This window comes from Sorex fumeus, unplaced genomic scaffold (genome assembly GCF_029834395.1).
Source record: "Sorex fumeus unplaced genomic scaffold, SorFum_2.1 ptg000006l, whole genome shotgun sequence".
Classification (NCBI taxonomy): domain Eukaryota; kingdom Metazoa; phylum Chordata; class Mammalia; order Eulipotyphla; family Soricidae; genus Sorex; species Sorex fumeus.
Window position 1 is genome coordinate 56466816 of NW_026606063.1, and position 288358 is coordinate 56755173.

At 41.0% G+C, this 288358-nt stretch overlaps 1 protein-coding gene and 2 pseudogenes across 1 annotated transcript; 1 reads left to right on the forward strand and 2 right to left on the reverse strand.

Moving 5' to 3' along the window:
- Positions 1-16957: 16957 nt before the first annotated feature.
- On the reverse strand, positions 16958-242963 carry VWA3B (von Willebrand factor A domain containing 3B). Its single transcript, XM_056129028.1, is given in 27 exon segments — positions 16958-17215; positions 17217-17310; positions 26495-26595; positions 28713-28850; positions 29665-29789; positions 43022-43133; positions 62032-62233; positions 73443-73493; positions 75958-76076; positions 90480-90636; positions 90909-90996; positions 92347-92463; positions 99669-99826; positions 101590-101717; positions 117854-118036; positions 128796-128894; positions 134671-134802; positions 135583-135721; positions 149631-149785; positions 153267-153463; positions 167896-168021; positions 215068-215183; positions 218756-218922; positions 223070-223229; positions 225447-225697; positions 228361-228455; positions 242774-242963. Coding segments are annotated over 27 exon segments (3858 nt in total).
- Positions 65512-65647, reverse strand: LOC130038386 (uncharacterized; annotated as a pseudogene).
- LOC130036013 (transcription factor BTF3-like) lies at positions 118401-118894 on the forward strand (annotated as a pseudogene).
- Positions 242964-288358: the final 45395 nt, after the last annotated feature.

The following is a 288358-nucleotide window of genomic DNA, read 5'->3' on the forward strand; positions in this document are numbered from 1 at the left end:
TTTAAATTATTTTTTGTTAGATATTATATCTTGAGGAATAGCTTTTCTTTTTGCAATAGTTTTCAGTGATTTTTGGTTGTGGTCAAGTCATTAGTCATAATCATGAGCAAATGAATTATATAAAAGTATTTTACACAATTTTTGGCATTTTATGTCTGTTTATCCTTATTTTAAAATATTTTCAGCTACTGCAATAAATATATGCATAATTTCACTTTTATATATATGTGTTGATAATTATTTCCAGAAGGTTGCATTTTCAGAAGTAGGATTACTTCAGGGACATGAACATCTGAATTTGAGAGGTTTTAACAATTTCTGTTGTCAACAATCCTTTACCAATTTTGTAATTTTTCATCATCGTTCTATTTTGTTTTTCAATTTTCATGCATAAAGTTGGAGATCTCAGACCTGGGATCCGCATGCCTTTGTTCCTCTGCCGGTACCTTCATGTGTGCGGAGAGTGGTCTCAGCATGGTGGTGGCTGGTTCTGGAGGTCTTTGGCTGCCGGAGCCCTGGTCAAGGTGGGTAGGGAAACTCAACCCGCTCCCCTCCAAGGGGCCCCGGCGAGGAGAACCAGGCGCGGGGGCAGGAGGCTCTGCGCTGTTCTCTTCCGGGAGCTGGGATCTCCAAGCCTACTCTGATCGGGGCTGAGCATCCTTCACCCAGATCCTCAAAATTCCAGTAGGCGGGGGTCACACCCACCAACTGGCCCCCTGGCACCGTGTAATCCCATCAATGGCCAAGACTCAGAGACTATAAAACCCAGTTCCCAGAAGAGAACAGCACAGAGTCTCCTGCCCCTGCGCCTGGCTGTCCTCAGTAAGAGGTAATAAAGTTGAATGTTTTCTTGGGTCTGTTTATTATTTGTGTGTGTGTTTCCCCTTTGTGAATTATTTTTGCCCACTTAATGCTTTTCTTTTTAGTTTTTATGAATTTTTTGTGCAATACTGACAGACTTCTTACTTTACTGGATAGAAATATTTCCCCTAGTCAGCTTACCTTTTCATTTGAATTATGGTGCTATTTATTCTAGAGATTTGCAAACATTTCCCTCTGTGGTTTCTTCCATTCACTGAAAGCCTAGAATACACAATTTCAATCTATATATAATGTTTGTTCTTTTTTTGGATTGGTTTATAATGTTTTAGTCCCCATTCACGTTGATCTTTTTATTTGGGGACCACATCTGGCAGTGCTCAGGGCTTACTGGAGCCTAAGGGACCATATAGGATGCTGGGGATAGAACTTGGATCAATCACATGAAAGATAAACACCTTACTTGCTATACTCTCTGGTCCCATATTCATTAAAAAAAAAATTGGGCCACACCTGGCATTACTAAGGCTTTACTCCTGGATATGTGCTCAGGAATCAGTCCTAGTAGATGCCAGGGATCAATCCCAGGTCAAACCATAGTGACCAGGAGAGAGAGGGGGGGAGCAGAGGGGAAAAGAGGATAGAAGAGAGAGGGGAGGATGGGAGAGGGGAGAAGGGAGAAGAGTGGCAGGGAGGGGGAGAGGGGAGGAGAGGGGAGGGGAGGCGAGGAGGATGGAAGGGAGCGATGCTGAGAGAGGGAGGTAGTGGGATGGCAATGGGGTCATTGGTATTGGGAAATGGACACTGGTGGAAGGATGGGTGTTGAATCGTTGTATAACTAAAACCTGATCATGAACAGCTTTGTAACTGAGTATCTTATTGTGATTCAATTAAAAAAATTTTTTAAATCCTGGGTCAAAGCATGCAAGGCAAAGACCCTGCCTGCTGTATTATCTTTTCAGTACCCCCATATTAATTTTTTAATGCAATTGGTTTTATCTTAATGAACTCTAGGCAAAGTTTACTGAAACTTTGTAACTTTTTTCTGTGACTTTTAAAGGCAGAACTGAGAGTCCTTGGTCCGGGTTATTCATCGATTTGCACAAGCTGGTCCATGGTGAGACTTGTTACTGCGTTTGGCATATCAAATGCATCATGGGGAGCTTGCCAGGCTTTGCCGTGTGGGTGAAATACTCTCTGTAGTTTGCCGGGTTCTCCAAGAGGGGTGGAGGAATCGAACTCAGGTCGGCCATGTTGACCACATGCAAGGCAAACACCCTACACGCTGTGCTATAGCTCCAGACCCAGAGAGTCTTCATTTTATTAAAGTAAAGTTCCAATTATTGCTTTCATTCCAGGATCCTCTAGTTGAATAGCGGGTCAAATATTGGTTGCCTATTTATCCCTTGTGCTGTATCAGTTATCAATTCATTGACTCTCAGCTCTAAATTAGCCCTTTAATATCAGTCCAACAGAATCACTTTAAACATTTTTTTTAAAATGTTAGCCCCTGGTTAAGCTCACACAGCAGCTGGTGCTGAAGGATCACTGGAGCAGGAAGTGAAAACAACACTCCTGTTGTTTTGTTGGCTAAAATGCAGGTGAGAATGTTCCAGAGAGCTCTATCTAGTCCTGTGTCCAGAGCATGGACCCTTGATGATGTCCCAACTCCAGCCTAGCCAGGATTCTCCTGCCTGCAGTCCTGTCAGCATGGACACAGAATGTGGCAACCATCTGCTTATGAGGATTCTCCAATTCCCTGCCCTGTTCCCTTCTCCCTCTGTTTGTCCCTTATCCTACTGCTGCAGCCATAGACACCAATCCAGGTCATGAGCACCACAGCTCCTTGTCTCTTACTCACACAGAGGTCCTTGTGCAACCCCTGGGCCCTGCCTGCACTTTAGGATTGCTTCTTACTGCCCCAAAGCAGCAGACTGTGCAGAGCAGTGAACTTCTCTGCCAACCTGGTTGCATATGTGCTACAGGTATCCCAGCTCCAAGGGAACCTAAATGCTAGTCTTGGGGAGAAATGAGTACTCATTACAGGTATGTCCTACCTGAGTTACTCTCATTCAGTCTTGGAATGCCAACTAGATTGCTACCCTGTTATTAAAGTTTAATACTATTTATATGCGTGTGGAGAGTGTATGTCTCCACATGCATGAAGGTACTGGCAGAGGAACAAAGGCATGCAGGTCGCGGGGCTGAGATCTCCAAGCCTGCTCGGATCGGGGCTGAGCATCCTCCACCCAGATCCTCCATCTTCCAGTAGGCAGGGGTCATACCCACCAACTGCCCCCCTGGCGCCGTGTAATCCCATCAACTATAAAATCCAGCTCCTGGAAGTGCGCAGACGCATTTGCGGCCGCGCAACATCTTATTATCTCATTCTTGCTTTGGACAACCTGGCAGGCTACCGAGTGTAACCTGCCCACACGACAGAGTCTGGCAAACTCCCTGTGGCGTGCCCAATATGCCAAATACCAGCAACAATGATGGGTCTCATTCTCCTAACCCTGAAAGAGCCTTGAATGTGGCACTTTTTAGAATCTCAGGGTAGGACAAAGGAGACGTTACTGGTGCCTGCTCGAGGCAATCGTTGAACAACAGGATGATCGTGATTGTGATCGTGACTATTTATATGAAGGATTTCTTATTTTAACTATTTCCTATTTATATCACTATGAAATTTGTTTCTTGATTAAAATTAAATTGATACACATGCTCTAAATGGTTTCTCTCATTTTCCTAGAGCGGATATCAGAAACTTTCCCTTAAATGCAAGAGGGTAAAATATTAGACTTTTAATTATATGGTCTCTGTCACAAAGTTCAATATTCATTTATGTGGAGAGAGAGGAGTAGGGGGGATGTTGGAGAAGAGAGAAGCTTTCATCAAATTAGGAACTGAAGAAAGCAAGTTGATAAAAGTCATCTTGGGAAGCAGGTCGTTAATGTTAAGCTGAATCTGAAGATCAAGGACAGGAACAGGATTGGCATGTTCAATTTTAGCACTTTTGCTCATTGTACAGAAATACAAGCCAGCATGATACAGGAAAAGAATGGTGTAAAGAAAAGATCACCATCATTTAAAGATATCATGATTAGATAGAACACTCTAATCTACAGAGATCTCAGTAGAAGTGAATTTATTAAGATAACAGGACTCAGGAGCGAGAGAAATATTATAGGAGAAACGATACTAGCTTTGCTTGCTAATCCTGGATTGAGTCTCAGGTGCCACATATAGTCCTCCGAGCACTACCAGCAATCACTCCTGAGCCCAGAGCACAGAATAGCAAAGTAATTTATACAAAGGCAAAAGTTACTTAAGAATAAATCTAACATTGCTTAAATCTTGTAAAAGAGATGAGAAAAATCAAAGATGTAAATATATGGATACCATACCATGATACTGAAATCTCAGTACATTTCAAATTCCTTCCATTTTGTGCTTCAGATTGAACTATAGAATCCATGTAATCCCAATAGAAACCTCAACAGGAATTTGGGGGGGAAGAAAAGAGAAGATAACTAAATGCAGCATATGTTTTTGGTGTAGATACTTGAATCTAGCATTTTTTCCTGTTGCAGTGAAGAACATAGTGGCAAAATGTTCAATTTTCTTTTTCTTTTCTTTTCTTTTTTAAATAAATTTATTTATTGAATAACCGTGAGAGCAGTTACAAAGCTTTTGGGTTTAAGTCTCAGTCATGCAATGATGAAACACCCGTCCCTTCACCAGTGCACATTTTCCACCACCAAAAGCCCCCATCCCACACCCTCACCCTACCTGTGGGGCAGATGATTTCTACATTACTCTCTCTCTACTTTGATTAGAAAATGTTCAATTTTAAATGTGATATATAGTAAGGGCATTCTCATATCAGTGTTAATTTACTAATTTTGACAATTATACTCTAGCTAAGAGAAAAGCCCTAGTTTTTAGAAAATACTCATTGAAGTCTTAGAGATAAAGGAAAATCTAATCTCCTTGAGCTTTAAATGATTCAGATAAAAATTACTGTGTGAATGAGAGACAAAGCCAACATGGTAAATGGTAAATGTTAACATTGATGGGTGGAGGGTAAAGGAAAACTCTTTGACATATTTTAAAAACTTTTCTTAAATATTTTGAAAGGAAATATATAGATTAAATTAGAAAGTGTTCAAAAATATATATCTAATGAGATATTTATTTTCAAATTATATGAAAATTTAGATAGTAAAATAATGTAATTAAAAGACAGACCAATGAACAAATGGAAAAAATATTTGAACAGACATTTCACTCAGAAAAGATAAATGGAAGACAAATATACACATGGAACTTGGTCAAGGTTATTAGTAATTACATTGTGAATGACAAATTAGAAATTCAAATTAAGCAACAATGAAATACAACCACTAGAATGACTGATAGAAAAGTCAATAGTGCATTACTATTGAAAAGAATGCTGAGCCACCCGTACATTGCTGGTGGGAATATAAAATGATGAAATCTCCTTGAAAATCTATTTGGTACTGCTTTGGTGGTGGGAGGGGAAATGGGGAAGTAGGGTCCAGGCCAGGGATTGAATTAAGGTCTTCACAATGGAAAACTTGAACCCTACCATTGTGTTATATCCCTGGTCCCTATTTGCCATTTGACAATTCTATTTTTTTAAATTAAATTTAAGTGAGAGAGATAGCTTGACAGGCTCTGCCATGCTGGCGGGGCACTCTCGGTAGCTTGCCAGGGTCTCCGAGAGGGATAGAGACTTTTAGAGCAGCCTCTAATCGTCCTTGCAGTTCTTCCCATGGTTAAAACCGTGTTTGAATCCCATCAAATATGGTGCAGTAATCTTGTATTAAGTGTTTTATGATGTGTCGCGTGGCTGCTTTGTAGCTGCGAGGTTCGAAAAGTGTCCTGGAGCGTGGTGGCAGCTGGTTAGTGGAGGTAGTGGAAGACTGCTGGGCTGGTGGGAGCAGGCAGAGGATCTCTGTTCCCGGCCCATTGAGCCTGGAGTCCAAGGTCACAGAGTTTCGCTTCCCTGGTTCTGTGAGGCTTCACTCATGTGTGGGTCTCGGCCTGAGTGTCTAGAAAGCGTCCTGGAGCGTGGTGGCAGTTGGGTAGTGGAGGTACCACCAGGTAGTCTGAGCTCGCAAGGCAGTGCAGAGAAGCGATAAAGGAAGACCTCAAAGAGAGAAGAGCAGCAGTGCTGGCAGATGCGGCAGAAGCTGGGAAAAGCAATCACAATGCACTCCTGTCCTTCGCCAACTACAAGATCAAAATGACTGCCCTCCAACATCCTGATGGATCTATCACATCTTCCAGAAGGGCAATGGAGAAGATTATCCATGACTATCTTCGATTGCACGTCAACCTGCCCACATACCAAATTCCACAGGATGGATATGTCGTTCCCAATGTTCCCCCTTCCGAAATCCGATACATCATTTCATCGGTAAGGAAGCAAACAGCACCTGGCACAGACAAGGTCAGGCCTGAACACCTGAAGAACCTACCATCAGTATTCATCAATACACTGGCTCAGCAATTCACACACTACCTGTCTGAATGCAAGGTTCTGTCCCAATGGAAAACCATCAGGACTGTACTACTGTACAAGAAGGGAGACATCCATGACATTGGCAACTATTGCCTAATCTGCCTATTGTCTGTCATCTACAAGTTGTTCACTCGAGTCATCCTGATTAGGATTGGCAGAACACTAGATGAAGGACAACCATGTGAGCAAGCCGGTTTCTGAAAAGGATTCCGCACCATCGACCATATCCACACGATAACCAAGCTCTTGAGGTCTCTCGGGACTTCAAGATGCTGTTCTGTCTAATGTTCATTGATTTAAAGAAGGTCTTTGACTCTGTTGAGACTGAAGCAGTCATCGAGGCCCTAGCCAAATAGGGCATTCAAACTCAATACATCAGGATCCTCCGTGAGCTATATTTCGGATTCACTACCAGGGTCTCACCATTCTACAGGGAGGTGATCACTGATGTCAAGAGAGGGGTTCGGCACGGTGATACCATTTCACTGAAACTCTTCAGTGCCACCCTCGAGAACTTTATGTGATGACTGGAATGGGAAGGAATGGGAGTGAAGATAGACAGTCGGCAACTATACCACCTTCGCTTTGCTGATGACATTGTTCTAATAACACCAAACATCAGCCAAGTGGCACAAATACTGACTTCGACCATGAGTGTGGAAAGGTCAGACTACAGCTGAATCTTATGAAGACAATGTTTGTGAGAAATGGTCTCATTCCTGTTGTTCCATTCGCTCTCAATGGGACGAACATCTCTGAATCAACAGTTATGTTGCACATAGGTCGAGAAGTCAACATGACAAATGACCTGGTACCTGAGTTGCGCAGGAGGAAGAGAGGGCTTGGAATGCCTTCAAGAGCATCGAAGAAATAGCTAAGAGGATGAAGAACCTCCAGCTCTGGGCACATCTCTTTGATTCTACTGTTCTTCCTGCATTAACATATGCCTCAGAGACCTGGGCCCTAAGAAAACAGGATGAGAACACTATTCGGGTCTCACAAAGAGGAATCAAAAGAGCTATGCTTGGAGTATCACGCTTCACTCAAATAAGAGAAAGAATCCGGAGTTCTGACCTCTGTTGACGGTCAAGAATCAGGAACACTGTCTCATTTGCCAAGGCGTCGAAAATCAGATGGGCTGGACACATAACGCAATTTGGAGATGACTGCTGGACTAGAGCCATTACCGACTGGATTCCACGGACGTCAAAAGATCGCGTGGCCGCCCAAGTATGAGATGGTTAGACTTCTTCGTCAAGACCCTGAACAATCGGTTTGAGGCTGTTCATGTTCCTAAAACGAGCAGACGCCATTGGGCTACACTGGTGCATGACAGGGACAAACGGAGACATTATTGGTGCCCACTCGAGCAAATTGATGAGTAACAGGATGTCAAGTGATCAAGTGATCAAGTGAGAGGGTTACAATAATATTTATGGTTTTGCTGCACCTTCTTTACCACCAAAATGCCCACAGTCCTTATGTCATATCTGATCTACCACTTTCCATACCCCAAGTCTCTCCCCAACTGTTTGGTAATGTGTGGTGTGTGTGTGTGTGTGTGTATGTGTGTGTATGGTTGCTGTTTGGCTGCCACATCTAATGTTACTTAGGGGCTACTTCTGGCTCTGTGTTTGGGGATCATTCCTGACAGCGACTGAGGCACTATGAAGTGTTGGGGAATGGACCCTGGTCTCCTGCATGCCAAACATGCTTGTAGCTGTTGAAATGTCTCTCTGACATCTGGTAATCTTCCTTTTGTAATTAAAGGTCAAGGGTTTGGCATCATTAGTTACTCTATTCATTTGTTTTGTTTCTCTATATATCACAGGTGAGTGAGCATCCTATATTTGTCTTTCTCCCTCTGATTTACTATGCTTATCATGATGAACTCCAGTTCCATACAAGTTGCAACAAAATTTCATCTTTTTTTTATTTTTAATGTAGGAGTACTGCTATTTATTCAGCCATTGATTAAGCTGATTGAATTGGGCATTAACTCCACATTACTTTATTTTTAATTCAGAATGTTAATTTTATTTTATTATTACTTTTATTTTTTAATCACCATGAGATAGTTACAAAGCTTTTCTGTTTGAGTTTCAGTCATATAATGATTGATCACCCAATCCTCCACCAGTGCACATCTTCCACCACCAAGAACCCCAGTATTCCCCTCCTTCTTACTCCTCCCCCTGCCTCTATGGCAGACAATCTCCCCCATACTCTTTTTTGTATTGCTTGTTATAAATGGTATGATGTCACATGGCCACAAGAATGGCTGCATGCTCCTGGAACTCCAAAATTCTAGATAACTAGGGTTAGGAGAAATCTCTGCAGTGAGCTGCTCGGTTAGGAGAATCTTTTGTGTGTCTCTGGATCATGGCCCTTGTTTCCATCTTTTCCAGTGAAATAAACTATTTTGGAATATGCCCTGTGAGGCGTGCCCATTTACCTGGAGCCCGTGCAGTTTTTGATGTCTTTCTAGATTTATGGGTCTCTGAAATAAGGCCAACAAATGAGCTTGTATAGTTGAGGTGGTTTGTGGGTGTGGCTTCCTCATAACCTAACTTTTGGCCGTTTAATTTCTTGGTAAACGACCCCAAGTTGTTGGGTCCGGCCAAAGGCACAGCAGCAATTTTGGGGTATCAGGAAGTCTGAAGGCACCATCTGGCTGCTGATGCACTTACCCCGCAGGTACAGATTGACCTGCTGGCAGCACCATACCCCCAAAATTTCATCTTTTCTTATAGCCACATAATATTCCCTTGTGCATATACACCATAACTTCTTTATCCATTAATCTCTGGCTGGACATTTGAGCGACTTCAATATCGTGGCTGTTGTACTTAGTGTTGAAGAGAATTGAAACTTACCTGGTGGAGTTAGAACAGTGTTGCTTGCAGACTCTCCAAGAACATCTGATCTACCCACAAGTGTTACATTGCTCAGAGACTACTGACATACATGAAAAACACTATCAGGTAAGCACCAAAAAGAGGGTGACTCCAGCTGTAAGGGAATGGATGTGACTAGCACATATTACACATGCTTTTCCCCAACAGTCTGGATCCAAAAGAGCAGAGTAGGACCTTCCTGCAGCCCCCCAGGCCCCAGAACAGCCCGGATGGAAAGGTGCCACCTACCTGTACTGACCATTTCTGGGAGTCAGACTGAATTAATTCTCTAAATTATACAAGGTTTAGGGAATTTTGAAACCCAAAGGTAAGCTTGCCTAGACTGAAACCCATCTATTCTACAAATGTACTAAGCACCTCCTTACATGTCGCTGCAAGGTGTGATTTCTACCTTGGGCAACCTGTTTTGTTCTCAGGAAAAGATAGTACATTGGAAAGCCTCACATGTAAGAAACACAATTTTTGATGCATGACTCAGGGGAGAGGGCTTGGCAATAATTTATACTCAGATTTACTGGAAGCAAAGATATGAATAAAGGTTTCTGAAATGGACAGGATTGATAGGTGGCCCTTGAAAAATTCCCAAGAGAGTTTGAAATTTTATGACATTCCCCAGCAGACCATGTATTAATCCAGAGTGTAGGAGAGTGAAAAATAAAAGTAAAAAGGCTGATTCAAGAAGTATGAGACAGTTCAGCTTTTTGATAACTGCGAAGATTCTTGCAGTTACTCAGAGAAGCCCTACTTGGTGCTGCTTTCTCATCAAAGGCCACCTTGTCTGATATATGTGCTCTGATGAGGTCTTCCTGGGAATTCCCAGTATAACTCAAACATGAATGCAGGTAATTCATAAAGTAGACTATATCATTGCCCAGGAGTAGAAATGTAAGATGTTCTATAGGGACAGAACTGTTGGAAGAACTTGATTTGCTTTTCAGATTCGCAGTCACAGCAAAACAGCCAGCAAGAGGTTTCACTGCTGGAGATGGACTTTAAGTTAAATATATAAACAAATAAGAGATGTGGAAAAGGGGTCAGGAAAATAGCACTAATAATGACAACTTTTAAATGTAGATATTAAAAATATTTTCTGATCATAACTCTTTTTAAATTCCCATTTTTCATTATCATATATATGTTTTTGTTGTTGTTGTTATGTTTTATGGGTCATACCCAGCAGAGCTCAAGAGGCTACCCTTTGTTCTGTGCACAGGAGTGATCCCTGGTGGTGCACGGGGGGAACATTTGTGGTCCCAGAATTCAAACCAGAATAGCGGTAACTGCAGTGACATGCAAAGCAAATGTTTTCCCTCCTGTACACATCTTTTCAGCTCCTTTTATTTCTTTTACTGACTATAAAACCCAGTAAAAATTTTAATATGCATGGTGGTAGTGGGCATCTTTGAATAATTCCCAGTCATAATGAAAGGCATCCACTCTTTCACCATTTAATAGGATGGTAGTTACAGAATTGCCCCTCCCCTCCACCCTACAGATGAGTGTAGGATGTTTGAGGAAACTGAAGACTGAAGAAGGTAAAAGACATAGCTATTTGATGGAAATGTAACATAGAAGCCAGCGAAGCTTAACCTGCAACAAGAACTTAGTAAACCTCAGATGAGGACTTAGTATCCCCATGGTAAGATGCAAGTTTTCACAAATTCTTTTCTACTGAAATATTTTCCGATAATTCCATTAGCCATTTAGTGGTAATAAGAAATATAAAAAAAATTATTTTGGGCCTGATAAAGGGGCTCCACCAACTAAGAAGCCAACTAAGGACTCAGAGACTATAAAATCCAGATCCCGGACGAGAACAGTGCAGTCTTCTGCCCCCGCGCCTGGGTGTTCCTTCCCGGAGCCCCTTGGAGGGGAGCAGGTTGAGCTTTCCTCCCCGCCCCGACCAGGGCTCCGGCAGCCGAAGACCTCCAGGACCAGCCACCACCATGCTGAGACCACTCTCCCCACACATGAAGGTACTGGCAGAGGGACAAAGCCACGCGGGTTCCGGGGCCGAGACCTCCAAGCCTACTCGAATTGGAGTCGAGCATCTTCCACCCAGATCCTCCAAATTCCAGTAGGCGGGGGTCACACCCACCACCTGGCCCCTTGGCGCCGTGTAATCCCATCAGCGGCCAGGACTCAGAGACTATAAAATCCAGATCCCGGACGAGAACAGTGCAGTCTTCTTGATGACATCTTATTATCTCATTCCTACTTTGGACAAACTTGCAGGCTATCGAATGTAGCCTGCCCACAGGGCAGAGTCTGGCAAACTCCCCGTGGCATACCAAATATGCCAAATACCAGTAACAATGATGGGTCTCATTCTCCTAAAGAGCCATGAATATAATCTCAGGGCTAGGATGAAAGAGACGTTACTGGGGCCTGCTCGACGCAATCGACGATTAACAGGATGATGAAATGAAATGAAATGAAATGATAAAGGGGCAGACTTGAGGACTTGCTGTGAAAATGGGGAATAGCGGTGAAGGGAAGTTCACAGTGGTGGTAGGGCTGGGGTTGGAGTATTGAGTGCTGTAATAAAGGCATCATGAACAACTTTGTAAACCATAGTGTTTAAATAAAATGAAGGGAAAAAAGATAGTAGACACTAAAGACAGTTCCACTACCACCTTACTGAATAGCACATGAACTGGGTGGAATGAAGAAAAAGTTCCTTGTAGTATGATGTTTTTCAGAGCCTACCATCAGGGGTAACTTCTAAGGCAAAGAGAGAGCACTGTGGTGAGAGGGATTGGTGAGAGAGCCTGGATGATGTCACCCATCCAAGAGCAGGAGTCAGTGTGAGTCCTCTGACAGGCAGCAGCTGTCAGGGTCTAATATGAATAGACAGCAGCTGCTGAGTGAGGCTTCATGGGGTGTGCGAAGCAGCCAGTGAAAGAGATGAAAAGATGCTTGTTTGGACTATTTGAAAAATAACTCGATGTGCAAAAACTTGAGTTTGGTGCCAGACAGCTCTTGAGCTAATGGACTCCCCTGCAGAGAAGAAAATAAGCCAGGGACTTTCACACAGATGTCTCCCGGGGCATATTTCTTTCGGTCATTTTTGTATTTATATTCTTTCTGTGTTTGAGGAAATTCTCTTCTGTAAGTTTGTAACGTTGTGGATCTTGAATGATGTCAAATAAAACTTTCTTTTTCTATTTAAGATGGTCCTTTACATAGGGTTGAATACTATGATTGGGTTTTAACATTTTTACTAGTGCCCATTCCCTTTTCATTGTGTGTTGTGGTGGCAGGGTTATACACTCTTGTCTATATGGTTTGCACACTAGGTTGTGGTGCCTGCAAATATAGCTATGGTGGTTTTCAGTGGTCACACACTGGTTGTAATGGAGACCACAAGTGACATTGCCATCAGAACTGTGGTGGTATGGGAGCTAGCCAGGAGGGAGGGGCTGCACATACATCCCAAGTGGGCTCAGCCCGAGATTAACCTCACCTGGAGCTGTGGTATGGGCATAATTTTTCTTTAAGTTTTTGAAAAATTCACTATAACAGCCCTGACATAAAGCTTGTGTGTGTGTAGGTGTGTGAAGAAGACTGACAAAAATTTTAATTTTATTTTTTGCTCAGTATCTTTCATTAAAAACATAAAAGTAGAATCACTGTGAAATACAAAGTTAATGACCGAGCTTCATCTGTACAAAGTTCCCACACCACACTGCCTTCACCAGTGTCTGCTTCCTTTCACCATTGTCCCCAGTTTCCCTCTTGCCTCTGAGCCTGCCTCTATAAGCAGACACTTTTTTTCCTTTTTTTCATTTTAGGCACTGTGGTTTACAACACTATTACTGCTAGAGGGTATCATGCATGTCACTCTGCCTCCTTTCAGTGCCTGTTCCTTGTCCAGAATGACCACTTCCATCTACCGATGACAAATTATATTTCATTAATAACATGTTAAGTTTGTAAACTGCCCACTAGAGTATTAGTCAGAAACCTGAGGGAAACTTTAGATACACAAAATTTGTAGCTCCCATCTTTCATTCTTTCCAAGTTTGGATTCTCCTTAGATTTTGCAGAAGTGATAATCTCTCAAAACTGTTTTCTGGAATCTCAAGCCAGAAGAATGACATATTTTCAGAGATATCCTCCACATGTGGTGCAGACCATATCTTACCTCAGTGTGCACTCAAGAAAATTCATAATAAAAGGAAATTTACCATACCAGAATAAATACACCTACTTTGGGTTGTTTTCCAAAGTCTCTGATCAGTCTTGGTTATCTGACAGAGTCTTTAACTCTCAGAGTTTCGTGTAAAGGGTTTACTCAGCCACACAGGGTATGAAGTTTCTCTAACCCTTTTTTTCCCTTCACAGCTAGAGATACTTGGGAGGTACTCTCAGCTCTGTGTTCAGATGTTGCTCCAAGCAGTGCTTGGGGACCATGCAGTGCTACAGATTAAACTTGGGCCGCCTCCACCTCATCCTCCCTCCTCCTCCTCCTCCTCCCTCTCCTCCTCTCTCTCTTCCTCCTCTCCCTTCCCCTCCCCTACCTCCTCCCTCCCCCTCCTTTTTATACCCCTCTTTCCCCTCTCCTTAACTCTCCCTTTCCTCCACCTCCCCCTGCTTCTTCTCCTTCTCTTTTTTTTTGGTCTGGGAGGAGGAAATCTATTGCTTTCTCTCTAGCCACCTCTGTCACCTGGGGAAAGACTGGGGTAATCTAGGACTGATAAAAATTTGCAGGATAGTATAGTTAGTCCTAGATCTTACCCAGGCATTTCCAGTACTTGCCTTTCTCTCAGTAAAGAGTTTCAGGAGGAGACAGATACTGAAGTAAAAATGGTTATATTTGAAAGTTCTGAGGGGCTTGGGGGAAGTGATATATATATATATATATATATATATATATATATATATATATATATGAGAGAGACTCTTGAGAGTAAGGGAAAGGGAGAACGTGGGTTTCTCCAGAGCAGACAGAGCCCTAGTACAAATCTTGCTGTTAAAGTATGAAAGTACATAAGTCAAGGGGGAAAATGTGGGTGATGTATGTTGGGCAGCAGCAACAGATGTGTTTGTGTGATGTATGTGCTCAGGCAGTACATACATGTGTGCCGAACCTTCATTTTGAAATCTAGTTGCAGTGAATTTACAATTCTTTGTTAAGATTTTTTAAATTCTTTTTCCATATATACTTTGTTATTCTATTAGCATTCAACCATCATAGTTTCAGCTGAGAAATCATTCATTATTTCCCTACCAATAAATTCTCATTCATATGTGCTTCTTTCAGTGTTTTCTTGCTAATGCCATCTTTTAGCAGTTTAGATATAACGTGTCAAGGTTAGTGTCACTCTACTCATGCTTAGGATTACTTAGAATTCTTGTATATAGAAATGTGTCACCACATTTTGGAGATATTTAGTGATATTTAGTGATTGACTCCCAAAATAGGGGTTGAGAGGAATAGCGCCAAGGCCTTAGAATGCTACTGGTATATGGTTATAAGTTTCAATCCTTTGAACAACATGTGTGGAACACAATGCAGGTGGCTCTGCTGTTTGGGCCTGGCAGCTCTGCTCTGTGATTCCTGATGCCTCTATGATTTCAGCTGCACCTCAGCCAGGTGTGTGTGATCAGCAGAACAGGGACGGGATTGTGAGAGCATGGCAAAATAAATAAAAAGATGTGTAAGTGCCATGGCCAGAAGCAGCACACAGCCCTCCGCAGAGCATCACCACCTACCTTGTGTGCTGCAGCTTAAGTGTGAGCCTCAGTGGGTGTAACAGTGCAAGGTTAAGGAGCACACAGCTTCGTAAGCATCATGGCTGAGGGTGCAAACACTGCAATCTGGGGCCTCCTGCCAGATCCACAGTCAGGTATGTGTGCAGCCCATGTCAGTCATTGCAAAAATATCTCAACCAACAAGGAAGGAGAGAAGTGAAATATAGTAGCAGTGTAGTACTGTCCTCCTGCTGTTCATTGGTTTGCTCAAGCGGGCACCAGTAACCTCTTCATTGTGAGATTTGTTGTTACTGTTTTTGGCATATTGAATACGCCATTTGTAGCTTGCCAGGCTCTGCCGTGAAATATTGTAGCACTACACTGTCCTTCTGTTGTTCATCAATTTGTTTGAGCGGGCCCAGTAACATTGTGAGACTCGTTGTTACTGTGTTTGGCATATCAAATATGTCACTTACCAGGCTTTGCTGTGCGTAGCTTGCCAGGCTCTCCGAGAGGGGTGGAGGAATCGAACTCATGTCAGCCAGATTGACCACGTGCAAGGCAAACGCCCTACCTGCTGTGCTATTGCTCCAGTAGTAAAGAATATATTTAAAAAGAGAAAACAGGGGCTGGAGCGATAGCACAGCAGGTAGGGCATTTGCCTTGCATGCGGCCATCCTGGGTTCGATTCCCAGCATCCCATATGGTCCCCCAACCACCACCAGGAGTAATTCCTGAGTGCAGAGCCAGGAGTAACCCCTGTGCATTGTTGGGTGTGACCCCCAAAAATAAATGAAAAAAATCACTATCACTATCACCCTGTTGTTCATCGATTTGCTTGAGCAGGCACCATTCGTCCCTGTCACGTGCTAGTGTAGCCCAATGGCATACTGGGGGCTCTTTCAGGGTCAGGGGAATGAGGACCATCATTGTTACGGTTTTTGGCATATTGAGTATGCCACAAGTAGCTTGCTAGGCTCTGCCGTTATTTATTTATTTATAAATTTAAAAAAATAAAGAGAAAACAAACGAGAATCAAGTATAGATAAATGAATGTAGAAAAAGAGAATTTGGGTTTACTTACCAAAAAATAAAAGAGAATTTGAAATGGCTATTTTTGGTTAGTAAAGCTCATTTCACTAAGAAATTAACTAACTTATGTGAGTACTTTTTATAAGTCATTGATAAAATGTGCTTAAAGAAAACAACATAGTGACTTTGAAATGTTTCCCACGTCAGTTTATTCTGGTTCCGTGCTCAATTATAAGTACCTACAACAAACTATAGACAAAAACAATCAGCAAGGGATTAATTAAAAAAAATTACCAGAAAATAGTGAACTCAAGAATGTTCAGCTATGCAGCTATCAGACAAGTTACTAAGTCTCAGTTTTCATTCTAACAGTGAGCAATAAAAGAGTCTACTTCAGAAGAGTTAATGAATTTAAAATAAAACTGCAATCTTGGATTATGATTACATTGACTTCAAACAAATCTGAAGGCCTCTCAGAAATTTGGGAGATTAAACTTCTGGATGTGAGGAATCTACCAGAAGATCGAGCAGATCGAGCACAGTTTTGTAAGAGTAAGGGAAAGAATAGGATCAGGAATGGTCAGGGAGATAACAATGAGCTTCCACATAGGCGATTGAGTGGGGGAGGGCAAGGCTTCCATTCCTCTGACAAGAAGGAAAAACATAGGTGAAAGCAGTCTTACCTGCCCAGAGCAGAGGCACTAGTTCAACAGTGTTGGCTGGCTGAGCTCTAAGCAGCTCTGGAGGAACGCTGACTCTCTTAAATATAAATTGCCACTAGACTGCTTTAGGGTGTCTTGTTGAAGGTTTCAGCCCTTTGTTGCTAAGGGTGGTTTATGCCAACAGGGCTGGCAGCTGGAGGTGAGGCACAGAGATGGCATGGCTGGTTGACTCCTAGAACCTGGGCTGGGAAGTTTCTTGGAGGAAGTGGATGTCAGTGTTAATTCAGGATGTTAGAGTTTTTGCAGTACTGTGATCTAAACTGGCCCGGAAACTGGGGAATGATCTCAGAGGCACTATCATTGAGACAGATTTCAGGTTGTTCTGGAAAAAAATGTCTTTTCTCTCCCACTCTGCATTTGTGGTGGCTCCTGATGTAGGACTCTTGGGACTTGATTTCTTGCAGATGTCTGTCTGAGTCCAAAGACACTGTCTCCTGCAGAGGCAGCCTCTTGGTGGTTTTTTTTTTTCTCCTTTTTACTGTTCTTATGTTTTAGCTCTTGTAACTCTTCAGACTCAACTTCTTTAAGTGGATAAATTAGTAAGGTAGAATTATTTGAGTCTGTGTCCTTGCTAGAGAGCGGGAGAGAGAGAGAGAGACAGAGAGAAAGAGAGAGAGAGAGAGAGAGAGAGAGTTAGTCATGTCTTGATGGCTACATCTCCACACAGATATTCAAGCTAGATTTATGGTTGTTTCTTAGCTCTCTGTCCACTATCCTTCCTTCTATGTAATAGAAGCTCAGGATCATGTGGGCCTTTGATAGTTTGTACGGAGCTTTAGTCCACTTAGTTTATTCCCATTGACATTTGGTACTTGGGTGTTTCACACAGCCTGAGAAACCTAACCTTTTGAACCTGGGTTCTCACCTTGTCAGGGAAGAACTAACAGCCCAGAGATCTCAAGTGCTAACCCCCAATTCTAGCCCTGTATGATCAGTCTAGCCACATAAAAGCCTAATTCATTCCTGTTGTGCTGAAATATGAGAAAAATATCCCAAACTCCACAATGATCCTTATCCAAATTTAATTGATAAAACTAAGAAATCAGAATAAAGCCATAGAGCTGGAATTAGAATTTAGAATATATGCTGTACATGCTGTACATCTGGTAATAATTAACAAAAGAATCAAAGACATGCAATGGGGGAAAGGATAGTCCTTTATAACAAAAAGTGTGTGAGAACTGACATGCAAAAGAATAAAACTGTATCAAAGATATACCACCCACAACAAATAACTTGACATTTAAGAATCAAAAAATGTAGGGGAAATTCCCTGATATTGGTCCTAGCAATGTTTTTTGATTCATAACATCAAAACACAGCAACAAAAGCAAAAAATCAACAAAGGAAAAGACACCACATTCCAAAAGCTTTTGCAGAGTTTAAACAAGATCAAACTACATGGGAAAGAGGAAGAGAAAATGCATGCAAAACATTTTTCAGATAAAGGAGTAAAGGGACCCAAAGCTCAAGAGAACAAAACTGATTTATAATTTTATTAAATAATGGTCTGAGGACCTGAATAGACATTTTCCTAAAGATATTCAAATGGCTAAAATTATGTTTAAAATTATCAAAACAACTAGTTATTGAGAAAATCAAAATAAAAGATATCACAAAATACCACTTCACATCATTTATAGAATTACTATTAAAAAGATGAGGCAAAAAGGACATGAAGAAAACAAACCTCTTTGTGAGAAGATAAACTAGTATAGCCACTAAGAGAAACAGTATGAAGATGTCTCAAAAAATTAAAAACAGAAAATCCATATGATTTAGTAATCCCACTTGTGCTATTTCAAAGAGAAACTTCACCCAACGTTCATTGCACCACTATTCACAATATCCAAACAATCAAAATACATCCATAAATGAATTAAAAGATAAAAAAGTATATCTATATATTCACAATATATATCAGTTACTATACACAGTTATTTAATTGTAACAAGGAGGAAGGAAATCCTGCCATTTGTTACAACGTGGATAGACCTTGAAGTTATTTAAGCTAAGTGAAACAGTTAAGTGGAGAAAGGCCAACACATAAATACAAATGTACAATAATATTGAGTCTAAAAGAGCAAACTCACAGACTCAGAGAGTACAATGATAATTTACTTGGGCTGAAGGTTTGGGGAAATAGGAAAATGTTGGTTACAGGGTAGACAAAAAATAAAAATATATTGGGCAATTTATTCAGATACACTTACTGTTCCTCAAATAAGGTATTTCTAGGATACTGCAATCTCATTTCAACCATGCCATCATGGTACACCATCTCTGCACTTCCCCTTCATCAAGGCCCTGAGATCAACTTAAGGATACCAGCTACCTGTTATTAAATCTTATTTTGTTTCCATAACCAGAAACTGCCACATTGATCACCCAAGTCTTCATTCTGAATATCTTTTGATCTTTTCTGTTTCAGGCTGTTTGAAAGTTATCAAAGTAAAACGTTAATGGAGTGGGGAAATATAGTTAATTTGAAAGAACTCATCCATCATCAATCCCTCTCTTCACAGGATCAATATTCACCACATGTGATATTTTTCAAAGATTCGGTTGATGCTTCAGGTGGTAGTTCCTAAGAGAGATGAAAACATTAACCTTATCACTTCACACCCATCCAGACAATTATTATTAATAATAAAAGAGGAGGAGGAAGAGTAGAAGGGTGTAGAGGAGTAGAGGAGAGAAGATGAAAATGAGGAAAACCAAATACAAAACTATAAAAGTAAGTGCTGACAAGGATGTGAGGAAATGGAAAACATTATGCATTGTTGGTGGGACTGTAAAATGATTGCACTGCCATGAAAAACAGACAACGGTTCCCCCAAATATTTCAAATAGAATTTACATATAATACAACAACTCTACCTCTGGGTGCATAGTCAAAATCATAAGGAAAGAAAGCAAATTATGATATATGCTAAAATATGAATAAAACTTGAGGACATGGTGTAAAATGAAATATAACAAAAGGAAAAGGACTATATGATTTCACTTATATGAGGTCCCTAGAATTGTTGGATTCAGAGAGCTAGAAATTAAAATGGTCATTTCCAGGGGTTGAGGTATGGACAGGATATAGAGATTTGGTGTTACATGGGTAGAGACTTTCAGTCTGACATGATGAAAAACATTTCAAGAGCTGGATGATGGTGATTGTGGCACAATCGTGCATGAATTCAATACATTTGAATTTTATGAATTTTAAAACTACTCAAGTGCTATATTTTACCATAGTAGAAAAGCGTCCTGAGAAACAGCAGTAAGACTAGAGAAATGCTTTCTGGGAGGCAATAAACAAAATTCACTTTAAGTACAAGTCCTGTTCCTGTGTAATTGTGCAAACTCTGTGTCTTTTACAGGCTCATCTGAAAAATCACGCTAAAAGACTACCCTAGTGATTCTGCTCAATATAAAATTTTGGTTGTCACATGAGCACCAACAATTCCTGCTGTATGTTTCTCCGGGGCAGACTATGGAGTGCATTCTATTTTTCTTTTCAGAGTTTTCCTATATTTCCCATGGGTTAGCCTTGGACATAACCTGTTCATGACCTGTTCACATCTTCAAAAATAACAGCAACTGGGAGGGAGTGAGAAGTAAAGGGTTTCCGTGGTACACTAAAAACACCTAAATAGGTGCACCAAAAACACCTAAAAAGTGAGGCACAAGTGTGGCCTATGGTCTATTGGAAAGACAGCAGGTAAAGTTCATTCATATTTCAGATTGGGTAAGGATGCTAAGAAGAAGAGCAGTAAGGACCAAGAAGCATTGGTGGGTTTGTCCAGCTCTCAGGAGGGCATTAGGAACATACAGTTCACATGAATAATGAGATTCTAAGCAGGTGATAATGAAATAAAAGGTGTCCCCATCACATGAAAGGCAAGTGGTAAGCTATCACATGGGAAGAGTTATAAAATGGGAGGCATGCCACATTTTCGCTTTTGTTATTAAGAGTATGCCTTTGTAAGGATGGCTGGGAACCTCTACACCAGACTGTTAACAGTTATCTCAGGGAAATGGAAAATTCGAGTCCAATTGTCACCTTTTTCATATTTGGAAACTTGTTTTTTTGAACTGGTAAGGAGAAACAAAAAATTTTATGTTGAGAAAAAATAACAGTGAAAATACTCAAAAAAGAATATATATGTATCTATATAATGATTACTTTTGAATGCGAATTATGTTATAATAGGATAAGTTGAATATAGTTTCTATATTCCTTTTGCTTTAAATTTTTAAATTATGTGAACTATGCTACACAAGTGTCATAATTACAGTAAAAGTCAGACTTTTGTATGTGTGTGTGGGTGGTGGTGGTTTGGACCACAGTGAGTGCTCAGGGGCTACTCCTGACTTGGTGCTCCTAACCGTGTGGTGATGGGAACTGAACCCAGGACTCTTCATGTATCTGTGCATAGAGCAATCTGACTGAGATTTTTTTTGGGGGTCACACCTGGCGATGCACAGGGGTTACTCCTGGCTCTGCACTCAGGAGTCACTCCTGGCAGTGCTCAGGGGACCATATGGGATGCTGGGAATCGAACTTGAGTTGGCCGCGTGCAAGGCAAATGCCCTACCTGCTGTGCTATCTCTCCAGCCCCTCTGACTGAGATTTTGAACAAGGAAGATCCTTTACAGAAACAAGCAGATGTCAGTCTACCAAGTTCAAGATATTCTACAAGGAAATTTCCCCTTGTGGGAGAAGGGGAGGAAGGGGCAAGAGTAGGGCACCTATGGATCTGGTGAATGTTCATCTTCACTCCCCCCCACCCTCACTCTGCCAAAATGTGCTTTGTATAAGGGCAGGTGGCCTTGGTTGCTCTGACTTCCAGCCAGAGACCATTCACTGTGAGTATGCCTAGAACGCCACCAAGCCAGGTTTCTTTTCTCCAAAACTCAGTTATATTATATATCCTAATGTTTTAGGTTACACATTTTTTTTAATTGAATGACCATGAGCTACAGTTGTAGAACTTTCATGTTTGAGTTTCAGTCATACGATGATCAATCACCCACCCCTCCACCAGTGTACATTTTTTCACCACCAATGTCCCCAGTATCCCTCCACCCTGTCACACCCCTCCTCCTGCCTCGATGGCAGACAATTTTCTTCTTTCTCTCTACTTATGGGTATTACGGTTTGCAATACAGATAATGAGAGGCCATCATATTTGGTTTAGGTTACGGATTTGGTTAAATTTTACGAGGAACAGGACAAAACTCTGTGCAACTGTGTGTGTGTGTGTGTGTGTGTGTGTGTGTGTGTGTGCACGTGCAGGCTGGGGGAAGTCAGGCTCTATGGCTCCATTGGTTCTTCAGAAACAGCTGGTTCCACTGTGCGAAATATAGTGCTGGGAACCAACTTTATACTCTCCTTGGGTCAAATCCCACCTCGCTTGCTTAATTTTTATTAGATTGCCCAGATTCTTTCTAAGGCCACATTTCCCCGTAAGTATCTCTTTAACAGCGAGTTTATCTAGAACATACAGAAGAGAGGCTGGAGCAATAGCATAGTGGTAGGGCGTTTGCCTTGCGTGCAGCCAGCCCGGCCGAGCTGGGTTCAATTCCTCCACCCCTCTTAGAGAGCCTGGCAAGCTACCGAGAGTATCTTGCCCACACGGCAAAGCCTGGCAAACTACCCTTGATGTATTCGATATGCCAAACACAATAACAACAAGTCTCAAAATGGAGACGTTCCTGGGCCCACTCGTGCAAATCGATGAACAACGGGAGGACAGTGTGACAGTGTTCATACAGAAGAGAAAGACATATAAGGTAGGCACCAAATAGATGTTTGAGGAGGACCAAGAAAGTCCTAGATTTTAACAACTGACAGTGCAGAGATGGAGAGAATGATTATAACAAGACACGCAATCGGATTGACTACCACTGGCCCTCTGTATTAAGAATTGTGACATTTTATCTCTTCCCAAAGTTTAAGGGCACCATGGTGTATTGTTTGAAAAGAGGCAATATCCATTGTTCCTGTAGAGAATATAGGAATCTCAGAGACAGAGTTTATTGCAGGGATACTTGCTTTCCAGGCTTTGCTCCAGAAGAGGAAATGGGGTTTCTGAGGGAGGTCATGACAGAGGTTCAGTGATTTTGGATGCACAGCTCCATGTTGGGGAAAAAGAGTATAGTGGTTGGATAAAACCATGGAAAGTGATTCATCTAATGTAACGTCTGTGCAGTGTTGAATCTTGGAGCCTCAATCATCACTTAATATTGCTGCTGTCATGAAGACAATGCGAAATGCACTGAGTGAAGAGAGGAGTAGTAAGCCTTATAATTTATCTTTAGATATATACTTCTAAACCCAAATGATTAGATGGAAAAGTATTAAACTGCTAGAAAAAAGATAAAAAGGGCTAATTTACGTAATAGGAATTTGGATCTCTTTACAGACCCAAATTACATTTAAACCCTGGAAAAATAGGGTCTTCACACCCATATCTATAATCACATTCCCAAAACCACAGAGTTTAAATGGAGACAGAAAATTGCAAATGTAAATGAAATCTACAACTTCCTGAGATAAGGAGAGAAATTAACTTTGTGTCTCATAGAAAAATGTTCTCTGGTACATACATGCAAAGTTTAACAACTACAACATTCTGTAATTCCCTAAAGCATCTATGTGTTACAGGATCAGTTTCTATTGTACTTTGTCCTTGAACATGCCAACATGACCTCTCCATTCCATCTTTGATCAGGCTTTTCTCTTAAGTATGCTCACAAAGCTGGGAAGCTTGGAATGTTTCTGCTAACAAAGTCACTAAGTTACAAAGGCTAGAAGCCGAAAATTGGAAACATTCACATGATTTAAAAAAAAATCACAACTCTCTGTACCAGGACATTTTGCAATTGCCATGTCTACCCTGGTGTGGTTAGAATCTGGATGCTGTGTTGACACTGAGAAATCACCATCTTCAGGTATCCTATGCATGTTCTGCCCCTTGTTAACCTGCCCCATTTCTATACCTATACATCCTAGAAATCTGTGTGGGATGTTATTGGTGCACACACTCCATCTCAGTTCCCGTCCCTCTCAGTGTCTGTATTGCAAACCATAATTCCCAAAAGTAGAGAGAGAGTATGGGGAATATTGTCTGCCATGGAGGCAGGGGGAGGGTTGGGAAGGCGGGGTATACTGGGGAGATTGGTGGTGAGGAGTGTGCACTGGTGAAGGGATGGGTGTTTGATCATTGTGTGATTGTAACCCAAACATGAAAGCTTGTAATTATCTCATGGTGATTCAATAAAATTAAAAAAAATCTGTGTGGGAAAGTTATTATTCTCTAGAGTATGCCTGTAATTTGTCTGAGAATGTACTCTTACTTTTAGTAAACTATCTGTATTACTAAAAAAATAAAGCCAACCCTCTTTAGATTATGCTTGCACTGTGATTCTTAAATCCAGGCACTGTTTTAATAAATTATTTTTCACACATTATTTGTATAGTTTGATCTTGAATTCTTTCCTGTGATGATATCAAGAGCCTGGACCTTCAGGGCAGGGCTAACGGATAAACTATGACCACATTTTTTTCATACAACATAATTACACATCAAGGGAAGGGTACTTTTGCTCTTTGGGATCTCAGAGCCACCTTTAGAGGCCCATTGACTTTCCTGGAACTTAAAGTGATTAGTCTCATCTGGCTTTAAACACATATTCCGAGATAAAATATTGAGGAACCATAACACACAGAGCATTTCAATAATCATGCCTAACGAAATATTTCCTAGGAAGGTACGGGGAAGAACAAGAGCGGCTGTACAGGTGAGGAAGAGTGCAGCCCAAGTCTTGCAAGATGGCTGGAGAGTGGCAGGAGGAGGCCAGAGGCAAGGGCCTCAATAAAGAGAAGGTCTGACGAACAGAGCAGCTCAGGTCCAGAAGAACTGAGTAATACTAATGATTTAGGATCAGCATCACTGGGGACTGATGGGTGTAGAGGGTGAAGGACAAGGAGAAGTCAAAAAGAATTCCAGATTTATGTTTGGACAGCTCTGTCCAAGACAAAGATGGAACCTATAGGGAAGGAGGAGATGGGACAGGTTTAAGGAAACTTGGATTTCAGTGTTAGGCTAAATTAAGTTTAAGATTCTGTACAGTCAAATGTACTGGGAGACGGCTAGAAATGAAATGATTCCCAGCAAGGGAAAAGTACCTGCTTGATATAAGAAAAGACCACGACCATCTTCAATCTTTCCATTACGCTTATCTGAGGACGAGGTACAGGCTCTGTGACAACCAGTGACCTTCCCACAGTCACAAGGTGTAATGGGAAGGGTAGGCATGGGGTACACACCTCCTGGGGCTTCCTTCATTCCTAGTGTTCTTTCCACTGGAGATAGCAAGTATGATTGCAAGTCCAAATTACGGAGGAGCTTCTATAGATCCCATGTCATGCCTCACTCTAGTTCTGATATCAGGCTATAGGAGCAATCATGGTTAGAGATGAAGATCTGATCTGTCGTTTACATTAAGGATCTTGGCACAAGAGTCTTGTTAGCTACGGGTGTGGGCAAAATCAGCAGGGAGGGAGGAGATCAGGGGAGAAGAGAAAGCTCTGCAGGCATAGTGAGGGAATGAGAAAGGAGGGACTGGTTGACTGTCAAACACAACTGAGAGATCATGTCAGTGTAGCCAGAGTTTATTGGTATGAGTGTGTGAGAGCTCCTGAGTGGACTTTTGGAGACAGTTTCTGTAGAGGGTGAGTGGTGAGTTCAATACCCAGTGCTTAGAGTGTTCAAAAGAGGCAGGAGAGGGGAGAGATACAGTCATGATGCACGGGACACCTAGGAGAGAGGTAAGGAAAGTTGTAGGATCCCACTGAGAGGTGAGGTTTATTTAATCAGGATCTCTGTGTGTGTGCACATGTGTGTTATAGGTGTTTGCTGTAGTAAAGGACTCAAATGTGAGGAGCTAAGGAGAGAGGCAGGAAGAATTGGGATCATGAGCAGAATCCCGGCAGTGGGATGGGCCTCTAGAGCTGCCTTGGATGAGATGAAGCACATGACAAAAAGGGTATGTTAGGCAAGAATGTCTCTAAGGATTTCTCTACCAAGGACAATGAAAGCTGCCATTTACAGACTATCCATGAACTCCAGAGGTACTAAAATGTTTTATGGAAGTGCCCCAATCCTTTCTCAAAATTCACCTTAGCTCCAAGATCATGGCTCCAAACAACCATCATGTCCCTTGCTGGTCCCATGGACTTGGGTTTTGCCTCTCTCCAGGTGTCAATGTTTCTTTATTGACTTTGTTTTGGCTCAACTTCTTGCTTTAAGCAACCCCACTGCCTCCAGTGAAAATATATTCATCATAGTCAGTGAGAACCGCTCCTCTTTCTGCCCCTTGGCCCCAACATACACATTAAGTTGAGAACAGGCAAGTTAGCTAAAGGAGAGAGTCAGATGAAAAACTGGCTCCAACTGCAACTTACCCTCATTTTTGCTTTCTAGAATGGATGCTTATGAATAAAACTTCTGCAGATACACCATTGACTTGAATGATTTTCTAAATAGCCAGTAAAATCATGTTGGGTTTGATATTAGAACCAAAAAGACAAGCAGCAGGTAGAAGGTGTGATATTGAAGGACTAGCAATCCTACTAGGAAGTCATCCACTTCTGCGTTCCTCCCCCAGAATTTAGAGATCAGGCTCAACTCAGAAACAAATTAAACAAGTTCAAATAAATAAAATTCAGGGAATTCAAAGCTGAGTCTACTTACGGTTTCATGTAGTCCTGAAGTGGGGGTGACTTTATGTGAGAACAACAGAGAGCATACTTGTTTTGGCTGATTTTAATAAGTGAACTCCGAGGGCAAAATTCCTGCAATAATGTTAAAATAGTTGACTTAATACAAGTCAGAAATGTTCATCATACGGATATAACATCCTAAGTAAGGCACTAGCCATTGTCCATTCAGGGTGACGTACACACCATTTTGAACTTGGGACCTAATTTGATCATCAAGGTCATGGTGAATAAAATGCCAGTCCCTGTCATTTCTCCTGCATCACTTGCTAAGTTCATGTCTACAATAATATGCAGCCCTCCTAGCACTTCTACACCTTTCTCCTCCTTCCCCCCAATAGCTATTTTCCTTTTCACTTTTATTTCAGTCTTGGTCATCTCATTCCTGGACTACCACCCCTTGCCCAACAAAACCCATAAGTCTCCCTCAGTTACTCCTATTATTTACATATCCATCCTTCAGCCACTATTGTCTCTGACGGTAAATTTCAAAGTCATTCCTGGATCTAAGTATCTGCCTTAGGGATCCTGTGCCAACTGTCCACACACCCAAGGGATAGACCCAGGAACATCTCTTGAAATGTTCCTTGGTTTCCTTTCTCATTTCTCGCCTTGTAGCAGTCCAGAACAACACAATAGGTCAGAATATAACCTCTATCTGCCCTCTCTGTTTGCTGCCTTCCTGTTACCAGATAGCTGCAATACTGTCAGAGATATGCCCTGAATTTGTGGGACTCTCCCATTCTTCTTCTATCAAGATTCAGTGCTTCAGGGCCACTAGTCCTGACAGTCTCTACTCTTTGACTGAATTCTAAGATTAACTGACCATGGACCTCCTTCAGGGATCTACCTCAAGCAATTGTTAAGAATTAATGGATGTTTTATTCTGACATTAGGCAGACAGGCATGGAAGTTTTGCATGCACGTCATGAGCAAGATTGTAATAGGATGAAATCCTATTACAAACAAGTGTGCTACTTAACTTCTTTGCTTCAGTTTCTGTATAAGAAATGAGGACTGTTATCATATACACTCAAAGTACTCTAAACATTCAGTGGGTACATTCTGAGCATTCAATGAATGTTTTGTTTTGGGATCACAACTAGTGGTATCCTGGTATTTCTCCTTGCAGTGCTCAGGGAACTATGCAGTGCTGGGACTGAACCTGGGTTTCCTACATGCAATGCCTGTGCTGTAGACTATTGAGTTATCTTTCTGGATTTAGCCACCAATATTTTGTTTTCTGTTAGTTTTCATGCACCAATTATTTTCTTGGCATATAAGCAGCCCATCAAACAGCATAAGTTTTTAGAGGCATCATTCATTTGGGTAACTATAGAAGCAGCTAAAAATCTTCTCTTCACCAGGGGCTGTGCCAGAAGTACAAAGATTAAAGGTTTCAGCCCTTCAGCCTCTGTCTTTAAGGAACTGGGATCCTGGCAAGGAAGCCAGCAGTGAAGTGCATCATATTGTTGGCAGGGAATGACCTTGGGCAGGACAGAATGGGCTTAGCAGGAAGTCACACTTGGACACTCTTTGGAGTGACAGAAGTATTTGTGGGAAGAAGAGGGGAGGACAAGCCTGAAAGTGTGAGAGTGTGGGGACTCAGTTGGGAAGCAATGTGCCTTTCCACACTCCCAGGGCAGGTGATGGTGAGGCTGGGACCCACTGTGTGCCTCCTTTAGGCTGATGAAAAAAGCATATCTGGATTGGGGATGGGTATTAGGCAGTTCAGAGATGGATAGAATCATATTTGTAAATGGAGAAACACATTTCCCCCCAGGGAAACACACACACACACACACACACACACACGACCAGCAGAGAACCCAAAGCAGAAGCAGGGCAGTCAGTGTGGGAACAAGTTGTGAGAACACTGATGACATTAGGAATGGGAGTGGGGTAGAGTCCCCTATAGCCAATGTGGCAAAAAGCTTAAAGCCGGTTGGTGGAGAAATCAGGTAGCCACTGAGGTCTGACCAGGGCAGGTTTTATGTTGTGCCATGGAAGGAACCAAACACAAGTAAGTGGAGGTGAGGGTGGGGATGGATACAGTCAGGGAAACCTTCAGGCACTGCCAAGAGGAAAGGCAGAGGCCAACAGAGCTAGTTTCTGCTGTGGGCTACTTACTACTTACTTGTTAACTTCTTTACCAAAATCTACTTTATTTTTAAGTAATTACTTCTACTTACTTTCCGGTTGTTGCATTTCAGAACTGTGTAGAATTTATCTTCAGCCACATTCTGATTTGGAAGTGCTATGACTATGGCAGGGACATAGAAGTCAAATCCATTGGGAGTCACAATTTTGGCAAATACATAATCTCCAACCTACAGATGAGAACACATTTCACAGCCAATGTTTGCATGCACATCATATACTCATGTAGTTTTTAAAATAACCCTAACTGGCTAGCATGTAGTAATATTAAACTTATTATTAATTTTTTAGGTTAAGAGTTAACAATTTCATTAAAAAAGAGTTAACAATTTCAAAATTTTGATTTGTTGGATCACACCTGGAATTTTATGATCATTTGGGGTCACCCCATTTTAGCAGGACATCCTGGCTAATTAAGAACCTGGAGACAATTTGTAACAAAGTGAGTAGTATTGGGAGGGAGATCTTGCAAAGATTGGTTGGATTGAAGAAATCTTTGTTTCACAGGAACACCATGAAAGGTCTGAATCACTGTACTCTCTGCAGTCTGCCACTTGTCATATTGAGCAGATCAGTGTCAGGGGAAAGTAAACAGATATCTTAGCTGGACAGATGGCAATAGACACCCCAGCTGACACCCCATGGGTGCTTTCCTCTTGCTTCACACTCCCTAAGAAACAGAACAGATATATTCTCCTCTCTGACCTCAGTGCAGAGATAAGGATAGGTATGTGGACGAGTACAACATAGCTTTTGTGAACTATAATCAGATGAGTCCACAGCAGCTCTGTCGATGGTGGAACGCATGGCCAAGTGTAACTGTATCCTGCATCAAGGTCTCACATCAGCTGACTGCAGGCTCAAGAGCAGCATTTCCTCAGTGCAAGCCCTCCACAGGAAATTAATCAGATAGTGAGCAATGCGTCTAACAGTGGCTGTAGGTTTCTCTGTGATTTGGAAGGAAAGAGATCACTGGGAAGGTACCTGGAGCAGTGGGCAGGGCATGGCGCCTCCCACAGGTGTGATGAAGGAGATGGGCACAACCTTGGTGTCTCCATACCTGAAATCTACCAGTGCCTGGGTAGGGTTCACACACTTCCTTACAACTCCTGCATGGAATTAAATAAAAAAAAGGAGAGATCCAGACTCTTGGTAAAGAACTTAATATTAGTATGTATAGTTAAATATATAATATATAAGTAATTACATAATATATAGCACTGTAGCACTATAGTACTGTCCACCTGTTGTTCATCGATTTGCTTGAATGGGCACCAGTAATATCTCTATTGTGAGACTTGTTGTTACTGTTTTTGGCATATCAAATACGCCATGGGGAGCTTGCCAGGCTTTGCTGTGGAGGCAGAATACTCTTGGTAGCTCGCCGGGCTCTCTGAGAGGGGTGAAGGAATCGAACCTGGGTTGGCCGCATGCAAGGCCGCATGCTCTACCCACTATGCTATTGCTCCGGCCCATATACTGTATATAGTAAATATATATATATAAAATTTATAAGTAAATACATAACAATGTCTGCTTGAAACTTATTATAATGCTGTTACCTTGATAAAAATGAGTTTCTTTTGTGAGAAAAATTAGGCAAATAATATCCCATCTGGTTGGTTGTGTTGAGTTACAACACTTTGTTAAAATTATTTCACATTGGTCAGCTGGTGAAGGTCACCCAGGCTTTGTCAATGTCCTTTCCCAGCTTCTTATGACATTTCTCTCACTTGAACTGCTCTTGCCTTAGTTTCCCTAGCCTCCTAATTTCTCCATCAGATGATGCTGGATTCTGTACAGTGCAACCTGAGGCTGGATCAGTTCAACAGGTGAACTGCAGTGCAGTCTGGGGACTCCACTGAACTGAAAATTCCAGAGAAAGTGAGAAATCTGTTTCTTCAGGCTTACCAGCAGTCATCCTGAGGGATCACTGTTCCAGAAATATCCTCTCCTACACAAATACTACCCTTGGATTTCTTGTGGAGGCCTGTATCTACTTATTTTTTATTTGTATCTGCTTATGCCTTTTATCTTGCTGTAATACTTAGAGAATATTGAAGTTAAGAAATGGTGAAAGTTGAAAGGAAATAGGAACTCCTTTTATTAAAAGGAACTCTTTTACTAAAACATCATCAGTTTTAATAAAAGATCACTGGTCTGTCAACATGAACTTGGCCATGAGCATTGATTCATTCGAATGCCTAACAACCAGAATCAAACGTTTACATTTGAATAGATGTGGTTCACTGCTGGCAGTTTCTATCTTCGTTGTCTACGCACCAACATCTAATTATAATGAAGGAGAAATTGAGAAGTTCTACATGGAGCTTGAGAAGTTCTATAAAGAAGACCACACCTTCTACAAGATCATTGTGGGTGATTTTAATGCCAAGATAGGACCGAGAAGATCAGCTGAAGAACTTCACATCGGGACACATGGCCTAGAATGGAACAAATAGGGTGAGAGACTATCTGAATTCATCATGTCGACCAAGACCATCCATGGTAATTCACAGTTCCAGAAGGCCGAATCTAAACATTGGACATGGGAGTCTCCTGGTGGACGATTCCACAACGAAATAGACCACATCATAATCAATCGACGGTTTTGCCTGACCGATGTCGCTGTTGTCCCAAAATTCCAAACGGGATTGGACCACCATCTCCTTCATGCAAAATTCTACTTCACAGAGCGGGGAGAAAGGGCTGGAAAGTTTAAGAAGAGAACTCCCAGAACAACCACCAACTGGGAGCTCTTTGGCACTATTGCGGCAACATGGCAAGATGCCATTGTTGACAACATTGACGAGAAATATGATCGACTGGTTCAGCACCTCCATGATTGTGCAAGGAACGCCAAGAGAGAGATAGCCACAAAAAAAACGCCTGTCTTCGAAAACTCTTGAGCTTATTCGCCAACATGGTTTGGCGTATGCCTCAGCAACCACAAGAGAATGTCCGAGCTCGCAAAGCAGTGCAGAGATACGATCAAGGAAGACCTCAAAGAGAGAAGAGCAGAAATGCTGGTAGATGCGGCAGAAGCCAGGAAAAGTATTCGTAACGCCCGCCTGTCCTTTGCCAACTACAAGACCAAGATGACTGCCCTCCGATGTCCTGATGGATCTATCACATCTTCCAGAACAGCAATGGAGAAGATTATCCATGACTTCTACTCGAATCTCTTCGATAGCCATGTCCACTTGCCGACATACCAAATTCCACAGGATGGATATGTCGTCCCCAAAGTTCTCCCTTCTGAAATCCAACACACCATTTCGTCAGTAAAGAAACGAACAGCACCCAGCCCAGACAAGGTCAGACCTGAACACCTGAAGAACCTGCCGTCAGTACTCATCAATACGCTGACTCGGCTCTTCACACGCTACCTGGCTGAATGCAAGGTTCTGTCCCAATGGAAAACCAGCAGGACTGTACTACTGTACAAGAAGGGAGACATCCATGGCATTGGCAACTACCGCCTGATCTGCCAATTGTCTGTCATCTACAAGTTGTTCACTCGAGTCATCCTAAATAGGATTGGCAGAACACTAGATGAAGGACAACCATGCAAGCAAGCCGGGTTCTGCAAAGGATTCAGCACCATCGACCATATCCACACGATAACCAAGCTCATTGAGGTTTCTCGGGAGTTCAAGATGCCACTCTGTCTAACATTCATTGATTTAAAGAAGACCTTTGATTGTGTTGAGACGGAAGCAGTCATTGAAGCCCTAGCCAATCAGGGCAATCAAGCTCAATACATCAAGATCCTCCGTGAGCTGTATTATGGATTCACTACCAGGATCTCACCATTCTACAAAGAAGTAATCATTGATGTCAAGAGAGGGGTTCGGCAGGGTGATACCATTTCACCGAAACTCTTCAGTGCCACCCTCAAGAACATCATGAGACGACTGGAATGGAAAGGAATTGGAGTGAAGAGAGATGGTCAGCAACTACATCACCTCCACTTTGCTGATGACATTGTTTTAATAACACCAAACATTAGCCAAGCAGCACAAATGCTGGTCGACTTCAACCGTGAGTGTGGAAAGGTCAGACTACAGCTGAATCTTACGAAGACAATGTTTATGAGAAACAGCCTCATTACTGACGCCCCATTCACTCTCAATGGAACGACCATCTCTGAATGCAACAGCTATGTGTACCTAAGTCAAGAAGTCAACATGACAAATGACCTGGCACCTGAGCTGTGCAGGAGGAAGAGAGCAGCTTGGAATGCCTTCAAGAGTGTCGAAGAAATAGCTAAGAGGACGAAGAACCTCCAGCTTCGGGCACATCTCTTTGATTCCACTGTTCTTCCTGCATTAACATATGCCTTAGAGACCTGGGCCCTATGCAAACAGGATGAGAACGCTATTTGGGTCTCCCAAAGAGGAATTGAAAGAGCTATGCTTGGAATATCACGTTTCACTCAAATGAGAGAAAGAATCCAGAGTTCCGACCTCCGTCGACGATCAAGAATCAGGGACGCTGTCTCGTTTGCCAAGGCATCAAAAATCAGATGGGCTGGTCACATAATGAGATTTAAAGACGACCACTGGACTAGAGCTGTTACCGATTGGATTTCACAGGATGTCAAAAGACCGTATGACCGCCCACCTACCAGATGGTCAGATTTATTCATCAAGATCATGAACAATCGGTTTGGGGCTCTTCATGTTCCTAGAGTGAACAGACGCCATTGGACTACACTAGCACGTGACGGGGACAAATGGAGACATTACTGGCGCCCGCTCGAGCAACTCAAGGATTAACAGGAAGTCAAGTGATCAAGTGATCAACTACCTTGTTATCATCCTTGTTGTAATAACCAGGGATCACACAGTGGGCAGAGGTGCTTGTAATGCTGTTCAGTTGTGTTCATCAGGGGTAGCACCCTTGGTTTCAACATGCCTGCAATTTCACACCTTTGGTGAGAATCTTCCAGGATCACACTTTATGTGGGGTGATGCCAGAGATCAAACTCATGGCCTCATTCTCCAGGCAGGGATCAACCACAGAGCCACATTCCTGTTCTATGTGTGTTTTCTCTCTTGTAGTTTGATTTCTGCAATATTTCTGCAATATTCTCTTGTAATTTGAATTCTGCAGTTATACAATGATCGAGTACCCATCCCTCCACCAGTGCCCATTCTCCACCACCACTGATCCCAGTATCCCTCCCACCCTCCATTCCCCCACCCCCACATCCCACCCTGCCTCTGTGGCAGGGCATTCCCTTCTGTTCTCTCTCTCCTTTTGGGTGCTGTGGTTGATTTCTGCAATATTCTTAACATAATTTAACATCTCCTATCATAAACTGACTTTACTCTTAATTAGGAAACACATATTACATTTTAGAAAAAATTCCCATTATGTGAAGAATAAAGATCCATTCCTATTTGAGGGTTCCACATCCTGCACTTCATTGTCTCTCACCCTCTCCCTTCCACAGGTGGGGGTCTGGGCTGCCAGATGATATGATAAATGATGGCTCCTTTTCCACCACTTGCCCACCAACAATGGCTGCTTCTCATCTCTTTGACATATGCCATTCTGAGTTGCATGAGATGATGTCTCATTGTCTTTTTAATTTACATTTCCCTGATAACAAGTGACAATGAGCTCTTTTTCATATGCTTACTGTTGACCATGTGTCCTCTTTGAAGAACTGTCTATTCATCTCCTCTCCCTATTTTTTGATAGGGTTATTGGTATTTTGTTGTTGACCATTTTTAGGGTTAAATACTAGCCCTTTTTCTGTGTATAATGTACAAATATTTAATCCCATTTAGTAGAGTAACTTTCAGTTTTATACAGTTTCTCTTTCTATGCAAAACATTCTTAATTTGATGTAGTCCTGTCTATTTTTATTTTTGCTGTTTTTACCAACAGAATCAAACCACTACAGACACTTCTGAGAATCATGTTCTTGATAGTCCTATGTTTTCCTCAACGTATTTTGTGTATTCTGGTTTAATATTGAGTTCTTTAATGTACTTTAATTTGAATTTTGTTTATGGTGTGAAAAATAGAATCTATTCTCATTTTTTTTTTGGCATCTGGCTATCTAAATTTCCCAGCACCATTTATTGAAAAGATTTTCCTTGCTTCACACTTCAAGTATTCACCTTTTTTCCCTCATAGATTAATTATACATTTATTTAAGGATTTGTCTCCGGGTTTCCAATGCTATTCCATTGGTCTGAAAGTTTGCCTTCATTTTAGTGTTTTACCATATATGACCATACCATATGCAGGAAATGAAGTATTTTTGTTTCTGTTTGGGACCTACATATGGAGATATTCAAAGGTTCCTGGCTTTGTACTCAGGGATCACTCCTGGCAGAACTTCAGGGACCATATGGTATACTGGGGATTGAATCTGGGTTGGCTGTGTACAAGGCAGGCACCTACTAGTTGTACTAACTATCTGGACCCAGGAAATGCAATATCTTTCATCTTTTTCTCAGAATTAATTTGAGTTTTACGAGAGTTTTATTATTACGCACAAATTTTGGTAGCATTTCTTCTAAGTCTTTGAATAATTTCATTGAATCGACTAAGTATTTTTGGGTAGAATACTCATTTTTTTGGCAGGGGGTCACACCCGCCAATGCACAGGGGTTACTCCTGGCTCTGCACTCAGGAATTACCCCTGGGGGTGCCTGGAAGACCATATGGTATGCCAGGAATCGAACCCGGTTTGGCCTCGTGCAAGGCAAATGCCCTACCCACTGTGCTATTGCTCCAACCCCTAGAATGGTCATTTTTACAATTTACAAACGGATATTTTTCTATTCTTGAATGTTCTCTTTTATTTCATTGATTAGTAGCTTATAGTTTCTGATATATAAGTATTTCACATTCTTTGTTAAATTGATTCCTAGATACTTGATACTTTTGGACACTTATTTTCACTTTTTGAAAAGGTAAAAAAGATGTATATTTTTTAAATAACATAATCCACACTGTAAAAATCACATTTTTCTTGTGATAACATAAGACCTCATTTCATGTGGACAATATATTAAGTGGAGTTGTCCTTCACCTCTTTCCTAGTTTACCATTTGCATATAGAAATTAACCTATTTTTTTTTGTGTGTTGATTTTGTAGTCTGCAACTTTGTTGTATTGGTTTTTTGCTTCTAAGAATTTCTCTCTCTCTCTCTCTCTCTCTCTCTCTCTCTCTCTCTCTCTTTGTGTGTGTGTGTGATTTTTAGTTTTTTCCATGTAGTTTATTATGTCATCTGGGTTTAACTTATTTTCTAATTTAGATAACTTTGATTCTCTTTATTTATTTATTTTTTCTTAATTGCTACAGTGACAATCTCTAAATCTATTTTGAACAAAAGTGGAGAAAGTGTGCACTCTTGCTTTGTGCCTGATCTCAGGGAGCTTTCTGGTTTTTGCCATTGACTATGATGTTGGCTGTGGCTTTACTGTATGTGGTATTTACTATCTTTAGAGATATTCCTTATAATCTATCTTTTCAAAGGTTTTTAACATGGATGGATGTTAATCTTGTCAAAAACTTCTTCTGCATCTGTTGAAAGTAGACTATAGACTGAACATGATTGCCACTCAATGCTTCTTTTGAAAACCACAGCACCCAAAAGGAGAGAGAGAACAAAAGGGAATGTCCTGCCACAGAGGCAGGGTGGGGTAGGGGGTAAGGGGGGTGGGAGGGATACTGGGATCAGTGGTGGTGGAGAATGGGCACTGGTGGAGGGATGGGTACTCGATCATTGTATAACTGAAACCCAAGCACAAAAATTTGTAAGTCTACAACTGTACCTCATGGTGTTTCACTAATAAAAATTAAGAAAAACTTTCTCTGCATCAACTGATAAGATCATATTTGTATTTCCTTTTGTTTACATGGCGGTGTATTGCATTAACTGATTTATGTATACTAAACCATTCTTGCATCTCTGGGGTGAAACCCACTTGGTCAGGGTGGATGATCCTTTTGATGCAGTTAAAATTAGTTCCTAAGTTTTGTGGCGGATCTTTGCATTAATATTCATCAGAAGTATTGGCTGAAATTTTCTTTTTTTACTAATATCTCTGTCTGCTTTTGTTGACTTCATAGAGGCTGTTAGGAAGGATTCCTATTTCTTTGCATTTTGGAAGAGCTAAGGTGTGTAGGTGATAAGTCTTTTGACCTGTATTTTTGTTCTTGGGTTGACTTTAGATTTTGATTTAATTTTCTTAGGGTGAGATACTCTCGGTAGCTTGCCGGGCTCTCCAAGAGGGGTGGAGGAATCGAAACCAGCTCGGCTGGGCTGTCTGCGTGCAAGGCAAATGCCCTACCACTGTGCTATCACTCCAGCCCTGGAGCAATAGCACAGCAGGTAGGGCATTTGCCTTGCATGCAGTCAACAAGGCCAACTAGAGTTCGATTCCTCCGCCCCTCTCGGAGAGCCCGGCAAGCTACCGAGAATATCTCGCCCGCACAGCAGAGCCTGGCAAACTACCGGTGACGTATTCGATATGCCAAACACAGTAGCAACAAGTCTCATGATGGAGATGTTACTGGACCCGCTCGAGCAAATCGATGAACAATGGGAGGACCGTGACCATTATTTGGTGAGGGAAATGCCTGGCAGTGTTCTGGCAGCTACTCTTTTCTCGGAGAGCCTGGCAAGCTACCAAGAGTATTCAATATGCCAAACACAGTAACAAGAAATCTCACAATGGAGATGTTACTGGGCCCGCTTGAGCAAATCGATGAACAACGGGAGGACAGTGTTCTTTCTTAGGATTAATCTTTTTAGGTTTTCTAGTTCCTCCTGATTCAGTATTGAAAAGTTGCAAGATTCTGAAAATACATTCTTATCTTCTAGCTTCTCCAGTTTAGTGGCATAAAGTTTTGCATAGCAACCTCATGGTTATTATATTTTTAAGGTGTCATTTTTTTTCCCTTTCTCTGAGCTTTTCTTTTTTCCCTCATGGGTATAACTAAAGACGTGTCAATCTTATTTATTTTTTCAAAAAAAAAACAAGTTCTTTTTTCATTAATCCTTCATTAACAATTAATTGTTTTGTCTTTTATTTATGCTCTAATGTTTATTATTTTCTTTCTCCTATTTATTTTGGAATTAATTTGTTGATCTTTTTTCTCAGATGTAAGATTAGGTTACTGATTTGGACTTTTTTCTTCTTTCCTGATATAAGACTGTACTGCAATGAACTTCTCCTTTAGCATGGAATTGGTATCTATATCTTCATTCTCATTCATTTCAATGAAAATTTTAATTCCTTCTTTTATTTCATCTTTAAGTTAATAATAATTTAATAGTTTGTTATTCAGTTTAAAAAAGTTTTACCCACTTTCCTTTTATGGTCAATTTCCACCTTCATTATTTTGATGTCTGACAAAATATTTGATATGATTTCTATTTTTATAACTTGATGGGTACTTGAATTATGCCCCAGCACGTGGTCTATTCTGGATAATGTTCCATATGCACTAGAAAAGAATGCATAGTCAGCTCTTCAAGAGAGGGTCACATACATATGTTAACCCCAGCTCTTCTAATTCATAATTTAGAGCTCTTCTTTCTTTACTTATGTTCTGTCTGGTCAGTGTCAAATATGAGAGTGGAGTGTTAAGTCTCCCTTTTCTATTGTGGTGCCTTCAATACATCTCTCAGTCTTACTGTACTTTTTATAGCTGACCCTTAATTTGATGCATATATATTGGTAAGAGTTAAGTCCTTTATCCCTTAAAAACATGCAGAGTTCATCTCTATCTCTTATCTTCTGCAGCTTCAGTGATATTTGGTCTGATTAAAATATAGTCATCCCTGCTTTTATACTACCATTATCTTGTATGATTTTTTTCATTCTCTTACTTTGAACCTCTCTTTAATCATGTGAATTCAAGTGTGCTTATTGTAAGCAGAAGACTGGATTTTGTTTCTACCCAGCCACTCTGTGTCTTTTGACAGGAGAGTTCAATCTGTTGATATTAGGGAGATTATTGATGTGAAAGAGTTTGTGGCATTTGGAATTCTATTACAAGAAGGATAGTGCTGAAATAGTTGAAGTCATTCTTTTTTTGCTGAGATCCTGAGCATTATTATTTTTTTTGCTGGAGAAATTATATAATTCCAATGTGATTGATCAAAAATTCAGCCAAATTTATAAAACAAACACTTTTTGCACATACAATCACAAGGTTAACAATGAAGTAACTGTGGAAGGAATTACTTCACAAGAAAATGCACTGTAGCACTGTCCTCCCATTGTTCATTGATTTGCTCTAGCGAGCCCAGTAACGTCTCCATTGTGAGACTTGTTGCTGTTTTCTTTTGAATTTTTATTAGTGAAACACCATAAGGTACAGTTGTAGATGTACAAATTTTTGTGCTTGGGTTTCGATTATACAATGATCAAATACCCATCCCTCCACCAGTGCCCATTTTCCACCACCATGGATAATATCCCTCCCACCCCCATCTCCCCCATCCCACCCTGCCTCTGTGGCAGGGCATTCCCTTTTGTTCTCTCTCTCCTTTTGGGTGTTGTGGTCTGCAAAAGAGGCATTGAGTGGCAAACATGTTCAGTCCATAGTCTACTTTCAACATGTATCTCCCCTCCTGGGAGGATCCTCCAAACACCCTTTATTTGGTGCTCCCTTCTCTATCTGAGCTGCCCTTTCCCCTAGAATGCCTGGCTGGCCTCTAAGCTATGGAGTAATCCTCCTGGTGCTGGAGATCCTGAGCATTATAAAAACCAATCCTAAACTCTAATGTAGCCATTAAAAATCCAATGCTATTCATAATTTCTATTAAACTGCCAAATTTACCTTGAATCTTATTTCTCAGGTATCTATTTCAGAAAAATAAGTAGTAAATTTCCCCAGTAAACTGGAACCCCAGAAAAATAGAAGATTCTCACATCTTATATGCTCATATATAGAATAGTATTATCCATTAGCCTATAAATTCCTCTTTAAATGCTTGAACCCGCACCTTAAAAATATCCTAAACACATTGATCAAATTTCAAATGAAATATCTTAGTTCTACATTTGTTTGGAAATAAAAACTCCAAAAATACATTTTCCTCTTAAAAAGGCTTAACTAATACAGAATGATTCTTTTAACTGACTGATGAATAATATAGCTTATGTAAGACCAGCCTATGGGTCTTCCCCAGAGTCTCCTAAGCTTTCTTTTTAGGTTCTCCCATTGATTTCAATCAATGCTTTTGTGCTGATATTCCCAAAATTACTTCCAGACATGTTTCTTCTCCAGGCTCTTTGAGCCAGAGCTCCAATTGCTTCTCTGGGAACTTTAGCTGTTTGAAGCAATGGAGTTAGAGGTCTAGAGTCAAGAGAAAATCTATTTTGAGGCATAGATTTTTCTGAGACATCAACATCAACAGTCTCCTGCCCCCGTGCCTGACTGTCCTCGCTGCCGGGGCCCCTTGGAGGGGAGCGGGTTGAGCTCTCCTCCCCGCCCCGACCAGGGCTCCAGCAGCCAAAGACCTCCAGGACCAGCCACCACCATGCTGAGACCACTCTCCGCACACATGAAGGTACTGGCAGAGGGACAAAGTCACGCGGGTTCCGGGGCCGAGATCTCCAAGCCTACTCGGATTTGGGCCGAGTATCCTCCACCCAGATCCTCCAAATTCCAGTAGGCGGGGGTCACACCCACCAACTGGCTCCCTGGCGCCGTGTAATCCCATCAGCGGCCAAGACTCTGAGACTATAAAAACCAGCTCCCGGAACCGCGCGGCCGCACTCCCGACCATGCGACATCCTATTATAACATCTTATTATCTCATTCCTACTTTGGACAAACTGGCAGGCTACCGAATGTAGCCTGCCCACACGGCAGAGTCTGGCAAACTCCCCGTGGCGTACCCAATATGCCAAATACCAGTAACAATGATGGGTCTCATTCTCCTAAAGATCCTTGAATATAATCTCAGGGCTAGGATGAAGGAGACGTTACTGGGGCCTGCTCGAGGCAATCGATGATTAACAGGATGATTTGTGATTGTGATTTGTGATCAACATCAAAGTAATACACCCAAAATTCATCATATTCCAGGCATATCTATACCTAATTTTCTTCCTATCCACACCACTACCTGTTGTAGGTACCACAATTCACCATAGTGTGCAAGCTAGAAGTTCAAGTAACATACTGAACAGTTCCATACACACTCTATGTAGCAACAGGAGAGATCTTTCTTTCATTTTGAGGGGGTTGGGGAAAATCTTTCCAAATAATGCTCAGGGGATCAGGGTACCATTCTCTTGTCCAATGGTATGGTGTTCAATGCTATGCCTCAAGCATATGGTGCTTATTGGGCCCTGCAATGCCAGGAACACTAGGGATACATCTGTAGTTCAGGAGATACAGAATGGTAGGATTAAATTAGGTCCATCTTCCATCCTATCTGGATTCCCAGGATGGTCCTTTAATTGAGGGAGAAGCACACTTGGCGGTGCTCAGGGCTTACCCTTAGTGGTGTTTGGGGCACCATATATAGTGCCAGTGGTAGAACTGAGGTGGCCCAAGCAAGGCAAGTGCCTTAACCTCTGGACTCTGCCTCTAGCCTGTTTTATTCTTAAACTCCAAGTATAACTGGATGTGATTTCCCAGTAAGGCCAAGATTCTTAGATAGATCCATTTATGAAGTTCTAAATTACATCTCCAAAAAGCTTTATTATTTTCTGCCCATCATTTTTTGGTCACATCTGATTGTGCTCAGGGCTTACTTCTGGCTCTATTACTCAGCATTTAATCCTGGCTCTGTGCACAGATATCACTCTTGCTGGTGCTTGGGGAACATATGAAATGCCAGGAATTGAACCCAGGTTAGCCATATGCAAGACAAATACCCTACCTGCTATACTATTGCTCCTGCCCATTTCCAACCATTTTATATTTCCAAAGAGCTTTATTATATTCCACCATTATTCTGCATTTCAGATTTAATTCTTAAAGTATATTATTTTTTATAGGCATAAAATATTTTGACTCATCTCCAGATCATCACATACATATATGTGATGCTATCAAGGAACTAACTGGCTTATTTCTTCAGGACCACATGCGGGGCAAAACTCTTGCATCAAACCACACTGGCCTCTCTTGCTAATACGCTGTGTGTGTTTCAGCCTCATGACTTTGTACTGCTGTTCCACCTGAGCAGAACTTTCTTGCTCAAGATAATTTCATGGCTTGCTCCTCCTCCTTTAAGTGCTTTCTTATATGTCCATCTTTGCTGGGAGCTCTTTATAGAACCATATTTAGAATTTGGTTCTATGAACCTCTATCTTGACACTCTTAACTCCCTTTGTAGTTTGCTTTTCTTTATACAACTACATCTGACACAGTATATATTTTATTTTATTTTATTTTTTGGTTGCTGTTTGTCTCCCTCTCTAGGATGTAAGTTCTATTAACAGAAAAAAGTTTTAGCTGTTTGTTCCCTACACTAGACAAGCACTTTTGGCATATTATACATATTCTCTACATAACATAGCAGATGAGTAGTAATTTTTTTAGTAATTAAAGGAGACACTAAAGTAAATACTCTATTTTTCTCCATATTTGTCAAGGGAATGACAAATATAATATAACCCCATCTTTCCACTATTTTTTCTTTTCCTTTATTTTTCTTTTCTTTCTCTCTTCTTCTGTAGCCCACCTCCTTGGCCCTAACAGTTGGGTGCTGGGGGACTTTGTCCCTGCCACCTTGGCTCCATTTCTGGGCACCGTGCATTTTGCCCTGCTCACAGGGCACTGCTGCCTGGTGTGTCTCAAGTTGATCCTCATAGCCCCGCCCTCTCGACTCTGCAGGCTGGTATCCCAGGGAATTTCACCCCACCCTCTCAGGTCCACTTCTGGGCCACCTTTCACTGGCCCTGCCCTTCATCCCCGCCCCAGGGAGCCGCTCCTTCATATAATTTTAGAAGTGTAGTATCATAATGGCTTGAGTGATAGCACAGCGGTAGGGCGTTTGCCTTGTGTGTGGCCGGCCCAGCTGACCTGAGTTTGATTCCTCTGCCCCTCTTAGAGAGCCCGGCAAGCTACCGAGAGTATCTCACCTGCACGGCAAAACTTGGCAAGCTACCCATGAGGTATTCAATATGCCAAACACAGTAACAACAAGTCTCACAATGGAGATGTTACTGGGCCCACTCCAGCAAATCAATGAACAATGGGAGGACAATGCTACAGTGCTAATATCATAATAAAAATTATGAAATGTCAGTGTTCTGAGGAAAGCACATTTTATAACAACTTCTAAAGTCCACAACTGTATTTTTTTAGCCAAAGAACTTTAGAAAATAAAATGTCTACCTGGAAAATAAAATCCATTTTCATCACACCGTGCAATAACTTTCTGGCCTTTGAGAGGATCCAATTTTCGTGATTTAATTTTCTTTGATGTATTTATTGTAGATTTCTGTTGCTAAAAAGAAAAAAGAATTACTAATACTTTCTAGCAGAAGCTCAATGCAGAGTAAAAATGACAGGGACAGTGTTGTTTGGGATTCTCTATAGAGAAACACATGCGCTCTGGAACTCTTTTTCTTCTGTCAGGACAGGTTTTGAAAACTGAACAGATGTGAAAACCACAGAACAAATTTTGAGAGACAAAATTTTCATCTAATTTAATCAAGCTTCATCAAAAAACAGAAGGTCAACCTGGAGAAGTCCATGTTCTTTCTTGAACATATATCTCTCTCTTCATACTTCACTAAGTGAATTTCTTTTTATAAAACTACTTTGCCTCAGAAAATGGAATCAATCTTTTCCAGAGAATATAAAAAGGATCTGAAATCTTAAAACATAATATTCAATATGTCCATTAAATAATCCAAAATTATGTTTAAAAATGAAGTAAAGATGATCAATTCTTAAGGTTAAAAAGTCAATAGAGTATAATACAAATAAGTATACTTTATAAGGTATGGGCTAATATGTTTTAATGAATGGCAAGTTATTATTTTCAGAGAAGGAATTATAAAAACAAAGAGTCATTGCAGAGAGAAAGATCACTTAAATGCACAGAGAAATAGCATATCACAAGATGCAATATGCTTTCAAATAAACACTCTTGTGAGATGGGATAGAACTCAAGAGTAAAGAACTGCCTCAGATGTGTAGATCCTGGGTTTGATCCCTGGACACCTCCTCACCTCCACTGCTAACTATACTCCCCCCGTCCACCTCAAGACTAGCAACAAGCTAGAGATAGAAAGGATATCCGGTTAACATACACTTAAGATTATAAGCAAGGCCAATTTCCCAATAGTTGGCTCAGTGGCTTTTAATGCATAGACCTGACAATATCAGGGTTGTGGTTTCAAACCCTTGTACTGCTGCATATATAAAGATTATCAAGACAGACTCACCATCTGTTATTCCTGTGAGAGACCCAAAAAGATGGCTCACTGGTTTACTCTACAAGCACAAAGCTGTGAGTTCAAACTCCAGTGATGCTTGCAAGCATTGAGGCCATCCTGACAGCTCTTCTGGAAGAAGGTTTCATGGAAAGGGAAGTGCAAAGGGCAAGCATGAGCTCCTGAGTCTAGTCTGTAGTACTGCACATCAACTAGGAAGTCCTGATAGCCCCACAGTCAAGGTGCCCAGAAAAGTTTGGAAAATAAAGCAAAACAAGAAGTAAGGCAAGGCCTTGTCCCTTCTGATACTACATGATTCTTGAGGTTCTTGCCAGTGTAGTCAGGAAAGGAAAATGAAGGTATCCAGACTGTAAAGTAAAAATTAAGCTACCTTTATTCATAACTGGTCTGATCATCCATGTGGGAAACTTTCGGGGACTCCACCCCAAAACAACCAGAATTAAGTTTAGCATGACTTTGCAATATAAAGTAAACCAAAAATAAATTTTTATGTACTGGCAATGAACAAACTGAAAACTGTATTTTCAAATGAAGTCATTCCCTGGCAGCCGAATACCTCCACACTCCACAATCGCTGCCATGGCCACGGCTGGACTCCAGCTGCTTGGGAATTGCCTCATCCAGAATGAATCTGTTATAAAACTCAGGTATGCAGGATTTGTGACTGAAATCTCCAGGTGTTCATATATTAGGGATGGGGTACTCCTCCCATATCCCTGTACTTCTGGAAGCCTCAACTGTCATGCCCATGACCACCTTTGGCACCAAGTAAACTCATTAACCCATGATCCAGAGACTCATAAATAAATCTCAAAAGAGATCAACAAGTTGTAGAGATGCTTCTGGATCCCACACCAGGATGACTCATTAAGAGCATCCAAAGTCACCATATAGTTTAAAATTTAACTCCAGTTATATCACCCTATTAAAATTTTTGGAATATCCTGGAGTGTACAGCCATTCAGCCACATGACACCTCAAACTCTACATACTGATAGACCAGGAGTACCACACCACACTGGATGTGATGTAAAGTAGAAGGAAACCAATCTCGATTAACAAAATATAAACACGCAAGGCTTAACCTGTAACAACATGTTAGTAATCTCTTGGAAATATTTTGTGATAATTTTGATGAATTATTTATTACAAGCAATACAAAACAAATTGTTCAGGGAGTTGGAAAAATTGGAAATAATGGTGGTGGGAAGGTGCAACGGTGGTGGAATTGGTGTTAGAATATTGAATGTAACAAATCATCATGGACAACTTTGCTGGCTGACTTTGACTGTGAGTGTGGAAAGGTAGGACTACAGCTGAATCTTACGAAGACAATGTTTATGAGAAACAGCCTTGTTCCTGACGCCCCATTCACTCTCAATGGAACGACCATCTCCGAATGCAACAGCTATGTGTACCTAGGTCGAGAGGTCAACATGACAAATGACCTGGCACCCGAGCTGCGCAGGAGGAAGAGAGCGGCTTGGAACGCCTTCAAGAACGTCGAAGAAATAGCTAAGAGGACGAAGAACCTCCGGCTCCGGGCACATCTCTTTGATTCCACTGTTCTTCCTGCATTAACATATGCCTCAGAGACCTGGGCCCTACGCAAACAAGATGAGAACGCTATTCAGGTCTCCCAAAGAAGAATAGAAAGAGCTATGCTTGGAATATCACGTTTCACTCAAATGAGAGAAAGAATCCGGAGATCTGACATCCGTCGGCGATCAAGAATCAGGGACGCTGTCTCATTTGCCAAGGTGTCAAAAATCAGATGGGCTGGTCACGTAATGAGATTTAAAGACGACCGCTGGACTAGAGCTGTTACCGACTGGATTCCACGGATGTCAAAAGACCGCGTGGCCGCCCACCTTCCAGATGGTCAGACTTCTTCATCAATATCATGAACGATCGGTTTGAGGCCCTTCATGTTCCCGGAGCGAACAGATGCCATTGGGCTACACTAGCACGCGACAGGGACAAATGGAGACGTTACTGGCGCCCGCTCGAGCAAATCGACGACTAACGGGAAGTTAAGTGATTAAGTGATTAAGTGATAAACATGCAAAAAATCTGAAAGTCATGCAAAATAAACTCTAGATTTGCCTAATCTAAATTTAAAAATGTTTTCCAAATATTAAAAAATAAAAATAAAATGAAGTTATTTTTCAGCACCAGGGGAAGTATAATTAGAGATAAGTAAAATACACACTAAGTGCCATAAGACATTCTGAGAGAAATAATGTATCTAATAAGTGGAATGATATATGTCCATAAATTAGAAGACCTAACATTAAGATAAGTAGAGTTTCCAAATTAACCTACAGTGTCAATATAATCATATAAAAATGCCAATAGTTTTGTTTGTTTTCAAAAACAAAACAAAAATAATTTTGTTTGTTTGTTTTCAAAAACTGAGAGATTGAACCTGAAATCCACACATAAATGATTCAGAAGAACCAAGCAATTTTCAAAAAGAAAAAAATCTAAAGAGCTTGTACTTTTAATTTCAAGTTTCAATAATCAAGAAAGGTGTTACTCTCATATGGGTAGCTTTATAATTACTGGAAGAGTATTGAAAGTTCAGAGATATATTTATGTTCAACTGTTTTTTTAAACTTTGGGGAAAAAAACCTTGAAGTTTCTATAAAAATTAAACAAACATATTACATGCCCTGGAATACTATTATATATATATATATATGTAAACAAAATGTGTAATCCATACCATGGGCTACTATTCAGCTGTTTAACATGTGATATATCTAAAGGAAACATTAAGAAATACAAGTTTATTAGTAGTTAACCTGTGGTTAGGAGTGCAAATGGACATTTAAATTGTTGAGGCTGATGGAAATGTTCTGACACTGGATTTGTAGTTATAGTTGACAATTTTTTATACTTATGGTTATAGTTGATGTTTTTTTCTAAGTGAACTTAAATGAATTTTATGGTGTGAAATTATACTTCAATAAATCCTTTATGGGATTCTCCCAAGCAATGCTCAGGGATAGGGTGTGCTTGCATGAGCCTGTATTTCAATGCTAGGTCAACAGTTCTTTCAACCAATACAGCTGCGGCTGGTGGGGCTTTGAGTTCTTCAGGGCTACATCTGAGGGTGGCTGAGTAGGGACTCACTGAGTGCTGGGTTTTGAGCTCAGTTTCCAACTGACTACCTTTTGACTCAGTTTCTTATTTTGCTCCTTTTTAGGTTTTGGGGCCATGTGTGTCAGTGCTCAGTGGTTACTTCTGGCTTTGTGCTGGGGTCACTCCATACTCTGGAAACCATCCAGGCCTCCTGCATGCAAAGTATGAACTCACTTCTTACAGCTATCTCTCCAGCCAGTCAAATTTTTTTTAAGAAGCAGATTTTTATTTATGGTTTGCTAAGGTGGGGGTCTGAGCCCATTTTTTTTTTTGCATATAGCTGCCCAGTTTTGCCAGCAACATTTGTTAAAAAGGCTTTCCTTGCTCCACTTTATGTTTAATACATCTACACAATGGAATACTATGAGAGATGAAGTCATGAACTTTGCTTATAAATGGATAGACATGGAGAGTATCATCCTAAGTGAAATGAGTCAGAAAGAGATGGACAGACATAGAAGGACTGTACTCATTTGTGGAGTATAAAACAAAATAACATGAAGCTGACACCTATGGATAGTACATACATGGAACAGATAGATTGCTCCATAGCTGGAAGCCTGCCTCATGAGCAAAGGGAAGAAGGCAGCTGGAATAGAGAAGGGATCTCTAAGAAAAAGATGACTGGAGGAATTGGTCGGGATGGGAGATGTGTGCAGAAAGTAGATAAGGGACCAAATATGATAACTTCTCAGGGTCTGTATTGTAAACCATAATGCCCCCAAATAGGAAGAGATTATGGGGAATCATGTCTGCCATGGAGGTGGGGGAGGGTGGGAAAGGGGGCGTATATCGGGAATATTTGTGTTAGGGAATGTGCACTGCAGAAGGGATGGGTGGTTGACCATTGTGTGATTGTAACCCAAACATGAAAGCTTGTAACTATCTCACGGTGATTCAATAAAAGTAAAAAAAAAAAAAAACTTTCACCTCTACATAAAATCTAATTTCCAACACCACCTTGCTTCATGCAACCAGCTTTTACATCAAACACCAATTAACCAGAAAGGTCTAGGAGTTTTCCAGATGAGGAATGAACTGTTACTGAAAAAACACATCTGCAGTGATTCCAGAAAGTCAATTCCTGTTAGATTTAATGCTCTTTTGAAAATTCTAAGTGATTATTATTAGATAATTGATCTCCTTAGCTCTCTAGACTCCAAGCACCAATTTTCTTCCTGGCCTAACTAGTGATATTATCTTCTATACATTCCTTAGGGGTCTGGAGGTACAAATTTGTGAGTCATTTGCCCAAATATTAGAGAGCTCTTCCACTACCTCCTGAAGTACTGTTTTACAATTGATACAATTTATCTAGAATACAATAAGAATTCTCTCTGTGAAAACCTTCTCTGCATTGGCAACAACAATAATGGCTGCAACAAGAGTGCTATGGCTTATTTTTAATGCATAGAAATAGATACCTAATAAATGTCTTTATAAATGGTGGTAAAGTGTCATTCTCTCAAGTCATTCATACACTCGAGTTCACTTGAAAGCCCATTACAGTCTAAAGGACCTTGTATCCATTACTCACATTATTCAGCTTTGTTTCCAACTGTTACTACTATTGGCAAGAATTCACTTATGATTATTTCCACAATATGCAGCTTTATGGAAGGGGCATTTCATTGCTGTGCAAGAGTGACTTTATTTTTCTTTCTTTTTTAATAGGACCACACCCAGTAGTGCTGGGGACCACCAGGGCTACCCAGTGGAATGTGGGGAGGCATACAATGTTGGGGATCAAACTCGAAGCCTTGCACATAATAGGCTGGTGCTCTATCACTTAAATGATCTCCCAGCATCTTCATTTTCCAGTGAAAACCCTAACCATAAAATAAAATCAACCTTATTATAATGATTAACAGCACACATATTCATGAAGCCACAAACTCAGTTACTAATATTGATAGAACAAAGGTGATATGACATGTTTCTGGGCCTTTTGTTTTAAAATTTCAATGTAAATCATTAGGTTGTAAATAAAGACTTTCTTCTGGTGTGGTTTAAAAACTATATGGGTGGGTTGGGTCTTCTCTTAGACTGAAGACAGGTCAACAATCTCCAGAGAGGAAACCTTTGTATGTGACCATTAATAAAATTCTACAGTCATCTCATGAACATGCCAGTTTTATTATTGGATTCAAATGATCTTTTTTAAAAAAATTTTTTTCGTGTTTCGGGACACACTTGGAAGTAGTCAGGGGTTACTCCTAGCTCTGCACTCAGAAATCCCTCATGCTGGGTGTGGGGGACCATATAGCATACCAGAGATCAAACCTGGGTTGGCCACTTGCAAAGCAGAAAATCTACCTGCTTTACTATTACTCTGGCCTTTCAAATTACCTTCTTAATTAGGGGGAGCTTATTTATTCTACAGTTGAACAATCATCATTCATACCACTGCAAAATTGGGTCAATCATATATATAATAAAGGAAGGAGTGTAGCCTTGGTAAAACTAACCTATAGAGCCAACTTTAATACAATGGTTCATTCCACATAAAAGCTGCACTAGTTTTCCAGGATAAAAAAAATCTGATTAGGACAGCTGGACATGTCATCCATACCTTCAGCCATAGTGCTGATTGCACTTTTTTTTTCTGAACAGTGATATCTTGCTGTTCTTAATCTTGTCAGAATTTAGAGACAAGATACAGAACATACCAAATATCATTCCCAATCTCTTTCCTTTCCTGCCCTACATCATGCAAGCACAAATAAAATACAAAACTTAAAATCATTAAGTTTGAAGAAGAAACCCCTGGATGATGAGAATTAGCAGGGATGGAGAGTGAGAGCAAGTAATAACTGCAGTGAATAAATAAGCTTCCATCTCTATGCTCAGGGGCAGGAGAAGAGTTGCATGCAAGTCTCAGTTAGGAGGTTAGATGGGCAATGATGCTGGTAGTAGGGATATGGTCCACTAGTAATTTGATTTTTGCCTTGTCTTTAAGATTCAGAGAATCAAATTCACTTCTTTGCTGATTCAATTGACAGGTGATGCACAGCAGAAATCAAAATGGTGCCATTCTCTCATTTCATTACTTAATTTCAAAGTCTTGCTCTCAGTTTTGCTCTGGTGTTCCCATTGGTAGGGACAGTGAAATTACTAAGCGTGTAGTGCTTTTAACAAGCAATATGCTTCCTTCTGCAACCGGTATACAAAGCATTTTTATAATCAAACTAGAACTAGTCATTGGTTCAACATTGAAACAGTTACTGAATGTTTATTTCTGCCCCAGATCATTACACTCTGTCTGATATACACAATTCTCTGGTTACAGCAGCTTCAACTTTCTTCATGTCCATGTTTTTGTTTATGTAGCCAACAAGAATCTGTGGCTGCTGTAATCAAAATAATACACGTAGAATTAGGCATGTTCAGACCTCTTCTCTCTCTAGGACACTAATTATAAAATGAGAATATTTGCAAACTATCTCTGTAAATACCTCCCTTTAAAACCATGGTCAGGTGCATATGGCATCCTGGAGGGTTACTGACCTTTATTATCTCTCCCCTCATTTAGAGTTGGAAAGGTTTCCTCCAATTTGAAAATATGCAGGGAACATTTCCCTTTTAAGCCTGAGCTCTGCAGAGAGACTGAAAGACAAGACCTTACAAGGGAAATGAAAACCAAGAACAGCAAACTCCTGCTCAGCCTCCTGCGGACTATAAAGTGGGTAACTAACATTTCCAGTTCTCTGCATGTTAGCAGCTTATGCCAAAGAAGTGAAACGCTTTGTGGAGTTTCCTGCTTTAGGCCTACCCTTTGAGCTCTTCCATGAGCTCTCTCAAGACTAGCAGGTGAGGACTGAGGCACACAGGGACACTGAGGAGATCCCATGTAAGTTCTAAGCTGAAGGTGGGAAGCTTTACCCAGGAAATGTGCAGAGAGAGCTACTGCACCCTTAAAGAAGTGTTGGGCTGCATCTCCCTGACGATTAGTGATGTAGAACGTTTTTTCATGTGCCTTTTTGGCCATTCAGATTTCTTCTTTGAGAAAGTTTCTGTTCATTTCATCACCCCATTTTCTGATGGGGTTGAATATTTTCTTCCTATAGAGTTCCTTGTATATCCTTGATATCAACCACTTGTCAGATGTGTATTGGGTGAATATCCTTTCCCATTCTGTAGACTGTCTTTGTATTCTGGCCTCTGTTTCTTTTGAGGTGCAGAAGCTTCTTAGTTTAAGATAGTTGCATTTGTTTATCTCTATTTCCACTTGCTTGGTCTGTGGCCTTTGGTCTTTGAAGATACATTTTGCTTCAGTATCGCGGAGGGTTTTGCAAACCTTTTCTTCAACGTACCTTATGAATTCTGGTCTGATGTTGAGATCTTTAATCCATTTTGATCTGACTTTTGTGCATGATGTAAGGTGGGGGTCTGAGCCCATTTTTTTTTTTGCATATAGCTGCCCAGTTTTGCCAGCGACATTTGTTAAAAAGGCTTTCCTTGCTCCACTTTATGTTTCTTGGTCCCTTATCAAAAATTAGATGATCTTATATTTGAGGGTGTATGTAAGGATATTCAATCTTATTCCAATGGTCTGTGGATCTGTCTTTGTTCCAATACCGTGCTGTTTTAATTTTTACTGCTCTGTACAGTACAGTTTGAGGTTGAGGAAGGTGATCCCTCCCATCTATTTTTTTGCCCCAGAATTGCTTTAGCGATTTGTGGACACTTGTTGAGATATCATCTCACACCACAGAGACTGGCACACATTCAAAAGAACAAAAACAGCCGGAATTAGCGTGGATGTGGGGAAAAGAGGACTCTCCTTCACTGCTGGTGGGAATGCCGACTGGTTCAGCCTTTTTGGAAAACAATATGGAAGTTTCTCAAAAAACTGGAAATTGAGCTTCTATTTGATCCAGCAACATCATTTCTGGGGATATATCCAGATGATGTGAAAAAAGTATAGTATAAATGACATCTGCACTTGTATGTTTATTGCAACACTATTTACAATAGCCGGAATCTGGGGGGAAAAACTGAGTGCCTGAGAATAGATGAATGATTGAAGAAAGTTTGGTACATATACACAGTGGAATACTATGCAGCTGTTAGAAAAGATGAAATAATGAAACTTGCATATAAATGGGGCTAGAGCGATAGCACAGCAGTAGGGCGTTTGCCTTACAAGCGGCCAACATGGCCGACCCAAGTTCGATTCCTCCACCCCTCTAGGAGAGCCTGGCAAGCTACTGAGAGTATCTCGCCCGCACGGCAGAGCCTGGCAAGCTACCCGTGATGTATTCGATATGCCAAAACACAGTAACAACAAGTCTCATGATAGAGATGTTACTGGGCCCGCTCGAGCAAATCGATGAACGGGAGGACTGTGACCGTGACCATATAAATGGATCAAGATGGAGATTATCATGCTAAGTGAAATGAGTCAGAGAGAGAGGGACAGACATAGAAGGACTGCACTCATTTGTGGAACATAAAGTAACAAAATGGGAGACTAACACCCAATGATAATAGAGATAAGAGCCAGGAGGATTCACGGCTTGGAAAACGGCTTCACATGCTGGGGGAAAAAGCAGCTGGGATACAGAAGTGACCACTAAGTGAATGATGCTTGGAAGACTGGCTCTGGATGGGAGATGTGTGCTGAAAGCAGACTATAGACCAAACATGTTGGCCACTTACTACCTGCATTGCAAACCATATCATCCAAAAGGAGAGAGAGAGAGAGAGAGAGAGAGAGAGAGAGAGAGAGAGAGAGAGAGAGAGAGAGAGAGAGAGAGACAGCGCGAGAGAGGTGCCTGCCACAGAGGCAGGTGGGGGGATAGGGTGGGAGTGGCAGGAGGGATACTGAGAACATTGGTGGTGGAAAATGTACATGTACACCAGTGGAGGGATGGGTACTCCATCATTTTATGACTGAAACTTAATCACGAAAGTTTTTACGTCTGTAACTGCACATCATGGTGATTCATTAAAATTTTAAAAAAAAAAATTAAAAAGAAAGAAGTCTTGGGCATATGCTAGGGATGTATTTCAGCTGTATAGCATGTGCCTCTTAAGTCTGGGACCCTGGGTTTAATTCTCTGGCATGCATGTGCACGTACACACAATACACACACACACATACACAGTCTTTGGCATTTAACCTTGCTTTGAAATCCAGTAAAGTCTAGTGGGTGCTTTCCTCCCAGTTTTTCAGCAAATAGTTTAATTAGAAAAACACACAAACAGGTCTCCCACTTGTGTGCATCCTTCCTTTTTCCTCCCTGAAGGCTGCTTCCTGAGCAGATCACACAAGGGTTATCTGGCCCTACTCCTCCATTACATGTGGTTCCATGTGTGCTGGGAGTGGCTCCTTGGTTGCACAGGAAATACCACAGGATGAAGTCTTGACAGACAAAACAGCTTCCTTCCATGGGGCCCCTCCCCCCAACACCACGTAGCTCCAGGCCATAGGGAGTTAACCTCTTGAAAGTCAAGAGTCTAATCACAGATTAGGAAACAGCAACTCAAAAGGCTTTTGTCAAAGGATGAACTGGATGTGTGGGTGTTGGGAACAGCAAAGGAACCTAGATTAGAAAAACACTCCCCTTCCCATGCATAAACAGCAAATTTGTAACACCTCAGAGATTACTGCTGGTTGCTCTTCTAGGGAAAAGTCAATGAGAAAAATACTGGGAAAGCTCTAAATAGTTGAATTGGAAAATTATACCGGTCTTGAGACATATATCCCGACTGTTACTAATGCATATGGCTGTTACCATATGTTGCTGCCCTGGAAATAAAAGTCATACAATGGAGCTACTGGCCAAGTTAAGAGATGTGGCCCACAGTCAGCTCTCTACCAAAACTAGAGAAAAACACCCCAAATAAGGCTAGGGCACAAAAATCAATGCTGAACATGTAAGAAAACTTTTGGAAATATATTTGTGCTGGTCATTCTGATTGTATGTGTGTGTGTGTGTGTGTGTGTGTGTGTGTGTGTGTGTGTGTGTGTAAAATCTCTCTCAATATCAGTGGTCTAAATGCACCAATTAACAGACACAGGGTGGAATAATGGATTTAAAAAATTGAATGCAACATTCTGCTGCCTACAAAAAACACATTTGAGTGGTCAGAGAAAACAGAGACTCAAAATGAAAGACTGGAAAACAATTCTTCAAGTAATCAACTATTTCAGAAAAGCCAGGGTGGCCATACTAGTATTCGCAACATATATTTCTAGGCTGAAAAAGGTTACAAAAGACAGTTAAAGTCATTTCTTAATAATCAAGGGGTACCCTCTCGGAGAGCCTGGCAAACTACCAAGAGTATCTTGCCCACACGGTAAAGCCTGGCAAGCTACGCGTGACATATTCGATATGCCAAAAACAGTAACAACAAGTGTCACAATGGAGACATTACTGGTGCCCACTCGAGCAAATCAATAAACAATGGGAGGACAGTGCTACAGTGCAGTGCTACATACATCAGAAAGAAATTACACTTCTAAAAACATATGAAAACAATGAGAGACTAAAAAATACTTAAAACAACTAACAGACTTCAAGGTGGACATTAATAGCAACACAATATTTGTAGACTTCAACACTGCCTTTTCATTCCTTGATAGATCAACAAAACTAAAAGGAAATATTGGCTTTGAAGAATGAAGTGGAAGAGAGGGGACTAGTACCTTTATACAGAACTTTTCATCCCCCTGAAGCCAAATATATATTCTTCTCCAGTACACATGGGACATTCTCCAGATAGACCACATGCTGGGACACAAAACATACCTCCATAACGATTTGGAGGTATATTAAGATGATATTAAGAGGATAGAAATAGTACCAACTATCTTTTCAGACCCTGAGACAATGACAAATAGAAGTTAATCACACACAGAGATGGAGAATCAAATTAAACACCTGGAAATTGAATGCTCACTACTGAATAACCAGTGTGTTAGAGAGAAAATCAAAGAGGAAATTGAAAGATTCCTGGAAACAATGAGAGTGAGGACAGAGCTACCAGAACTTGCTAATAGAAGTGGTAAGAGGAATGTTTGTAGTCTTACAAGCATGCATCAGGAAGGAAGAAAGGGCCCACATAAATAACTTGACTTCACAGCTTAAGATCTTAGATATTAAGATCTTGGGGGAACCACCAATCCCCCAAATCCATTCTCTGTCCTATCTCTGCCCTACTCTGGTCAATTCCTGAAGTGATTGACAACCAAGACAGAGGTCAGCCTAATTATTTCTCTTGCTCACTGTGTCCTAATGCCGTGAGTCAATGGAAGCTGAAGGCAATGAGAGATGAAGGAACAGGGTAGGAGGTGTGGGGGCTTGAGGTGAGGGAGATTGCTCAAAGAGCTGAGTTTTGGTTATGGGTACTGTGTGCACCCTGTTCCCCCTCTTCCTCTCCCCTAGTCCTGGCACCACCAAGCACTGCTGGGCTTGAGCTCTGGACAATCTTGCCTGCATGTGGGGCTGCAGTGAGGATGTAAGTATTGCTTAGGAAATCCCTCAAAAGAAAGGCTGGAGTGCTATCTCTCCCTCTTCTCTGTGTTTCTACACCTGGCTATTCTTCCAGTGCATCCAGTTTTTACAGGGTTCCAGCTGCTGTTTCTGTCTAGTTCCAGTCATGGAATCACACAACTTCCTGTTAGTGTCAGATGCTTGGGACCTCAAATCCTCTACCAGCACCTTAGATCTCCCTACACCACTGGGACCAGAATATTCTCTACTTGCACTGAGTGAGAGGGATTCCACCTCTTGCCCAGTCCTCTTTAAATTCTCCACACTTGGTTCTCCTCAGATGGGGAGGTCAATGACCGCCTCTAAACACTTTAGGGTGGATTCTAAGCCTATGACTGTATATTCAACCTAGCAGCAGGAGATTGCTGGAGTCTGGCTAGCTGATATCTCCTGAACAAAGGGGTGTCTTTAGCTTTTGAATAAAAGAATGTGTTTTTTTTTTTTATCATTTTAAGAACCCTAAGTGCTGATCTCCCCCTTCCTACATCTGCATGTCAGGACAGGAGGCAGAAAAATTCTAGGTAATATTCAGTGTTCATGTGAGTTCTTCCTTTCTTGAATTTCCTTCTGTGACTGTTGTACCTGAGCATGGTTCTCTCCCTAACTTCCCAGCTGAGACCATCTGCACATGCACCATTAGGGTCCTCATCCTCAGAAGTTCCACCTCTACCTGGGTCCATTTCTTACTCTCACCCCTCAGGAGCCCATCTGGGGTTCAATTTTCCAATGATGACATATCACTGAGGTTCAGGCCTGAAAGAGGGTCTCTTGTTCCTTCTGTTATAACTGTTTTGCCAACAGGAAATCTGAGATGTCCCCAGAGAGCAGTTTTGAAGAGAGGTGGTCTGCCCAAGCAAACAGAACACATTGAAGTTGGAATGAGTAGAATGAGCAAGTTTGAGCTAGTCCCTAAGGGTTAGGGCATAATGTCTCCCTTCTCCCTTCTCCCTTCTGCAGACAAAATAGGGAGAACTGAAAGGATGGGCTTTACAATGCGAAGATGGAAATCAGTCTGATTGCTATTCAGAACAAACTAACAGCTCTACTTATTGTGACTTCATTTTATACAGCTCAGTCAAAGATCTAAGTCTCCCTAAGTAACAGTCTCCCCTATAGTTTTCAAAGCCATAACCCTCATCTCATCCTAATGTTTGCAAAACCAAATGATGTCTCTTCCCTTCCATTCCTCATCTTCCTCACCCAATCTCATACATCTCTTCCCTTCTGATGCTCTGTTTTTAATGGTTAATCACAATCTCCACTCCATAGTTTTTCATGGAGTGGAGAATACGATTCACCATTCCTAAAGGTCAGAGATTTTATATTCCATACTGATTACTTCAACTCTGAGAAGTAAACATGAGCAGCCAGCTGTGTAGGTACATTTCCAAGGCCTCTTGGGGGTGCTTAAGCTGCTTACAGACTAACAAGACTTTCTGCCTCCAAATTGTCCAGGTCAGTCAAGGTTACAGGTACAGAGAATTCACTGGATCTTTCTGGGCCTGGATTCTTTGGGATTTGCCACAGAAAACAGCTCTCATATATTATGGGACTGTTGCTGTAGCCTACATCTAGCTCCCAGGGAGAACTAGGGAAGACTAATTACAATTCAGATGTCTGTTGATCATTTCTACCATAATAACATTCTGAAAGCTCAGACTTATGATAGTGAGCTCTGCAATCAGGGTAAAAAGAGCACTACTTTTTTAAAAATTTGGTTTTTTAATTGAATCACACTGAGATACACCATTACAATGCTGTTCATGATTGGATTTGAGTCATATCATGTTCCAACACCCATTTCTTTATTGGTGTACATTTCCTACCACCAATGTCCCCAGTTTCCCTCCAGCACCCCCCTCTCTCCCAGACCCTGCCTCAATGGAAGGCATTTTCCTCCTCCTCTTCCTCTTTCTCCTCATCTTCTCTTCTCTTTCTTTCTCTCTTTCTCCTCCTCCTTTCATGCCTCCTCTTCCTTTTGGAATTTATGGTTACAGAATACAGATACTGAAGGGGTATCATGTATATATTAAAAAAAGGCTACTTTTAATGGCATTTTTGTACATTTTAGGTTTTCATTAGGTGGCCAGTAAATAAGCAACTGTTTTCAGGAGGCCATAACACTAGTGAATCACAGAAGTGAGGAAGAGGCAGTTACATAGTCAAGGGTGGAATGTGGCCAGAGCAAGGTCTTGGGCAGAGCTGGCAGAATAATGGTTCTCTTCTTGGGTCTGAATCCTGAGACCAACAAAGCACTGCCATTGAAGGCTGGAGTGCAAAAAGAATGTATGGGTTGCCACTTCTCTCATGTCTCTACATTATCATCCATGGAAAATCACAAAGCTCTCAAGCTCATGAACAAATGGGCTGTGCAGTACAGAAAAGAGTATCAGAGACACTGACTTCCAGAACCTCAACCACCAGACCAAATATAGTCACTTCTCCATTCTCACAGATAAGGGCAATTGTGAAATTTGGAAACTATCTCAAACAGACTTTGTTCACTTTTGGCCACACATAAGCACACTGAAGAGTCACAAAGGTTTCTCCCTAATTTATAATCACTGATCCAGGACTTTGGCTTTTAGTAAAAAAATTTAAAATGATACTACACACACACACACACACACACACACACACACACACACATACACACACACACACCCCAGTGAAAATAACTGCACCTGTGGTGAATTCTTATCCTAAGATTTCAAAACAATTGCAATTTTGGTTCTAATGAACATTTTTCATGTTAGAGAACTGTTAGTCAATCCTGAAATCAATCAATTGGACATGATGGAAATGGAATACAATTTTCTGATAATCTATCACATTATCACATATGGTAAGAAGTATCATATTTTAAAAAAAGAGTATAAAAATATCTTCAATTGCCCAGGGACATGAAGAGTGGGAAGAGCTCTGAAGATAAAAACAGTCAAGTGTAAATGGACTTCCCCCATTGCCAGCTCCCCCCACCCACCAACACACCTCTATGGACCACAGAGGCCCTGGGCACAGAGGACTCCCTTGAACAGTACACAAAGTGTCTTCTTTCACTTTGGCTTAAATTCCCACCATTTTGTTCTCAGTTTCTTCCCTATGAACATCTTTAAACAAAGGTCTTCACTACCTATATTTACTTTCTCACTTTCTCATCTACTAACTCTGCCACCCATTGCAAGTTGAGTTGTAGTTGGCAATGCCACTAAAATTATTCTGGTTAGTATCACTAATTGTCTCCCTTTAACAAATCAGATGACTCCCAGGCATCATTCTTAAGACTTTTCAAAATGCATGAAAAAGGTGATAGCAATAATGAGTCTATGTTGATAATTAGATGTTGAATACTTAATGCTCTACACTGTCCTTAGCATATTGTGTCCATTGACTTATAAGTGTTTTTTTAGCTAAGCACTTAGATATTTTCCACTTTTAAAATGAGAAGTCTTACCCAGAGACTCAGAATCAAGATGCTTAATGGCCATGATCCCAGAGACTCAGAAACAAATCTCGGAGCACAGCAGCTTTTGTCAGAAATACATCCAGTCCCTGCAGTAGGTTACCAGTGCTAGGCCACCCCAGGTGGGAATAGGTTTCATGCCTTGGCCTGTTCCCCCTGGCAGCCCAGTGGCTGCCATCTTCCAGAGGCCACTGGACAGTCAGATTTGGGCCCGCAGTGACAAGACACGAGAGCCTCACAGAATGGGGGTGGAGCTGGCCCTTTCTTTCTTCCCCGTCCCAACGAGACCCCGAGTTGCTGCCCATGAACAGCCTCTCTGACTCCTAATCAAGGCTGCTTAACGGTCATGATCCCAGAGACTCAGAAACAAATCTCGAAACCCAGCGGCTTTTGGCAGAATTGAGTCCGGACCCTGCAGTAGGTTACTGTCGCCAGGCCACCCCAGGGGGGAAAGTGTGCTGTCCCTCCGCCTGCTCCCCCTTGGCAGCCTGGTGGCTGCCATCCTCCTGAAACCACTGGACAGTCACGTTTGGGCCCACAGTGACGAGACACGTGGGGCCCCCTCACAGGATGGGGGTGGAGCTGGCCCTTTCCTCCCCACCCCAACGAGACCTCGAGTCACCATCCACGAAAGGCCTCTCTGGCTCCTGATCAAGCTGTTTAACGGCCATGATCCCAGAGACTCAGGAACAAATCTCGGAACCTAGCAGGTTTTGGCAGAAATCCCTCCAGATTTAATTGTTAAAATTTTGAAATTTCAAAATCACGTGGCCACTACTGCAGCTGCATGACATCATGTTATTCATTACCAGCAATAGAAAACAAATTGTCTGCTGTTGCTTTTTCGTAGATCTCAGTGTTGGGGTAAAATCCCAAATAATAATGGTGGGTCTGGTGTCCAAATATTGAATGTAATCAAAGTAGAGAGAGAATAATGTGGAAATCATCTGCCACACAGGTAGAGGGAGGGTGTGGGATGAGGGGTATACTGGGGTTTTTGGGGATGAAGAATGGGCTCTGGTGAAGGTACAGGTGTTTCCTTGTATGATCGAGACTTAAACCCGAAAGCTTTGTAACTGCTCTCATGGTGATTCAATAAATAAAATTATAAAAAATGAAAAAAATAGTAAGGTGGAGTTCATGCCCAATTCAACCAGCCTAATCAGTGGCTGAATAAATAGCAGTACTCCTACATTAAAAAATAAATAAATAAAAATAAACTGAGAAGTTTTAGTTTATAGGAGAATCAAGTAAGGTCACACAGCTAGAAACTAGTAGCACTCTGCTTGACTCAAATCTTTTGATTTCTAGTGTCTCTTCACTACATAGGACCCAAGTCTTCAATGCAGTTAACAAAGTCCCAATGGGGAAGCCTGAAGGAGAGAAACAGTAATGGTATCAGACTGTTCCCTGGCCAAGAACTTTTCTGATCAATGGAATCTGATTCATGCAAGAGAGCGAACACATATTTAGGGTTGAAGAATTTATGGAACTTATATATTTCTCACTTTGTAAATAGGAAATAAAGAACTAGAATAATTAATTTATGCCCCCTTACCAATGTGCTTTTCTTTGCTAGAATTCCAGATAAATTCAATAAAACACTCTTTTTGTTCTGAATTATAAAAAGTCTCTTAACATTCCAATAGCAGCACTCTCCATTTTTACATTTAATATAAAATATACATCTAATAATGCCAGAAAAATTTGCTGCTAGGAGTGGTGTTGTCACAATTCTAGATGTGAACATTCACCATTCAGGATCTATTACTTACTAATCCCACTAGAATAGCTGGGATTGATCCACTGTGTCCTGGGCACTCTAAGTGCCTGACATAGTTCATGGTCCGTTGGAGAAACTTGTAAGTATTTACTATATTATACTTTACTGTATTATACTATACAGCTATTTACTGTATTATACTATACAACTATACATCCATACACTATAGAACTATATACCATACAACATGTATATACTATACAAATATATATCTGTACACTATATAAATATACATAACACTATATAGTTATACACTATACACTAATCACCATACAACTATGCACTATACAATTCTTTGAGGAAGTTACTTGGCTTAAATGACATCAACAGGCAGTTCTTTTGTCTTCACAAGAGTTCTATACTAAAGGGAAAAATGTGATTTTCAGAGGGAAATACCACTAAAGAAAAACCAAATAAAATACAAAAATCTTGAGCAACAAACACATAATTTAAAGCTCAGCAAAATCAGTATCATGTAGCTAAAACTGAAACCAGAAAGAGGATTCTCAAAGATGAGTTATTTGGGTCTATATTCAGACTGCCGTATAGGGAATACAGGAAAGTTATATAGAATTCAGAAAGATTTGGAGGTGGAAACACAAAACATCTGGGCAGGGTTGAGGCTTGACCCTGATCTGGCTATATCAAAGTCCAGCATTTTAATCATTGCATTGTATTTTAGCTTTTTCAATGAAAAGATATATTCTTTTAAAATCAAAATTACCTCCAGTGCCAGGGGGATGACCTGGGTATCCCAGTTCCCCAGTGCCTGAGCATCAGCACCACATCTTCAGACTCTTGCATTAAATCAATGTCTGTTGGTGAAGAATCACTGGTGGGGCTTTTGGCCTCCTGAGCACTGCTTTAGAGCACTGCTTTAGGGTGACTCCAAGGCCCCCCAGTAAAGCATAATCACAAAAAAATCATATGACTTTTTTTCTGTTGCTTTAACTTAAGAAATTAGTGAAGTAGGGGAAAGAAAGGGAGATCAATGAAGCTGGTAATGATGGGATGGGGTGGAAATTAACAGACAATGCCAAGGCACCCACCTCTATCAGTGTTCTGCTTTCATTCTCTTTCTTGGCCGCCCCCTCGAGCTCCATGGCCTGCTGGATATACATTTTCCCGACTAAGATTTCATTTTCCAGCATGGACAACTCTTTCAATGAAATAGGCCAATTTGATCGTTCTAATGCCTGGTTTAAAGCTTCTTTGTTTTCCAAATACATAATTGGTTTATTTGAGTCTAACCTGAAAAAAAGAAGAGGAAAAGGAGAAGAAACAAACAATAAAGTAACCCAAGTGGAAAATTTTTGTTAAGACGGTTTTTGATAAGCCCTCTCAGAAGAAACAGAGTCAATGGAATGTTGGTTATCAGTTGGACCACTGTCATGCCTTTTGGTTCATCAGGATGTAAGTAGCTTGCACTGAACAAGTTAAAATTAACCATCTTGTTATTTAGTAGATAGTATAGGGGCTAAGGTATTTTTTTTTTGCAAGTGGCTATGACTGCAGCAATGTTTTAAATCCCAGCACCACCTACGGTCACCAGAGCATCACCAGGTGTCACCCCAGAGCAGAAAGCCAGTATTGGTCCTTAAGACAGTCAGGTGTGGCCCCTGAGCACTTCTGAGTAACCCCCTCCATATCCCAAATAATCATATCTGAAATTATAATAAGTGCTTTCCCCATTATATAATGTGATTAACTGATTTTATATAAGTTTTATGACATGGATTTTGTGGGATCTTGCTTTTTAATTTTCCTTATCAATTTTTTTTTGTCATTTTGGGGAGGAGGCACATTTGGAACTCATTCATTTCTCCTTTGGCCTAGCATTTGGAAGAACCAAAAGAGAGCTTCAAAGAGATTTCACACAACTTTGCCTAGTGTTGATTCTGATGAAGCATAGTGAAAGAAGACAAACCCAAAGGTTCATTATTATTATTCTAACTCATCAGCTATTTTTAAATTCTAATAGACAAAAATTCTGGTTTTATTGTTTTTTCACATAAAGACCAAAAGCCAAAATTTTTTAAGAGCTGAAGATAGACTGGAGAAATCCAGGAAAGCAAGAGAATAAGAGCCCAAGTCCCAAACTCTATTCTCAGTCCAATAACTTCGGTGCTACACAGTCCTGGAAGGAAATGGATGAGACAAGAGAGAAAATGAGGGGGCTGGAGCAATAGTACAGTGGGTAGGTGTTTACTTTGCATGCGGCCAAACCAGGTCCTATTCCTGGCATCCCAAATGGCCCCCGGAGCACTGCCAGGAGTGATTCCTGAGTGCAGAGCCAGGAGTAACCCCTTAGCATGACCAGTTGTGATCCCAAATGCAAGAGAGAGAGAGAGAGAGAGAGAGCAAATGATAGAATAAGAGAAAATGATAGAATAGGAAACCTGAATCCCCACAGAGACTTATTTAACAATAACACATGGACATAATTGCCTTTGTTTTTTTACTTACCAAAAAAATTCATTTACCAAATGTTTGTAGTTTACAGAATTTTAGTACAAAGGACTGAACAGTGGCACTGAGGGATCCTTTGAGGGCAAAACACTTTAAGGCTCCAGGTCTCACGGAGTTCAGAAATCTGGTTCTCCAAGCCTTGCCTGCTGGCTCAGAGCACAGTGTCCCAGACCTCTTCTGTCTGCCCAAGACGTTGGACTGTCAGCTCAGCCCAAGTTTCTGGCTGCTCCTTGGTGGCAGTTCTGTGCATGCTCTGGGCTCCAGGAATCCCATTCTTCAAGAAGTCATCAGGACTGCAAGCCTCATGATCTTCCCTGAGCTTTTTTGTATGAATGGAAGAGCCAAGAAGCAGGTACACTGCCTGTGGCAGGCCAGACACTGAGGATGGGGAAAACCGCTGATCTCCAGTCACCACATTGCTTTCGTGAGAATCCCAGACACTAGAAACACTTAAGAAGTTCAGTGGTGGGGCTGGAGTGATAGCACAGTGGGTAGGGTGTGGCTGACCCGGGTTCGATTCCCAGCATCCATATGATCCCCTGAGCACCGCCAGGAGTGAGTCCTGAGTGCAGAGCCTGGAGTAACCCCTGAGCATAACCGGGTGTGGCCCAAAAATTATATATATATATATAAAAGGTAAAGGCCCTCCCGTTGATCGTCGATTTGCTCGAGCGGGCCCAGTAACGTCTCCATTGGAGACTTTGTTGTTACTGTGTCTGGCATATTGAATGCTCTCGGTAGCTTGCCGGGCTCTCCGAGAGGGGCGGAGGAATCGAACTCGGGTCGGCCATGTTGGCCGCTTGTAAGGCAAACGCCCTACCCGCTGTGCTATAGTTACAGTGGAGTTTCAGATAAGCACAAAGCCAAGAAAAGCAGAATGTGGAAGTAGTTAAGGTTAAGGAAACTTTATAGTTTTTTTTTATTTTTTATTTTTTTTCCAATTTTGACCACACCCTGTGATGCTCTGGGGTTTATTCCAGGCTCAGAGCTCACAGCCTGCTCTTGGAGTTGCTCAGTGCCAAGTGGTGCTGCGGATCAAACACAACACAAGGCTCCTTATTGCAAAGTATGTGTGTGCTTCAGCCCATTAAGCTATTTCCCCAGTCCTATTGTGTTGCATTTTATTTGATTTCATGTTCCCATGTCATGAAGTAGGAATAACATTCCAAAAAAAAAAAAAGGCTGGAGCAATAGTACACCACGTAAGGTGCTTACATTGCATGAAGTTGACCTGAGTTTGATCCCCAGCACCCCAATGGTCCTCTGAGCCTGCCAGGAGTGATCCCTGAGCACAGACTCAGGAGATATTCCTGAGCACCAGCTGAGTATGGTCCCCAAATCAACTTTGGGGGGAACAGCCAAGATTTGTTTCTTTCTCTCCTGACTGGGAGATCTGACAGGAATGACAGTGTGCACTGGATGTCGGGTTAGGGGCTCTGGAGAACAAAGGCCAGTCTGGGGGTCCTTACAGCACCAGTCACTGCAGCAACAAAGATGGTCACCAAAGTGGAGCAAGGCATGAGCTCCTAAGCAGGTTCAATCTTCTTCTCACTGGGAAATAACCCACACAAATGTCCAGAAAAAGTTAAAGAGGTTCCCAGAAACTCAAGCCAGGATGACTGGTGAGGGATGGTCTTCCATGGTAAGAAATCAGTTTATAAAGAGAAAATGCAGCTGATTTGTCAAACATTCAACTCTTTTAAAAGTTATTTTAATTTTATAATTTAAAAACTTTGAGATTATGTCATTTGCAGTATACTATTAATAATGGTTTCTCATGTTGTACCCAATCTTATTTAACTTCATAAATCACACAAAGAAATAGGGAAGGACAGATGGCCCAATCAAAGTCGTGAAATTTCAGAAATCTTCCCTAAGAAAGGGAATTCTATAAATTACATGACAAAAGAATTCAAAATAAGTCTCCTAAAGATTTTTATTTCATCACAACTCATGATGCCACTAAAAACAAATATGGAAGATTAACAACTAAAACTGCATCAAGAGGGAAAAAATGAGTATGAGCTAAATAAAAGAGTAACTTGTTGAAATTAACCTATTAATCTGTGCCAGGGCAGGAACAAGGCCAAGATCCAGACCAAATGCCATTCTAGGATAAACAAGGAATTATTTTGTCCCTGGTGGCTATCAGCTGGGCACCACTAACCAGATGCCCCTCTACTGAGTACATGGACAGTAGAAAAGATTTTTAAAAGGTTATTGTTAGGGGGCTGTAGAAATAGTACATGGGTAAGAGTGCTTATCTTGCATGTGACAGATCTGGGTTCAATCCCCAGAACAATACATGGCCCCTGCACTCCACCAGAAATGATTCCTGAAAACAGAGTGAGGAATAATCCCTGAGCACTACTAGGTATGGTCCCAAAAGCCACTACTGTAGCCTTGAGACATCATATGTTATTCATAATCAGCAATAGAAAACAAATTGTCTACGGTTGCCTTTTCAGCAGATCTGAGTATTAAGGTAAAATTCCAAATAAAAATGGTGGGTCTGGTGTCGAAATATTGAATGCAATCAAAGTAGAGAGGGAGTAATGTGGAAATCATCTGCCCCACAGGTAGTGGGAGGGTGTGGGATGGAGGATATATTAGGGTTTTTGGTGGTGGAAAATGGGCACTGGTGAAGGGACGGATGTTTCATCATTGTATGATTGAGACTAAAACCCAAAAGCTTTGTAACGGCTCTCACGGTGATTCAATAAATAAATTTATAAAAAGAAAAAAATACGGGGAAAGGCTATTGTTAGAACTAATAAATGAATTTAACAAATCTTTAGGGTATAAAAATAACACAAAATCAAGTGTATTTCTATATACTTACATGAACCAACTGAAGGAAAGAAAATAATCCCAAATTAAAATGGCACCAAAAATAATAAAATACTTAGGAATAAACTACACAGATGTGAAAGAGGCATGATGAAAATTAAAAAATGCTTCAGACAAAAAAGGAAAAAAGACCAAAAGATCTGGTGTTCATGGATTGGAAAACTAATGTTTTTAAATGTTTTTCAAACTACCTAAAGTGATTATCAAATTTCTATGCAATCCTTAGTTAAATACCAACGGTATTTTCATTTATTTATTTATTTATTTATTTATTTTTACTTTTTTTTACTTTATTTTTTTAAATTTTCGTTAGTGAAACACCATGAGGTACAGTTGTATATTTACAAATTTTTGTGCTTGGGTTTCAATTGTACAATGATCAAACACCCATCCCTCCACCAGTTCCCATTATCCACCACCACTAATCCCAGTATCCCTCCCACTCCTGATCCCCCCGCCCCACCCTGCCTCTGTGGCAGGGTATTCCCTTTTGTTCTCTCTCTCCTTTTGGGTGTTGTGGTTTGCAAAAAAGGCTATCATGTTTGGTCTATAGTCTACTTTCAGCCTGCTTCTCCCATCCTGGGAGGATCCTCCCAACATGAAGGTATATTTTCTTTTTTTTTTTTTCCACTAAAAAACATTCTATTTTATTTTTTTTCCAGACTTACACATTTTTGTGCTTGGGTTTCAATTATACAATGATCAAACACCCATCCCTCCACCAGTGCCCATTTCCCACCACCACGGATCCCAGTATACCTCCCACCCCCCAGCCCCCATCCCACCCTGCCTCTGTGGCAGGGAATTTCCCTCTCTCTCCTTTTGAGTGCTGTGGTTTGCAAAAGAGACATTGAGTGGCAATCATGTTTGGTCGATAGTCTACTTTCAGCATGCTTCTCCCATCCTGGGAGGATCCTCCCAACACCCTTTGTTTGGTGTTCCCTTCTCTTTCTGAGCTCCCTTTTCCCCTAACATGTGTGGTTGTCCTCCAGGTCATTGAGTAAAATTCCTGGTACTAAACTCTGCTACCAATGGTATTTTTATATTTTGGTAGAAATTGAAAAAAGTCACTGAAAAATCATGGAATCTCAAGGGACTCTGAATAGTCAAAACAATCTTTTACTTTCTCATTTTTTGGGTGGAGGGACTCCAAAACAATTCTCATGGGACTCAAGGGGCACTGATAGTCATATCTGGCTAACTGGACTGGGCAATTCAATGCCTAAGGCCAGCAAAGTGGTAAACACTTGACCTAGTAAATAATGGGGGTCATAAGGACAACCAAGGGTACCTGGAGGTCAAAAGGGCCACACCAGGTGCTGAAACCTGAGTCTCTAAGTGCTGGGACATGTCCTTAGTTCCTATACTTACTGATTTCAAAACATACTGCAAAGCTATGGTGATCACAACATATAGTCCTGGACAAGACAAACATGCTAACACACACACACACACACACACACACACACAACTTATTTAAATGGCTAAATAATCATCAAAATTCCAAGACCTCACTATAGAGAAAAGCCTTCTTCAAAAAATGGTTCTTGGAAATCTGGATAGCCACATTCAAAAAAAGAATGAAGTTGGACCTTCACAGTGGGTACAAGGATGAACCTAATACACAATGTATTTAAGACTTAAATATAAGAACAAAAGTTCTGAAAGTACTAGAAGAAAATATAGAGGAAAATCATCAGGAAAATACAGAAGAAAACTGCATCTGGCAAGACTTTCTTGATATAACACCAAAAGCAAAGATCACAAATGGAAGCACAGATCCGTAGGATGATATCAAACTTAAAATTTCTGTGCATCAAAGGAAACTCTGAGTATATTAAAAAAGACAGCCTGTGGAATGGGAGATTTTTTTCCAATTATTGACCTAATAGTAGGTTACACAAACAAACACTGTCCTCCTGTTGTTCATCGATTTGCTCGAGCGGACCCAGTAACGTCTCCATTTTGAGACTTGTTACTGTGTTTGGAATGTTGTTAATGTGTTTGGCATATTGAATACATCACGAGTAGCTTGCCAGGCTTTGCCGTGTGGGCGAGATACTCTTATTGAATATGTCACAGGTAGCTTGCCAGGCTCTCTGAGAGGGGCGGAGGAATGGAACCCAGCTCGGCTGGGCTGGCTTGTGCACAAGGCAAACTCCCTACCGCTGTGCTATCACTTCAGCCCAATAGTAGGTTAATATCCAAAATATATATAATTTCCAAAACAAATACTCTGAAGGGAATGGAACTGAGGTGGATTAGAGATAGAGAGGTGATCAGAGAGAATCTATGCAATAAATCTCCCACAATCACACATATCAAAAATAAAAAATATGAAGGGCACTGGTGAACTTAGTTCCCCAAGAGATGAGTGTAAGTGTTCAACTTGTTCAACTTGTAGAACAAGTTGAATCTGTTGCCAGATGCCCAGCATGGGCTGTTTTCAAGCTGGAATGCTCTGGGAAACAGGCCCTGCTTGCTCTAGAAGCCTTGACTGTCCTGAGTATTGTAGAGAGCATGGCAGTGCATGGACCAATGGTGGGGTGATGAGCTTCAGTCCTGAACTTCCAGGGGAAGGGGATGCACCTAGCCTCTACTCCTCCAAATATACAACAGATATGACTATTTTCACATGGAATAAAGGGAAGGTTGTAACTGGCTGAATGCTTGTGTCAGAATCAGCAACGGTACTATATTGTGTCTTTTCCACTAGTGGTCTGTCTGGACGCCATCAGGTCTGAGGCAATCCTGCCTATTCTCATAGGCTAAACTGGTGACTAAGTGACCAGTTGTTTATGTCCTTTGCAACCTATAGTTGTCTAGAGCAAGCAGGGCCTGTTTCCCAAATCATTCCAGCTTGGAAGGGGCCCATGCTGGGCATCTGGCAACAAAGGGCAGGTTCTGTGACTTAGGATCCACCACCTATGAAATCTGGGCAATACATATATCACCCATCCATACACAGACAAGTGCAAACACAGCAGGGAAATTGGGAGAGAACTAGATTTTGGAAAACTAGAAGCCTTGACTGCCTCCCAGGCCCTCTCACAGAAGTCTTCAGGGGCTGTCGGGGCATAATTGTGATCTGAAGTTCAGTTCTCCAAGGTTGGTTGAATTTGGCACACATCTATTTGTGGGAGACTGCAAGCCTGAATTCCCCTCATCTCTGTCACAGGAAGAAGGGAACAAAAATTTAGGAAGAATATTACTGTAAAGCTACCGCTGGATACCAGGAAACTAGTACCCCAGAAAGACCAATAACCTTGCCTAGACTTGGCATAGATGAACAAGACGGTAATATTGCCAGTGCACACGTATTCATCATTGAGTCCTAATAAAATATGGTGCTCAGGCATACTGGGTCACACGTTATTGAGATCATCTGATGGCAGCACAGGCCCAATCAAATTCAAGTCTTACAGGCCTTGGTAAACCTTGCACCAAAAGCTGATATCTAGGTCTGCTAAACTTCTGTTCTACAACTGCAGCCAGATCTGACAAATGCAAATCCCCCGGTAGCTGATAAGCTGGATGATAAGCTATTACTGGGCACCTGAGACTGTCATGCTCAGTCATGCTCAGGCCAGCTGTATTTTGAAACCATGTCTATTTCCAGGCACCAGCAAGTGTGAATCCTGGGTGCTATACCTGGGTGCAGTAGCTGCAGCAAAGGACTGGTGATCACAAATTCGCACTGATAATCCAGGACAACACAAACTCAGAGCCACAAACACTGTTTTGAATTTACAAGTGTGAAATCCTAATCAGTGCTTATGTTAGCTTGAATGTGGACCCAGAGCTTTCACATAGCATCAGAGATAATTAAAAAACTAGAAAAATATACCTAATAGATGAAGATAAAAACTTTGGAAAGTGTCTACACACTCCAGAAATTCTTAAACTCTCCTAGGAAGACTTCCAAGCAATTATGGTATTGATACTCAGTGAAATGAAAAAATGAATGAAAGATAGCATCAATAAGTTGAAAGAGTATGACTAAATTCCAAGCAATAAAGAATGAGCTGAAGATTATAGTTGTTAAAGACATAATAGCAGGACTCAAGCAAAGTGGATAAGGCTGAAAATCAAATCAGCAAACTCAAGGACAAGGGAGATATAATCACCATAAAAGGTAAAGGTAAAGGCCCTCCCGTTGATCGTCGATTTGCTCGAGCGGGCCCAGTAACGTCTCCATTGGAGACTTTGTTGTTACTGTGTCTGGCATATCGAATACTCTCGGTAGCTTGCCGGGCTCTCCGAGAGGGGCGGAGGAATCGAACTCGGTTCGGCCATGTTGGCCGCTTGTAAGGCGAACGCCCTACCTGCTGTGCTATCGCTCCAGCCCAATTTTTTAAATGGAGTAAATATGAGATATATGGGACAGCATTAAGAGGAACAACATTCACATCAAAGGAATTCCAGGATAAGAGGACAGAGATAAGGGAAATAGTTACTGATAGAAGATATAATAGCTGAGAATTTCCCAAATCCAGGAGGAGTGATATATTCCCAAATCCAGGAACCATAAACTGCCAAACAAAATAAACTCAAACAGAAGAAAGTCAAAACACACTATGATTTAAAAGGCAAGAGTCAGAGAGACACAGAGACTCCTAAAACTTGCAAAAGAAAGGCAGAAACTCACATGTAAAGTAAATCCTATCATAAGACCATAGTAGATTATCAAATGAAACTACAGATCAGACGTGACCAAAGTATTGAATGTAAAAGACGACCAATCAATAATCTTCTATCTTGCTAGGTTATCAAAGATTTGAAGGAGTGATAAAATCTTTTCAGATGAACAGCTAGACATTTCCTCAAAGAACACATAGGTGACTGAAAGCATATTAAAAAGTATTCTTCATCACATCAAAAGGAAAATTCAGATCAAAATGACAATGACACATAATGTCATACCAGTGAGAGAAATGGCTTAAATTACAAATTCAGAACTTTCAGTGCTGGTTGTCATGTGGCAAAATTCTCATTCACTGTTGATGGGAATGTTGACGTATTCAATCACTAGAAAATAGTATGGAGGCTTCTCAAATCTGAAAAATAGAACTAGCCCACGTGGCATATAAAGAAACAGCTGGATAATAGACAATGTCTAGTGAAAACATGCCTATAAACTCTGACAACAAAACTGAGGTTAGCAATCTGGGTGGATGTGTGGAGGGGTGGGGAGAGAGATGGCTAAGAAGGAAACTAGGGGGAAGAGTGAGGGAGAAATGTTGGCGCTCTGGTGATGAGTTTAGTACAGCAACATTATTCATGTAAATCAAAAAACACTAATACTTGGACTGGAGAGATAGTACAGCAGGTAAGGCATTTGCCTCGCATGTGGCCCACAGGGCTCTGATCCTCAGCATCTCATAAGATCCCCTGAGAACTGACAGGGTGGTTCCTGAGTGCAGAACCAGGTTACCCCTGAACATTCCAGGTCTGGGCCAAAAACCAAATAAATAAATAAATAAATAAAAATAGCACAGCGGGTAGGGAGTTTGCCTTGCACATGGCCGACCCAGGTTCGATTCCCAGCATCCCATATGGTCCCCCAAGCACCGCTAGGAGTAATTCCTGAGTGCAGAGCCAGGAGTAACCACTGTGCATCGCTGGGTGTGACCCAAAAAGTGAATAATAATAATAATAAAGATAATTTCTTTAAAAATTAATATTATAAGTCATGTTACCTCAACAATAAAAAATAAAAACTAGTTCTGATGTGTATACAGAAAAATAAAACTCCAAAATAATAACAACATTAGCAGCAACAACAGCAAAACAACCCAGTTAAAAAGTGGGTGGGTAAAGAGGGCCAGAAATGCTGCTTAAGTGCCCGAGCACAGTCCTGATATGTTAGATTCTCAGTACTGCATAGTTCTCTGCTATTTGAATGGACTACAGAATATCATATTGAGTGAAGTAAGACAGGAGGAGGAGGACAGAGAAAGAATAAGGTTCCTCTCATATGTAAAACTGTAGCACTATAGCACTGTTCTCCCATTGTTCATCAATTTGCTCGAGCGGGCACAAGTAACATCTTCATTGTGAGACTTGTTGTTACTGTTTTTGGCATATCGAATATGCCACGAGGAGCTTGCCAGGCTCTGCCATGCAGGCGGGATATTCTTGGTAGCTTGCCAGGCTCTCTGAGAGGGACAGAGGAATCAAACCCAGGTCAGCCACGTGCAAGGCTACCGCCCTATCTGTGCTATTGCTCCAGGCTGATAAGTAAAACATAAAGGACAAAGGGGACAAACAAATGGCCAAAGGCAAATAAACCTAGAAAATTGGTGTGCAGAACTGAGCTTACCATGGAAAGTGAAGGAGGGAAGTGGACTCTCTGGTGGGGGTGTGGAGTTGGAATGATGTATGCATGAAACTATCACTGTAAATCACAGTACCTCAATAAAAATGGGGGAGAACACACACACATGCAATGTTGGCAAGGCTGTGAAAAAACAGAATCTTTATACATTGCTGATGGGCATGCAAAATGGTAAACAGTTTGACAATTCCTCAGAAAGTTAAATACAAAATTCCCCTATGACCTGGTAAATCTGCCCCTAGGTATGTAATCAAGAGAAAAGCATATCAACATAAAACCTTGTATGTGAATATATATCCCAGGATTATTCACAATAACCAAAAAGAAGAAGCAAACAAAATTCATCAGTAAAACTGATATGTCAGTAAAACTGAGATATATATATGCAACATATATAAACATACTGTGTTATATGTGTACAGTGGATCATAACATAGCACTGGGGAAATGAAATGTGCTATATGTATCATTACTGATACATGCTACAACTTAGATAAAACTTGGAAAAGTGGTAGGTTGTGAAACCATTTGAATACTGTTACTACTGAACTACACATTTTAAGGTGGCTAACTGTTTTTGGGTGATTTTTATTTATTTATTTATTTATTTATTGGCTACACTGGGCTCTGGTCAGGGATTATTTCTGGTGGTACTTAGAGGAGCATACATATTGCCAAGAATGAAATCTGGGTAGGCTTCATGCAAGGCAAGTGCTATAACCTCTGCACTAGCTCTCTGACTCTTGGTTAATGATACTTTATATGGATCCCACTAAATTTTTTTTAAAAGCAAGAGTGACTTACTTTTCTTTTTCTTCTGGAGATAATGCTCGCCAAACAATTTGATTCAAGCGCCTGTTTTTAAAAATTAACAATAATTCTTTAGTAGCAATTCTTTCATTTTGTGGCAAAAGGTGACCCCTAGCTCTAAGGGGCACTGCAGAGGGATCCCAACTCAGACACTGTCACCATTGGACCAGAGACTCTCCTTTGCTTAAAGAGCCCCAATAGAAGTGTTTCCCTCACTCAGCATCACTGCAGAGGCCTTTCGCTTTGTGGTAACAGTGTCAAACATTTTTATGGGAAAGCAGTTCTCAGTAAACCTACTGAAGATAGTCCTCTGCCTGGATTCTGAGCAAAAGGGGTGAATGAGTCTGAACGACAGGATTGGGACACACTTTAGAGATCAATCAACCTGATTGTATTTTCCAAATGAGGAACTTAGAGGGGGAAGCAGAGAAAACACTTACTTATCCATCAAAGCAAGTTGCAGTGGAGATGCAAGTTCTTCACTGCAACCATTTGCAGAAACACAGAGCATCATGATAAGGAGAGGGGTGTGAAGGACTCTGTCTCTTCAGGGGAAGAATAGATCCTTTTCCTTTCCCTCATCAGAGGTTCTGGCTGGCTCTGTCTGTTACACCTTCACCGAGACCAGGCTCCACACAAAGCAGAAATTGTGGTTTGGTATGACTGAGGTCACTGAGAAGGTGTTGAGCCTGGACGCACGGACACAACTATGGGAGTTCCCATGGGAGGCCAAGAGGGAGTAGATATGGAGGGATCTCTGAGCTAGCCCAGCCTCTTGATTCAGGGATCTTATTAACTAGTTTCCCCATTTGTTATAGGAAATGCAACCCCTCAACCAACTGCTTACCAAATTGCTTATTCATAAATCTACTTGTACTAAGAATGACCTCACAAAGAAATTTGTAATTAACTCTCTGGTAACTTAATCAGCAGCCCAAGCATTTTGATGATCATTAGAGGTTTCTAAGCAGGGTGCCAGAGTGAGTTTAGATCCAATGCCTTTCCTGTGGATAGATGGCTGTAACCTTGACAATAACCTTGACAACCAAAAGGTGTTGCAGAAAAGTAACCCAGGATCCTGCCAGTCTTGGGGCCTTTGCACTAAGGCACAGCAAATCAAAATCGACATCACACCAAAAATTGTTCTCTCAATTCTTAAAATATTAAACAGGTGGACACTTTGGCACAAAGTGTAATAAAAATCTGTTTAGTCATAGAGGTAGAGGAGAAGGACATTGCCAAGTCTCAGGCAAGGAGGATGGGGGCATGCCTGAGCAGAGCAAAGGGACAAATATGCCGGAATCCTTCCCCCCGCCCCCGGAAAACTATGGAGGCGGCAGCAGGAACTCCTGCACAGCGGCTTCACTTCTCAGCACGAGAAGCAACTTGGGAGAGGCCTATGATGCTTAAGGTGAGGAAAGCCAGACTCAGGACAGGGTCTTGTGCTTCCGGTGGCTGGGAGGGACTGGAACTAGATACACTGCAAAATAACAGCTGACCTGTAGGTGCCAGGGTGGGCTACATCTTTTGTTTTGTTTTCTGGGTCTACCCAGAGGTGCCCAGGGCTTACTCTTAGATCTATGCTCCCTGCCCACTGTACTATTTCTCTGGCCCCTGGGTTACATTATTAACTTCTGTGTACTTCATTTCTCCTACATATGGTGATAAATGAAAGCCCAACTGTGCAGCTTCCAAAACCAAGAACAGGCTTGTTTGACAAAGCTGGATGTGCTCAAAGTTTAATTAAATGCTGTGAACCAAGGATTTTTTAAGAACTGATGGTGAAGGTGATGAGGGAATTAGAGAATGGGAACAAAGATGAGGCTGGGCACCCCTCCTGTGCAAAGAGCCCCCCAACCTATCTCAGCTCTGACCAGGGACTGCTTGGAGGACATTTTCACTGTAGTCAGCTTCTGTTTTCTTGATGTTGAGTTAAAATCACTTAAATAATAAACACATTATCTCCATGAGTTTACCGTTATAACTTTTTTCTTTAGGGGCCGCATCTAGCAATTCTCAGAGGTTACTTCTGGCTCTGCACTCAGGAATTACTCCTGGCTGTCCTCCGGAGACCATATGGGATGCTGAGGATTGAACCTGGCTCGGCTGTGCACTGCGTAAGCTCTCTACCCAGTGTACTATCTTTCCAGTTCATATCATTATGACATTTTATCAGTCATATTTGACAATGTTATATACCCAAATGGTCACATTCATTCTATTAAAAGGAAAACCTTATGTATCTCATGTTTACATGAGAAGTCTATAGATTTTGAAAAGAGGAGATGGTTTCTTTTAAACTCTGTTGGACATTTTCAGGAAATGCATTTATCATGGGACCTGACACTTGGGATGTGCCTATTTTTGTGGCAGCTGCTGTTGCTATTCTTTGTGGACAATTCTAAAATAGCGGCTTCAGAAAAGAAAACTGAACTGAAAGGAAGGAAAACAGGCTAAAACAAAACACAAATGCCACATGCATTAAAGAGCAGCAATAAACAATACCTACCTTTCATAAGATTTAATAGCCTGTTCCACTTTTTGCTTGTAGATGTTGAGCTTGACTCCCTGGGGGTTAATTAGTGACATCTTATTTGTGTCATTGCACACGTGCGCTGGAGGGAATACCTGCATGTCAACACCAAAGCAAAGTGTTATCTGGGCTAACAGATGCCTACAGTAATATATATGTGGCTTACAGCTTTTATGATTATAAAGTCAACATATTATTAATATAGGAAAATTAGAACACAGAATCAGAAGCATCACAGCTAACTCATTTCTTCTCATTTTTAAACTAAATATATTGTTTAAAATAACCAAATCACATGTATAAAAACCTGTTTGAAGAACCCAAGTCAGAATTGAATATTATTGTCTTGGTCAGATCTATGAGAATAAAGGGAACCAGAGTCTTACTGTTACTTCTTTATACATTAATAATTGGGTTAAACATCTTTTTTCAGATATTTATATTTGATTTTCTCTTGAAACTGATTATAATTAATGTATTTTGGCCTTCTGATCTTACAAGAGATTCTTCTACGTGCCAAATAATGAAAACTTCAAGATCAATGAAACCACATCCTTTAAGAACACCGAGTACCAGAAAGAGAGCTTTTCTTCCACTGCCACTTTCTAGCTGATATTTCTGGGGCTGGCAATGCCTCTGATTCCTGTTAATGCCCTGTTAATAGTAACACTTTTTCATATTATCCGTCTTTCTTTAGTAATATGTAAGGTTTATTGGAGTAGAAACTTTGTTTTATTTGTTGCTATCTTTCTTTCACTTAAAACAGTGCTGACACATAATGAAGCCTTAACCAAATATTTATTGTATTTTAACAAAAATGTATATTCCATACCTAATCAACAGTCAGAATGTCAATTCATCTGAGAAGAAATTAATTTTCTGTATAACCTTGAATATTTATTAATTATTATATTAATTATAATTATTATAATTAGGTTGCTTATAAATGTAATTGTCTTACAAAAGCACAAATGCATATAGGAGTGTCATAAGAAGAAATTGATGAGGAAATGAAACAATAACATTTTAAACAATGAAATCATAGTAAGGTAAATATTGGGTCCAAAAGTACAGGGCTGTTTGCTCTGCATTTTGCTGACCCCAGTTCAATCTCACTGCATACAGTCCTCCTGATCATCACAAGGAATAATCCCTGAACACAGATACAGGAGTAAGTAAGGTGTGACCCAAAATCCAAAACAAGAGAAGATATTGACATAGAAATTTAATTTTGTTATCAAGACCCAAACATATAAGTCAAAGATTCAGAAAACTGGAGGAAAAGAATGAAGTCTAAAAGGTACCATAGTCAAACCTCACTGCTTATCAAACACATGAATTCAGCATGTGGCTTCTAAACAACTTTTGTCAAGGGGAAGTTGCAAGAACAGTGTGTTTAAAGTTAAACATTGGACTTTGACATCTGAATGACTTGCAGAAAAAAAGTCATCTTTCAAAGTAGGGCAAAGTATCAGAAAAACTTAAAAAAACAAAAGCATTATCAACAAAATGGAAGAACTGGACATGTATATTTCTTGAAAAAAATACTGTCTCAGAAGTCAATAAATTTACCAAATTTACCAATAATAGCTCAACTACAAATTAACAACACAAAATATTTACCAAAATCATAACATTTCATTTGGATCAGCTTGATTCTCATCTTACTATCTTAATCAAAGAAAACCCCTGTATAAAGTTCTACTTCCCTCTTTTGATGACTTGGATCTCATGCTTTGCATGGCCATCATGTAATTCAGTGTGGTTGTAGTTCAGACTGGGTTCTTTCTGCATCCACTCTCATTGCTTTCTGTATGCAGATTTAGAGGAGGACAAAGTCATGCTCTAACACCTCAGTCTGTGGTCTTAATTTTTATAAGATGGTAGAATCATGGAGAAATTTTAAGACACTGTCTTTGTGATGTCAAATTTGGTGTGGCTGTGAGGTCATAAAGAACATTCTCATAGGGACTTAGGTCATCAAATCATGACCAGTCATGCAAGGAAGCAGATGAGGAGGATTGTGCAGCTGAAAAACTGACAGTTTGGTAGAGATAGAATAAAGCCACCTTTCAAACATTCTTTTGAAAATAGTTTGTCTCTCTGATGTAAATCAAATATAACCAACTAATGAGGAATCTTTTTAAAAAAATTTAATAACAAAAAGGAGCCTCAGGGTACTATCTCCTTCAATCCTCCTTCTTGAGACATCTTACCTTACTGATATTAATAATCATACCCTGTGTAAGAAGATGTTGATCAGGAAAGAGGCAAAAGGTGAGAGGAAGCCTTTAGGCAGTCAGTGAAATTTAGGATAGTTTTAAAAACAATAATAATAATAATAGTTCAAAAACATTTAGAAAGGTATCTGTTATAAAACATTTAATCTTGCTATTGAGGTAGATGCCAAGAAAGTAAATAATATGAAAAAGACCTTAAGTGATATATTTAGTTTACATAAGAAAGCTAGACTCAAATAGAATAGAAAATTAAAGACATTTTTGAATAGCATTTGGCAAGTTAGTTTTTTAATGTTACTGTTCTTACGTGGTAATAAAGATATAGGAAAATAAAAATTCTCAAAGTTTCAAGTGAACTAACAACCCAACAATGAAAGAAATCATTGAATGGTAGTAATTCATGATGTTGGGTATTAGTAAGCCATTAAATTTTTTTTAAAAATAATGTTTACCAAAAAAATAATGTTTACAAGGGAATAATGCTGAATGAAGCAGAAGACAGAAGAGAACACTATCAGCTGTGATGCAGTACAGGTAAAATCTACCTGACAACATCAGAGCAATGATGATAAGCAATCCCACAACATTTTGAAAATGAGGAACTGTTATGAAGTTGGTATTTATAGAACCATTGCTTAGCCCTGACTGAATTCACCCACGTTGCTATTTTTTAAAAATTAAACGACTTCCAATAATTATCCCAGAACTTGTTGCCAAATTAGCCCAAAAGAAGGCTAATTGGACTTACACACAAAAATGTATAAATGGTGGAAATCCTATATGAATGATTGAATTTAGAGATAGGCTATTATAGATCTTGCAGTTGCTGGGAGCTAAATCTTAAATCTGCTTCTAAACAGAAGTATTTCAAGGTCTCACAGAACAAAATGGCTTAAATCCACAAAATACACTGGCAAAATAATGTGTGAATCAGGTCATACCTAAACTCAAACATGCTATTCATTACAATATAGATTACATCTCATCATCTCATGTTTTTCTATCTAAAATTTTAGAAAAATTAAAGCTTTCTCCCTATTAAATTTCACTTGAAGTACATAAAGTAATTTAATTTGTATTGCAGATGAATATTTGCTGACTTAGAATAATGTTCGCATTAGATATAAAACAGTAAATGCAGTTCAAATTAATTTTGATAATATAAAAACAAAGAACATAAATAAAATGAAAAAGTTCTAATAAAACCAACAACTAATTCATCTCTATTTATTTTCAATTATCAATACTCTTGTTGCATAACAAATGTATAAACATATTTTTCTAACAATTTTTTATATTTTTTACTGTTTTTACATTTTACATTTTAACTTTTTTACAATATCTTTTACATTTTTTCAGATATCTAGTTAACTTTATTTTTATTTTTATTAAATAATTGTGATTTACAAAGTTACTGTTAGTTAGTCGAGTTTTAGCCATACAATATTTCAAGCCCAATCCCACCACCAGTGTCAACTTCCCTTCACCAGTGTTCCAAAATCCCCTCCCCATCCTAACCCTGACCCTATCCTGTCTGTCAACTGGACAGTTACATTACAAAGTTCAGTTGCTGCAGCTGAGATCTCATATTTTTCAGTTTTGTTGAGTCTGTGTTTGGGGTATATGGCTATACCACTCACCCATATCATCATCAGTATAACTGAAGCCCTGATGCCTGTTCACCTATTACTTCCTGTACTCTTCTTTCCCCTTTACTTTTTTCCTTTTCTGTCTCCATCTCTTTTCACTGAGGTCTAGATTGATCTAGGCATGCCCCCCCCCCCCGCCTTTTACTGCAGTACAGTTCTTCATCCAGTATTCTATATACCACAGATAAGTGAGATCATCCTGTGTTTGTCTTTCTTCTTCTCGCTTACTTCACACAACATATCTCCTATTTCCAACCAAATTGAATAATTTCATCATTCCTTGCAACTACATAGTATTCCACTGTGTATATATACGATATCTTCATAATCCATTCATCTGGCTTTGGACACCTAGGTTAATTCCATATCTTAGCTATTGTACTGAGTGCAGTGATGAATAACAGTGTGCATGTGTCCTTTTGAGAGAGTGTTTTTCTATCCTGGCGGGAAATACCCCAAAGTGGAATTGCTAGGTCATATGGAAGTTCAATTCTAAATTTACTGAAAAATATTCAGAGTATTTTCCACAGAAGTTGTACCAGATGACATTCTCACAAGTAATAGATGAGTTTCTTTTTCAACATATCTCTCCCAACACAGATTGTTCTTACTATTTTTGACATGTGCCATTCTCACTGGCATGAGATGGGATTTTTTTAGTTAAGTCTGTCAATGCAGTTTTGTTATGCTCAATGATACTAAATTCAAACTCAAAAGTTACAAAATGCTATCCACATCTTTAATAGCATTCTTAATCTCTTTGTGCCCAAGATTCTTCATCAGCTAAATGATGAGATGATTTACCACCCCTATTAGTTGCAGATGCATTTTTTGGTTCTCTAAATTACAGATGAGGCTTTGCTTTAAAAGGGCTCATGGGGAGATGAAATGAATAGAAACTTTGACAAAGAAGAAATCCGAATGGCTAAAAGACACATGAGAAAATGTTCCACATCATTAATCATCAGGGAGATGCAGATCAAAACCACAATGAGGCATCACCTCACACCACAGAGACTGGCCCATATCCACAAGAACAAAAGCAACCGGTGCTGGCGCGGATGTGGTGAGAAAGGGACACTCCTTCACTGTTGGTGGGAATGCCGACTGGTTCAGCCCTTTTGGAAAACAGTATGGATGATTCCTCAGTGCAAAGCCTCAGTGGCAGTGTGCTGTAACAACCACCATGGAAGCTTGGAGGCTTGACTCAGGGCCATGCCTGCTAGTGCTGGGGTGAGGAAGGGCTTTTGGCAGGAGGCTTCTGTCTTGGGGCATGACACATGTAAGCCTTGTTTCCCTCACCCTTGGGCTCTCTTGTTCTTTTCTTTATATTTTATTCTAATTAATTTGTGTAACAAAGTTTAAATTGGTGTGAAGTACAATTTTATGGAACTAACTATATTTTCTTCCCCTCCCCCCCTTTTTTAATTGATTTACTGTGAGATACAGTTACAAAGCTTTCATCTTTAAATTTCCATCATACAATGATGGGACACCCATGCCTCTACCAATGCCCATTTCCACTACCAATGTCCCCAGTGTCCCCCTCCCCCCGCCCATCCCCATCTGTTTCCCTGCCTCTATGGCAGACAATATTTCCCGCATACTCTCTTTTGGGTATTATGGTTTGCAATGCCGATTATGGTTTGCAGTGCCGATAATGAGAAGTTATCATGTTTGGTCCTTTACTACTTTTAGCATACATCTCCCATCCCAAATGATCCCTCTAACCACCATCGACTTATTGTTCCCTTCTCTATCCCAGCTGCTTTGTCCCCCAGCTCATGAGGCAGACTTCCAGCTATGGAGCAATCTTCCTGGTCCACTTCTTGAATGTCCTTGGGTATCTCATATTATGTTATTTTATATTCCACAAATAAGTGCAGTCGGCGCCAGGGGGCCAGTTGGTGGGTGTGACCCCTGCCTACTGGAATTTGGAGGATCTGGGTGTAATCCCATCAGCGGCCAAGACTCAGAGACAATAAAAGCCAGCTCCCGGAGAACAGTGCAGTCTCCTGCCCCCGCGCCTGGCTATTCCTCGCCGGGGCCCCTTGGAGGGGAGCGGGTTGAGCTTTCCTCCCCGTCCCGACCAGGGCCCTGGCAGCCGAAGACCTCCAGGACCAGCCACCACCATGCTGAGACCACTCTCCGCACACCTGAAGGTACTGGCAGAGGGACAAAGTCACGCGGGTTCCGGGGCCGAGATCTCCAAGCCTACTCGGATTGGAGTCGAGCATCCTCCACCCAGATCCTCCAAATTCCAGTAGGGGGGGGTCACACCCACCAACTGGCCCCCTGGCGCCGTGTAATCCCATCAGCGGCCAAGACTCAGAGACGATAAAATCCAGCTCCCGGAACCCCGCGGCCGTATTCGCGGCCTCGCGAGGTCTTATTATGACATCTCATTCCTACTTTGACAAACTGGCAGGCTACCAAATGTAGCCTGTCCACACGGCAGAGTCTGGCAAACTCCCCGTGGCGTACTCAATATGCCAAATACCAGTAATAATGATGGGTCTCATTCTCCTAACAGGCCTTGAATATAATCTCAGGGCTAGGATAAAGGAGACGTTACTGGGGCCTGCTCGAGGTAATCGACGAATAACAGGATGATTTGTGATTGTGATTTGTGATGGATGATTCTCAAGAAATTAGAAATTGAGCTCCCATTTGACCCAGCAATACCACTCCTGGGAATATATCCCAGAGAGGCAAAAAAGTATAGCCGAAGTGACATCTGCAATTGTCTGTTTATTGCAGCACTCTTTACAATAGCCAGAATCTGGAAAAAACCTGAGTGCCCGAGAACAGATGACTGGTTGGAGAAACTCTGGCACATTTACACAATGGAGTACTATGTAGCTGTTAGAAAAGACGAAGTCATGAAGTTTACATACAAGTGGTACTACATGGAAAGTATCATGTTAAGCGAAATGACTCAGAAAGAAAGGGATAGACATAGAAAGATTGCATTCATCTGGGGAACATAAAGTAACAAAATAGGAAACTAACACCCAAGTATGGCAGAGATTAGTACCAGGAATTTTACTCAATGACCCGGAGGACAACCACACATGTTAGGGGAAGGGGGAGCTCAGAAAGAGAAGGGAACACCAAATAAAGGGTGTTGGGAGGATCCGCCCACGATGGGAGAGCATGCTGAGGGTAGACTGTCGACCAAGCATGATTGCCACTCAATGCCTCTTTTGGAGACCATGGCACTCAAAAGGAGAGAGAGGGAAATGCCCTGCCACAGAGGCGGGGTGGGATGGGGGGCTGGGGAGGGGAGGGGATGCTGGGATCCGTGGTGGTGGGAAATGCGCACTGGTGGAGGGATGGGTGTTTGATCATTGTATAATCGAAACCCAAGCACAAAAATGTGTAAGTCTACAACTGTACCTCATGGTGCCTCACTATTAAAAAATAAATTAAAAAAAAAAAAGGGCTCATGACATACTAACTTAGGAACCTGTCCAGAACTACTTGGAGCTGGGTTTGGAAAGGCCGAGACTGGTTCACAGAGCTGTCTGCTGAACTCAGTCTAGGTCCTGATGTCATTTTGTTCAAGAAACAAATTATGATAATGTTGATGATGACCATCTTGAGGACAGAATGATGACTTCAGTGACACAAATTGATGTTTTAAAATTACTTCAGCTTTTTTTTCTTTTTAAAGTTTGGGTTTTTAACAGCACATTAACCCTACCCCCACGGGTAGGATTGTTACAATGACATTGGGGTCTCATATATGCTTGATCGTGTTGCTTGCAGGTTTCTTGACAGGCACATTTCAAAGTTTGGTGGTTGTAGTTGCATCTCATGTTCTCAGTGTTGTTGAGTCTATGCTCTGGATATATTTGCACATTTCCTAGTTGTGTGCTAGTGTGGGGGTGGGGGTGGGTCACACACATCAGTTTTGTGATGCTCACATACTCAGCCATGCTCACTAGTGCTCACAAACCTTAAGCTGCAGTGCTAGCACACACCTAGCTGTGGCATGGCTGGAGTGCCAGAACTCTCAGACTCAAGAGCTGCTGGATCACGTTCTCTGCAGTGGCAGCTCTAGAATCAAACTCTCGACCTCAAGCTTGCAAGGCAGCGTTTAGCCACAGAGCAATTTGCTAGCCCCTATTTCAGCTTCCTTCAAAGAAACTGGCAAGAACTTTGAATTCCACATTCATCAAATAACTGATGCAGTTTTCTTCTGTTTATCTTTGACAGAACTAAGGGAAAATGATTTAGCCCAGGTCTTCTTAAACTTTTTCCATTTGTGACCTCTTCTGGCCCAAGTAATCTTTACACAACCCCAGGTATATAAAATAGGTATATAAATTAAAAAAAATTTTTTTAATTGGGGCCTTCCAAAACAGTGCTCAGAAGGCTGGAGGCCCGCTCCTGGTGATTCAGCCAAATAGGCTGATAGTTAATGCAACAACCTAAGGATTTAAGATTGTTCAGGTCCTATGGTGCCAGGAATCACCAATCACCCCAAAGTTGCTTGGAGGCTTCTAGGGCTGCACTTAGAAATGCTCAGGGAACCACATATTGCTGGAGATAGAACTAAGGTCAGCTTCACACAAGCCATACTATCTCACCAACCCCTTAGAATACACTTAAATTGTTCTGCATTCCACAGTTCAGTTATGGGCCCCATATGGTCCCAGTGTAAGAAGTCGGAATCTAGTCCACTACAACTAAAAGTGCCTGTTAACATCTTGTAATGAAGAGCTGCAAGGGCTGTACCTCTGCTCAATATTTCAGTTTCAAGGGGACAGACTTGCTGCTCCACAAAACAATGAGAACTCTTAAGGGCATGTGTCCAGAAGAAAAAGAGGCCCAAACATACTTCATGGATGGAACAAAGAGCAGGGGACATTGTTATAGTCCTGTCCAAACTACATGACTGTGTCAGAGTAGAAGAATAAGAGTCAATTAAACTTTTTTATCAAGTGGATTAAGAGACAAACCTGTTTCCTTTTAGCTCCACCCTCTTTTATTGAAATACATATTAAAGAAAGAAACATAGGTCCATTTATAAAAATAAGTATGTTTCACTATCTTGGATATATTTTTAGAAAATTGTCTTTCTCTTCTGTTCGTTTTGTCCTATATCTGGCAACATTGCTTATTAGTATTTTAATCTTACAAATTTGATGATCCAGAGATTTTATTATTTTCTAACTTGTATATTTTATAAATGCATATGGTTTGATTACCAGTAAGAAATATATACTCATGATTTGTCTTTGGTTTTTTTCCTTTTCTCCAAGCCCTGGATTTTTTACTACAGTAAAAAAATATCTTTGTTATATCTTTATAGAACGGGTGTATGTGCAAGTGTGCCTGCACACTGAACACTACCTATACAAATTATGAAATTATATGTATCTATATTTAAAAAACATGTCCAAGGCATTATTTCTAGAACATTGTCATATACATTACAAATATTTTTTTCTGATATATGCCTTCATTTCACCTTTATGCAAAATAAAATTTTATGTAGTCAGTCTATAAATCTTATTTTATGGTTTCTTTCTTTGATTTATGATCTATACTTTCCTTTTCCTTTTCCTTTTGATAAATGTAGTTTTCAGTGCTTGAGATTTTTATGATTTAAAAGAAGACAACAGCACAAGAAAATTGAATTTCCAAAAATTCAGTAAATATACTCTGTCCCCTAAAATATTAACAAAAATTAATGTAAATAACAAGAAGTATCAATATACTTCCTATAGTTCAGTTTCTTCCTATCACTTCTGAAGGAAATGAAACTTAAGTGATTGGTATCTGGGGCTGGAGCGATAGCACAGTGGGTAAGGCGTTTGCTTTGCACACAGTTAATATGGCCGACCCGAGTTCGATTCCTCCGCCCCTCTCGGAGAGCCCGGCAAGCTACTGAGAGTGTCTCGCCGTATTCAATATGCCAAACACAGTAACAAGTCTCACGATGGAGATGTTACTGGGCCCGCTCGAGCAAATTGATGAATAATGGGAGGACCGTGACCGTGACCCCTAAAATATTAATAAAAATTAATGTAAATAACAAGAAGTATCAATATACTTCCTAGAGTTCAGTTTCTTCCTATCACTTCTGAAGGAAATGAAACTTAAGTGATTGGTATCTGACTAATCAGGATGAGTTTATTGAGGTATAAATAGAACCTGCCAAACAAAAGGTTATAGCCAGGGCTAGACCTTAAGGCAAAGAAATCAAAGAACCAGTCCAGAAGGCCACACATGTCCTCCACAGTGAGAATCACCCATGCTGTCACCCTGGGGTACACAGACAACACCTGTATAATTTCTCAGCTGTGATAGAAAAACCACCAGTTCATCTGTTTCTTCAAGATGCATCAAATTCCAGCATTAAAAGACCAGTTAGATAAAGGTTTCATCTTTCTTTTGTTTTCTTTTTAGCTGTCTTGCCTTTAATTTTTTTTTAACTTTTATAGTGGAAAACTTCAAATATGTGCACAATGCAGACAGAAGAATAAGTCTTCCTCCACCCAATATTCTTACTGTCCAAATTTAACAAGTAACAACTCACGGCCAATCTTATCTCCTTCTTTATTCCCTCCACTACTCCCGCCATCTGGACTATTTTGAAGCAAGTCCAAAACAGATTACATTTCCTTTCCAAATATTTATCTATAAGGTCATTTAAGGATATTATTTCCATTCAGTGACTGTAAAGCTTGATAAGCTCTATTTAAATCGTGAAATTCCTGTTATATTTTTCAGGAAGCGCTGGCTTCAATCTTCATAAGCTTAAGCTTTTGTGTTCTTTATCCTTGGGCAGTCTGCTGAGGGCCTGGCCTTCTTTGCTGCCTAATTCAGTGGAAAGTCTTTGGTACTGATTGGCATTTTTCACATCTACCCTCTCACATCCTCCCCTTCACACTCATACTTTTTCCTTTTGAGACTTTTAAGAAGGGAGAGAGGGTTGAGTTAGGTAACTTAAGCTAAGGAAAGATGTACCCTCTCATAACTTCTGCTTTTTCTTAGATATAGACTGATATTCCACTCAGATAACAAGACTAACCTAGAAGGTTTTCAGACATGTCTAAAGCTCCACACAACTGGCTCACTCATCTAGGTACCTGCCTGGCAGCAGGGCCCCTTCCTGGGGCTGCGCATCTAACTACACCCCCCGAGAATGGCTGGTTTTCATCCTTGGTCTGCGGAGGATGGGAATTGAGGCATACCACATGCACCCAAAGCTGAACCGTTCCGGGCACCCTCTGCTCACTCATCCAGGTACCCGCCCGGCGGCACAATCAGGAGGCCTGAAGGGTACCAGCTAGAAGAAATCTGAATAAAATTATGCCAAGACACATCCTGATCAAAATGACCAAAACCTTAGATAGACACAAAATTCTGAAAGCAGCAAGATCAAAGAAAGAAATTTCCAATAATCTTTCTCAACGTCAATGGGCTAAATGTACCATTACAAGACACAGAGTGGCAGGATGGATTAGAAAATTGAACCCAACATTCTGCTGCCTGCAAAAAAAAAAACACATCTCAATAGTAAGAGCAAACAAAGGCTCAAAGTCAAAGGCTGGAAAACAATCCTACAGGCAAACAACTCCCATAAAAAAGCTGGGGTAGCCATCCTAGTATCAGACCAAATTGATTTCAGACTGAAGAAGGTCACAAGAGACAGTGAAGACCATTTCTTATTGATCAAGGGATCTGTACAACAGGAAGAACTTAGAATACTAAATGTATATGCACCTAACGAGGGACCAGCAAAGTACTTATAAAAACTACTCATAGACTTGGAGAAAGACATTGATAGCAACACTATACTAGTAGGAGACTTCAACACCGCTTTATCACCTCTTGATAGATCAACCAGACTCAAGCTTAGCAAGGACATACTTCATCTGAGGGAAAAAATGGAAGAAAGGGACTTAGTATATATGTACAAGACACTTCATCCTCAAAAAGCTGAATACACATTCTTCTCAAGTGTGCATGGAACATTCTCCAAGATAAACCACATGCTAAACCACAAAACATACCTCCATACATAAAATTAAGGAGATAGAGATTGTATTGACAATCTTCTCAGATCACAATGTGCTGAAATTAGAAGTAAATCACACACACAAACAGAAAACTAAATCAAACACCTGGAAATTAAACAGCTCACTATTGAACAACGAGTGGCCTAGAAAGGAAATCAAAGAGGAAATCAAAAGTTTTCTGGAAATGAACAAAATGTGGACACGGGTTACCAAACTTATGGGACAAAACAAAAGTTGTGTTAAGAGGAAAGTTTATAGCTCTACAAGCATTCCTCAGGAAGGAGGAGCAAGCCCACATAAGTAACCTAACCTCACAGCTTAAGAGCTTGGAGAATAACCAACAAAAGGAGCCCAATCCGAACAGGAGGAAGGAAATAATAAAACTCAGAGCAGAGATTAATGAGATGGAAACCCCAAAAACAATCCAAAAGATCAGTGAAACCAAGAGCTAGTTCTTTGAGAAAATAAACAAGATCAATAAGCCTCTAGCAAAACTCACAAAGAAAGGGCGAGAGAAAACCTTAATAAAACGAATCAGAAATGAAAATGGGGTCATTACAACAGAAACTACAGAAATTCAAAGGATCCTCAGGGAGTACTTTGAGAAGCTTTATGCCATACAACACGAAAACCTCGAGGAAATGGATAAATTCCTAGATTCCTAGAGACTCCCAAGGCTGAACCAAGAAGACCTGGAATACCTGAACATACCTATTACCATCAAGGAAATTGAAATGGTAATAAAAAGTCTCCCCAAGCACAAAAGTCCTGGCCCAGATGGATTCATTAGTGAATTCTTCCAAATCTTTAAAGAGGACTTACTACCAATACTCTTTAAGCTTTTCCACGAAATTGAAATATCAAAAACACTTCTGAACAGTTTCTACGAAGCAAACATCACCCTGATACCAAAAGCAGACAAATATACCACAAAAAAAGAGAATTACAGGCCGATATCCCTGATGAACACAGACACAAAGATCGTCAACAAAGTATTAGAAAATGGAATCCAACGACTCATCAAAAAGATCATACACCATGACCAAGTAGGATTCATCCCAGGGATGCAAGGATGGTTTGACATTTGGAAATTGATGAACATAATCCATCATATCAACAAAAGAAAAGATAAAAAGCATATGATCATATCAGTAGATGGAGATAAAGCATTTGACAAGATCCAGCACCCGTTTATGATAAAAACCATTGCCAAAATGGGTATAGAGGGGACTTTCCTCAATATAGTTAAAGCCATCTACCACAAGCCTAAAGCAAGCATCATCCTCAATGGGGGAAAACTGAGAGCCTCCCTCTAAGATCAGGCACAAGACAAGGTTGCCCATTTTCGCCACTCCTATTCAATATAGTACTGGAAGTCCTGGCCATTGCAGTTAGGCAAGAGAAAGGTTTCAAGGGAATACAGATAGGAAAGGAAGAGGTCAAACTATCACTATTTGCAGATGATATGATACCATACTTAGAAAACAGTAAAGATTCTACAGAAAAGCTCCTAGAAACAATACGTCGGTTTATTAAAGTGGAAGGCTACAAAATCAATACTCAAAAGTCCATGGATTTTTTATATACAAATAATGAAAGAGAAGAAAGATACATTAAAAAAAACAATCTCGTTCACAATGTACCTTTGAAAATCAAGTACTTCGGAATCAGCTTAACCAAAAAGGTGAAGGACCTATACAAGGAAACAACCCAAGAGCCCTAGAACAGACAACTGATTAAAAAAACTTTAATACATCTATACAATGGAATACTATGAGAGATGAAGTCATGAACTTTGCTTATAAATGGATAGACATGGCGAGTATCATACTAAGTGAAATGAGTCAGAAAGAGAGGGACAGACATAGAAGGACTGTACTCATTTGTGGAGTATTAAACAAAATAATATGAAGCTGACACCTATGGATAGTACATACACAGGACAGATAGATTGCTCCATAGCTGGAAGTCTGTCTCATGAGCAAAGGGGAGAAGGCAGCTGGAATAGAGAAGGGATCACTTAGAAAAAGATGACTGGAGGAATTGGTCGGGATGGGAGATGTGTGAAGAAAGTAGATAAAGGACTAAACATGATAGCCTCTCAGGGTCTGTATTGCAAACCATAATGCCCAAAAGTAGAGAGAGATTATGGGGAATCATGTCTGCCATGGAGGCCGGGGGAGGGTGGGGAAGGGGGGTATACCTGGGATATGGTTGTCGGGAATGTGCACTGGTGGAGGGAATGGGTGTTTGATCACTGTGTGATTATAACCCAGACATGAAAGCTTGTAACTATCTCACGGTGATTCAATAAAATTAAAAAATAAATAAATAAATAAAGCTCCACACAAACACTGACTAGTCATAAACTGAAAACCCAAAGAGGCCAGTTTCTTAGCCTGAAATAAAAAAGTGCTTAAGAACTCTCTTTCCTTTTTAATTGCTTTAATAATGTTTTCCCAATAATTGAAATATATTTCTGTTGCCATTGTAAGGTAAATAGAAATGTACTACTTTTGTTGGGAGCAGGTATGGAAGATATCTCAAATGTGGTAGAGAGAAAATCAGCTTACCTCCTGAACGATTGTAGAAATAAAACTTTTGCCCATAAAGGGAACATAGGTGGAGCAGAGAGGCACTGAGGTCTCTGAGAAGACATCCTTAATGGTGAGTTTCTTGGCAACTAAGCCATGAATATTGAGCCAGGATGCTGTAGATAGACCTGACGAACTAAGAACAAAAGACTGTGATATTAAAAAGTCAACAACAACAGGGCTGAGTGACTGTGGGTAGGATGCTCGCCTTGCACACAACTGACCTGGGTTCAGTTCCCAGACACATTTGGTCCCCAAATACCGCCAGGAGTGATTCTGAGCACAGAGCTAGGAGTAACCACTGGGAGGTGTGGCAAAAAAGCACACACCAAAAAAAAACCCACAAACACACAAAAAATATTTGTAAAAATAAAATAACACATCATCCAGCAAATTTAAGGCACTCACTTTAGGTCACAATCACCACTCCTTTCTCCAGTCACTGTTCTGAAAGATTTGTCATCTGAACATTCATTTGCCATCAGAATGTTTATTTCTGTGGAAGGGAAAATGACAACTATGTAATTTCCTCATTTGTGGGGTTTACATCAAAATTAAAATGGGTTAGTGCTAGTTAATGGGTCATATATCAGAAGATATTGATCTGTCAGAGTGGAGTTCTGTCAAGATTAATTTTTAATTGACACTAAAGACCAATAGGTAATCATGTTTCTGTCATTGTTGTGTATTTACCTCACTCCACATACATTAAAATAGATTTCTATAGAGAATGAAATCAGTCATTTTCCAAAATCATATAATATAAAAAATATTAACAAATGTCACCCTCAAATTATATAGGAAAATCTTGATTGAGATTTTAGTTGCTTTATTCCTCCTTAACTGTACATAGAAAATCTAAATCCCTTTCCAGTCCTACTTAGTTGTGGATTTAAAGTTTAAAATTAATGTTTAGGGTGCTGACATATATTCTTACATGGCTGGAGCGATAGCACAGCGGGTAGGGCGTTCGCCTTACACGCGGCCAACATGGCCGACCCGAGTTCGATTCCTCCGCCTCTCTCGGAGAGCCCGGCAAGCTACCGAGAGTATTCGATATGCCAGACACAGTAACAACAAAGTCTCCAATGGAGACGTTACTGGGCCCGCTCGAGCAAATCAACGATCAACGGGAGGGCCTTTTAACTTGGATTAATAAAAAGAAGAAAAGTATCTAGTTAATCAAAGCATCAAGACAGATATTTAGAAGTGAGTTAGTTAAAAGCCTCAGAAAACCTCCTCTCCTAGGATAAATATCCAACTCATCCTATGAAACAACTTTAAGGATTGTGCTTAAAACAAACTTTAAAAATACAGTTGTTTAATTGAAACCAAGGAACAGTCATACTGATCAGTACTGAATAAATTAGACTTTTATTAAAGTCTTAACTGAACAACCACAGGTGTAAAGTGGTCATTCATTTGCTTTTATCACTCAGAGGACTGTGTGTGTGTGTATCTGTGTCTGTATATACATGCATTCATTATATAAAAGTGACATCATCCTTTATCAATAATTCGAGATATGAAAGTACTACAGGAATTAAAATTTTCAAAAATTAGCATTTAAGAATAGTATTTTGTCATTTGTAATAAAAAATTGGAATAGTCATATTTTTCCTTACACTTAACCCACAAAAGATTGACAATATGAAGGGTTCATTGAATGGCTCAAGTGTGAATGAAGAAAAGAAAAAACCAAGAGTTCTTGAAATAGGAATCAATCTGGATCCATGTAAGATTGTCTCTCCCACCCCAAATGTACTATACTCAGTTCTTTCAGGAGAAGGTACACTAGGAAAGGATGGTCAGCCTGTGCTTCCAGGAGAACCCAATTTTGGCTTGCCTTTGTCTTCTGCAGAGCTCCAGTTGCTGGAACTGGAAAGACTGTCACTCCTCACACTGTTAGTTAAGTTCTTGCTCATGGAGAGCTGATTTCTCAGCATGCTAGTTTTGGTTGATTCTGTTGGTAACACAAAAAGAGGGGTTATAGGAATTGTCAATGGAAGACGATGCTTCATTAGATACAACTATTTCCCTGGAGTCTTACAGAGAAACTAGGTTTCCCAACCCCTGGAGCAGAGTCCTGGCACTGACTGAAGACTATGATAAGGAGTTGTTCCACTAATTTTTGTCTCTTGGAAAGAAATATGCTTCCAAATTCATTTAGGCTGCTGGTAGAATTAAATTCCTTGCAGTTTTAGGACTGAGTTTCTATTTTCTTATTTCCTCCGACAGGTAACCTCTCTCATCTCCTAACGCACAGACATTCACAGTTAGTCTTCTCCATCTGCAAACCAGCAGAGGTCCACTGAATTAACTCAGGCTCCAGGTTTCTGACCCTGTCATCAGCTGGAAAAATAACTGCTTTTAAGGTCTCATAAGAGTATAATGGATCCCTAAAACTCAACAAAACATAATCACAGGAAAATTTGGAGCAGAATGTCTTTGGCAGAGCATTTTTAGAAACTCTGCCTACCACCAATGCTGTTAAAACAATTACTTATATCATTTATTTTCATTTTGGGTTCACATCTGGCAATATGACCGCAGGGTTTATTTCTGACTCTGCACTCAGGAATCATTCCTGTTGATTCTCAGGGGACCATATGGGATGCTAGGGATCAAACCTAGGTTGGATACATGCAAGGCAAGAACCTTATCTGCTGTACTATCTCTCTGGACCCTACTTACATTATTTTATACCTTGTACCCCCCTCTTGGCTTTCTTCAAACATCCAGCAGACTCAACAAATATTGACTTTTAGTCTGTGCACTATAAAGAATAAGCTTGTACCAAGATATCCTGATTACTTTTAATCTGAGATTACATAAGCTACACCAATTGCATATGTGTTATGGCCTTCAAAATAAAGAGGTTCAAGTACCAAGGCTTTATGTAGTATCCTGATTTTCAACATGAAGGTACTTACCATCCTTGTATGAAATGAAAAACTTTGAAAATTAGTTAATAGTCTAAAAATTGTCTATTGAACAGGAGAGTATCCATACATGGAAATAGGAGTGTTATTTATATGATTCATTGTTTTTCTAGCCATCAGGAGAACTCCTATCTTAGCTACCTCTATAACAAAGAATTAAAAAAGAATAAATTTTCTTGGCTACCAAGTCATCAAACTAAATAAATGATTTATTTAGGAAAATTGAATTCCTTCATGCCCCGATGATACTCTGGAGATCACCCTGACCCAAATCAGCAAGACAAAACCAACCATTTTATACAGGTGAGCCAAAACAAAAATTAAACTTTGCTCCAAAAGTTTCTAAAAACACAGTAATAATTTACAAATATTTTAAATATTAAATAAAAACATACTTCTCTGCCAGCAAAATAAAATATTTAACTATTCACCCACCTCTATATATTTATACATTCACTACACTTGAAAAACAAATGTTATTGAAAAACTAAAACCACTGGAAAGAAAGTACAGGAGTTAAGGCATATGTCTTGCATACAACAGAACTTGGTTCAATCCCTGGCACCACACAGTTTTTTGAACATTGCCACGTCTAGAGGCAAGGTCTAGAGGCCCCCACATAACCCCCAGCAGGACAAGGCCCAAGAAGTGCTGCATTCTCAGGTCCTTTCACCAAACCACTAGGTCACTTGACTAAGAATAACTGGGAGAGGCCCATGGACCTTCTGAGAAAGGATTGGGAGACTTTCCCTCCAAAAGTTAAAACAATCCCTGCCCAAGGACCCAGCCCCAGCAGCCGAAAACTTCCAGAACTCAACTGCTGCCATGCCACGGCTGCTCTCCACATGCTCAGGCTGAGCCTCACCCACATGTGAATCCAAAGAAAGCCCAGGTATGCAGGACTTGTGACTGAAAACTCCAGGTTCAACAGAACCTGGAATGGGTGACCTTCCCCCCACTTCCCCCTGTTTCTGACATCTCAGCAGTCACACCCATAAGTCACCTCTAGCTGGCACCAGATAATTTCGTCAACAACCACGATCCAGAGACTCATTGTCCTTCACTCAGAAGAGAGCATAAAACGACTTGTTATAACCATGCTCTTGGATCTTGTGCCAGGCTGTTTCATTTGGGGCAACTGGAAGGCGGGGGGTGGGGGGCAGGTGAGGCCCCTCCCTGCCCCAAGGACCCAGCCTTGGCAGCTGAAAACCTCCAGAACTGCTTGGCAACAAATGGGACTGTGCAACATCTCATACTTGACACTAATATTCCAACAGTAGTGCACAGCATTTGATGGGGTTTAAAGTAAAAGGCAACTAATCTTAGAAGGAAATATTTATTTTACAGATAAGGCTGAATCTTACAGCATGTTAGTGATCTCTTGTAGAAGGGCTAGATGGCCCCTGGGTTAAATACAACAATCTTCACACGCTTTCCTCTTAATAAACTTTTTTGGATCACTTTCAGCAGTTTTTCATAACGAACAATACTAAATAAATTATTTTGACTCTGCTTTGGGGAAGGGATTTGGGTTAGGGATGGAAACTCCTGAAATATGGTGGTGGAAAGGTGTAATGGTGGTGGGATTGGTGTTCGAATATTGAATGTAATCAAATATTGTGAACTAATTTGTAAAAATTAAATTAAAGAAAAAACAAGTTGAAACAAAATAAAAATTGAGAAGTTTTCTATTAATAGTAAGAATACTAAGTCAAGTGAATGCTGGAAATATCAGGAGGCCGTTAAAATATTTAGGATGAGTAACAAGTACCACCTCTAGAAAAAATTTTTTGGAATGGGTGGGCTGGACTGGCAAAAAGAAGGTATCCAGAGAAATACCCCATTTGGGGAAACCTTCTTATCCCCATGGGCCTAAGATCTTCCTCTCTGAACAGAGACACCTGGTATAAGTGAACAGTACATTCAAGAGGGATCAAGCTATAGCAAGAAACCCCTTTCTAAAAATTCTCTTGGTTTTGTGGGCTTGGGAGTGTTCTTACTTCCAAAGAAAAAAATCTGTGGACACCCAAGACTTAGTGTTGGGTAAGTGATTGCAACTCCTCTAACTGCACCAGAAGACACCTATAGGAGCCCAATTAGTGATGGACAAGCATTGAAACCACCAAAATAATGCCACAATGCTATGAAAATTATCCAGCCATTGAACCATAGTCTAAAAGAGCAGACTAATGCTGATGTGCTAACATTAAACAGGACAGATACTTCCAAAATAATTGGTTGAAATAAAACCCAGAGACCCTATCATAAGAGACAAAGCATTTAGGATGCTTTTTAAAAATCACCCATCATAACAAAAACCAACAAAATCAAATTTTGCATGATTCCAACTCCAAGCTAATTTAAAAGATGAATTATTTAGTTAATGGATTTCAAAGAAATTAGCACAAAATGTTTCAACAATTATCATAAATATCTTGATGTAAATGAATAGAATCTCGGTGAAGAAAAGTTACAAAATAAATTTCCAAATGGAAATAGTAAAACTAAAAAAAAAAGAAAAAAATGTGTTGGGACACTCTAATAATACATTGCAGTTGACAGGACAGATGTACAAGAGAACTTGAGTATGGGAAATAAATAGAAATCTGGAGATTTTAAGAGATATAACAAAACTTTCAGTATTCATATAATCAGTATCAAAATATAAAAGAGAAAGTGGAACTCAGCAGAAGCACAGCAAATTTGATGGGAAAGTTGCATAGGGTACTACAAAGCTACTGAGAATAAACATAACACAGAAGGCTCAACTAGCACTACCCAGCTCAGTAAATCCTCGGGCAATGACTTTATTTTTTTTTTATTAGTGAAACACAATGAGGTACACTTGTAGACGTACAAGTTTTTGTGCTTGGGTTTCAGTTATACAATGATCAAGTACCCATCCCACCACCAGTGCCCGTTCTTCACCCCCACTAATCCCAGTATCCCTCCTACCCCCCCCCCCCCCACATTCCCCATCCCACCCTGCCTCTGTGGCAGGGCACTCTCTTCTGTTCTCTCTCTCCTTTTGGGTGCTGTGGTTTGCAGAAGAGGCATTGGGTGGCAATCATGTTTGATCTATAGTCTACTTTCAGCATGCATCTTCTATCCTGGGCAGATCTTCCCAGCACCCTTTATTTGGTGCTCCCTTCTCTATCTGAGCTGCCTTTACCCCTAAAGAGTGAAGCTGGCCTCGAAGCCATGGAGTGAACCTCCTGGTATTTATCACAGCTATTCTTGGGTGTTAGTCTCTTATTTTGTTAGTTTATGTTACCCAGATGAATGCAATCTTTCTATGTCTGTCCCTCTCTTTCTGGCTCATTTCGCTTAGCATGATATTTTCCATGTAGTACCACCTGTATGTAAATTTCATGACTTCATTTTTTCTAACAGCTACATAGTACTCCATGGTGTAGATGTACCAAAGTTTCTTTAACCAGTCATCTGTTCTCAGGCGCTCAGGTTTTTTCCATATTCTAGTTATTGTAAACAGTGCTGCAATGAACAAACAAGTGCAGATGTCACTTCGAATATAATTTTTTGCCTCTCCGGGGTATATTCCCAGGAGTGGTATTGCTGGGTCTAGTGGGAGCTCAATTTCTAATTTTTTGAGAGTCATCCATACTGTTTTCCAAAAGGGTTGGACCAGTCGGCATTCCCACCAGCAGTGAAGGAGGGTCCCTTTCTCGCCACATCTGCGCCAACACAGGTTGCTTTTGTTCTTTTGGATGTGGGCCAGTCTCTGTGGTGTGAAATGATATCTGATTGTTATTTTGATCTGCATCTTCCTGATGATTAATGATGTAGAGCATTTTCTCATGTGCCTTTTAGCCATTCAGATTTCTTCTTTGAGAAAGTTTCTTTTCATTCTGTCACCCCACTTTTTGATGGGGTTGGATGTTTTCTTCTTGTGGAGTCCAACCAGTACTTTGTATATCCTTGATATCAACCCCTTGTCGGATGTGTATTCAGCGAATATCTTTTCCCATTCTGTAGACTTTCTTTGTATTTTGGTCACTGTTTCTTTGGAGGTGCAGAAGCTTCTTAGTTTAAGATAGTCCCATTTGTCTATCTCTGCTTTCACTTGCTTGGCCAGTGGCGTGAAATCTATGAAGATACCATTAGCTTCAATGTCATGGAAGGTTTTGACAACTTTGTCTTCAATGTACCTTATGGATTCCGGCCTGATGTTGAGGTCTTTGATCCATTTTGATCTTACTTTTGTAGTAGAGTTTGAAGTTCGGGAGGTTAATTCCTCCCATTTTCTTTTTCCCAAGAATTGCTTTAGCTATTCGTGGGGGCTTATTGTTCCATATAAATTTTAAGAGTGTTTGCTCCATTTCTTTGAAGAATGCCATGGGTATCATAATAGGGATCGCATTGAATTTGTACAGTGCTTTGGGAAGTATTGCCATTTTGACAATGTTAATTCTCCCAATCCATGAACAGGGGATATTTTTCCATTTCTTCGCGTCCTCTTTTATTTCCTGAAGCAGCGTTTTGTAGTTTTCTTTGTACAGGTCCTGAACTTCCTTAGTTAAGCTAATTCATAGGTATTTGATTTTCTGGGGCACAATTGTGAACGGGACTGTTTTCTTCATGTTATTTTCTTCTCTCACACTATTTGCGTATAGGAAAGCCATGGACTTTTGGGTATTGATTTTATAGTCAGGCAATGACTTTAGTAACACCATTATGAAATACAATGATCAAAAATTATTTTTACTGATCTATTTTTTAATAATTACATTTGCCATGTGGTCTCCTTTATTTATTTATTTTTGGCTCTTTGGGTCACACCCGGGCAGGAGCCAACCTGGGTTCAATTCCTTTGTCCCCCTCGGAGAGCCCAGCAAACTACCAAGAGTATCCCACCCACACAGCAGAGCCTGGCAAGCACCCCGTGGCGTATCTGTTATGCCAAGAACAGTAACAACAGGTCTCACAATGGAGACATTACTGGTGCCCACTAGAGCAAATCGATGAACAATGGGAGGGCAGTGCTACATTTGACATTTTGTTGTAACAAGCAATATGAAGTAAATTTGTGCCTGCTAAGGGGGCAGGCTTGGATGGTGGGTGAGAAACTGGGAACAGTGGTGGAGGGAAGGTCACTCTGGTGTTGGAATTGGTGTTGGAACACTGAATGTCTGAAACAACTGTATTATTAAATTTGTAAATCATGCTGTTATAATAAAACCCCCAATAAACAACAAAAATAGTGGAATTGAGAATTTTTTGAGGGGGGTTGTGTCACACAGGGTTTACTCCTGGCTCTGTACTCAGGAATTACTCCTGGTGGTGCTCAGGGGACCATATGGGATGCTGGGAATTGAATCCGGTCAGCTGTGTGCAAGGCAAACGCTCTACCTGCTCTGTTATCATTCCAGCCCTGAGAGAAATTATTTTAAGAAATGATAGAACAAAACATCCCAAATTTGATGGAAGACTTGACGTGCTAATCCAAGAAGTTGAACAGAATAAACTCAAAAGCGGAATAAATACAAAACGTTCAGATGAAGATATATTATTTTTTAAAACTTTACAGAAGAGAAACATTTAAAAGTAGCTAGAGAGGGGAAAAAAGAGTATCTAAAGAAGAATATCAATTTAGATAATAACAGAAGAGGCATAAGATTTTTCAGCTATCTGAAGGGAAGAAAACAACTGCAAATTCTGAATATGGTAAAAAATGTCCTTCAAAAATGAAAAAAATTAAATGTATTCCTATACAAAAAATAGAAAAAGATTTTTAGTTAGTAAGAAGAATGACATAAAAACTTTTTAAAACAAGATTAAAATGATGAAGGAAATTCTGGAGAATTGGGAAGAGCAAAGGGAAGCAAAAATGCGGTACATAAAATAGATTATTATTTTACCATAAGATTTATAAATAATATTTGATGACAGATAATAATTATAACACCTTGGTCAGATAGATAGTACAGCAGGGAGGATGGTTGCCTCTCATGTAGCCAACCCAGGTTCAATCCCCGGAACTGGCACTCTATATGGTCCCCGAACCCTGACAAGAGTAAGCCTTGAGCACAGAGCCAGGAGTAAACTCTGACCATCACCAACTGTAGCCCCCAAACAAAGCAAAGCAATACAAATTTAGACTTCTTTTAAAATAACATGGTTTTTCCCCCTCCTGCCTTCCTGCATTGAAGGAAATTTTTCTTGCTTTGAAAACCAGTAATAAAATTCCAAACATATTCACTGATACCTGCATGGAGGACTTTCTTTTTCTGAGTCTTTTTATTTGAAGCGTCCCTCTGTATTTTTATCATATCTAGGGAGGACAGCAGCGCTGATTTAATGCCAGAGAGATGCTGTGTACATTTTTCTGGGGTCAAATCCTTAGGAGAGGTTTCTTTTGGATGCCTGTTTTGATTTAAATTAAAAGGTAGACAAAGGGAAGAAAAAACACAAACACACACACAAAAATATAACGTAATATAAAAGTTTATCAAGAAGGTAAATCAATACAATTATGTTGATGTCACTAATTTAAAGAAATGTGCCCCTGACTCTGTCAATATGGGTAACAGAGGAAGAATCTTCTGTTCCATGAAGAAAAGTGGATAAGGATGAATTATTGACATACACAAAAACTTAACCTTAGCCCAGTATCATTAGATATGGCTCACACCACAACTCTCTTACAACCTACTTGTGTGACTTTGGCTGGTTGCTTTCTTACCATAAACTGGAGGAAACTTGAGCTATCCATCAACCTCACAGAGTTGATCAACAGAAGGGAGAGCCAGCAGCAAACCAGAAAACTGCAGATATCAGCTTCTCTAACTGAAGGATTGAACAGATAGCTTTTATACAATACAAAAAAGTGAAACTCTCAGGCCAAATCATTGTGGCAAAAATTTGAGGAAGTACAGCAATTTACTTTCAACCACAGCTGAGAAGGTGAACCAACTTTTCCTAAGGTTATTATAAAGATGTATAGAAGCACAATGTCTATAGACCAAGGTTGCTCTGTCTTTTATTCTTCTTGATACTGTTTCTGAGCCCTTACTAGGTATCTGAAAATCCCTCATTTGAACTCTCCAACCATCTTTTTTCTAGACTGTAAAACTTATTGGGGTGCGGGGTGGAGGGAACAAATTCATACATGGCTTTATCAATAGCACATACAAACTACCAAGACAACATCCTAACACAGCTGGTCATTTTTGTCCTGAGATTTTCAGTTTGATTAAACAACGGTAAGATAACAAGGTACTGGTCCAAAGTTCAGAGAACATAATTTGCACCAAAGGATCACCCATTTGTTTGATTCTTAGTTTACTTATGCAAATCCTTTGAATTTAGAAGATATATGTGAGCTTTCCCAAACAAACACTTGAAAATTACATGATACAGACATTTTTACTTATTCTATATCGTGCCTCCAGTCATAGTGGCTTAATTTGCTGAGAGGAAAATCTAGAATTTCAATGAAGGAAAAAATCCTCATAAATAAATGTGTTTTCAACTTCTCTCCATTTTACTTATACTTTTAAAATATAAAGGTATTCTCTTGAAAGAATATATGTGAAGCAGTGAGAGTTGAGTGTCTATGCAACATCATATCATTTTATAATATTTGGTGCATTTTCAGAGATGATTGGGTGATTCTGATTTTGACTTCAAAACTAATTAGATGTACATTTGAATATGGGATAGGAAAAGACCAGAGAAATTATCTGTTACAAATTCTGTCAACACAGCCACTGTTTCAAAGATGAAAAAAACAGACTCAGCAATGGATGGGTGTAGGCAGATGATCTATCAGAGCCATACAGTGTAGTCAGACTTTTCAGCAACTCCCATCAGAGTCAAATTCTCTTCAGTATGAAATAACACTGCATTTCTCTGTCATTTCTGGGATTGAGGGGCCCATCCCATGTGGGTAGAGAAGAAGACACATTCACTACTCATGGTGCTGACCTGGATTTCAGAACTTACATGAGAGTATGTGGCCTCTTCAAAAAGAGTTACTAAATTCCTTTGTTATGTTTTCTATTTTTTTTAAAAAAAATATTCTATGTGGCTTTTTTAAAAACCAATTAAATCTTTCAAAGCCTTGGAGTGAGCAAATCATCTACAGGACCCCCAACACCAGGGAAGAAGAAATTCAGCTTACTCACTCATTTCTTTCCTTTACACTGTTGTACCACCAGTCCATCACCAAAGACTCCAAATAGAGGTCTTGCAACTTCTCCAGGTCACTGCGTCCCTGCTCCAGTTCTTTAATTAAAATGGTTATATCTTCATTCTGCCAAAATGAGAAGTGAAAAAATTATGAGTTTCAAACATTAAACATTTGCAATAGAATGTCAACTCTCTCAGAAGAACAAGACTCGGAAGAATTTCATATAATTCATATATTATTCCAGCTTAAGCAGTTTTACTGATGTATAGTTCACATACAATAAACTGAATGCATGTCATGTGTATCATTTGGATAACTGCCATTCACATCTTTGAAAATGTCTGTGATCAAGATAAAAACATCACTCCCAAAGTTTCCTTGTGCTCCACTATAAATCTGTTACACCTCCTCTCCTACAATCCCAAGCAACTACTCATTTGTTTCCTGTTTCATTTTTTAGAGTTTAATATAAATGTAACTTTTTGTGAGCTTTCTTGACTCATAAAATTTTTTTTAGCTTCACTCATTTTTATTACTCTTCTATTGAATACTAAAAAATTGGTCACCTGTTGACAAATAAATATGAGATGTTTTCAAGTTTAGGTTATTAAAAATAAAACTATGAACATTTGAGTACAATCTTTTGTATGAGTATAATCCAACATCAGCATTCATTGGGTGAAATGGGTGGTGATGTTAATCTTTTATTTATTTATTTTTATTGAATCATCGTAAGATACAGAGTTACAAAGCTTTTCATGATCCGGTTTCTGTCATACAGTGTTCTAACACCCACCCCTTCACCAGTGTACATTTCCCACCACCAATGTCCCAGTTTCCCTCCCACCATACTCTCCCTAGTCTGTCTCCATGGCAAACACTTTTTTTTAAAACTGAATCACCATGGCTACAGTTACAAAACTTTTGTGTTTGAGTTTCAGTCAGACAATGATCGAACACCCATCACTCCACCAGTGTACATTTTCCACCACCAATGTCCCTAGTATCCCTCCCCTCCCCCATCCCACCATTCCCCCTGTTTCTATGGCAGACAATTTCCCTCTTTATCTCTCTACATATGGGTATTTATGTCTTATGGCAGGCACTTTCATTCTCTCTCTCTTTCTCTTTCTCTCTCTCTCATTTTAGGCATTATGTTTTGGAATACAGGTATTGAGAGGTTATCATGCTTACTCCTTTATCTTCAGCATGCAATTATTATCCAGAGTGATCATTTCCAGCTATCCTTGTTATAGTGGTCTCTTCTCTACCCCAATTTCTTTCTCCCCCAGAATTTGAGGCAGGCTTCCAACTTTGAATCAATCCTCCTGGCCCTTGTCCCTGCTGTCTTTAGGTGTTAGTCTAATATTATATTATTTTATATTCCACTGATTAGTGCAGTCATTTTATGTATGTTCCTCTCTAACTCATTTCACTTAGCAAAATACTCTTTATGTCCATTTTTATAAGCAAATTTCATACTTCATTTTTCCTAACAGCTGCATAGTATTCCATTGTGTAGATATACCATAGTTTCTTTATCCTGTCATCTGTTCTCCAGCACTGGGGTTGTTTCCAGATTCTGGCTATTGTGAATAGAGCTGGAGTGAACATAGAAGCACAGATAGCATTTCTGCTGTGTGGTTTTGAGCCTCCTGGGGTATATTACCAGAACTGATATTGTTAAATTGTATGGAAGCTTGATTTCTAGCTTTTTGAGGAATGGCTTTCCCAGCAACAATGAAGAAGAGTCCCTTTCTCCAAACATGCACACATCGGGTGCTCTTGTTATTTTTGATGTGTGCCAGTCTCCATCAAACCTGAATCCTTAAGATACATGAAGAAAAATGTGGACAGAAGCCTCCATGACATTGAAGCTAAAGGAATCTTCAAGGAAGAATACACTGCTGACCAAGCAAGTGGAAGCAAAGATAAACAAATGAAACTACATTAAACTAAGAAGCTTCTGTACCTCAAAAGAAATGATGACTAAGATATAAAGACAGACAGAGGCCCAGCTCTGGGCAACAAAGCTGAACGGCTCCAATTCCAACAGGTACAGCCCGCCCCCAAGGGCCTGGGTTCCTCTCTGGGCACGCGCAGCTAGAAACAGCCCCTAGACAGCTGGTTTTCAACCCCTGATCTGCGTGGGACGGGCACAGAGGCCCAGCTCTGGGCAACAAAGCTGAATGGCTCCAATTCCAACAGGTACAGCCCGCCCCCAAGGGCCTGGGTTCCTCTCTGGGCACGCGCAGCTAGAAAAAGCCCCTAGACAGCCGGTTTTCAACCCCTGATCTGCGTGGGACGGGCACAGAGGCCCAGCTCTGGGCAACAAAGCTGAACGGCTCCAATTCCAACAGGTACAGCCCGCCCCCAAGGGCCTGGGTTCCTCTCTGGGCACGCGCAGCTAGAAACAGCCCCAAGACAGCCGGTTTTCAACCCCTGATCTGCGTGGGACGGGCACAGAGGCCCAGCTCTGGGCAACAAAGCTGAACGGCTCCAATTCCAACAGGTACAGCCTGCCCCCAAGGGCCTGGGTTCCTCTCTGGGCACGCGCAGCTAGAAACAGCCCCTAGACAGCCGGTTTTCAACCCCTGATCTGCGTGGGTCGGGCACAGAGGCCCAGCTCTGGGCAACAAAGCTGAACGGCTCCAATTCCAAACAGGAGACATTCCCAACTCCTCGCCCAGTGCCAGGGACTCTTTCCGGAGCCGCGGCCGCTAACGCGGCCGCGAAATATTTTCCCACTACATATGCCATAGGAACCATAAGCTAACTTCTTAGATAGAAACTTCTCTAGTTTAGCTCAGCCACTAGAAACACAGTTGCCAATAACTCATAAGCCTATCTTAACTCACACTGCATATCAAGCAGAATAGTAACACTGAACGTGAAGGACTAAACCACACCTCTCACAATGGTAAAGCAACGCAAAAGCCCACCAAACTTTCATATTGAAGAGTCTAGCCCAGATGACACCAACAGTACTGTAGTGTTAGACAACCTCTCTGACAAGGAATTCAGAAGGGAGCTACTTAGGATGCTTAGGGAATTAAAAGAAACAATGGAAAGCAATGCCAATAGAAGACAAGAGGATCTGAAGGCAGAAATGAGGAAAATGCAATCAGAAATGTCAGACCTGAAAAATCTCGTAGGCGAATTGAAAAGCTCAGTGGAAGGCCTCAGCAGCAGAGTAACAGCGGCTGAGAACAGAATCAGTGAGCTCGAAGATGAAGTTCAGAGACTCTCCAGAAAAGAGCAGAAAATGGAAAAGAGACTCACAATTCGGGAACAGATGGCAAGAGAAGATCGTGATGAAGCCAAGAGGGGTAACATAAGAATTATTGGAGTCCCAGAGGGACAGGAAGAAAACCTCGATGAAGAAGAAACTGTCAAAGACATCATTGCTACAAATTTTCCAGAGCTGAAGAAAACTTGTGACCACATTCAGGAGGCCCGAAGGGTACCAGCTAGAAGAAATCCGAATAAAAATACCCCAAGACACATTCTGATCAAAATGACCAAAACCTTAGACAGAGACAAAATTCTGAAAGCAGCAAGATCGAAGAGAGAAATCTCTTACAAAGGAGCATCCTTAAAATTCACAGCTGATTTTTCTGATGAAACCCTCAAGGCCCGAAAACAGTGGTGGGACATAGTAAAAAAACTCAATGAAATAAATGCCTCTCCCAAAATACTTTTCCCAGCAAGACTCTCATTCATAATAGAAGGAACAACACACAGTTTCACAGACAAACAACAGCTCAGGAACTTCATAGACTCAAAACTATGGTTACAAGAACAACTAAATGGGCTACTTTAAGGCAAGAAAGGCCCCTCAAATACACCAAATTTTAACATAACAATGGGACAAAATCCCATAACAATAATCTCTCTCAATGTCAATGGGCTAAATGCACCAATTAAAAGACATAGAGTGGCAGGATGGATTAGAAAATTGAACCCAACATTCTGCTGCCTGCAAGAAACGCATCTCAATAATCAAAGCAAACACAGACTCAGAGTCAAAGGCTGGAAAACAATCCTACAGGCAAACAGCTCCCATAAAAAAGCTGGGGTAGCCATCCTTATATCAGACCACATCGATTTCAGAGTGAGGAAGGTCATAAGAGACAGTGAAGGCCATTACTTATTGATCAGAGGATCTGTACAACAGGGAGAACTTACAATAATAAATGTATATGCACCTAATGAGAGACCAGCAAAGTACTTAAAACAACTACTCATAGATTTGGAAAAAGACATCAATAGCAACACAATAATAGTGGGAGACTTCAACACTGCTTTGTCACCTCTTGATAGATCAACCAGACTCAAGCTTAGCAAGGACATACTTCATTTGAGGGAAACAATGGAAGAAAGGGACTTAGTAGATATATACAGGACACTTCATCCACAAAAAGCTGAATACACATTCTTCTCAAGCGTACATGGAACATTCTCCAAGATAGACCACATGCTGAGCCACAAAACATGCCTCCATAAAATTAAGAAGGTAGAGATTGTATCAACAATCTTCTCAGACCATAATGCGCTGAAATTAGAAGTAAATCACACACAAAAACAGAAAACTAAATCAAACACCTGGAAATTAAACAGTGCACTATTGAACAACGAGTGGATTAGACAGGAAATCAAAGAGGAAATCAAAAGATTCCTAGAAACGAATGAAAATGAGAACACGAGTTACCAAAACTTATGGGACACAGCAAAGGCTGTGTTAAGAGGAAAGTTTATAGCTCTACAAGCATTCCTCAGGAAGGAGGAGCGAGCACACATAAGTAACCTAACCTCACAGCTTAAGAGCTTGGAGAAGGACCAAAAAAAGGAACACAACCCGAACAGGAGAAAGGAAATAATAAAACTCAGAGCAGAGATTAACGAGATGGAACCCAAAAAACAATCCGAAAGATCAATGAAACCAAGAGCTGGTTCTTTGAGAAAATTAACAAGATCGATAAGCCTCTAGCAAAACTCACAAAGAAAGGGAGAGAGAAAACCCTAATAAACCGAATCAGAAATGAAAAGGGGGTCATTACAACAGAAACCACAGAAATTCAGAGGATCCTCAGGGAGTACTTTGAGAAGCTTTATGCCACGGAACATCAAAACCTCGAGGAAATGGATAAATTCCTAGACTCCTACAGACTCCCAAGGCTGAACCAAGAAGACCTGGAATACCTGAACAGACCTATCACCATCAAGGAAATTGAAATGGTAATAAAAAGTCTCCCCAAGCACAAAAGTCCTGGCCCGGATGGATTCACTAGTGAATTCTTCCAAATCTTTAAAGAGGACTTACTCCCAATGCTCTTTAAGCTTTTCCACGAAATCGAAATATCAAAAACACTTCCAAACAGTTTCTACGAAGCAAATATCACACTGATACCAAAAGCAGACAGAGATACCACAAAGAAAGAGAATTACAGGCCGATATCCCTGATGAACACAGATGCAAAGATCCTCAACAAACTACTAGCAAATAGAATCCAACTACTCATTAAAAAGATCATACACCATGACCAAGTAGGATTCATCCCAGGGATGCAAGGATGGTTCAACATTCGGAAATCAATCAACATAATCCACCATATCAACAAAAGAAAAGATAAAAAGCATATGATCATATCAATAGATGCAGAGAAAGCATTTGATAAGATCCAGCACCCCTTTATGATGAAAACCCTAGCCAAAATGGGTATAGAGGGGACCTTCCTCAACATAATTAAAGCCATCTACCACAAGCCTACAGCAAGCATCATCCTCAATGGGGAAAAACTGAGAGCCTTCCCTCTAAGATCAGGAACGAGACAGGGATGCCCACTCTCTCCACTGCTGTTCAATATAGTACTGGAAGTACTTGCAATAGCGATTAGGCAGGAAAAAGATATTAAGGGCATTCAGGTAGGAAAGGAAGAAATCAAGCTCTCACTATTCGCAGATGATATGATACTCTACTTAGAGAACCCAATAACTTCCACCAAAAAACTCCTAGAAACAATAGACTCGTATAGTAAAGTTGCAGGTTATAAAATCAATACCCAAAAGTCCATGGCTTTCCTATACGCAAACAGTGAGAGAGAAGAAAGCAACATGAAAAAAACAATCCCATTCACAATTGTGCCCCAGAAAATCAAGTACCTAGGAATCAGCTTAACTAAGGAAGTAAAGGACCTGTACAAAGAAAACTACAAAACGCTACTTCAGGAAATAAAAGAGGACATGAGGAAATGGAAAGATATCCCCTGCTCATGGGTCGGGAGACTTAACATTGTCAAAATGGCAATACTGCCGAAAGCATTGTATAAATTCAATGCAATCCCTATAAGGATACCCATGACATTCTTCAAAGAAATGGAGCAAACACTCTTGAAATTTATATGGAACAATAAGCCCCCACGAATAGCTAAAGCAATTCTTGGGAAAAAGAAAATGGGAGGAATCAACCTCCCGAACTTCAAACTGTACTACAAAGCAGTAATAATTAAAACAGCATGGTACTGGAACAAAGGCAGAACTGCAGACCAATGGAACAGGGTTGAATACACTGACATCTCTCCTCAATCATATGCTCATCTAATCTTTGATAAAGGTGCAAATAATGTGAAGTGGAGTAAGGAAAGCCTCTTTAATAAATTGTGTTGGCATCACTGGACGGCTACATGCAAAAAAATAGGCTCAGAACTCTGCCTAACACCATGTACAAAAGTAAGATCAAAATGGATTAAAGACCTCAACATCAGACCAGAAACCATAAGGTACATTGAAGATAAAGTTGGCAAAACCCTCCATGACATTGAAGCTAATGGTATCTTCAAAGATGCCACGCCACTGGCCGAGCAAGTGAAAACAGAGATAGATAAATGGGACTATCTTAAACTAAGAAGCTTCTGCACCTCCAAAGAAACAGTGACCAAAATACAAAGACAGTCTACAGAATGGGAAAGGATATTCACCGAATACACATCTGACAAGGGGTTGATATCCAGGATATACAAAATACTGGTTAAACTCCACAAGAAGAAAACATCCAACCCCATCCAAAAATGGGGCAATGAAATGAACAGAAACTTTCTCAAAGAAGAAATCCGAATGGCAAAAAAGCACATGAGAAAATGCTCTACATCATTAATCATCAGGGAGATGCAGATCAAAACCACAATGAGATACCATCTCACACCTCAGAGACTGGCCCACATTCAAAAGAACAAAAGCAACCGATGCTGGCGTGGATGTGGCGAGAAAGGGACACTCCTTCACTGTTGGTGGGAATGTCCACTGGTTCAGCCCTTCTGGAAAACAGTATGGACGATTCTCAAAAATTAGAAATTGAGCTCCCATTTGACCCAGCAATACCACTCCTGGGAATATATCCCAGAGAGGCAAAAATGTATAGTCGAAGTGACATCTGCACTGGTTTGTTCATTGCAGCACTCTTTACAATAGCCAGAAACTGGAAGAAACCTGAATGCCCAAGAACAGATGACTGGTTAAAGAAACTTTGGTACATCTACACAATGGAGTACTATGTAGCTCTTAGAAAAGATGAAGTCATGAAATTTACATACAAGTGGTACAATATGGAAAGTATCATGCTAAGCGAAATGAGTCAGAAAGAGAGGGATAGACATAGAAAGATTGCATTCATCTGGGGGATATAAAGTAACAAAGTATGAGATTAATACCCAAGAATAGCTGAGATCAGCACCAGGAGGATTACTCCATAACTTAGAGGCCAGCCGGGTATCCTAGGGGGAAGGGCAGTTCAGATAGAGAAGGGAGCACCAAATAAAGGATGTTTGGAGGATCCTCCCAGGAGGGGGGATGCATGTCGAAAGTAGACTATGGACTGAGCATGTTTGCCACTCAATGCCTCTTTTGCAGACCACAACACCCAAAAGGAGAGAGAGAACACAGGGGATTGCCCTGCCACAGAGACAGGGGGGGTGGGGGGATGGGGGTGGGAGGGATATTATCCATGGTGGTGGAAAATGGGCACTGGTGGAGGGATGGGTATCTGATCATTGTATAATTGAAACCAAAGCACAAAAAATTGTAAATCTACAACTTTAAAAAAAATAAAATAAAATAAAGGGAAAAAAAAAAGATATAAAGACAGCCCACAGTTTGGGAAAGATTATTTACACAATATGCATCTGATAACAGGTTAATATCCAAGATTTATAAGGCAGTGGTAAAACTTTAGGAGGAAAAAACATCCAACCACATCAAAAAATGGGGAGAAGAAATGAAAAGAAACTTCCTCAAAGGAGAAATACAAATGGCCAAAAGAGACATGAAAAAATGATCTACGTCACTAATCATTAGGGATATGCAAATCAAAACAAAAGGGAGTGCCCTGCCACAGAGGCAGGGTGGGATGGGGGATGGGGTGGTGGGAGGGATACTGGTAATGGTGGGGGTGAAGAATGGGCACTGGTGGTGGGATGGGTACTCGATCATTGTATAACTGAAACCCCAGCACAACAACTTGTAAGCCTACAACTGTACCTCATGGTGTTATAGCTGGATTCCGAAAAGGATTCAGTACCATCGACCATATCCACACAATAACCAAGCTCATTGAGGTATCTCGGGAGTTCAAGATGCCGCTCTGTCTAACGTTCATTGATTTAAAGAAGGCCTTTGATTCTGTTGAGACGGAAGCGGTCATGGAAGCCCTAGCCAATCAGGGCGTACAAACTCAATACATCAGGATCCTTCGTGAGCTCTATTGCGGATTCACTACCAAGATCTCACCATTCTACAAAGAAGTAATCATCCATATCAAGAGAGGGGTTCGGCAGGGTGATACCATTTCACCAAAACTCTTCAGTGCCACCCTCGAGAACATCATGCGACGACTAGAATGGGAAAACATGGGAGTGAAGATAGATGGTCGGCAACTACACCACCTCCGCTTTGCTGATGACATCGTTCTAATAACACCAAACATCAGCCAAGCGGCACAAATGCTTGCGGACTTTGACCGTGAGTGTGGAAAGGTTGGACTACAGCTGAATCTTACGAAGACAATGTTTATGAGAAACAGCCTTGTTCCTGACGCTCCATTCGCTCTCAACGGAACCACCATCTCCGAATGCAACAGTTATATATACTTAGGTCGAGAAATCAACATGATGAATGACCTGGCACCTGAGTTACGCAGGAGGAAGAGAGCGGCTTGGAATGCCTTCAAGAGCATTGAAGAAATAACTAAAAGGACAAAGAACCTCCAACTACGAGCACATCTCTTTGATTCCACTATTCTTCCTGCATTAACATATGCCTCAGAGACCTGGACCCTACGAAAACAGGATGAGAACACTATTCGGGTCTCTCAAAGAGGAATCGAAAGAACTATGCTTGGAATATCACGATTCACTCAAATGAGAGATAGAATCCGGAGTTCTGATCTTCGTCAACGCTCAAGAATCAGAGACGCTGTCTCATTTGCCAAGACATCAAAAATCAGATGGGCTGGACATGTAATGAGGTTTACAGACAACCGCTGGACTAGAGCCATTACTGATTGGATTCCACGAGACATCAAAAGATCACGTGGACGCCCACCTATAAGATGGTCAGACTTCTTCGTCAAGACCCTAAATGATCGGTTTGAGGCTCTACATGTTCCTAAAACGAACAGATACCATTGGGCTACGCTAGCACGCAACCGGGATGAATGGAGACGTTACTGGCACCCGCTCGAATAAATTGATGAATAACGGGGATTAAGTGATTAAGTGATAAGTGATTGCTTGTTATGGATAGCATATAATGTTGTGTGGCCATGAGAGCAGCCGTGCACTTCTGGAATTCTAAAATTTTAATAATCACAATCTGAAGAGATTTCTGCAGTGAGTTGCTCAGTTCCGAGATTGGTTTGTGTCTCTGGATAATGGCTGGTTAAGAGCCTTATAAGTAGCCAGGTGGCATTTCATGGGTGTCATCTCAGAGTTCCATCGGGGCGGGAGTAATGAGAGTGACCTACTTGCCCTCTCCCCCGTCCCATGAGGCCTGGTGTTTGCTGCTACTCCCCCTTCTACCTTGGCATTTTGTTGAGTTCTGTACCATTTTCATATTTCTAGTTCCTTTATCTAAGACTGGGTGATCAAATATCTGAGGGTTGGTGTCCAGATATTCAACTCTATTCCACTGATCTGCAAGTCTGTCTTTATTCCAACACCATTTTTTAAATGACTGCCACTTTGTAGTAGAGTTTGAAGTTGGGGAAGGTGATGCCACCCATCTTCTTTTCCCCAAGGATTGTGTTAGTTATCCTTGGGGGTTTATTGTTCCATATAAATTTCAAGAGTGTTTGATATATTTTTTTTTTTGAAAAATGTCATGGCTATCCTTATAGGACTACAGTAAATCTGTCTAGTGCTTTAGGGAGTATTGCCGTTTGGACAATGTTAATCCATCCAATCAATGAGCAGGGAATGTATTTACATTTCCTCATGTCTTCTTTCATTTCGTGAAGTAGTGCTTTGTAGTTTTCTTTGTATAGGTCCTTCACCTATTTAGGTAAACTGATTGCAAGGTACTTGATTTTTGAGGCAAGATTGTGAAAGGGATTGTTTTTCTAATATCTCTTTCTTCTATTTCATTATTTTTATATAGGAAAGTCATGGATTTTGGGGTATTGATTTTGTAAATGCTACATTACTAAACAAATCTATTGTTTCCAGGTGGTTTTTCTTTTTGTAGATTCTTTAGGGAGATTTCTAAGTATGGTATCATGTCATCTGCAAATAGTGAAAGCTTGACTTCTTCCTTTTTTGTCTGGATGCTCTTGATATCTTTTTCTTGCCTAAACTATGGCAAGTACTTCCAGTACTAATATTGAATAGAAGTGGTGATTGTGGGCAAACTTACCTTGTGCCTGATCTTAGTGGGAAAGCCTTTAGTTTTTCCCCTTTGAGAATAATACTTGCTGTGGGCTCATGGTAGATGGTTTTGACTTATTGAGGAAAGTTCCTTCAACTCCCATTTTATTGAAAGTTTTTATCATGAATGGGTGCTGGATCTTGTCAAATACTTTCTCTGCATCTATTGATATCATCATTTTAATTGATATGGTGTGTTATGTTGATTGACTTTCAAATGTTGAACCATCCTTGCATCCCTGAGATGAATCCTACTTGGTCATGGTGTATAATCTTCTTGAGTTGTTGAGGATCATTGTATCTGTGTTCATAAGGGATATCAGTTTGCAATTCTCTCTCTCTCTCTCTCTCTCTCTCTCTCTCTCTCTCTCTCTCTCTGTCTGTTTGATTTTGGTATCAGGGTGATATGTGCCTCATAGAAACTGGGAGTGTTTCTGTTTCTCCAATTTTCTATAAAAGCTTGAAAAGGATTGTCAGCAGGTCCTCTTTAAAGGTTTGGAAAAATTCACTAGTGAATCCATCTGGCTTGAGCTTTGTTTTGGGGAAGATTTTGATTACTATTTCAATTTCCTTGATGGTGATAATCCTGTTCATGTATTCCAAGTCTTCTTGGGTCAGCTTTGGGAGATTATAGGAGTCCAGGAATTTATCTATTTCTTCAAGTTTCTCTTGTTTCATGGCTTAAAAATTCTCAAAGTAATCTCTGATAATCCTATGGAATTCTGCAGTTTCTATTGTAATGTCCCTCTTTGCATTTCTGTTTTGGTTTATTAGGGCTTTCTCTCCCTTTCTTTGCGAATCTTGCTATTGGTTTATCAATCTTGGTTATTTTCTCAAAGAACCAGCTCTTGGTTTTGTTGATCTTTTGGATTGTGTTTTGGGATTCCAGTTCATTGATTTCTGATTCAAGTTTTATTTCCTTCCTCATGCCTGGTTTGGGCTCCTTTTGTTGGTCATTTTCCAAGACCTTTAGCTATGAGGTTATTTATGTGGGCCTTTTTTAACTTCCTGATGAATGCTTGCAGCGTTATAAACTTTTCTCTTAACACTGCTTTTGCTGTATCCCACAAGTTCTGGTAGTTCGTGTCCTCATTCTCATTTGTTTCCAGAAATCTTTTTATTTCCTCTCTAACCCACTGGTTGTTTAGTAGCAAGCTGTTTAATTTCCAGGTGTTTGATTTGATTCTCTGTTTCTGTATGTGATTCACTTCTATTTTCAGTGCATCATGATCTGAAAAGCAATTTGATACAATTTCTATCCTCTTAATTTTATGGAGGTATATTTGGTGGCCCAGCATGTGGTCTGTCATCACATGTCATCTTAAGAGCTTAAGATCTTGGAAAATGACCAATGAAAGGAGCCCAAACCAGGCAGGAGCAAGGAAATAATAAAACTTACAGCAGAAATCACATGTACAGAATGTCCCAGGTGCACAGGAGAAGAATGTATCAGGTTTTGGGGTTGGGAAGTCCTGTGTATATCTACTAACCTCCTCTCTTCCCTTTCTTCCTTCAAATAAAGTATTTCCTTGCTGAGTTTGAGTCTGGTTGATCTATTGAGAGGTGACAAAGCGTTGTTGAAATTTCCAATTACTATTGTGTTGTTGTCAATGTCTTTCTTCAACTCTATTAAGCAGTTTTAAGTATCTTGCTGGTTCCTCACTAGGTGCATACACATTTAGGGGTTGTGAGTTCTTCCTGATGTACAAGTTCTATCATTAAGAAATGACCTTCACTGTCTTATAACCTTTTCAGCCTGAAGTTTATTTGGTCCAATACTAGTACGCTCACTCCAGTTTTTTGAGGGGGTTGTTTGTTTGCAGAATTGTTTTGCAGCCTTTGATTCTGAGTCTGTTTTCTTTGATTGTTCCATTATGTTCTTGCAGGCAGCAGACTGTTGAATGCAATTTTCTAATCCATCCTGCCACTCTGTACCTCTTGATTGGTATGGAGAAAGCTTAATTTTTTGCACATGAATACTCAATTGTTCAAATACCATCTATTAAGAAAAAGACTATATCTTATTTCCATTGAATTGCCTTTGTACCCTTGTTATTGAGAACACAATGTGTCAGTCTATTTCTGATTTCTCATTTATGTTCCATTGATTTCTATGTTTATCTTTCCACTAATAAATTGTTTTATTATAGGTTTACCCCACTTTTGGAATTTGACAGTATCATTTTCCCAACCTTGCTTTTCTTTTTCAAGTTGTTCGGGCTTTTTTAAATCCTTTGTATTCCACATAACTAGATGGCAATTTTCACACACATTAAAAAGCTGCTAAAACTTGAATTGGTGCAAGTCTACAGATAATTTAAAAAATAATAAGGATCTTAACACTGTGATATATAACTACAATACTTTGTAGTTTTCAGTGTATAAGTTTTTCACATATTTTGACAGGTTTTTCCTTATAGATTTCAATTTTTTGAAACTATTGTAAATAACAATTATATTTCAATTATTCTTTGCATATATGTAGAATAAGTTAATTTTTATTCTAGAATCTTGATAAATTGACTTATCAGTTAGAGTTTTTGCATATTTTATTTAATTTTGTACATTCCATGTTGAATAAAAATAAAGACAAGTTTGTACTCTTCTTTCCACTCTGAATGCCTTATTCTCTCTCCCCCAGTTCCCTGGAGTGATAGCACAGCGGGTAGGGCATTTGCCTTGCACACGGCTTACCCGGGTTTGATTCCCAGCATCCCATATGGTCCCCTGAGTACCGTCAGGGGTAGTTGCTGAGTACAGAGCCAGGAGTAACCCCTGTGTATCGCCGGGTGTGATCCAAAAATTAAAAAAATAAAAATAAAAAAATAAATAAAAATGTCACTCAACTGATTTTCATTTACATTGTTTCTGATCAGAAATCTGCTGTTATCCTTATCTTTATTCCTATAAACATGGTAAATCTTCTTTACCCTGATTTCTTTTAAGATTTTTACCTATGTCACTTTTTCTAAGACGTTTGTTTTTGATTCGATGTATCATAGTATGATTTTCATAGGTTTCTTGTGCTTGCGATTTATGGAGTTTTTTGATATGTGGGTTCATTGTTTGGGTCCAATTTGGAAAATTTCCTGCCACTATTTCTTGAACTACATGTTTACTAGACTACTTGAATTTTTTCACGGCTCACTGATGCTCAGTTCTGGTCTTTTGGTTTCAATTTTTTTTCTTTCATGTGTTGTATTTAGGATACATCTAATGTTGGCTTCCTGTTCTGCAATATCCAATCTGCCATTCATTCTATCCATGAATTTTTTTTGCCTCATATATTACAGTATTCATCCCTAGGCAGTTTATTTTATTAGCTGAATTCAGACTTACTGGTTTAAAGGCAGAGCTGAATCTCATTTGAATCTTCCATGTTGCTCAATAACTTTCTGAACATACCAAAAACAGTTACAAGTACTCTTCAAAGGTAGGGGTCTTTGGATCATTCCCAGCCTTTCTCAGGTGCTATACAGAGGCATTGCATTATCATCAAGAAAGAGTCCTGGGAGTGCTCAAGAAAACAGCATGCAGTGCCAGAGATTGACCTGGATTGGTCGTGAGCAAAGCTTACCTCCTATACCTCTTTCTGGTCTCTATTATAACTGTTTCTGATGCTGTAATAATAGATCCATATTAGTTGTGCATGTGTTTAATTTTTTCTTTTTCTTCTCATTATGGTCTGTTTTAGTGTTGCTTTACATACTTGTGCTACTTGATTGAACGCCAAAACTTATCGATTTTATTATATTGGGTAGTGGATGGTTTAGCCTTCCTATAGTTTGTTGTGGCCTTCTGTGGTTTGTTCAGGGATAAAATTAAGAGGATCAGAAATTGTTTGATAGAGCTGTTGCCTTTAAGAGCCAACAGGAAGAATTGGAGCTTGTTTCCAATATATGCAATTTGTATATGCTTGGGCTGGAGCGATAGCACAGCGGCAGGGCATTTGCCTTGCATGCTGCCAGCCTGGCTGACCCGGGTTCAATTCCTCTGCCCCTCTCGGAGAGCCTCGCAAGATACCGAGAGTATCTTGCCCGCATGGCAGAGCCTGGAAAGCTACCCATGATGTATTTGATATGCCAAACACAGTAACAACAAGTCTCACAATAGAGACATTACTGGGCCCACTCGAGCAAATCGATGAACAACAGGAGGACAGTATACAAACTAGTATATACTAATTTATATATCTAATTATGTACACTACATCCAGTGCCAACAGGATTGTGAAGTCTTTTGGTTTTAGTTATTAAAGTAACCATTATTTCCTGTTGTATGTGAGCTCATAGCACTATTCTCTGTGAATATTCTGGATGATTCTTTCTCCAACCTCCGGTAGTCTCTTCACATGCAGGTACTCTGGATTGTTCTAGATCTAAGGTCATTCTCAGAAAGGCAATGAGATTTAAAAATTCTCTAGGAGAGCATTCTTGAAATCTATGCTGTTCAGGAAAGATTAGAAACAGAGTTTTTATTTACTTCCTTTAGAAAAATGCTTAACAAATGGTCATTTGACTCATAAAATTGTCTGATCAGAAGACAGCTACTTACATCTAAATACATTTTTACTTCTTACAAAAATATTTACACATACGTATTTAATAATTTTTGAATGAATCCTTAGGTATTTATTAAAATTACAGATTCTAGAAGTTTGATGAGATATTATTGTTGAGTTTTATTGATGTATAATGTATGTGTATATGCTTTTCTACATTAAAGTATGAAATACTTCACAATAATAGTTTAGGAGAAAAAAATATTTTCATTAAAATTCCTAGGTCTCAATGCCTCAATGTATTTAATAGCTTTGAAATAGAACTCAGAAACTTTATTTTTCACAAATACCCTAGTACAGTTGGGTTTAGACCACATTTAGGGTATATGTATCTCTGAGGAGTGTTCAGGAGACCTGGAACCAGTTCCAGAAATATTTGGGCTACTCTTGTGTACAATTCTCAAGACATCAGTGTGGTGCTACTTATGCCCAGTATAGTCCAAAGGGCCATACTTAGAGACACTTGGGGTCCACTATAACTATTATCAATGGTGCCCAAGGGATCTTGTGGTGATGGGGATCAAACTAAAGTTCTCTGCCTGCCATGCATGTACTCTACTCCTTTGAATGATTTTCTCTGCGTTTGAACCATAGTTGAAGAAACTCTGGTGTGTGTGAGAGCATACACACACATATACACACAGACACACACACTATTAAGCAATACATTTGCTCAATTGAACTTACTTTGTGATCGTTGTTTTCCTAATCAAAGTATTATTAATAGGTCACCAGACTGAAATGCACAAATTACTCACTCTTGTCTCAGTTCATCAAGCTCTTACCTGAAGTGTATCTGAAGGATAGGGGTCTTTCCTGCAAAAATTATAACAATGGAACTCTCCTCCAGTCAAAGAAGAAATCATTTTCAAAAATCCATTTGCAACCTCATCGTAGTAATTGAAGGAAATGGTGTAAATAGGAATCTTTTTAAAAATTTTGACTTTGTCTATAACCACTTCAGGTGGCTGAAATGATAAATTTTTAGGGATTAGGGTAGAGACAAAAAAGAGAGGGGAAGAAAGAAAAGACATGAAAACTCTTATTGTTGCTATAGATTACTAAATTTTCAACTAATAATTCTTTAAACAGTGGTGAATGGCTCCTTTTAAAAGTGTCAATACAACTCAATAAGCAAAGCAAACATTCTGAGAATACAAAAACTAGTGCATGCCCTCACTCTCTGAGAGCTCAACATTTGGTGGAAACTCTAACTGCCATCTTGTGTCCCCGCATGTGTGCGCCTAATCTCAGCTGGTCCGCCGAGACCCCCTGAGCGCCAACACTTGGTCCCCCCGGTGGCCCCATTTTTGCTCCAACAAGGTACAAAAAGATGAAAGAAACTATGAACCAAGAGAAGCTTGCCAAACTGCAAGCCCAACAGCGCATTGCTGGGAAAGGAACTGCTCGCAGAAAGAAGAAGGTGGTTCATAGAACAGCTACAGCAGATGATAAGAAACTCAAGTTCTCCTTAAAGAAGTTGGACGTAAATAATATCTCTGGTATTGAAGAGGTGAATATGTTCACAAACCAAGAAACAGTGGTCCACTTTAATAACCCTAAAGTTCAAGCATCCCTGGCTGTGAACACTTTCACCATTACAGGCCATGCTGAGACAAAGCAGCTGACAGAAATACTTGCTAGTATCTTAAACTAAGTTGGTGCAGACAGTCTGACTAGTTCAAGGAGACTGGCTGAAGCTCTGCCTAAACAATCAGTGGATGGAAAAGCACCACTTGCTACTGGAGAGGATGATGATGATGATGAAGTTCCAGATCTTGTGGAGAATTTTGATGAGGCTTCCAAGAATGAAGAAAACTGAATTGAGTCAGCTTCTGGGGGAGATAAAACTTGAAAACTTGGAGCTGTTATTTTATATTATGATTGATTTTTAAAATTTTGTTCAAGGATCTTATATGATCTAGATCTAATATTTTTAATCTCAAGTCCCTTGGACACTGCAGCTCTTTTCGGTTTTTGCTTATATACAAGTCATTCTTTGCAGCTAATTAAGCTGAAGAAGCCTGAGAATAAAATTTGAAACAAAGGTTAATAAAGTTCTTTGCCTCGCAAAAAAAAAATTTGGTGGAAAAATAATCAGGAAGAATGATTTGTCTAAGCAAATATCTTAACTCTAGTTATATCTATGATTAGAGTTCATAATTTTATAGTGTTAGGCCACTTAGACCAGTTAGTAGTCTAAAACCACAAGAATATCCTGGCCTTTTGGATTACATAGACTGGAGCCAACAAATCTTGATGAAGCTCCAAGTGTATCTTCACAAAAAGCAAGTTATACCTTAAGACATAAAGTCAATATGCCTCTAACAGAGAGTAAAAAGAGACATATGTTAAAGATCCTTCTGTGCCCACCTCACTAGTGAGGTATAATCACAGATCAGATCAGATCACAGATCATCCTGTTATTCGTCGATTGCCTCGAGCAGCCCCAGTAACGTCTCCTTCATCCTAGCCCTGAGATTATATTCAAGGCTCTTTAGGAGAATGAGACCCATCATTGTTACTGGTATTTGGCATATTGGGTACACCACGGGGAGTTTGCCAGACTCTGCCGTGTGGGCAGGCTACATTCGGTAGCCTGCCAATTTGTCAAAGTAGGAATGAGATGTCATAATAAGATGTCGCGCGGCCGCGCGGTTCCGGGAGCTGGTTTTTATAGTCTCAGAGTCTTGGCCGCTAATGGGATTACACAGCGCCAGGGGGCCAGTTGGTGGGTGTGACCCCCGCCTACTGGAATTTGGAGGATCTGGGTGGAGGATGCTCGACTCCAGTCCGAGTAGGCTTGGAGTGAGGTATAGTAGTCAAATTAATCCTCACACACAACTTGCAAAATAGTTTTGGAAGTTGCCTACCTAATATCCACACCTTTCATTCTTTTATATGTCAGATAACTTGTCTTCTTTACATGGTAGAAATGTACTCAATTACAACAAAATAGACATACAAACACAGTTAGATCTCTGAGACTTTTTGGCCATTGGGGTGGCCATGTGGATCAGTTCTGACCAATGAGATATAAGAAAAAGTTCCAGGGAAGAAATTCTTTTTCTCCAATGAAAAGAAAACCACTACAAGAATAAGCTAATGTGTTTTACTTTCTCCCTTAATAAACATGGACATTCTGATAAGGGGCTGGAGTCATAAATATGAGAGATATATACAAAGATGGAAAATTAGATAAAAAGCAAAATTTTTTAAAATATAGACTTCAGTAGCTGCATAACCTCCAAAACTATATACTTCTGAAATCCTTACCCATATAAATATAAATGCCTGTTTTTTCCACCCATCGATTGTCTGCTCTTCTGCTTTTTCCCAATCATTTGCAGTCAGTGTAGGATCCATGTGGTAATGGAGAAACTGAGGCTTAGAAAGACTACATTTTCCATGCCCACCAAGCTCTTAAGTGGTAGGACTAAAATTCAAAGCTAATTTTTAGTATTACAAGCAATCATATCAATTTTTCCCTGGCAATGAAGGTTGTCTCATAGTGAGGATATATGTTCAATATATGTTCAAGCCTGTCTCATAGTGGGTTATATGTTCAATAAGCATATTGAACGTATATGTCCAATAAACATTGCCTACCACTTCTCCACTCCTATCACCACCAACAACACTATTATGGTCCAGCTGGAAACCTTCAAAAGCGCCTGCGCCTCTAATAATCTGCTCTTTTATTTTCTTTTCATTTCTTGGAGTCAAAGTACCTTTTAGAAACAACTTATTGGCTCTTAATCAGTTCCTACTCTCCACTTTTAGTTCTTATTCTTACCCTTCCTCATATTTTTCCTATAAACCTAAGCAGAATAATGAGAAAGAACTCCAGAGTCATCTCTTGTTGACCTTGGGCCACTCATACAATGCCCAGGGAAGTAGTTGGCTGAGTTGACCCTGACAGTTGACCTCATTCAGCTACCATTTATACCCGACTCCCTTTCCGTATCTGGCTCCAGATCCTAGCCCTGCCCACCTCCTTTTTTCCTCTGCTTTTCTCTTCTCTCCTTCCATCAAGTCATAACCTGATTTCCTATCAGTAATTCCTAGCCTACCTGTGTTGACTCTGTCCCTCTGTCTACTGCAAAGGCAAAGCACAGAGCCCTCTCCTGATCTCCTTCTTCTTTCAACGAAACTTCCATTTCTGAGCATTTATGAACCCAGAATGGAGAACTCTGCTGGGCTCTCTGCTCATTTCTTCCCAGAGACTTCTCATTTCTTCCCAGTTGCAATCTCAGATCTAAATTCTGCTAACTAATGTAAGTTTTAACAAGAAACTTCCTTTATGTTGACTTGCAGCTGAGATAGTTGAGAAGGGAAAGAAACTAACATTTATTTAGTATGGACATAGTGGGTCCTGATCCCAAGTAGAGTATTTTTATTTCTTCTTATGTGGCCAGTATTTCATCTACTTATTTGCTCATCGACTCTCTCTCCATAAAATATAATTACTGAACATGGACGCCTCATCTATCTTGCTCACCACTCTGCCACACACTGGGAGCAACACTCAAGTGCAGCAGAGAGGCTCAATATATATTTGGAGGCTAAATTTATAGGCACATTGTCTTGTTTATTTCCAACAAAACTTGTGGGGGAGAGAGCATTAGCTGTAAGCCACAGAAAAGGAAAGTCACCTCAGGGGACACTTGCCCAATGTCATTATAATGGGCAGTGGGAAAATAGGCTTCAAATGTCTCTACAGCCCTCAGTTCTAGAGCTATTTTACTGATTCCATATAGCTAAAAAAAGACTGTGTTGAAATAACGTTCATGAGAAAACACTATTTTAATTTATTTTTTTAAAATGAGATACTAACATACTCAAGAGAGAACACGGGCTTCTCCAAGGGCGGAGATAGCCTCTACACACATACCAACATTAGACACGAAAGCATGAAAGCACACATCTCAAGAGGGGAGATGCGGGCGACACATGTGCTCAGTCACCACATGTACTTAGTTGCGTGGGTACGAGCAACACAAGGACTCAGGGCAGCATATGTGCCGAGAAAACATTATATATAAAATCATAAATTACTTGATCACTTGACTTCCTGTTAATCGTCGATTTGCCTGAGCAGGCGCCAGTAATGTCTCCATTTGTCCCTGTCGCATGCTAGTGTAGCCCAATGGCGTCTGTTCATTCTAGGAACACGAAGAGCCTCAAACCGATCGTTTATGATCTTGATGAAGATGTCTGACCATCTGGTAGGTGAGAGGCCATGTGGTCTTTTGAAGTCCCGTGGAATCCAGTCGGTAACGGCTCTAGTCCAGCGGTTGTCTCTAAATCTCATTATGTGTCCAGCCCATCTGATTTTTGACACCTTGGCAAATGAGACAGCGTCCCTGATTCTTGATCGTTGAAGGAGGTTGGAACTCCAGATTCTTTCTCTCATTTGAGTGAAACGTGATACTCCAAGTAAAGCTCTTTCAATTCCCCTTTGGGAGACCCTAATAGCATTCTCATCCTGTTTTCGTAGGGCCCAGGTCTCTGAGGCATTTGTTAATGCAGGAAGAACAGTGGAATCAAAGAGATGTGCCCAGAGCCAGAGGTTCTTCGTCCTCTTAGCTATTTCTTCAACGCTCTTGAAGGCGTTCCAAGCCGCTCTCTTCCTCCTGTACAACTCAGGTGTCAGGTCATTTATCATGTTGAATTCTCGACCTAGGTACACATAACTGTTGCATTCGGAGATGGTTGTTCCATTGAGAGCGAATGGAGCATCAGGAACGAGGCTGTTTCTCATAAACATTGTCTTCGTAAGATTTAGCTGTAGTCCGACCTTTCCACACTTATGGTCGAAGTCGGCCAGCATTTGTGCTGCTTGGCTAATGTTTGGTGTTATTAGAACAATGTCATCAGCAAAGCGGAGGTGGTGTAGTTGCCAACCATCTATCTTCACTCCCATTCCTTCCCATTCCAGTCGTTGCATGATGTTCTCGAGGGTGGCACTGAAGACTTTCAGTGAAATGGTATCACCCTGCCGAACCCCTCTCTTGACATCAATGATTACTTCTTTGTAGAATGGTGAGATCCTGGTAGTGAATCCGTAATACACCTCACAGAGAATCCTGATATGTTGAGTCTGAATGCCCTGATTGGCTAGGGCTTTGGTGACCGCTTCCATCTCAACAGAATCAAAGGCCTTCTTTAAATCAATGAACGTTAGACAGAGTGGCATCTTGAACTCCCGAGAAACCTCAATGAGCTTGGTTATCACGTAGATATGGTCGATCATGCTGAATCCTTTGTGGAACCCGGCTTGCTCGCATGGTTGTCCTTCATCTAGTGTTCTGCCAATCCTATTCAGGATGACTCGAGTGAACAGCTTGTAGATGATAGACGATAGGCAGATTGGGCGATAGTTGCCAATGTCATGGTTGTCTCCCTTCTTGTACAGTAGTACAGTCCTGCTGGTTTCCCATTGCGACAGAACCTTGCATAAACCACAGAATCCCAATAAAAAGCTATTAAAAGGGAAGACTGTTGCATGTATAGTTGTGACCTCCTACCTCTTACCAGTTCCCAGCCTCTCAGAGTACTGACTAAAATGGCGTGATGCTCAGTGAGAAGCTAAAGCTGAGCAAAAGGCACAGCTTTAGATGGATAGACGTCCCCGGGATTGCTGAGGGAACCCCATTTCTGCAATGAAAATTAGTCTTGTACTCACTTCTCTACGGCCTCCCAGGCCTCCTCAGTTTATAGACCCACAGCTTTGCAGGAGACTCAGAACAAGGAAGTTAGCTGCTCCCCACCACAGCCTGTCTAATCCTGAGTCTTAGCACACAAACACCAGTGGCTCTGCTGGGCTGTGGAAAACAGTGGGCTCATTCCCAAGCAAGTCCTGGGTAATAAATGATCCCTAAAATCCTCTAGAAGACCCAGATTCCTCTTTCCTGAGACTGATTTGCATGTAGCTCTCTCTAAACTCTGGTGTGGAAAAAAGAGGTGAAGGTGGGAGTGTTCTCTCTATCTATCTATCTATCTATCTATCTATCTACCTATCTATCTATCCATCTATCTCTATCTCTCTGGTTTTGGGTCCCCTCCCCTCCGGTGGTGCTCAGAGGTTAGTGCTGGCTCTATGCTCAGGAATTACTTCTGATGGTGCTCAGGGGACAATAAGGGATGCCAGGAATTAAATCTGGGTCAGCCATGTTCAAGACAAACACCCTACAAACTGTACTATTGCTCCATCTTCAATGAGAGTGTTTCTCTTCACTAAATAGAGGCTTGTTTGGATGGACAACTTGTCCTTAACAAGTCCCAAAATGACCACAGCCAAAGGTATGTTGAATTGCTCCCAGCAGAGACTTACAGATGCCTGCTGAAGGGCACGTACTGGTTCCATGTGAACAAAGTAAATTTTCTCAGAGACTTTTAAATTTAATTAAAGAGTATTAGTTCTACTGAACTCTTTCATGGACATTTATTTAATAAGCAAGCAGAAAGCTAGACTATATGTAAATTAATTCTAAACAAGGTCTCTCTATGTTTTTCCAAGCAAAAATTCTGCTGAGTATTTATAAATAGCAACATTGACCTCATACATGCAGGGCCCATAACATCAGTGAAAAATTAGAAACAAATAGAGATTGAGTGGTATGTCTTAATATACTGAGGAACAATACAAGATCAGGTAGGTGCTCAAAGGGTGGAGTACATCCCTGGCTTGTATGAGGCACCACTTTGGTCCCAGGTGCTCCCCACCTCCCACCCCACTAAATATGACATTGCTGGCTCAGGTAGCAAACTGTCAGGTCAAGTGACACCCACCAACCCCCATGCATGAGCACTGTTAGGGATGATCCTGATTAAAAAAATGCATAGGAGGAAAAGAAGATATTAATGTGAACATTCCTAAAATAGAGGTATTAGGGGAATTTTTTTCATGTTTCTGATTTCCACAATTTTCCTTGTCCATGATTCTTCATCTTTAAGAGGACTCCAGATCATCTGAGAACCAATAAAAAATATTAACTTCACTCCCGACAAATGTGCACATTTTATATATTCTATTGGGAAATTCCAGGCTTTCAGAAGTACGTGATAGACAGTGGATAAAGAATTCTCCTCAACACTGCTAGCAGAAATGGTATGTGTCACAATTTCTCTGGGGACTATTTGGCAATATCTATCACAATGCATACCGTTTGACTGTGTCTGCATCCCTGAATTATACTATAGGTCTACTCACATATGTGAAAATTGATCTATGTGCACAGTTGCTTTTGAAATCATGTATAATAGAAAGACTGAAAATAACATAAAATGCCCATCTCTTGGAAACAGAGCTAAAAACTAGGCAGATAGTTAAAAGTCAAATGTATTTGTGAGTAACATTCAACAGTATCTAAAATACATTATTAATAAAAGTGCATAACCATGTGTGCAATATATTGCCATTTATATATTTTAAATCATTTTGGAGAGTGGTGCTGGACCACACTGAGTGGTGCTCAGGGTTTACTCCTGGATCTCTGGTGGTGCTCAGGGACAGGGAGTACCAGTGATTGAACAGGAATCAGTCACATGCGAAGTAAGTGCCTTAATCCCATACTATCTTTCGATCCCTATTTAAAAACATAAAATATTTATAAAGACATTTCTGCTTTCAGAACAAATTATTTCTGAAAGAAGATAGATGACTAATAAAACATATGCTGCCCCTTAGCTAGAAGGTAAGAGTTTTCCAGGAAGGTGAATTTTCATATTCTTTTGCACCTTTAAATTTGTATTGTGCAAATGCATTATGATTCAAAGCCAAATAAATAAAATTAAATATTGAGTTATAAGCTTTATTAAATCAGTGTACTGGAGCAATGCCATTATTGAGAATTATGTTTCTGAGGAAACTGTTTGGAAAAGTTCATATTTTAGATGAACATTAGCAGAACTAAGATTGAATTATGAGTGATTTTACTTTTCTTCTGCTGCTTATATGTTTGTCTGTAGTCTATAATGTGGACAATAAAATCAATGAGCCTAAAAGAAAATTATCCCTTGTTTAGAAATTTTTCAAATCATAATTCCTTGCTCCCATCTTCCCCAAATGTCAGTCCATATTTTTAGGGCCTATTGGTCTCAGCTTCCTCTATCAGCAATGCCCAAACAAAGCCTTCTGTCACTTTATTCTTTCTCTTTTTTATAAATTTATTTATTGAATCACCATGAGAGCACTTACAAAGCTTTCGGGTTTAAGTCTCAGTCATACAATGATGAAACATCCATTTCTTCACCAGTGCCCATTTTTCACCACCAAAAACCCCAGTATACCTCCCATCCCACACCCTCCAACTACCTGTGGGGCAGTTGATTTCCACATTTCTCCCTCTCTACTTTGATTACATTCAATATTTCGACACCAGACCCACAATTATTATTTGGGATTTTACCCCAACACTCAGATCTGCCAAAAAGGCAACCGTAGACAATTTGTTTTCTATTGCTAGTTATGAATAATATATGATGTCACATGGCTGCAGTAGTGGCCACACAATTTTGGAATTTCAAAATTTTAACAATTAAATCTGGAGGGATTTCTATCAAAACCTGCTGGGTTCCAAGATTTGTTCCTGAGTCTCTAGGATCATGACTGCTAAGCAGCTTGATCAGGAGCCAGAGAGGCCGTTTGTGGGCAGCAACTCCGGGTCTCATCGGGTTGGGGAGGAAAGGGCCAGCTCCACCCCCCTCCCATGAGGCCTAAAATGTCTCGTCACTGTGGGCCCAATCCTGACTGTTCAATGGCCTCTGGAGGATGGCGGGTGGCCACGGAGCTGCCAAGAGGGAGCAGGCGGAGGGACAGCACCCTTTCCCCCCTGGGGTGGCCTGACGGCGGTAACCCACTGCGGGAATCAGACACATTTTTGCCAAAAGCTGCCGGGTTGTGAGATTTGTTTCTGAGTCTCTGGGATCATGGTCGTTAAGTAGTTTGATCAGGAACCAGAGAGGCCTTGCCTCCAATAATATAGCTGAGCTGGAGGTGGTTTGTGCGTGTGTCTCCCACACAGCTAACTTTTGGCCGTTTACTTTATTGGTAAACTTGGCCCCAAGTTGTTGGGGTCTGGCCAAAGGCACAGCAGCAATTTTGGAGTATCTAGAAATCTGAAAGCACCATCAGGCTGTGATGCACTCGCCTCACAGATACAGATTGACGTGCTGGCGGCACCATACCCCAGCTTCCTTCACTTTAAATCCATCAACAACAATCATTTTAAATCATGCACACACACAGCCCCTAAAAAATATTTTAAAATAAAAATATGAAAATTTAAGAGAACAAAGGAATAAAGAAAAAAAATAAACTACAAACCAATCATCCTGGGTCCTCCTTTCTCACTTGCTCTCACACTCTCAATTTGCCCAAGTCCTGCTCCTTCTCTGGCCCCATCCCTGAAGACTCCTTTTGGCTTCATTTCTGCTACTCCCATCTAAGACAGACCCCCAGCTCTCATTAGAATCCACTTTCCCTGTCTGTTTCTCTGAGGATCCCAGGTGGTAGATCCACCTCTCCATGTTGCTGTCAGGGACATTTATAGACTCTCCAAGCTCACTTTCAGATAGCGCTGACTACTTTCACACCTCTGTTCCTTCTGCATATGACACCAGTTGGGATATTCCTTCTCCTCTTTCCAGAAACAGCTCAAACATCTCTCTGTGATACCTGGCCTGGTCTTCTCTCCAAGTAGCACCGTCCATCCCTCTGGGCTCCTACACATCTCATAGCACAGGCAACCTTGATTCCTGGACCAGATTTAAGGGGTAAGTTAGCACATTCTCCAACACCTAAGCTTCTGTAGACAGGGTGAGCTATTACACATCTCTTTAACCTCAAACCTTGGTCCTAGACATGGATCATAAGCAAGTAGCAACAAGTTCCTGAATAGAAAGTATAATGAGATTGAAGGGAAAATCATTCAAGACAAATTTTTGAACTTTTCTGCTATAAATTTACACTGCAGTAAATTCAATTTCTTTATTCTTTAAGTTCTGGACCATTGCCTTAGGATTTCTTAAAAAAATTTGCCTGTCAGTTTTTTCACATGCAAACACCTCACTATAAAAGCCACAGTTGATACTAATTCATTTCAGCAGCTCATTTACACTGTACTGGCCTGACAATCTCCAAGTGTTTATTGAGTGCTCAGTTCACTAGCTTTTCACCCACAAAACTCAAAACAAGATGAACAGACTTCACTAAACTTCAAATATTTTCTAAGCAGCAGGCTAAAGAAAACAAAGAACATTTCCCTAGGAAGACCTGCTTTCATTTAAATGACTGTAAGTTTAAATTAGGGGTAAAACCAAGGACTTTGTGTAGTGACATGTTTAGATTTAGAGTCCCCAAATGGAGTGCTAAAAATCAAAAAGAATCTCTTTACTCTCAGTTTATGATCAAATGTAAACCAGCTCTCAGCAGGAGGCTCAGTGAGGCTTTCAGGGTCTCCCTTCATGGGTGGGTCTCCAGGCCCGTGGGGGAACAGGGAACGGGTGGGGATCACAGGAACCAGACACTACTCTGTTACATGAAATCTTCCCAGGGTGCTAGAAGACAAAGGAATTGCTCTGCCTGTTTTCTCAGCTAGTTCTGGATCCCCAAGCATAAGGAAGTACAGCCTTCTGGTGACAACAGCCTTATGGTCCTCCAAAATCAGCATTTACTTTCAAGATATAAAGGTGCATTCCTCTTTGTCCCCAGCTTTGAGTTACCTGATCAGGCCTCCCATCTGTCATAAGATAGATTACTTGTGTTCCTTGGTCAGCGAATGCAATTTTCAGGGCGTCCAGTGTGTTTGTGGAACTTCCAATCTATGGCAACAAGAGCAAGGGCGAACTGAGCACATACATAGATCTCAAAAAAGAATGGGAGTTTCTTTTTTAAGAAATACAATGTAAACAGCACAGATACTGAAATTATCATTGAAACCCCAGTAATTCCAGTCAGCAGAGTTCCCATGTGCAATGAAAGCCTCTGTTCTAGGCTAGCAGAAGTGGGCTGTGGATTTGCAGCCCTGAGGATAGAACCCCTCATGTCTTTTATGTTTGTGTGTTTCTGGTGTGACATGAATTCAGTCACTGTTGACTCAGCTGTCAGCGTTGCTCCATGAATCTGCCTACAAAGCAACTTATTTCATAAAACCACTGATCCATACAACCAATATGCATTGAACTGAAGTGTGGCATGATTAACAAAATATAGTCAAGAAAATGTCCAATCTGAAAATCGTGCCATATCTGCCCAGGGATCTAGAACACTATCAGAAGGTCCCTCCCACATTTATCATGAGAAAGGGCCAAATTGCTGATATTGCTGGTATCTGAATTTCATTATTCCCAATGGAGAGCCAAGGTCATAGGACAAGTGATCTCTAAATCCAAGAGAGAAATCTGTAGTCCAGTGAGGTGTGTGCATAGGCTGCCTTGGCCAAGATGCAGCCAGATATAATGCACAGGGATCAACTGGGCTGGAGAATGGGTGGTAATTGGCAAATGTTTACTGATGAGAGAATTAAGGTTGAGAGGCTGTAAATATGGGGAACTCTGTGCTATTTCCTTGAAGGCATTTGTCATAAGTCCAATATCTGCTTACAGAAGAAAATGAGGGCACAGAACTGGGAATGAGGAACAGTGATATATGATTCCCCTAGGACCCCCTCCTCTATTTTCCCTACAGAACAAAAGCCCTGATTTAGGGGGGACAGGGTGATGGGGGTCAAAAGGGCAACAGGTCTTAGAACAGTGGTGAAGGTCCAGGACAGATCTGAGCAGAAAAAGGAGCCCCAAACCCTCCCCCATGTGGTGAAAGAAAAGTTAGGATAGGACACCGTCCACCTTAGAAGCATGGAGAAGGTACAGACTTGTGCTCTGCCTGTTTTAAGTTTCATCAAAGATACCATACCCAACCCACCTGCTTCTCCAAACACTGACTAATGAGAAACTTGCAAGATACAATCTCTGAGGTGTTGTGTAAAGGGAAAACCAAAGGTGAGGACGGGTTGGAGACTGGAGAGATAGTCACTTGATCACTTGATCACTTGACATCCTGTTACTCATCAATTTGCTCGAGCGGGAGCCAGTAACGTCTCCATTTGTCCCTGTCGCATGCTAGTGTAGCCCAATGGCATCTGCCCATTCTAGGAACAGCAAGAGCCTCAAACTGACTATTCAGGATCTTGACGAGGAAGTCTGACCATCTCATAGGTGGGTTGCCACGTGGTCTTTTGACATCCCGTGGAATCCAGTCAGTCATCTCCAAATCTCATTACATGTCCAGCCCATCTGATTTTCGATGCCTTGGCAAATGAGACAGCGTCCCTGATTCTTGACCATTGATGGAGGTTGGAAATCCGGATCATTTCTCTCATTTGAGTGAAGCGTGATACTCCAAGCTTAGCTCTTTCGATTCCTCTTTGGGAGACCCGAATAGCATTCTCATCCTGTTTTCGTGGGGCCCAGGTCTCTGAGGAGTATGTTAATGCAGGAAGAACAGTGGAATCTAAGAGATGTGCCCGGAGCCAGAGGTTCTTCGTTCTCATAGCTATTTCTTCGACGCTCTTGAAGTAGTTCCAAGCCACTCTCTTCTTCCTGTGCAACTCATGTGCCAGATCATTCATCATGTTGACTTCTCGACCTAGGTACACATAACTGTTGCATTCGGACATGTTCATTCCATTAAGAGTGAATGGAGAGTTAGGAACGAGACCATTTCTCATAAACACTGTCTTTGTGAGATTCAGCTGTAGTCCAACCTTTCCACACTCATGGTCGAAGTCAGCCAACATTTGTGCCGCTTGGCTAATGTTTGATGTTATTAGAACGATAACATCAGAAAGCGGAGGTGGTGTAGTTGCTGACCATCTATCTTCACTCCCATTCTTTCCCATTCCAGTCGTTGCATGACATTCTCGAGGGTGGCACTGAAGAGTTTCAGTGAAATGGTATCACCCTGCCAAACCCCTCTCTTGATATGGATGATCACTTCTTTGTAGAATGGTGAGATCCTGGTAGTGAATCCATAATACAACTCATGGAGGATCCTGATGTATTGAGTTTGAATACCCTGTTTGGCTAGGGCTTTGATGACCACTTCTGTCTCAACAGAATCAAAGGCCTTTTTTAAATCAATGAACATTAGACAGAGCAGCAACTTGAACTCCCGACAAGCCTCAATGAGCTTGGTTATTGTGTGGATATGGTCGATCGTGCTGAATCCTTTGCAGAACCCAGCTTGCTCACATGGTTGTCCTTCATCTAGAACCCGGCTTGCTCACATGGTTGTCCTTCATCTAGTGTTCTGCCTATTCAGGATGACTCGAGTGAACAACGTGTAGATGACAGACAACAGGCAGATTAGGCGATAGTTGCCAATGTTGTAAATGTCTCCCTTCTTGTACAGTAGAATGGTCCTGCTGGTTTTCCACTGGGACAGAACCTTGCATTTAGACAGGTAGCGTGAGAAGAGCCGAGCCAGTGTATTGATGAATACTGACAGCAGGTTCTTCAGGTGTTTGGGTCTGACCTTGTCTGGGCTGGGTACTCTTTGCTTTTTTTTTAATTTTTATTTGTGAAACACCATGAGGTACAGTTGTGAACTTACAATTTTTGTGCTTGGGTTTTAGTTATACAGTGATCGAGTACCCATCCCTCCACCAGTGCCCATTCTCCACCACCACTAATCCCAGTATCCCTTCCCCCCCCCATATAGGCTTTAGGAACAAAATGGTGTGTCGGATTTCAGAAGGGAAAACGCTGGGAATGACATATCCATCCTGCAGAATTTGGTATGTGGGCAGGTGGACGTGGCTATCAAAGAGATCCGAGTAGTAGTCATGGATAATCTTCGCCATTGCCTTCTGGAAGATGTGATAGACCCATCAGGATGTCGGAGGGCAGTCATCTTGGTCTTGTACTTGGTGAAGGACAGGCAGGTGTCACAAATGCTTTTCCCGGCTTCTGCTGCATCTGCCAGCACTGCTGCTCTTCTCTCTTTGAGGTCTTCCTTTATCACTTCTCTGCACTGCTTTGCGAGCTCAGACTTTCGCTTGTGGTTGCCTGAGGCTTGCCTCAAGCCACGTTGGCGAATAAGCTCAAAAGTTTTCAAAGACAGGCATTTTTATGTGGCTCTCTCTTTCTCTTTCTCTCTCTCGGTGTTCCTCTCACAATCATGGAGGTGCTGAGTCGATCTTATTCCTTGTCAATGTTGTCAATGACGGCATCTTCCCATGTTGCCTCAATAGTACCAAAGAGATCCCAGTTGGTGGTCGTTCTGGGAGTTCTCTTCTTAAACTTTGCAGCCCTTTCTCCCTACTCTGTGAAATAGAATTTTGCAAGAAGGAGATGGTGGTCCGATCCCACTTGGAATTTTGGGACAACAGTGACATCGGTCAGGCAAAACTGTAGATTGAATATGTGGTCAATTTCATTGTAAAACCATCCACTGACAGACTCCCATGTCCAAAGTTTAGATTTGGCCTTCTGGAACTGTGAGTTACCATGGATGGTCTTGGTCGACATGATGAACTCAGACAGTCTTTCAACCTGTTCATTCCATTCTAGGTCATGGGTCCTAATGTGGAGTTCTTCGACTGATCTTCTCGGTCCTTGGCATTAAAATCACCAACAATGATCTTGTAGAAGGTGTGGTCTTCTTTATAGAACTTCTCCAGCTCCATGTAGAACTTCTCAATTTCTCCTTCATCATAATTGGATGTTGGTGCATAGACAACGAAGATAGAAACTGCCAGCAGTGAGCCACATCTATTCAAGTGTAATCGTACGATTCAGGTTGTTAGGCATTTGAATGAATCAATGCTCATGAATGAACCAATGCTCATGTATTACAAATGATGTTCACCTTTCAATGGTAGCAACAAAAGACATACTACAAAGAAAGAATAAACAGCATACATGAGAAAGAATTGTACACATTGGAAGCAAACTGAGATATAATACAGATGCTGAAACTAGTGGGCAGAAAATTTAGAAAATATAAAAATCACTGAATGCATTAACATCTCTAATAGCAAACTTGAACAATATTCAAGAGCAGGTGGGTTCTTTCAGCAGAGAGATGGAAACCAAAAGAAACAACGAAAACAATTAAATCAACAACAGCAAAATGTTGGGCATGTGGCTCAATGGCAAAGCCCTTGCCTTTCTTACAGGAAGCCCTGGGTTCAATTGTCTGACCACTGCCAGGAGAAACTCCCAAGCACTGAGCTGTGAGTACCCCTGAGCTTAGCTGGTTGTCTTTTAATGAGTTTATACATAGATTAAAAACAGTCAAGACAGGACAGAGTACAAGGGGTAAGATGTCTGCCTTGCATGTAGCCAACCCAAGTTCAAACCTTAGCACTCCATATGGGTCCCTAAATCTGCCAACAGGTATGCCTAAGCACAAAGCCAGGAATAAGGCAATGCCAGGTGTAGCCCCTAAACAAACAAACAAACAAACAAACAAAAAACAGCCAAGGAAGGAATTAATGAATACAGGGATAGTTCAACTTCTCCCTGACCAAGTAGCACATTCCCACCCGGCAGTAATGAGAGGTCAACAAAGGGAAGAGACTGGGTGTTTGAACATTGTGTCATTATATGCCTGAAACAAAAAAGAAAACAGGGGGAAACCTGAAAAGGGACCCCCCGTAGACTCTCTGGGTCCAAGTGTGGGGCTAAAAGGGCACCCGACTTATCCCAGTGGTTCTGGAAGGTCATGTGGATGCTGGGGGGTGAATTCAGGGTTTTGGTTATGACAAGATCTCTATCACCCTCTCCCCAAATCCTGTTCTAAAGATACCAAAATTCTATGGGGAACCCAGCTCATCTCAATGACAGCATAGCTCCTGCTTGGGTGATACTTAAGTCCAATAATGTCCACTTTATTGGTGGCTTCCTGTCAAGTCTCAGACTCTTAACACAAGCAAAAAATTATTCTAAAGTTGCTTGTGATCTATATTTAAACTTTTAAGAAGTGCCCTTTGTCTCCACTGTTTTGTATCTAAGATATCTGCAATAGATCTGTAGCTCTAGAAAAAAAACTTTTAAAATTAAGATCAGTTCAAGACAAAAAAAAATTCAGGGCAGAAAAAAAACCCTTCCCAGAAGTCTGCTTAAAGAAAAAATCATATCTTTAAAGTTCTTCAAAAACAATAAAGGTCCCAAGAAATGATTCCCCTGCCTCTCACATCCTGTTGCTCTCCCACCTCCCACTTTTAGTCTCAACATTTTACTTTGGACTTTGCATCTCACTTTTGAACAAAGTCCACTGTTAAAAATAGCTGCAATCTGTCATTGGAAAAAAATAATAAGGTTCAGAAAGAGCAAGCCTGAATGTTTGAATACAAAATATTACATTTCAAAATTTGTTTTCATAAAGGCTAAGACCTTCGCCAAGGATAGGTCTGGAAATGAGATCTGCAGTTCCGCTGGGAATCTAAGTCCGAGGCTAGATATTGAGGATGAGATAGAATTACTGGGAACTGACATGCCTGGGGCTCATAGCACTTTCTCAAGTGTTTCTACCCTGTGAATAAGCTCCTTGATGATAAAGCCAGGCTGCTTCTCCCAGCCAGCGCTTGTACCATACCTTAATGTCTCTAATCCAGCACTGAGCCTGTTTCAAATTATCTTCATCGATTTCAACAAGTTTTTCCCGCCAAGCAACTGCTTGAGCATCAAACTGCACAAAATTGAATTTCCTTTTGTATTTCAGCTGTTCCTGTAGGAGATATTATAAAGTCTAAAACCACTGAAATGTGAGTAAAGGCTATGACAGGTCACAGTTTGATCAACTGTAATTACTAGGGTATGTATTTTTGGATCTAGAAGTTAAATATTATATTTAATAAAATCTTCTCTAGCACAGAAGGCATTTAAATAAAATGTATACACAGTTTGGATATTAAACCTTTACGTATGTATGCATGAATATATTCATATAAATTTATATATTGATATGATATTAAATGACTTTAATACTTACTTTAATAAAATAACTCTAAAAAGGAATACTAAATGCAATAGGCTTTGAGATAACAAGGAAAATCTGTCATCTTTTGGTCATCTTTTTTTGGTATGGCTCCTGTTCAGTTATAGATCCTGCATCTCATCAGTCTATCTTTTTTCTGTAGAAACTAACCAAATTATCATTTCTGTTCTCTCATCTGTCAAATACTCCCTGCAACTGCTTTCCATGCTAATACTCAGAACAGTACTACTGACTCATGACAATCCAATAATACTCATTTTTTGTTAAGAAGTAGGAATTAGGAGGTGTAGGAGGCATGCTACAGGTCACACAATTCAGAGGCCCGCTTGGCATAACAAGGCCAGAAGCTGAGAACTGTAATTTCTTCAGCTGATTAATGGAGGGATCTGAAAGAGGCTTTCCTTTGGATTTTTAAATTAAACCTTACTGTGAACCTCTTAGGAATGCATGTAAGGGTGAGTGGGATGCACTCCTAGCCCCTAAGAAATGCTTCAGCCACTTCCCTCTAACCTGGATAAATTGAATGATCTTGTCCTTCACCAAATCCAGTTTCCCCTTCATTGAGTACGATGTATCAATGAGAATGTAGATGCAATCAGCGCATACTTTTCCAAAGAGAACTTCACTTTTATTCTGTAGCCATTTAATCCTAGACAGAAAACGGGTTGGAAAATGGTGAGCAACTGTGCTAATGAGCTCATATTGGTCAGAACTCAATGGAACAGCTATGAAAGCCAAAACTGCTATATTGTCAGCACACAGTGCTATGTAACCCATCTGGATTTTCACTGAATTTTCAATGGGAAAGTCCTACATACATATTGGCTCTCTTCCTCACCACCCTCTTCCACTATCCATCATCAAGCCAAGTCAAAAAGAACCAGTAAGTTCAATAGTCCAGAAATATCTCTCCAATAGAGGGTTCCAAAGCCAAAAGTAAATCACTTACAGTCAGTCATATAATGTATTAAGGACCTCAGCTGTGACTTCAGTTAATTTATCCATCTGACCCTGATTACTGAAGGCCATTAAGTAATGCCAGAACATTCCTGAAACTTCAATGAAGTTTTAGATAGTATCAAGTCCAGATTCCTTTAATAACCAAGCACCAGGTGACTGTATGATTAGGTTTACTTCTGTAATTTATGCTCAGGATATAAATTAAGTTCAAGGCTGCATGTAAAACTAAGGTGTGAGATCAGGGAGAAGATGGTAATATGTCTATATATATACATATATATATATATATATATATATATATATATGAGTTCGAAGTTCAACAAGGCCTAGGCAACTCGAATTTACAGGAAAATACAGAAGAGGGAGTTGCTGCATTCCTGAACAGAAGAGAGAGGGTGAGAAGGAACAGAGGGAATAGGAGCAATGCATTCCGAAGAACATGCGCCCTGAAGATTTGACCAAGTAATTATCAGGGCACACATGAGAGGAAACTCTGAAGCCATAGAAAAATTGCCAAAAAGGATTAGATAGATAAACCCTTCAGTTTACACAGCTCTCTGAGCAGTTTGTTTTCCAAATAGATAGGAAAAATGGTCAATATATAAAGCATTAGGAAGAGTGCTTACAGGGACACAGCCTTAGTAACAGGATCACATTAGCCCTAAACTTGGGTTTTTCCACAACTGTGCAAACATAACTTAGAAGAAAGTTTCAAGGGGCTGGGAGAGAGCGATAGCTCAGCAGACTACAGAGATTCTTTCTATTCAGGAGACCCGATTCAATTCCTGGGACTACATATAGATATGGTCTCCTAAGCACTACCAGAAGTGACCCTTAAGTACCAATCCTTGAATAGCCCCTGAGAAATACTGGGTATGACCCCCAAATACAAAAATAAAAAAGAAACTCTAAAAGCATCAAAGTGATTCCAAGTCATTTACTTACATTACAACACACACACACACACACACACACACACACACACACACCCAGCACTCAACAATGTAACATTCAGAATACATTCAGAATGATTGACATCCAATAAGTATTTTCAGACACATAAGCAGGAAAATATGATCTATAACCATAAAAAATGTCAACAGAATCACACATAAATGATAGATGGTAAGAGTTGGGACTGGAGTGATAGTACAGCAGGTAGGGCATGTGCCTTGCACGTGGCCAACCCAGGTTCAATCTCCAGTATCCCATATGGTCTCCTGGGCACCACCAGAGTAATGCCTGAGTGAAAAGCCAAAGCCAGAAGTGACCCCCATGCATCACCAGGTGTGACCCAAAAAGAAAAAAAGAGATAACAGAAGAGGATGTCAAATCACAATTGTAAATATAATCCACATGTTAAAAAGGAGTGAGATATAGACAATATGAGACCAGAAATAAAATCTACCAAAAAAGCCCAAATGGAATATCCAGAACCATATATTCACTTAAATAAAAATAAATTCACGCACAAAAAAATAAAATAAATTTACAGCATGGTAGTAAGAGTAAATTAGATGCTAGAAAGAAGAAATACTCACTTTTTAAAAAGACAAAACAATAGGAGAGAATTCAATATGAAACACAAAGAGGTTAAAAATAAACAAAAACTGAGGTCCACAGCCCAACAGCAATGAGTCTACTGTGGAATTGGAATCTGATAATGAAGGAAATAGGGAAAGAGAAAAAAAAATATTGAAGAAATTTTTGACAAATATTTCCAATTTTTTGTGGGGGCCACAACTGGTGATGCTCAGGGGATCCTGGCACTGCACTAGGAAATTATTCCTGGCAGTGCTCAGGGGACCATATGGAATGATGGGAATTGAGCCCAGGTCAGCTGCATACAAGGCCAGAAGACTACCCACTATATTTTCACTTTGACCCCATCCAACTTTGCTGAAATTTCTACATAAACTAGAGACTGAAAAAACCCAAATGAAAAAAAGTAATGAGAAAAAAACACATCAAGACACATAATACGATCACTTAAATCCAACAATAGAGAACAATCTGAAAAGTCCAAAGACAACATAAAAATGAAAGGAAACTTTTCATTAAAACTCATGCAAATTGCCTGTTTATTGCAGCACTCTTTACAATAGCCAGAATCTGGAAAAAACCTGAGTGCCCGAGAACAGATGACTGGTTAAAGAAATTTTGGTACATTTACACAATGGAGTACTATGTAGCTGTTAGAAAAGATGAAGTCACGAAATTTACATACACATGATACTACATGGAAAGTATCATGTTAAGTGAAATGACTCAGAAAGAAAGGGATAGACATGGAAAGATTGCATTCATCTGGGGAACATAAAGTAACAAAACAGGAGACTAACACCCAAGAATGGCCGAGATTAGTACCAGGAATTTTATTCCATGGCTTGGAGGCCAACCACACATGCTAGGGGAAAAGGGAGCTCAGATAGAGAAGGGAACACCAAATAAAGGTGTTGGGAGGATACTCCCAGGATGGGAGAAGTATGCTGAAAGTAGACTATAGACTAAACATGATTGTCACCCATTGCCTCTTTTGCAAACCACAATACCCAATAAGAGAGAGAGAACAAAAGGGAATGCCCTGCCACAGAGGCAAGGTGGGATGGGGGGGGATGGGAGGTGGGAGGGATACTGGAATCCGTGGTGGTGGGAAATGGGCACCGGTGGAGGGATGGATATTTAATCATTGTAAAATTGAAATCCAAGCACAAAAATGTGTAAGTCTGCAACTGTACCTCATGATGTCTCACTATTAAAAAAATTTTTAATAAAAAAAATTTAAAAAACAAACGAAAAAAAACTCATGCAAGCCTCCCTGCCCAAAATGGAGAAAGATTTTCAACGTACTGAGAGATGAAACTATAAACCTAGGCTTCAAAGACAGCTAAAACATCTTCCAAAAGTAAAAGTAATTTGGGCTTGAGAAATAGTAGAGTGGGCAGGGGGCTTGCTTTGCATGAGAACAACCAAAGGCTCAGTCTCTGGCACCCCTTATAGTCCCTGAGCACAGCCAGGAGTGATCCCTAAGCACAGAGTCAGGAGTAGGCCATAAGTATTGTGGAGTGTGGCGCAAACTCCCACCTCCAAAGCAGTAAAAATAGTGTTTTAGACTAAAAGAGCTGAGATAACCACTAATCAACAGACCTGAACTAGGATTTATTAAAAAGAAAAATATCACTTGTATCACTTGTCATCCCATTGCTCACTGATCTGCTCAAGCGGGCACCAGTAACATCTCCATTCATCCCTGTTATGAGCTAGTGTAGCCCAATGGCATCTGCTCACTCCAGGAACACAAAGAGAAAAATTACCAAATTAATTTTAAATGTTTATATATTTTTTAATATTTTGTTTTTGAGCCATATCTGGCAATGCTCAGTGATTACTCCTGGTTCTGCACTCAGGAATCACTCCTGGCAGTACTCAGGAGACAAAATGGGACTTGGGGAGATCGAACCTGGTTCAGCTGCCTGCAAGGCAAGTGCCTAACCCACTGTACTATTTTACTCTGGTCCTGACTTATTTGGATAAATCGTATTATATTTTAAATGTGTTTTAATGTATGAAGAGTTTATAGTGGACATGAAAATAAAGTGTAGTGCGTCAAAGGTGAAAAGGGAAATGAAAGTTGTAAGAGTCTTCTCCCTCTTGACAAGGGTCACACCCGATAGAGCTCCTGGGGTTCGCCAATCTGGGCTGTGAGGGCCTGACAGTGGCTCAGGGGCCCCCAGGGCCACGCAAGCAGTGCTGGGGGAGAAGCACGTAGTGCCAGGGATGTACTCAGTGGCTTCCATACGAGGTGAAGAGAGTTTGTACTACAGTAGTGCAGATAAAGTGGCATCATAAAAAGTACTTCAGTGCAAAGAAGTAGAGAAGAGTTTAAAATAAGAAACAAAGATGAAGGGACAAATAGAATACAAATATCAATATCTTAGGTTTAAATCCAAACAATTTAAAAACTCACATTAAACACAGATGATCTTGAGACTAATTTAAGAAACCTATTTAAACATAATGAGACCCATTGTAATTACTGGTTTTGGCATATCGATCAGTTTGAGGCACTTCGTGTTCCTAGAATGAACAGACGCCATTGGGCTACACTAGCACGCAACAAGGACAAATGGAGATGTTACTGGCGCCCGCTCGAGCAAATCGCCGATTAACGGGAAGTCAAGTGATCAAGTGATTTAAATATAAATCTAAGACAGGTAAAGGTAAAAGGGTAGAAAACAGAGAAGACATACAGATAGACAAGAATCAAAAGTAAGGGCCTACTCTCTTATCAAAGATTAGATGTTTATACATTTGGGGTTGTTCCGCTGGTCTGCGGCTCTTTCCAGTACCATGCTGTTTTAATTATTACTGCTTTGTAGTAGAGTTTGAGATTGGGGAGAGTAATGCCTTAAAAAAAAAAAAGTAAGGGTCTAAGCAGGCAGAGTTTGCCTTGCATGCCACTGACATGTTCAATCCCTGGCACCCCTTCTCTGAGCAAAGCACCAGGAGAAAGCCCTGAGCACTGATGGGTGTGGCCCCAAAGCCCAAACAAAGCAACAGTCAAAAGTAAGTAAGGGGGGCTATATTTTATAGGATAAAGTGGATATTAGAACAAGATTAATATTATTAGAGATTTAGAGAAATATTTCATCATAATGAAGCCAATATTATCATGATATAGTAATCCTAAATGTTTGTGAACCTGTTAATAGAACTCAACATAACTAAAGAAAAAAATTTATGAACTGAAAGGAAAAATGGAAAAATCCAAAGCTACAGTAGAAATTTTCAATATTCTCTCTCAGATATTTATAAAACAAATAGAAAATTGGTAGTGATATGAAATAAATAATACCATCAAACAGCAAGGCTTGATAAGCTTTTAGCACATTCCATCTTCAAAACAAGAATTTATAGATTTAGCCTGGTGGGGGTGGTGTCCGGAGCCATGTGACCAGGCTCTGGCAGAGCCGGTTTTTAGGCCCAGAATTCCGAGGAACAGGAATACAAGTGGGCTGCGCCAATAGCAGCCAACATTCAAGGACTCACTTAATATCCCCCATCCAGGTACAGACCCGGTGAGGGTGGTGTCCAGAGCCGCGACCTCTATTGCGGCCATGATTTATTCTCCCCCTCCATATTCCATAAGAACCAGAAATTATCCTCTTAGGTGGGACTTTCACTAGGGCAGCCTGATCACCAAAAAACACATCAGACTAATAATTCATTAGCCCCATCTCGATTAATATTACACTAAAAACAAAAGAGTAGCAGTGTGGGTGAAAGTCTAAACAGCACAGGTTACAATGGTAAAGCAATGCAGAAATCCACCAAACTTAGTGAAGAAACTAGCCTAGTAATGAAGTAGTAATGAAGCGCTAGACAACCTCTCTGACAAGGAATTTAGAAGGGAGCTACTGAGGATGCATAGGGAGGTAAATGAAACAATGGAATGCACTGCCAGTAAAATACAAGAGGACTTGAGAACAGATATGTGGAAAATGCAAACAAAATTACAGACAGAAATGAAGATATGAAAAACCTGGTAAGTGAATTGAAAACTTCAGTGGAAGGCCTCAGCAGCAGAGTAACAGCTGCTGAGGACAGAATCAGTGAGCTCCAAGATGAAGTGCAGAGACTCTCCAGACAACAGCAGAAAATGGAAAAGAGCCTCAAAATGAACCAACAGATGTCAAGAGAAAATCTGGATGTAGTTAAGAGGAATAACATAAGAATCATTCGAGTTCCAGAGGGACAGAAAGAAAACCCTGATGCAGAAGAAATTGTCATTGCTAAGACATTCCCAGAGCTGAAGAGCACATGAGACCAGATTCAGGAGCCCTGAAGGGTACCAGCTAGAAGAAATCCAAATAAAAATACTCCAAGACACATCCTGGTCAGAATGATGAAAATCATAGACAGAGATAAAATTCTGAAAGCAGCAAGATCAAAGAAAGAAATTGCCTATAAAGGAGCATTCTTTTTTTTTATAGAACTATTTTATTTATTTTAAAATTTTTTTATTAGTGAAACATCATGAGGTACAGTTATAGACTTATAATTTTTTGTGCTTGGGTTTCAGTTATACAATGATCAAGTACCCATCCCTCCACCAGTGCCCATTCTCCACCACCACGGATCCCAGCATCTCTCTCACCCCCCATCTCCCCTGTCCCACCCTGTCTCTGTGGCAGTGCATTCCCCTAAAGGAGCATTCTTAAGATTTACAGCCAACTTACCTGATGAAACTCTCAGAGCCCGAAGACAGTGGTGGGGTATAGTGAAAAAAGTCAATGAAATAAACACCTCACCCAGAATAGACTCTCATTCATATCGGAAGGAACAACATACAGTTTCACAGACAAACAACCACTCAAAACCTCAATAGTCTCAAAACCATGCTTAAAAGAAGAACTTCACTCTCTCCCCCTCCACACCTTAAAAATCCTCCAAATAAAAAAAAGAACTAAGTGGGCTACATTAAGACAAGACAAGACCCTCAAATACACCAAACTTTGGCAGAAAGATGGAACAAAATCCCGTAATAATAATCTCTCTCAACATCAATGGGCTAAACACACCAATTAAAAGGACAGAGTGTCAGGATGGATCAGAAAATTGAACCCAACATTCTTCTGACTGCAAAAAACACATCTGAACAGTCAGAGCAAACACAGATTCAAAGTCAAAGGCTAGAAAACAATTCTACAGGCAAACAACTCCCTCAAAAAAAGCTGGGGTGGCCATTCAGGTATCAGACCAGAATGATTTCAGACTGAAAAAGATCACTAGAGACAGTGAAGGTCATTTCTTATTGATCAAGGGATCTATACATCAGAAAGAACTCACACCCTGCCACAGAGGCAGGGTGGGATGGAGGGGATGGGGGGAGGGAGGGATACTGGGATCTGTGGTGGTGGGAAATGGGCACCGGTGGAGGGATGGGTATTTGATCATTGTATAATTGAAACCCAAGCACAAAAATGTGTAAGTCTGCAACTGTACCTCATGATGTCTCACTATTAAAAATTTTTTTAATAAAAATAAATAAATAAATGTATATGCACCTAATGAAGGACCAGCAAAACATTTAAAACAACTACTCAACTAGCCTTACAGAAAGACATCCATAGCAACACAATAGTAGGAAATTTCAACACCGCTTTATCACCTCTTGATAGATCAACTAGACTCAAGCTTAGCAAGGAAATACTTTATCTGAGGGAAGAAATGGAAGACAGGGGCTTAGTAGATAAATACGGGGCACTTCATCCTCAGAAAGCTGAATACACATTCTTCTCAAGTATGCATGGGACATTGTCCAAGACAGAGCACATGATGGGCCACAAAACATACTTCCATAAAATTAAGAAGGTAGAGATGCATTAACAATCTTCACAGACCACGATGCACTGAAAATCAAAGTGAATCACACACACAAACAGAAAATCAAATCAAACATCTGGAAATAAAACAGCTCACTACCGAACAACCAGTGGCTTAGAAAGAAAATCAAAATGAAAATCAAAAGATCCCAGGAAACAAACAAAAATCTGCATATGAGTTACCAGAAGTTATGGGACATGGCAAAAGCTGTGTTGAAAGGAAAGTTTAGATCTCTACAAGCATTCCTCAGGAAGGAAGAGTGAGACCAGATAAGTAACCTGACCACACAGCTTAAGATCTTGGAGAATGACCAACAAAAGGAGCCCAACCCAGGCAGGAGGAAGGAAATAAAAAAACTTTGAGTAGAAATTAACAAGATGAAAGCCCATAAAACAATTCAAAAGATCAATAAAACTAAGAGCTGGCACTTTGAGAAAATAAACAAGATCAATAACCCTCTAGCAAGACTCAAAAAGAAAGGGAGAGAGAAAACCCTAATAAACCAAATCAGAAATGGAAATGAGGGACATCACAACAGAAACTACAAAAATTCAAAGGATCCTCAGAGATTACTTTGAGAAGCTTCACGCCATGAAACAAGAATACCTCGAGGAAATGGATAAATTCCTGAATTTCTATAGCCTCCTGAGGTTGAACCAAGAAGACCTGGAGTACCTGAACAGACCTATCACCACCAAGGAAATTGAAATGGCAATAAAAGTATCCCTGAAAAAAAAAAACATTAAAAAGGGACTACATTAAACTAAGAAGCTTCTGCTGCTCAAAAAAACACTGACCAAAATATAGAGAGATCCCAGGGAATGGGAAAAATTATTTTCCCAATATCCATTCAGATAGGGGTCTAATATCCAGGATATACGAGACACTGATAGAACTTTCCAAGAAAAACTTTCAACCCCATCAAAAAACGGGGAGAAGAAATGAACAAAAACTTTCTCAAAAAAGAAATACAAATGACCAAAAGGCACATGAAAAATGCTCTACATCACTAATCATCAGGGAGATACAAATCAAAACAGCAATGAGATATCATCTCATACCACAGAGACCGGCACACATTCAAAAGAACAAAAGCAACTGGCGTTGGCCTGGATGTGAGGAGAAAGGGATGCTCTTTCACTTTTGGTGGGAATGCCAACTAGTCCAGCCTTTTTGGAAAACAATATGGGCATTCCTTAAAAAACTAGAAATTGAACTTCCATATGACCCCGCAGTACCACTTCTGGGAATATATCCCAATAGTTAAAAAAAGCACAGTAGAAATGACATCTGTACCTGTATGTTCATTGCAGCATTGTTTACAATAGCCAGAATCTTGAAACAACCTGAATGCCCGAGAACAGACGACTGGTTAGAGAAACTTTGGTACATCCACTACACAATGGAATACTAGAGAAACCAAATGGGGAAATCGCATATAGAAGTTGTGGCGTTCAATGAGTGAAAATATCATTATTAAAGATATAAATAACACCAACCAGCTCAGTAAATCCTAAGACAATGTCTTTAGTGACACCATGATGAAGATGATCAATAAGCTCAAAGAAACAACAGCACAGGTAACAAAGCACAAGAACGCATAAGAATCTAAATGAAAAAAATACTACAATCAGAAATGACAGAAATAAAGAGCATGATAGGAGATATATATATATCATATATATGTATACATATATATCAAAGATGAGGAGGAGACCACTAAGAAACAGAAGGTGGGAAATAGTCAGAAATGAACAACATACCAGAGAACTACAGGATGAGTTCAGAAGGAACAATATAGAGGTTCAAGGAAACAATAGCATTGGAGTTTCTGAAGAATAGGAGGGAAAATGTGACGAAGAAACAAAGAAATCACCAATAAGAATTTCCCAGAATTAAGTATTACAGACATAGAGATCCAAGAGGCCCTGAAGGTCCCAATGAAAATAGATCCAATTAGGAAAACTCCAAGACACATTGTACTCAAAATCCAAAGATCAAGATGGAATACTAAGGAAAGATGGCGGCCGCATGGGAGCCTTGTGGACAGCAGGTATGAGCCGGGGGTCTGGGGGCGACGAAAACCTCATGGGAAGGGGGGCGTTCCGGCCCGTCCTTCACGCCCTACCGAGGTCACCAGTTGCCCCCCACGAGTGGCTCTCCAGCACGACCACGGCCCCAGAAGCACAAGGACTTAATGCAGAAGCCAGCAGCTTGGAGCAGAAAAGTGAACAGACTATGCGTTAATCCAGGCCATCATGCCTGCCTGGAGGGGAAAGGGTGTTGCTCCCTTTGCCCTCTCCTCTCTGGAAAGAAAGATGGTAACTGCATGGGAGCCTTGTGGACAGCAGGTATGAGCCGGGGGTCTGGGGGCGACAAAAACCTCATGGGAAGGGGGGCATTCCAGCCCGTCCTTCACGCCCTACCGAGGTCACCAGTTGCCCCCCACGAGTGGCTCTCTGGCACGGCCACGACTCCAGAGTACAGAAACCAATCTCTTAATTATCTGACTTTTAGTAGAAATACTTCCAGGGTTAATAAGTAAAATAGCAGAAATCCAAAACTGCGTGGTCGCTATTGCGGCCGCACGACAACATTTAATTCTTGAACCCAGCTGTAGAAAGCAAATCATTTCACAACGCTTTTTCACCATGTCTGATTTGGGGGGGGGGGTAGACTCTAAATAATAATGGTGCATCTTTTATCGAAACAATGAATCTAGTCAAAGTAGATAGAGTGGTAACTAGAACTCATCTGCCTCACAGGCATTGGGAGGGGTGGGAGATGGGGTTTTATTGGGGTTCGTGGTAAAAAATAAGTATTGGTAAAGGGAAATGTGTTTGATATTTGCATGACTGAGACCTAAACCTGAAAGCTTTGTAACTTTTCCCACAGTGATTCAATAAATAAATAAATTATAAAAAACAAAAAAGATGGAATATTAAAAGCAGCATGATCAAAGAGGAACATATATACAAAGGAAAGTTCATAAGATGTATAGCAGGTCTATCAAATAAGACTCTATGAGCCAGAAGACTATGGAAGATTAGAGCACAAACAATGAAATGAACACCTCACCAAGAATACTCTATCCAGCTAAATTATCATTCAGATTTGAAAAAACTGTACAAAACTTAATGAATAGGCAACACCTTAAGGACTTAGAGCTTGAAACCAGTTTTGCAAGAAGTATTTAAAAAGTTCCTTTAGGTGGACTCAGATCTCTGCCTAACTCCATGTATAAAAGTAAGATCAAAGTGGATTAAAGACCTCAACATCAGACTGGAATCCATAAGGTACATTGAGGAAAAAGTTGGCAAAACCCTCCATGACATTGAAGCTAATGGAATCTTCAAAGATGTCACGCCGCTGGACAAACAAGTGAAAACAGAGATAGACAAATGGGACTATCTTAAACTAAGAAGCTTCTGCACCTCAAAAGAAACAGTGAACAAAATACAAAAACAGTCTACAGAATGGGAAAGGATATTCACCAAATACACATCCGATAAGGGGTTGATATCAAGGATATACAAAGTACTGGTTCAACTCCACAAGAAGAAAACATCCACCCCATCAAAAAATGGGGAGATGAAATGAATAGAAACTTTCACAAAGAAGAAATCCGAATGGCTAAAATGCACATGAGAAAAATTCTCCACATCATTAATCATCAGGGAGATGCAGATCAAAACCACAATGAGATATCATTTCACACCACAGAGACTGGCACCACAAGAACAAAAGCAACCGGTGCTGGTGCGGATGTGGAGAGAAAGGGACCCTTCTTCACTGCTGGTGGGAATGCCGACTGGTTCAGCCCTTTTGGAAAACAGAATGGATGAGTCTTTAAAAATTAGAAATTGAGCTCCCATTTGACCACTCCTGGGAATATATCCCAGAGAGGCAAAAAAGGATAGTCGAAGTGACATCTGCAATTGTTTGTTCATTGCAGCACTCTTTACAATAGCCAGAATCTGGAAAAAACCTGAGTGCCCAAGAACAGATGACTGGTTAAAGAAACTTTGGTACATTTACACAATGGAGTACTATGTAGCTGTTAGAAAAGACGAAGTCACGAAATTTACATACAAGTGGTACTACATGGAAGGTATCATGTTAAGCGAAATGACTCAGAAAGAAAGGGACAGACATAGAAAGATTGCATTCATCTGGGGAACATAAAGTAACAAAATAGGAGACTAACATCCAAGAATGGCCGAGATTAGTACCAGGAATTTTACTCCATGGCTTGGAGGCCAGCCACACATGCTAGGAGAAAAGGCAGCTCAGATAGAGAAGGGAGAACCAAATAAAGGGTGTTGGGAGGATCCTCCCAGGATGGGAGAAGTATGCTGAAAGTAGACTATAGACCAAACATGATTGTCACCCATTGCCTCTTTTGCAAACCACAACACCCAATAAGAGAGAGAAAACGAAAGAGAATGCCCTGCCACAGAGGCAGGGTGGGATGGGGGGGGGGATGGGAGGTGGGAGGGATACTGGGATCCATGGTGGTGGGAAATGGGCACTGGTGGAAGGATGGGTATATCATCATTGTATAACTGAAACCCAAGCACAAAAATTTGTAAGTCTACAACTGTACCTCATGGTATCTCACTAATAAAAAGAAAAAAAAAGTTCCTTTAGGGCTAGAACAATAGTACAACGGGTAGGGCATTTGTCTTGCTTGCAACTGATCCCCGGCATCCCATATGGTTCCCCAAGCACTGCCAGGAGAGATTCCTGAATTCAGAGCCAGGAGCAACCCCTGAGCACTGTTGAGTGTGACCCAAAAAGCCAAAAAAAAAAAGTTCCTTTAAAGGATAACAGAAACTTTCCAATACTAGATTTAGAAAATTTAAAACATGGCAATTAATCATCACAAATTGATTTTTATTGATTTGTTTTCTTGTTTTATTTGCCATTCCATCAAGTTTTATTGGAACAAGTAACATGAAATAAATGTGTTACATGCCTCCCAAGGGGGCGGCTAGGGAACCTGGGGACATTGTTGGTAGGATTGGTGCTGGAACACTGAATGCCTGAAACAATTCTATTATGAACAACTTCGTAAATCATTGTATTTTACTAAAAAGATTTTTTAAAAACACTTCCTACAAAGGAAAACTCCAGGCCAAGTTAGCTTCAAGAAGTGAACTTTGATGCCATATGTTGGCAATCTTGCAGAAAATAGAGAGGAAACGTGTCAACAGCACTTTTACCTGGTGAAAGGAAGGGAGAGAACAGGCAGCAGCCCCTTTCCCACCCCTGAAGTCTAATCCTCTCTCAATAGGCAAAAAAAAAAGTCAGGCACAATAACTACTATTTCTGCTTAACCCATGAACAACTGGGCCTTGAGAAACAGGGAGATCTGAGGGTAAATGCAGTGGGAGACAGGCAGCTGCAGTCTGTGACTTTGTACCAGAAAACTTGGACAGAACTCTCTTTTTCAAGAGGCTACTGAAGAGTGGGTAGCAAACAAAACTCACTAGATTTACTATCTCATAGAGCCCACAGAACAATTTGGTTAATGACATCACTATTTCCACCTTATAAAGGAGGAAACTGTTGCACAAAGACATGAACTAATTGTCATTGCAAGTGACAAAGTGGGGATTAGAATCCAGTTTTATCTTACCTCTGAGCTGCTGTGCGTAAATGGATTTGATCTTCCTGGTTAAAAGCAGTTTAGTAACCTCAGGGAGGTGAAAACTTCCCTGATCATCCTCCTGGGTATGATGTTGCAGAAGTCATACACTAAGCTCACAAGCATTACAAGATTTTAAGAACCAGCAGTATTCAAAGGGATCACAAAGTTCTATTTAGTTAATTACACACACACACACACACACACAAGATTTCATTGTATTCATATAATTTACAACATGACTTTAGAGGAAAATCTGATTTTTGTGTCCTACAAAAATGCAAGTCGTGGATGGAAATGTTCTCTAGTCAGCTGGACTTATGATGTGCAACCAGCGTTATCACTCCTACAACTGGCAAGGAGGCAGCTTAGACTCTAAATCCAAACATCCTCCATTATTATTAACGACAAAGCCACTAACAAAATATCAGCTAGCAACCTTGACTTAATATTTATTGCCCATTTTTCTTTTGGATGAGTTTTTACCAAGAAGTCAAGCAGAACTAAATTTCTATGGAATTTCAGTCACAACTAGACTGTTTACCCTCATAAATACACCAACCTCCTCTGGATCTGGGTGAGAACTGCATGAATTCTCTCTGTGTACAATGTGCACTTTTCCTTGGTTATGCACACGTGGACCAAGCTCCCATCTTTCCAGGGAGCATGGACAAATTTACTGCAGTATTTTGCATGGACTATCTTCTTGTTGGTCTCCTAAGGAAAGATAAAGGAAAGAATACAGTTAGAAAGTGTCCAGAGAGAAAAGGTCTCCAGACTACTCTTTGTCTTACTTGAAGAGCTCTTAGTATTAATTGTCATGATAAAAAAAAAACCTTTCAATCACTCATTTAATCAAACATGTACCATATTAGTGGTCAGAAAGACATGTGCAATGCCGTCTATGCTTTAGAGAAGCCAATGTTTCCTGCAGGAAGACTCTCTTCCTTCTTTCTCCTTTCTGTCCCTCTCTGTCCCTGACACTGTCTCTCTCTTTCTCTCCCTCCCCACCCCCCCCCCCCGCCAACAGTTGTGATGCAGAGTACTCGACAATAGTGCTGAGTTGAGATTATAATGTATAGGCAAAAATTATGCTAAGAATGAGTTCACAATGGATTATAGAGCCAAGAGACCATCTAGAGGATATAGAACTTGAGACTCACAGGAAGCATTTTTTCATTGTTATTCCCAACCACAAATGAGAAAAGTTGCAAGAACTCCATTCCACATCCAGTGCCCTCTACCGGGACACTCAGAGCTGGTCCAAGGATAAGTCTTCCCACAGAGAGCTTTCATGACTTCTGTCACTGATTACTAAATTCTTCAAGTATTATTCTCTGCCAGGCATTGAAGAGCCTCAAAAATAAATTTAAACCTGAGCAAGACTGAGGAAAATTTGGCAACAGAGAATGTGGACAGTAAGAAAGTCCTGAAGTAAAAGCATCTCTGTAGAATTTTGTGGTAACTTTAGTGATAGCACAGCGGTAGGGCGTTTGCCTTACACGCGGCCAACATGGCCGACCCGAGTTCGATTCCTCCGCCCCTCTTGGAGAGCCCGGCAAGCTACCAAGAGTATTCGATATGCCAGACACAGTAACAACAAGGTCTCCAATGGAGACGTTACTGGGCCCGCTCAAGCAAATCGACGATCAACGGGAGGGCCTTTATCTGAAACAGTGAGTAAAGAGTGAGATGCTACAGTGTGACAGAAGAGCGGGAAGCAGATCCTGTAAAGCTGGCTAGAAGAAGGAAATGAGTCTGGCTTCTCCTCTGAGTGAAAAGGGGACTTTCCAACACCTTAAACATGAGAGAGTAATACATGAAGAATTCAGAAATAAGTGACAGGACTTATGAAAGCTCTCTGTGGAAAGACTTATCCTTGGAGCAGTTCTGACACCATTTTGTAAACTGAGGTATAACTGACATATGACATATTATTTTAGAAGTGCAGTCCAATGACTTCTGTATTTGTATCTATTGTGAAATGATACCCCAATATGTTCTGTTAATATCCCTTTACTACATTAGACATTTCTTGCCTGTTGGGAACTTTTTAAGATCTACTCTTGGAGAAGTGACACAATTCATAGTTTTAAGTTTTAAGGTTTCATTTCTAAAACTATGTTTTCTCAAGGATAACTGGTTGTTCTATTGGGAATAAACTGTCAAGGTCAGAATCAAAGACTTGAAGGTCAGGTTGCAAAGAGTAGGAACAGTTGCAGAAAGGGCAATACATGAGCAGATTCTTAACTACTGAATGAGTACAATGATAAAACAGTGGGTGTAATGAGGGTGGGAGTATGGAGAAAAGAGAGAATTTGGGAATGACTTAAGTTTTGGGAAAGAAAACTAATAAAAAATGGAGTTTTAAGAGAGCAACATTGAAAGGAAAGGTCAGGGTGGAGCACCTGAAGCTTTAGGTTTCAGATGTCTACTAGACATCCCAGTAACACGTAGGCACCTAGGTGAAGATCAATGAAGGACTCAAGGTTGGAGATCCAAGTAGTGAAAGTCACTGGTATGCATGAGGTATTAAATAAGAGATCTGAGGTAGAATTCTCCACTTGAAAGCAAAAAATTTCAAGTTGGCCCTGCAAAATCCTGTTTCAAATGATCAGATGAATAATGAAATGCCAGAACCAGAACTGCACCTGTGTGGGTCACACTGTCACTTGCTAGCAGTTAGCTATGTCCAAATGGAAAGGAATTAACATTTCTAAGTACCCAGTGTCTAATGTACTTAAAACAAAAATATAGTTATCTCCTGAATCAATAATTTCCTGAACTAACAACATTACTGGATAATGGCTACAAAACCAGAAAACTGTGCTAGGGGAGGAAATACACAAATGAGATTTCCCCTGTGCTGGGACAATTACTTCGTATATTAGGATATAAGCCAGAAGGTAAGTCCTGAGTTAATTCTGCATTTTTCTAATTTAACTTTTCAATTTCCCTCATGTCTAGTCCTCATTGTAAACACAGATTTAAGAGAGCAAAAACAGCATCTCCTGGGTAAGGTATCTTTACAAGAAAAAGCCCTTACACACACACACACAAAAGAAAACCACAAACACACACATTTGTGTAGGGTCTAACCAACTGCATAAGAAATAAATGAGAGAATGGGGTTTCACTCGTGGCAGCCACAAACATACATCTCACTTATGAGCTGGACTTCAGTAGACACCTTTGAGAATATATGAAGTGATAATGCATTTGCATTCACTCTTTGTTTCCTATAAAAACTCACTTTTCCAGATCCATCTCCTCTGTCCTGCACATTTTCACTTTCACTTCACAGTGGGTACCTGAGCTGATGCTGCTTTTCCAAAAAAGTGTACCTTTGCGTTTGCATACTTAGAATTGTCAGTATACTGATTCTGTTTCTTCCTGAGACACTTTGCAGTCTTTCTAAAATTCTAAACTTGTGATCTGTTCTACACATCGGTGTTTCTCACAGTGCAGCCCCAGATCAGCAGCTTCAGCATCATGAGGACCATTGTAAATACAAAGCTTTGTGTACCTCACCATGATTCAATTAAAACAACAACAACAAAAACCCTCAAAACTCTGTCCAGGAGACTCAGTCCCAGGCCCACTAAGTCATGCATGCTGAAGCTGGGGGACTTCTATTATAAATTATAATCCTTCTACTGTGAGGCAGAGCTGGGATTTGAGATGCTATATTTCTCTCAGAATCATTGGCACTAATGGAACGATAGCTTTTTCAATACCTATCCTTTTAGTGCTTAGAGGATCTGATTTTATATTTACTATATTCCACCTGTAATAACTAGATTAATGTATTTTAAGATGATAATACAAGAGCACAGCAGAAATGTTTGCACTGGTCATATTCACCAATAGTTTGTTTCAGCAAGGGGCATCACTTTGGACATAATCTGAACTAAGTCTGAGATTTTTGATACCCCAATTTCTACAACCCCAGTACCTGGTTCTGTGTAATTATTGCAAAATTCAGTTGTACTTAGAAACCAAGTGAAGACTTGACCCCAATGCCTCCAGCCCCATTTGGGGAATATAAGGATGAGAAGTAGAAATATCTTTATTCGTGGAAACCTCACTAGCCTCCTTTCATGCTCTTTCATCCTGGGTTCTGTTCTTGGCTTCAATCTGAGGGAAGCCAGGGGATGGAGGGACAATATAGGCACTGCTGGGGAGTTCAGTCACTTACCGCACTGGTGCACAGGGATTCATTGTCTGGTTTAATTTTTATATCAACAATTCCATCAGCATGGCGGAAGGAGCAGTCAGCAAGAACATCATAGAATGACAGCTTTTGGGCTTTCAGGCCATATTTCTTTAGCCATTTCGTTGAGTCCCAGGTGTCCTCCATATTTGACTGGCTATCTATGGAGACAATTCTTTATTCTATTTTTGGAACAGATCAATCATCAGTGTTACACAGACCACCCTGGTTCCAACCCCACCTTGATATTTATCAATCTGTGCTCTGTTAGACCACACACATTTCAGGAAGCATACTTGCCTGCTTTAGGACCAACAAAGAAAGTTCACAAAACTGATGGCAGGAATCTTGTACTTTTCATCTCCCTTTGTCCTCCACAGAAGCTGACAAGCCTCATCCACAAGTGAAGATGGCTAACAGACTGCATGTTAGGAGAGCATTAAACTTGGGATCAGAAACTCCAAGTTCAAATCCTGGCTCCATCACTTACTAGTTTGGCCAAGTGACTCAAACTGGGATAAGAGGCAACTTAATCTTGCTACAATTCAGCAGAATTTATCATTGGCAGATGGAAGAGAGTATAGCAGGTCCTTAAATAATGTTGTTCAGTTCAATGTCATTTCATTATGTTGATGAGAAAAAATTAATCATCATGATACAGAACTGAATGACATTATTCAAGGACCTGCATTCTTTATACATTATTTCACTGAGAGTTTTCAAGAACCAGTGAATGTTAAGTGATTGATCTTCTCATGTATACCACAGTGGTTCTGTGAGAAAGGTCACATGAAAGTGCTTCCTAATGGAGATGTCGCTGCACTGTGATAGAAATCTGTTCAGCCTGAGAAGGAGGCACATTGTGTCCCAGGAGCTGCTACTACCTCCCTGAATTTATCCTGACTCAGAACCTGGCCCTCAGATCAACAGATTCACAAACCTCATTTATCTGTCAACCTATCCGGAGCCTTACCTAGGAAAACACCTTACCTAGGAAAACAGGTTCACAGGCTCAAGTTTAAACTGGATGGCCGATTTCTCAGCCTAAGGAACATTGCCTTAGTGTTTTCAAAGGTTACCCAGACACTTTAAGTGAGTGAAGGTGTTATGGCACATAAGCAAAACACTATGTAAGCCAGTTCATCATAAAAGCAGAGTAGTATTTGTCTAGGTGTCTTGAAACCCGTACTGCCATTGAGAATGATTTAACTGTGAAACAGCAAAGTCAGCATTGGAGCCTGGAGCTGGCTTATTCTGGCCCATGAGAGCTGACTATATACCACTCTTCCTCACTCCACATTCAGTTACCACTATACTACCCAAGAATATCTGTACTGTGGAAATGACCACACAGGGAGTATTTTCAGCACCAGAAAGCAACAGATGTCATAAAACATATGTCACCAGATTGTTAAATATTTATCTTCTTGCCTCTTTTAGGAAGGTAGAAAAGGACTGCCACCTTTAACTGTACTAGAATGAGTATGAGGACCAGGAGGGAGTGTTGAGCAGGGAAATGACATTTTGTTTTTGCTTTAATTTTTTGAGCCACACTCGGAGTGCTCAGGGATCACTCCTGGATAGGCTAAGGGGACCATATATGATACAAGGGATCAAAATAGGATTAACTGCATGCAAAGTAAGTGCCTTAATTTCTTTCCCAAGAAATTTCATTTTATAATATAAACTCTTACATGTCAAGTCCACTAGATTTACACACCTTATTTCTACTGAACTGAGATCAGCAGTCATCAAACCTACATAGTATAATTCTCTGAGGAATTTTTTAAATACTTATTCATTAGATGCTAAATGAGAAATTAAGATATTTTTTCAAAATAGCTTTCCAGGTGATTATACTGTGCAGCCATGCTTTACAATTAGAATAAGATGGGAAGTTTTGATGAATTATGACTTGGTGAACACATCAGTTATGCTTTGACGGACACAGATTCAAGTTCAATTATACTTTTAATTTTTTAAAAAAGTATCACTCACTACATTTTGTTAGAGAAAAATATACTACCCATTAGTACATATGTAAAAGAATTTGAAATTAGAAGGAGATTTGAAGAAATAAAACACTTTAAAGCCAACTACTTCTCACTAACACAAAATGGATCAGTCCATTAATACTGTGTAACCATTAAATTATACCAATTCACATAATATATTTATATTAGTTACATATGTGAGAATTATATAAGTTCTCCTAATACTATATGTGAACACTAATACTATATATGCCTCATAGTAAGGGAATAACAAATGGTCAAAGGATCAGAACTGGAGATTTTCTCCATAGAATTAAGCTTTCATAGAAATGGGGAATGGCTGGGAAGAGCCCTTGGAACACTGATGGAGGGAATTTGGCACTTTGGTGATGAGTGTGATGAAAATTAGTTTTAACAAAAGTAATATTAACCTTGAAAATTACAGCACCTCAATAAAAATGGCCTTAAAAAACTATATGTCTCAAATTTTAGTAGTCACCAGAGGGACAGGGTGGGGCTGGAAGGGATAAACAGAAGGGCCCTTATAGTGGCAGATGGCACCGGAACACTGGGACTGGGAGTACTGACTTATACACCTACGGGGTATGAAGCTATATCCTATAAAATCCAATGATGAGTCAATAAAAAAAAACCCAGATTTTAATAGAATACTTTAAAAATATTGCAAACCAAAATCTTTTAGAATTGGAACTTTCCAAAGAAGCTTACTTTTGGATTTTGAATTTAAATCATCCTGCTATCACAGGTATCCCAGCTGATCCATTCATAAAACCCAGGGAGTTTGAGTGGTTTTCCAAGACTCTGCTCCCACAGTTCTCCAGCAGCATTCTCGAATCACAGTAAAAAAGCACCAGGAAAATGGACCTAATCTGTCAGTCTCCTTGGAGAAATCTTTGGAATGACTATTTTTCCTCAATTATTATTAATTCCATTTAAAGCTTTATCTTCTCTTTATTCCTACATTATTGATCTTTCCTTTCTGATAAATGTTATATACATGGAACCATACCACTGCAAATAAAAATAGGTGTCCCAGGAAATAAATTTTTCATTCAGTTATTTCCATAACATAATGCACTGCCACATCCTTCTGCTGTGTTGCCTTCTTCTAAAACACAAGAGCCATTTATCAATTACAAACTCAAGTGTATCTTAAAATATACAAAACAGCTAACCACTTCTAACAAAGGGTTTTAACAAGCCAGAAATGAACTTTCAACTCCTCCATCCTAACTCAGACTAAGGGGTTCTGCCATTAGGGTTTGACTCAATCTCCCAATTACCATCTAAAAAGAAGGCAGGAACACCAAAGAAAGTGGGTTTTTTCATAAGGAGGCAATCAATACACAAAAGCAGGCAGCATAGGTGCTCAGAAGCACCAAAGGAAGGAGAGAAAGGGAAAATCTTTTCATTTTTAGTGCTAATAACACTCATTAGTGGCTAAACCTCATTTTCCCCAAGAGTGGGGAAAGAGAAGGATATCATTAGTCCTAAGGACATCATTAGTTACTTCCCATGTCTTTTCCACTAGACTGAATTTATCTTAAATAAATGTATTACATATATTCTCACCTATAGGATCTCAGATAGAGAGTTGTGCACTAACAGCCCATCTGAGTACATGTAACAGTTTGCTAAAGATTTTTCTCAGCAATGAGAAAAGAACAGGTCACAGCCATTGCTGGGTCCTCTCCATCCTTATTATTCTTGGTACATGTTTTAATGAATAAGCCCTGCCTTGGCAGTGCTTTTGAAATACTGCCATTAGTGAAATCAGAGATACACAGGACAGTTTTATCAGTGTCCCCTCCTCTTGCAGTAAATTTCCACAGGAGATCAGAGCCATCAATGATTAATCATCACCACAACTGTCCACCTCTTGTCTTTAATCTTTGTGTATATGTGTGGAGGGGTTTTATTTGGTGGGTGGGGGGAGGGTCACAGCTGGTAGTACTCAGAGCTTATTCCTAGCTCTATTCAGGGATCACTCCTGGTAGTACTCAGGGGATCATATTCAGCGCCAGGGTCTGAATGAAGATCCGTTATACACAAGGCAAGTGTCAGTGGCCCATCATGTTTAACCTTATGTGTTTCTTTGTCTCGGCCATATGGTAAGGAAACCAGTTTCTGAAAGTGCTTGGCATTTCCAGAGCTATTTGTCTCTGGCTTTAACTGAGAGAAAGCCACATTATTTCCTCCTAATTTGGCTAACCTTTCACTGAGCACAATCCTTAGATGAATCATTTTTCACTGATACCAGCTGTTCTGACATGCGATCTTTATTTCCAAGATTTGGTTTCCAGAATCTAGAGTCAATAACATGAGGATCCAGCTGTACACAAGTGACTTAAGTAAACCATAATAAGTCCATCAATCAAGCTGATGTAAACGACATTTTATAAAGAACACCTGGACCTCTTACTCAGTGATCTTCACAGACCTTAAAAAAAGCCTTGTGCCATACACTCAGACATGACTTTTTAAACAATTTCTTCCTTTTCGGCTAATGGTGCTGCTGTTCTCCTAAGGTGATACATCCCAAAACAAAACTTTCCTCATTGTCAGTGACCAGTTCTCTGTGCAATGACTGATAAACTGGGTCTTGCTGGTAAGACAGGTACTGAGATTTCTAGTTAAACATTCTGTTCCCAGGAAGTTGATTTTTGAGTGGGAATATTTAAATCAGTAGATTCTAAGTACAGAAAATTATCACTCATATTGCTCAAGTGGGCCTTATTCATTCAAGTAAAGATAATTTGATGGAAGGGACTGAACCACATCAAGTGGTGCTTTGGGCTTACACCTCGCTCTGCACTTTTGGTGGGGTTCGAGGAACCATATGTTATGCAGGGGATTAAACCCAGTTCAGCTGGATGTGAGACAAGTGCCCTGTCCACTGTACTATCTCTCCAGCTCCTCAACTAAAGTTTTGTTTTGCTTTTGCTTTTGGGCCACAACTGGCAATGCTCAGGGGTTACTCCTGGCTCCTGCACTCAGGAATCATTCTAGGTGGGCTCAGGAGACCATATGAGATGCTGGGGACCGTACCCCAGTCAGTCATGTGCAAGGCAAGCACTTTATCTGCTGTACTATCTCTCTGGTCCTCACCAAGAAGGGGAAATGCTGACAGCAAACAGCTTCTGAATCCAAACTTCAACATTAGCTCTCCCTTGAGTCTCCAACCTGCTACGTTGTAGACTAGCTGCTAGTCTTACAATCGCCCAGGCCAATTCCTTAAATCCTTCCCACCACTCTCTCTTACAAGTCCCTCCCTCTCTCCCCAGTTTCATCCCTCTCTGTCCCCATTCTTCTTCTCTCTTCTTCCTCTGCTTGTGCTACACACACACACACACACACACACACACACACACACACACACACACACATACCACATGTAAACACCCTCTTGGTTCTCTAGGAAAAGAACTCTGATATGTTCAAAGGAACCCTAATATGTTTATCCCTTTCCACTGAAATTTACTTCTCTGTAATCTCATTCCTGCCACGATGAGAGCATGTGTTTTTCAAGGGAACCATCACCTAGAAAATAAACTAGAGCTCTAAATATGGACCCGACCTCAGAGAAAATAGAGTGCAATGGTACACACATGGGCTTTGTCTGGTTTGGGTATCTGCACCATAATTGGTTCATAGAATGAGTTGGAGAATATTTCCTCCACTTCAGTGCTTTGAGTTTGTGAAGAATTTATGTTAATTCTTTAAACACTTCACATAGTGCTTTAAAGATGATCACTCACAAAGGAAGGCAGCAGCACTGTTTACTACTATTTCAGTTCTTACTTATGGTAAGTCCTGTAAAATTTTCTATTTCTTCCTCTGTCAGTTTTGGTTGTTTATGTCTTTGGGTTTATTATTATTATTTTTTAAGATTTTGTCTATGTTTCTCAGTTTATTAGCATCGTTTGTTGTTCCTAGTTTTTCTTCTGCAAGATTGGTAGTGATGCTCCCTTTTTCACTCTTGATGTTATTAATGCAAATCTTCCTTCTTGACTAGTTTAGGTAAGAATTTTTTCAAACTTTGACAATCTTTTAAAAGAGCCAATATTTGGTTTCTTCATTTGTCCCTATTGTTTTTTATTTGTTTTCTCTATTTTGGACCACACCCAGCTGTGCTTAGGGTTTTTTCCTGGTTCTGCACTCAAGTCATTCCTGACTGACTTAGGGGACCATATGTAGTGGTAGGGATCGAAATTGGGTTGGCCACATATATGGCAAGTGACTTCTTTCTGCTTCTCTACTGTTTTTGTATTCATTTTCCTATTTTTTCTAGTATGTATTATTTTATTTCTTTTGCATGTTTTCACCGAAGTTTGCCCTTTTTTAGTAATAACTTAAGGTAGAGCTGACTTAGTACTGCACTGTTCATAGATCTGCTCAAGCGGCCTCAGTATTGTCTCCAGTGTGAGACTTGTTACTGTGTCACGAGGAATACGTCATGAGGAGCTTGCCAGGCTTTGCTGTGGGGGTGAGATACTCTCAGTAGCTTGCTGGGCTCTTGCTTGAGAGCCCAGCAAGCTACCGAGAGGGGCGGAGGAATCGAACCCAGGTCAGCCGCGTGCAAGGCAAACACCCTCCCCACTGTGCTATCATTCCAGCCCAGAGCTGACTTATTTTATTTAAAATATTCTTCAAATTAATACAGGTGGCAGATTATAAATTTATTTTCAAGAACTGCTATAGTTGTATTCCATAGTTTTGATAAATTGAGTTTTAGATTTTCATTCATCTCAAAGTATTTTTGATAGTGTTTTTCTAACTTTCCCATTGATTTCTTTCACCCATTTGAATTCATTTTGAATATGCTATTAATATATACACATATTGGTTAACATCCAAGGTTTTTTCATGATTTATTTTTAATTTCATCTATTGTCATTGGAGATCACTTTGCATTATCACATCCTTTAAAACTTGTTTTGTGGCCTGACCTGTAGATTCTTCTGGAGAATAATCTACATATACTTGCAGAAAAATGTGCATGTGTTCTACTGCTGCTGCATAGTCTATAGGGACCATGTTTAACTCCTTTACTGTGTTGTTAAATGCGCTTATTTTATTTACTGTGTTGTTAAAAAAGCTCTTATTTTATTTACTGTGCTGTTAAAATTCTCCATTGATTGGCTGCTTAGCTATTTCATTCATTAGTGAAAGTGAGATACTGAAGTCTCAGTAATTATTTTTGAACTCAGGTCCTCTAAATTTTCTGTCCATATATTTTTAAGGATCTATTGTTAGGCAGATATACATATATAATTGTACATTATTGCTAGATTAATCCTTTCATTACTATCAAACGTTATTCTTTATAAAAAGTTTAAAAGTTGATATTTCTCAAATTAGAGACATAGCCATTTCAGCTATTTGATTATTACAAGTTGTATGTTATCTTTTTCCAACATTTACTTTCATCCTATTTATGTCTTTCTCTTTTAACTATGTTTTTGTAGACAGTATACTATTGAATATTTAGTTTTCAGCCCATCCTGCCTATCTCTGATATGTCACTGAAATATTTAACCATTTATAGAAATTCAATAAATAATGTGATACGATTTATATCTACCACTCTTCTATTTGTTTTCTGTCCAACAAAACACTGTCCTCCTGTTGTTCATCGATTTGCTCAAGTGGGCCCAGTAACGTCTCCATTTTGAGACTTGTTGTTACTGTGTTTGGCATATTGAATAAACTCTCAGTAGCTTGCCGGGCTCTCCTAGAGGGGCAGAGGAATCAAACCCGGCTCGCCCGGGCTGGCTGCACGCAAGGCAAATGCTTTACCGCTGTGCTATGCTGGAGCGATAGCATTTGTTGTCTGTATATTTTAAATGTTTTTTGTGGTTGTTGTTGTTCTGTTCTTCCACTTCATTGTTCCTCTACTGTATTCTGCACTGTGTTTAATTCCTTAGTATTTCTTTACTACATTTTCATGATTTATTTTCCAAGTGGCTACACTTGGAATTACATAATAAAATAGGAGAATAACACCCAAGAGTGGCCGAGATTAGTACCAGGAATTTTGCTCCATGGCTTGTTGGCCAGCCACACATGCTAGGGGAAAAAGGAGCTCAGATAGAGAAGGGAGCACCAAATAAAGGGTGTTGGGAGGATTCTCCCAGGATGGGAGAAGCATGCTGAAAGTAGGCTATAGACCAAACATGATTGCCATTCAATGCCTCTTTTGCAGACTACAACACCCAAAAGGAGAGAGAGAACAAAAGGGAATACCCTGCCACAGAGGCAGGGGCGGATGGGGGGGTGGGGGGTGGGAGGGATATTGGGACCTGTGGTGGTGGAAAATGGGCACTGGTGGAGGGATGGGTACTTGATCACTGTATAACTGAAACACAAGCACAAAAATTTGTAAGTCTACAACTGTTCCTCATAGTATTTCACTAATAAAAATTTTAAAAAATAAATAAGAGTACAATTATTAATGGCAAAAAATTAAAAATAAAAAAACCATATTATCACAATCTAGTTTGAAATAATGACAAATTAACTTCAACAGCATACAAAAGCTTCACATCTGCACAGCTCCATTCCATTTCCCTTTCTTTTGCTGTCATATCATTATATATTTTGTGCCCACACAGCATTATAATTATTGCTATAGGCAGTTATATCTTAAATCAGGTAATCATAAATAAAAGTTACAATTATACTATCTTTACTATAACTTATATAGTTATTTTCTTAATTTTTTTCTTGTAGACTCAAGTTACTCTCTAATATTTTATTCTGAGGACATCATAGGATTTGCAAGCAATGGAATATCCATTTGATTTATCTCAGTAATTTTTCCAGATATAGTGTTATTATCTGACTATTTCTTTCATCACCAAATATTTAATCCCACAGCCATAAACCTCTGGGGTATCTGTTAAGAAATTAGGGGTAATTCCTATAAAGATTGATTGCATGTGACTGCTTTCAAGATTCCTCTCATAGGACTGTGCTTTCTTTTTCGAAGGTTATTCATTCCTAATTTTCACTTTTAAGACATATGCCTGTTGATGTTATTCTCCAGTGGAGCTGAGGCAGATTTTTGTTTTCAAGGCTTTGTCCATTTATTCTCGATTATCAAATTTATGGTTAATAGAGTTGATACAAAGATTCCTTTATCATTCTTTTAATAGTCATTCGATCTCTGGTTATGAGTTTGTATTTTTTTCATATTTGTAAATTATATCTTTTTTTTTACTTAGCTAATCTGGTTGGAGGTTTCTTGATTCCACTAGTCTTTTCAAATAACCGTGTTTTTATTTTGACGTTTCTCTATTGTATTCTTACTTTTAATTTTATTGACTGCTGCTCTGATTTGTATTGTATTTTCCTTCTCCATATATGGACATTTTGGTTTTTAATTTCCTTAGGTGAGAGCTGGTTTTCGATCTACATTCTCTTCCAATTTCTGATTCAATGCTAATAATTTCCCTCAAATCACTGCTTCTGCTGCATTTGACAAATCTTGATAAATTAAATTTTCATTTCTGATAACCACAATCACTTTTAAAATAGCATGGCTCTCCAAAAAAAAAAATAGCATGGCTGTAACTTTTACATTGAGCCATACTATGATATAACATTGTTATACTCTTTCCAAATTTAATGTATCATATCTACAGAATTCTAATCTACTTATTATTATTCTCCCCATGCCGGGAGGGAGAAGAAATCAAGAAAAGGTTTAACTCTGGTATGTAAAGACATGACATACTATTCTTATGCAGTTGTTTAGATTTTTGCTGCTTTTATTTATTTATTTATTGTTTGTTTGTTTGTTTTGGTATTGAGATACAGAACTCAATGCACACAAGAAAATCCATGTTTGAGTTGAACAAATATGTGGTCCGTTCTTATGCTCTCACCACTTATTCATCAGTCATGTAAATATTCATTTAACTGTAAAGAAATATTTAAAGGAAAAAAGATATGCTGGGAAAATATCGGTTCTGAGAAGAAATATAATTTTATCCCTTGCCTTGCCTCAAGCTTGAGCACTGTAGCAAGCATGCAATCTGCTTGTCTCAGGAACTAGCTATGCTATGCTCTGTCCCAGATCTCATCCCACAGTCTAAAAAGGTAGGCAGGGACCAGATTATAAAAAATTTGGAGGCCATGATATAGGGTGTCTAGTCTTTATTTTAGATCAGTGAGAAACATTTATGTTTCCCACTGATCTGAAGCTAGGCAGAAATTTAGAGTTATTCCAAATGAGAATTTACTTAAATGTTCTAGTTGCAGCAGCATCCAGATAAGGAAAAAATATGCCTAACTTTGGACAGATTCACAAATGCTTTGTGACAAAAACATCTTGTTTGAGAGCCAGTTCTGGCACACATAGTTAGTCACATGCAGAATGGCCATATATACCCACTCCAGTGTCTCTGAACAGCTCTTATCTCAGAAGTGGCCCACATCCTCCCCTTATTTAGTAACTGATGCATAAAGGTTTCCTTAACACATACGGAGCTGTATACATTCAAGATGCACAAAGTTTTTCTGACATATGATTAGGAAGTTATCTCTCATCTTAGAACTAGTTTTCAATTGCCCCACCCTACCCTGTTCTTTTACTTCTTAGGTGGTGCTCAAGGGCACAGGACAAAAAGTTCTAGGGAGAGAACTCAGGGTCTCACACACACTTGACATATGTTCTACTATTCCATCTATCTCCCTGGTCCCTGTAGGTTCTTTGTGCTTCCTGCTTTTGTTATTATAGATTTTTAATTCCGTGTTATCTCTTTGGTTAATTTGTTTTGTTAGTTTAGTCATTAATTTAGGTTTATAATACACATATTTAACTTGTTATGGTATAACTTCAGTTGATATAATATAACTTCACAGAGTATAAGAATCTCCCAACAGAGTACTTTTGTATCTCTCCCCTCCTGGATTTTATCTTCTGCAGTTTGTTTTTTAAACAATGTAAAACATATACAAGATAATTTGCCATTATAATGTTCTTAGGATTCACACTGTTGAGCAGCCATCACCACCCTGCATCTCCATTGCCTTCACAGACTCCCCAACAGGACCTCCATACTCACTAATAACAGCCACACCCCAAGTCCCTGAGAACAGCTACATTGTATTCTTTCTTTGAATTTAAGATGAAGCACTTTAAGTATCTCAAATAAGTAGAATCAAGAAATAATGATCATTTTGTGTCGAGCTTAATTCACTTAGCATAATGTCTCCGGGCTTATCCAAGTTGGAACATCTATGAGAACTTCATTACTTTATAAGGCAGAATCTTGTATATATAGTATGTATCTATCACATTTGGTTTTCTAGTCACCTGTGAATAGACATCTGAGCTATTTCCATCTGTGAAAATTATGAATAATGCTGCTCTTCCTTTCCTGGACTTTTATCATACATTATGCATGTGTTATAATATGTATATGCAAATAATAGCATCCACAGAAGAGTGTTTATTCTTTTTCTCAGCAATTCTCTTTTAAAAATACATAAACAGAAAGACATTATGCACTCATTCACGTTGTTATTCCCAGTGCTTTCTATTCCCTTGTGCAAATCTCTAGCTATGTTTATTTTTCTATCTAAAAGTATCATATTCTTCTTTTGCCTGAAGACTTCCTTTTTATTTTTTTTCTTTTTGGGTCATACCCAGCGGTGCTCAGGGGTTTCTCCTGGCTCTGCACTCAGGAATTATTCCTGGCGGTGTTTGGGGAACCATATGGGATGCTGGGAATCAAACCCCGGTCAGCCGCATGCAAGGCAAATGCCCTACCTGCTGTGCTATCACTCCAGACCCTGAAGATTTCCTTTTTGTTTGCAGTGTAGCTGTGCAGATAATAAAATATTCCAGCTGTTTGTCTGAATATCTAAGTCATTACTTTGAAAGACATTTTTATAGAATATAGAATTCTAGGTCAAAAGATGAAGGTACTGAAAGAAAAAAAGGATGCTGCTCCAGGATCTTTTCACTTACAACAAGATCTTTGCTCTCATGTTTATCTTTGTTTCTTTGTACATAACATGCCTTTATTCTTCTGGTTGCTTTTAATATTTGTTTTGTACTATTTATATTGAGAAAAATTGATTGTGATGGCACTTGTACAGTTTTTCCTCAATTTATTGTAAGTGGCACTCATTGTAAGTTTTTATGTGAATGAGTGTGTGAATGTCTGTGTGTATCTGTGTGTATGTGTATGAGCATGTATAGTGTGTATCTCTGTAAGTGCATGTATGTTAATATGTGTGTGAGTCTGTGTGTCCATATGAATGTGTGGAAGTATGTCTGTGTATGTGTCTATATGTGGATTGTGTGTGTCTATATGTGGATGGGTATGTTCACACTGAAACAAAGGGACAATGATATAACACTGCTGGTTCACAAAGGAAGGAATAAAACAGCTTAAAGCTTTTATTGGTGCAAATGCTCTCCTTTATTATCCAGATCAAGTTGGCATAACAAAACACCACAGAGAGAAGGACTTCAAAAACTTAAATTCACTGTCACAGTGAAGGGCTAGACAGCTCAGGTAGGGCCAGGCAGCTAGAGTCTGGCACTGCATTTTGTCCTTGCCTGTGTACCACCCTCTCCTTCAGTCCTCGCTGTGTGTGTCCCCAACGTCCCTGTGTCCTTTCCTGTTTCCTCATGAGGATTGTCTTCTGTGCTCTCAGTGTGACCTCCTTTTCTTACAAGACACCAGTCCTCACAATGAGGGCCCGGTCCTACCCATCACATTAACTCCTCCCAGGAGCTTTCTGCAAATTAACATCACATATTTGTTTCCTGGAGTCCAGATGCCCATGCTCTTTTACTCTCAAGTGGACAGTGGATTGTCTGGGCTCTTTCCTTTAAGCAGGTGTTGAGTGCAGTGTCATTCCCAGGCCTGATGTTTCCCCTCCTCAGGAATCTAAGTTTCTACTCCTGGCAAAGGAACCACACCACTGGGTCCTGGCCCTGGGTCAGGATAGCCAGGTACAGGAGAAAGTCATTGCTACCAAGTCTTTATCAGGTTACACAAGGCAATCACATTCTCTTCCCTATTTCTCTCCTTTGTAGCCCAGTCCCCAGCCAGCCCAGCCTCCTGGCTTCTCTTTCACATCAGGGCCTCTATAGTACAGGCAGGAGACCACAGGAAATACTGTCCACAGAGACTCCCAAACTCATCTGGGAACATATCCAAACCCTCTATCCTGGTCACATCCCAAAGGATAATATCAAAATGTTTCCTGAGGAGGCCAGACACTGGTGTATTTTGGAATGACTAGGCTTCCAATCCTGGCTTTCTTACTTATATATCTGGGGGTAGGTGGCTCCCAAGTGGTGCTCAGGCAACCCAGGGGCTACTCCCAACAATGCCCAGTGAACCAAGTCAAGTATTCAATACAAGGACCTGATAACAAGGTGCTACTTAGGCTCTGTAGTGGCAGGATAATCTGGGGCTTCCACAGCCACAACCTGCAGCAGGTGGCCTCCAAACTGCTCCTGGTGATAGTCTGGCCCTTGTAGTGCCAGAGATCATTCTGGGAATGGCTACACACAACACATATGCCTTGAACCCTGACCCATCTCTCTACCCCTTCATTATTTTTAGCTGGATGTCCTTGAGCATGTTACCTTGCCTGAGCAGAGCTCGTTTTAGAAGAGTATGGGAACCGGTAAGTGAGTTAGTTAAAGGTTATGAAAAGCCAAGCAAGGTACCTAACAAGGAAGGTATGTGTTCATCACTATTGTTACCAGGGGAACCTATCGAAGTCCCCCTTCAGAGAAAAGTTCTTTACTAACTCGAGAGTTAAAGCAAAAGAATCAGTATACTAACTCCCTAATCTGAAAAGAGGAGTGAGTAAATGTAAATTAAGTACAAGGCATATTTTATTTTACTCAATCTCTACCATAATCCCTTGGTACTGCTATTACTATCATCTTTTTTACAGAAGAATAAACCAAGGCTTAAATAGATTAACTCAGCAGTGGAGTTGGGAATTAAAACTAGGTCTTTTTCGTTCCAAATGCAGGCTCCTCTGAATCATCTCAGCTAGACACCAACCCTTGAACAGCTATGTATGCCTTTGCATTGTTCAATTTTCACAAAACTCCTGCCAAGTCAGTTCAGCCAGACTTCCCCCACCCTGGATATTAGATCATATTCCCCAATCCTTCTCTCCTCCCCGCCCAGAACCTCTCACCCAGGTGGTGTCTGATCATCTTGGCCTGTTTTCAGCAAAAAATCCTGTTAGGTCGGTTTAACCAGTATCCACTACCACCACCCCAACTCCAGTCACCCACCTTGCTTTCTCGGTGATTTTCTATCCACAACCTCTCATCTTTTTCCTTACCTTGTGGTTCTGTTTTTCCTTTCATTATGTACATGTCCACATGTCCACACATACACACGCAAATACACATAGGCACGCACACATATTTTTACACATACACACACAAATACACACACTCACATAAACCCCGCACTCCCACACACTCTTACAACTCTGCATGGTTTCCCCAGGAGCTCTTCACAGCTGGCAATGATACCCTTCTTGGTCAAAAACATAGAAATAATGCCCAATGGTGAGAGGGCATCAGTGCTCACAAGACTCACCACAGTCTTCTAAGGACATGTTGGACTCAGGAGACTCAGACACCAGCCTCTGAACCTGAGCCAGTGTGCTGCAGGCTTCTTCCATCTCCCTCCAAATGAGAAACACATCCTCTCTGACCCCAGCTCCTGTGAAGGGAAAAGCAGGGTGAGCAGCTGCTGTGCAGGCCTGAGGCCACTCAGAAGTCGAGCTGACCTGGCATATCCATACTGCCACATCCTTGGAACATTTTTTGCTGTGTTGCTATCTTTTGTTTTGTGGGAGCACACCTGACAGTGCTCAGGAGCTATTCCGAGCTCTGTGCTCAGTGGTTACTCCTGGCAGTATAAGGGATCACACAGATCCCAGGATCTGGGAACTCCCACATGTCAAGCATGTGCTTCAGCCTGGTAGAACATTTCTAAATATGATACTCCATTTTCCCCACTAATTTCTTTCTAGGAAGTGGGAGCGAAATCCCTAAGAAAGTGCTGTCGTCTCCAAAAATCATGTGTCAATTTTAGGATGTGATTAATCCTTGTGAGTAAATATTTGGAACATTCCAAATATATAAGCCCTTCACAAGTCTTTGGTTCCCTTCAATATAACAAGTTCAGTATTGAGTTTCCTTTCCTGGAACTCTGCTGTTCCAGTTAAGAGTTAGGTTTGGATATATGACAATTTGAAACAATGACATATACCACAATTAATGCATGTCACCTTCAAAACCAACTATTAATAAAAGTCTGTTTCAAGAGGTGAAACAGACATCTTCCCTCACAAAAAGCAGGTTCAAACAGATCAGCAGTTTCAGATGCTGGGGGTTTGAAGGAACAGAAGCAGGAGTGAAAGGGCAGTGACTGCAAATACACAATATAAGGGGATTCTGTGGGGGAATATTCATAGGATCAATGTCAAGATCCTGGTTATGATATTGTCTATAATTCTGTAAGTTTGATACAACAAGTGGAAACTGGGTAAGGGTGCATATGAGTATTTCTGATTACTTGTATTTCTTCTTATAACTTCATGTGAATCTACAATGATTTCCACATGCATCTCAGCCACAGCCTATTCTGCATGCAAAGCTCCTCCTTCACGTGATTTCAAGAGCAATCATAATTGAGAGGTGTGACTCATCTATTTTGGTTTTTTTTTGGGGGGGTTGTTTTTGTTTGGAAGCCATACTGAGTAGCGTTCAGGACTTACTCGTGAACTGAGTGCTAAGGAATCACTCCTGGTGGGCTTGAGAGACCATGTGGGATGGTGGGGGTCAAACCCAGGCTGGGCAAATGCAAGTCAAATGCCCTACCCTTGAACTATTACTCCAGCCAGCCACTCATTTACTTTCAGTGGTGTCTTTGGGCCCAGCTATTAACTTGACTCTTAAAGTCCCTTCTTCAAGATTGCTTCTAAAACAGTTGCACACATAATAATTTGGCAGAGGGGCTGGAGCGATGGCACAGCGGGTAGGATATATGCCTTGCACGCTGCTGACATGGATTAAATTTCCAGCATTCTATATGGTCCCCCAAGCACTGTCAGGAGTAATTACTGAGTGCAAAGTCAGGAGTAACCCCTGTGCATCTCAGGGTGACCCAAAACGGAAAAAAAGAATTTGGCAGAGATATTAAGTTTTAAATTTTTTAATTTTTAAAACTATTATAAACTAGTTTTTAAACTATTGGGCTGGAGCAATAGCACAGCGGTAGGGAATTTGCCTTGCACGCAGCCAACATGGCCGACCCGAGTTCGATTTCTCGGCTCCTCTCGGAGAGCCCGGCAAGCTACCGAGAGTATCTCACCCGCACGGCAGAGCCTGGCAAGCTACCCGTGACGTATTCGATATGACAAACACAGTAACAACAAAATCTCCAATGGAGACGTTACTGGGCCTGCTCGAGCAAATCGATGATCAACGGGAGGGCCTTTTAAACTATTAAAACTCTAGTTCTTTTTCTTTTTTCTTTTTTATTGAATCACCATGACCTACAGTTACAAAACTTTCATGTTTTACTTTCAGTCATACAATTATCAAACACCCATCCCTCCACCAGTATACATTTTCCTCCTCCAATGTCCCCAGTATCCCTCCCCCCTGCACCCTGCATCTATGGCAGACAATTGCCCCTTACTCTCTCTCTACTTATGAATATTATGGTTTGCAATACAGATTACAGATAATGAGAGGCCATCATGTTTGGTCTTGAGTCACTTTCAGCAAAAATCTACCATCCCGAGTGATCCCTTCAACCATCATTGACTTAGTGATCCCTTCTCTATTCCAGCTGCCTTCTCCCCCAGCTCATAAGGCAGGCTTCCAACCATGGTGTAATCTTCCTGATCTTTGTCTCCAATGTCCTTGAGTGTTAGTCTCATAATATGGTATTTTATATTCCACAAATGAGTGCAGTCATTCTGTCTATCCCTCTCTTTCTGACTTATTTCACTCAGCATGATACTCTCCATGACCATCCACTTATAAGCAAATTTCATGACTTCATCTTTCCTAACAGCTGCATAGTATTGCACTATGTAGATGTACCAAAGTTTCTTTAGCCAGTCATCTGTTTTCAGGCACTCAGGTTGTTTCCAGATTCTGGCTATTTGAACAATGCTGCAATAAACATACAGGTGCAGATGTCATTTCTACTTTGCTTTTTTGCACCCTTGGGATATATTCCCAGAAGTGGTATTGCTGGGTCAAATGGGAGCTCAATTTCTAGTTTTTTGAGAAATATCCCTCTTGTTTTCCAAAAAGGCTGAACCAGTCGGCATTCCCACCAACAATGAAGGAGAGTCTCTTTCTCTCCACATCCATGCCAATACAGAGTTGCTTTTGGATGTGTATTAGGATTTTTGCTGTGAGATGATATCTCATCATTGTTTTGATCTGCATCTCCCTGATGATTAGTGATGAAGAGCATTATTTCATGTGTCTTTTGACTGTTTGAATTTCTTCTTTGAGAAAGTTTCTATTCATTTCATCATCCTATTTTCTGGTGGGATTAGTTGTTTTCTTCTTGTAGAGTTAAATCACTTCCTTGTAATCCTTGATACTAACCCCTCATCAGGAGAGTATTGGGTGAACATCCTTTCCCATTCCGTAGGGTGTCTATATATACTGGTCGATATTTCTTTTGAAGTGCAGAAGCTTCTTAGTTTAAGATAGTCCCATTTGTTTATCTCTGCTTCCACTTGCTTGGTCAGTGGCGTTTCATCTTTGAAGATACCTTTAGCTTTAATGTTGTGGAGGGTTTTGCCAATCTTGTCTTCAATGTACCTTATGTATTCTGGTTTGATGTTGAGATCTTTAATCCATCTTGATCTGACTTTTGTGCATGATGTTAGGTAGAAGTCTGAGCCCATTTTTTGGCATGTAGCTGTCCTGTTGTGCCAGCACCATTTTTTAAACAGGCTTTGCTTGCTCCACTTTATATTTATTGTTCCCTTACCAAAGATCAGATGATAATATATTTGAGAGTATGTGTAAGGATATTCAACCCTATTCCACTGGTCTGCAGATCTGCCTTTGTTATCAACAAAATAACATGTTGTTTTAATTATTACCACTTTGTAGTACAGTTTGAAGTTGGGGAAGGTGATACCTCCCATCTCCCCCACACACCCCAAGAATTGCTTTATTTTTTTTTCATTTGATTTAATCTTGCAAAAATAATTATTGTTTTTATTATGTTCATTGTGATATCTATTTTTTTTCTTTTTTTTATTAGTGAAAAACCATGAGGTACAGTTATAGGCTTACAAATTTTGTGCTTGGGTTTCAGTTATACAATGATCAAATGCCCATCCCTCCACCAGTGCCCGTCATCCATCCCCACGGGTCCCAGCATCCCCCCCCCAACCCTCATCCCCCACCCGGTCCCATCCTGCCTCTGTGGCAGGGTATTCCCCCTTGTTCTCTCTCTCTTCTTTTGGGTACTGTGTTTTGCAAGAGAGGCTTTGAGTGGCAATCATGTTTGGTCTATCGACTACTTTTAGCATGCTTCTCCCACCCTGGGAGGGCCCTCACAACACCCTTCATTTGGTACTCTCTTCTCTATCTGAGCTTCCTTTTCACCTAGAGCCTGTGGCTGGCCTTCCATTCATGGAGCAAAATTCCTGGTACTAATCTCAGCCATTCCTGGGTGTTAATCTCCCTTTTTGTTGCTTTATGTTCCCCAGATGAATGCAATCTTTTTATGTCTATTCCTCTCTTTCTGACTCATTTCGCTTAACATGATACTTTCCATGTAGTACCACTTGTATGTAAATTTCATAACTTCATCTTTTCTAACAGCTACATAGTACTCCATTGTGTAGATGTACCAAAGTTTCTTTAACCAGTCATCTGTTCTCGGGCACTCAGGTTTTTTCCAGATTCTGGCTATTGTAAAGAGTGCTGCAATGAACAAACAATTGCAGATGTCACTTCAACTATACCTTTTTGCCTCTCTGGGATATATTCCCAGGAGTGCTATAGCTGGGTCAAATGGCAGATCAAATTCTAATTTTTTGAGAGTCGTCCATACTGTTTTCCAAAAGGGTTGGACCAGCCGGCATTCCCACCAGCAGTGAAGGAGGGTTCTTTTATCGCCACATCCGCGCCAGCACAGGTTGCTTTTGTTCTTGTGGATGTGGGCCAGTCTCTGTGGTGTGAAATGATATCTCATTGTGGTTTTGATCTGCATCTCTCTGATGATTAGTGATGTAGAGCATTTTCTCATGTGCCTTTTTGCCATTCGAATTTCTTCTTTGCGAAAGTTTCTGTTCATTTCCTCACCCCATTTTTTGATGGGGTTGGGTGATTTCTTCTTGTGGAGTTTAACCAGTACCTTGTATATCCTTGATATCAACCCCTTGTTGGATGTGTACTTGGTGAATATCCTTTCCCATTCTGTAGGCTGTCTTTGTATTTTGGTCAATGTTTCTTTTGAGGTGCAGAAGCTTCTTAGTTTAAGATAGTCCCATTTGTCTATCTCTGTTTTCACTTGCTCGGCCAGTGGCATGACATCTTTGAAGATACCATTAGCTTCAATATATGGAGAGTTTTGCCGACTTTGTCTTCAATAAACATTATGGATTCTGGTCTGATGTTGAGGTCATAAATCCATTTTGATCTTACTTTTGTGCATGGTGTTAGGCAGAGATCTGAGCCCACTTTTTTGCATGTAGCCGTCCAATTTTGCCAGCACAGTTTATTGAAGAGGCTTTCCCTGCTCCATTTCACTTTTCTTGCCCCCTTATCAAAAATTAGATGATTATATGTTTGGGAGAAAATGTCAGTATATTCAACTCTGTTCCATTGGTCTGCAGCTCTGCTTTTGTTCCAGTACCATGCTGTTTTAATTATTACTGCCTTGTAGTAGAGTTTGAAGTTAGGGAGGTTGATTCCTCCCATTTTCTTTTTCCCAAGAATTGCTTTAGCTATTCGTGGGGGCTTATTGTTCCATACAAATTTCAGGAGTGTTTGCTCCATTTCTTTGAAGAAGTCATGGATATCCTTATAGGGATTGCATTGAATTTGTACAGTGCTTTGGGAAGTATTGCCATTTTGATGATGTTGATTCTCCCCATCCATTAACAGGGGATATTTTCCCATTTCCTCGTGTCCTCTTTTATTTCCTGAAGTAGCGTTTTGTAGTTTTCTTTGTACAGGTCCTTTACTTCCTTAGTTAAGCTGATTCCTAGATACTTGATTTCCCAAGAGTTGCTTTAGCTATTTGTGGGATCTTGTTGTTCCATATGAATTTCAGAACTGTTGGTCTAATTTCTTTGAAGAATATCATGGGTATCCTTATAGGAATTTCATTGAATCTGTATAATACTCGAGCGGGCCCAGTAACGTCTCCATTAGAGACTTTGTTGTTACTGTGTCTGGCATATCGAATACTCTCGGTAGCTTGCCGGGCTCTCCGAGAGGGGTGGAGGAATCGAACTCGGGTCGGCCATGTTGGCTGCTTGTAAGGCGAACGCCCTACCCACTGTGCTATCGCTCCAGCCACAGCGGGTAGGGCGTTCGCCTTACAAGCGGCCAACATGGCCGACCCGAGTTTGATTCCTCCGCCCCTCTCGGAGAGCCCGGCAAGCTACCGAGAGTATTCGATATGCCAGACACAGTAACAACAAAGTCTCCAATGGAGACGTTACTGGGCCCGCTCGAGCAAATCGACGATCAACGGGAGGGCCTTTACCTTTACCTTTACCTGTATAATGCAATAGGGAGTATTGCCATTTTGACAATGTTAATTCTCCCAATCTATGAGCAGGGGATGTTTTCCCATTTCCTTGTGTGCTCTTTTATTTCTTGAAGTAGTGTTTTGTAGTTTTCTTTGTACAGGTCCTTTACCTCCTTAGTTGAACTGATTCCGAGGTTGATATTCTGAGTCATGATTATGAACAGGATTTTTTTCCATCTCACTTTATTCTCATTGTTTGCATATAGGAAAGCCCCATGGCTTTTTGGGTATTGATTTTATAGCCTGCGACTTTACTATACAAGTCTATTGTTTCTAGGAACTTCTTGGTAGAGGCTTTCGGGTTCTCCAAGTATAGTATCATGTCATCTGCAAGTAGTGATAGCTTGACTTCTTCCTTTCCTATCTGGATGCCCACATCTTTTTATTGCCTTACTGCTATGTCAAGTACTTCCAGTACTATATTGAATAGAAGTGGTGAGAGTGGGTATCCTAGTCTTGTCCCTGATCTTTTATAGGGAAGACTTTTATTTTTTTCCCCATTGAGAATGATGTTTGCCATGGGCTTGTGGTAGATGGCTTTGACTATATTGAGAAAAGTTCCTTCAATTCCCTTTGCTTATGAAAATTTTCATCATGAATGTGTGCTGGATCTTGTCAAATGCTTTCTCTGCATCTATTGATATGCTCATATGGTTTTATCTTTTATTCATATGATGTATTATGTTTATTGACTTGCAAATGTTAAACCATTCTTGCATCCCTGGGGTGAATCCCACTTGGTAATGGTGTATGATCTTTTTGCTGAATTGCTGGATTCTATTTGCTAATATTTTGTTGAGGACATTTTCATCCATGTTCATCAGGGAAATCAGCCCGTAATTTTCTTCATTTTTTTGTGGTATCTCTGTCTGGTTTTGGTATTAGGGTGATATGTGCTTTATAGGTACTGGTTGGGAGTGTTTCTGGTACTTTGATTTCCTGGAAAAGTTGAAAAAACTGGAAATAGGACCTCTTCAGATGTTTGGAAGAATTCCTGGGCTTTTGCCAAAACTCTAGTCTTAAAAACTATATTCCAAGAAAAAGTTTAGGACACAAGCCTATCAAAAAGATAAATCTTCTGGGAGTATGGTGCCACCAACAGGTTAACCTATACCTGCGGGGCGGGTGCATCAGCATTCTTAAGGTGCCTTCAGGCTTCCTGATACCCGCAAATTGCTGCTGTGACTTTGGCCAGACCCCAACAACTTGGGACCAAGTTTACCAAGAAATTAAAAGCCACACCCACAAACAACCTCCAGCTCAAGGTATATGAGCTCATTTATTGGCCTTATCTCAGAAACCCATAGATAAATCTCGAAAGAGATCAAAAGCCACAGAAAAGTTCAGACCCATGCGTGGCTGAACAGATTGGGGTAAATCAGAGGGAGGTGGGTTGGCCTGGTGACCCACCCAAGCAGAGCCCCAGCAGCCACTTGCTTCCTCAATTCAAAATCGCAGCCATAACCCTGGCCTGACTCCATAGTCTCACGATGGACCTCACCAAGATATAATCTGCTGAAAATTCTGGTATGCGGGTTTTGTGACTGAAATCTCCAGGCTTTCTCAGATTTGGAATGGGCTACCTTCCCCCACTTCCCAGTACACATAGAAGCATTGGCAGTCACCCCCATGAACCAACTCCAGTGCCATCCTGTAAACTCTACTTCAGAGACTCCTAAATAAATCTCAAAAGAGATCAAAAGCTGCAGTTAATATCAGACCTGTGCATGGCTGAACAGACCAGGGCAAATTGGAGAGGGGTGGGTTGACATGTGCCTGTCCAAGCAGAGCCTCCAGCAGCCACTTGCTTCCAAAATCCAAAATAGCCACCATACCCCCAGCCTGACTCCACTGTGTCAGGATGGACCTCACCAAGATATAATCGCTGAAAACTTTTTAATGTGGATCTTAGAGCACCAAAAGCCCTGGTCCAGAGACACAGCAGCGAGTCCCTGAAGACACCACAGCACTGGAGATCTCTCTGGGCCCCATACCAAGCCAATTTCACTGGAGCACCCCAAATGGAGCAGGTGTGGTCTCCTCACCTGCTCCAGATTGAATCCCAGTGACCAAGAGCTTCCACAAGCAAGGTCCAGGTATGCAGTTTCCAGGGCTAAATCTCCAAGCCACATGGCAACAGAGAACCAGGGCTGTCCCTCTCTGGGTGTCTGTCCACCCAGCAAACTGGCTGTCAAGCCCACAATTAGCCTCCAGGTGCCATCTTAGTGCACCAACAGCCCTGGCCCAGAGACACAGCAGCAATTCCCCCGGACAACACCACAGCACCAGAAATCTCTCCAGGCCCCATACTGAGCCAATTTCACCAGGACACACCAGATGGAGCTGGTGCAGTCTCTCTGCCTACTCCAGATGGAATCTCGCTGACCAAAAGCTTCCACAGGCAAACCTCCCATGCCAGTTTGCGGGTTCCAGGACTAAATCTCCAGGCAACATGGCAACAGAGGACCTGGGCTGTCCCTCCCCAGGTTCCCGCCTGCCAGCAGACTGGATGTCAAGCCCACAATTTGCCTCCGGGTGCCATCTTAGTGCATCAACAGCCCTGGCCCAGAGACTCCCACTTGAATCCCAAAATGGATTCGTGCCATACAGAGATGTCTTTGGAATCTAACCATTTACAATCTAGAAATTTACTTTTACAATCGCAGTCGCGTGAGCTCTCATGATACAAAATGAGCAATGGAAAATAAATTATCTAGCGTCTGCCCTTGGCAGATAAGTTTGAATAGTAGTGGAAAAATTCAAGCAAAAAAATAATGCCCAACTGGTGGAGGGATGTGTATTCGATCATTGTATAACTGAAACCCAAGCACAAAAATTTGTAAGTCTACAACTTCACCTCATGGTGTTTCACTAACAAAGAAATTTTTAAATGCCCAAAATTAAAGAGAGAGTGTTAGGAAAATTGTCTGCCATAGAGGCAGGGTGAGGACTGTGGTGGGGGGAGAGAGGTACTGGGGACATTGGTGGTGAAAAATGTACACTGGTGGAAGGATGGGTGTTCCATCATTATATAGCTGAACCTCAAACATCAAAGCTTTTTAACTCTATCTCACGGTGATACAATAAAATAATAATAATAAAGTAATGTGGAATTCATGCCCAATTCAATCAGCTTAATAAATGGCTAAATAAATAGCTGTACTCCTACATTATTAAAAAAAAAAAAAGAAAAGATACATCTTCCCCGGTGGCATCACTTTTCCCAACTTCAAACTGTACTACAAAGCAGTAGTAATTAAAACAGCATGGTATTGGAATAAAGACAGACCCACAGACCAATGGAATACAGTTGAGAATCCTGATATAGGCTCAAAATAAATGATCATTTAATTTCTGATGAAGGAGCAAGTAATATTAAGTGAATCAAGGAAAGCCCCTTCAACAAGTGGTGCTGGGGAAACTGGGCAGCTACATCCAAAAAAAAAAAACAAAGAAAGTTAAGACCTCTTTCTAAAGCCATGCACAAAAGTCAGATCAAAATGGATTAAAGACCTTAATATCACTTAATACCATACCTTAATCCATAAATTTTCAAGAGGAAAATCATAGGTAGAATAATCGATGACATTAAAGCTAAAGGCTTCTTCATGGATAAAACACCACTGATCAAGCAAGTGGAAGAAAAAGTAACAAATGGGACTACATTAAGCTAAGAAGCTTTTGCGCCTCAAAAGAAATGGTGACCAAGATACAGACAGCCCACAAAATTGGAAAAATTATTTACCCAATACCCATATGATAAAGGGTTAATATCAAACATATACAAGGCACTGGTAGACCTTTACAAGAAAGAAAATACAAGCCCATCAATAAATGGCGAGAATAAATAAACAGAAACTTTCTCAAAAAAGAAATACAAATGGCCAAAAGTCACATGAAAAAATGCTCTACATCACCAATCATCAGGGAGATACGAATCAAAACAACAATGAGATATCACCTCACACTAAAGATACTGGTGTGCATCAAAAATAACCAGTTCTGGCATAAACATAAGATTGCAGATGTCATTTCTGCTATGTGTTTTTGGAACCCCAGCAATACCACTTCTGGGAATATAACCTGGGGGGGGGGTCCAAAACACACAGCAGAAATGACATCTTCAATTTTATGTTCATTGCAGCACTATTCAAAATAGCCAGAGACTGGAAACAACCCGCGTGCCCAAGAACAGATGACAGGAAAAAGAAACTATGGTACATCTACACAATGGAATATTATGTTCGCCGATTGCCTCGGGCAGGAACCAGTAACGTCTCCTTTGTCCTAGGCCTGAGATTTTAAAAAGTGCCATATTCAAGGCTCTTTCAGGGTTAGGTGAATGAGACCCATCATTGTTGCTGGTATTTGGCATATTGGGTACACCACGGGGAGTTTGCCAGGCTCTGCCATGTGAGCAGGTTACATTCGGTAGCCTGCCAGGTTGTCCAAAGTAAGAATGAGATAATAAGATGTCATGCCGCCGCAAATGCGGCCACACGTTTCCAGGAGCTGGAGTTTATAGTCTCTGTGTCTTGGCTGTTGATGGGATTACATGGCGCTGGGGGTCAGTTGGTGGGTGTGACACCCTACCTTCAAACTCTACTACTCTTCAAAGCAGTAATAACTTAAACAGCATGGTACTGGAACAAAGGCAGAGACTCATAGCAATGGAACAGAGTTGAATATATTGACATCTCCCCCAAAACATCTGATCATCTAATTTTTGATAAGGGAGCAAGAAATATAAAATGGTGCAAGGAAAGCCTATTTAACAAATTGTGCTGGCAAAACTGGACAGCTACGTGCAAAAACAATGGGCTCAGATCTCTGCCGAACACCATGTACAAAAGCAAAATCAAAATGGATTAAAGACCTCAACATCAGGCCGGAATCCATAAGGTACATTGAAGACAAAGTTGGCAAAACTCTCCATGATATTGAAGCTAATGGTATCTTCAAAGATGTCACACACTGGCCAAGCAAGTGAAAACAGAGATAGACAAATGGGACTATCTTAAACTAAGAAGCTTCTGCACCTCAAAAGAAACAGTGACCAAAATACAAAGACAGTCTACAGAATGGGAAAGGATATTTGCCCAATACACATCTGACAAGGGGTTGATATCAAGGATATACAAATTACTGGTTGAACTCAAGAAGAAAACATCCAACCTCATCAAAAATGGTGTGACAAAATGAACAGAACCTTTCTCAAAGAAGAAATCCGAATGACTAAAAGACACATGAGAAAATGCTCTACATCGTTAATCATCAGGGAGATGCAGATCAAAACAACAATGAGATATCATTTCACACCACAGAGACTGGCCCACATCCAAAAGAACAAAAGCAACCGGTGCTGGCACAGATGTGGTGAGAAAGGGACCCTCCTTCACTGCTGGTGGGAATGCCGACTGGTTCAGCCCATTTGGAAAATAGTATGGACAATTCTCAAAAAATTAGAAATGGAGCTCCTATTTGACCCAGCAATACCACTCCTGGGAATATATCCCAGAGAGGCAAAAAAGTATAGTCGAGTGACATCTGCACTTGGTTTGTTCATTGCAGCACTGTTTACAATAGCCAGAATCTGGAAAAAACCTGAGTGCCCGAGAATAGATGACTGGTTAAAGAAACTTTGGTACATCTACATAATGGAGTACTATGCAGCTGTTAGAAAAGATGAAGTCATGAAATTTACATACAAGTGGTACTACATGGAAAGTATCATGCTTAAGGGGAGTATGGTGCTGCCAGCAGGTCAATCTGTACCTGTGAGGCAAGTGCATCAGCAGCCTGATGGCACCTTCAGACTTCCAGATACCCCAAAATTGCTGCTGTGCCTTTGGTAAGACTCCAAAAACTTGGGGCAAAGTTTACCAAGAAAGTAAATGGCCAAAAGTTAGGTATGTGGGAAACACACCCACAAACCACCTCCGGCTCAGCTATATAATTGGAGGCATGGCCTCTCTTGGTTCCTGATTGAACTGCTTAGTGGCCATGATCTCAGAGACTCAGAAACAAATCTCAAAACCCAGCAGCTTTTGGCAGAAATGCGTCCTGTTCCTGCAGTAGGTTACTGGTGCTGGGCCAACCCAGGTGGGAATAGGTTTTGTGACTTGGCCTGTTTCCCCTGGCAGCCCAGTGGCTGCCATCCTCCAGAGGCCACTGGACAGTCAGGTTTGGGCCCGCAGTGATGAGATGCGCAGGGCCTCACGGATGGGGGTGGAGCCGGTCCTGTCCTCCCCACCCCAACGAGACCCCAAGTCATCGCCCACGAATGGCCTCTCTGGCTCCTGATCAAGCTGCTTAATGGCCATGATCCCAGAGACTCAGAAACAAATCTTGACACCCAGCAGCTTTTGGCAGAAATGCGTCCGGATCCCACAGTAGGTTACTGTCGCCAGGCCACTCCAGGGGGGAAAGGGTGTTTTCCCTCCGCCTGCTCCCCCTTGGCGGCTCGGTGGCCGTCATCCTCCAGAGGCCATTGGACAGTCAGGCTTGGGCCCGCAGTGACGAAACGTGTTGGGTCTCACGGGATGGGGGTGGAGCCGGTCCTGTCCTCCCCACCCCAAAGAGACCCCAAGTCATCACCTACGAACGGCCTTTCTGGCTCCTGATCAAGCTGCTTGATCCCAGAGACTCAGGAACAAATCTCAAAACCCAGTGGCTTTTGGCAGAAATCCTCCAGATTTAAGTGTTAAAATTTCGGAATTTCAAAATCGTGTGGCCACTACTGCAGCCCTGCGACATCATATGTTATTCATAACCAGCAATAGAAAACAAATTGTCTACATTTGCCTTTTCAGCAAATCTGAGTGTTGGAGTAAAATCTCAACTAGTAAGGTGGGTCTGCTGTCAAAATATTGAATGTGATCAAAGTTGAGAAAGACTAATGTGGAAATCATCTGCCCTACAGGTAGGGGGAGGGTGTGGGATGGGGTATACTGGGGTTGTTGGGGGTGGAGAATGGGCACTGATGAAGGTACGGGTGTTTCATTGTATGACCGAGACTTAGACCCGAAACCTTTGTAACTGCTCTCACAGTGATTCAATAAATAAAATTATTAAAAAAATGGGAAAAAAAAGTAAGGTGGAGTTCATGCACAATTCAATCAGCTAATCAGTGGCTGAATAAATAGCAGTACTCCTACATAAAAAAAAAAGAAAGTATCATGCTAAGCGAAAGAGAGAGTCAGAGAGGGACAGACATAGAAAGATTGCATTCATCTGGGGAACATAAAGTAACAAAATAGGAGACTAACACCCAAGAATAGTCGAGATAAGTACTAGGAGGTTTATTCCATGGCTTGGAGACCAGCCGCATATGCTAGGGGAAAAGACAGCTCAGATAGAGAAGGGAGCACCAAGTAAAGGGTGTTGGGAGGATCCTCCCAGGAAGAGAGATGCATGCTGAAAGTAGACTATAGACTGAACATTATTGCCACTCAATGCCTCTTTTGCCAATCATAGCACCCAAAAGGAGAGAGAGAACAAAAAGGAATGCCCTGCCACAGAGGCAGGGTGGGATATGGGGATGGGGGGTGGGAGGGATACTGGGATCAGTGGTGGTGGAAAATGGGCACTGGTGGAGGGAACGGGTACTCGATCATTGTATAACTGAATTCCAAGTACAAAAATTTGTCAGTCTACAACTGTACCTCATGGTGTTTCACTAATAAATTTTTTTTAATTTTAAATTAAAAATATATACCTTCCATACCCTAGAGATAGGAATAGAACTACCATATGACCCAGTAACATCACTTCTTTTTTAAAAAATTATTGAAAAACAGAGTATCCTATGTTACTTGTTACTTTATGTTCCCCAGATGAATGCAATCTTTCTATGTCTGTCCCTCTCTTTCTGACTCTCTCTTTCACTTAGCATGATACTTTCTTTTTTTTTTATGTAGGAGTACTGCGGGGGCAGAGTCTCCTGCCCCCACGCCTGGCTGTCCTTGCCGGGGCCCCTTGGAGGGGAGCGGGTTGAGTTTTCCTCCCCGCCCCGACCAGGGCTCCGGCAGCCGAAGACCTCCAGAACCAGCCACCACCATGCTGAGACCACTCTCCGCACACATGAGGGTACCGACAGAGGGACAAAGCCACATGGGTTCCGGGGCCGAGATCTCCAAGCCTACTCGGACTGGGGCTGAGCATCCTCCACCCAGATCCTCCAAATTCCAGTAGACGGGTGTCACACCCACCAACTGGCCCCCTGACGCCGTGTAATCCCATCAACGGCCAAGATTCAGAGACTATAAAACCCACCTCCCGGAAGCGCGCGGACATCTTGTCATCTCATTCCTACTTTAGACAAACTGGCAGGCTACCGAATGTAACCTGCCCACACGGCAGAGTCTGGCAAACTCCCCGTGGCGTACCCAAAATATGCCAAATACCAGTAACAATGAAGGGTCTCATTCTCCTAACTCTGGAAGAGCCTTGAATATGGCACTTGAAAAAAAAAATCTCAGGGCTAGGACGAAGAAACATTACTGGGGCCTGCTCGAGGCAATCGACGAATAACAGGATGGTTGTGATTGTGATTGTGATTGATTGAAAAACAGTGAAATACAATTACAAAGCTTTCATGACTGAGTTTCAGTCACACAATGGTCGAACACCCATCACACAACCAGTGTGTATTTTCCACCAATAATGTTCTAGAATCCCTCTCTCCATGCCCACCACATCCCACCTCCTCCCTCTGTGGTAGACACCTTCATTCTTAATTTTTGTTTTTGCTCTTTTGGGGTCATACCCAGCGATGCTCAGGGGTTTCTCCTGGCTCTACACTCAGGTATTACTCCTGAAAGTATTCAGGGGACCATATATGATTCTGGAATTGAACCTGGGTCAGCCGCGTGCAAGGCAAACCCCCTATCCACTGTGCTATTTCTCCAGCCCCTTTTTATTACTCTCTCTATACTTTTGGGCATTATGGTTTGCAATACAGATACTGAGAAGCCATCGTGTTTGGTTCTTCGTCTACTTTCAGCACACTCTCCCATCAAAGAAATGTCTCCAATCATTATTGACTTAGTGGTCCCTTCTCCATCCCAACTGCCTTCACTCCCAGCACATGAGGCAGGCTTCCAAATCATGGAGTGATACTCCTGACCTTATCTCTATTGTCCTTAGGTGTTAGTCTTATTATGTTACTTTTTTTATATTCCACTAATGAGTACAGTCATTCTATGTCTGACCCTCTCTTTCTGACTCATTTCACTCAGCATGATACTCTCACTGTCCATTCACTTATAAGCAAATTTCATCACTTCATCTTTTATAACAGCTGCATAGTATTCCATTGTGTAGATGTACCAAAGTTTCTTCAATCAGTCATCTGTTTTCAGAAACTTGTGTTTTGTCCAGAATTCTGGCCATTGTGAACAGTGCTGCAATAAACATAAAAGGGCATATGTAACTTTTTGAATTCCTGGAATATATTCCCAGAAGTGGTATTGCTGGGTCATATGAAAACTCAGTTTCTGGTTTTTTTTTTTTCAGGAAATGTCATATTGTTCTCCAAAAAGGCTGGACCAGTCGGTATTCACACCAACAATGAAGGAAAGTCTCTTTCTCCCAGCATCCACTCCAGCACTGGTTCTTCCGGTTCTCTCTGATGAGTGCCACTTTCTGTGGTGTAAGATGATATCTCATTGTTTTGATTTGCATCTCCCTGATGATTACGATGTAGAGTATTTTTTCATATGCCTTTTGGCCATTTGTATTTCTTTTTTGAGAAAGTTTCTGTTTATTTCTTCTCCCCATTTAAAAAAATTTATTGAATCACCATGAGATAGTTACAAACTTTCATGTTTTCTTTTCCCCATTTTTTATAGGGTTTGAAGTTTTTTTGTTTTTTTTTGAAAGTTCTACCAGTGTCTTGTATATCCTGGTTATTAAGTCCCTATCTGATGGATATTGGGTAAATAATTTTTCCTATTCCATGAGTTCTCTCTGTATTTTGGTCTCTAATTCTTTTGAGGTGCAGAAGCTTCTTAGTTTAATGTAGTCCCATTTGTTTATGTTTGTTTCCACTTGCTTTTCAGTGGTGCTTCATCCTTGAAGATTACTTTAGCTTCAATATCATGGAGGATTCTGCCTACATTTTTCTCCATGTACCATATGGATTCAGGTCTGATACTGAGATCTTTAATCCATTTTCATCTAACTTTTGTGTTTGGCATTAGACAGAGGTCTGAGTTCATTTTTTTTGCAGGTAGCTATCCAGTTTTCCCAGCACCACTTGTTACACTTCACATTTCTTGCTTCTTTATCAAAGATTAAAAAGCGATAATATATTTGGGAGTCTGTGAAAGAATATTCAACTCTGTTCCATTGGTCTGCTGATCGGTTTCTAGTCCAATACTATGCTGTTTTAATTACAAATGATTTGTAGTACAGTTTGAAGTTGGGGAAGGTAATGCCACCCATCTTTCCCCCAAGGATTGCTTTAGCTATTTGAGGGGGGTTATTGTTCCATATGAATTTCAGGAGTGTTCTATTTCCTTGAAAAATGTCCTGGGTATCCTGTCAGGGAGAATATTAAATCTACATAGTGCTTTGGGGAGCATTGCCATTTGATAATGTTAAGTCTCCCTATCCACGAGCAGGGGATGTGTCTCCATTTCCTAGTGTCCTCTTTCATTACTTGAAGTGGTGTTTTGTAGTTTTCTTTGTATAGGTCCTTCACCTCTTTAGTTAAGCTGATTCTAATACTTGATTTTCTGAGGCAATATTGTCAGTGGGATTTTTTAAAATATATTTTTCTTCTCTTTCATTACTTGTATATAAGAATGCCATGAACTTTCGGGTACTGATTGTATAACCTATTAGTTTATTATACAAACCTATTGTTTCTAAAAAATTTTTCTGTAGAGTCTTTTTTTTTAGAGTATCATATCATCTACAAATAGTGATGGCTTGACTTATTCCTTTCCTATCTGAATGCCTTGGATATCTTTTTCTTACCTAACTGCTATGGCAAGTACTATACTGAATAGAGATGGTGAGAGCAGACAACTTTGTCTTGTCCCTGATCTTAGAGGGAAGGCTCTTAGTTTTTTCCCATTGAGAATAATGCCTGCTGTGGGCTTGTAGTATATTCTGCATTCATCAGGGATATAGGTCTATAAATCTGTCTGTCTATCTCTCTCTCTCTCTCTCTCTCTCTCTCTCTCTCTCTCTCTCTCTCTCTCATTGTGTGTGTGCTATCTGTCTGCTTTTGGTATTAGCTTCATAGAAACTGTTTGGAAGTGTTTCTATTTCTTCAATTTCCTGGAAAAAAACTTGAACAATATTGGAAATAGATCTTCTTTAAAGGTTTGGAATAATTCACTAGTAAATCCATCCAGGCCAGGGATTTTGTTTTTCATGAGACTTTTGATTACTATTTCAATTTCCTTGATAGTGATAGGTCTGTTCAGGTATTCCAAGTCTCCTTGGCTGAGCTTTGGGAGATTACAGAAGTTCAGGAATTTATCCATTTCTTCAAGATTCTCTTGTTTTTTGGTACAAAGATTCTCAAAATAATCTCTTACTATCTTTTAAATTTCTGAGATTTCTGTTGTGATGTCCTCCTTTTCACTTCTGATTCTGTTTATTAGGGTTCTCTCTCTCTTTCTTTGTGAGTCTTGCTAGTGGGATATCCATATTGTTTATTTTCTCAAAGAACAAGTTCTGGGTTTCATTGATCTTTTAGATTTATTTTTGGGTTTCCATGTCATTAATATCTACTCTAAATTTTATTATTTCCTTCCTTCTGCCTGGCTTGGACTCCTTTTGTTGGTCAGTTTCCAAGATCTTAAGCTGTGAAGTTAAGTTACTTATTTGGGCTCGCTCTCCCTTCTGAGGAATGCTACTAGAGCTATAAACTTTCCACTTAACATTGCTTTTGCTGTATCCCATAAGTTCTAGTCACTCATGTCTTTATTCTCATTTGTTTCCAGGAATCTTTTGATTTCCTCCCTAAGCCACTGGTTCTTCAGTAGTGAGCTGTCAAATTTCCAGGTGTTTGATTTGAATTTCTGTTTCTGTGTGTGATTTGCTTCTATTTTCATTGCATCATGGTCTAAAAAGATCGTTGACACAATTCTTATCCTCTTAAATTTATGAAGGTATTTTTTGTGGCCCTGCATGTGGTCTATCTTAGAGAATGTCCCATGGCACTTGAGAACAATGTGTATTCAGTTTGGGGGAATGCAATTTTCTATACGTATATCTACTAAACCCCTGTCTTCCAATTCTTCCCTCAGATAAAGTATGTTTTTGCTGATTTTGAGTCTGGTTGATCTATTGAGATGTGATAAAGCAGTGTTGAAATCTCCAACTATTATTGTGTTGCTATCAATGTCTTTCTTCAAGTCTATGAACAGTTGCTTTAAGAATTTTGCTTTTCAACCACAACACCCAATAAGAGAGAGAGAACAAAAGGAAATGCCCTGCCACAGAGGCAGAGTGGGATGGGGGGCATGGGGGGGTGGGAGGGATACTGGGATCCGTGGTGGTGGGAAATGGGCACTTGTGGAGGGATGGGTATTTGATAATTGTATAATTGAAACCCAAGCACAAAAATTTGTAAGTCTACAACTGTACCTCATGATGTCTCACTAATAAAAACTAAAAAGAAGAAAAAAAAAGAATTTTGCTTGTCCCTCATTAGGTGTATATACGTTTAGGAATGTGAATTCTTCCTGATGTACAGATCCTTGGATCATTAAGAAATGACCATCACTCTCTTGTAACCTTCTTTAGTCTAAAGTCTATGTGGTCACCCCATACTCGTATGGGAGTTTTTTGCTTGTAGAATTGTTTTTCATCCTTTTACTTTGAGTCTGCTTTTGACTGTTCAGATGTTTCTTGCAGACAGCAGAATGTTGGGTTCAATTTTTGGATCCATCCTGTCACTCTGTGCCTTTTAGTTAGTGTGTTTAGCCCATTGACATTGAGAAAGATTATTGTTATGGGATTTTATCCCCTCTTTCTGTGGAAGTTTGATGTATTTGAAGGGCTTGTCTTGTCTTAAAGTAGCCCACTTAGTTGTTTTGTTTTTGTTTTTGTATTTTGCAGCCATGGTTTTGAGCCTATGAATACCCTGAGTTGTTTGTGAAGCTGTGTATAGTTCCTGTAAGTATGAATGAGAGTCTAGCTGGGTAAAGTATTCTTGGTGAGGTCTTTATTTCATTGATCTTTTTCACTATATCTCACCAATATCTTTGAGCCCTGAGGGTTTTATCAGATAAGTCTGATGTAAATCTTAAGGATTCTCCTTTATAAGCAATTTCTTTCCTTGATCTTGCTGCTTTTGGAGTTTTATCTGTGTTTGTGGTTTTTGTCATTCTGATGAAGATGTGTCTTAGTGTATTTTAGCACAGCGGGTAGGGCGTTCGCCTTACAAGTGGCCAACATGGCCGACCCGAGTTCGATTCCTCCGCCCCTCTCGGAGAGCCCGGCAAGCTACCGAGAGTATTCGATATGCCAGACACAGTAACAACAAAGTCTCCAATGGAGACGTTACTGGGCCCGCTCGAGCAAATCGACGATCAACGGGAGGGCCTTTACCTTTACCTTTACCTTTCCTTCAGTTGGTACCCTTCGAGCTTCCTGAATCTTCTTGCATGTATTCTCCATCTCTGGGAATGTCTCATTAATGATGTCTTCGATAGTTTCTTCTTCATCAGGGTTTTCTTCCTGTCCCTCTGGGACTCCAATGATTCTTATGTTATTCATTTTGGCTTCATCCTGATTTTCTCTTGACATCTGTTGGTTTATTTTGAGGCTCCTTCCCATTTTCTGCTGTTGCCTGAAGATTCTCTGCACATCTTGGAGCTCACTGATTCTGTCCTTAGAGTCATTACTCTGCTGCTGAGGCTTTCCACTGAGTTTTTCATTTCACCTACCAAATTTTTGAGGTCTGTCATTTGTGCTTTATTTGTGTTTGCATTTTCCTCATTTCTGCTCTTATATCCTCTTCTATTTTATCAGCAGTGTGTTCCATTGCTTCTTTGATCTCCTTATACACCTTTAAGAGCTCCATTCTAAATTCCTTATCTGAGAGGTTATATAGTTTATTATTACTATTTGAACAGTAGTACGGTCCTGCTGGTTTTCCATTGAGATGGAACCTTGCATTCAGACAGGTAGCGAGTGAAGAGCCGAGCCAGTGTATTGATGAGTACTGACGGCAGGTTCTTCAGGTGTTCAGGTCTGACCTTGTCTGGGCCGGGTGCTGTTTGCTTCTTTACTGACGAAATGGCGTGTCGGATTTCGGAAGGGAGAACGTTGGGAACGACATACCCATCCTGTGGAATTTGGTATGTCGGCAAGTGGACATGGCTATCGAAGAGATTTGAGTAGAAGTCATGGATAATCTTCTCCATTGCCGTTCTGGAGGATGTGATGGATCCATCAGGACGTCGGAGGGCAGTCATCTTGGTCTTATAGTTGGCGAAGGACAGGCGGGCGTTACGAATACTTTTCCCGGCTTCTGCCGCATCTACCAGTACTTCTGCTCTTCTCTCTTTGAGGTCTTCCTTGATCGCATCTCTGCACTGCTTTGCAAGCTCGGACGTTAGCTTGCGGTTGCCTGAGGCATGCGCCAAACCACGCTGGCGAATTAGCTCAAGAGTTTTCGAAGATAGGCGACTTTTTGTGGCTATCTCTCTCTTGGCGTTCCTCGCACATTCATGGAGGTGCTGAACCAGTCGATCGTATTCCTCGTCAATGTTGTCAACAATGGCATCTTCCCATGTTGCCGCAATAGTACCAAAGAGTTCCCAGTTGGTGGTCGTTCTGGGAGTTCTCTTTTTGAACTTTGCAGCCCTTTCTCCCCGCTCTGTGAAGTAGAATTTTGCACGAAGGAGACGGTGGTCCGATCCCGTTCGAAATTTTGGGACAACAGCGACATCAGTCAGGCAAAACCGTCGATTGAATATGATGTGGTCTATTTCGTTGTGGAATCGTCCACCGGGAGACTCCCATGTCCATCGTTTAGATTCTGCCTTCTGGAACTGTGAGTTACCATGAATGGTCTTGGTTGACATGATGAACTCAGACAGTCTCTCACCCTGTTCGTTCCATTCTAGGCCATGGGTTCCGATGTGAAGTTCTTCAGCTGATCTTCTCGGTCCTATCTTGGCATTAAAATCACCCACAATGATCTTGTAGAAGGTGTGGTCTTCTTTATAGAATTTCTCTAGCTCCATGTAGAACTTCTCGATTTCTCTTTCATCATAATGAGATGTTGGTGCGTAGACAACGAAGATAGAAACTGCAGGCAGTGAGCCACATCTATTCAAATGTAAACGTCCGATTCGGGTTGTTAGGCATTCGAATGAATCAATGCTCTTGGCCAAGTTTGTGTTGATAAGGACACCGACGCCTCCAACACCTCTTTTATCGCATGTACTACTGTTCAAGAAGGGAGACATCCATGACATTGGCAACTATCGCCCGATCTGCCTATTGTCTGTCATCTACAAGTTGTTCACTCGAGTCATCCTGAATAGGATTGGCAGAACACTAGATGAAGGACAACCATGTGAGCAAGCAGGGTTCCGCAAAGGATTCAGCACCATCGACCATATCCACACGATAACCAAACTCATTGAGGTTTCTCGGGAGTTCAAGATGCCGCTCTGCTTAACGTTCATTGATTTAAAGAAGGCCTTTGATTCTGTTGAGACGGAAGCGGTCATTGAAGCCCTAGCCAATCAGGGCATACAAGCCCAATACATCAGGATCCTCCGTGAGCTGTATTGCGGATTCACTACCAGGATCTCACCATTCTACAAAGAAGTGATCGTTGATGTCAAGAGAGGGGTGCGGCAGGGTGATACCATTTCACCAAAACTCTTCAGTGCCACCCTCGAGAACATCATGCGACGACTGGAATGGGAAGGAATGGGAGTGAAGATAGATGGTCGGCAACTACACCACCTCCGCTTTGCTGATGACATTGTTTTAATAACACCAAACATCAGCCAAGCGGCACAAATGCTGGCCGACTTTGACCGTGAGTGTGGAAAGGTAGGACTACAGCTGAATCTTACGAAGACAATGTTTATGAGAAATAGCCTTGTTCCTGACGCCCCATTCGCTCTCAATGGAACGACCATCTCCGAATGCAACAGCTATGTGTACCTAGGTCGAGAGGTCAACATGACAAATGACCTGGCACCCGAGCTGCGCAGGAGGAAGAGAGCGGCTTGGAACGCCTTCAAGAACGTCGAAGAAATAGCTAAGAGGACGAAGAACCTCCGGCTCCGGGCACATCTCTTTGATTCCACTGTTCTTCCTGCATTAACATATGCCTCAGAGACCTGGGCCCTACGCAAACAAGATGAGAACGCCATTCAGGTCTCCCAAAGAAGAATAGAAAGAGCTATGCTTGGAATATCACGTTTCACTCAAATGAGAGAACGAATCCGGAGTTCTGACATCCGTCGACGATCAAGGATCAGGGACGCTGTCTCATTTGCCAAGGTGTCGAAAATCAGATGGGCTGGTCACGTAATGAGATTTAAAGACGACCGTTGGACTAGAGCTGTTACTGATTGGATTCCACGGGATGTCAAGAGACCGCGTGGCCGCCCACCTACCAGATGGTCAGACTTCTTTGTCAAGGTCATGAACGATCGGTTTGAGGCCCTCCATGTTCCCGGAGTGAAGAGATGCCATTGGGCTACACTAGCACGCGACAGGGACAAATGGAGACGTTACTGGCGCCCGCTCGAGCAAATCGACGACTAACGGGAAGTTAAGTGATTAAGTGATTAAGTGATTACTATTTGATTCATCTGGGCTAGTAACTTTTTTTGTTAGTTTTTTTTTCTTTTGGGGTCACATCCAGCGATGCTCAGGGGTTACTCCTGGCTCTGGCTCTGCACTCAGGAATTACTCCTGGCGGTGCTCAGGGAACCATATGGGATGCTGGGAATCGAATCTGGGTTGGCTACATGCAAGGCAAATGCCCTACCTGCTGTGCTGTCACTCCAGCCCCTTTGTTAGTTATTTTAAAGGTATTCCAGGAGGCATAGATCCAGGGGTGACCTTGGGGGTCCACACACCTGATTTGAGAAGTTATATCAGCACACTGGAGGCAATGGCTGGTAGGGGAGGGCAGTTTCCAGGCAAGATTCTGGGAGGTGGAGTTCTCTTTGGGATGGGGACCCAGGCTTCAGGCTGGGGGAAGGGCATCGCTGGCTCTTGGGGAACACACACCTGGTTTGAGAAGTTGATGGGCACACTGGATATGACTGCTAGAATAGGAGTGATATTTCCTATTGGTATATATCCCCAAACACAAAAACATTAAGGATATATGCACATCTATAGTTGTTGCCACACTTAGTGTAATAGCCAAGATATTGAAACAACCCAAAAGTCCAACTACAGATGATGGGTCAAGAAGTAGTGGTCAATGGAATGAAATACCTGAATACCTGAATACCTGAATACCTGAATGGAATACCTATGGAATGGAATGGAATGGAATGGAATGGAATGGAATGGAATGGAATGGAATGCCTAAAACTCTAATATGGAATACCTGAAACTCTAATATGGAATGGAAAACCTGAAACTCTAATAAAGAACAAAACCATACAATTTTCAGCAATAAGGCTGGAATTAGAGATATCATGCTGAGTAAAGTCAATCAAAAGGAATGACAGAATTCTCTCTCAAACACATGGGACTTAAAGATGCACAGAAGGGGGCCAAAGGCATGCATTATTCCAACACCACACCCACCACCAGAATGACCACTTCCCTCCACCAATATTCATAAAACCTCTCCCAACACCTACCCCCACCACCCCGTACCTCCTCCAGCCCCCCCACACAAAGGAAAGCTCAGTTCTCTGGACCAGTTCTCCAGTTCTGATGCCTCTGGTGCTATTTGTTGTTCCTTTTCTTTCTTTCTTTTGTTCATTCATTCGTTCTTTCTTTCTTTCTCTCCTTTCTCGATTCTTTCCTTCCTTCCTTCCTTCCTTCCTTCCTTTCTTTCTTTCTTTCTTTCTTTCCTATCCTTTCCTTTCCTTTCTCCCTTCCTTCCTTTCTCTTTCTTTCTTTCTTTCTTTCTTTCTTTCTTTCTTTCTTGCTTTCTTCTTTTTTAAATATGTGAGCCACATCTGGTGGTACTCAGGGCTTACTCCTGGCTTTGCAATCAATCATCACTCCTGGCATGTGCTTAGGGAGACCATATGGGGTGCTTGGGGTCAAACCTGGGTGTATCCAAAGAAAGCACTTTACTCTGGTACTATTCTTTCACTATATTTCTTTATATCCTACATATGAGAGATAAAATGACCATTTTACCTATAGCAATACAGTGGTTCTTATTAAGATCCCAATGGCATTGGTCACAGAAATAGAACCAAAAAAATCTGAATTTTTATGGAAACACAAAATACCTCAAATAGCCAAAACTATCCTTAGGAAAAACAAAAGGTGAGGTATGAGAGTCATGGCTTGAAACTACATTACAAAGACATAGTAATCAAAACCGTATAAAACAGTATAATATTAGAACAAAAACCAACTCACAGATAAATAGAAAATAATTAAGAGTACAAAATAAAACCACAAATGGCCAAGAGAGTTAGTGCAGGAGTTAAAATGCATGCCATACCCTGAGTCAAACCCCAGCATGGCATGGACCTCTGATCATCACTAGGAGGAGGTAAAGAGGACCTGAAGCATCACTAGTCATCTCTAGTCCTGTGGGGCTCAAGCAGCACCACTCCTCAGGTCGTACCATTGAACCAGAGACCCATTTGGCCAAGCATTGTCTCTGGTAGAGCCCCAGTGATATATAAGTACTAGATATTTATTATTAAATTTAAAAGAATAATAAAAGGCCCTCCCATTGATCATCGATTTGCTTGAGCGGGCCCAGTAACGTCTCCATTGGAGACTTTGTTGTTACTGTGTTTGGCATATCGAATACGTCACGGGGAGCTTGCCAGGCTCTGCCATGCGGGCGAGATACTCTCGGTAGCTTGCCGGGCTCTGCGAGAGGGGCAGAGGAATCGAACTCAGGTCGGCCATGTTGGCTGCGTGCAAGGCAAACGCCCTACCGCTGTGCTACCACAAATATATGAATAAGTAATCTACAACAAAAGATCCAAGAAAAGACTTCAATAAATGCCACTGGGAAGAGCTGGATAGATAGTTGCATGCAAAAGACTGAAACTAGGCTATTATCTTACTCAAAAGACAAAAGGAATTTAAAAATTATTGAATATAAAGTGAATATAAAGACTTGAATATAAAATCTGAAACTATAAAATACATGGAAAAATGCATAAGTGATAAGGTCTCTCTCTCTCTCTCTCTCTCTCTCTCTCTCTCTGGCATTTGAGCCACACTTGGAGGCCACTCAGGGCTTACTCATGGCTCTGTATTCAGGGATGATTTCTGGCAGGACTTGGGGGACCATATGGGGTGCTGGGGATTAAACCCAGGTTGGCCGCAAGCAAAGCAAGTAAGTGCTCTTATCTATCATTCTGGCCCCAGATAATAAACTCTTCCACATTAATCTCAGTGATATTCTGTAGTCTTGTCTCCAACGGTAAACGAAACAAAAAAGAAAGTAAATAAATGAGGCTACATCAAATTAAAGTGCTTCTGTACCACAGAACAAACATCATTAAAATAAAAATATAGGAGCTACAGGGATAGTACAAGGTTAAGGTGCTAACTTTGCATTCCACTGACCCCTGCTCAAATCCCTGACATCACAAAAAATCCTTTGAGCACCTCCAGGAGTGTCCCCTAAGCACAGAGTCAAGAACAATCCCCGAGTACCACTTGGTCTGGCCCAAATGCGCGCGCACACATAGACAAACACACACACACACACACACACACACACACACACACACAATGAATCAGAATCAACAGGAGAGCATATCTTCAAACTAAATCTGAGATAAGGGGTTAATACCCACAAATAAATAATCAGGAAAGAAAAACCCCACTCAACTCAATTTTAAAATGGGCAAAGGATCTAAAGAGGCCTTTCACCAAAAATAAATACAGATGGCCAACAGATATATGAAAATATGTTCTATATTGATTGTCAGTTGGAAAATGCAAATTTAAAAACCACAGTTAGATTTCATTATTATCAAAAAGTCAAGAAACATTAAGTGAATCTGTATAGAATGTGTAGAGAAAAGGAACTTATTGGGAATGCATATTGGAACAATCTTGATATGCAAACAGTATGGCGGTTTGACAATAAACTAAAAATAAAACAACCATATGATCCAGCAGTTCTTCTTCTGGCTATTTATTTTAAAATACGAAAATGCTAATTTGATAATACATAAGTACCCAAGGTTCACATTAGCCAAAATATGGAAACTTAAATGTTCAATGAAAGATGACTGAACAGTGAAGAGGGAAAACACACACACAAGTCAGAATGCAACTCAGCCATTAAAAAAAAAAAGATGAAATTGTGACATCTGTAGCAAAATGGAAGGAACTTAAGTACATTATGCTAAGTCAAATAATAAACTGAAAGACAAATACCATACAATTTTACTCATAAGTGAAAAAAAAGCAAATAAAACAAAATCAAAAGCAAACCATATACTTTGGACAGATAAAAGGGGGTTCACTGGTTGTTGGTGAATGGTAACTGGACACATGATAACAGGTATGGTGTGACACTTACAGTGGTTAAGGTAAGAAGCTGTATGCCTGAAACAGTGTTGTGAACCAGTAGTACACAATCAACAAAACCAAACTACACAATTGCTGAGATCGTGTACAGCCTCAAAGAACACTAATGGTATTATTAAAGTAACTGACTCCACTTCTCTGATGATAAATATCTTTTGTGCTTGTATATGCCGAAACATTTTCTCATTTCTCACCACCATTCTGAAGGTAAATTCAATCCATGCCTCCTTTTTACAACTGAGTAAATAAAGCAAGTCTAGGGTCAACTCACCAATAAAGGCAACAGGAAGGCAATCATATTAATGTGACTGCACAAACTCTACCGCCTGGCTAGTTTCTGGAGAAAAGACAGGTGATTATAGGGATTCTGAAGGCCTGCCCCAAGAGCCAGGGCCCTGCTTACTAGGCCTGCTTTCTTAACAGTCTCTGAAACCTCATAACAACTCCATCAGGAGTTGAAGGGGCCGCCCCAGAAGACACTGAGCTGAGGCCAAAGGACTGACCTTTGGCCCTCAGAATGGAGCCAGCAGAACAGAGATAATGTTTCTGACTTTTCACATGGTGTCATGAAGGCCCAGGCAGTAGTAAAGAGACACCAGAGCCTGATGTGAGCCAGGTCAAGTGAAAGGGTATTAATAGCTGTGTTCAGAAAGAAGCCAGTGACAAGCTGTGACAGAGACAAATGGCCACCATGGCTTTGCAGCCATCAATAGCCCAAGGGGTGAAACATGAGTGTACCCAGTTCCATGCTGGGCTCTAAAAATACCACAAACTGCTGCCAAGTACAAACCATAAGCCCAGGGGACTTTCTGCCTGCAGCAGAAGCAAGTCTGCCTTCCAGCTGCTGGCTTCAGCAAAGAGGTGTAAAGTAGCAGGATTCTCTTTCTAAAATTTCAAATGAGTTGAGGCTTTCCATTTTCCCTGAACTTGTCAATAGTATCTTAACAGGTTTTGCAGCAGAGGAAAGTTTTTCAAGGCAAGAGATGTTGGCTCTTGCTGACCCACAGTCGGAAGATACCAAAGAGGCAGAAGAACCTGATACCAACTGTCCTGCAGGGAGTAATTACAGTCATGTAATCTGGCAGCTAGATTCTTGAGCTAGTGACCAGGAAAAAAAAAACACTCAAAACTATCCATTTTACCACCATTGGTGGAGGGTAGTGGCATTATGGTAGTGGTGAGATGTGAGGTAACAGTACATCAAAACAAAATATTCAAACAATATAAACATTTGCTTAAACTACAAAGAAAACAACCAGCTTGTGAGCAAGGAAAAATACAGTGTAATAAGTTCTAAACTTAGAACATGGAGGTTTTCTTTCGAGTGAGAAGAGAAATATAGCACATGAGGTAAGGTACCTTGCCTTGCGTTCAATCCCCGGTACCACATATGTTCCCCCAGCATCCCCAGGGTCACTCCTGAACCCAGATCCAGGAATAGCCCTTTGAACTTCTGGGTATAGCCCTAACACCAAAAATTTTTAAAATAAAGAATTATCTAGCATCTAATGCATTCTTTTCCTCTGGCAGGGAGGAAGAAAGGAAAGGTGTCACACTCACAAGGTCACTTCTCAGGGCCTTGGCTGGGAACAGTCTGCCCCACTGAGACAGAAGAGATGGGAGGGCAAGGCTGGGAATCCCAGTGTTCACAGAACTCTGGAACTGAATTTCTCCAGGGTAAATAAGTGGAGAAAAAACAACATTGAGGTATGCTGGGCTTATACATCAGGCTAGAGTCGTCCTAGGTAACCACACATAGGGGCAGAATAGGGTTTCCTCAGGTTCCTTCAAGGTGGCCCAAAGAGTCTAACGGGTGACTCAAATGCCCCCTCCTGAAACATCCCAACATACATACACATACACACACACACACACACACACACACACACACACACACACACACACATAGAGGCATGCACTACCACTGTGGTGTCCGTTTCAAGGCTCACAGAATACAGCCATATGTCACCAAAACTGCCAGTTTTTTTCAATGGCTTCTGAGTCAGGCTAGTGGAACAAATAAAAAAGACCCAGGTTAGACATATTCAGATGTGTAGAGGCCAGAGTCCTGAGTACCAGGCACAAAACACCACTTTTCTGTCCAATCTTCCATGTCTCACCTACAGAAATGAGGTCAGTTGTCAGAGTTCAATTCATTCATCCCTTTGTTTATCAAATGTTTGTTGAATACAGATTAGGAGGTTGGTAGGCACCGCCAGTGCTGGTAGCAGCAGGGAACAGCTGGCTCTTGAGTTTGGGACACCCATAACACTCCCTCTAACCATGAATGCAGAGCATTATCCCCTCTACCAGGGGCCTCCCTTCCCTCCACTATACTCACTGACCCTAACCTTCACTCAAAGCACTTCCAACCTTGCCCAGCCACTCCATCACAAATCGGTCCTCATTGCAGTGACATGAAGTGGCCACCACCAACAATATTTGGTTGTGATGTACTGTTACCTCAGTCCTTTTATAGCAGCACACTCTCTCAGGCTACACCATCAGACATATGAGCAGTGCACACCATTCCTGGCTGCCTGTTCTTCCAAACTCCAATTCTAAAGAATGCAAAGAAGCCTCAACCAGTGATGGTGAGTTACTGTGGGACCTTGAATTGAATGCAGTCTAATTTAATCCTTCATAAACACACTGCTTTATTTTTAGTAGGCAGCTGCACAAGACTCACTACTCAGCGGTGAGTTAGGCCATCTGGCTGTTGAACACAGTGCTCTGTGGCTCTCCTGTGGCACCACATGCCATCTGGGGTTACTGTTCTATTTGCATGGCTGGACTGTGCCTTCTGTTTGCAAACATCTCCAGGACAGGGGCATGTCTTTACTTTCTTGGGATCCTTCATAGCACCCAGCTCATGTGTCAGTTCAGTATTTTCCACAGGATGTCCCATCCCACTCTGTTTTTATTTTTCCCTATAAATAATTACCAGGCCAGAGAGATATAGCACATGGACTAGGTGACTTGCCTTGAATGCAGCCAAGCCAGGTTCAGTCCCTGGTACCACATATGGTTCCCCCAGTACCTTCAGGGTCACTCCTGAACCCAGAGCTAGGAAGAGCCTTTTGAACTTCCGAGTGTGGCCCTAACACCAAAAATTTTAAAAGAAAGGATTACCTAGCATCTAATACATTCTCTCCTCAAGGAAATGTTATACCTCATAACTGACAGCTGCCAATGTTGACAGCAATTATTCAAAGGATCTGTTATAGACTCGCTCACTGGAGCATGGGACTGGGTAATCTGATACTACCAGGGATGTATCCCAAAGTAGTGAACGTCCTGAAGACCCTAGAACACTATCTTCCCACAGGCAGCAGGGAGTGATCACAGGGACTCGTTATGGTGCTGCTCACAGGACATTTACATGATGTACTGAGAGAGGGAGATCCAGAAATCATACCACCCTGGGTACTTGCTTCCCACAGACCTGATACCCCTGCACTTATGTCTCTTTCCACAACACCACTGAAAACAGGGCCAGCTTGTGGTGACCTTGCCATCAGCCCTGGTAATAGACTCCTGTTCAGCCCCAGGTCAGAAGCATCCAACAGAGCTCCCACAGGCAATATTTTCAGGAAAAAGCAACCGATTCTTCTACTTTTATAAAGCTATATAATTTTGAGTTCCATAGAAGAAAATTTTCCATGACACTGAAGCTAGAAACATTTATAAGGATGCAACACCATTGGTCAAGCAAGTGGAAGCAAAGATAAACAAATGGGACTACATTAAATTAAGAAGCTTCTGCACCTCAAAGGAAATGGTGAACAGAATACACAGAGAGCCCACAGACTCGGAAAAATTATTTGCCCATCATTCATTCAATAAAGGGTTAATATCAAAGATATATAAAGCACTGGTAGAACTTTAAAGGAATAAACATCCAACCTCATCAAAAACAGAAAGAAGAAATGAACAGAAACTTCCTCAAAGAAGATATAAAAATGGAAAAAATGCATACAAAAATGCCCTATATCACTAATTATCAGGGAAATGCAACCAAAACAGCAATGATACATCACCTCACAACACAGATACTGGCTCTCATCACAAAGGACAGCCACAAGGAATGTTAGCATGGATGCAGGAAGAGGGACCCTCATTCACTGCTGGTGGGAATGTCAGTGGTCTAATCTTTTTGGAAAACAATATGGAAACTTCTCAAAAACTAAAACCTAAGCTTTCATATGATGCGGCAATTCTATTCCTTGTATATAAACCCCAAGAGCCAAAAAAAAATCACAATGCAGAAAAGACATCTGCACTTCTAAGTTCGTTGCAGCACTATTCACAATAGCCAAAATCTGGAAACAACCAAAGTGCCCAAAGTACAAGTGACTGGATAAAGAAGCTATTGTACATCTACCCCATGGAATACTACTTGGTTATAAGAAAAAAAATTAAGTCATGAAATTCATTATTACCTTTATGGATCTGGAGAATATCATGGTGGGTGAAGTTAGTCAGAGGGAGAGACCCAGACATATGGGCCTCTCTCATATGGGGGATAAAAAGAAATATAATAGGGCAATAAAAAATGCCCAAAGGCAATATAAACAAAGAGTAAGAGAACTGATCTTCAGTAGGAAGCTTGCCACTGGGGGAGGGGCATAGTTCAGGGAAAGAACTATGACAATAGAGCAAGGAAGTGGTCACTCTAGAGGAGGATGGGATGCTGAAAGAAGGTAAAAAGTGCTTTCCATTGAGTCAGGGAGCAGATGGGAGGAAAACTGGGCACATTGATGGAGGGAAGTAGACGCCGGCTAGTGATTGATGTCAGAACACTTTTTCATTTTTTTTCATTTCATTTCATCATCCTGTTATTCGCCGATTGCCTCGAGCAGGCCCCAGTAACGTCTCTTTCATCCTAGCCCTGAGATTATATTCAAGGCTTTTTAGGAAAATGAGACCCAATATTGTTACTGGTATTTGACATATTTGGTATGCCACGGGGAGTTTGCCAGACTCTGCCCTGTGGGCAGGCTACATTCGATAGCCTGCAAGTTTGTCCAAAGTAGGTATGAGACAATAAGATGTCATAAAAAAAGTTCTGATAAGATGTCGCGCGGCCGCAAATGCGGCCGCACAGTTCCAGGATCTGGATTTTATAGTCTCTGAGTCTTGGTCGCTGATGGGATTACACGGCGCCAGGGGGCCAGGTGGTGGGTGTGACCCCCGCCTACTGGAATTTGGAGGATCTGGGTGGAAGATGCTCGACTCCAATCCGAGTAGGCTTGGAGGTCTCGGCCCCGGAACCCGTGTGGCTTTGTCCCTCTGCCAGTACCTTCATGTGTGCGGAGAGTGGTCTCAGCATGGTGGTGGCTGGTCCTGGAGGTCTTCGGCTGCCAGAGCCCTGGTAAGGGCGGGGAGGAAAGCTCAACCCGCTCCCCTTCAAGGGGCCCCGGGAAGGAACACCCAGGCGCGGGGGCAGAACACTGTATTTCTAAAACTCAATCAGGAATAATTTTGTAACTTGGTAATTTGATTTAAAAATTAAATTTAAAAATAAGTTTTAAAAGCATCCCAGTGACTCTTATCTAACAAAAGCTTATGGCATTTTAATCTATAAGTGAGACAGGCACTGGAAAAAAATAATTTTTTCCAAATACTCTAAGAGAAAAAATTTTAAATGATTTCTGGGAACAAAGTTCCTACTTCTGTCCTAAGAAAACCAGCCTCCAGCCTCTTTTTCCCTTTCAGAGTGCTGAGGAATCCTAACACACCATCTGGATACCAACTTGTGGCTATGGGTGCTAACTTTCTGCTGTTTCTAAGGGTGTTCTTTATTTTAAAAACATTTATAGTGACTGTTTCCTGATGATAGAGAAAAGAAAAAGAGAGGGGACCTTAAATTTAAATTTACTATGCCCTCTTCATGTATCAACCACGGTTTTTTTTTTAATTTTTATTAGTGAGACACCATGAGGTACAGTTGTAGACTTACAAATTTTTGTGCTTGGGTTTCAATTATACAATGATCAAATATCCATGCCTCCACCAGTGCCCATTTCCCACCTTATTATCTCATTTACTCTTGGATAATCTATGCATAAAGACCATCATCCATTCTTAAAGATCTGCAAACTATGGTTCAGAGTAGGTAGGAACTCTTCAAGGTCACACACCTACCAAATAGTGAAGTGAGGATTCGACCTTGGTCCGCTCTCCATAGCCCAGCATCCTCTTTCCACACTGAAATCTTACCCTGGACAGCCTCACAAGTGGTCATAATGTGAGATCAATGGAAGCAAACCCTCATCTGTTACCTATACGTTGATTTTGGTTTCCTTCTAGGGCTAAATTTGGCTTACCACACCCCAACCCTCACTTCCAGAAAATTTTCAGAAAAAAAATCATTGGAAATCTACGTTCTTCAAGTTGTCCACAGAATGTGTCCCTCAATTGAACCTAAGCTGAATATTGCCCTTCTGGATCATCCCAGCAGCACCAACCCAACAGCACCAGGGTGGGGAAGTTTTGCCTTTCTGAGAATCAAGGGACTTCTAGACCCCTGTCTTCTCAGGACAGAAGCTACCCAGTGTTTATTGGTGCTATGTAGATAATGATGGCTGGAGATCCATATTCCCAAGCCCAGGGCCTTATGTGAAATTGTGGTGAGTAGCAAACCCAGTCTGCTGGTGTGGTTGTAATCTGCCTGCAATGAGCTCAGCAGCCACCACAGGACAAACACAGGATAATCATAAGGTTGTACATTCTGAAAGCTCACACAGATAGTGCTATCTGCACTTTTGTCTCCATATCTAACTGGGACCTTGAAAACAAAGATATGTTTATCCCTCTTTGTTGCCAATCTCCCAGACACATCCTTTAGGCCTGGTAGACATTAAAAATGTTATTGCAGAAAGTAACATTTTTGAGAAGAGGAGCATCTTTTTACAACACTGTCCCCAGGACAGGGTTCAACTGTGAAATAATAAATGTGGAATGATGGGGCTGGAAGGATAGCACAGCGGGTAGGGCATTTTCCTTGCACGCGGCCAACCCAATTTGATTCCCAGCATCTCATGTGGTACCCTGAGCACCTCCAGGAGTGATTCCTGAGTGCAAAGCCAGGACTAACCCTTGAGCATCGCCAGGTGTGACCCAAAAAGAAAAAAAAAGTGGAACGAATCTCTCACTCCCAAATCTGAGCACATTGACTTAAATTAGTAATCAGAAATATACACCAGGTATTTTTTCTAGTAATTTGATTAAATTTTTGAAAAAAAAATGTGGGTTTTTTTTTTTGAGAAGTGATACCCAGTAGTGCCCAGGGCTTACTCTGGTTCTACACTCAAGGATCAGTCCTGGTGGTGCTCAAGGACCATATGGGGAGCCAGGAATCAAAGCTGAAACAATCACGTGCAATGCAAGTACCCTATCCACTATACTAGCTCTGTGGCCTTAATTTTTTTAAATATTTTTGAGGAACTAAGTCCCATGGTTTTTTTTTAAAGTTTTATTAGTGAAACACCATGAGGTACAGTTGTAGACTTACAAATTTTTCTGCTTGAGTTTCAGTTATACAATGATCAAGTACCCATCCCGCCACCAGTGCCCATCCTCCACCACCACGGGTCCCAGCATCACCCCACCTCCCATCCCCCCTCCTTCCCACCCTGCCTCTGTGGCAGGGAATTCCCTTTTGTTCTCTCTCTCCCCTATTGAGTACTGTGGTTTGCAAAAGAGGCATTGAGTGGCAATTATGTTCGGTCTATAGTCTACATTCAGCATGCATCTCCTATCCTGGGAGGATCCTCCCAACACCCTTTATTTGGTGCTCCCTTCTCTATCTATCCCTTTTCTCCTAGCATGTGTGGCTGGCCTCCAAGTCATGGAGTAATCCTCCTGGTACTAATCTCAGCTATTCTTGGGTGTTAGTCTCCTAGTTTGTTACTTACTTTATGTTCCCCAGATGAATGCAGTTTTTCTATGTCTATCCCTCTCTTTCAGACTCATTTGGCTTAGCATGATACTTTCCATGTAGTACCACTTGTATGTAAATTTCATGACTTCATCTTTTCTAAGAGCTACATAGTACTCCATTGTGTAGATGTACCAGTTTCTTTAACCAGTCATCTGTTCTCAGGCACTGAGGTTTTTTCCAGATTCTGGCTATTGTAAAGAGTGCTGCAATGAACAAACAAGTGCAGATGTCACTTTGATTATATTTTTTTGCCTCTCTGGGATATATTTCCAGGAGTGGTATTGCTGGGTCAAATGGAAGTCAATTTCTATTTTTTTGAGAATCATCCATACTGTTTTCCAAAAGGGCTGAACTAATCAGCATTCCCACCAGCAGTGAAGGAGGGTCCCTTTCTCGCCACATCCGCACCAGCACTGATTGCTTTTGTTCTTTGGATGTGGGCCAGTCTCTGTGGTGTGAGATGATATCTCATTATGGTTTTGATCTGCATCTCCCTGATGATTAATGATGTAGGGCATTTTCTCATGTGCCTTTTTGCCATTCGAATTTCTTCTTTGCGAAAGTTTCTGTTCATTTCCTCACCCCATTTTTTGATGGGGTTTGGATGTTTTCTTCTTGAGTTCAACCAGTATTTTATATATCCTTGATATCAACCACTTGTCAGATGTGTATTGGGAGAATATCCTTTCCCATTCTGTAGACTGTCTTTGTATTTTGGTCATTGTTTCTTTTGAGATGCAGAAGCTTCTTAGTTTAAGATCGTCCCATTTGTCTATCTCTTTTCACTTGCTCGGCCAGTGGCATGTCACCTTTGAAGATACCATTAGCTTCAATGTCATGGAGGGTTTTGCCAACTTTGTCTTCAATGTACCTTATGGATTCCAGTCTGATGTTGAGGTCTTTCATCCATTTTGATCTTACTTTTGTACATGGTGTTAAGTAGAGATCTGAGCCCATTTTTTTGCATGTAGCCATCCAATTTTGCCAGTACAATTTGTTAAAGAGGCTTTCCTTACTCCACTTCACATTTCTTGCTCCTTTATCTAAGATTAGATGATCATATGTTTGAGGGGAGATGTCAGTATATTCAACCCTGTTCCATTTGGTCTGCAGCTCTGCCTTTGTACCAGTACCATGCTGTTTTAATTATTACTGCTTTGTAGTAGAGTTTGAAGTTAGGGAGGTTGATTCCTCCCATTTTCTTTCTTCCAAAGAATTACTTTAGCTATTCGTGGGGGCTTATTGTTCCATATGAATTTCAGGAGTGTTTTCTCCATTTCTTTGAAGAATGTCATGGGTATCATTATAGGGATCACATTGAATTTGTACAATGCTTTGGGAAGTATTGCCATTTTGATAATGTTAATTCTCCCGATCCATGAGCAAGAGATATCTTTCCATTTTCTCGTGTCCTCTTTTATTTCCTGAGTTAGCGTTTTGTAGTTTTATTTGCACAGGTCCTTTACTTCCTTAGTTAAACTGATTCCTAGGTACTTGATTTTCTGGGGCACAATTGTGAACGGGATTGTTTTTGTGTGTGTATGTGTCACTTTCTTCTCTCTCACTGTTTGTGTATAGGAAAGCATGGACTTTTGGGTACTGATTTTATAGCCTGCAACTTTACGATACAAGTCTATTGTTTCTAGGAGTTCCTTAGTAGAGATTATAGGGTTCTCTAAGTATAGTTTCATGTCATCTGTGAATAGTGAGAGCTTGATTTCTTCCTTTCCTACCTGAATGCCCTTAATATCTTTTTCTTGCCTAACCGCTGTTCCAAGTACTTGCATTACTATATTGAACAGCAGTGGAGAGAGTGGGCATCCTTGTCTCATCCCTGATCTTTGGGGGAAGGCTCTCAGTTTTTCCCCATTGAGGATGATACTAAATGCAATCTTTATATGTCTGTCCCTCTCTTTCTGACTCATTTCACTTAGCATGATACTTTCCATGTTGTACCACTTGTATGCTTTTTATGGTGATTCAATTAATGACTTCAATATAATTCTAAGAGATTGATTATGGGAATGACTGAAGATCTCAGCCATCCTGGTCTTCCAGGGCCAAGAGAGGGCTAGAGGTAGCATGGAAAGGGCCAGAGCCAGGAGCTGAAAACATGGAACCCAGGAGACAGACCCATAAAGGGAGAAGAAAGCAATGGCTCCCTCCCTGCTCATAAGAGGTGAAGGTGTGAACTAGGGGAAGAAAGGGGAGAGATGAGGTGTTGGTGGGTGGTTCTAAAGTGCTAAACTGAGACTTAGGGCAGTAGGGTGATGAAATGAGCAACTTTTCAATCAAGAAGCAGAAGCATAATTACCATAATAAGAGTTTGTAGTTCCCTGAATGGGAATCTTTTATTCCTTCTAAATCTCCTCTTCATTCTTAGTGAGCTTCTTAAGCACACAGAAGGCATTTAATAAGTGCTTGTTAACTAGAGGATATACTCAAAGCAGCAGTAAGAAATTCAAGGCAACTCATTATAAGATGAGCAGGACTTGGGAGATAATTAAAGTCTCTCAACTTTATAGACTGTGATGTGGCAACAATTTGGAGAGTGCAGCTGCTCCTGCTTCAGCCACGAAAATAAACCAAATTCTAGGGGGAAGGAATACAACCTCTGCGAGCACCTCCTCTGCCATCAGGTAGAACATGCACCAATCAGGGCTTCTAAATCAAAGAGTAGAGTAGAAACAAAGCAGCCATGCCAGCTTGAATGATGGGGTCAACTTCTATTTCCAGATCTCTAATCTCCTCTGAAAAGGAGACTTGGTCGGTTTTCCTCTCTAAGCTTAGTAGCCAGGCCATATTTTAAAATAAATAAAATTTACTGTCATAGTACTTTATTTTAGTTTATGCATTTTTTTCTCCATCACACAAGAAGGTTGCCGTTTCTAAAGGCAGAATCAACCAAATTTTTACAGCTACACCATTTGGAGACTTTTTAAAAATGATTGATTAGAGCTGCCTTTTATAATTCTAACATTCTGTTGGAATGTTTTACTTTCCAGAATCAACACCTATAATAAACTACCTCCCAACCCTTGGAATAGCAAAAGTTGTACTAAACATTTCAATTTGTATTGCTTGGAAATCCTCCAAACAGTCATGTTGGTAGATGTTTTTCCCATTTTCACAACTGAGAGAATACAGCTAAGATAGGTTAGGGAACTTGCCTAAGGTCACCCTCATAGTCAGTGGTTGGTTTGAATCCAGGTTTGATTCCAAAATTAATTCACATTCAGGCAAACCTGTACTTAGGAGTCAAGAATGAATCACACAAGAACAAAAGGTCATGATAACTTGCACTGTTGCTCAACAAACATTTTACTTTCCCCTCCATTTCAGTCTGAGTGAGCAAACCTCCTTCTCCTGTGATATAGGAGATGCTCATGGTATTTGCTTCACCCAAAGGAAAGTTACTGGGTGAGATGAACATTATCATGTTTGCATGCTCTGGTTCCTAAGCCTATGGCATTTGCCACAATAAAAATACTCCCTAGATCATAGTTGTGTCAAAGCAGAATGAGTCCATCTGAGATTAATCAAATTTCAGTTGACCTGTGGACCGTGATTAAGAAATAATAACTGAAATGTTGCTGCATTTGGTGAAAACTCCAAAGCAACAAGTCCAAGAGTCTCAAAAACCCAAAGATAAATGCCATTAGGATTCAAGAGATGTCTTAGTGATTTTTTTTTTAATTTATTTATTGAATCACTGTGGGAAAGGTTACAAAGCTTTCAGGTTTATGTCTCAGTCATGCAAATATCAAACACATTTCCCTTTACCAATACTTATTTTTTACCATGAAGAACCCCAATAAAACCCCACCCCCCACCCCTCCCCGTCCCTGTGAAGCAGATGAATTCTAGTTAACACTCTATCTGCTTTGATTAGATTCATTGTTTCAATAAAAGATTCACCACTATTATTTAGAGTTTACCCCCCCCCCCCAAATCAGACATGCTGAAAAAGCATTGTGAAGTGATTTGCTTTCTACGGCTGGGTTCAAGAATTAAATGTTGGTTTTGGATTTCTGCTCTTTTACCTATTGACCCTGGAAGTATTTCTACTGAAAGTCAGATAGTTAAGAAATTGGTTTCTGTGTTCTGGAGTCCTGGCCGTGCTGGAGAGCCGCTCGCGGGGGGCAACCGGTGGCCTCGGTAGGGCGTGAAGGGCGGACCGAAACGCCCCCCTTCCCATGAGGTTTTAGTCGCCCCCACACTCCCGGCTCATACCTGCTGTCCACAAGGCTCCCATGTGGCGGCCATCTTTCTTTCCAAAGAGGAGAGGGCGAATGGGGCAACACCCTTTCCCCTCCGGCAGACTTGATGGCCTGGATCAATGCATAGTCCGTTCACTTTTCTGCTCCAAGCTGCTGGGTTCTGCATTAAGTCCTTGTGCTTCTGGGGCCGTGGCCGTGCTGGAGAGCCGCTCGCGGGGGGCAACTGGTGACCTCGGTAGGGCGTGAAGGACGGACCAGAACGCCCCCCTTCCCATGAGGTTTTAGTCGCCCCCACACCCCCGGCTCATACCTGCTGTCCACAAGGCTCCCATGTGGCCGCCATCTTTCTTTCCAGAGGGAGGAGGGCGGAAGGGAGCAACACCCTTTCCCCTCTGGGCAGAAATGATTGCCTGGATCAACGCATAGTCCTTTCACTTTTCTGCTCCAAGCTGCTGGGTTCTGCATTAGGTCATTGTGCTTCTGGGGCGGTGGCCGTGCTGGAGAGCCGCTCATGGGGGCAACTGGTGGCCTCGGTAGGGCGTGAAGGGCGGACCGAAACGCCCCCCTTCCCATGAGGTTTTAGTCGCCCCCACACTCCCGGCTCATACCTGCTGTCCACAAGGCTCCCATGTGGCCGCCATCTTTCTTTCCAGAGAGGAGAGGGCGAATGGGGCAACACCCTTTCCCCTCCGGCAGACTTGATGGCCTGGATCAATGCATAGTCCGTTCACTTTTCTGCTCCAAGCTGCTGGGTTCTGCATTAAGTCCTTGTGCTTCTGGGGCCGTGGCTGTGCTGGAGAGCCGCTCGTGAGGGGTGACTGGTGACCTCGGTAGGGCGTGAAGGACGGACCAGAACGCCCCCCTTCCCATGAGGTTTTAGTCGCCCCCACACCCCCGGCTCATATCTGCTGTCCACAAAGCCCCCATGTGGCCGCCATCTTTCTTTCCAGAGGGAGGAGGGCGGAAGGGAGCAACACCCTTTCCTCTCTGGGCAGAAATGATTGCCTGGATTAATGCATAGTCCTTTCACTTTTCTGCTCCAAGCTGCTGGGTTCTGCATTAAGCCCTTGTGCTTCTGGGGCTGTGGCCGTGCTGGAGAGCCGTTCGTGGGGGGCAACTGGTGACCTCGGTAGGGCGTGAAGGACGGACCGAAACGCCCCCCTTCCCATGAGGTTTTAGTCGCCCCCACACTCCCGGCTCATACCTGCTGTCCACAAGGCTCCCATGTGGCCGCCATCTTTCTTTCCAGAGAGGAGAGGGCGAATGGGGCAACACCCTTTCCCCTCCGGCAGACTTGATGGCCTGGATCAATGCATAGTCCGTTCACTTTTCTGCTCCAAGCTGCTGGGTTCTGCATTAAGTCCTTGTGCTTCTGGGGCCGTGGCCGTGCTGGAGAGCCGCTCGTGAGGGGTGACTGGTGACCTCGGTAGGGCGTGAAGGACGGACTGGAACGCCCCCCTTCCCATGAGGTTTTAGTCGCCCCCACACCCCCGGCTCATACCTGCTGTCCACAAGGCTCCCATGCGGCCGCCATCCTTCTTTCCAGAGAAGAGAGGGCGAATGGGGCAACACCCTTTCCCCTCCGGCAGACTTGATGGCCTGGATTAACACATAGTCCTTTCACTTTTCTGCTCCAAGCTGCTGGGTTCTGCATTAAGTCCTTGTGCTTCTGGGGCCGTGGCCGTGCTGGAGAGCCGCTCGCGGGGGGCAACTGGTGACCTCGGTAGGGCGTGAAGGACGGACCAGAACGCCCCCCTTCCCATGAGGTTTTAGTCGCCCCCACACCCCCGGCTCATACCTGCTGTCCACAAGGCTCCCATGCGGCCGCCATCCTTCTTTCCAGAGAAGAGAGGGCGAATGGGGCAACACCCTTTTCCCCTCTGGGCAGAAATGATGGCCTGGGTTAACGCATCGTCCGTTCACTTTTCTGCTCTAAGCTGCTGGTTTCTGCATTAAGTCCTTGTGTTTCTGGGGCTGTGGCCATGCTCCAAACTTAACTCTGATTTTCAGGGAGAAAGATTGGGTGGTTTACTTCTCATTGATCACTTTGTATATAGAGAGATGTCGCGCGGCCGCGTAAGCGGCCGCGCGGTTTTGAGAAAAAGTCCTCGTTCCCGCATACTCGAGCTGTGTTTGTAGAGGCTTCTGGTCACCAGGGTTCCATCTGGGGGAGGCGGGATGCGGCGCCTACTCCATCTGGAACTTCCCGGTGCTCTCGGCTCTTTTTGGGACCTGTTTTTTCTTTTTTCTTTTCCTCCGGGATCCCGCACCCTCCATGTGTTCCTTCTCTTATGTCTTAGTGATTTTTATTCTTGAAAAGAAATGCTATTGAGTCTTCAGAAAACAAATGAGGAAGTAACAGAGAGGAGTTGGCAAAGATGCCCATCAGTGTTTTTTGTCAACCACAGAATTACAGCAGAACTGAATAGTGAGACACTGTATAAAACAGTATGTGTGTACATGCACACATACACACGCTAAAGGTAAAGGTAAAGGCCCTCCCGTTGATCGTCGATTTGCTCGAGCGGGCCCAGTAACGTCTCCATTGGAGACTTTGTTGTTACTGTGTCTGGCATATCGAATGCTCTCGGTAGCTTGCCGGGCTCTCCGAGAGGGGCGGAGGAATCAAACCCGGGTCGGCCATGTTGGCCGCTTGTAAGGCGAACGCCACACGCTACTCATACAAATATACATATATGTGGGCATATAGCTGTGTCTGGATATGCACATGCATATAATTACTATCAACCCATGAAGTCAGCTCCATAAATGAGGAAGGTAGAGCTCTGCTCAAGTACCTTAACACAGCTAAGTGACAAATCCTAACGTTGTTCTTACTCCAAAGCCTCGGCTCTTGATTTGACTACAGTTGAATTCTTTGAACATAAGACAGTGTCTCATTCCTCTTGGCCTCATCATCATGGAGAACAGATAGCATAACATAATAGTAACACTTCATTACTTCCATTTTCTAGGGAAATTACTTCCCCAGAAAATTACTTTCACTTTCTTTGACAGTGACTTGTCAAAGTCTGCCATAACAGGGGAGTGGAGGGCCAGGAACACTGTCAGGATGGTCCACATCTACTTAGGGGGACTGAGAAGTTGAGCCCCAGGGTGGAGAGGAGCCTGCACTCCAGCAGTAGTGTGCACACAGTGCTCCACAGATCAGTGAGCATCAAGGCAGGGCTGGAAATCAGCCAGTGCAGGTGGCAGAAGGTCAGAAGGCCAGTGGCCCAGTGAGCCATCTGAATGGGTCTAAGCCCAGGTGGAACAATAAAGCCCCCTATAAATATGCTATTTATGCATTTCTCTTAATTTTACTTTTTCGAGTTTTTGTGCCTGTTTTTTTCCTGTCCCCCTCCCTGCTTCCCTTCTTTTGTTGTTATTGTTGTTATAATGATCGGGGGGTCACACACTTGACTATGAAGTGGGCCAATGGGAATCACAAACGGCAGGACCTGGAGACTATACTTGACTTGTGTGGAGGTGCAGGAGTTAAACTCAGAGCCACATAATCCTTTGGTTTTATTGCTTTGCCTTTTTTTTAAGTGCCCAGGATCCAACCTAGGACCTCACACATGCAAGGCAAGTACTACACTGCTGAACTACACACCCAGTCACCTATCCCAGAATATAAATAGATATGTATTTTTAATATTTCCTCTCCCCCAGAACAATAATTGTCAAAAATGAGAGGCAATATATGAAACTTGCATATTTTAAGTCTCAGGAAGCCCAGCAAGCTACCAAGAGTATCTCGCCTGCACGGCAAAGCCTGGCAAGCTACCCATGGGGTATTCGATATGCCAAACACAGTAACAAGTCTCACAATGTTACTGGGCCCGCTCAAGCAAATCGATGAACAACAAAAGGACCGTGACCATGACCGTGACAAAGACAATTCATTGTAATCTTGCCTGATTTAAATGGAAACAAATTTATCCATTTAAAGGCATTTTCAGTGGCTCAGTGGTAGGACACATGTCTTGAATTTGTGGTCATGGTTTTGATCTCTAATGCTGTACACAAGAAGGTATCTTTGAAACCTACTCCTCCTATCTCATTTCAGTTAGGAGTTATGTTATAACAAATGAGGTAAATTTGAAAATATGACCAAAAACTTTGGTGAGAGATATTAATATACTCCCAAAATATTTATACTTAAATATGTAATTTTAATATCATATTAATAACGGGCTGGAGTGATAGCACAGCAGGTAGGGCATTTGCCTTGCATTAGGCTGACCTGGCCGACCCGAGTTCGATTCCTCCGCCCCTCTCAAAGAGTCTGGAAAGCTACTGAGAGTATCTTGCGTACATGGCAAAGCCTGGCAAGCTTCCCATGATGTATTCGATATGCCAAATACAGTAATAACAAGTCTCATGATGGAGACGTTACTGGTGCCCGTTTGAGTAATCAATGAACAACAGGAGAACAGTGCTACAGTGCTATTAATATAATATACATATAGGCTTCAATTTTCATATTTTCCAACCACTTGATAAGCAAGGTACAAATTCTGCATTAGAAATCGTAAGCACATAGAGATGCACTTTCCCTTTTACCTAATGCTCCAATATGATTGACAGCATTACTGGCAGGGTGACATTTTGATCATCCTGGATTCTCTTGCATTAAAGTTGGACTTTTAAAACATTACATTATAATAGTATGTATATATTAGAATAAACACATGAAAAAGATACTCATTGTCACTGATCAATAAGTAGATGCCCAATCAAAACATGATGTGTATATGTATATTTATGATGTATATACATATCCTTTTTATTCACCCTGAAGAAGAAAAGAAAATCTGGCATGTGATACAAAATCAATGATTCTTAGTACATTATGCTAAGTGAAACCAACCAGTCATAAAAGACAAATATAGTAGAATTCCACTTACGGGAGATACTGAGGTAGTGAGATTCAGAAATAGGAAATAGAATGGTGGGTGCCAGAGGGGGAGAAGAACGGAGATTTGCCCTTAACTGGAATAGAGTTCTGCAAGGTGGTTTTGCAAGGTGGAAAGAGTTCTAGAGATTTGTTATCCGAGGAGGTGAATGTGCCTGCCATTGTTAAATGGATAAAACATTTGTTATATATTTTTACTACAGCTTCTAAAATTCTTATTTGTTTTTATTAGGGGGTAGAGGTGGGGTGTGTGTGTGTGTGTGTGTGTGTGTGTGTGTGTGTGTGTGCGCGTGCGCGTGCGCACGCACGCTGATTTTGTGCATGGGGTAAAACAACCATTTTAGACAATTTTAACCTTTGTAAGACAGTGATCCAAAATTAAAAGAAAAAAATCAATGCAGCAGGAAATTTCTTTGTGTTGCCAGGTGCATTCTCTGAGCAATGCTTTTCCAAGTTCCTTACCTATAATTACTCTTTCTTCACAATGGGAAGCAAAAGATCTGGAAGTATCCTGCCTTTTCAAACTAAAGAGGGGCCTGAGGAATACTTGAGATAAAAGCTAGGGAGTAGAGAGGAGCAACTGATGGAGAGGATATGGGAGGATCACCTCAAAGATGCAGGTAGGATGGAGTTGGGAAAAGGGGGTGAAGGTGGAGGGGGGGATACTGGGATCATTGGTGGTAGAGAATGGGCACTGGTTGAGGGATGGGTACTTGATTATTGTATGACTGAAACGTAAGCACAAAACTTTGTAAGTCTGTAACTGTACCTCACAGTGATTCAATAAAAAAATTTTTTTTAATTTAAAAAGTAAATGCCAACATAAAAAAAAGACTCAGGTAGCATTGGAAATGCGTTTCCCAAACCAGAACAGTCCAGGATTTCTGAGTAGGAGGGTTGGGTGTGGGACATTGACGTGTCTGAGATACTGAGATGGGTAAGAGGAGACAAGATGACATTTTCAGGTCTTGAGAACTCTCCCCAAATTCAGACCGTATGATCTCCAAAGTGGCATTAGATTGGCAGAGCATGCTATGAGCATTTCAGTCTAAGAAAAAATGTTTTTTTATCTATAATTTAATTTGTATGAGTCACAGAATTGAGAAGATGGTAGTTGCTGAAAATGTAGGCAATGCAGTCGAATATGTTTCTCTTTATAACTGCGTTGCCAAGGAATACATCTGCCAGGATTGAACCCCACTTACAGTAACTGGCACTTCAGGGAAGCTGGTGACATCTTGCATTCTGTGCAGGATTGAATCACTGCCCACTAGGCTTAGTGTTGTAAATTACTTTCAGCGAGCATGGCCTATGAGTGGAATTATTTTCTTAGCTTCACATTAATCTTTGCATATCAGTTGACATTTTCCTCAGTCTCCCTGGAGACATTTAGATGCCATGAGTTCTACATACTGCTCTACTTTCGGTCACTGAGAATCTGAATCGACAAGGTATGATTCAGGAAAAGGCTTTCTTTTTTTCTTAATCTTTACTGAGGTATTATAATTTACAATATTGTCAATTGTGGTTCATTGACAATACATCAATGAATAATACATCATCAGAGTACCCTCTTCCCTTCACCAAAGTCCCAAAGCCTCTACCTCTCAGCTCTCCTCCATCCCCCACATACACTCAGTCCTGTTGCCTCTGGCCCTTTGTTGTTCCCTTACTGTATCTTTAAGTCCCACATATGAGAGAGATGATTCTATATTCCCTTCCTTCTGATTCACTTCACTCAGCATGATACCTTCTAGTTCCATCAATGTCCCAGCAAACTGCATTAGTTTGTTTTTTCTTGCACTGCATAGTATTCTGTTGTGTATATTTGCCACAAAGTCTTGATCCATTCATCATAAGTGGGTTTGGGTTGTTTCTAAAACTTGGTTATTGTACTAAATGCTACTATGAACGATAGCACAGCGGGTAGGGCGTCTGCCTTGCACGCAGCCAACATGGCCGACCCGAGTTCGATTCCTCTGCCCATCTCGGAGAGCCCGGCAAGCTACTGAGAGTATTCGATATGCCAGACACAGTAACAACTACTATGAACATTGGTATGCAAATGTCTTTTATAACTAATGGTTTGTGTTTGGGGGGATAGATTCTAAGAAGTAGTATTACTGGTTCATAAGGGAGCTCTTTTCTACTTTTGAAGAGTTCTCCATATTGCTGGGACAAGTCTTTCTTATTTTCCCTTCTACTATTGTCTCCAGTCTGACCTCCTAGACTGGAGACACAACCACCTCCTGTCCATCCCATTATCTCTCTTCTGGGAGCTTTGGCTACATCATCACATAAACAGAGGAAACTTTCAGGCAGAGGTCAAGTGCATCGTATCTTCTCCCATACCCCCCAAGAGCAGTCCCTGCCTTATACTAAAGCCAGAAACTCTTTCTTTCCATTACCGGAAATGAGTGGAGGAATTCTTGCTAGAATTCTGACAACTCCCAAGTGCCCCCCACATCACACCCATCTCACCATCAAACAGGAGTTTCCTGGCCTCCTTCACTCAGTCTTCGGCACTTGCAATTTTAGCAGCCTCCTGTCCCCCTCCCCCAAAGATTCCCATCTCTTGGTTTTCTGAGTAATCTTCTAGTTCTATTTGCTCAAATTCCAGCCATGTTTCTCATTCTGTGGTCTCCTTCTCTGTACCTATTCAACTGCCATCACATCCCTAGCCTGTATAGGGAAGTTTTCAGCTCTGACAGGCTCCACTGTGGCCTGTCAGGAAGTAGCTCAATCCCACATGCTGCAGGGTGGGGTGGCAGAAAGCCCCATGCAGTATGGGCTTCATTCACAACAGGCCTGCTTAGCCCCAGTAGGAGAGCAGCAATCCTTGCCAAGAACTAGGCTCAGTTCATGCATGCCTGGGGCCACATCTCCAGAAGGTTCTTTTTTCCAAATTATTTTATTTATTTATTTATTTATTTTTATTTTTATTAATGAAGTAAAAAAGTAAGTAAACATATATTTTAGGTCACTTCCCTGGGAGTGAAATGATTGCTAGGCTGACATAGTCACCATTTACATCTTTGCATCACACAAATAATATAAAATATATGATTAAATCCACATAGTGCTGTTCTAAGGATCCAGGTTCTCCTTAATGATTTGAGATTATTACAATAGAAGCCACACCCTTTCTTTTCCCTCCTGAGTACCTGGAGGGAGCTTTCCTTTCAGTTTCCTCTCATTCCAAGTCTTTACATGATCACCATCCTTTATGAAGAAATCAGGAAATTCCACACACTGTGTTCTCTCTGCAAATGCATGGAATCTAAAACAGGAAGAGACAGGCCATATTTAGGCTAGTGAGTGGTATCTAGTCACACTCCCAAGAACATAGATTTGCTCTTCTGTAATGCTTGAATGGCATTCAGCCAGACTCATTGCTTTTCTCTGAGTCTTGTCGAGTCCCAAAACAAAAAGGCTGGGAGGCAAAAGAGCAGAGAACTGAGAATGCATTGTAAATCTTTTTTTTTTCCCAATAGGAAGTGAGCATCATGGGAGGAATCAGGAGGTGCCAGGGATAAAACCAAGGAATGCCTCAAGCAAAGCACATGCCTTAAGCCCTGTACTGATTCCCCAGCACTGGGCCTGCATTGCAACTTGAACTACTGACAGTCTTCTCTTCATATGAGGATGAGGCTGGAGAGATAGTACAGCAGGCAGAAACTTGCTTTGCAAGTGGCCAACCCAGATTCAGTCCCTGACACCCATAAATTTCTCCAAGCCCTGACAGGAGTGATCCCTGGATACAGAGCCATGAGTAAGTCCTGAGCACAAATAAGTGTGGTCTAACCCCATCTCCCAAGTATAGGCTAATTAATCTAATCTCAGCCAAAATGCTATGTATTGACCCTGGGGAAATGACACATTGGCTCTACTTTTCATTCTTTTATTCCCAGGGAACCCTGTGTAGTATGGAACGCCACCTGTACTCGTCAGTACAGGCCTGCCAAAGCTATGAATCTGATGGAAGGACTGCAACAGAGCCCATAACCCTGTGGTTCAGTGGTGAAATTTGGTGACTACTGGAGACCACAGGCTCACCTGCTGACCACTGGCAGGTTTACCTCAACCCCATTGCCAAGAACACAAGCACCCCTGCCAAGGTCTCATGAAATGACTTTTCATGTGGGTAAGAGTCTAGGATCTAACTCCTCAAAGTGGGGCCCCAGAAGCAGTAGCAACAAACTGGCAAAAAACACATTTTAGTGAACCCCAAAGGGATTCACAGACATTAGAAAGTTTGGGGTACTGGTATAGAGCGAGTGGTGGGGGAGGGGAGATGAAGGGTTAAGCACACCCTCAAAGCAATCATCTAAAATGCAAAGTCAGCAAAAGCAAGAATTTTCTTTTAAATCTACAGTAGAGATTTCTGAGAAATATTCCTCCAGCTCTACTATCTCTGCTTATGGCTACTCAACACAAAGAATCCTGAAGCCCTAGAAAGGACAGACTAATGGACAACAGATGTTGGAGAGGTCTGGGGCCCTCGTCGGGGCCACAGGATCACAAAACCTATGTTTTCCTCTCTTGTTGTGGCAAAAACTTCCTGGGAGTATTTTCTGTTGCATTTTCTAACACCATGGCTGCCACCAACAGTGAGGTCCTGAGGGATACAAGCCATCACACTGCAGCCAGCAGAAAGTTCCAGAATTCCAGAGCTGAAGCAGTGCCTCATCTTTCATCAATATTGATGATCTTGTCAAAAGTGGTGTTTCTTAGTGCTTCCTATTCTGATTCTTTCTGTTTCTTGGTGAATTCCCTGAGGTTTTCATGAGAAGGTCTGAAGGTGGCACCTCTCTCTGGGCCTGTCTATCTACTGTCCTTGGGCACCCTTCCAATCACCAGTTGTCTTGGCAAGGACAGTAACACTTGTTCTGGGTGACAGGTCAAAGAGACTGATCTGGTGGCTTGATCAGAGGTGCCAATGCCTACTCCCCAGAGACTCAAAGGCCACCAAGACTGCACTCAGCAATACTTAATGCTAAGGGGTCATGTAATTCTGAGAATAAAACTCAGCGACCAGCTTCTGCACCGCCCCCCCATTTGCATTTTAATTAAACTAGAAAGTTCTTAAGCACACTAAGGTGCTAACTGTATTTCTCCAAGGCTCCTCTATTATGTGAAATAAGACTACAATGTAAATGCAGGTCTCTGAATTATTAATGAACTCTCAGGCAAACATTACAAGCAACTAAATTTAAGGATAAATGCTCCAGAGTAGGCCCTGCACCCACTTCCAACACCCAGGCTTAGGAATGGAGTTGCTTGGTTTATTTCCACAGGGGAGCAGGGGCTCCCTGTGGAGGGGAGACAGTGCAATAGAAATCTGATTTTAAATAAGGAATTTACTTCTATTCAAATATGACAACATCATTGGATCAGGAGATAATTGCCACTGAAAAGACGGTTTGTTACTGGCAGTTCCTGTATAGTTTAAAATGTATCCCCATCCCCAAATTCATATGTTAAAGGTTTAGCCCCCAAAATGAACTGCATTGGGTTTTAGTGTTTGTAAGGAATAATTAGGTCAAAAGAGGGTGGGACTATTGCTTCAGGATTAGTGTCCTTAGAAACAGAAAGGCCAGAGAACTTGCAAGCTCACTTCTCTCCTCTGCCCTACCCTCCACTCCCTTTCTCTTTTCTCCCCTTCTTACCTCTCTCCTCCCTCCCCAATTCACACCTCTTCCTCTCCCCCACTCTCTTCCTCCCCTTCCTCCCCCTACTCCCTTTTCCCACCATGTAAAGAAGATAGACATCTAGAAGCTAATAAAGAGATTCCCCCAAAGAGCTTAAATGAACGGGATATTTATTGTACTTAAAATACTCAAACACTATTTTATTAGATTTTTACTCTAAGGATCTAAAATTCTTGAAAGAATTTCACTGTAATTAAATATATCCAAATTCAAAAATTTAAAGAGAGAAAGACAGAGAGAGAGAGAGACTCCCCCAATAGTGAGGAGTCAGTGGGTGCCTTGACCTTGGGCTTCCAGCCTCCAGAACAGTCAGAAGTAAATTTCTGTTGTCTAAGCGACCCAGTGTGTGGCATTCTGTTGTGGCAGAGGTAGACACATGCCACAATACAGAACCACATGGGGAGGTGCCTAGGAGACCAGGAGGTCACAGGGCTAAGAGGAAATAGGGACAAGACTCTTCACTGTTGATCCTGCAAGAAGCATTAAGGCTTGAGAGTGCAAGTCTGAGTGATTTCAGTAGTGCTGAGGGGCTGGTACCTGGCCTTGGGTGATTAGAGCAGGAGATGACTGGGTCTGAGTGTGAGAATCCCATTGAGAGTGAGGTACTAGGGGACTGAAGCCATAGTATAGTGCAAAGACAGCAAACTTGCTCACAGTCAGGCCTGTTTTGAGTCCTAGTATCACATAGCGTCCTCTAAGTTCTCCTAGGACTGATCCCTGATTGCAGAGCCAGGAGTAAGGCCTAAGTGCTGCCCCTGCCCCTGCCATGAAGAGTGGGCTCTGGCTCAGCTGCTCTGTATGTGAAAGTATTTGTGGGGGGAAGGTCTCTGGAATCAATAAACATGGGAAGGAACCTACCTTTAGGGTCAACAAGTGCCAAGACATCAAAGTATCAGAATTCCCGAGGAGGAGGAGGAGGAGGAGGAGGAGGAGGAGGAGGAAGAGGATGGAGGAGGAGAAGGAGGAGGAGGAGGAGGAGGAGGAGGAGGAGGAGGAGGAGGAGGATTGACACAGGGCTGAGAAGCAAAGGTATATGAAGCCTATGGCCTACTGGAAAGATGGAGCTCAGAGTCTAAGACACACACAGATCTTGTGGGAACAGGGAGTCACTGGCTGTCACTCAAGCACACAGGCTGCATACCTGCTTTGGGTCTTGGCACTCAGCTCCTTTAAGAAGGCGATGGTGTCTCTCCCCCGGGCATTAAAGGACACAGTGTAGAGAGGACCTGGGATCTCCAATGCACTCTGAAGAACATTCTTGGATTCCTCAGGAACATCCCCCACCACAAAGTAGTAAATGGCTTCAACCTACAAAGGAGTGACACCAACAGTTTAACTCCCAACAAGCCCTTGCTTTCCTCTCAGGGAAATACACTTTGCTCTTTCTTGAATAACCAAGCCACAGCACTGCTTAATGTTTACTGCACACACTGGGGCCAATGTCTGGAAGTGAGATCTCAAAACCTTATTCCAAGAAGTGCCTTCAGATACAGGGAGTGCACAGGAAGGCCCTAGAGGCAGGCAGGAAACAAGTACGATAGTCCAGAGCCATCACACACTCTACTGCGGCTCAATTCACCTCAAGAAAAGAAGGAAAAGTGGGCACAACCACAGTGGGCAGAATGCTTCTAAAGTGTTCCCAGGACAGTGCCAGATTCTGCAATGCAGATGCATCCCCCCACAGCCACAGAGAGAGTGCAGGGACGGGGATTCATTCTCTGACCTCATCTTACAGGCAACATGCCCTTGGGAAGTGAAGCTGCCTGACATCAGGAGGCCACCAAGAAGCCAGGGCCACCCACTACACAGTCTCTCCCTGTGAGCTAGTGGGAGAATGAAGCAATGAATAGCTACCCTGTCAGCAGACATACACCACATACACATACACACACACATCATACATACCACATGCACATACTACGTACATACATAATACCATACACACCATACACATACACATATATAATACTACACACACCACATCCACATACATGACACACCATACTCACCACACACATACATATATACTCACACGTACACACAGCATACACACACACATAACACACACAACACAGACATACACCACACATAAATACACAAATATACCATATATTTAAGCCTATGTACACACATCACATATGGCACACAAACACCCACAAATACACACATACTCCCAATAAGCCCTTGCTTCACAAGGGAGGAGACATTCCCGGAGTGTCCCACTTAATTCAGAGTCAGGTGAAATGAGTCCCGGGCCCATGGAATAGTCCCCCTTCCAAGCCCAGCAACAGCTCCTGTTCTGTTTTCAGGGTGCTCCTCTCTCACCTTCCACCTTGGGTAAGTGACTGAACTTGCTTCTTCACTGGCAAAAAGGAAAGAAGGCAGTTTACCTCCTGAGTGAGCTTAAACCAGATGACTTACACTTATGCATCAGTCTCAGAAAGCAAGCATTCAGGGAGAGGTAAAAGCTGTATCAGGTTAGCCTGCCATTGCCATACCCAACCTGCAACACCCAGCCTAATCGGGTCCACCAATGAAAAGGCTGGTGAGGAAGACACAGCTCCTCATCACTTGAGCAGTGTTGTAGGGGATAAATGTGTGGCCATTTCTTGGGGGATCAGTGTCTCTTGGCTCTATTCACAAACCCCTGTTATTGAATAGTAAAAATCTGTGGCTTTACTTCATTTTCAAACTTGGAGTATGAGCCAAGACATCATGAAGATTGAGACCTGCTGAGCCCAAGGGTGAGGCAAGACTAGGCAATGACACTATGATATCCCAGCAATAATAATCCTCCAACAAGGGTTCACAAAGGATCCCCCTAACCTATACCCCACCCTGACATCTTTTAGGCCTTTGAACACAGGTATCCAGCTTTTATTTATTATATTTCTTTTTAGTGTTTGTTTTTGTGAATCCACATGCAGCAGTGCTCAAGGCTTACTCTTGGCTCTGTACTCAGGGATCACTTCTGACAGTGCCCAGGGAATCATATGACAAGGATCAAAATGTCCATAAGAACATTGCTCACTCCTTTCCATCAGGCAGAAACAAACTAATAAGAAACTAATTTCTGCAGATTATTTCTTGAGCAGTGAATGTTGCTTTTTCAGCCAATGCTTTTTTATTTCATTCCTCCAGCATTACATATTAGTAGTCTGAAATGCAGACTTTTACTGGACTATGTGTGGGTCTCATTGATCGAGCGCTCAGATTTAGCAAGGGGGTGGGTTTGATCTCTCCAAGGACCTAAAATCAACATGACTAAGACAGAAAAGAACAAGAAGAATATTTTCCAGTTCGTCAGATCAACAGGAAGGTGACATGCAAGAAAAGAATGGAAAAGCATATGTGAAATATTGAAAGAAAAGAACTTCCAACCAAGAATCCCTAGCATGACTGTCAGAGTAGAAGAAGGGATAAAAAACATGCTCAAACAAACAATAGTTGAAATGATATTTGTAATCTGACCCAAGAATACTGGCAAGAATACTGAAAGGCCATATTTTTAAAAGAAACTTTCAGGAAGAGGTCAAATTATCACTATTTGCGGACAATATGATACTATACTTGAAAAATCCTAAAGATTCTACAAAAAAAAAGCTCCTATTGCTCCTAGAAACAATAGGCTTGTATAGGAAAGTGGCAGACTACAAAATCAACACCCAAAAGTCCATGACTTTTCTATATACAAATAATGAAAGAGAAGAAAGAGATATTTAGAAAAACAATCCCATTCACAATAGAGTCTCAGAAAATCAAGTACCTTGGAATCAGCTTAACAAAAGAAATGAAGAACCTATACAAAGAAAATTACAAAACACTATTTTAAGAAATAAGAGAGGACACTAGTAAATGAGACACATCCCCTGCTCATGGATAGAGAAGATTAACATTATCCAACATTATCTAAATGGTAATACTCCCCAAAGCACTATACAGATTTAATGTGGTCCCTATCAGGATATCCATGACATTCTTCAAAGAAATGGACAAAACACTCCTGAAATTCATATGGAACAATAAACTCACAAAAATGGCTAAAGCAATTCTTAGGAAAAACAAGACGTGTGGCATCACTTTCCCCAACTTCAAACTTTACTACAAAGCAGTATAAATTAAAATAGCATGGTATTGGAACAGAAACAGACCCACAGACCAATGGAACAGAGTTGAATATTCTATCACAGACTCTCAAATATATGATCACTTAATCTTTGATAAAGAAACAAGAAATGTGAAGTGGAACAAGGAAAGCCTCTTCAACAACTGGTGCTGGGAAAACTGGACAGCTACCTGCAAAAAAAAAAAAAAAGAACTCTGACCTCTGTCTAACACCAGGCACAAAATTCAGATCAAAGTGGATTAAATATTGGACAGAGAGGTATGGGCTTGCAGTGACAGGGCACATAGGGTCTCTCGAGGTAGGGGGCAGAACTGGCCCCTACCAGGACAAGACCCCAAGTTGCCACCTACAAACGGCTCCTCTGCTCCTGAATGGCCATGATCCCAGAGGCACACAAACCAATCTCAGAACCCATTGGCTTTTGGCAGAAATCCCTCTGGACTTAATTACTAAAATACCAGAAATCCAAAATTGTGTGGCCGCAAGCAACATCATATGCTCTTCATTATCAGCAACAGAAAACAAATTATCTAATGATGCCTTTTCGGAAGGTCTGATAATTGGGGGAAAATTCCAAATAATAATAGTGAGTCTTCTGTCGAAAAATTGAATATAATCAAAGTAAAGGGAGAGTAAAGTGAAAATCACCTGTCACACTGGCAGGGGAGGGGCAGGATGAGGGGTATACTGGGGTTCTTGGTGGTGGAACATGTGCTCTGGTGAAGGAATAGATGTTTGATCATTGTATGGCTGAGACTTAAACCTGAGAGCTTTGTAACTGTTCTCACGGTGATTCAATAAAAATAAATAAATATAAATAAATAATCATTTTAAAAAAGAAAAAAAGAAAAACAAAGTGGATTAAAGACCTCAATATCATACCTGAATCCATATGGTACATGGAAGAAAATGTAAGCAAAACACTCCATGACATTGAAGCTAAAGGCATCTTTAAGGATGAAACACCACTGACCAAGCAAGTGGAAACAAACATAAACAAATGGTACTACATTAAACTAAGAAGCTTTTGCACCTCAAAAGAAACAATGACCAAAATACAGAGAGAGTTCAAGAGACAGGTGTTAGAGATCTGGCTTTGGTAGGTCCAGTTCCATGATCACCAGAGCTACTATGCAGATGCTCCTCAGGAACCTGTTCCTATGACCACCTATTTTTTCACAGTTTCTAAATTCAGAGGTAGAGAAAATTAAAGCTTATTGTAGGGTTCTTCAATGCCAATAAAGAAATCGCTGTGAGAACTGGGAAGGGTGCTTCTGGGAAGGAACTGAGTGCAGATGAATGGCTCCCGGGGCCCTGACACAAACTCACGGTTCTGTCTTTGCCAGCTTCCAGTAGGGCGTCCAGGCAGCTAGTTGGGCTTACTGGCAGCTTGAAAGTCAGTTCCTTAACCCAAATGATGGCTGCAGCTATTGACTCTTGAGTCACACGAGTGGCATTTTCTTGAAATTTCACAGGCTTCTGAGAAACCCTGCAAGGAATTACAAAGACAGCCATTCTGGCATCCATAGCACAGCTACAAAGAGACCATCAGAGCCAACAGAAAGATCAACACAGCCCCTATCCCTAGAAAAGTAACAAGAAAATGGCATGATGTCTAAGACAGGTTTCCAAGGCAACTATACCTCCCATAATCTGTACTGGCTCCAAAAAACAAGGACTGCAAGAGAATAAGAGATCTCATAAATGGAAACAATGACAGGTGCTTAAAAATATCAAAGGCATTACTCTTATAAACAGGTATATTTGATTTAACTTTGACTGTCATGAAGAATAAATTTGTAAGAATTCACCACATTAATACAGGCAGATCAGCAACAACTTTATTACTCTAAAATTTTATTTCAAACTCTTTATAACATCAGTTTCATTTTCCCGAGACATTCTTATCAATTACATTTTTAAATAAAACAAATAGCATTGTTCTGAGTTAAGCAATGGGGAAGCTTTTTGGTTATTTTGTTTTGGGTTTTTTGTTTGTTTGTGAGACTACTCCCAGTTCTGTGCTTGGGGATCAGTAGTCCTGGGAGATCGTATCATACTTGGAATCAGAATCTAGGTCTCCTGAATGCAAAGCATGTGATCAGTCTGTTGAGCTATGTCTCCTACCCTAAACATAAGTTTTGGGGCTGGGGAAGTGGGGGCAGTTGGGAGGGAACTGAGTCCATACGCGGTGGCGTGGAGCTTACTCCTGGCTCTACACTCAGGAATCACTCTTGGTGGGGCTCTGGGGACCATATGGAGTGCTGGAGATTGCTCAGGAGTGAGCCAGGCAAATGCCTTACCTCCTGTGTTCTCTCTCCCACCCTTAAGAATAAGTTTTTGAATAAGAGAATTTTTAAACGATCTTTATTGAGGTACCAGGCTTTATAATACTGTTAATCATACATTTCACGGATGCTTCATCCCCACACATACCCTCTACTAAAGAGCCCATTTCCCTCCACCAGTGTCCCAAGGACCCCTTCCCACTCTGTCTACCCCCATGAAAGCTCAATTCTCTGGACAAAAATATTCAGTTCTGATGACTTTGACCAACTGTTGTTGAGTGGCAGGAATTTTTTATTAATAAGCTTGGACCTGGATACATGATAGAACCCCTACACAAACACAGAATAACTATTTGAATGTATTTATCTCTAAGTTTATAAATGAAAAATGACACCATAGTGTATGGATTTCTAATTGTCACAATTAGATAAATCATGAACTAGGTGAACCACCCTGATTTGTTTCCCCTCTGCCACACACTTACCTCCCCTCTGGGAGGAGAATTCAGCTGAGATTCCATTGCCATAAGAATATACTTCCAAGAAAGCTAAAGCATCACACATAAGCCTTCAATAATAAATGTAATGACAAAAGGAGATGTCTGGTGCAGAATATGATTAGGCAGCTGTTCCAAATATATCATATATTTAGCTGAGAACATTTTTTTTTGTTTTAGTTTGGGGGCCAGACCTGGTGGTGCTCAAGGCTTACTTCTGGCTCTGCACAGGATCACTCCTGGTGTGGCTCAGGGGCCAGGAATCAAACCTGGACCAGCTGCATGCAAGGCAAACACACTACCTGCTGTACTATTGCTCTGACTTCAAGCTGAAAATCATTTTAAAAAGAAAAACTCAGATGTTTCCCCTTACCACAGATGTTTCAGATCAGAAAGAAGCAGGCTATATTCATATAAAAGTGAACACTACAATCCAAATTATCTTAATCTAAGAACCCACAAATAACTGATTATGAAAACTCTCAAATGGGAGAAATTCTATAAAGCCAGTTACATGTTGTTCTGAAGAAAGGTGTTAACTTACACTTGAACTATAAACTCAGTTTGAAGAAAAGAAATTTGTGTCAAGTTTGCATTCATTATTCAGGCCAAAATCTAAACTGAGTTCAGGGATCCTGAGGTCTTAAGTAGACATTCAATATAATTCATGTTTTTATCTTTTACTCTTGCCAAAGATTGAAGAAAAGATTTTGATAAATATTTCTAATTTGAAAACTAAGTTGCTACGTGCAGAGCAGGTGACTGTTTTCTGTGATGTATTCATAGTGGACTTTCTACTGGAATTATATATCCTAGGAAATAACAGGATAATACACTCTCTCTCCCTAAAGAGATGACTCCAGAAAAATAGAAATTATTTATAACATTTCCCTGATCTAGCCTCTTCCCCTGGGAACTCACCATATGATATTGAACTTGTCGATGAGAGCCACCTGCTCTCGGAGGACCATTATCAGTGCGTCTTGGCACAGGTGAAGCTCCTGCTCCAGCATGCCGCCCAGATCCAGCACAATGGTGATGCACCGTTCCAAGATGACACCAAAAACCTGCCTGCTTCTGCTGGTGAGCCAGGCCATCCGCTGCTTGTAGCTCTCCACAGCTTGTGTGAGTCCTTCCACAAACTGCGAGATCAGTTCGGAGTTTGCTGTCAACTTAATAAAAATAAGCATGAAAAATTAAAACAGGCCCAAGAAGCCATGAGCCACTGTCTGAGCACGAGGGGAAGCACAGTGCAGTTGAAGACAAGGTGACCGAGTCAGAACCTCTGCCACCACGCACCATGCAAGACTAATGGTTGCATGATGACTCTTTGAACTCCATACCATGCAGGTGGAAGAACACCAAACTTTCAAGTGATTATCCTTGGAAGAAAAGATGACAATATGATCCATTCAAAGTAGAGCACAAGGGGCTGGAGCAATAGCACAGTGGGTAGGGCGTTTGTCTTGCCCACGACCGACCCAGGTTCGATTCCCAGCATCCCATCTGGTCCCCCGAGCACTGCCAGGAGTAATTCCTGAGTGTATGAACCAGAAGTAACCCCTGTGCATCGCCAGGTGTGACTCAAAAAGGAAAAAAAAATGAAGCACAAGGGAGGAAAAAAGATATACAGAATGTGTTGAGTTTTTTATGGTGAGGCCGAGGCTTTGATTTTGTTTGGAGGCCACACTCAGTAGTACTTCTGGCTCTATAGTGAGGGATTACAGTCCTGGAAGCATTCGGGAGGTGACATGGGGCACTGGGGATTGAATGGGGATAGGCCCTGTGGAAGGCAGGCCTTAACCCTATCTCTCCCATCCTACAGTACATCCTTTATCTTTATAGCTATAGGATTATCTTGACTGAAAAAGTGCTAAGTGGTAAAAGAATTCAAAGATGAAAAGAGAGATCAGCAAAAGCAAATGGGAGTGGAGGGGGATTTCTCACTAAAAAGTTGTCCTAAATCCAACGTGCTAAAAATAGCTCTGAAAATGCTTCCAAGCATGCTAGCACATGTGTCAAACTTCAAGGGTGTCTCCCCGCCGATTTCAGCTCTTGTCATAATCTATGTCCTATCTGTCTCCCTTAAGGACAAGAGCCTCTATACCCAAATCATTTGATCACCAATTATTAACACCAGTTTTAGGGGCTGCTGCTGAAAGGTAACATAAACTTGTGGGAAACTATAAACAAAAGAAAACTATCATCCTATAGATAAAGCAAGATGTATTGGGGTGTGAAAGATTGAAGATATAAAAAGAAACAAGGGAAAATGAACTGTACTTTTGTAAAAATCAAAATTTAAAAGATGATGTAGCACTGTCCTCCCATTGTTCATCAATTTGCTCAAGCAGTCACCAGTAAAGTCTCCATTGTGAGACTTGTTGTTACTGTTTTTGGCATATTGAATACGCCATGTGGTGCTTGCCAGGCTCTGCCGTGCAGGCAGGATACTGTCAAGAGCTTGCCGGGCTCTCCAAGAGGGATGGAAGAATCAAACCCAGGTCAGCTGCTTGCAAGGAAAACGCCCTATACCCACTGTGCTATCACTCCGGCCCAAAAGATTATGTACTTTTTAAAAAACATGTTGATAACCTTTAAAATGTCCTCAAAATGTTGAATTTCTAAGGAAAATATTTTTTCCTGAACACAACAGCTAATTTCACCTGTTCATGTCTTATCCTGTACTTGTCCTCTGCCTTAAACTTCTGTTCTTCCTGTCCAGTTGTATCTTTTTAATTTCCTCAAGCTCCAGCATCACTTTCAACAGCCCCTGAAAGCAGAATTCCTGGCCCTTCCCCAACATTCACAGTCCTCGTTACAATTCTTGACCACAGCACAGAATGCAGCCTCAGAATGTGTCACACCCTTAGGCCTATGAGGTGAAATAGATGATGAAGACAGACATTTTCCACAGCGGTGTGATGTGACCATACTCCAGACTTACTTAACACATCAACTCAAGAGTGCATGAATATTATCCCTGAGAACCTGGCTCAGAAGAAAATGTACAAGGATCTGAAGAGACACTACAAAGGTTAAGATATATGAGGCAGCTCCCATCTGATGGACAACTGAGTCACTCTTGAGTACAGCCCTGGAGACCCTGAGCCTAGCTGGAGTGGCCATAAAGTGATTCTCCAGCACCACAACCTAAAGCTTTTGCATGGAATTGATGGCCTGGTTTGCCAAGAATCACAGGGAGGGGGCTGAAGCAATAGTACAGCAGGGAGGGTACTTGCCTTGCACACAGCCAGCCTGGATTCAATTCTCAGAACCCCATATAGTCCCCAAACTCCACCAGAAGTGACCTCTGAGATAGAGTCAGGAGTAAGCTCTGAGCACTTCTGGATGTGCCCAAAGAAACAAGCAAAAAGTTCACAGGGAGGGCCCCCAGATCTCCTAACATCAATTAGAAGACCAAAAAAGAAAAAAAAGTAATGAAACATTTAAAAATACTCAGTTTAGCAGTCCAAATCGTACCTGAATGTCCATAGATGTGAACAAATACTCAAAAACCAATGTACTGGCTTATGTGTCTTGGACAACTGAGCACCTGTGCTGAACCAGGGTGTGCACAGGGCAGGAGAATCAGGGCTCAACTGGTGGAACAAAGGGCTCTGCAGAGAGACAAGTCATTTTTTGTCCCTAAGGACCCGCCAAAGCAGCTCTCTTACAGGTCAAACTTCCCTCCCAGCTCTGGGCTGGGACTTGTCAGTGCTGCCCTGATAGAGAAATCTTCCATCGTGCAAAACAACATGAGTCTCTCCAGAGATCACTTCCAACCCTCTGCAGTGTTTCCAGGATGCTGTGCATGGAGGGAATTCCCACTTACGTTGAATACTTTGCCATCTTCCACTCTATAGAACCTCGGAAACAGGCCATCTGCATACCTGGAAGCCACAGGTCTCCGCAGGGATTTCACATAATCTACATTGATAGAAAGAAAAGAAAGAAAATGGCACCCCAGCAAATCTATGATTGCAAAATGCTTTTCAGTGACTCCATTCTAAATATATGCCCAATGACATCAACAATTTGGTGGTGCTTTTGACTACGTTCTTTATACTGAAGTATTTCTAGTGCTGTAATAAACTGTTTATGACACCTTTATTAATTCTTTCATGGATGAATGAACAAGAAGAAAAGGGTTAGTTTCCTGGTTTTCTGTTGTTCTTATACCAGACAAGAACAAGATGAAAAGGATAACACAGAAACATGTTTACTTTCTGCTTACTGACTCTGGACTTAAATTTAGTTTTCAGAATTTCAGAATTAAACTCAAATAGTATTTACTGTTCTCTTGAATGGAGTTTGGTTGTTGGTGAATTGAGGAAATGGGTAATAAATTCAGACTCCTCCTACAGAACGTCAAATCTTTAATATCAGATTGTATACTCAGTTGGTCATCATCCACTATACTAACACATAGTGCTTACTCACACTTGTATCTATGAAGTAGTCACAAAAAAATTACCAGAAATGTACTTAAGATATTACACAGCCTGAAACAATTTTGCCTCTTCATACAACAAATAGAAGCCAAGGATAGCTATGACTTGTGGGATAGACAATGAGGTAAGATTTCACAGAGCTACTGTTACTGTGGTTATAGTATTAACTGATAGTAAAACTATAAAAGGGGGGTATGCAGTAAAAATTTATGAATGCAGGTACAAAATCCTTAATACAGTCTATATAATCAGTAGTACTGTAGCACTGTCCTCCTGTTGTTCATCGATTTGTTCGAGTGGGCATCAGTAATGTCTCACAACAAATTGTGAGACTTGTTACTGTTTTTGGCATATTGAATACATCACGGGTAGCTTGCCAGGCTTTGCTGTGCGGGAAAGATACTCTCGGTAGCTTGCCGGGCTCTCTGAGAGGGGCAGAGGAATTGAATCCAAGTTGGTCATGTTGGCTGTGTGCAAGGCAAACGCCCTACCCGCTGTGCTATCATTCCAGCCCATGTAAATCGGTAATCAAAAGATAAAAAGGAATTATACAGCAGTCCAAGTGAAATTTTGTTTTTAATTTTTTTTTGGGGGGGGGGGCCAAACCTGGAGATGCTCATGGGTTACCCCTGGCTCTGAACTCAGGAATTGCTTCAGATAAGTATGGGATGCCTGGATTTGAACCTGGATCAGCAACATGAAAAGCAATCAATCACCTTACCCACTGTAGTATCTCTATGGCCCCAAGTGAAATCTTTCTGAGATACAAGTCTAGTTCAATACTGAAAAACCAGTGAGAACTGAGAATGCAGCTCAGTGGTAGAGTGCATGCATTGCGTGTGTGAGTCCTTAGGTTCAATCCCTAGCACCACACAATAAGTAAACTTTTTTAATGTAATCAATAGGCTAATCCAAAAAAATCAGGGTTTTTCCCAACTTATATGGAAGGAAAATTTGAGAAACAGTTAAGGTGTTAACTGCTTAAGGTGTTATCCCACCAAGGCACTACATATATTACCCCAAGTACTGTCAGGATTTGCTTCTAAGCATTGCTAGGTATGATCCAAGCAAAAAGCATTAGAAAATGCATTAGGAAAAAAACAGCTATAATTTATTCATAACAAAAACTCTAAGAAAACTAGAAATAAAAGGAAATGTACTCTACCTGAATTTTTAAAAATCTGCAAAACGGGCCAGGGTCAGCTCAGCCTTTGCCTACATGAGGCAGTGAGTTCAAGTCCCAGCACCTCCTCAAATGCTCAGTGAGATCCTAGTGGCACAATAGAGCCTGTGTATGAGCCACAGGCTCAAGAGTGCAAGGCAAAAGTGTGAAATTCCTGGTGAGCAACAAGGCCAGAAGGTGGTCACCACCCTCCCCCTTTGCCCCAGCCCCCTTTGTAATAACAGAAAAAGGGAAGTGAAGGAAATTCTACCAACTCTCCCCCACCCAAATCCACAGTTAACATCATTCTTACGTGTGAAAGACTAAATGCTTTCCCCTAAGATGTAAAATGAGGTAAGAATGTCCACTCTCAGCAATACTTTTCAATGTAGCACTGGAAGTTCTATCCAGCACACTGCAAGGATATAAAAGATACGTAGATCAAAAAGAAAGAAATGAAATGTTTCCTATTTGGAAAAGTTTATATCGAATAAAAAAGATAAATAAAAAGGTGTTAGAACTAATAAACAACTCAGTGAGAAGTAAGGATAAAGCAAAACACAAAATAAATCTAATTTCTAAATACAAGAATTGCATAATTAAATTAAAATTACATTAAAACAAAATTAAAATTGCCATATAAATGCATAATTGCTAGAGGAGAGAGGGGAACTGTTAAAATAGTGTACCTAGGTTTTATAACAACTATCATCAAAACCCCAAGCATCAAAAAACGATGGCAAGGAGGAGAGAGAACCAGACCTTGATGCACTGCTAATGAGACCGTAAATTGCTACAGCCACTTGGGGAAGAAGTATAAAAGTCCCCTTCAAAATAGCAGAGATGAAATTATTATGTGATCTGGCAATCTCACTTCGGGGAATCTATTCAAATGTAATGAAAACACTATGTCAAAGAGCTGCCTGCACTCCATTCTCACAGCAGCATTACTCAGAACAGCCATGATGTGGAAACACCCTAAGTGTCCATCAGTGAATAAATGTACTGAGAAGCAGTGGCATGTGTATATAGGGGGTCGTTACTTGGCCATAAAATAAATGAGATCCTGCCAGTTGAAGCTATGAGAAAAGTTCAGAGCATTGTGTTAAGTAAAATAAGTCAGAGAAAGATTATGATATCATTTTTAATGTGAACTTAAAACTTGTTGAAGAGAGATCAGATTGGAATATCAGAGGTAATGAAATTGGGAATTTAGATGAAAAGGTCAAAGGCTCAAACTTTCAGTTACATGAAAATTGAGTAGTACGAATACATAAAATGCATAAAATGGTAACTTCAATTAATATTACTGTATGGTACATTCTAAAGTTTCTAAAAGAGTGAATCCTGAGCATTCTCATAAGGAAAAAAATTTTCCTTTTTTAATATCTCTACAAGATGATGAATGTTAACTATACTGTAGTGATTGTTTCACTATATGTGTAAGTCATTATGCTATACACCTTACAGAGAGAGTCACAGAGCCCAAATGAGTGTGGGGAAAAAATGCTCTCAATCATACACTGGAAATATTACAGGAAATGGCATGCCCATTATATCTCAGTAAAACTAGAGGAAAGGAAACTGTTTCATGTTAATCTAATAGAATGTGCAAAGCATGTATACTAAAAATGACAAAAGAGCCGATGAAGGAAATCAAAGAAGATATAAATAAAAAGCTATTCCACATTCCTGAAGGACTCAATGCATAAACATATCAATTATCTTTAAATTTATAGAGAATGCAATTCTTATCAAGATCTCAGCAATGTGATTTACAGGCACAGACATAGTTATCCTAATATTTATATGAAAGGCAAATAAGTCACCTTTAATTGTGAAATAAAGCCTTTCACATTTGTGAAACAGAATAAAGTAGAAGAATCTGTCTAATCAATGTAAAGATATAATAAAGATTCTGGAGGATGGAGAGCCAGTTCGGTGGGTAAGGTACTTGCCGTGCACACAACGAATCTGGGTTCCATTCCAGTCATCCCTTATGGTTCCCCAAGCACTATCAGGAGTGATACCTGAGCATTGCTGGGTTTGGCAAAACAACAACAACAGCAGCAGCAGCAGCAGCAATAATAATAATAACAAAAATCTGGTATTGGTGGAGTTTGACACAGGTGAATAGATAAAGGAGAGAACTCAAAAATAAAAGGACAATCAACTAATTTTTGCTATTGTTTTTATGGATTTTTGGGGGGGCGGTGCAGGTTGGTTTGGGGGCCACACCCATCAGTGCTTAAGGCTTACTCCTGACTCTGCACTGAGACCACTCCTGACAGGAATCAGGGAACCAGGATGCCAGGGAACAAACACAGATCAGGGATCTCAGGATACCAGGGATCAAGCCCAGGCAGTTGTGTGCAAGGCAAGCACCCTATCTGCTATACTATATCTCTGGCCTTGAACCAAATAATTCTTAACAAAGATGCCAAAGTAATTCAAAAGAAGAAAGAAGTCTTTGAAAGAAAAGGCACTGGAACAATTTTTGGACAACCACAGTCAAGAATAAACCTGATAAAGAATCAAATTCAGTGTTAGATCATGGCTGTACAAGATTTGAAGTTATAAAATATTTAACAACATAGAAAAATTATTGATACTGCTATCAAGTTTCATAAAGAAAAATCAACAAAGTGTACCTCTGTGCTTAGAGACACACTATGCTATGAAGACAACCAGTAGGAGAAATGGGTCTGCAAACCATGTAGCTGAGAAATATCTCATATCTAGAATGCATACTGGACTCTTAAATCTCAACATAAAAGTCAAATTATAGAATGATCAAAATAGTCACAAAAACATTTATTTCACCGAAGATGACAAAAAGTAAGTTAAGCACAAGAAAAGATATTCAATGAAACTTGAGGTTAAGGAAATAAAGTTTTTACTCACAATAAAATATCACTCCAAAGCTGTTAAGACAGTTAAAACTCTTTTTTAAAAAATTTTATTTAGTCACCATAGATTACAGAGTTATTCATGACTGGGTTTCAGTCATCCAATGTTCCAGCACCAATCCCTTCACCATTGTCTACTTCCCTCCGCCACTGTTCCTCTCCCAGCCCCCAGCCTGCCTCTATGACAGGCACTTTTATATAATTTTTGGCACTGCTAATTACAATACTGTTACTGTTTCATGAATAACACCTTACCACCTTTCACCAGCCATACCTTTCCCGGGTTGAACTCTTCCCTCCACCATTGTTCTAGCAAAGAACAGTTAAACTAGTGACCATATCAAATTCTGGTGAAGTCACATTTATTATCTATTGCTGCTCTGAGTAATACAGTCACTCTAGTGATCTAGAAACAGTCTAGTGATCTCCTTTAAAAAAAGCATATGTTTGACATATCACCTAGAAACTGTATCTCTGGTCATTTATTCTAAAGAAATGAGAACTTAAGCTCACACAGACAAAAAAAATCTATAAACAAATTCTCATAGTTGCTTTCTTTGTAATAGCACATAATGTATTTCAATGGGTCATTGGTTAAACTCTGATACATTCAAACCACAAAATACTACTCTCAGTAAAAAGATACGTAGCAACTTGGGAGAATAAGCAAAAAATAAATTAAAGCAAGTGAAAAAAGGCCAGTCTCAAAGGAACAAATACTATGGAATTTCATTTATATAAATATTTTTCTAAACAAAAAAAACTATAGCTAGAAATCAGCCTAGTGGTTGCCTAGAGTTGGGATGCTGGGAGGTTGGGAGGTCTGTATATATATATAAAAGTGTAAAGCAAGATCTTGTGCTGATAAGCACTGTGTATCTGTGTACTGTGGTGGTTCTATAAATCTACAGAAGTGGTAAAAATTCCATGTAATTTTTTCAATGGCAAATTCCTGGATTTGATATCATACTATAATTTTATAAAACACATGTATCCACTCTGGGGAGACTGGATAAAAAGTATAGGAATCTGAATATACTATCTTTGCAACTTCTATTCACTTCTACTGTATTTCAAAATTAAAAGCATAAATAAATACCGTGAAATAAAGATAACTGATAAACACAAATTTTTCAGATTCGTCACCAGCAGATTTGTATAAAAGTGCTGTATAGGACTTCTTGGGGCCTGGCTAAAGCTCAGTGGTTAAAGCAGCTGTCTTGGAAGCAGGACGCCACCAGTTAGATCCCAGCACTACTGCACATGCCACATGTGATCCTGACAGCACTGCATCTACCATCCCCACACAAGTATGATCTCTGTCATGCCACAGTCAGAATGTGCAGCAACCAACGGGGCCGCAGCTGCCCTACAAACCCCACCATGTGTGATAACAGTAACAATAGCAATAATGACAAAATGGAAAGGAAGGAGTAAAATCCATTAGAAAAAACGGAAATATATAAATATATATGTGCAAACACATAAAAGATGGATCTTATTTTTTTTAAAAAAAAGAATATTGCAAATGAATAAGTCTATTTTAAAGTGCTATTTTCCACTCAGTCACTCCCCTCCCCTCTTTTCCTCTTGTTTTGGAGGGGTCACGCCAGGTGGTGGTGCTCAAGGGATGATGCGGGGATTGAACTCAGGCCTTCTGCATGCAATGCATGTGTTCCAACCCACTGATCAATGTCTCCTGCCCCCCCACACACACTCATTTTCTTTTGAAGAAATATGACTTGCTGTTTAACTGAGGTGCTATTGGTTAGCAAAACTACATGTATTTTAGGAGTACAATCTATCTCCTCTTCAAACTATGTTACCACTCCATATCCCTTACCAAATACCTTCCCACAAGAGTTTATAATTCTCCTACCCTCTTCCCCTCTGGTATGCTCCTTCCTGAAGTCTGTTTTCCTTTGGTTAATCTGTTCTCTACTTTGCTTCTCTCTATTCACATTATGAGATAAATTATCTGATATTTCTCATTGATTTATCATAACCACCTCTCCCAGTCCAATCCCTGTTGTTGCAAGGCAAGATTTTATTTTAAATCAAAAGTTTTAACACTGGACTGTGATTTATGACAAAGTATATTAGAACAATAATTCCAAGGACAGGAGTAGAAGGTATTGACAGCCATACTGTCTGTAAACTAACGCTCCTGGAAGAGAGCACCACAGAATTTTCTGACCCCGCATAAGGCTGTCTTCACCTGGGCACCTCAGAAGGAGAGCAGGTTGAGTTTCCTTCCCAGTCCCAAGCAGAACCCCGTCAGCCTAAAACCTCCAGAACCCAACCGCCACCATGCTCAGGGCCACTCTGCACATGTTCAGACAAGTCTCACCCAAATGGGATCCAGCAGAAAAACCCAGGTATGTGGACCCTGTGACTGACACCTCCAAGCCCACTTGGACCTGGACTGGGTCTCCTCCCCCCAGCTCCTGCATTCGTGGCCACAAACCTCTCATACTCTAGTCCACTTACGTACCAAAAGTAGCTCACTTTTGGTTGGTTTTAACATACTTGCTTGAATTCTCTTATATATGGCTTAAATTATTCCAGAATGCAATACTACAACCTTCACACACTTCCCTCTTGTGATGGTGGAAAGGTGCTCGGTGTTGGGATAGGTGTTTGAATATTATCTGCAATGAACTATTGTGAACTAGTTTATGAAAATAAAATATTAAAAAATTGCAAAAGAAAGAGTCATACTGTAATGAGATACTTATATTTTATATGAATTTGTGCAAAGCTAGCTTTTGACTAACTGAGAAAATGTAAGGAAATAATCAGTTTAAAAAAACACTTAGGGAGCTGGAGAGATAGCACAGCAGGTAGGGCATTTGCCTTGCACGCAGCCGACCCAGGTTCAATTCCCAGCATCCCATATGGTCCCGTGATCACCACCAAGAGTAACTCCTGAGTGCAGAGCCAGAAGTAACCCCTGAGCATTGCCAGGTGTGACCCAAAAAGCAAAAATAATAATAATAATAATAATAATAATAATAATAATAATAATGCAAAGAGGCATGCCTAGAAATTCTGTTGAAATTTAAATAGAAAAATAAAATGGAATTAAACAAAATACTAAAAATACCTTAACATCTACCCCAAGAACACAAAAACTATTCAGCAATAAAACAAAATAAAACATTTATATCCCTATGCTCATTGCAGCACTAATCACAATCACCAAAATCTGGAAATGATCCAAGTCTGCAAGAACAGATGACTAGATGAATAAAGAAGCTATGGTACAATGCGAATTACTACCTGACTTCATAAAGAAAAAAAAGACAGGGGTATGGTGACGCAAGCAGGTCAACCTGTACCTGCGGGAGAGTGCATCAGCAGCCTGATGGTGCCTTCAGACTTCCTGATACCCCAAAATTGCCACTGTGCCTTTGGCCAGACCCCAACAGCTTGGGTGCCAACTTTACCAGGAAATTAAATAGCCAAAAGTTAGATATTTGGGAGCCACACCCACAAGCCACCTCAAGCTCAGCTATACAAGCCCATTTCTTGGCCTTATCTCAGAGACCCACAAACATCGAAAGAGATCAGAAGCCACAGTTAGGTCCGGCACAAGGCAGATGAGCAGCCACGCCCTGTAGGGCATATGCCACTAGTTTATTTCTCTGGAAAAGATGAAAAAAAGGGCCATGATCCAGAGACACTTAAAAGAATCTCCGAACCAAGCAGCTCACTGGAAAGATTTCTCCAGACCCTAATTATCTAAAATTTTAGAATTCCAGGAGCACACATCAGCTCTTGCAGCCGTGCAACATCTTATGCTATTCATAACAAGCAATACAAAAGAGAGTATGGGGTAGATTATCTGCCATAGAGGTAGAAGGAGGGGTGAAATGGGAGGGATACTGGGGATCTTGGTGGTGGAAGATGTGCACTGGTGGAGGGTTGGGTGATCAATCATTGTATGACTATAATTCAAACAGGAAACCTTTGTAGCTGTATCTCACGGTGATTAAAAAATATAATAATAAAAAATGAAATAAAATTAACATTCTGAATCTAAAAAACTAATGTGGAGTTCATGACCAATTCAATCAGCTTAATCAATGGCTAAATAAATAGCAGTACTCCCACATTTAAAAAAAAAAAGGACAAAATAATACGATTCACTGCTACGTGAACAAATCTGGAGAGTATCATACTAAGTGAAGTTAGTCAGAAGGGCAGGAACAGACACAGAATGGTCTGTTTGATATGTGATATTTAAAGAAACAAAGTAGGAGTATAATAAATACCCAAAGGTGAAAAGGCAACAGAAACTGAGAACTGGTCTTTAGTAAGACTCTTACCACAGGTGGGAAATGGAGAATAGAAGGGTTGGAAGGAACTTAGGACAGTGGTGGAGGGAAGTGTGCACGCTGGTGAAGGGTGTGGTGTGGAAGGTACTATGTGTGAAACCCTGAAAATATCAATACTGTAAATTATGGTGCTTAACATTTTTAAAAATTATTTACCCTGAAGAAAACAAGAAAGAAGAACAATGGGAGGAAGTAAGAAATGGGGCATTGATAGAAAACAAATAGTAAGATGACATTGCCTAAATTTAACTCTCTCAACTATTATATTAACTGCAAAGAACCAAAACTCTACAATAAAAAGATAGAGTCTCCCACTGGGTTAAAAAAGAAGCTATTTAAATACAGTACCCTGCTAATTTTAAACAAAAAGAGTATAAACATGTATCTATATCAAAATTAAGTATGAGGGAGATTACATTACTATCATTCAAAGAACACATTAAAGCAAAGAGTGGCATTTAAAATAATGGTGGACAAAATTAGTAAAATTTGATAAGTCATCAGAAAGGTATGGACACAAACACAACTTTCCAAATCTAGTCGAGCCACTGGCTCGGCTCTTCACACGCTACCTGGTCTGAATGCAAGGTTCCGTCCCAGTGGAAAACCAGCAGGACTGTACTACTGTACAAGAAGGGAGACATCCACGACATTGGCAACTATTGCCCAATCTGCCTATTGTCTGTGATCTACAAGCTGTTCACTCGAGTCATCCTGAATAGGATTGGCAGAACACTAGATGAAAGACAACCATGTGAGCAAACCGGGTTCTGCAAAGGATTCAGCACCATCGACCATATCCACACGATAACCAAGCTCATTGAAGAAGGCTTTTGATTCTGTTGAGACGGAAATGGTCATTGAAGCCCTAGCCAATCAGGGCATTCAAACTCAATACATCAGGATCCTCCATGAGCTGTATTACGGATTCACTACAAGGATCTCACCATTCTACAAAGAAGTAACCATTGCTGTCAAGAGAGGAGTTCAGCAGGGTGATACCATTTCACTGAAACTCTTCAGTGCTACCCTTGAGAACATCATACAACAACTGGAATGGGAAGGAATGGGAGTGAAGATAGATGGTTGGCAACTACACCACCTCCGCTTTGTTGATGACATTGTTCTAATAACACCAAACATTAGCCAAGCAGCACAAATGCTGGCTGACTTCAACCGTGAGTGTGGAAAGGTCGGACTACAGCTGAATCTTACGAAGACAATGTTTATGAGAAACAGCCTCGTTCCTGACACTCCATTCACTCTCAATGGAATGACCATCTCTGAATGCAACAGTTATGTGTACCTAGGTCGAGAAGTCAAGATGATGAATGACCTGGCACCTGAGTTGCGCAGGAGAAAGAGAGCAGCTTGGAATGCCTTCAAGAGCATCGAAGAAATAGCTAAGAGGATGAAGAACCTCCAGCTCCGGGCACATCTCTTTGATTCCACTGTTCTTCCCGCATTAACATATGCCTCAGACACCTGAACCTTACGAAAAAGGATAAGAACGCTATTCGGGTCTCCCAAAGAGGAATCAAAAAAGCTATGCTTGGAATATCACGTTTCACTCAAATGAGAGAAAGAATCTGGAGTTCCAACCTCCTTCAACGATCAAGAATCAGGGACGCTGTCTCATTTGCCAAGGCATCAAAAATCAGATGGGCTGGACACGTAATGAGATTTGGAGATGACCTCTGGACTAGAGCTGTTACCAACTGGATTCCACTGGATGTCAAAAGACCACGTGGCCGCCCACCTACCAGATGGTCAGACTTCTTCATCAAGATCATGAATGATCAGTTTGAGGCTCTTCGTGTTCCTAGAACGAACAGACGCCATTGGGCTACACTAACACGCGACAGGGACAAATGGAGATGTTACTGGCGCCCGCTCGAGCAAATCGAATATTAGCGGGAAGTCAAGTGATCAAGTGATCAAGATGAGTAAACAGAATATTTAACTATCCCAATGTCTATTACAAAGACTGAATTTCTTTTTTCCCCACAAATAAAAACCCAGACTCAGGCTCAGATAAGTTTCACTGTTGCTCTAGCAAAATATTTAAAGAAGACATGGTACCACTCAGATACAAATACCATGACAACACAAAGGTGGAGAGAATACTTCTAAATTACTTATGATGCCCCTAACAAGGACAATAAAAAAGGAAAGAAGATTCTTAATCTCCCATATTATCACTGATGGATAAATCTTAGACAATCTAAGACATTGCCATTTTATTTTATAATAACAAAAATATTTTATTAAAACATAAGATTTACATAAGTTTCCAGACAAGCCATACAAAATATTCACAAGCATTTTGTTGAAGGGGTCCCTGAGCGATAGCATATTGGGTAGGACATTTGCCTTGCATGCGACTGACCTGGGGTTCGAGTCCTCTGCCCCTCTCGGAGAGCCTGGCAAGCCACTGAGACTATTTTGCCCGCTCGGCAAAGCCTGTCAAACTACCCGTGATGTATTCGATATGCCAAAAACAGTAACAAGAAGTCTCACAATGGAGACGTTACTGGTGCCCGCTTGAGCAAATTGATGAACAATGGGAGGACAGTGCTACAATGCAGTGCTTTGTTAAAGGGGGGATTCACTACTTGACATCAAAATCACAGTCTTATTAGTGAGGGCTGTAATATTTGTGTAATGTTCCCATTTTGATTCAAACAATCAAGCTTGTCCATCTATAATGTCAAAATAAAGTTAGACTTGGCTGAAAGGCATATTCTAAAGAACTGCTAGTTGCTTTTAACCAATGCAGTTAGATCACCCTAAAACGTGGGGAAAGGAGCCCATAAAATAGAAAACAGCCTTTAAAAAAAACACTCCTGCAGCTAACTCTGATTATTACCTTCGTTCATCATGCTTGGTACTTCAACCATAATGGGGGAAATGAATAAAAGTAGAAAGTCAGAAATGTTCCGTGACAATCCAAATGATACTTCCAGCCTCTGCTCATGCTTTTACAACACTGAATCAGGACAAGTCACAGATTTGCTAATGTACCTTTAAGCACCAAAGGATCAATGATGCCTGGGCTTTTATTCTGGAATGTTTCTAAGATTGTGTCCATTAAATGCAAACAGAAAAAAGAAAGAGGTCTTAACAGGACAGAATTGATGCATACTTGATGATCAAATCAATAAGGCATTGCTTCTTTAGCTAACATTAATGACTGAATTATAATTACTTGCAAAAGAAAATAAACCCACTTCATGTTTGTTTCCTCAGATAGGAATCCCTGATTCCCACTCAAAAGATGTTCAGATGGTTCAGGGCTTGATCAGCCCCTGTGGAAGGATAAATGAGTATAAGTTACTTCAGAGGCATGAAATAATGTTCATTGCCGATCCGCTTTTAAACACCACACTCTCAAGACCTTTCTTTTTTATCTTTGTTCAGTTGTTTTGGGGTCACACCTGGCAGTGCTCAGGGCTTACTCCTGGCTCTGTACTCAGGAAATCACTCCAGAAGATGCTAGGTTCTGGGGATTGGACCCAGGTTGGGTCCAATGCAAACCAAGCACCCTTTTTGCTGTACTATCTCTCTGGGCCCCCTAGACTTTTCTTATTGCGAGCATAAAAAAAATGCAAAAGAAAATAGCAAAAAAAGAATCATAAAAACAGCAATAATGGTTGTTAAATGAATATTTGTTTAGTCAGCTAATTGACCAATTAAGAATTACTGCAGCAGAAATTACCCCAATTTCCTATGTCTGTATATTACTCCCTGGCACTATATGGAGTACTCCTCAGCGTGACTATTACTGACATGTTAGACAAAATTATCTGAAAGAGTTGACTACTATCTCACACATTACCCCCTACTCACAAGCCCAATAATGCATTAGTAGCCATATTTAATACATCCAAGGAAAATCAGACCCTCACACATGTCCAGATCTCATACTGGGGGGAGGGGGGAGTATGACTGGTAGTTGTTGAGATCAGTATTTAATAAAAAAAAATGGGACCTTAACATAAGGGAGGCCACAACAGGAATAGTCTCCCTGAAACCCTACTCAGTTAATATTGTAACTAATGACCTCTAAAGGGCACTGCCCCTCCCAAGGGAGAAGCATGCCATCCTCTGAGATATGAGTCAAATAACATCTATTTATTTTACCTCTGGATCTTGGCCTTTGATGGGATTGCACAGCGCCCAGGGGCCAGTTGGTGGGTGTGAACCCTGCCTACTGGAAGGTGGAGGATCTGGGTGGAGGATGCTCAGCCCTGATCCGAGCAGGCTAGGAGATCTCATCCCCAGGACCCGCATGCCTTTGTTCCTCTGCCTGTACCTTCATGCGTGTGGAGAGTGGTCTCAGCAGGGTGGTGGCTGGTTCTGGAGGTCTTCAGAGACTATAAAACCAAGCTCCCAGAAGAGAACGGCGCAGTCTCCTGCCCCCATGCCTGGCTGTCCTCGCCAGGGCCCCTTGGAGGGGAGCGGGTTGAGTTTCCCTCCCCGCCCCGACCAGGGCTCCGGCAGCCCAAGACCTCCAGAACCAGCCACCACCATGCTGAGACCACTCTACACACACATGAAGGTACCGGCAGAGGAACAAAGGCATGCGGGTCCTGGGGATGAGATCTCCTAGCCTGCTCGGATCAGGGCTGAGCATCCTCCACCCAGATCCTCCACCTTCCAGTAGGCAGGGGTCACACCCACCAACTGGCTCCCTGGCGCCGTGTAATCCCATCAACGGCCAAGATCCAGAGACTATAAAACCCAGCTCCCGGAAGCGCGTGGCTGCTTTCGCAGCCGCACGACATCTCATTATTCTTACTTTGGACAAACCGGCAAGCTACCGAAAGTAACCTGCCCACAGGGCAGAGTCTGGCAAACTCCCCGTGGCGTACCCAATATGCCAAATACCAGTAACAATGATGGGTCTCATTCTCCAAATCCTGAAAGAGCCTTGAATATGGCACTTTTAAAAAATCTCAGGGCTAGGACAAAGGAGACGTTACTGGGGCCTGCTCGAGGCAATTGACGAACAACAGGATGGTCGTGATCATGACTTTACTTCAAAAAAAGAACAAAATAAAGTGTTACTAATATTTAAGATGTGTAATGACAGCTGCACATCTAGAAAACATATGTAGAATAAGGATTTGTGTACAAATACTTTTATATTTGACCCAGAAGAGCTGGGGGAAGAGGGTTTCCACAAGGACTAAAACATGCTATGCAAAAGCTCCACCACTTGAGTGATCTCCCTCACCACCTTGCATAATAAGTTTTTACCAGTCAGGTTGTAAGGTCAAAGCCAGTTCAGAGCCCTGAGAACTGGTGCAACTGTTTCAAGGGTTCCAAGGCAAGATGTTGGTGGGATTTCTTAGCCAGTGCTGCTTTGCAAATACTGTACCTTCACAATGTGGGAATCCAATGTGTGATAAAATCTGATTCAAGGTCAATTTGTTGTTCTTCAGCCCATGGATCTGAAGCCAGTCCTTGGATGAGATAAGGCTCTGCTGAATCAAGTCTGTTTTGGTATTACTCAGTTTCTCCTGCCTCTGCAGCTGTTGCTCAGAGATGGTGAGCGATGAACCAGTCATCTTCTTCTCCACAGGAAAATCTGAGCCACAGGAACCATCTGCAAGGGTAATTAATTGTCAATCAAATGCAAATTTTCCCAAAACCTGGAAACAGTCTAACATCAAGAGGACTGGTTTGACATGCATTTACTGTACAACTACAAAGTGGAATTTTATATCAGCTAAAAATTATAATAAAGATGGGCCTAGAATCTGGAAAAAAACTGAATGCCCAAGAAGAGATGACTGGTTAAAGAAACTTTGGTACATCTACACAATGCAGTACTATGTAGCTGTTAGAAAAGATGAAGTCATGAAATTTACATACAAGTGGTACTACATGGAAAGTATCATGCTAAGCGAAATGAGTCAGAGAGGGACAGACATAGAAAGACTGCATTCATCTGGGGAACATAAAGTAACAAAATAGGAGACTAACACCCAAGAATAGCCGAGATAAGTACCAGGAGGTTTACTCCATGGCTTGGAGGCCAGCTGCACATGCTAAGGGAAAAGGCAGCTCAGATAGAGAAGGGGGCACCAAATAAAGGGTGTTGGGAGGATCCTCCCTAGATGGGAGATGCATGCTGAAAGTAGAGTATAGACTGAACATGATTGTCACTCAATACTTCTTTTGCAAACCACAGTACCCAAAAGGAGCACCCAAAACAAAAGGGAATGCCCTGCCACAGAGGAAGAGTGGGATATGGGGGGATAAGGGGTGGGAGGGATACTGGGATCAGTGGTGGTGGAGAAAGGGCACTGGTGGAGGGATGGTTACTCGATCATTGTATAACTGAAACCCAAGCACAAAAATTTGTAAGTCTACAACTGTACCTCATGGTGTTTCACTAATAAAAATTTTTTTAAAAAGGGCCAGAGACATGGTACAGTGGATAGTATGCACACAGCCAACTCAGGTTCAATTCCCAGCACACCATATTGTCCCTGAGTCACACCACAAGTGATTCCTGAGCACAGTGAGGAGTAATGCCTAAGTATAACTAGGTGTGGTCCAAACAAAATCCAAAATATTATAATAAAGACACCTACTTGCTGGTAAAGAAGATAACCATATATATTTGTTGAGGTATCCTAAAATTTATCCCTTATACCCAAATACCTATTTCATACAAACACCCATAAAGATAATCACTAAAGGTTGATGGTCATTTTCTCTGGGTGATGGGAGTGGGTACATGTGCTTTTTGCTTTCTTAATGTTTCCATGTTTGTTCTAAGGTTTCCAAAACTAGATTTACTCTCTTGCAATAATAATAACACAAAGTGCTTTCATTTTGGAAAGAAAACAATTTGCCCTTCGACCTTTCCTACACATCAATATTCAAATTACAGTCATAAGTCACATTTTTTTTGTTCCAAGAGGATAAGGTCCTGGGCAGATGCATACGTGGCATGCAGGAGGAGTGCTAACAGGGAGCTTGCAACAGAGCATGGGCAACTGCGCTCAGCCCTGAGGCAATATATAAACTCCCCCAGTGCACATTCAGTCCTCTGGACTTCAGAAATGGACATAAACCTTCTGGCTCATGTAGCCAGCTGTTCTGAGACATCTGTACTCATGGCAATCTGCCGCATATTAAGTGCATCTAGTCTTGCATAAATATAGCTAGTGTACACAGGAGAAAGGAATGATCACACTGTAATGCAATCTTAATCCACCTGCTACAAATGGAGGTACGGCCTGACATCTTGGCAAAAGAGAAGTTCTCCTTATTCCGTATCCAGAGTGTGTAATACATACACATTTACTCCCTAGTCTGCAAAACTTTATCATAAAAATACAGATATCCCTTGCTTTTGGAAAGTTCCAAGCACCCCAGAGTTTTTGAAAGACCTACCTGAATGAATGGCTGTTTTCAGTGAAATTTAAAAAGGACTTTCCCACACTGCTAAAGGTGTTGGAGCATCATATGCTTGAAACCCAATCATGAACAACTTTGTAACTGTGCATCTCACAGTGATTCAATTAAAAAGTAAATTAACCAAAAAAACTTTAAATAAATGAATAAATAAAGAGGACTTCCCCTCTGACAACAGAAGAAAGGTATAGAGGGAGAGAAACACTCTGCTTGATTGTCAGAGGCCAGTCTAGGCAGCACCAACATAAGCAGTAAGGGCAACCCTGGCCAAGCTCCTTCCCCAGACCATAGACTGGTGTGAATCAAATCAGTCCTACTTTTACAATAGTTTAGGTTTTCGGTAATATTTGACATGATTTAGTAGATTACTGGTAACAGGTCTGGAAACTCAAAAAAATGTGAATATGCTAACGGTAATGTCCTCTGCATTATCTGCCATTTCAGCTTATGAAAGTTTTTGTAGGACCATTCCATTTTTGATAAGGGGGAAACCTCAGTGCTCTGTTTCCCATTTCAAAAATTCTATATTTTCAGCTGAATGAATCATTGTATAGGCATTGAAAATTCTGTCTAATGAAGAAATAAATTAAACCCAAGCTAAGGAGTTCTGTGCATAGAAGTTAAATGTATTGTTATAGCAAACACATATTTAACATTATGCATATTCTGTGTAGTATACATTTAATCCTTCTAATACAATATGATTTTCTCAATTTTACAGATAAGGAAACCAAAATAGAGAATGATAAACTAAACTGCCCTCAATCCAGAGCTGGTAAGGGATAGAGCTGAAATTCTATGCCATGTTGTCCAGCTCCAGAATCTATGTGGCCTTTACTGTAACACAGACAGCTGCATAAATCACAGTGATTTTAGTAAAAACAAAATAAAAACAAAAACAGCTGCTGTTTTTTATTTGTTCATCATGCCCTGGGCTGAGCTTTTTGTAAACGCTATCTCCCAAATTGTTAATGACTCTATATGCTGTATCCTGTAACACCTACCTTACATTTAAGAAATCAGAAGCTTCAAGAATTAGAAGAATGTATTCATGGCTTACAGCCATTAAATGGCAGAAGCAAATGCCATTTCTCAATCACCCTAGTCTCATTATAACTAACCTCCTCAGCCTACATACCACATTCCAGTAGGACTACTTGCCAACATGCTCTTAGGCCCTCATTGAAGGAAGACAGAACACTAACCTTTATTCTCAGGGTTCTGGCTCTTCATTTTTCGGTATTTTAAAAATAATGTTCCCCTTCCAAAGGTTTATGTGAATTTTTAGTGTCCATAGAGTTGGATTCCAAAAGTACACAAACTCGTTATTGATAGTTTACTTTCTAATTTTTTTAAATTTTTTAATGAATCACCATGAGGTACAGTTACAGACTTACAAACTTTCATGCTTACATTTAGTCATGCAATGATCAAGTACCCATCCCTTCACCAGTGCCCATTCTCCACCACCAATGTTCCCACTATCTCTCCCACCATCCCCACTACACCCGCCCCCCCACCTCTGTGGCAGGTGGATTCCCTTTTAAGAGTTTACTTTCTTTCTATAAGGGCTTAAATTTGATGCAGCAGAATTTTTTGGAGAGTCATGAAAGGTAGAAATGTTTAAAATGCAAGTTCTGTCTAGGTTTGTTCCTCCACTTTAAGCAAGTGAGTTCTCCTCCCTATCATGGTAGCAACAGCTGTGTGCCCTAATTTCCAAGGCTACTGCAAATAGTAAACATGGTGATGCATAAGCTATATGGGAACAAGCACTTGGTACATTGGAAAGGGCTTAGCTAAACAAGTAAGCTGTTTAAACATCATTCAGCTTTTTTAATTGTGTTTATTCTCTATGCCCACTTTTTATGTCAAGCACCTTTTTTAAATCCACAAATCCCTAGTCATACTGAGCTATAAAGTTTGGACTCTTCCTTTTTAATACTCTTAAATCATAAAATTGTGGACAACAAAAAGTTCAGATTAGCAAATTTTAACTTTTTTTTTTTTGATTTTTGGGTCATACCCGGTGATGCTCAGGGGTTATTCCTGGCTCATGCACTCAGGAATCACTCCTGGCGGTGCTCGGGGGACCATATGGGATGCTGGGAATCAAACCTGTATCGGCCATGTTGGCTGCGTGCAAGGCAAACGCCCTACCAGCTGTGCTATCGCTCCAGCCCCTAACTTTGTTTTTTTAATCTGTCTTTAGAGGAACTTCCTGCTGAAAGACACTCAAATGTACTCAAGATGTGGGACAGAGCAACTGCGCTTGCCTTGCACACAACACAAACTTGGATTCAATTCCCAGCACCTCATATGGTCACCTGAGACCCCTGAGCACAGAGTCAAGAATAAGCCCTTAGTACTACCAAGTGTGGCCCCCAACAGCCCCCCCCAAGTATCCAAGGGTTCCAATAGCAACAATAAAGTTAGTTTAGAATAAAGATTCATGGTTATTTCTTTTCTCTTTTCTAAAATATGAATCCTCCACTTATGTTTTTTTTATTAGAGGGAACTACTTGCACTGTCTTATTAGGACAATTTACACAGCTATGTAACTTTAAAAAATTTTCATAAGATTCACAGGTTTTAAGTCATGAATCATGTTGAAAGAGAGAAAAAAAGAGTACTGAATCCTCTAACATGCATGTCCTAGTCTCTTTTACATTCACTTGACTCTTTTTTGTGGGAAGAGAAGGGATTGGGTCACACCCACTTGTGTTCAGGGTTTTTTTCCTGACTCTGTTCTCAAGGGACCGTACATGGTGCTGAGGATTGAACCAGGATTGGCAGCATGCCAGGCAAGCACCTTAACTCCTAAACTATCTCTCCAGCCCTTTATTCACCTAACTTTAAAAAAAATAAACTTAATTACATATTTTTAAAACTATAGTTGACTCTCTTGGTTCTGAGAACCTATAAAAATTATTCCGATCCAGCTCCTGACTCAAGATGAATACAAATGCAAAACAGAACTCATCCAGAGAAAATAAGAAAGGAAAGAGATAAAGGCAACTATCACGCAGTATTAGGAATCATTCTATTCAAATGGCACAAGAACTGCACTGGCAGAAAGGAATTCTGCCAATGTTACGGTGTCAAGTGACTCACAACATGATTCCTCCCATCATGGGCACCTGATTCCCCATCTTCAGACTGGTCTCAGATAATTTTTGGAGCCAACTAAGCTATCAAGGGCTATTTCAAAACCTGTCTCTTCCCTATACTCTCTCCCAATCTTCTCTCAGTCTTCTGCAACTTCCCCTGTATACCTCACTTTTGCTTTGACACTTCACCAGTGCAGCCTTAGACACAGTATATTTGTCCTCCTTGGGCAGAAAGATTCAATAACCATAAAGAAAATCTATACAGAGCAGGAATTTTGTAAGGGCACTGAGGTGAATCAATCACTACAAATTATAACCATGTGTCACATTACTGTTTTGGTCCATGGCAGACAGCACATTTGACTGTCATCCCTATGTAGCACCCACAGGTGTAGACTATGAGGTCTAAGTTGTGTAATTACACTCCATGATGTTCATACCACAGAAAAAATCCACCTTTGGGAATGCTATTTTTATAACATGGCCCCATAGTTAAGTGAAATGTGTCTGTACTAAAAATCCTGAGTATTAAAGCAAGAAAGTTATTCATAGTTCTAATGAGGTTGAGATCAGGAAATAGCTATCTTTTTAAACAAACATTATTTTTGGATGTTACTGTACTGTAAGTTTGACTATTATGATGTGAGGGATTTTTTAGCTCAGGTTATTATAAATCATGAATTAAAGGAAGACAGGATTAAATTAAATTAAATTCTGCTTAGGCACTGTCTTAAAGTTTTCAAAGTTACTGCAACAGTCAAAGTTTGGGGAAACAGGAAGAGATTTCCAAAATAGAAAGAAGAAGTTATAAATGAAAGAAAGAAAACAGGAAGTGAAAATATGAGTTAAAGCAGGCCAGCCCAGTGTAAAGATGTGGGTGAAGAGGGTATAGAATAAGTTGCACAAATCTTAAGATCCCAACCAAAGAAAGCAGGAATTCCAACTATAGCCTATTCTGTCGCCAGTGCAACCAAAATGTCCATGGCTGTCCAAGGTGAATATACTCATGAAAACCTTCACACTTATAAAGGCAGACCCTATTTGGTCAGAGGCTAAGGGGAAAGTGCATAACTTAGAGTACATTAAATGAACTTAAATATTTGATCAACTTCTACTGATACATTATCAACATCTAGCACTTCCTGTATCCTTGTTAGTATCTGGGGAAAAGCCTAGGCCAGGTGACGAACGTGCATTTTGAATTATGATTATTCCAGGAAGAAAGTTGAAATAAAATCTCATGGGTATTTTACTGTATCTCTCTTCTGTAGGCTCCCTCCCTCCTACCATTCTTGTGTTCTTAAAGGGGAAAGCTAGGATGTGATCATCTGCTTGAATAATGTAGGCTGGGGCAGAAAGAATGAAATGAACTATATCAATAGTCAAGAAAAAAAATCTAAACTGATCAATATGGGAGGGAGAGAAGAAAAGAAAATCTGCAAATAGCCGGAGTGCTTTCGGAGAAAGATCATCGCCGAGAAGAAACCAAGAATTTCAAAAATGCAAAAAAGAAATGCTACCAAGTAGAAAGTAACTAATTTGTAGAATAAAAAGAGCAACAGAATATGGGACTCAATAAGTCCATTGTGAAAAGCACATATAGATGAAAGAGTGAAGGAGAACCAGAGGCCTTTCCAGGACAAAAGCTTTTGAAAGTTTTCATCCAAACAAATCATGTTAGGTTTCTATTATCATTATATTTTCAGAAGTAGAGGTCTGCTCAGGGATGCGACTCAGCTACAAAGCACAAGCCTTGCATGCATGAGACACGCGTTCAATATCAGCAAAGGAAGGGGGAGAGGTAGAAAGAAATGTTTACTTGTTTTTGTATTATTGCCGAAATCCAGACGGATTTCACCTACCCTCTTACCGTTGGTCTGTGCCATAGACAGAAAGGGCGAGGTGTGACTGGGAAGAGTTCTAAAGGAGGGGAGGTCTTGGCTGCTTATTCTAAGGGCTGGGCGCTAGTATCTAGGGGTTAAGGAATCTGAGCAAAGATTCAGGAGTCGGATCAACGCCAATTTGCGCATTTGAAAGAGCGTGTGGGGTGAGAAGGCAGGGGAACTGGGATGAAGTGTAAAATTCTGCGACTTCTACGCAACCTGTTGGAGACCACGGCATCGGGGAGGTTCTGGCGTGGAAGGGACGTTCTACACTTACTAGGCAATCCGTCAGATGACCGACAAAACGGTTCCAGTTCAGCAGACGCCCTCTCATCCTCGAGGGTCTGCCTAACCGAGAGGGAGGGCGAGGTGCGCATCTGGCAGGTGGATAAAGCAGCGATTCCCGCGGGATACAGGTGGACGTTTGGCTGGAAGGATTCCAACCGTTCTGTTTCTCTGTGACAGCGGCGCGATCCGCACCGCCCCGTGACCGGCGTCTTCGGGGTTGCCTGGATACGGCCAATCACGGCGCGACTTCCAGAGCCGATCCCGCCCACAGAAGGTGCGCGAGAGGCGGGGCTTTCTCGGGGCGTGGCACGGAGAGTGAGCGTCGGGGATCCCCCGGGATCGACCAGCCCCGGAACAGGGTGTATGATGTTGTGTAGAGTACCCCTACTGTTGCTGGGGGAATTCGCATCTTAGGAAAGCAAATGTGGGAGGAGCCTGTATTCGGGTCCAGGCAGCTTGTGGAGGAAGGTGCAAACGAACTTTTTAAGCATGCACAGCGTTTACCCGTGGGTGATTTTGCTTAATTTTCATGTCGAAATTGTAAAGTGATAATTTCGTTTTACAGTATATACAGAATAAAGCTTCCAAGCAGCTGTAGATCACTAACTCTGAGACTGAAGGGGAAGGCTGAAGTTTTTGCAAATTGGTCATTTGAGGGGGACAGGAACAAAAAGTACTCTATGACTTAAAATATTTCTATAGGCGTTATTTTCTTCATTCAGCTTTATTTTAACGCTTTTTAAGTTTTATCTTGCCAAGTCAGCAAAGAACTTGAAATACATGCCTATGGTGTACCTTTTACTAGGAAACACTGGTTAGCCATGCCCCCTTTCGTCAGATTTATTGGCTATAATTAATGAGCTGTGTTGTTTAAGATGTATAGGATAATTTGACTTTTATATACTGTGAAAGAATTACCATAAGTTTGATTAATTTACATTCATCATATCATGTAGGTAGAAAAAAGAAAACTAAGGTTTCTTTCATGGGATGAAAACTCCTAGGGTCTATTTTCTTAAAAGGGATCATATATACTACTCAGCTGTAACAGCTATAATCATCATATTGTATATTATATCCCTAGTCCTGTATATCTAAAAATTGGAAGTTTTGCCTTTTAACCACCTTTACCCATTTCTTCTCCCATCACTTCCTTTACTTCTTAACCACAAATCTGATCTTTTTTCCCTATTTCTTTCTATTTCTCCTTTCCGTCAGATTTCACATACAATGAAACCATGCAGTAATTGCCATCCTCTTTTATTATAAATATATAATTAAAAATTTTCATAGGTGTCTTTTTTTAAACATATTGTGGAAACCCTGCAATAGATTTTATAGCTCAAAGAAATGACTAGATCATTTGTAGGTTTTGAAATTAAAGTTCTAATAAGGCAGTTAACATTCAAATTGTTAATAATTTTTAATCCCCAACAGAAAAGTAATTTTCCTCTGTCTCTCTGTCTCTATCTCTCCTCTTCCTTTCCCTTTTCCTCCCCCTCCCTCTCTCCATCTCTTTCTCTCTCTTCATTTTGCAGTTCTGGGCTCCAACCCAGTTATCAAGCATGTGGACAGATGCCTTACCCCTAGACTCATCCTCTGAGTTTCCCATAATCTTTGAATGCCCTTCAATACATTTTAACCTTAAGAAAAGTATATGGAAATGTCTACTCTCATCACAAATCATTCTATAAAAATATCTGACTGTATATTATTGGCCCTGCAATGACACCAAAAATAAAATAGCTTTTTATTTATAAAAAATAAATAAAATTTATAAAAGCTATTTTATTTTTGGTGTCAGTAAAGATGCTGAGAGGCAATACAGCTGCCACACCCACATTTGCCAACACCACATTAATACTTGCCGTTCACACCCTGCCATACTAATGTACAACTCATGGGCCACATGTGTAAGATATGTGGAGGCCCACGTAGCATCCCCAGAGCCAAGCCCAGGGTCACACATCATCATACCCTGCACTCCTGTCCCCACCTCCACTCCATGCAGCTCCCTTCTATGGGACACTCAGCCTATGCCCACAGGAAGCTGCAGGTGACTATGTTTCTGCCAATTTTGGTTATGTGCCTCTAAGTTCTTGTGAAATTATTGAACATTAGTTAAGTTGTAATTAAGTGAGCAAGTATTACCCTCATGGGCGTGAGGGTAGGGTGTGCCATGCCCAGCAGTGCTTAGAAGATATTTTCAGCTCAGGACTCAGGGGTTACTCCAGTGACCAGGCAGTGATGGAACTGGAACCTAGGCCTCCCACATGCACAGCATGCACTCAGCCCATTGAGCAATCTCTCTGGCCCTTCCAGATCCTTTTGAAGCAGTACAGAACTGATACAAACTTAAGTTCAGCCAGCCACAGGATGGTTCACCTCATTTTAATTTGTGGACTAATCTTGAATAAGAATATTCAATATTATATTCTAATACTATAAGAATAATACCTTTAGCAAGAGTTGTGATAGACTATTGCTGCACAGTATGACAAATTTGTTTGAGTTTCCATTTTAGAGATTATCTGTATTCTACCCTCATTGGCATTTATTGTAACACAGTCAACCAGGATAAAGTAGTATCTATTCCGAGTTTACCATTCAGGACTTCTATTATACTTCCAGCAGAAAGCCTAATCTGGTCTTCCCCTCTGACCACTCCTCTTCAGGTCCTTCGGACTCAGCTCAGACTTCTCTCTTCACAAAGCCTTCTCTGGACACGGCGGCATCCATAATATCTCTCCACCAGTCCAGACTCGGGACATGAGTGGCCTGTGCCACACTCCTGCCACTCATGTGCTGCTTTGAAACAGTGCTTCCATTGTTCCTTGACCTTTGTGTTGTTTACATTGCAAGGTGAAGGGTGTTCTTTTCCTCTGAACAAGTCTATTCAAATTCAATGAAGTTGAATTTGAACCCCTTGGTTTTCAGATCATGATCCTAATCTGGATGGGAGGGTGGGAAGATGGAGAAGAAGGATGATAAATAAAATCAAAAGGGGGAAAGCAGTTTCACCAAGCACACCACAAAAACTGAACCCTTAAAAAGTCAAATGGGAAGGGAAGGGTCTTACCGATGTGGTATGTGTGTCTGGAAGAACCTGAGATGGAATTAACACAGGAGCCTCACTCTGAAACAGAAGCAAGACAGGGAGAGTGTAAAGAAGTAAACTAGGACACTCTGTTGAACCCTCTGTTGAACCTTGCTTGGCCCTGTTAGTCCAGGTATTTCGGCCCTGAGAAAAGCTGATGGGAGTGAAAGAAGGCAAGGCCCAAACTGATGTTCCTCTTCATTGTAATGTTCTTCACTGGGTTCATGCTTTATGCTCTGGATGGTGAATGTAGGCTGCTAGGTCTCCAGTTCACATCTTTCGTGAGAAGCAGTGTTACTGTTCTACCTTGACAATGACTGTACCTGGCTTTAATCAACATTTTAAAATAGTAACTAGAACTTATTGCATTCCAATGTTCCAAGCATGATAAGCATAGCATTTCATTCAACCCTTTAAAATTTCCTGGAGGCAAACATTGTTCTCTTCATCTTCAGATCAAATAAAACAATTTTTAGACCTCTCAGTTAGTAAATGGTGGCTCAGAAACTGAATGGAGGCAGCCTGACTCAGTACTAAGAGATGTCTGTACTCTGAATTAAATGCCATGTTGGCTCTAGTTTTCTCCAAAAGAAATTTGCTGTCATCCCAACCATATGGTGTTCATTTAGAACTACATGTTAATACCACAAGAAAAGCTTCATTGAATTTGAGTGACTTTTTGACAGATCACATTTTAATTTCAAGTGACACAAACCAAGTTTATTTTCTAATTCTCCCTCTCATTCTTTCAGTTAACCATCACCTTTGTGACTTGGCTTTGCTATTTTTTTTTTCTGCCGGTGAGGTTCTGAGACCCAGAACCTCACACCAAGCAAGGTAAATGCTCTATCACAGAGCTTCACCCCTGGTCCAATTATGGCACTACTTTTTAAGTTAACTAGATAAATGCATTGCAGTCTACTATCAGATTTATATGTAAAGGCCCTCCCGTTGATCGTCGATTTGCTCGAGCGGGCCCAGTAACGTCTCCATTGGAGACCTTGTTGTTACTGTGTCTGGCATATCGAATACTCTCAGTAGCTTGCCGGGCTCTCCGAGAGGGGCGGAGGAATTGAACTCGGGTCTGCCATGTTGGCCGCTTGTAAGGCGAACGCCCTACCCGCTGTGCTATCGCTCCAGATTTATATGTAATTTATATATATATATATATAATTTAAGAAGACCTGAACAAGAATGATTTATCAAAATAAAAATTTCCTGATGTTTGAGAGTTTAAAATAATCTTCAGAATAGATACACAGCCTCAAAGCTGTCCACGACATTGCTCCAGGGATGAGCATTGAACAGATGAAAATGATACTTAGGAACAGGCCTGACTCCTGCTTTGCTTGGTCACCCTCCCCTGTAGTTTCTGAAAATACATAGGAGGACACAACCAAGACCCTGGAAGGGGCAAGGCTCCATCTTCCTAATAAATTCACCCAGCTCTGCTGAGTGGTGGCCTAGCAAGCCTATGAGGGCAGGACTTTGAGCTCAAAATAGGGCTTTTCTCTCCTTCTGAACCCAAATATTTTGCTTAGCAGCCAGCTGGGCCTGAAAGGGCTAGTGTGAACACCACTGAACACATAGAAAAAGGAGCAAGAAAAGGGTCTGGTCTGTGCAAGGGAAGTGGAAGGTCTAATTTGGGCGGCCCCCTTACCCTAGTTGAAAGAGTCAAGTGCCCAAGGGAGAGCCACACCCAGTGGATAACTTCACACACAGCAACTTGGCCTCATCAACATCCTGGACTCTTACTTATCTAAGGAGATAGGCATGTTTGCTTTTGGAAGAATGAAAGAAGGGAAAGAAGGAAAAGAGATAGCAGTAGGGGAATTAGCCTCACTGATTAATCTAATTATAAACATTAGACAATCCTAGGTTAAGATGCTAACAAAATAAATATAAAAACTTTAAATCACTTTTACAATTTATAAAAGCACATATTTCTTATTTTTGCTAGCAATTTCAGGGTTGGGGTTTTCTTAAGAACAACAAGAATGTTTTTTACAATAGCAAATCAATAGAATCATTTAACTGTATAATATGGGAATAAACTGTGGTATATTTTCATTAATTATTTGTGATAATACGATAGAACTCCAAAACACATTGTTGAGTTTTTATTTAATTTACTACATTTCACTACTTAATGGTTGAAAATTTTATTATGATTTCCTTTTGTTTAAAAAATGAGATTCTACCATTATGTGAAGCGTCTTTTATTTATCTATTTTTTTATTGAATCACCATGAGATACAGTTACAAAGCTTTCATGTTTTAGTTTCAGTCATACAATGATCGGACACCCATCCCTCTACCAGTTCACATTTTCCATCTCTAATGTCCCCAGAATCTCTCCCCAGCCCCTTACCACCACCACCCCCCAACTCTACGGCAGATAATTTCCCTCTTACACTCTCTCTCTCTCTTTCTACTTATTAGTATTATGGTTTGCAATACAAATAATGAGAGGCCATCATGTTTAGTCTTTTATCTACTTTCAGCATACATCTCCCATCCCAAGTGATCCCTCCAACCATCAGTGATATAGTGATTCCTTCTCTATCCCAGTTGCCTTCTCCCTCAACTCATAAGGCAAGCTTCCAATCATGAAACAATTTTCCTGGTCCTTGTCTCTACTATCCTTGAGTGTTAATTTCATATTATGATATTTTATATTCACTAATGAGTGCAGTCATTCTACGTCCCTCTCTTTCTGACTCATTTCACCTAGCATGATACCCCCCTTTTTTTTTCACTTATCACTTAATCACTTAACTTCCCGTTAGTCGTGGATTTGCTTGAGCGGACGCAAGTAACGTCTCCATTTGTCCCTGTCGCGTGCTAGTGTAGCCCAATGGCATCTGTTCGCTCTGGGAACATGAAGAGCCTCAAACCGATCGTTCATGATCTTGACGAAGAAGTCTGACCATCTGGTAGGTGGGCGGCCACGCCATCTTTTGACATCCCGTGGAATCCAGTCAGTAACAGCTCTAGTCCAGCGGTCGTCTTTAAATCTCATTACGTGACCAGCCCATCTGATTTTTGACACCTTGGCAAATGAGACAGCGTCCCTGATTCTTGATCGCCGACGGATGTCAGATCTCCGGATTCTTTCTCTCATTTGAGTGAAACGTGATATTCCAAGCATAGCTCTTTCTATTCTTCTTTGGGAAACCTGAATAGCGTTCTCATCCTGTTTGCGTAGGGCCCAGGTCTCTGAGGCATATGTTAATGCAGGAAGAACAGTGGAATCAAAGAGATGTGCCAAGAGCCGAAGGTTCTTCGTCCTCTTAGCTATTTCTTCGACGTTCTTGAAGGCGTTCCAAGCCACTCTCTTCCTCCTGCGCAGCTCGGGTGTCAGGTCATTTGTCATGTTGACTTCTCCACCTAGGTACACATAGCTGTTGCATTTGGAGATGGTCGTTCCATTGAGAACGAATGGGGCATCAGGAACAAGGCTGTTTCTCATAAACATTGTCTTCGTAAGATTCAGCTGTAGTCCTACCTTTCCACACTCACGGTCAAAGTCGGCCAGCATTTGTGCCGCTTGGCTGATGTTTGGTGTTATTAAAACAATGTCATCAGCAAAGCAGAGGTGGTGTAATTGCCAACCATCTATCTTCACTCCCATTCCTTCCCATTCCAGTTGTCGCATGATGTTCTCGAGGGTGGCACTGAAGAGTTTCGGTGAAATGGTATCACCCTGCCGAACCCCTCTCTTGACATCAACGATCACTTCTTTGTAGAATGGTGAGATCCTGGTAGTGAATCCGCAATACAGCTCACGGAGGATCTTGATGTATTGAGCTTGATTGCCCTGATTGGCTAGGACTTCAATGACTGCTTCCGTCTCAACAGAATCAAAGGCCTTCTTTAAATCAATGAACGTTAGACAGAGCAGCATCTTGAACTCCCGAGAAACCTCAATGAGCTTGGTTATCGTGTGGATATGATCGATGGTGCTGAATCCTTTGCGGAACCGGGCTTGCTCGCATGGTTGTCCTTCATCTAGTGTTCTGCCAATCCTATTTAGGATGACTCGAGTGAACAACTTGTAGATGACAGACAATAGGCAGATCGGATGATAGTTGCCAATGTCATGGATGTCTCCCTTCTTGAACAGTAGTACGGTCCTGCTGGTTTTCCATTGGGACGGAACCTTGCATTCAGACAGGTAGCGAGTGAAGAGCTGAGCCAGTGTATTGATGAGTACTGACGGCAAGTTCTTCAGGTGTTCAGGTCTGACCTTGTCTGGGCCGGGTGCTGTTTGTTTCTTTACCGAAGAAATGGCGTGTCAGATTTCAGAAGGGAGAACGTTGGGAACGACATATCCATCCTGTGGAATTTGGTATGTCGGCAAGTGGACATGGCTATCGAACAGATTTGAGTAGAAGTCATGGATAATCTTCTCCATTGCCGTTCTGGAGGATGTGATGGATCCATCAGGACGTCGGAGGGCAGTCATCTTGGTCTTATAGTTGGCGAAGGACAGGAGGGCATTACGAATACTTTTCCCAGCTTCTGCCGCATCTACCAGTACTTCTGCTCTTCTCTCTTTGAGGTGTTCCTTGATCGCATCTCTGCACTGCTTTGCGAGCTCGGACGTTAGCTTGCAGTTGCCTGAGCCATGCGCCAAACCATGGCTGGCGAATTAGCTCAAGAGTTTTCGAAGATAGGCAATTTTTTGTGGCTATCTCTCTCTTGGCATTCCTCGCACATTCATGGAGGTGCTGAACCAGTCGATCGTATTCCTCGTCAATGTTGTCAACAATGGCATCTTCCCATGTTGCCGCAATAGTGCCAAAGAGTTCCCAGTTGGTGGTCGTTCTGGGAGTTCTCTTTTTGAACTTTGCAGCCCTTTCTCCCCGCTCTGTGAAGTAGAATTTTGCACGAAGGAGACGGTGGTCCGATCCCGTTCGAAATTTTGGGACAACAGCGACATCAGTCAGGCAAAACCGTCGATTGAATATGATGTGGTCTATTTCGTTGTGGAATCGTCCACTGGGAGACTCCCTTGTCCAACGTTTAGATTCTGCCTTCTGGAACTCTGAGTTACCATGGATGGTCTTGGTCGACATGATGAACTCAGACAGTCTCTCACCCTGTTCGTTCCATTCTAGGCCATGGGTCCCGATGTGAAGTTCTTCAGCTGATCTTCTCGGTCCTACCTTGGCATTAAAATCACCCACAATGATCTTGTAGAAGGTGTGGCCTTCTTTATAGAACTTCTCCAGCTCCATGTAGAATTTCTCGATTTCTCTTTCATCATAATGAGATGTTGGTGCGTAGACAACGAAGATAGAAACTGCAGGCAGTGAGCCACATCTATTCAAATGTAAACGTCCGATTCAGGTTGTTAGGCATTCAAATGAATCAATGCTCATGGCCAAGTTTGTGTTGACAAGGACACCGACGCCTCCGATACCCCTTTTATCGCATGTTCCAAGGAACAATTCTTCTCCAGTGTCAAAAACGGCATGGTGAGATTTGTGCCTTCTTGTCTCGGTCAGACCAATGATGTCGTACTTGGTCATTTGCGCTTGTACCATCAGGTCCTCGATGGATGCATCTGATGCTAGCATACGTGCATTGAAAGTACAGATGATCATTTTTGTCTTCCTTCGTTGTGGCAGCCTAGTTCGGCCTTGAGATTTTGTCGGCCTCTCCTTTCTCATCCTTCTCAGTGCTGCCATGTCGGTGAAGCCTTCAGGGTCAGGTAAATGAGACCAGTTGTAGTTACTGGTTTTGGCATATCGAATACACAACGGATAGCTTGCCAGGCTCTTCCGTGCGGGCGGAATACTCTCAGTAGCTTGCCAGTCTTTCCGAGAGGGATAGAAGCTTTTGGGGCGACCTCTAATCACCCTTGTAGGTGTTACCATGTTTGAACCCTATCAAATATGGTATGACAATTCCAGAAGATGGGTATTTAGTGTCTTATGATGTGTCTTATGACCCGCAAAGCAGCCGCGCGGGTCCGGAAAGCGTCCTGGAGTGTGGCGACGGCTGGGTAGTGGAGGTAGTGTTGATAGTGGAAGTCTGCCAGTGGGGTATTTATTTGGGTAGGGTGGGTCTTCTGTGCGCGATCCAATCCCTGGGTGGTTGATGGAGGCAGACAGGGCAGGGTAGGGTGGGGCTCTTGATTAGAATCCCTTTGTCACCTGTGGTTGGTGGGAGCAAGCAGAGAAACTCTGTTCCTGGGTCCGCCAAGCTGGAGTCCAAGGTCTCAGAGAGTTCCGCTTATCTTGTTCTGTGGGTCTTCAGTCGTGCGTGAGTCTTGGCCGGAGCTGCCACGCGGGTCCGGAAAGTGTCCTGGAGTGTGGCGACGGCTGAGTAGTGGAAGTAGTGTCCTCAAGGACTGTCCATGAAGGTCTGAAGAACCAGGAGCTGAATTCCACAGACTCAGTTATGATTAATGGAAAATACTGCTGTCCAAAGATATACTTCAACCACCGTTGTTTCTCAGGGCCATATCTTAACAAAGGAAGGATTGCTGAAACTGCCTCAGTGTGTAGGACCTGGCAACTGTGTTCTGGTCCTCAGAGAGGTCCTTACTTTACTTATCAATGCAGCCTATAAACCCAGTCGTGTCCTTCGAGAGTTGCAACTGGACAAAGACTCTGTGTGGCATGGATGCGGGGAAATCCTCAAAGCCCTTTTTTAAAAAATTTATTGAGTCACCATGAGAAAAGTTACAAAGCTTTCAGGTTTAAGTCTCGGTCATACAATGATCAAACACCCATCCCTTCATCAGTGTATATTTTCCACCACCAAGAACCCCCCATGTACCCCCCAAGCCATCCCTCCCCATGCCTGTGAGGCAGATGATCTCCACTTAACTCTCTCTACTTTGATTACATTCATTATTTCAACAAAAGATGCACCATTATTATTTGGAATTTTCCCCCAACAATCAAACCTGCTGAAAAGGCATCATGAAATAATTTGTTTTCTATTGCTGGTTATGAAGACCATATGATGTCTATGGACATCATAGACATGATCTATCTATCAGCCATGCGATTTTGGATTTCTGATATTTTACTAATTAAGTCTGGAGGGATTTCTGCCAAAAGCCGAATAGTTCTGAGATTGGTTTGTGTGCCTCTGAGTTCATGGCCGTGCTGGAGAGCCAGTCGTGAGGGGCAACTCGTGGTCTTGGCAGGGCAAGGAGGACTTGCTGGTTCTAGCATGATACTCTTCGTGTCCTTCCACTTATAAGCAAATTTCATGACTTCATCTTTCCTAACAGCTGAATAGCATTCCATTGTGTATATGTACCAAAAATTCTTTAACCAGTCGTCTGTTCTCAGGCACTCACATTGTTTCCAGATTCTGGCTATTGTGAACAATGCTGCAGTGAACATACAGGTGCAGATGTCATTCCTACTGTGCTTTTTTGCATCCCCAGGGATATATTCCCAGAAATGGTATTGCTGGGTCATATGGCAGTTCAATTTCTAGTTTTTTAAGGAATGCCCATATTGCTTTCCAAAAAGGCTGGACCAGTCGACATTCCCACCAACAATGTTCCTTTCTCCCTGCATCCACACCAGCACTGGTTGTTCTGATTCTTTTTAATGTGCTAGTCTCTGTGCTCATCTCATTGTTGTTTTGATTTGCATCTCCCTGATGATTGATGATGTAGAACATTTTTTCATGTGCCTCTTTGGCAATTTGAATTCTTTTTTGAAGAAGCTTCTGTTCATTTCTTCTCCCCATTTTTTCATAAGGTTGGCAGTTTTTTTCTTGTACAATTCTACTAATGTGTTGTATATCCTGAATATTAACCCCTTATCTGATGGGTATTGAATAAATATTTTTTCCCTTTCTGTGGGTTCTCTCTGTATTTTGGTCAGTGTCTATTCTGAGGTGCAGAAGAAAAGCGTCTTTTTATTTTTATTTATATATTTATTTGTTTGTTTGTTTTTCTTTTGGGGTCACACCTGGCGATGCACAGGGGTTCCTCCTGGCTCTGCACTCAGGAATTATCCCTGGCTGTGCTCAGGAGACCATATGGGATGCTGGGAATCAGACCCAGGTCAGCCGCATGCAAGGCAAACGCCCTACCCACTGTGCTATCTCCCCAGCCCCATAAAGTGTCTTTTTAATGTGTGGTTATAGAGGTCAGAGGGATAATATAGCCAGTATGTAGAAGGCTTCAATCTGGGACCATGTATGTTCCCAGAGTCCTGAGAGGAGTGATTCCTAAGAACAGAGCTAGGTGAAAGTCCTGAGCAAACTGAATGTGGCCCCCAAACAAAAATTGTATCAGCATTACTGAGAAAAAAATACGGTATGATAATTATCACTGTCACTGTTACCCCATTGTTCATCGATTTGCTCGAGTGGGTCCACTAACATTGTGAGACTTGTTACTGTTACCAAATGCGTCACAGATTGCTTGCCAGGCTTTGCCCTGCAGGTGAGATACTCTCGGTAGCTTGCCGGGTTCTCCAAGAGGGACGTTGGAATCAAACTCAGGTCAGCCATGTTGGCTGTGTGCAAGGCAAACGTGCTACCCGCTGTGCTATCGCTCCAGCCCATGATAATTATAGTAGTCATAAATATGGTAGGTGTAGGACAAGTCCATACAGTACAGTGCATGGAATGGCATTGGGGGAATCAGCAGTGATTGGACCACATCCGCCTGTGCTCAGGGCTTACGACTCCTGGCTCACTTCTCAGGGATCACTCGTAGCAGTGGTTGAGGAACCATCTGTGATACCAAGAGTCAAACCCAGGTCAGCTGCATGCAAGGCAAATGCTTCTTCCCTGCTGTACTATCTTTCTGCCTAGTAAGGCACATTTTTACATTTAAACACACACCCCAAAATATAATGCATTCATGTTTGTTTCTACTCACAGGCCCAAAGAAAGTCAGATGACTGCTATTAATAACTAGAAAATGTGAGAATTGGGCAGGCCAGGATGATTCCTGGGCAGTGAGAATTTATTTGTCCTCTATGCCCAGGTTTAGGCTTTTGTAAAATAGCAAGAAAGAGTTGTGGGCATTCTGCTTTATACTGTGGTACATACAATTCATGTAGAAGTGGAAGGGAGAACAGACTGCCTGGTGGATCTCAGTGGGAAGGATATGTGGGATATAGAGAGATCAGGAACACACACACACACACACACACACACACACACACACACCCCACAACCTCCCAACTTTATTTGAAACTACATGCAAATATTCTCAGGCTTATATAGAAATGTTTTCACAGGGCCTGGATATGTGCTCAATGGTAAACTATGTGCATTGCTGCAAGTTCCATCACATCCAGCCTGAGTGTGACTCCTATGTCACTGCTTTTGCTGTTCTCCAGAGACACCCTGAAAGGAAATAGGGAAATAGAGAAAGGGAAGGTTAGGGAGGGGAGAAAAGAAGGGACGAGGAGGGAAATTTACATTATATTATAAATAAAATTATATCCAAAAATAATGTTACAGAGACAGAGTGTATGAGATGATATGTCAGAGATTTTTGTGAAATGTCAATAAAATATGATCATTTTGAGATTGTATATTCTAAATTCTATATTCAGGACAATTACACAATATAATGTCCTATTTGAGATTGTGTATTCTAAAGTTATTTACTCAGAACAACAGTATATTATCCTCCACCCTCCTAATTCAATGCTCAAGAAACTTCTCTAGCAATTTAATGCTAAGAAAATATGTGCCTTTTATTTAGTTCCCCGCTCGGAGAGCCCGGCAAGCTACCGAGAGTATTCGATATGCCAGACACAGTAACAACAAAGTCTCCAATGGAGACGTTACTGGGCCCGCTTGAGCAAATCGATGATCAACGGGAGGGCCTTTACTTTACTATTGAGTTCACAGTTTCTGTTTTTCTTGTTTTGTGTTGTTTGCTGTGTTTTAATTTTACCTAGAGCAGTAGCTTTCAACCAGCCCAACAGTAGAGGTCCACAGAGATTTCCTGCCATTCCTAATGAAGTTATTGCCACTTAACACATGAGTTTCATTTTATAGCTTAGATTTTTAATTTTTTAAAAACACAAAATAACTGAGGCCAGAATGATAGCACAGCGGGTATCTGAGAGCCTTGCTCATGGCCAACACAGCTTCCATCTCCGGCATTCCACAGGGGACCAATGAATTCTGCTGTGTCCCATAGGGGACCACTGAACAACACCAGGACTAAGTCTTGTGTTCAGAGCCAGGAGTAAGCCCTGAGTATCACTGGGTATGGCCCTAAAACAAACAAAACATATAGAACACTGTTTTTTGTTTTTTATTTTTTTTAAGTGAAAATACCACACAATTTATTTCCTGGGATGAAAGTTTATGCATGAACCTGTATTGAGTGTTTTTTTCTTTTTCAGAAGACAACTTTCCAAGGTATATTTTACAACTTAAAATTTACAACTACTGCAGGGCTGGAGCGATAGCACAGCAGTAGGGTGTTTGCCTTGCACACAGCCAGCTCGGCAGAGCCAGGTTCAATTCCACAGCCCCTCTCGGAGAGCCCAACAAGCTACCGAGAGTATCTCACCTGTGCGGCAAAGCCTGGCAAGCTACCCGTGACATATTCAATACGTCAAACACAGTAACAGTAACAACAAGTCTCACGATGGAGACGTTACTGGGCCCACTAGAGCAAATTGATGAACAACGGGAGGACCGTGACCATGACCGTGACTACAGGTGGAGAGTATGTTAAGTCAAACATGCTATATATAACATCCCCTCTTTGGTTAGAATCCATATGAGATTTTTAAAATATGCTAAGGGTTTCCCCTCCCCCCTTCCTTCCCCTCCACCTCCCCCACCCACTCCCAGAATAAAGGAGCCCTGGAGAAAAGCCCTGGGCTGTGGGTATTCTTCTGTTGATCGTTAGAAGAAGTATTTCACTGCCTCAGAACATAATGTTATAAGGAATGCGAGCAAAATCAGCATGTGTCCTACAATTCTGACATTTTCAACTCTTTTTTTCCTCTTCATTAATTTTATTTATTTGTTTATTTTATATTACAAAACACTGTTTTGAATAATGATTTGTTTTTCTGCAGCAGTTATATATACCTAGGTCGAGAAATCAACATGATGAATGACCTGGCACCTGAGTTGCGCAGGAGGAAGAGAGCGGCTTGGAATGCCTTCAAGAGCGTCAAATAAATAGCTAAGAGGATGAAGAACCTCCGGCTCCGGGCACATCTCTTTGATTCTGCTGTTCTTTCTGCATTAACATATGCCTCAGAGACCTGGGTCCTATGAAAACAGGATGAGAACACTATTCGGGTCTCTCAAAGAGGAATAATCGAAAGAGCTATGCTTGGAATATCACGATTCACTCAAATGAGAGATAGAATCCGGAGTTCTGATCTCCGTCAATGCTCAGGAATCAGGGATGCTGTCTCATTTGCCAAGGCATCAAAAATCAGATGGGCTGGACACGTAATGAGGTTTACAGACAACCGCTGGACTAGAGCCATTACTGACTAGATTCCACGATACGTCAAAAGATCACGTGGACGCCCACCTACAAGATGGTCAGACTTCTTCGTCAAGAGTCTGAATGATCGGTTTGAGGCTCTGCATGTTCCTAGAACGAACAGATGCCACTGGGCTACGCTAGCCCGCAACAGGGATGAATGGAGATGTTACTGGCACCTGCTCGAGTAATTCGATGAATAACGAGGGATCAAGTGATCAAGTGATTTCTGCTTTAGCAGTCCACAAAATACTTTTACTGGTCAAAATTTTACTGGCCAAAAAAAGGTTGAAAACCATTAGCCTAGGCTATCTTTATGACCTCATTGGCCACTTCCCCTCTTTCAGCTCTGGGGTGCACTCTAGACTGGTCTCAAGTTTTGTTTTGTGGGTCGAATCTCAGGTATGGGTCTTTATCTCTAGTTTGATGCCTTTCAAGAAGTGCCATAGAGTAGAAATAAAGCCTCCATCTAAAGAATGGAATCCTTGAACACAGTGTCAATGACAACCAGCATGGTTACTGAGAGTGGGCTGGGTGTAGCTGCTGAGCAAGAACTGCTGACAAGGTGGTTCACAAGAACCATTTCACTCCTTGGGATTAGTCAATGGCCACACATAAGTCAGAGCTCAGTTGGAAAAGAGTTCCCTCCTTCTTCCTTCCCCAGCGCTCCAGCTGCTGGAGGTGGAGAACTGGGCTGCGGCTAAGGCTTCCCGGAGGCAAGCTTAGTTGAGTCTCCTTCTCCCAACCTCCACTCAGGAGACAACACTTTATCCCACCTCCTACTTCTGGCCTCCACCCTCCAAGTTCTAGAACCCTGAGTTTGAGATCAGCTTCACATTTGTGCCAAATCAATGAAATAACCAGATATTTCAATTATTAACTAATAGCAGAAGAATAATTGATTTTCAAGCAGCAGTAGTTTCAAGCAAAATTTCCATAAAGTTACTCCAAAAATTTCATTTTGTCTTTTGTATCTTCTTTAGTTAGGGAAATGTTTGGGGGATGGGGGAGACAGACCGCACCCAGCAGTGTCCAGGGGCTACACCAGACTATGTGCTGTGGTGGGAAAAGGCTCCTGGCAGTGCCTGGAGCCCCCAGATCTTTTACCTATATCTGGGCGAAAATTACTATTATCTGGGAAGTACAAATTAAAACAATGAGATAGCATCTCATGCCAGTTAGAATGACACCTATCAGAAAATATTAGAACAATCTGTGCTGGTGGGAAATAGGGAGTGAGTGGGCGGCAGGAACTCTCACTCATGGCTTGGTGGGAATGTCATCTAGCCCAGCCCTTATGAGAGACATGAATATTCCTCAAAAAAAAACTAAAATGAGTTTTCATATGACCTAGTGATTCTACTATTTTATATCTACCAGGAAAATGCAAAAATACTCACTGAAAAAGATATATGCACACCTATGTTCATTTCAACTTAGTACAGTAACCAGGTTATGGAAATAGCCCAAGTATTCAACTACAGAAGAGTGGCTAATGAGGCTGTGGCAATATACACAATAGAATACTATATGTAACCACAAGGAATGATGAAATTATACAATTTGAAGCAACATGGATGGAATTGGAGGCTATCATGTTAAGTCAGTCAGAAGGGTAAAGACAAATATTATTCTCATTAACCTGCAACATATCTAGGGAATGGTAGGTAGGAAAGGTGGGAAAAATGCAGGCTCTATATTACAGAAACAAGGATGCCTAGGAAAAAAAGAAATAGAGTGGGGGAAGCAAAAATAGGGGGTTCTGTAAATAATGACAAGGGTTAGAGGACTTGGGTCCCTCTATGGTCTATACAGACAAAATATCTGTATACATTTCACTTAGCATGATACTTTCCATGTAGTACCACTTGTATGTAAATTTCATGACTTCATCTTTTCTAACAGCTACATGGTACTCCATTGTGTAGATGTACCAAAGTTTCTTTAACCAGTCATTTGGAAGATGCATGCTAAAAGAAGACTATAGACCAAACATGATTGCCACTCAATGCCTCTTTAGCAAACCAGAACACCCAAAAGGAGAGAGAACAAAAGGGAATTCCCACCACAGAGGCAGGATGGGATGGGGGATGGGGGATGGGAGGGAAACTGGGATCAGTGGTGGTGGAGAATGGGCACTGGTGGAGGGATGGGTACTCAGTCATTGTATAACTGAAATCCAAGCACAAAAATTTGTAAGTCTATAATTGTACCTCATGATGTTTCACTAATAAAAATTTAAAAAGAAAAGCAAATAAAAAAATCTGTGTTCGAATTTCCAACCTCTGTCGATGGTCAAGAATCAGGGATGCTGTCTTGTTTGCCAAGGCGTTGAAAATCAATCAGATGGGCTGGACACGTAATGAAATTTGGAGACGACCACTGGACTAGAGCCATTACAGACTGGATTCCACGGGAAGTCAAAAGATTGTGTGGCGGCCCACCTACGAGATGGTCAGACTTCTTCATCAAGACCATGAAGGATCGGTTTGAGGCTGTTTGTGTTCCTAGAATGAGCAGACGCCATGGGGCTACACTAGCACGCTACAGGGACGAATGGAGATGTTACTGGTGCCCGCTCGAGCAAATCGATGAGTAACAGGATGTCAAGTGATCAAGTGATCAAGTGATCTGTATACAGCTAAGTCGCTAAATTCAACACTACCATAAGCATGATACCCAAACTACAACAATTAAACATTAAAAGTGTATCTGGCAAGGAATCAGGATGGGGAAGTAAGAGAGAACCTGGGGTCAAGGGTGGAGATGGGGACATGGGTTAGTAGGACTGAAAAGGTGGGAACATTGTAAAAACCTTTGTAAGCAACTATGCATAGTATCTAAATTTTTAAAAGTAAAAATAATAAACATAATAAAAATAAGTACAGACCGTCCAGTAGGTACTTTTTTTACCTACATTTTAAAACTTGGTTTGTTTCCCATTTGTTCATTATCTTTGTCAATTAGAATGCATAATTGAAAATACCCTTGAAGACCAGATCCTAGAAAATCCTGCTTATATTTCATAGATTCTGATCTAATCTCTAGGTCTTCATTTTGAACTAACTTTTGTATATGATATGAGATATCTATTAAATATCTTTCTCTTTCTCTTTCTTTCCTTCTTTCTTTTTCTTCATGTTGGTTATCAGTTTTCTAAGCACCATTTGTTGAAGAAGATTTCTTTTCAATTTTTATTTATATATATAAATTTATTGGCTCTTTTATTATTTTTTCTTTTTCTTTTTTATTGAATAGCCGTGAGATACAGTTACAAAGTTTTCATGTTGAGTTTGAGTCATACAATGATGGAACACTCATCCCTCCACCAGTGTACATTTCCCACCACCAATGTCCCCAGTATCCCTTTTACGACCCCCACCCACATCACCCCCTGCCCCTATGGTAGGCACTTTCCTTTTTTACTTTCTCTCTCCTTTTGGGCATCATGATTTGCAATACAAATACTGAGGGGCCATCATGTTTGGTCCTTTGTCTACTTTCAGCACACATCTCCCATCCAGAGTGATCCTCCAACCATTATTGATTTAGTGGTCTTCTCTATCCCAATTGCCTTCTCCCCAGCACATAAGGCAGGGAAGAAGCTTTTTTTATTCCACTTTATGCATCCAGCCACTCTTTAGTCTCTCACCACCTCCCCCTCTTTGGGGGTAGACTTCTCAGCCCAGGTTGGGTAGCACATCAACATATCAAAAGCCCTTCTTGATGGCCCATCAGGCTCATGGGCAGAAATACCACCTAGGGGTGTTCCTCCTCTCCTTAGTCCAATAACTTAATTAACATCTTAATTCTACTTAATATTAGTTATTTTGTATGGATACAGTAAGAGATACATTCAGCTCCTGGGGACATCTCACACTACAGTGCTCAGACCAGATTAATCCTTCCTAACCCTAGCAGAGTCCAAATCTAGTTCATTACTTTTTGGATCATGACAGAATTTGTCCATGACCAAGCTCTTAACTTATAGTTAAGCATTCTGGCACTTTGGAAAGGCCCATTTCAGTGTCACGGTAGCACACTGCTTGCCCTGGGTCCATCCAGGCCCTCGTCGGGACCCTGCTTTTGGGGTGCTAGGAAGTAAGGGCAACTGAGGCTTAAGTTGAGAGAACAGATTTTCAGGAGGTAATATTATGTAGAGTCAATTAAGTCCCAAGTTATAAAAGCATAGCATCAACTGTCTTTCTGTGTCTACACAGAAAGGACATTACTCTGAATTAACTATGCAAAAGAACTTAAGGATAAAAGAAAAGCAATATTTACAAGTTAACAGAGCACAAAGAAAGAGGTTACAAATAAAGACAGAGGAATGGAAGCACTTGTAATTAATGTGAAGAAAGTGATTCTATAAAACCATGCCATGAAAGGATAAACACATGTAAAAAAAAGAAGTTAAAAGTAACTATGCTGAACCATACTGGAAGCCTGTCTCGTGAGCAAATGGGGAGAGGGCAGCTGGAATAGAGAAGGGATCAGTAAGAAAATGATGGCTCGAGGAATCGGTCGGGGTGGGAGATGTGTGCAGAAAGTAGATAAAGGACCAAACATGATAACCTCTCAGGGTCTGTATTGCAAACCATAATGCCCCAAAGTAGAGAGAGATTATGGGAAATAATGTCTGCCATGGAGGCAGGGGGAGGGTGGGAAAAGCGGGGTACACCAGGGATATTGGTGTTAGGGAATTGCACTGGTGGAGGGATGGGTGTTTGATCATTGTGTGATAGTAACCCAAACATGAAAGCTTGTAACTATCTCACGGTGATTCAATAAAATTAAAAAAAAAAAAAGTAACTATGCTGGAAGAGAGCACCAAATAAAGGGTGTTGGGAGGATCCTCCCAGGATGGGAGAAGCATGCTGAAAGTAGACTATAGACCAAACATGATTGCCACTCAATGCCTCTTTTGCAAACCACAACACCCAAAAGGAGAGAGAGAACAAAAGGGAATGCCCTGCCACAGAGGCAGGGTAGGATGGCGGGGTGGGGGGGTGGGGGGGACTAGAAGTGGGGGAGGGATACTGGGACCCGTGGTGGTGGGAAATGGGCACTGGTGGAGGGATTGGTATTTGATCATTGTATAATTGAAACGCAAACACAAAATTTGTAAGTCTACAACTGTACCTCATGGTGTCTCACTAATAAAAATTGGAAAAATAAAAGTAACTAATCTGGTATCAAGGTAAGTACAGTGGTTAGTGCGTACTACTTGCTAGCACAACTTGCTTTTGGGGCACCAAGGATCACCAGGTAGAGTCCTAGAGGCTCCTGAGCAACTCTGGGTGTGGGCCTGGAGACCCCCAGCATCCACAGCCTGAGCATCACATCCTCAGGCCAGGCTGGCTGAGAATATCCAGGGGACTCTGAGGCCTCCTGAGCCCTGCTTCGGACTCCTCCCCAACAAAAGTAGCTACATATTCTTTTACAATCACACACACTTGACTTCCCGTAAATCATTGATTTGCTCAAGAGGGCGCCAGTAACGTCTCCGTTTTTCCCGGTGGCGTGCTAGTGTAGTCATGGCGTTTGTTCATTCTAGGAACAAGAAGAACCTCAAACTGATTGTTCAGGGTCTTGATGAAGAAGTCTGACCATCTTGTAGGTGGGCGGCCACTAGGTCTTTTGACGTCCTGTGGAATCCAGTCGGTAACAGCTCTAGTCCAGCAGTCGTCTCCAAATCTCATTACGTGTCCAGCCCATCTGATTTTCGACACCTTGGCAAACGAGAGACAGCGTCCCTGATTTTTTTTTTTACCAAAATAACTAATCCTTTAATTAGACTGTTATTCAACAATTATAAGTTAGATATTTTTATCATGTTGATATGCCTTGGAGTTACATAATTACCATTTGTGTCATTCTTTTTTTAAAAAAATTTTTATTAGCAAACCACAGCACCCAAAAGGAGAGAGAGAACAAAAGGGAGTGCCCTGCCACAGAGGCAGGGTGGGATAAGGGGATGGGGGGGTGGAGGGATACTGGAATTAATGGTGGTGGAGAATGGGTGGGCGTCCCTGATTCTTGACCGTGACAGAGGTCGGAGCTCCGGATTCTTTCTCTCATTTGAGTGAAAGCATGGCTTTCCAAGTATGGCTCTTTCCATTCCTCTTTGGGAGACACAATAGTGTTCTCATCCTGTTTTCATAGGGCCCAGGTCTCTGGTATGTTAATGCAGGAAGAACAGTGGAATTGAAGAGAGATGTGCCCCAGAGCCGGAGGTTCTTTGTCCTCTTAGCTATTTCTTAGCTATTTCCTTTTACAGTATATTTGTTAATATTTTGCATGAAATCAAGTTTCCAGTACGTGCCATATTGTTCTATATTCATTCATATATATATATATATATATATATATATATATATATGTATTTGCTTGAGCGGGTCCAGTAACGTCTCCATTGGAGACTTTGTTGTTACTGTGTTTGGCATATCGAATACGTCATGGGGACCTTGCCAGGCTCTGCCCTGCGGGTGAGATACTCTCAGTAGCTTGCCGGGCTCTCCGAGAGGGGCAGAGGAATCGAACTCAGGTCGGCCATGTTGGCCGCTTGTAAGGCAAACGCCCTACCGCTGTGCTATCGCTCCAGCCCTATATATATATGTCAAGGCTAGAGAGACAATACAGTAGGTATGGCACTTGCTTGCATGTTCACTCCCAGGAACCCCAAATGGTCTTCTGAGCTCTACCAGGAGCTGAGTCCACTGCCAGAGTAAGCCTGAGCACCACTGGGCATGACCCACCTATTGGACTAAAAGAATAAGAAAAGCTGTGGTATGTCCTGTTAAAAACAACAAAAACAAAATTACAGCAAGAACTGATTTCTTCCAAACAATGGCAATCAAGAAAATGAACATTAAAGTTACCATTTAGGAAAACTAAGTGAAAGGTACCAAGGACCTCTTTGTAGTATTTGTACAAATTCCTAAGACTCCATAATTATTTCAAAATAAGAAGTTAAAAGAAAAAAAAAGGAATTGTGACATTCAACACCAGAAGTGACCTCCAATGATTCTACCTTCCTATAGGGCAGAGCAATGCAGGTTACCTTCTGGGCATAGAGCAAAGGATACCTGCTCTACTTACCAAGAAGTGAGTTAGCTAATATTGTAGGAGACATCAAGAACCTCATTGCCCAAATTTCATGTGGTTGTTTCGCAACCAAAATATTTTGAGAGGATGAAACATGGAGAACTAGATCCTGTTAGTAATAGCAGAGAGATGGGGCTAGAATTCGTTCTTTTAATTTGGTTTATCAGGAATTCAGGTTTTTCACTTCCCTGTATCAGGTGTCAAAATGTGAAGTGTTCCTCCCAACATGCCTATCTAACTTCTCAAAAAAGGTGTGTGGACCGTGGCTATGAGTATACTCCCATACCCCAGCCTGAAATCCAGGCCCCATGAAAAGGAAACCTAAACCCCCAGCATAGCCCCCAATCCGCCCCTAATGGCATTCCTTTAAAATATCTTTAAAAAAAAAAAACGTGGATGTGATAGCTTCCGCATGAAGCAGTTACTTCATCTATATCCTACAGTAGAGGTATCAGTTAACCCAGGCCTCACATTTCTTAACCTCTCCTTAACTCACTGTAAGACACAAAGACAGTCCAACTTCAGGGGCCAACCAAAACATACAACAACACACAGAAAAAAACTACAAAACTCAAAGGTCAAAATAGTAAAATGCAGAAATTTTCTTTTTTTAAAAATTTTTTGTATAACCTTTATTTTTTTTAAATTTTTTATTTTTTAATCATGAGATACAGTTGTAGACTTACAATTTTTTGTGCTAGGGTTTCAGTTGTACAATGATCGAGTACCCATCCCTCCACCAGTGCCCATTCTCCACCTCCAATGCTCCCAGCATCCCTACCACCCCCACATCCACCTCTGTGGCAGGGCATTCCCTTTTGTTCCTTCTCTCCTTTTGGGTGCTGGGATTTGCAAAAGAGGCATTGAGTGGCAATCATGTTCGGTCTATAGTCTACTTTCAGCATGCATCTCCCATCCTCGGAGGATCCCCCCAACAACCTTTACTTGGTGTTCCTTTCTCTATCTGAGCTGCCTTTTCCCCCAGCATGTGCAGCTGGCCTCCAAGCCATGGAGTGAACATCCTGGTACTTATCTCTGCTACCCTTGGGTGTTATTCTCCTATTTTATTACTTTATATTCCCCAGATGAATGCAATCTTTCTATGTCTGTCCCTCTCATTCTGACTCATTTCACTTAGCATGATACTTTCCATGTAGTACAACTTAATCACTTAATCACTTAACTTCCCGTTAATTGTCGATTTGCTTGAGCGGGCACCAGTAACGTCTCCATTTGACCCTATCGCGTGCTAGTGTAGCCCAGTTCTAGGAACATGAAGAGCCTCAAACCGATCGTTCATGATCTTGATGAAGAAGTCTGACCATCTGGTAGGTGGGCAGCCACACCGTCTTTTGACATCCCGTGGAATCCAGTTGGTAACAGCTCTAGTCCAGCGGTCGTCTTTAAATCTCATTACGTGACCAGCCCATCTGATTTTCGACACCTTGGCAAATGAGACAGCGTCCCTGATTCTTGATTGTCGACGGATGTCAGAACTCCGGATTCTTTCTCTTATTTGAGTGAAACGTGATATTCCAAGCCTAGCTCTTTCAATTCCTCTTTGGGAGACCCAATAGCATTCTCATCCTGTTTGCATAGGGCCCAGGTCTCTGATGCATATGTTAATGCAGGAAGAACAGTGGAATCAAAGAGATGTGTCAAGAGCCGAAGGTTCTTCGTCCTCTTAGCTATTTCTTCAACGCTCTTGAAGGCGTTCCAAGCTGCTCTCTTCCTCCTGCGCAGCTCGGGTGCCAGGTCATTAGTCATGTTGACTTCTCGACCTAGGTACACATAGCTGTTGCATTCGGAGATGGTCGTTCCGTTGAGAGCGAATGGGGCGTCAGGAACAAGGCTGTTTCTCATAAACATTGTCTTCGTAAGATTCAGCTGTAGTCCTACCTTTCCACGCTCATGGTCAAAGTCGGCCAGCATTTGTGCCGCTTGGCTGATGTTTGGTGTTATTAAAACAATGTCATCAACAAAACAGAGGTGGTGTAATTGCCGACCATCTATCTTCACTCCCATTCCTTCCCATTCCAGTCATCGCATGATGTTCTCGAGGGTGGCACTGAAGAGTTTCGGTGAAATGGTATCACCCTGCCAAACCCCTCTCTTGACATCAATGATTACTTCTTTGTAGAATGGTGAGATCCTGGTAGTGAATCCGCAATACAGCTCACGGAGGATCTTGATGTATTGGGCTTGAATGCCCTGATTGGCTAGGGCTTCAATGACCGCTTCTGTCTCAACAGAATCAAAGAATTTAAAGATGTAGTACCACTTGTACGCAAATGACATGACTTCATTTTTTCTAACAGCAATGCAGAAATTTTCACCAATCTTAGTGAGTGAAGTTGCTAGCCCAGATGAATCAAACAGTAACAATGAACTATACAACCTCTCAAATATGGAATTTAGAATGAAGCTTTTGAGGGAGTATAAGAAAATCAAAGACGCAATGGAATGCACTGCTGATAAAATACAAGAGGATATAAGAGCAGAAATGAGGAAAATGCAAACATAAATGCAAGTAGAAATCACAGACCACAAAAATTTAGTAGGTGAAATGAAAAACTCAGTGGAAGGCCTCAGTAGCAGAGAAGAGGCTCCAAGGACAGAACCAGTGAGCTCCAAGATGAGATGCAGAAAATGTTCAGACAACAACAGAAAATAGGAAGGAGCCTCAAAATAAACCAACAGATGTCAAGACAAAATCGGGATGAAGTCAAAAGGACTAACATAAGAATCATTGGAGTCTCAGAGGGACAGGAAGAAAATCCTGATGAAGAAGAAACTATCAAATACATCATTAATGAAATGTTCCCAGAGCCAGGGAGTGCATTCAAGAAGATTGAGGAGGCTTGAAGGGTACCAATTGAAAGAAATCCAAATAAAAATACTCCAAGACACATCTTTATCAGAATAACAAAAACCACAAACACAGATAAAACTCTGAAAGCAGCAAGATCAAGGAAACAAATTGCTTATAAAGGAGAATGCTGAGGTTTACAGCAGACACCTGATGAAATATTCAGGGTCCTAGACAATGGTAGGATATAGTGAAAAAAAAAACTCAATGAAATAAATGCCTCACCAAGAATACTTTATCCTTAGACTCTCACACTTACTTAAAGGAGTAATACACAGCTTCACAGACAAACAACTCAGGAAATTCATAGACTCAAAACCATGCTGCAGAAAAAAAGTAAGTGGGATACTTTAAGACAAGACAAGCCCTTCAAATACACCAAACTTCCACAGAAAGAGGGAATAAAACCCCATAACAATAATCTCTCTCAATGTCAATGGGCTAAACGCACCAAGGCACAGAGTGACAGGATGGATCTGTAAATTGAACCCAACATTCTGTTACCTGCAAGAAACATATCTGAACAGTCAAAAGCATACTAAAAGCAAAAGGATGGAAAACAAAATGCGTCCAGACCTCGCAGTAGGTTACTGTCACCGCACCACCCCAGGGGGAAAAGGGTGCTGTCCCTCTGCCTGCTCCCCCTAGGCAGTTCAGTGGCTGACATCCCCCAGAGGCCATTGGACAGTCAGTTTGGGGCCCACAGTGACGAGACACACAGGTCTCACGGGATGGAGGTGGAGCCAGCCCTTTCCTCTTCATCCCAACGAGACCCTGAGTTGCCGCCAACGAATGGCCTCTCTGGCTCCAGATCAATGGCTTAATGGCCATGATCCCAGAGACTCAGAAACAAATCTCAGAACCCTGCGGCTTTTGGCAGAAATGCGTCCAGTCCCTTCAGTAGATTACTGGCGCCAGGCCAGCCCAGGTGGAAATAGGTTTCATGCCTTGGTCTGTTCCCCCTGGCTGCCCGGTGGCCATCATCCTCCAGAAGCCACTGGACAGTCAAGTTTGGGCTAACAGTGACAAGACATGTGGGGGCCTCACAGGATGAGGGTGGACCCCCCCTTCCCTCCCCGTCCCAATGAGACCCCAAGTTGCTGCCCACGAACGGCCTCTCTAGCTCCTGATCAAACTGCTTAACAGGGGGCTGGAGCAATAGCACAGTGGGTAGGGAGTTTGCCATGCATAAGGCTGACCTGGGTTCGATTCCCAGCATCCCATATGGTCCCCTGAGCACTGCCAGGGGTGATTCCTAAGTGCAGAGCCAGGAGTAACCCCTGGTCATCGCTGGGTGTGACCCAAAAATCAAAAAAAAAAAGAATCAAACTGCTTAACAGCCATGATCCAAGAGACTCAGGAACAAATCTTGGAACCCAGCAGGTTTTGGCAGAAATCCCTCCAGATTTAATTGTTAAAATTTCAGAATTTCAAAATTGTGTGGCCACTACTGCGCCCATGCAACATCATATGTTATTCATAACCAGCAATAGAAAACAAATTGTCTACTATTGCATTTTTGGCAGATCTGAGTGTTGGGATAAAATCCCAAATAATAATGGTGGGTCTGGTGTTGAAATATTGAATGTAATCAAAGTAGAGAGAGAGAGACAGTAATGTGGAAATCATCTGCCTCACAGGTAGGGGGAGGGTGTGGAATGGGGGTATACTGGGGTCTTTGTTGGTGGAAAATGGGCACTGGTGAAGGTGCAGGTATTTTATTGTATGACTGGACTTAAACCTGAAAGCTTTGTAACTGCTCTCATGGTGACTCAATAAATAAAATTATAAAAAATGAAAAATAAAGTAAGGTGGCGTACATGTCCAATTCAATGATCCTAATCAGTAGCTGAATAAATAGGAGTACTCCTACATTAAAAAAAAAGAATGGAAAACAATTCTACAAGCAAACAACTCCCTCAAAAAAGCAGGGGTGGCCATATTAGTATCAGACCACATAGACTTCAGACTAAAGAAGGTTACAAGAAAGTGATGGTCATTTCTTAATGATCCAAGGATCTATACACCAGGAAGAATTCATATTCCTAAATGTATATACACCTATGAGGGACAAACAAAATTCTTAAAACTACTGGCATAGACTTGACGAAAGACATTGATAGCAACACAGTAATAGTTGGAGATTTCAACACCACTTTATCACCTGTTGATAGATCAACCAGACTCAAACTCAGCAAAAACATATTTTTTCTGAGGGAAGAAATAGAAGACAGGGATTAGTAGATACACATATAGGACATTTCATCTCCCAAAACTAAATATACATTGTTCTCAAGTGCGCATGGGACATTTTCCAAGATAGACCACATGCTGGGCCACAAAACATATCTCCATAAATTTAAGAGGATAGGAATTGTGTCAACGATCTTTTTAGACCATGATGCAATGAAAATAGAAGCAAATCACACACAGGAACAGATATTCAAGTCAAACACCTGGAAAATGAAACAGCTCACTACTGAAAAACCAGTGGCTTAAAGAGGAGTTCAAAAGATTCCTGGAAACAAATGAGAATAAAGACATGAATGACTAGAATTTATGGGATACAGTAAAAGCAATGTTAAGTGGAAAGTTTATAGCTCTACTAGCATTCCTCAGAAGGGAGAGCGAGCCCAAATAAGTAACTTAACCTCACAGCTTAAGATCTTGGAAACTGACCAATAAAAGGAGCACAAGCCAGGCAGAAGAAAGAAAATAATAAAACTTAGAGCAGAAATTAATGACATGAAGTCCAAAAACAATCCAAAATATCAATGAAACCAAGAACTTGTTCTTTGAGAGAATAAACATGATGAATAACCCACTAGCAAGACTCACAAAGAAAGAGAGAAAGAGAGCCCTAATAAACAGAATCAGAAATGAGAAGGGGAACATCACAACATCAACCGCAGAAGTTCAAAGGATAATTGGAGATTACTTTGAGAAACTTTATGCCACAAAACAAGAGAATCTCGAAAAAATGGATAAATTCCTGGACTCCTATAATTTCCCAAAGCTGACAGGGATACCTGAACAGACCATCAAGGAAATTGAAAGAGTAATCAAAAGTCTCCCTTAAAAAAAAAAAGCCCTGGCCCAGATGAATTCACTAGTGAATTCTTCTAAACCTTTAAATAGGACCTATTCCCAATACTGTTGAAGTTTTTCCAGGAAATTGAAGAAATAAAAACACTTCCAAACAATTTCTATGAGGCAAATACCAAAAGCAGATAGTCACATCACAGAGAGAAAGGGAGAGAGAGAGAGAATTACAGGCCAATATCCCTGATGAATACAGATCTGCAATAAAATACTAGCAAACAGAATCCAACGACTCATTCAAAAGATCATAAACCATAGTCAAGTAGGATTCATCCCAGGGATGCAAGGATAGTTCAATATTTGCAAATCAATCAAATAATCACAAATCAAATAATACACCATATCAATAAATTTGTCACTGTCACTGTCCCTGTCCTCCTGTTGTTCATCGATTTGCTCAAGCGGGCCCAGTAATGTCTCCATTGTGACACTTGTTACTGTGTTTGGCATATCAAACACATCACTGGTAGCTTGCCAGGCTTTGCCGTGTGGGCAAGATACTCTCGGTAGTTTTCCGGGCTCTCTGAGAGGGGCGGAGGAATCAAACCTGGGTTGGCCAGGTCAGACCCATGCAAGGCAAACGCCCTACCCGCTGTGCTATCACTCCAGCCCATATCAATAAAAGGAAAGATAAAAACCATATGATCATATCAATAGATATAGAGAAGGCACGTGGCAAGATCTAGTAGTTATTTATGAAAAATTTTTTTTAAAAAATGGGAGTCGAGGGAACTTTCCTTAGTATAGTCAAAACTATCTAATACAAGTCCACAGTAAGCATTATTCTCAGTGGGAAAAAACTAGAAGCCTTCTCTCTAAGATCAGGGACAAGACAAAGTTGTCTGCTCTCACCATTTCTATTCAATAGAGTACTGGAAGTACTTGCCATAGCAGTTAGGTAAGAAAAATATATCCAGGGTATCCATATAGGAAAGGAAGAAGTCAAGCTATCATTATTTGCAGACATGATAGTATACTTAAAAAATCCTAAAGACTCTACAAAAAAGCACCTAGAAACAATAGGTTTGTATAGTATAGTGGCAGGTTACAAAATCAATACCCAAAAGACCATGGCATTCCTATATAAATATAATGAAATAGAAGAAAGGGATATTTTTTAAAAATTCTATTCACAGTAGTGCCTCAGAAAACAAAGTACTTTGAAATCAGCTTAACTAAAGAGGCAAAGGACCTATACAAAGAAAACTACAAAATAATACTTCAAGAAATAAAAGAGGAAACTATGAGACATACATGTGTTGAGGGAGAAGGCAGATGGGATAGAGAAGGGACCACTAAGTCAATGATAATAGGAGGGATCAGGATGGGAGATGTGTGCTGAAAGGAGACTAAGGACCAAACATGATGGCCTCTTGGTATCTGTATTGCTAACATGATTCCCAAAAGGAGAGAGATAGTAAGAAGGAAGGTACCTGCCATGGAGGCAAGGGGGTGTGGTGGACTGGGGGTTGGTGGGAGAGATAATGGGGACATTGGTGGTGGAAAATGTGCACTGGTGGAGGGATGGTTGTTCGATCACTGTATGACTAAAACTCATTATGAAAGCTTTGTAACTGTATCTCATGGCGATTCAGTAAAAATAAATAAATAAATAAATAATAAATTTTGCTCGAGCGGGCCCAGTAACGTCTCCATTGGAGACTTTGTTGTTACTGTGTCTGGCATATCGAATACTCTCGGTAGCTTGCCGGGCTAAAAAACATGAAGTGGCAGGAGCAGCCTGTCAGAGTCAGTCTCCTAATCCTGGCGGTGTTCTAGTTAAATGCTGCCACAGGAATTGGGGATGAATGAGTACAGGGGAGCTCTCTGTACCATTTTTTACAACTTTCTGTGAGTGTATAATTAAAAATAAAATATTGTCTTACATGCAACTAACTGGTTTGATTCCCAGATCCACCAAGTTGTTCCCCTGTGTACCACTGTGCACTTCTGAACACAGAGCTGGTAGTGGTTCTTGAGCACAAGCAGGTGTAACCCCCAAACAAAAAATCAATTAAAGTAAATTTTCAGGGATGGAGAGAAATTACAGCAATTAGGGTGCTTAACTTGCATGCAGCAGACCCAGATACAATTTCCAGCACCCCATATGATCCCCAAGTCCAGCCAGGAATGGTCCCTGAGCTCAGAGCCAGGAGTTAGCTCTGAACACCACTGCATGTGGCCCCAAAATTTTAAAAATTTAAAAGTTTAAAAATAGGAGAAAATTCTTCAAAGTGAATACAATCCAACCAACTCTGAACTTTGGTGTGTATATCTTGTCTTGCAGAGGCAAACTGTAGTTTCTCTGGGATACTGGGTGTATTGTGCCCTGGGGATAAGCGTGGTATCAATTTAAGGTTAAATGTATGATGTTGAAGTGTTGAAACTTCATGTACAATTGAAGTTACCATTTTAAAAGTTCACGAAAAGTAAAAATGCTTTGTATACTTTCTGGGACAGACAGTTCCAAGCAAAAGCTTCTGCATCTAAAATCAAAAGGCTAGTTTCCAGTGAATAAAAGGCCTGTGGTTTTTATTCTTTCCCTGTAAATGTTTTCCAAGTGAATACTTTGATTTACAGGTGACTTTTCATGTTCACAAACCTAAACCTAGACCCAAGTCTGGCTGTATAAGTTCCCTTTGAAAGGATCAATGGTACCTCATGCTCAAGAGCACACCTGTTCCTGAGGAACAGAACTAGACTTCCTTTTCTAAAAAGAAAAAATGCTGAAATTTCATTTGCTGACCCCTTACAGTGGAGGGTAGTAATAGGGTCAGCAGTTCTCAGGAATTACTCCTGGCTTTGTGCTCAAGGATCATTCTTGGAAGTGCAACAGATCAAATTAGTCAGCCACGTGCAAGGCAAACATCAACTTCACTTTTAAAAAAAGAGATCTTCTTTAAGTAAATTGTGGTATAAACAATAGAGACAGTAAATATGCTCTGTAGGATCCTGAAAGTTGACTCAAAGGGTCGAAATTTATGCTTTGCATATGGGAGCCCTAGATTCAATTTCCAGGACCAAACAGCATCTGGAGCATCACCAGGTCTCTGCCCCAAAACAAAAACGCAATAATGTATAGGCCCTGAGAGATAGCTCAGTAGGCATGGTACTTATTTGGCATGTGGCTAACCTGGGTTCAATCCCCAGTACTCCGTTATGGTCCCCAGAGACCCTCCAGGAGTGATCTCTTACTCAGGAATAATCCCCGAGTATCAAGTGTGGCTGAAAAGCACAAACAAATAAACAAAAAATAATGTGTAGAAGATACACTTAGTGTTTGGGAAAGTTTGAAAAAAAGGGATATGTCTTTTTGTGGGAAATATAAAATATGCTGAAAGGTTAAATGAAGTATAAGTCACCAAAGATTTTATCCAAACAGTATTCATTTTTTTCCTTTTTATAATTTATGTTTTCTACAGTAAATGAGTATTATTTCATCACTTAAAAAACTGAAAACCAGAAGGCAGTTGGGATAGAGAAGAGACCACTATGACAATGATAGTTGGAAATAATCACTCTGGATGAGAACTGCGTGCTCAAAATAGGTAAAAGAACAAACATGATAACCTCTCAGTACCTTTCTTGCAAAACCCATAATTCCTAAATAAGAAAGAGAGAGAGAGAGAGAGTGCTTACCATAGAGGCAGGCTGGGGGTATGGGAGGTGGTGGAAGGGAAACTGGGGACATCGGTGGTGGGAAATGTACACTAGTGGAAGAATGGATGTTGGAATATTGTATGACTGAAGCCCAACCATGAACAGCTTTGTAACTATGTATCTCACAGTCATTCAATTTAAAAAAAAAAAGCTAAAAGCCATTTCCCCTTAAATAGAAAATGAATCATCAATGTTCTTTATGTTATGAAAATCTGACAATGATCAATTTTATTCTTTAAATATATATAATTGTATAAAATTGCTTGTCTGCACATTAATGATCACTCAAGAGTCAAGAAGGAGACTCAAGACTACAATATTGGTTGTCTCCTAGGAGGATGAATGAGTAGTTAAGAACACTGATGGGATGATTTTCACTCAACATTCTTTATATCTCCTGGATTTTATACAATGCAGACATAGGGCTTGTTCAAAAATATTTTAAATTTGAAAATTAAAAATTTAATGATTATTAAGTGAAGTCATCTTTGGAAATCTTAATCAATTCCTTTGTTGATAGCCTTGGCAAATCTTTGATGCTTGGGACCTCAGCCAGCAAATCCAGTAAAGGTTTCTCCTGATCACTCACTCCAAGTAACATATATGGCCTGCACTTTCCAAAAGCACAGTCATGGCTACTATTTCCAGGAACCTGACTGCTATGGGTAAAAATATCAAATCTAATGTGGTCTGTAGGTTACAGTTGACAGAGCAAACTGCCAGTTAATTGTGCTTGCTATACAGTTTGGTGGATCACTTGAGTAAATACAAGTGAAGGAAAGTTTCTGACTTAATTCAGTGGATAAGATACGCTTACCTCTACTGAAAGTAGACTATAGACCAAACATGATTGCCACCCATTGCCTCTTTTGCAAACCACAACACCCAATAGGAGAGAGAGAACAAAAGGGAATGCCCTGCCACAGAGGCAGGGTGGGATGGGGGGGGGGGGGGAGGGAGGGGAGGGATACTGGGATCCGTGGTGGTGGGAAATGGGCACTGGTAGAGGGATGGGTATTTGATCATTGTATAATTGAAACCCAAGCACAAAAATTTGTAAGCCTACAACTTTACCTCATGGTGTCTCACTAATAAAAATTAAAAAAAAAAATAAAATTTTGCACAGAAAAATAAATAAAGCACTGAATTTTTAAAAATTTTTTTTAATTTTATTGAATCACCGTGAGATAGTTACAAGCTTTCATGTTTGGGTTATAATCACACAGTGATCAACACCCATCCCTCCACCAGTGCACATTCTCCACCACCAATATCCCCGGTATACCCCCCTTTCCCACCCTCCCCCTGCCTCCATGGCAGACATTATTCCCCATAATATTCTCTCTACTTTTGGTTTACAATATTTTTTGTGGTACCACCTCAGAGACCACCATGGGGTGATGTGATGCTAGAGTTAGAATTTGGGTTCTTGAATTGTAAGGCAGTAATGCCAACGTTTTGAATTGTTTCCCTAGTCACCAATAAATCTATTTTTAAATTCATTTCCTCAAAACTGAATTACATTACTCACTCTTTGTAAAACCAATAGTTTAAAAACTCTTAAATAGCATTTCACTGCTTTGTGATAGATTTTATCAGTAAATACTATCCAAGAGCAGTGTTTATGATTTTAAGGCCCACTGACAGCTCTTTGTATAAAGATGAGAACACTCATCCCCTCATCTCAGCACACATATTATTTTCACTAAGACCTTCAGACATCAATTATGTGGTCCTTGCCAGCACATGAGAGCAGGGCTAATGGACCCAACAGACAAAATCAAAGAGAACTCAAATAATGATTTAATAAAGATATAAGCAGGTTAAATAGGGGAAACAAGAGGGGAAAAGATAAGAGAGGATAAACATAAAAAACAACTAGACCGCCTAATCCTTCAGACCTTGGTGTAATTAAAACTGTCCTCCCATTGTTCATCGATTTGCTCGAGCAGCCCCAGTAACGTCTCCATTGTGAGACTTGTTGTTACTGTATTTGGCATATCAAATACTTCATGAGTAGCTTGCCAGACTTTGCCATGCGGGCGAAATGCTCTCAGTAGCTTGCTGGGTTCTCCTAGAGGGGCAGAGGAATCGAACCTGGCCCGACTGGGCCGGACAATTGCAAGGCAAACGCCTTACCCACTGTGCCATCGCCTGTCTTAAATAACTTGACAGGTAGTTCAGGGGTCTATCTGTGGTTACTGGCTAGATAGAGCTCCCCCTTTGTTAGTGTACCCCTTAAGCACCTTTGTCCTAAAACTCAGAGGTCGCTTCTCCCTTGAGGGTACCTTGCACCCACATCTGTAGTGTATACTATATTTTTAATATAGTGTATACTATATTTTATACTATATTTTTAAACCTATTTTCTATTATCTACACTGTCTGGCCTTGAATTCTTTCTTGAGCAAAATCACAAGAACCTAGAGCCAGCAAGCCCTCCTCTACACCTGTTTTCCCCCAGTAAAAGAGGAAGAGGAATAACCTAAGAAACTAATAAAACAGATATTAAGTACATGCTTGACCTCAAGTATGTACTTGATATCTTTTATGGTTAAATTATATTTCTCGCTTTCATAGCTAAGGAAATATTCTCAATTTTGATAAGAATTTAATGAGTTTAATTCTGTGATATTTCAGAATTATGCTGCATTAAAAACTTAACTCTTCAAAATAGATGTGACTTACATGGCATTCTTTCACACTTAGCAATGTTAAACTCCTTGTTAATCTCATCATTAACATTCTTGGTGATATTATCATCACCGTTACACGGTATAGACTATCTGCTCACTTGTTCTAAGCACTGATCAGAAGACCAAAAGTATGATTTTTTACAAAGTGAGAAAGAGTTTGTAGTTTACATTTCCTGAATCTTACATCTGCTGCAATTTGGGAAATAGAAATACAAACGAACCCAAGGAAATAGAAATATAAATGAACACTCTCTTTTAATTTCAACCACCCCCCAATTTACATGTATTTGCTTTCATCACCAGTGTCTCAGACAAGGCAAATGAATTCCTAAAGTTTCTCTATTTAAGCAATCAAGCCTATGTCTCTATTTTCTTTCTTCATCCAAAGAGTTTCTGTGGTCAGTTAAGATTACAGCTCTTACACCTGAGGCAAAACACTGAAAATAAAATCACTTGAAGCCATGTATAGTCATCACAGTTGTCTAAAGACATAGTAAAATCAGACTTCACAGCATCAGAATAAACCTTTAAGACTGAATGTCCCAATTAAATTTGTATTTCAGGGTTGAATGGATTATTAAGGTGGAGCAGTGAAACAGATGAACAACTTTAGGAGAAAAAACAGTAAATTCTTTCAAAGCCATTTAAATATTTACTTATAAAACCCACAAAGAAATAATTCTCAATGTGGGATCCTTATGATTCCTAGTGGTTCCTGGAATTCTTTTGCTGTTGTTGTTCTTGTTGTGAAGGAGGCGTGGATCGGTTGTGAGGGGACACCTAATAGTGTTAAGGACTTACTCCTGCCTCTATGCCCAGAGCTCACTCCCGGCAGTGCTCAGGGGGGAACGTGTGGTGTTGGAGATGGAACCAAGATTGGCTGCACGCAGGCAAGTGCCTTAACCCCTGTACTATCCCTTTTGAAGGATTTAAATATTTTTACAACAATGCTGAAAGTTCTTTTTCCAATGTGTTGAGTTTTTTATTCATGTTTTTAAAGTAATGATAGGTAAAACTGCTGGCAGATCAGTACAGAGCTCTGCACTATGCTGAGAAATAATATTTCTCTCCAATATATACAAAAGGACAATCTTAAATATGAAAAACCTTAATGAAATTGTATATTGATTTTAATAGATTGCTTTGTTTGAAACCATTGAGTTATATTTAAATTTATAACTCCATTTAAATAATAAAATTATAATAATGTATAATAAAATCACATATTATTATGATATATCATATATTTAATAAAATAATATATTATATTATATATACATCAATTTTAAAGAACAATTGATAGACCAATTATGATTATTTAGGCTTGGAAAATTTTTTGAAATGAATAAAATGAACTTGCCACTATAAGAAAAAAATGTTACAGTTTTTTTTATTCATGGTAAAGTTTTTGCTTTCAAGTAAAATCAGAATTTGGAAAATTAGTTTCTACCATCATGACTGTAACAGATTTTTTTACATCTAAAGATTCTTCTGATGAGAATAATTATAACATAGCATCTGTGATTGTTTTAAAAATATTACATTCTAAACTGTGTCAAGATCCAGATAACTTAGTGAACCAGTATTTTCCCAATGAACCAGTATTTTCCCAATGACAAAACACTACAGAATCATGCATAGCAAAGAGACCATTCAAAGACAGACTATGGATTTACTATAACCAAGAACAGAAAGTTTATTGCTATGGTTTTAGATTTTGTATCATAATTAACCCATAAGGAATATCACTTACAGAGCTTGGATAGTGTATCAAAGGATATCCAGTTATCTAAAGAGGCTAGAATCCTGCTTACTTTGCCAGTTACATATCTGTGGGATGACAGCTTTTCTTCTTATATCAATCAGATTGAAGCCAGAAGATGAAAGGGAATTCTATTTCCAGAATAGCAGCCTTAAGAGCTCTGTAGAGCCACTTCCAGGCAAAGCAGCCTAATAGGTAAAAACTATCATAAAAACAATTATATGAAGTCTCTGGAAATTGTCCTGTGGGCATACATCATCAAGTAAAGATGAATATATTCAAGAAATCTATCAAAACACGTCAATCATGACCTCCCTGCTCTAGCTATGATTTATAGAAACTCCCCTCACAATTACGAGCATGGCTAGTAAGATAGAAATTCCCCTCCCCTCAACTCCCATTCAAGAGATGCAGCATCTTAGTAGGAAGAACATGCTACCAGTGTTTCTAGTACTCTCCAGTTCTCCACTTGAAGAGGCTCAATTCCTAGCTAAAGTACACAACAGATTGGAGACTGCCTTGTGGTACTCAGGCCCTATTCACAAAATGGAGACCTAACACTGGAGAGGCAGAGAGAATACTAGCCTCCTTATCACTTTGATCCATGCTTACTTGGAGGGTGGAAAGCTAAGCCAAGATGACACGTGGCTGCAACCTCACACAGGGCCCAGACAAAGTGACTGAGATTTTCCTCTGAATTTGTAGTCCCCATAAATGGAATGCTCTAACAAGCTCCCCAAAGAATCCAACTTTATATATGAGAGAGTTTAAGTTTAAAGCAAAGTTTTAGAGGTCAGCAACTAAGAAAAGACTTGCAGTTTCTTTAAACTATGTGCTAACACGCTAAACATAGGCCAACTAGTTCATAAGAGACCAGAAAGAAATAATTAAGAGTCTTCCTGAGATTAAAACAAACCTCAGAGACTGGTCTCAAATGCTACCCTCTGTGTGTGCCAAAAAGTTGGCACAATTGGTGCAGCTATTAGACAGGAATCACTTGGTTCCTCTGGGGAAAATTTTTTTTTATTTAATGTTGATAAAAGCTGCAAACATTGATTACAATTCTAGGATTAAAATTGATTAGATAACTTGATCACTTGATCACTTAACTTCCCGTTAATCGTCGATTTGCTTGAGCGGGCACCAGTAACATCTCCATTTGTCCCTGTCGCGTGCTAGTGTAGCCTAGTGGCGTCCTCAAACAATCGTTCATGATCTTGATGAAGTCTAACCGTCTGGTAGGTGGGCAGCCATGTGGTCTTTTGACATCCTGTGGAATCCAGTCGGTAACGGCTTTAGTCCAGTGGTCGTCTCTAAATCTCATTACGTGTCCAGCCCATCTGATTTTTGACGCCTTGGTAAACAAGACAGCGTCCCTGGTTCTAGATCATTGACGGAGGTCGGAACTCTGGATTCTTTCTCTCATTTGAGTGAAACGTGATACTCCAAGCATAGCTCTTTCAATTCCTCTCTGGGAGACCCAAATAGCGTTCTCATCCTTTTGCTTAGGGCCCAGGTCTCTGAGGCGTATGTTAATACTCTGAGGGAGAACAGTAGAATCAAAGAGATGTGCCTGGAGCCAGAGTTTCTTCGTCCTCTTAGCTATTTCTTCAACGTTCTTGAAGGCGTTCCAAGCCACTCTCTTCCTCCTGCGCAACTCAGGTGCCAGGTCATTTGTCATGTTGACTTCTCGACCTAGGTACACATAACTGTTGCATTTGGAGATGGCCATTCCATTGAGAGAAAATGGAGCGTCAGGAACAAGACTGTTTCTCATAAACATTGATTAGATAACAGTTACAATATTAATATCAATAGATAACTGTCACTGTCACTGTCACTGTCCCATTGTTCATCGATTTGCTTGAGTGGGTCCACTAATGTCTCCATTGTGACAATTGTTACTGTTTTTGGCATATCGAATCGCCACAGGTAGCTTGCCAGGCTTCGCTGTGCAGGCAAGATACTCTCGGTAGCTTGCTGAGCTTTCCGAGAGGGCGGAGGAATTGAACTTGGGTCGGCCATGTTGGCCGCAGGAAAATGTATCATCTCTAATATATTTAGGAGGTAAATAAGACTACACAGTATTCATCTGGAGAAGCTAGAACAGCAACTTAAGTCCAAAGAGAGTAGAAGGAAATACAGAATGACAATACAAATGAACAACAGAGGAAAATAAAAAACAGAAGTGGCTTCTTCTGAAAAGGCTAACATAAACATAAGCTGCTTCTCTGAAAAGGTGACCATAAACTTGACAATATTCAACCAAACTGACGGAAAGAGGAAAAGAGTGAGAGCAAGCACAAGTTACTAATAAAAGGTAAAGGTAAAGGCCCTCCCGTTGTTCATCGATTTGCTCGAGCGGGCCCAGTAACGTCTCCATTGGAGACTTCGTTGTTACTGTGTCTGGCATATCGAATACGTCACGGGGAGCTTGCCAGGCTCTGCCGTGCGGGCAAGATACTCTCGGTAGCTTGCCGGGCTCTCCGAGAGGGG